Source organism: Squalius cephalus (genome assembly GCF_949319135.1).
Source record: "Squalius cephalus genome assembly, chromosome: 5".
NCBI lineage: Eukaryota > Metazoa > Chordata > Actinopteri > Cypriniformes > Leuciscidae > Squalius > Squalius cephalus.
In genome coordinates, this window is record NC_137126.1 from 43,681,959 (window position 1) to 43,961,478 (window position 279,520).

Below are 279,520 nucleotides of genomic sequence, written 5' to 3' on the forward strand. Positions count from 1 at the left end.
TGTTTCTGTTCCTCTCAATTCCGAGGGCGTTTTAACTCCTACGGTGGCTGTAATATTCCAAGATTAACATGGCTTCCAGTTATCGACTTCGTCCATGACAATAATAAACAATACGTCTAAAATGAATAAAACTACAGGACAGATGTCAGGAGGTAAACGTCACCCTTGGAATCGGCTATCCCAGCATAATCAGATTAGGCTAACGTTACAATGTGTACAAAGTAAAAGCAATTAAAAATAACTAAAATTTACCTTGTCCTTTTTTTTATATATAGCTTAAAAAATTGCGCCTTTAAAACTATTCATCACCTGTGATCCGTCGCAGCCATAGACTGTAAAAAAAAATTTTTTTATGCAGCACAGATTTATGTTACAAGGTAAACAATACTTTTTCACCATTGACGCGAGGATGAAGTTATACTAGAGGTCGTTCTGGCGTTATGCACAACCATGCTATGGTTAGACAAGCAACTATAAAACTTCGAATTTACACAAATGAATTACAACAGGCTGAATTACCTGTCGAGAAGAAAGCAGGCAACCTCGGCGTCCGTTTTAAAATCTTTTCTCCTCATGAGCTCTTTCCATCTGGGAAAAGTTACTCCAATATTGTCTATGGTCTTGCTGATTTGTCTGTCGCGTTGACGTTTTAATTCTCTCTTTCAAGTGTGAGTACGCACGCACACACACACACACACACACACCACACTATCTTTCAAATCTGCCGGCACTCGCGAGTAATCTCCCCCTCGCATTCGTCACGGTGTCACTGAGTGAAAAACGCAAAAGGCGAAGCTTGAATTTACAGGTATGTCCCTCTTTGGCTAATGTAGTTTTAAGATGGAGGGGCAACATGGCGACCGGCATTCGAACCCCTCACCCGTATGTACTTTCAATGGCAGATTATAAACTTAAGAGAATACTTTATTACTTGAAAGAAGTAAATATACATTAATGAGCACTTATATTTTTGAAAGAACTAAGTGTTTTTTGCTAAGAATCAACTAAAAAAGTTACACAGTGTAGCTTTAAGTGATGTGCTAGTAGTACTTCACAGCGAAGGAGGTGGAAAGAGAAAGAAGAGAGAGGGAAGTTAAGTCAAAAAAAAGGGGGGGGGGGAATAGAGGATTGCGGGTGTGTGTCGCTCCTTCCCGTGCAGGATGCCATGGGTGTGTGTTTCTGGCACCTGCATAGTATGGGTTTTCTCCATCTACTACAAAATATAAGAAAGACAAAGCATTTAAGTCATTTAGTGGTGGACTGGCTTCCTGGAAATAAGGCGTTCACTTTGTAAATCTAATGCTAATATCTACAATATAAGTAATTGCAACCTTAAAACTCATAATTCAGGTGAATAGTATTAAATCAACAAAACAGAGGACTCTACTCACTCCTGTTATTTTTCATTTAAGTAACAGGATTGAGTTTTTAAGGGAAAAAAAAATCAAATACATGACATATGGCCACATAGCATACATGCTAATAGCATGAGGACACTGAGCAAATTCTACTGACTTGCCAAAAGTTAATATTTTTAAAATAAACAACATCTAAGAAGTAATTTAGGTTGAGATTGATCTTCTCAGTCATAGCTACAACTTCATCAAATATACAGAAATTAAAATGAGAGGACTTACTTATGGTCTTCCCATTGCCTTTGAAATTCAGCCTAAGTCCATTTCACCCGGAGACAGAAATGAAATGAGCACGGAAGAAAGACTAAGACAAGACCAAGAAGTAAGAAGTAAGATGTAAGAATAGCGATGAGCCATCATCCTTGTCCTTTAAGGAAGACTTAGTCCACACCTTTTTTGGGGGAAGTGACCAATAACACTCTTTTAGCGGGAGAGAGTTTCTTTGTTTCCTTCTGACAGCCTAATTTGCATATTTTATGATGGTGTCCAAAATTGGTCATTTCTACTCCAAAGGATGGTAAACATAATATAATACATTTTATCGTAACCTACTATATATATATATAGCTAAGGCGAACCGAGAGATTTAATTCGGTACCAAGAAAGATGTCTGGAAGATACGAGATACATTCTTACACTTGAATATAAGCGTTTAGAGTTCAACTAACACAACTAGAAAGTCATAACTAGGCTAATATGAGGTGGGAAACATACATACACACAGGAATATATCATATACATTTTGGAGTGACTTATATTATGAGTTAAATGGAAAGAATGTTTGCGTTTGTGTATTGGGGCGTCTCTCAGAGGTCCATCCATGCCACCTGGCCTCAGTGCCTGCCGTGGGAGAGGAGTTGAGTTGATTAAGATCTTTCTGAAACTCACGACGGAGTTTGGAGGTGTTTCTGCTAAACCTCTGCCATGCCACTAAAGTGACAATGGGGCAATTTGATGCAGACTCTTTGGCGCTAGCTAGGCCTGTGATTTACAATGAGTCCAATAGGCTAAAAGCTTTCTGAAGCTTAGAATGAATGTCATTGTGATTTTGTCCAGACGCTACAGGCATTATGTGCTTAATAAATACTAATAAACAGCCAATATCATAGTAATATGCATGCTAATGAGCAACTAGTTATAGTGAGAATTGGGTCCTAAACTAAAGTGTTACCACGTAACACATGAAAAGTGTGTTTGACCCACTGCTTATTTAATGTGTCATTATGAAGGAATTGCATTGCATTTTAAATTTAGTTGTTGCAGGTTGTATAGTGGAAGGGACATTCTTGTTCCAGACAGCATTCATGGAAAAGCAACTGTGTTGTGCATAAGTCATACATATTTTTGGTCCGTGTTCCTGTAAGAGAAAATCTGTAAAAGCGGCGTGGGTGTGAAGCTTGAAGAAAGACAACGGCAGTCTGGAAGTTTACACCCTGATAACAAAAAAAAATAAAAAAAATATGTCATGGCCCTACTAAAATCATTGTTTTCCAACTCCCATCATTTCAGATTCCATAGCAAATAATATTATATTGAGTCAGATTGTGATTGAAATCAACAGACATTCCTAAATGCAGTGTGACATTCGATGATTATAGCTAGCTACATCTTATGGTTAGCCATGTACTGCAATACATTAAAAACAGTCCTTGAAAATGATGAGGAAAAACTATCAAATCAAGTTTTTTGTCCTAATAATGCACGTGTATAGACTTCAGTATGAGAGCTCATCAACAGGGTGAACCATCCCATGTACAATGTCATTTTCAGCAGAAACAAAACTAATTAAATAAACGAAATATTTTATTTCAATTGATTGTGCATTTATTGTGCATCCTTTTATGCAAATATCATTGCCAATGGACAAAGTAATACAAGGACTTTATTCAGTACTTTTAACAAACTGTTGAAACCTCACAATACTGTTTCACTTTCTCCCAATCAATGTGTATCTGTTTCAATTTTTTTTAGATCTAAGATTGACAATATTCATCAAGAACTACTTAATTCTGACTTAATGTCTAGTGATTATCAAATTGGACATAATCATATTTTTGCCCCTGCTAAAACTTTCTCTAACTTTGAGCTGCCTTCAGTTGATTCCATCACTAAGTTGATCACAAAGTCTAAGTCTTCTACTTGCTCACTTGATCCTTTACCTACTGTTTTAGTTAAGTCTTGTACTTATTCAATCTCTCCTATTATTACAGCTATAGTAAGTTCTTCATTATTGTTACTTCATTACTGAAGTTACTTCATTACTGAAGTTCTTCATTACTGTTGACTCTGTGCTCACACATCTGGACAATAAGAACACTTATGCACGCATGCTGTTTGTTGACTTCAGCTCAGCATTCAACACTGTCATCCCAACTAAGTTAATAGCCAAACTTGGAGACCTGGGCATCAACACCGCCATGTGCAACTGGATTTTGGACTTTTTGACCAACAGACCCCAGAATGTTCGATCAGGCTCCAACTGCTCCACGTCCATCACACTCAACACTGGTGTACCACAGGGCTGTGTGCTAAGCCCGTTTCTCTACTCCCTCTTCACCTCCGACTGCAAGCCTGTGTACGGATCTAATTCCATCGTCAAGTTTGCGGACGACACTACGGTGATTGGTCTCATCAGCAACAACGATGAGACTGCCTATAGGGAGGAGATCAAGCACCTGGCCACATGGTGCACCGAAAATAACCAGCTCCTCAACACCACCAAAACGAAGGAGCTCATCGTGGACTTCAGGAAAGTGTCAAGAGACACACACGACACCATTCACATCAATGGAATGGCTGTTGAGCGTGTCTCCAGTTTCAAGTTCCTGGGGACCCACATCTCGGCAGACATGACCTGGACAACCAACACCTCCAGCCTGGTCAAGAAGGCTCACCAGCGCCTTTTCTTCCTGAGAACACTGAGGAAGAATCAGCTTTCCACCACTATCCTGGTGAACTTCTATCGCTGTGCAATAGAAAGCATCCTGACCAACTGTGCTACAGTGTGGTATGGGAGCTGTTCTGTTGCAGAGCGCAAGGCACTGCAGCGGGTGGTGAAAACCGCCCAGCGCATCACTGGGACTCCACTACCTGCCATCGAGCACATCCAGAGGAAACGCTGTCTGCATCGTGCTCGCAGCATCCTTAAGGACTCCTCTCACCCAGCCCACAGACTGTTTTCTCTCCTGCCCTCCGGCAGGCGTTTCAGGTGCCTCCGGACCAGGACCAGTAGACTAAAGAACAGTTTTTTCCCCAGAGCTGTCTCTTTATTAAACTCTAACCCTCATTGATCCCACTCCCCTCATATACTGATTGACTCTCCTCTCCCTCCTCACACCTGCCTCCATTTTGTTATTTGCAATACTATAATGTTCATTTGCACTGCTGACTGTTATTATAGTAACAACTGTTTACATATGCATCTTGCACTACTACCTTGACTGGAATATGCTCAATTTGCACTGCCGACTGTTTATTTACAGCACCGACTGTTTACATATACATTGCAATACCGTACTTTAACTGTAATATGCAATTACTTTCCACTGCACTTTCACTTTCACTTGGATAGCTTCTGTCCAAACTTTATTTGCACTACTATAAATCCATTGTTATACTGCTCATTTTAGCCTAACTTATACATATATCTATTTGTAAAATCCTGTTTATAGTAATAGCCATCTGTATATTATGCTCACATTCTGTTTATAGTAACAGCCATCTGTACATATATTCATAGCTCATATCTATCTGTAAAATTCTGTTTATAGTAATAGCCATCTGTATATTATATTCAGTACATATCTAGCTGTAAATTCTGTTCACAGTAATAGTTATCTGTATATTATATTCATTGGACAATTTATCTGTAAATTTTTGTTTATAATAGTATTCAACTCTATATTTATTCAGTACATATCCATGTTCTGCACTTATGGAATCACTGTATATCCTGCACTTGCTGCTATTGCACTTCTGGTTAGACCTAAACTGCATTTCGTTGCCTTGTACCTGTACTTGTGTAATGACAATAAAGTTGAATCTAATCTAATCTAATCTAATTATCTTCTGCTACTGTTCCTTCATCATTAAAAATGGCCTCTATCTCTCCAATTCTCAAAAAACCTGGTGCCGATCCTAATGATCTAAATAATTATAGGCCCATTTCTAACCTGCCTTTTATATCTAAAATCCTTGAAAGAATAGTAGCAACTCAACTAGAATCACATCTGCAAGATAACGACATTTATGAGCATTTTCAGTCAGGTTTTAGATCCAATCATAGTACAGAAACAGCTCTTGTTAAGGTTACAAATGATCTTCTCTTGGCTGCTGATTCTGGTTTCCTGTCTATTCTTATTCTTTTAGATATTAGTGCTGCCTTTGACACTATTAGTCATTCAGTATTACTCGAAAGATTGGCCTGCATTGGAGTAGCTAATAATGTTTTACTTTGGTTTTCGTCTTATCTATGTGACATAAAACAGTTTGTACAGATTAAGACTGCTCAATCAGAGCCTGTCTCAGTCACTCACGGCGTTCCGCAGGGGTCAGTTTTGGGTCCGCTTTTATTTATCATTTATATTCTACCCCTCGGTTATATTTTTCGTTCCTATGGTATTTATTTTCATTTCTACGCCGACGACACACAAGTATACATATCCACAAGACCAAATGCTTCTCATCCCCCTTCTAACCTTACTAAATGTTTGCAGGATGTTAATATATGGATGACTAATAATTTTTAAAAGTTAAATACAGGTAAAACTGAAGCCCTTCTTGTTGGATCTAGGTCTGCTTTATCTAAAGCTCAATCTTTCCCCTTGCTCATTGATAATTGCCCAGTTAACTTCTCTAGCCAGGTGAAAAGTCTTGGCGTTATTTTTGATGGTTTGCTTTCTTTTAGTTCCCATATCAATAATATTTCACGTACTGCATCTTTTCACTTACGTAATATTACTAGACTTCGTTCTTCACTTTCTCAACACTGTACTGAAGTTCTCATTCATGCCTTGGTTACATCTAGGCTTGATTATTGTAATTCCCTTTTATGTGAGATTCCGAAAAAACAGCTTCACAGACTACAGTTAATACAGAATTCAGCAGCCAGAATTGTAACTCGTACACGATCTTTTGAACACATAACTCCAATTCTTTACCATCTACATTGGCTTCCTGTTCATTTTCGTGTACATTATAAAATATTACTCCTTACATTTAAAGCACTTCATAATCTGGCTCCTCAATATTTATCAGATCTTCTTCATTTGTATACACCTCTTAGATCTTTGAGATCATCTTCTGCAGACTTATTGTCTGTGCCAAACTTCAAGATGAGTTCCTTTGGTGGTAGAGCTTTTAGTTGTGTGGCGCCTAAGCTGTGGAATGCATTACCCTTGCACATTCGCCAAATGGATTCAATTTCCTGTTTTAAAGTTCAGATAAAAACGTATCTTTTTAGAATAGCTTTTAATGAAATGACTGTATGATGTGTAGCATCGATGTGTTTGTATGTTTTGTACTTATTGCTTTGTTCTATAGTGTAAGGTGTCCTTGAGTGCCTTGAAAGGCGCCCATAAATAAAAGGTATTATTATTATTATTATTATTTAAAAACCTTTTTTTTTTAATCATCACGTTATGCCAAACTGTCATGCGGTTATCTAAAGGGAAAAAAAAAGACCCATATAATAAACTACGAACAAACACTATAGGCTATGTTTGTTTTCAATCACATCTAATAAACCATTTTTTTGTTTTTAAAACTAAATTTGTGTCATGTGAGGATAGAAAGCACTAGCATTACACAATCAACACAATCTTATCAGCAGAACAGACAAGGCCGAATAAACATGATTTTTATTTATATAAATGTTTCCTCTTATTTTTCAGTTGGATGTGATTATTTTATTGTTCCTTTGCTTTAAACTTCTACAAATCTGCCGGCTAACTTTTGAGAAAATATCTATGGTAAAAGTAACTGTACCATTATTCAGAAAAACTATCATACTACTGAGGAATAAATGCTTATTATCACCTGTATTTCGTAAAAATATATATTTTGCTGTCAGGAATATTGTGTTTAGAGCAAAACTCTTAAGTGGGACCTGTACAGTAAATTATTATATCAGTTAAATAATGTTACTAAAATCATATAGTCATCTGAAAAGTCGACAGTTTTCAACGGCATACTAAAAAAACATGCTCATTATTTTACAAATCTAATCATTCAATTACTCAGACAATTTTAATTTCTTAACTAATCTCCCCTGACCACAACTATGATAAAACTGTGTAGAGCAGTTATAACAGTCATCTTAACTTTTCCAGCCAAACAGATACGATATAAGCTTAAAGGACCTTTTTCTCCATTGACAACGATCAGCTATGAGTTTTTAATTACTTCAAAAAAGCACCGCTTTATCTCTTTGTCTGATTCAAAGAGATTCAGGATGCTGGATCTAACGAGCCGTGACTGATGAAAATAACCGTCAGTTTTACCCTTCCTGTCAAATATTGTGCTGCAAACATCAATAACAGCTTTAAGTGGTCAATGCTGGCAAATTAACATGGTATAAGCGGGATAATCCACGGCTAGCTGTGCATTAAACGATTTAAACCAGCCTTTATTAATTATTATTGCAGAGATGGGGTTTGGGGCTGGGTCCGTGAGACTGTTTCTGGGGATTCACGTTTTATTTTGCCTACCTTTTGTCTTCTGCATTCTCCTTACCATTGTCTCCTGTTCTTCCCTCAGACTCGTCCCCCAGAAACAGTCCCACGGACCCAGCCCCAAACCCCATCTCTGCAATAATAATTAATAAAGGCTGGTTTCTAAAGTACTTCTTCCTGCCTCTATGTATTAATGCTCATGGGTAGCCATAATGGGTTCCATTCAGACCTTAACATTAAGTGTTTTACTGTTATGTCACCAATATTCAACAAGACATTTTCACCTGGCTATACCCAATGTTTAGATCTGTTGTGGACCTGACATGACTCCCCAGTTGCTCTTTGTAGAAATGAAGTTTTATTCACGGCCGGGAGATCACTGGTCACAACAACCAAGTGAATCTCCTGAATAGAAAGATACATGTACATTTATATCATACAGTTGAGTAAAAATAAATGTCACTCAAGTCTTCTTCACTGTGATTTGTTCTGGTGATTGGTTTGTAATGATCTGAGCTAGTCATATGACTGTTAGTTCTACTGTGTTAAGCACTTTTTGGTTAAGTATATATGGCCTTTGACCTGAGCATCCTTAGTCTGCGTTTTTCTGTACATTTAATGTTGAAAACACCCATTACATAAAATATTTCTATCACACTTGTAATGCATTTTTTGTTTGTCTTGATGCAAGTAATCAACTCAGTAATTTTCATGTTGATATCTAAAGGTTAAATTTTTTACCCTATTCACGTATAAGAATAAGAATGAATAGGCTATATTTGGGTCTTTTTCTAAACTTTCCCCTAATGGGATTCTTCTGGGCTTTTTTTTTTTTCCTTACTCAGGACATATTGAGGATACAAAATCAGTTCAGTTTGCTTCTGTTGCAATTTGCTCAACCTTTTTTCATAAAATGACTGGACTAATAAAGGTGCACGTAGGCTAGGCCTACATGGAAAAGTTTATGATGCACAAGGCAGAATTTTATACTGGTCATTGAAAATACCCATCGCTAACTAACCACTTTATCTGTGAATTGTCACCACACCTTATGAATCTCCTTATGAATCTGAAGTAGCTTGGAAAAGAGACAGCTAAAGTCTGAACATGATGCGATTGTGGGCAGGAAATGACAAGTTGTGCTGTTTGTTGCTCTGCCATGATGATGAAACCTATCTATACGTCCACAGATCAAGGATTCAGATATCTGATTTAAAAAACCCTGTTCCTACCATACAAAGGAGTATACCTTATACCCAAAAGTGTTACTAATGCAGAAAGGAACAGGTTATCTCTTTTACTCAAAATGTTTCCTTTGTGCACTATGCAGCTGTATGGAAGAAGGACACCGCCCCACACACACTCACACATACATACTATACTTGCATATAATTTCCTTGAGTGAGTAAGCTATTTGCCATGGCAAAAATGTCTCATAAAAGTGAAGTTAGTGGAAAGGTTTTGGCATCACTTGCTTTGATGTTAAATGGCGCAATGCCATCCAAGACATTTAACGTGTGGCCTATAAGTATCTTAGAGTAATTTAGAGAAACTGATGTTTGCCGGAATTTAATTTGATTTGACAGATAATAACAGGAAAACCGTTTCGTTCGAACTTTCAGTCCTTTGATGACATGGCAATTAGCTTTGAAAAAAAAAAAAAAATCGATATCGCTCTGAAGATCTGTGTGTAATGTTATCTCGATTACTTTCCATGTTCTTATAATGAAACAGAAAAGGGAAGTGGTCAAAAAGAATTTCTAAAGCCTGCGTGTGCATTTTCTCACATCGAGTTTTTGATTTTCCCTCGCAAAATCGTGAGGCGTAGGCTACGGGCTCTAGTCTAGAATAGAATGAGGAATCTGACATGAGGGCCTAAGATAGGCAACATTTGTGGAATTAAATGCTTTATCTTTCCTGTACCTGTTGCAATTTTGCAATAGAGCAGTAATTTGCAATTTATTAATTCAGTAGGCTAAGTCGTGTATCACTTTTATCCAAAGTGATTTACAGTAGCCTACAGTAAATTGCATTATGCTCATGACAATTCATTTACGTTTTGAAGAATCGGTGCACTCTAAAAAATGCTGGGTTATTTTTTAAACCCAAATGCTGGGTTCATTGCCTACTGGAGTACTGGGTCATTTTATTGGATTATTTATTTATATTTTTACCTAGTGCAGGGTAGTTTTTCTGTAACTCAGCTGCTGGGTCATACCTACTCAGCCTGGGTCAATTGAAACCTAATGTTGGGTAGTCTGTGACTGTGCCAAACCGTTTAAAGGGGCTATATGTAGTTTTCAGAGGCTTCTAGCGGATGTTTCAGATTGCTACCAATACGTTTACAAGCGAGTGCCGATGTTGATCCGTGTTTTCGTCCAAAGTTGATCCGATTCACGTTTGGCCTGACGAGCTTCAGCAGCTTTTTTTTGTTTTTTAGCATTATGTGGATTTTGTGTTGGAGTCTGTGTTGTGCTGGGAGCAGGTTGTTTCTTAGTGTTAGCAGACTCCATGTCATAAGTTGCAGTGTCGTCGCTGTTGAGTGCAAAGTCAGTAGACGAGGCGAGAGGCTCGGGAGCATGCATGCAGGTCTCAGTCACGTCACTGGATTTCGCGGTAAATCCGACCCGGAGCCACATAGAAATAGGAATACTTGCTTTCAGAGGTAATAGCAAAACCTGCCAAGTGGATCATTTTAATGTGAGATTACAACCCCTTCACACACAGGCAATAAAAAAAGTAGAAAAGTAGATTCATTTTAGTAGAAAAACTACACATAGCCCCTTTAAAAACTGGAAACATTTTGTCAACGTTCAATTTTATTTTCTGTTCTGAGAGAAAACTTCATCTGAGGGGAAACTTCCTGAATGAAATTAAGGGTTGTATTACAATGTATTCCTATCAAATTATTACTGCACAAAGAGGAAAATGTCTCACATCCAAACGAATACGCGACCAGGGCTAAAACACGCGACAAGCTGCCGTGAGCTCCACTGACTATAGGAGCCAAACGACTAAAAATAATTGTATTTGAACTGTTCCTGTAAGAGATTTTAGAGTGCATTATTATTATTTAAAATGAAAGACCTTCAATATCAAATTGACTGACCCAGCACTGTCAAAAAACAACCCAGCAAATGGGTTAATGTACAAAACCCAACAAGCTGGGTAAAAATAACCCAGCATCTGTTCTGTTCAATATTTACCCAGCGCTGGATTGCCAAATAACCCAGAAATGGTTGTTTTTAACCAATCATTTTTTATACTGTGGCGAATTCGTACGACCTACATACCTTTTAATTCAATCTATTCACGCTCAACTGAGGGTTGGGCTCCCAGCTAATAGGGAACGTTCCCAGAACTTGGCAAAATGATGAACCCCCTCACATACCTACCCACTGCTGGGTCAAGTCTGTGCCAAGACTGGAGTAGCCTACTGATGGTGAAAATTCAGCTTTGCATCACAGGAATAAATTACATTTTTAAATATATTCAAATAGAAATAAAATGTAATAATATTTCACAGCCTTAGTGAGCATAGACTTCTTTCAAAAACAAAATCCTAATTATTTCAAACTTTTGACTTGTAATATATACACACAAAAGAAGGAACTGAAAAGGCTGTTTGTCATCCAATACAAGTATGTTTTGGTTATCTATTCCAAGAGTTCTGAAGATCACTGCTTAAAAAAAAAAAGACACACACACAGAAACAACACATTTGTGACATGAACTTGATGGCAAGACAATAGCAAATGCAGATAGATTGCACATAGGCTACTATTACTAATAATAAGTGTTAGTACAGTTATATATCACTATAGTGTTAGTATAGTTGAGCGGACATTACAAAACAAGACATTGAAACAGACAGTTCAATGTATACGATACTAAGTTTATCACTGGGTCAATCATTCTGGGTCAACTTGACATTTAAACCTGCAAACTTGCAGCTTCCAGTGCAGTATTGTACAGTATGTCTCTTATCAAGAGCATGGACAGAAATCTCCAATTAGCCATCTAACTTTGAATAGGAAGTGACTTATAAGGAGTAGATACAACTGTGTAACTCCCACTAGATATTCACAGGAATAAATTCTTGTGTGACATCACATCTAGGTTATGACAAACACAGTCACAACAATTCAACAGAAAGCATGTGACATTATGTCTGTTACATACATATACAGGCATATACCTATAATATATTTTAATATGTGTACATATGCATGGGATGATAAAATGGACACAACATACTATGTTTGTAACAAATGACCCAATAAGACCAAACTTTGCAGCGACAAAGTCACAAAGCATCACATTACATTGACATTTGAGGCAGCGAATATGCAACATAACACTTACATTTTCACAGACTCTCGTCTAAAAGTAAAGTCATACATCACACATCACATGATCAGAACATTGCATGAGATATGTTGTCATCAACAGTGATTATGAGGACTGGCATCCCAAACACTTCAGATTTACCTACAGCCAATTAAGAGTCTAAGCATGTATCACATGTTCATTCGAACTCAGGATAGCATCCCCAAGCATGACATGATGTCAGACAGATTATCATAGCAATAATCACCCACAAAGAAGATAAGCATTTTACGTCTTTGGTTTAATTGAAAGTGTTTGTGTGTGTGATATTCTTAGAAACATTTCCTTTCTCATGACTAAGCAGTCACAGGCGTATAAAAGATGGAAAGTTGACAGATTTGACATTGAAAACGTATCATACTCTGAAGAGTTTACTCTAGCACTGAGAGTTACTGTGAATACTGTGAATTTTCATCATGGAGCCAAAAACAGGTCAGTTAAATCTGTAATTCTTTTGTAAGAACTAGTTTACTTAGATGACAGTTTAAGCCTGACATTAACCAATGTACTTTTCTTTTTAGGACTTCTGATTTGGTGGATTTTAACGACGATCCTGCTGATGACAGATGGAGGAATCCTGGCGATGCCAGATCGAGGGTGTCTTGTTGAACACCGCATAAACCACACCAAGTCAATGATGGAAAAAATATTGGTCAAATTTGTAAGTATCAATCTTTTCCTGTATTTAATGAAAAAATGAGATAGAAATGCTGATGAGCTTGCTTGAGAGATACTTTACATTAGAACACTGCATTTAGGCCACACTTTACAATGTCTGAATGTAATTGCATTGCGTATGCAATATCAAACCAAGAAATGATGCTAAATTTTTGCTCAGTGACCTTTTACCAATTTTTACTGGATATGTATGAAGTTCTCACAGTGTCCTAGCAAAGATTGCAACTTGGGTTTCATATTTGGGAATCTAATGCAGTGACATTCATTTTAAGTCAAGTTAAAGTCAACTTCAGTGTTCAGTGTTTTACACATGCATTTGTCTATTTTGGTATTATTGATCTATACACTGAAAACAAATTGGTGTAGGATTTACTTTGAAAGCATTTTCCCTCCGAAATTGCTATGTAGAAATTGAAATTGAAATTTTAAAGTGGAAAGCTTGACATACTCCAATAATCTTTGTTTTATTATACTATCACAGTATATCATGACTGTTGAATTACAACCATACTGATTTAGATACTCTGTAATACCTTTTAAAGTGATAAGACATTTTTATGTGATTAGTGATAACATATTTAAAGTGATAAGACATTTATTTTTATGACACTTTATGTATTTACATTCCATCTACACTATGATGATGATAATGATAATGATGATATATGTAGCTGTCCGAAAGATTCTTAGAGATTTCTTTCTGGAGTTCAGAATTATTTCTCTATCATTACATGACATTTCCTTTCATAAGATGGGTAACATTTTACAATAAGGTTTCATTTGTTAACATTATTTAATGTATTTGTTAATCGATTTATCTTTGTTAATGTTCGTTAATTAAAATCCATCTGTTCATTGTGTGTTCATGTTACAGTGCATTAACTAATGTTAACAAATACAACTTCTGATTTTAATAATGTATTAATGCTGTAGAAGTGCAGTTTATTATTAGTTCATGTTAACCAATGAAACCTTATTGTAAAGTGTTGCCATAAGATGGTTTAACAGGACATAGCAGAGTTTGTTAATGGTTCAAAGGCTTTTCTAACTATTTAAAACCATCTCTTTCTCTTTCTCTTCAGCTCTTAGCAAACGGAAATGACATTAGACTATTGCCAAAACCAATTTCAGAACTTGACTTAAAGAACTTGACCACTGAAGAGAAAAGGCACAGAGCTCAATGTGGACTTCACTACATGCAATGGGCAGTTGAGCTGATAGATGAACACCAAAGTAACCTAAGTAGTTCCGCGAATCCCATACCTAAAGAAATCAAAAATGTCTTAAAAGATACCATAAACTGTGTAGCAGGTACAATAGGTCAATGCACAAACAGGACAAAGAAGCCTGTCTTCTGGCATACAAATGATACATATGAAAGAAAACAGTGGAGCCACACTGTTCTTAATAACTCTGTAGTCTTTCTGGATGAGTTGAAGAGCTTCATCAATATTAACGCCAAAAAGACAACAACTTATGGCTAGTCCATATTATTTGTAAACTGCACTTATTCATTTATGAAAGATTGTATCACTTTTACAGTATGTCTCAGTATTGTAGCATCTTTTTAAGATCCTGTTATTAACAGAATTTCCCAGTAATGTTCTCATGATAACTTTTTCAACCATATTTATTTATAATATTTCTTTGCACTTTTCAATATTTTGCATTTTAAGTTAAAAAAAATTCTACATAAAAGTATTTAAATTATTGTTACTCTATCTTTATTGTTTTGCATTATAATTCAGAATTGTTATTTATAATATTTTTTTGCAATTTTCATTATTTTTGTTGTTGTAACAAATATTGTCACTATTTAACATAAAATATTTGTTATTGTTACTTCATCTATATTGTTTTGCATCATAATTCAATACAATAAATTGTTATTTATTATATATTTTTGTACTTTTCAATATTTTGTATTTTGAGTAAAAAATATTGTCACTCTATTTAACTATTAATATATTCATGTTACTTCATATGTTGTCAATACAATACGACAATAAACTTTTTGTTACAAATTCTCATAGCCATGTGTTAAATCCTCAGAATGTTAATTGCACAAGCGGGAAGCAGGTGGTCGACTCAATCTTATTGCTAAGTCTGCAGTGCGATAATACTATAGTCTCAAGTGACCGTCATTAATCAAACTGTCATATGCGGCCATGAAAAACTTGAGCTTGTTAATTTTCTAATTTCAGTGCAGATGTTTTTTTTTTTTTTTCTTTTGGAATAATCAGGATGATTAATTGTTTAATAGTAGGCATGTATCCCCAAATGATTTCTTTATTTTGGCCGTTGGCAATTTTTGAAAACTATATTTACTGAACAGTACACCAGCATTTGGAGGTAAATATCCACATTATTTTTAAGGTAAGAGCGGGTGCGGCCATTTGTAACTTGAATGTGTCAAGGCTTCTGGTCTCATTCGTTTCCAGTTATTTTACATGTACAAAAACTGTTTGTTATGCGGCTTTATATTGCAAATTTCATATTATTTCAATTTATTACCGTAATCATAAACACACTGGTTTGTAGCGCAAATTATTTTACCATTAACAGCATTTTAATATTCTTCTGGTCGCACATTCAAAATAACTTACTTCTGAGTCGCAAAACAAGACAGATATAGGGGAGACCGGGGATGGTTGTGACATTTCTGTCTGTATCTTGGAGTTCGTTTAAGCCAGTGAATTCAAAATGTGATTAAAATTAGTTACAAGTGTCAGCTATTAAATGACAGCTGTTATATTTGCAGCACAAACACAGTGGTTTAGTTTCAAACACGAGGAGTGAAATACAATTCACTCCATAGTCCGGGTTAGTTGTAACATGCCCTGAGGTGAGATGTAGGCTAACATTATGATATCCACCGGGGTGATATTTAACATTATGAAATAAGGATTATGACAAAAATTGATTTCGAAAGTTTTTTATTCAACACATGTTACAACTAACCCAAAGTCTTGTAGCCATTGAACTAGCTCACCTTACAGCTAAAAGCCAAAACAACTTGCATGAAAAATATCTTCACAGAAACGCAATAAACAATTTAACTTGATGAGTTTAACTACAAAGCAGGAATTGCCATAACAAAAAGTAAAACTTTTTTTTACCTTCTTACATCAAAATTTGTTTTTATGCTCTAAAATCTGCTGTGTCTGCCACATGACTTTACTTTCTCACATGTGGAATAAGGACTAAACCGAGCATGTGTGAGGTGAATCAGGTGATTTGTAACTTGTTCCTGATTGGAGAAATTAAAAGTGTTAAAATTAACCCGTGTTACAACCATCCCTGGTCTCCCTCAAATGATTTATTGACATTTTCTCACACATTGGCTTTTTGAAAAAAGTAAAAGAAACTTGTGCTAATTCTTGCTCTGAAAGAAATTCAGCAGACATCTAATCCTTTAATCTAAACGAAGTTAAGCATAAAGCCAAATTTGGCAGCATTCAGGGACCAGAAACTGATTTTGATGTAATGCAAGCCAAAATAAATAAAAATGTTATGCTCATAAGATGTCACAACAAAGATCCCCCTCCACAAGTCATCTTTTAAATTACGACTGAAACTTGACAAAGATACGTGAGCAATGGACCGTATTCTAGCAGTGAATTTATACTTCCACTTTCACAATGAGTTAAAATTGCTCAGATTAGACCTTGACAATCATCAGTTACAAAAGGGAGCGCAAATGACCTTAAGCCTTAAGTAAATTTGGTTTAAAATGGAAATCCATGAATTGCATGTTGAATTGCAGCATTTGTGGCATAATGTCAACTATCACTGTAAAAATGGTGCAGAAAAGTTGTTCAAGTAATGTTTGATCTGTAAAGTAAATTGCGTGGTGGGACTGCTGTTTTAAATAGATTTATCACCAGTAGCCTGCATCTGTGTTTGGATTTTCTCTATGTGAAACATCCTTCTTTGTATTCGTTTAATGGGTTTACATGGGGTGCGTCTCAATCAGCTCCCTAGTTCAATAGTTAGGGCACTGATCAAAGAGTCGGACGATTTAAGGGCTGCCTCAATTGCAAAATCCTACCAGTGCACTGAAACGTTTGCTCTCTAAAAAGTCCCACAATGCACCCTGAAAAATAGGGAGCATGGATGCTCCCTATGGCTGAATCTGAAATCGCCCCCTAAACCCTCAATCAATATTTCCTATGTTAGTCCACTAATACAGTTCACACTTGAATGAGTGAATGAAAACGAGTACATCGGCTTGATATCATTCATCGGATTGAACGAGTGCACTCGATAACACCCACTTTGGTTTCAGACACCACTGCAAATGGCTGTTCCCTAATAATCTGAGGGTAAATGGGGCGATATTGGATTCAGTCTGTTTCCTTATATTAATGGAAGTTATGAAGAGCGAAACGTGCGCCAACTCACTACACATCATGACACGTTTTTTTTTTTTTTGGTTTTGTTTTTTAAAAACAAACCATTATTTAATTATATTTCAGCATAAACATACATTGCTAGACTGGAAATTAACATAATCTAGCAAACATTTATAATTTATTTATGGCTGAAATGTTGCATGTATATGTAACAAGCAAAGTATTTATCATGATGTGCTTTAAATAACATAAAAACAATACTGTCAGAAATATAGCATGTTGTTCTTAAATACCAGTAGTGATGTTGTACAATGAGGATGTTGTCATGTCGGCGGAAATAGAGTCATCAGTGTCGCAATCACATTTACTTTATTAAAGTAACATAGTAGTTCACATGCAGGTCGTACACATAAATCTGAGCTCACACAGACCCTGGGTGTGAGGGGTGCTGTTGAATCATCTGAGGTGCTTTCACTGTTTCCATGAGTGTTTTAACGTGAAGCAACAACACGATGACTCTTTCTGGAATCCCACTCAAAGATAAAATTAGCCAGGCTACCCATATGTGGCCTAATCTTAGCAGAAAAAAGAAATGGGCGGACTCTTTGATGAGGTTCATCACTGATGAGGTAAAAATAGATACTACGCACATATGCAGTGTAAAGTCTGTATTAAGTCTTTATGATTGTGCAATCAGATTATTGTTCATTTTGGCCCATCGGGACCCCTGAGAAGACCTCCAAGAAATCTCCTTCATTATTCGAAGTTGGTTCGCTGGCAAACAATTCGAAAACAGAGTCATATTGGCAGAAGTTCTGGTGGACTCTCGCCGTAGCAGTATTTCGCCTGCGGGTTCCTGTAGGTGTTTTCATGTTGGACGCTCTGAAACAAGACAATAGCAGGGTATTTTCATGTATTCTGGTCTGGAACGCCACAAACAAGCTTGAAGCCGCAATAAGCAAACATAGAGAGTGTGTGACGCTCACCAATGAGGAAGTACGACACTTGGCAAGACACAACTCAAAATGATCTTCCACTGCAGTGAAGAGGTTCTGGAACCCTTCTGCGGCTCGGTTTAGAAAACGCTCCAAAAGAGGTTGCTGATGGGAAAAGAGCAGGAGACAGAGAGTTTTTGTCAGAGGGGAGTTTCCAACGAGGGTGGCCTGATTTTCGTATTCCGGTTTGGTGACGCACATCTAGTGATCATGAACGTAGAATTGTTTTTAGATCTTACATGTTTTTCCAGGATAGTGTCATCAACATAAACATATATATATATATAGCATTATGCAATGTATTTTTTTTTCTAGTAACTGCGTAATAATGCAATCATAATGAGCAAAAATGAGCAACTTCAGAACATGTTGCAACGCATTTCTGCTGTTGTGCTCACTAAACGGAAAATACAAACCACAACGTGTCTCAATAATTTTTGAAGTGGCATTTTACAGTAAGACTGGATACTGTATGACACTGCAAGTATGATACTGCAAGTGACCTAGTGGCGTGTGCTGTTTGCCACAAGTGTAAGACAGGAAAAAAAATAGTACCACTTTCACTGTGTACACACACACACACACACACACACACACACACACACACACACACACACACACACACACACACACACACACACACACACACACACACACACACACCATGAAATACGTTATAAATAATAATAATTATAAATAAATACAAATAACATCAGTCAATTTAAATATATAATAAATCAATAAAATAATATATAAATAATACTAATATATCATATACACTAATCACATATTCGATATGTGATGAGAAAAGCCCCCTAAGATAACCCAAGTACATTATATTATTGTGGCAGATGAAAGCATTTAATAGACATACAAAAAAAATTCCTTATTATTACAAAATGAATGTATGTACACTTTCTCACTCGACAATGAACATAAAGGACCATAAAGGACACAAAGAACATAATTTTGGACCCTGATTACAACCACTCTAGTAGTAAAAAGATGAAATGAAGATTTAATAAAAATGAAGATTTGTTGTTTGAAGTACCTTATCAGGCTGGAGGCAGCAGGAAACGCAGAACTCATAGATGCTACAGCATCCATTGGCCAGACAGCTTTTACAGACATACTGGCTTGAGCTGGGAGCATTAACGTTGCAACATCCATTCACCAGTAAATCCTTCCTCTCACACACATAACCTGAAGAGAAAGAAAAAGGAAAGTCTGTGTTAAACGGAACATTGGTCATACATGTGAATACACATAAGCCCAGAGACGTGTTAACAGTTTGAAAAAAGGAGCCGCACATCAAACATGGCGTAGTTAGTGGATGTGAGTGTCATTATAAAGCCTGCATCACTTCACATTCTCCCCTTTTTTTTGTATCTTTTTGTACCATTAAAGGTTGTATCAGTGATTTCAGGCCCCCCCCAAAAAAAGATCACATTCATCTAATCTTTCCTAACGATCCGCTAGCTGCCCGCCCCATAAGCATGCCGTCAAAAAAACGCGTCTCTGTAGGCAGCCTAGGCTCTGAGATCTGCACACAAAAACAATTGGTTTCACCAACCACTCAAAACCAAAATAAATAGTGTTCCAACCAATCACCGACAGGGGCGGGTGTTGTGAGGTTTTGAGCCAGCTTCTTCTTCAGCTCCGACTTTGCGTGCAGCCGTGCACGAGCACAAAACCTCACAACACCCGCCCCTGTCGGTGCCTACAGAGACGCGTTTTTTTGACGGCATGCTTATGGGGCGGGCAGCTAGCGGATCGTTAGGAAAGATTAGATGAATGTGATCATTTTTTTTTTGGGCCTGAAATCACTGATACAACCTTTAAGATTTTTGAATTTTGACACAATTTTCATGACAATTAACCACATTTTCTGCCAGATTTTCATTAACCGCAGAATGGATAAATTATATATTTATTTATGTATTTAATACTGTACTATCTCAACACTGATTTTAAAAAAATAATGAGAAAAATTGCATTTTACAGATTGCAGATTTCAGTAAGGCTGATTTTAAATATTAATAATGGGAAAAATCCCAGATTACAGTAAGTATTAAAGTAATGACAATCTATTTAGAATCCCTATTAAAAACCCTCAAAGTTGCATTGGGTTAATGAGAACTGGGGCAAAATGTGCATAAAAAAAAAACCCATTAAAATGTTCTTGTTTTTGATTGTGGGGGTGAAATATGACTCGGACGTTGCTTCTTGAGATTCACCCCAATTTTTAACAATTTGCACAGCACAAGTTTCAAGGATGGAAACGACACCAGTTATTGCAACAGAGCACACTCTTTAAAAGGTAGGGAAGGCAATTTTGTGATACTGGTTGAAACTCTTTTCACATCCTGATAGCAATCAATAGAAGTGGTCTAAATATTAAAACATGTACTTATATCTTCTGTGTCCCAGGACCAAAAAACGTTCGTCCAATCATTGCATTCGGTCCGAATAATCCTAGCTGTCAACATATGTATTTCAATACCTCCATGCACCCTGCTCGCACAGTGAGGGTTGTAGACAGTCACCGAGCGCCACAAACAAACAGCAGCCGCCGTTTACACTTCCTCCTGGACCAAAACAATGAGCTTATGCTGCGTTCACGCCATGTTGTAATAGTAATTACTAGTTGGCAATCCGTGGCGTTCTACCCGGAGCTGTTCACGTCCTCAGCCTTGGATTATGCGTTTCTAGGTCAACTCTATCAGCGCTGAAATCAACAGCAGTTGTCAGGTGGTACAACTAGAGCTCTGCAAGTTGTTTACGTTCAATATTATTGTAATGTTATATTCTTTGAGACATGAGGTCATTTCATGACATCTCTCGTGACGCTGTGCAGACTCTGCTGTGTGCGTTCATGTGTTTTGAAGGCGGCATTGGCTTTGGACTGAAGGGAGGGTGGGATCTCAGGCTTTCAAAGCTAGCTTGCTATTGCTCGCCTCTGCGAAATTGCCTACCCTACCTTTAATGCATAACAGCTTTGTTGTGAGGGGATGATCACTTACCCAGTTCATCAGTGAGAAGGCTCTTTCCCTGAATTGAGTTTCTGCACTGTGAGATCTGCCTGCTGCTGTTGCCCAGGATGAACTTGACCTTCCACTGGATGGGGTGATCTGAGTCCCTCGCCTCCAGGAGGGTCCGGTCCCGGATGGTTCGCTCCTCCTGTACACATGTCACACACAGAACATCATTCCTTTTCCAATACATGGTTCGTCTCCTCTCAGGTGTTGAGATGAGCAAGGGCCTATTGCTGGTCAAGCTAGTTAAAAGACACCTTGTAGTAAAAATCAAGTTTTAAAAGTTGTTTATTTGTCTATTATGTTTTTAATATCCTTTAAGACAAACCATGTGCAAATTCACCATTGCTAAATATTTTCTCCTTACAACTGCAGTGTACCAAAGACAGTGTCAAAAATGTGGTTTCCTATCATCACAAACATGTAACCAATCCAATATACAGTACTGTGCAAAAGTCTTAGGCATGTTAATATCCCTGCCCGTTTTCTTCAAGCGTCTCAGAGACGTTCCCGCAGTTCTTCTGGATTTAGTCTGTCTCAGTTTTTTCTGTTTCTTCATGTAATCACAGATGGACTCGATGATGGTGAGATCAGATCATCCTGGCTGTTTTCAGACTCCTTGTGCATACACAAATGTCACTGGATTATTACAATTAAAGGCAAAAAGAATGTTTGGAAATGTAAACGGGTATTAACATGCCTAAGACTTTTGCACAGTACTGTGTATATATATATATATATATATATATATATATATATATATATATATATATATATGTATATATATATACACACACTGCGTGCAGAATTATTAGGCATGTTGATTTTCTGATCATTTTTTTTTTTCAGGCACATTTTACCAATTACTACTATTCATTTTGTATAAATCATTTATAAGTGATATATAATTGTTCATGAAGGCTGGAAATGAAAAACACCTTATATTCAGGTGTGCATAATTATTAGGCACGTTTTCCTTTACAGATAAAATAAGCCGAAAAAGAGATTTAACTCAGACTGAAAAGTCAAAAATGATTTTTGAGAAGGAGAAGGATGCAATACTAATGCAATTCTAGAAATTGTCGTTAAGGCATGACCATTGGACAGTGAAATGGTCATTGGGTCAGACAAATACAGGTGGAGAAGAAAAGATACATGTTAACTGCAAAAGAATTAAGAAGAAGAATTAAGTGTGAAACCATCAGGAACCCTTTAGTCTCCAGTGCCACCAGTTTGCAGACCTGCAACCTACCTGGAGTCTCCAGAAGTGCAAGGTGTATATTAGGTATATTTTTAGTTTTGCAGAGAAGGACTAAAAACTATTTATTTGACAGCACTATATAGGTTTTTTATCACCCAAAAAAAAAGAAAAAAAAAAGGAATCGACTTTTGGTATCGAACATACTATCCATCTTGGTTCCTCCCTAGTGGGGACACAGCAACACAACAGCATCAACGACCCCACTACACTACAACACTACATACCTGTTTGAGGGTGCTGGTGAGAAAGTAGATGAGCGACAATCCGAACACGACACCCAGGACCCAACGCTTGCGCAAGAGCCGGCGGAACACCATGGAGGCGTTCTTCTGGATGTGCACCAGGTCCAGGTAGATGTGATGGAGCTAAATACACAGCACTAGTGATCTCAGACAGAGAGATCCAGCTGATTCATCTAACACATCTCTGCCATCAAATACACTCACTGTCACTCTCTGCGATCGCGTGAAGAATATTATATGACACAGGCCGCCAGTAGAGATCGATTGCCGTCGTTAGTTGGACAAACAGTGAGTTTGTATAGACATTTAACCCATTTTATGCATGAAATGTTCTGGATGGAGAGTTATACATTAATATATATCTCATTCTGAGAGATGTAGCTGCAAAATCACAAACAAAACCAGATTGTTGTCAACCCGATTGAAACGTGCGCGTCTTTAATCTAATAATCTAATCTAATATGCACGATCACAGGATTGTGATGAGATTATTTGTTTAGATCGTAAATTGTTTAAATTCTTATAGTTGCAGAAATCAGGCTGTACAACAACAGCTCTCTCCGTGCGGAAATGCGGGGCAATGCGGCGTCGTGATTGGCTGCCCACCGTGTGTACTTCCGGAAACAAATCGTTTCACATCCGCTCTGCAGTCTACATCACTGACTGATGTTTTCATATTTTTAGGGTTTATGTTTAAAAATATCACGCAAAACAGTTGTTAAAGATTCATTTGTGCGTTTCTGTTGCAAGCTACGATGAAGGTAAGATGATTCTGCTCGTTTCTAAGACATTAGATGGCCGTTTAAACCGAAAAAACAAAACAAAAAAAAACAGTTCATCACTGACAGGCTCATGTTCATTCATGGCTTGTTCCAAAATGTAGAAATATTAGTTCGCCCTAAAATACTATAGTTACTATAGATATTACTACACAACTGTAATAAAAAAATTAACAACATAGAAATGTAATCTATCTATCTATCTATCTATCTATCTATCTATCTATCTATCTGTCTGTCTGTCTGTCTGTCTGTCTGTCTCAAATGTTTATCATAGTGTCTGTCTGTAACAAATGCTTACCATAGTATCTATCTATCTATCTATCTATCTATCTATCTATCTATCTATCTATCTATCTATCTATCTATCTGTATGTCTTATCTATCTATCTATCTATCTATCTATCTATCTATCTATCTATCTATCTATCTATCTATCTATCTATCTGTATGTCTTTATCTATCTATCTATCTATCTATCTATCTATCTATCTATCTATCTTTTACAATAAATGAGCTCTATCTATCTACATACATCTATACACACACATTCATGTAATGTAATTCATGGTCAGAAATGGTCTATCTTTCCTTCACCCAATAATGCAATTTCTGTCATCGTTTACTCACCCTTGTATTTTGCGAAATGCATATGACTTTCTTTGTTCTGAGGAACGTAATAGGAGTTATTCATAGTTGTATGTTTAAGCTGCATTCCATAAAATAAAAGTGAAAGGTGACTTTTGCTGTCATTTTCCGCGAATAATGAAACTTCAGCCTGTTCCTCGCATAAAGATGCATCGCTTATAGTGCAATGTAGGAATATAGTGCATCAATTTTTTCTAAAAATGTCATTCATGGAGTGTGAAGTTTTTTTTTTAATGGAAGAAAGTGGCTCATTATTAGCTGTTAAATTTTTCCATTTTAGAGAAGTTTCCACAGTGTGAAGTTTCCACAGTGTGAAGTTTCCACAGAAGAAATTAAGTCCTCTCTGAACCGTCTCTTATATACAGTTGTAATCGAAATTATTCAAACTCCATTGCAAATCAAGTTTATTAGCAAAATTTACAGACTTACCGCTGTTTGCAATAAACAAAACAAACAAAAGTAATTGAAATAGCTCTATTATCGAAATAATGATTCTATACAATGTCATTTTGCACAATTCCATTTTAATTGTTTTATGTACATTTTTCTTAAATCGTAACTTTGTGTTTCTTTTACAAACGTACTTCCTGTTTCACCCTAGTTTTGGAGCTCCTGGTGATAAAGCGGGTGCCATGCAGAGACGCCACAGCAGCAACACCGAGGGCATGCCACCAGAAAGGTTGGGTTTTACTCATATACTCTAAATATCTTTAAAGTTTTAAGTCTGATTTTAAAACATAATTTTATCAGGATACCAGCATTTGTGTTTGATGTTGGTTGTCCCTCCAGGTTTTCTAGCCTGAACCATCCTTAGTCAGCAAGCTTTACCTGTTAAGTCTCTGTAACTTGACAAGTAAGTTCAGGTATTGTTACTGAATTAAATCACTGAGCTTTCATTTGACAACAATTGTTAACTGCATTAGTTAACGCTATTTCTAAGGGCTCTAAATAATGAATATGATCAAAACGTTGCTGAAAAACCTGTTGAACACAATCTCCTACATCCCTTCTGTCATCTGATTGATAGTCTATACGGTTTTAGCAAGGAAATGTCTGTTTAGTAGTATAATTGTAAATATGTCCACCTTGAGGTCTTGGTTCACGTGTCTTTTTGCCGTGAATTTAGGAATAGCTTTAATGTTGTTAGTAATATTTGAAGATGAACACATGATGGACTGAAGCAACTTAGGGTTACTTGATTATCCATACCTTGTTTTTTCCTAGAAAATAATTTTTTGTAAGAATTTAAATATGATCTTACTAAGAAATATTATTGGCGGATATAGAGTGACAACTGATATTTATGTGTATTTTATGTAAGAAGTATGCTATACTGTTATACAAATCTTATTTATTTTCATGAGAAGCTGTCAGATTTTCATCTTACTGTTTGGCCATATAAATATCAGCAACCTTACCAAATTATAAATTCTGCCCCGATTGGGCCTCTGAATTAACTTTTGTTTTTTTTTAAATGAATGTATATTCTCCTATGTCATACTACATAAGCCATAAAAGCCAGATGTATCAAATATTTTGTCTAAAGGTTCAATGAACTGTTCCACTTCATTTTATATTTTATTTTTCAGTCATGCTTTACAGAGTTAACATAAATTAACAATAAACAACACTTTTACAGCATTTATTATTCTCAGTTAATGTAAATTTCATCAATAATACACATTTAAAATGGTTGTATAAAAAGCTGTATCTGTTAACATCAGTTGATTAATTCACTGTAAACACAAACAAATAAATAATTTAAATTCTATTACCGAAGATTAATAAATGCTGTAAAATTGTTCATTGTTAGTTTATGTTAGCTAATGCTTTAACAAATATAATATTACATTTACATACAATATAATTATCTATTACAATAACACTTCCATGTAATCACACTGAATTTTTTATGTAGCTGTATTGAAGCCCAATGTTCGAAAAAACAAACAAACTCTGCTACTGATTCAGTCGAATATGTGCAAATGCAGACTGCTTTCTTGTCTTGTTGCAGGAACAGGAGTCAAACTCTCGGTTCAGAGAGTAGTCTTGATGAAGGAGGAGTGTTTGACTGTCTGAAGCCAGACTCTCCTACATCGCCCCAGCAGCTTTTCTCTGGTCTGGTGGGCGTCTCTGCAGGGAACGTGTCCTCAGCTCCCTTCCAGTCTGCGGGAATGGTTCTGGGTTCTCCACCGGACGTCTTCATTCAGATGGCGTCCTCTTCACGGGACGAAAGCTCTCACCGGACGGAGAGCCCACCTTATCTTCCTCGCCCTCCTCCGCACCATCATCATCATCACCATCATCTTCATCATCACTCCGGCCAGCACCGCTCTTCTCTCCTGCATGCGGCCACCTCTGCTGAGAGGCACGGGAGCAGAGATGATGGAGGTGAGAGATGTGTTCACAACACCAAGGACCACATGATCCATTGAACCAAACTGAATCAACACTGAACTGATTTCAACTGAATAATGACTGTTTATTATTGTTTTTATAGAGCTGCTTTACAGCAGAATTGAAATCTTTTTGCTACACTGAATCATTTTTTTTCATATTTATCAATGCAAAGCTGCTTTGAAACAATCTGTATTGTATAAAGTGCTATATAAATAAAGGTGACTTGACTTGACTTGTCATGAACAATTATAGTGTAATGATACTCTTCAGCACTACCGTTTTATTATTAGAATTTAAAATAACTGGTTTATGTTTTAAAAGAAACTTTTAGCATCATTACTCCAGTTGTCAGCATCACATGATCCTTTAGAAATCATTCTAATAGTGTATGCTGATTTGGTGCTCAAGAAGAATTTCTTATTATTATCAAAGTTATTATCAAACTGAAAACAGTTGTTCTGCTTAATATTTTTGTGAAAACCATGATACTTTTTTCAGGATTCCTTGATTAATAGAAAGACAGCATTTATTTGACATTATGAATGTCAATTTAAATGGATAGTTCACCCAAAAATGAAAATTCTGTCATCATTTACTCCCCCCTCCACTTGTTCCAAACCGGTATAAATGTCTTTGTTCAGCTGAACACAAAGGAAGGTATTTTAAAGAATGTTGGTAACCAAACAGATCTTGGGCCCCATTGACTACCATAGTAGGAAAAAAAAAATTACTATGGTAGTCAATGGGTTTCAAACATTCTCCCAAATATCATTATCATCCCAAGACATTCATACAGGTTTGTGGAAAATGATGACAGTATTTTTATTTTTAGGTGAACTATCCGTTTAAGGCATCCTCACTGAATAAAAGTATTAATTTCTTACAACAAATTACTGACCTCAAAACTTCTCACATACCTGCCTGTTCGCAGGTGACGATGCCTCTACACCTTCTCCTGCTCTCTCTGAGCTCAAGGCCGTGGTCACATGGCTTCAGAGAGGATTCCCTTTTATTCTCATTCTCCTTGCTAAAGTCTGCTTTCAGCACAAGCTCGGTAGGTTCAGTGTACTATGAGCTGCCTTCGCTGTTGAATGCACGAGTCAAAATCACAGCTGTTATCACTGAGATTGTGATATGCAGTTCAGAGCAACTGATCACTGATGTTTTGTTGGACCAGAGATAATAAATATATATAAAATGTAGTAACTACTGTGCATTGTTTTTCAGAAGATATGTAAAATGCAAGTTGAAACATGATTCTCTTTGTATTTCTCAGGAATTGCTATTTGCATTGGAATGATCAGCACATTTGCCTTTGCTAACTCAACGCTGAAGCATCAGGTGGCATTACGGGTGAGATATGTTTGATTCATCGTTTTATACTCTAGTTAAATTACTGGCTGTTCTGGTTTCTGCATTTGCTCATATACACTATAAGACATTTGCATTTGCCCTTTTAGTGTTTTTGTGTGATTTTTTTTTTTTTTTTTTATCCTTGCAGAATAAAAGTATTAAATTCTATAAAAAAAATCAAACTAACCACAAACTTTTGAACAGTAGTGTATACGTAGTCACTACAGTGTTAAATCACAGTATTGAGTCACTACAGTGGGGTTTTCCTTGTAATGCGTGTACTGTAAGTTACATTGGATAAACGTTTCTACTAAATAACTGCTTTCATAAGGGTCCTGTGTGTGATATTATTTTTTTTGTAAAATTATCTGATGAGTGTAAACACAATGAACTTGTACTTTCTACGTTACTCTTTTTTAATTAGTTCCTAGCCAGAATGACACTGCTGTATTAATTCATATATGACCAGTTGTTCTGCTTGGTACGTGTCATTGTGATGGGATGTATTTTCAGGAGGAGAGATCTGTGTTTACCACTCTCTGGATTATGATCTTTCTCGCTGGCAACATTGTGTATGTGTACTACACCTTCAGTTTTGAGGAACTTCACAACAGGTACAGTCCAGAGTCACTATTGTAACTGATTATGTGTATCAAACATTCATCTATTTTTATGTTATCCTGCATGTTCCAAGAATGTTATGTTTTTTGCTTTATACGTTTGAAAAATTTCATTTACTTCATGTTGTCATTTTGCAGCGTGATCTCTCATTTTATGTTTGTGTATATCAGCATTTGTGAGTATTTAGCTTTCCATCATTTTTCATTATTCACATTTGAACCAGCTTTTAAATTAAAGCATTCACTGTTTTCATTTTTAGTAGTTTGTTTGTTATTATTTCTTATTTACTACCATTTAAAAGTTTGGGGTCGCTAAGACTTCATTTGTTTGATCAAAAATACAATAAAAACAGTAATATTGTGAAATATTATACCAATTTAAAATAACTGTTTTGTATTTTAATATATTTTAAAAGAAACTTTCAGCATCATTACTTTAATATTCTAATATGATGATTTGCTGCTCAAGAAACATTTCTTATTATTATCATTGTTGAAAACATGTTGTTCTGCTTAATATTTTTGTGGAAACCTTGATGCATTTTTTTTCAGGATGCTGTGATGAGTAGAAAGTTTAAAAGAGCAGCATTTATTTGAAATATAAATCTGTTGTAACATTATAAATGTATTTATTTTTGATTAATTTAATGCTTTCTTGCTGAATAAATGTATTAATTTCCTACTGACCCCACATTTTTGAATGGTAGTATATCCTAAATAAATATTCAAAATGTATATTATAAAATCACATTATTTGTAGTTAAATTATATTTTTTATAAATTACAATTTATATTTTAAAAAATAACGTATTTTTTCTCCCCAGCCTTATTTTTGCTAAGCCAAACATCAACAGTTTTGATTTCTTTGACCTGATCTGGGCTGTTGGAATAACAGATTTTGTGCTGAAATATTTCACCATCGAGCTCAAATGCCTCATACTGTTCCTCCCTAAAATGATCCTCGCATTCAAGTCCAGGGTAAGATGACAATTTACCATGTTTCACGTTACTCTTCTTCAATGTACTGTACCAAGTCGAATACTACAGTCCTACAGTATAAATGTCATCAGAATATTGGTAAAACCGATATGTCATTTTTACTAACTGATGCCCATACTGGTATTTATAAAGCAGAATGGCATATATATATATATATGAATCTTTTCACAATAGTCTGGCGTAATGCACACCGTAATGCACACTGTAATTCATATATATATATATATATATATATATGAATCTTTTCAAAATAGTCTGGCGTAATGCACACTGTAATGCACACTGTATGCACACTGTAAACCACACTGTATGGTTAAACCACAGTGCACACTAAACCCGAACAATGAAATTAACCAAATGAAATGAGTTTATTTCACTCGAATATTACTGAAAGTTCATTGCACTTAATAGAAAAAGGTTAGGTGAACTCAATAACTGATTTTAATAAGCTGAACTTAAACTGAATGAGTACAACAGAGTTCTAGTTCCAAGCATGCTTTGCATCAGACTGCTTAAGGTGAGTAAATATTGAAATGAAGTGTTATTTTGTGTGTTTTTGCAAAAGATGAATATAGGGAGAGATGTGTTAGTGTTGTGAAGGGGTTTCTGTTATGTTGCAGTGTTGCAGGGGTTACCATTATGGTGAAGAGTAGATCCTGTAGTTAGGTCAAGGATGGACTGCAAAAATATAGCTGGCCTCATGGGATAGTAAAGTGCATACTTCAGAATATCGGCAGAAGTAGTAGATCATCAGGGGACTTTTTGCCTACTGTTTTTTTTTTTGAATACTACTTTTTTGGCATACTATTTTTCGCATACTATATAGTAGGGGGAAGTATTTGATTTCAGACGCAGTGTATGTATATGGGATGTTAAGCACATGCAGGTGATGGTCTCTTTGTTATATTATCACATGCAAGTGTGCTATTGCTAGCTAGCAGCTAATTATAAATTATTTGAGTTAACATGATGTTTATGCAATCAAATTGTATGACTTTAGCTTAGTCAACATTTAAATTAATTTGCAGTTAACATGTTTGTGTAGTACAAGATCAAAATTTTAAAATCTACTTAATCTCAGAGTTTGTTCAATTAAAAAATTTAGGCAAATGATTGCCTACATTATTTTTTTTTAGCTCTGCCAACTTATTAGGTTTTACAGTGTTGAAATGATTTGTTGAGTATGTACATGCACAAACTACAGCAAAAAGCAAACCTTGTTTAATGAATGTTTGATTCTTCTACATGTTTGTAATGCATTCTTGTTTTTTTGGCTTATGGACTTTAAATCAAGCCTCTGGCAAATAAAACATCCTAGAAAACGCAGTTTAAATTGGATCTCTGAAGTCTTCATGTTTTAGAGTTTTAGCATGATGTAGAGCTACTGGATAAATTCTGGATAAATGGATAATCTGTTTTTTTTTTCCTTTTAAATGGAGATCACGATTCTCCCACGATTCTGAACAGACAAGAGACAACTAAACAAAATAACATGTAATTTACTAGAAGTCCTGACACAATGTTAATTGATGCAGTCTATGTAAAATGTTGAAAAAAATGATACAATCGTTATTTAGAAGCGCCAAGTTACTTTCAAAAGGATTTGCTCTATTTTGTTCACTCCCATAGACATCAGTGTCTATATCCAAGATATAAACTTTTATCCCAGTACTTCTGTGAAAATATATGTAACACCGAAATAACGATGCTGTGTGCTTATAAAGACTGTTTGTGAAGCTGTTTCATACTGCTTTCTCTAGGTCAGCAGCAGCACCCATGCAGATTTGTATGTTCCCGTGTGATTTTAACGGTTAACCGTGCAGCTCTAGCGTGATGAGATTAGGATATCCCCGGTAGCTCCATTCAGTTCCAAAGTACCAGTTCAAACTGGGTGCAACTGGCAAGTTAAGGTGAAAAAAAACAAAATAGTGTGCCGTGCCACCCTGCCTGTGTGGTTGGCTGCTATGAAGGCAGTGTGTGAGCTCATTGGCCCACTGGGGCTGGGATGAGGTCATCTCTCTGAGGAACACTCATGTACACAGACACGCACATACGCTCTTACACAATCACCCATTCATTGGAGTGACAGTATAGGTCTATTACAGCAAGAACCGCTCTGTAAACACATCACACTCTCTAGTCTATAACATAGAATAATCAAACATGTGCAATCCGCTTTGAACCATTTGTTTGACTCAAACACACACCTTGCATCTACATCTGCTAAGATAATCTGATTTGCACAGTTTCTGTTCCTCTGAAGCTCTGTTCCAGGAACTTACCGTTGTTCCTGCCCATATTACACTTCCATCTATCTCCATACCCACCCCCTGAAACCAAACACACACTTTCCACCTCTTGTATCAAGCCCAGGTGGCACACTTTCAGGCAATGATGTCATGGTCAATGTGTCAGGCTTTCCGCTGACTTTCCATGCCCAGCATCACCACAACTACAAAGACACAACACATACACATGCATCCATACATCTCAGTATAACCTATAATTGCTTCAGCAAGCCTGTGCATGTCGGTATGAACTCACACCATCCATAACACTTCAGTGCACACGTATATGAGGACTGAGGAATCAATAATCCTGTTACAAATCCTAGCGTGTGGCCTTGTTGTCTACCAACATAGGCACATAGAAAATGATTGTTTGTTTTATTTTAAATTATTATTGGCAGAATAGTGCAATTGTAATACTATTTTCATAATTTGATACTCCTAATTGATATGTAAGCATTACCAAAAGTGACAGTAAAGACATTCATAATGTTATAAATATTTATATTTCAAATAAATGCTTCTTTTGAACTTTCTATTCAGAAAGATTCCTGAAAAAAACTGCATCACGGTTTCAGCAAAAATATTAAGCAGCACAACTGTTTTCAACATTGATAATAATAGGAAATGTTTCTTGAGCAGCAAATCAGCGTATTAGAATGATTTCTGAAGAATCGTGTGACACTGAAGACTGTATTCAAATAGAAAAGTATTTTGAATTATAATAACATTTGACAGTATTACTGATTTTACAGTTTTTTTACCGGGCAGTTGCTTGCGATGTCACTTTGTAAAGAAAGACTGCGCGTCTATAGACTGAACACTTAAAGGGTTAGTTCACCCAAAAATGTAAATTCTCTCATTAATTGCTCACCCTCATGTCATTCACAAACCCACAAGACCTTTGTTCATCATGGCACACAAATGAAGATATTTTTGATGAAATCTGAGAGCTTTCTTTCCCTCCATTTACAGCAACGTCAGTGCAACTTTCAAGGCCCAGAAAGGTGGTAAAGACATAGTTAAAATAGTCCATGTCTCTACAGTAGTTCAACCTTAATCTTATGAAGTGATGAGAATACTTTTTGTGCACAAAAAAAAAGAAAAAAAAAAAGACTTTATTCAACAATCTCTTCTCTTCCACATCATTCTCCATCGTTGACGTAGTGTAAACAATGCGGCGCTTCTGGGTTCTACGTCAGAACGCCGGCTCACTGTTGGCTAGCTCCTGGGGTCATCACACACGTGACCAGCGTCGGCCAATAGTGCTTCACTAACCAACTAATTGAGTATTATTTTCTTCCAAGCTTGATCTTGTTTCCTCATCTACAGTACACTAAATGCATACAGCCTAATTGAACTGTCAACATTGACAATTAACACTTGATTATGACCAATATCAATTTGCTCCTGCTATTATTTCTTTAATTGTATTTCTCTAAATTTGCAGCTAAAAGAAAATCTTAAACATCATAACATGACTTGAATAGAGCATTTTTTGTTTTGAAATTTTTGGAAATGGGGGTCAGATTCAAACCCTTGCCTCCCATATGAGAAAATAGTTTTTTTAAAGAAAAAATCTGATGTTGCCCTTAAATAAATTAAGCCATTTCCCACCCTGAGAACCTCCACCTGTGTTTGATAATTGTTTCTTTATTGTTGTTTTGAAGTCACTGACACGGCTGTTAAGACTAAGAGGAAATGAGCTGCTCCCCCATGATGCAGTTGGACCAACTTTTCAGTAGTTGGATGAATTCCAGCTCCAGTTTGTCTAATCGTGTGAGCGAATACAGGGCTGCAGGGACTCTGGCTAAGATGAATTGCTTGCGTGCGGAGGTTACAGATCTCCGTCAGTCAGCTAGCAAGCTCCCCAACAGGGTGATTAATCGCTGTCAGGTGGAGTCCAACAAGTCATTATGCATCTTGTGCTGTGACTAGTGTCAGGCAGTCAGCTCTTGATGTGGGTGATTATGACTTCAGACATTAATCTGGAATTGCAATATGCGATATAATAAACAAATGGTTTCATGAGTCAACTTGCTTGGTTCTCAAGGTAAATGCATGCACAGATTAGTGATAATGCTGAAATGTGTATTTCTCAACTCAAACTAGCAACAACAACTAAATGCACAGTGTTTTCAAATTAAAATAATATTTTTTACAAACTTAAATAATGTTGTAAACATACAGAGAGCCCTGTCATCTGGTATTATTATTAAAGGTTAAAAATAACAACTCAAATTAAATATAATGTGATTTTTACTAGGCTATAATAACAACGTGATCATTTATCATTTTAATGATAAATAAAAATATAATAAATATTTAATATAGTGCACATATTTAGCAAAATACTACCCTCTCTAGCCAACTAACGTGCTATCGAATGGCTTTCCTGGGATAAATGTAACGTTATGTGACATATTGTTCTCCAGCTGTTTTATTGACCTCTTTCCCAAGTTGAAAAAAAAAAAAAAAACACACTAATTGATCGATATTAAGTATGTGGCATAAACATTTCGGTAAGTTGTACTGTATCTTTAAACGCACCTATTGTTCATTCATTTTTATTTGCTATGTGTAGGCTAAGAGATGTTCGGTTCACGACCACAATCTGTCACGTCACATTTACAAGCGCCAAAACGCTATTGTTTGAATTTCGTAATACAATTTACAGGATCTGAGAGCTGAGAATTATTTCAATATCAAAAGTAACCTGCTCTGTCTAGTCTGTCGGTGTCAGTGTCCTCTTTGCTTCGCGATTTTTCTCTGCGTTAGAAAATGGATGTGTGGCGCGAGAGCGTGTGAAAAGTGTCACGCTGAATGAGTGAGAGTTGGCAGCCCTGCTCTCTCTGCTCACCGTCGGTTATCTTATAGCCAAAATAAAGCCATATAACAGAGGTAGAATTTTTGATGCTATTTTAAAGGTTCCTAATTTTGTTTTGGAGGTCTGCTACAATAGTTTTGCATGCATCCAAGTTCAAAAAACACTTTCATTTTCTTATAATATAGATTGCAGCATCACCTCATTTCTCAACGAGTCTGAAAACGGTTTGTTCAAAGATTCAGTCTCTAAGCCCCTCCTTTCCGTGAGCTACTCTGCTCTGATTGGTCAAACAGCCCAGTCTGTTGTGATTGGTAACTGCTTACAGCGCGTGTCGGAAACTAAATGGCCATTACCATACCTGAATTTCAGCTCTTGAGGCTTCCTCAGCACTTGATACACAGTGATATAAAGGATGGCATTAGTTTTTCCATATCAATTCCAGCACGAGTCCTCATCTTTTGGAAGCGCATTCGCAGAAAACAGCATCTTCTCGACATGTCGACCACACGAACCAAACTCTTCCAGTCTCAGCTTACAACTACCGTTTGTTGAGGGCGTCAAGTAGGAGACAATAACCTTATTTATTGTGCACTTTGATCTTTAAAACTTAGCAGACCTTTTACATTCACAAACAGCTATATTACAAACTGCTTGATACTGGTAAAACTGGTAATATTTGAAAAAGCATAATATGGGTTCTGTAAACAAGTTATGACTATATACAATTATAGATGTCGATTTAATTTTATAATTTACATCCATTATTGTTTATATTGCCAACTTATTTCAGTTACAAAAGTAGCTATAAATATCATAACACAATAAATATTCTGCCTGAATAGGTTTTTAATAATTGTGTCTTGTCCCTGTGTTGGATTATACAGCTTTTTACCGTCTACCATCACAGTAGATGTTGGTGTAATCACCATTTCAAGTTTTATTTTGTTGGATCCTTCATGTTCAGTGTTTTCAGACTTGATTTTAAGCTTTTTGATCAAAAACCACTTCTACACATTCAGCCACACTCGACTCTGAGACAGTGAACGTATAATCTGACAGTTATAGGTCACTACGGTGTCTGCAGAGGCACTAAACCCAACTAAAAAAGCCTAGAATAGAAAATTATGATATATAATGAATTTTATACAATGGGTAAAAAAGTGAATTCACAATGGGGGCATGTTTGCAAAGCATTTTAAATATCCGGTGTTTTTTTGTAATTTTCTTGGGCTGTTTTTGTCTTGATAAGCAATAAAGCTTTCTATGCTTTAAGCAAGACGCTCTATATTAGGTATATTTGAAGCATTCTGTCCTGTTGTTCTCTATCAGTTTAGACGCAGAGGCTTCGTTGAATGACGTAGCTCAGCGTGAAAGTGTTGCCCTTTGACACTGAAGTTAGATGAGATTTACTGTTATCCTGCGACTTTGAAAATGTTATGATTAGGGATTGAGTTGGGTGGGCTTGTTATATTTCATGTGGGTAGCAGGTGTACTGCGTTTCTGCCAGTTTTGTTTGCTGCGCAGTAAATTGCCAAGAGAGCGCAGAGCGCTGGACTGTGGCCATTTTTTGGTAGAAGACCCCCCCCCCCCCCCCCCCCCCTCCATGTCACAGCACCTTTAAAGCTTGAGGGTAAGATGTTCACAGTTAATGAACGAACAGATGAGATAAGACTGGGATCATGTTCAAATTCAGCTAGAGGAAGGATGTGTGGTTTTTTAGTGTTGTCATCTCATGCCGGTGCTTGAGTGTCGCTCAGTTTGTAAAGGTGTTGTTTAACAGTTGGCCGGCATAGCTGGAAGTCTTACAAGCATCATAGTGAAATTAGCCTGTTTGGGTTTATAAACATTTAGTGGATAATAATATTATTATTATTATTATTATTAATATGCTAGCTGTTTTATCTAATGAACAAAACATTTATTTATCCTGTAAGCCTCATGAATATGTATGTGTAAGTATATAATAAATTTTTAATTATGTTAAGACTTTATGATTTATTGAAAATTTACTGTTAATAATAATAATAATAATAATAATAATAATAATAATAATTTTAAATTATTATTATTATTATTATGTTATCTGTTTTATCCATAAGTATATTGTTTCATTTGACTAATTTGTAACTACAATGAGCCTGTATGATTAAATAAATGTATTATTATTATTATTATTATTATTATTATTATTATGCTAGCTGCTTTATCTGATAAACATTTAGTGGAAATTAAGAAATAATAATAATAATAATAATTATAAATTTGTCCACTAAAGGTTTATTTAATCATATAGGCTCCTCATAACAATGTATTATTATTGTTATTATTATTATTAATTTTATGCTAGGCGTTTTATCCAATGAAAAAACCTTCATGAATATGATGTAAATAAATAATTTTGTAAGTACGTACATTGTTTCATATGACTACTTTTTAATTATGATTAGCCTGTATGATGTGTTATCACTTTTCTGTATGTCTGTGTAATATATATTATGGTATATATATATATATATATATATATATATATATATATATATATATATATATATATATATATATATATACACACACACAAATTATACTGAAAGTATATTGTTTCAGATGATTGATTTTTAATTATTGAACTGATAGCCCTGGTCATGGATCAATCCAATGTTGTCGGTTTGCTAAATTACACAGTCTAGGATTTCACACCAGTTACCACAATGATTAGAGATCTGAGTAGACGACGCACTAATATGAATCTTTTCTTTGATTTAATCCTTTGAAACCTTTGTGGGCACGTCTGACATCTGACCTGCTCCACCACTTCAGAAGAATTCATTCATATCTGGACAGAGACTCTGAGTCTTTATCAAGGGTTTAGTTTGAGAGGTTTGAATCTAGATCTGTATCTGTGTTTGACCTTTCAGGGGAAGTTTTATCTGCTCATAGAGGAGCTGAGTCAACTTTTCAGAGCTTTGGTTCCCATACAGCTGTGGTACAAGTACATCATGGGTGAAGATCCGTCCAGCAGCTACTTCCTGGGGGCAACGCTGATTATCATTTACAGTCTTTGCAAGGTAGTCTATCTGATTTTGCCTTTTCCATGTAATGTTAATGCTGATGTCATTCTCCTTTTGTGTTTTTATTTATTTATTTTATTTACTTGAGTCTTTTGTTGCAGTGTTATATTTTTCAAACCTTTTAAAAAAAGACCTTTATGTGTACGAGATAAATTTCATGTGGTATTGCACTTCAGAGCCTTTCAAAATGTATTTTTCAGAGCTCATTATTCAGGCGATCTTTTCTGTACGTGTGTGTGTGTGTGTGGCGTTAAATTTGCAATTTTGTTCCGTTTCAGTCATTTGATTTGTGTGGAAGAATATCTGGCATTCGAAAAGCATTCGCCATTCTCTGTAGCTCACAGGTGAGTGCTTTGTCCTCTGCCTAGGCATTTATTAATGTGAACAATTAACAAATATGTATAACAATTGTATATGTATAACAATAAATAACAGTAGTTTGACTTGGAAATGTCACTGAAGATGCTCCAGAAATGTTTCGGCTTCTGGTTCTTTGGGGTGTCACTTTGTATGTGCATCATCGTTATAATAAATGGCATGTACTCTTTATGAAACATTCAAAAATATTAAAAAACATAGACATAAAATTTCATGTGAAGTCACACCCTTATAGGAACGCCCACTTGGAGGGCAAAACAAGACTTTCCTCCATTGCCCGCCAGTTATTTGACCAGGTTTGTACTAAGTACTAATGTACTACAGTGATATTAACAGCCAAGTTTTATTGAAAGCCCATTTTGCCAGCGGTGAAGTACCACTTTAAATAACATTTATGGGAACAGATCTGCACACTCTCAACTTCATGAGATGCTCTTTAAACAGTATTGAAGGAGTATCTGGTACCAAATTCGACATGCACCTTATTGATGATGCAAACTATGTACAGGCAAGCAGATATAAACACAATGCACAGTTTCTCATTTCTCCAAAGAAAACCATTATAAAGAAGACGCTTAACCATTTAGCACATTGCGTTCATATTCGGGGCTCATCTGCCCGCCTGTATATGCATCATCAATAAGGTGTATACTGAACTTGATCTTTTAACATCACTGGTTTAGTACATTAAGGCACTTAAAGTGTTTTTCACGCGTTTTAGAATGCCCCGCTATTTTTAATGATTGAAATACTGCATATGGATCACATGTGCCCAAAGCCCAAACATTGATAACAATAGGATATATTTCTTGAGCATCAAATCATATTAGAATGATTTCTGAATAATCATGTGACACTAAAGACTGGAGTCATGATGCTGAAAATTTAGAATTTATTTTAAATAGTAATAATATTTCAAAATATTACTATTTTTACTGTATTTTTTTTATTTATATAAATGCCTGTGCATGTGTTTCACAGAGTTACGGTACGAGAGCCAGTTCTCAGCAGTGCAGTGAGGCTGGGGATGTGTGTGCAATCTGCCAGGCTGAATTCAGAGAGCCAATCGCACTGCTCTGTCAGGTAACAGACAATGACTCACTAATTCCACTAATATTATACATATTACAGGGTCAGTACAGTGACCAAGGAAACTATCAAAGTGTAACTTCACCGATTTTCAACCCGCTTTGTATTGTTGCAGTTACAATGTCTGTTGCATATGAACAATGTTCACTCATTCTCTGTGTTACCTGGACTGAGAAATTCACGTTTATTTGTCAGCTGAAGTCCACTTTTGACAGCTCCGGGGCTTTCATGAAAACGAAAGTTTCGTAAATTTTTCCCTCCTCTCTGTTTGGCCTAAAACTCTGTTCAGTGTCATCTAGTTTGAAATGATGACTACAAACACAGAGGTTTTTTAGATTTTCCATCTCTGCGTTCTGTTCGTATTTTCAATTCTTTGCACTGCCTACAACACGCTGGATCCTTCACTGGAAATCAATAGTAACTCACTCCTGCTAAACGTTTACTCTTTGAATTCTTGCACCAGGAACAATACAAGTTATCATTATGACTAAAAGTATTTCATACTAAAGCAAGGCGCTATTTAACTCAATTCATAGCAGACTGGGAGTAACCTTCTACAGTAACATGCCCAGTGCATTATGGATGTTGAATTTTTTTTTCTACCTATTTGACAAACGGGAAGACAGCAGCCTTTTTGCGCCGTTTTTTTTTTTTTTTTTTGCCTTTCTACTGTATAAGCAGCCAAGTTTTATTGAAAGCCCATTTTGCCAGCAGTGAAGTACCACTTTAAAAAACATTTATGGGAACAGATCTGCACACTCTCAACTCTATGAGATGCTTTTTAAACTGTATTGAAGGAGTTCCTGTGTGGTAAATGTGTTGTCTTTCTGCAGCATGTGTTCTGTGAGGAGTGTTTATGCCTGTGGTTTGACCGCGAGAGAACATGTCCGCTGTGCCGGTCTGCAGTAGTCGAAAGTCTGCGTAACTGGAAGGATGGGACAACGTCCGCACACTTTCAGATCTACTGAACGGAGATCCAGCTGAATGAAAAAGGTTTTCTGGTCCAGTTGAATCAGATGAAACACATTCACCATGCATAAAACGTTGCTGTTCGTAATGTCATATGATGAAACATGGCCGTGTACTGTAGGGAAGTGGGACAAGATGTTCCATTGTTGAATGTACAATAGCATTACATTATGTCTGATAGCAGAGTTGAAAAAGTGTGTTTCGTCTTCTTATACATGCTTTTCAACAAGTAAAACTTGTTGAATTTTTAATATTATCATTATTAAGCATGATAATCAGCTGTTTTTTTTAACACTTTTTTTTTGTTTTATCCAAGCTATTAAACTTAATCCAGAGTCAACTGTTTTTTGCAATGGTCTAAATTGTTTATTAAAATGAAAATTCACAAGACATAAAGCTTTAGAGCAAGTTAACCATGGGAAATGTAAGCGAGTTCACTGTGGTAAAATCATTATCGTCTCATTGGTTTATTTATTTAAAATCATGACAACAGTAATATGATAAAAAACAGTGATGGTGAATTAATAATTACATTTATTAATAATACTGAACAAGTTATTTTTCAGCCCAGTTAATTTGCCTAAATGTCTAGAGCTATCTGTTTCATAATGACATTTAAAAGACTTTTCTGTGTCAGGGGTATTATCCTTAAATAAATCTAAAACTGTTAAAAACATTGCTGTTCATTGAAATAAAACTGAAATAAAATAAAACATAAATATTAGGTGAAAAACTTAAAATTAGAAATGTTGTCTTGTCAATAAACTGAAATAAATTTAAATTGAAGCACTAAAGTTATTAACTGGAAATACATAAAAGCTGAAATCAAAATAAATTAAACCTAAAATGAACATGAAAAGTAAATATATAAAAGTAAAAACTAATTCAGAATATTCATAAAACTTAAATAACACTGCTGTGTATATTTAAAGCCTTTTTATTTTCATAAATGACAAAACTCACAATATCAAAATAGCAGAGGTAAAACATGTTTAAAACACATGGTAGTAACGTAAACTATAAAAGATTGTAGCTTATGTAAACATCAGTAGCATGCCCTTTGATTCACATTTCGCATGAAATCTCATTCATGTCACATTTCTATATTAACACTGACACAAACAATCAAGCCAGAAGCCCTTTATAAAAAGTCCTAAAAAAAGATTTGTCTTCATCTGTAAACAACATCAAGTTCAAATACACTTCAAATCATTCTACAGTATAAATATGCTTTCCATTGAGAAGAGTACAGTGTTAAGGACGATCAAAGTAATAAATATCTCATAAAAACCACAAAGAAACAAAATCACAGCTCAGATATTGAATGGCATAGTCACTTACAGTAGCTTATAACTAAATGTTACAGTGCATTATGCAGAGGAGAGGTTTTGGTAGTAGTGTTTTTTTTTTTCGTAGCTCTCCTCTGAAGATTGACCGTGATTGATCATATTTGAATCATTTACAGCATTTTTTTGCATATCCAAAGCACCCTCTCAACTTTTACCAGCAACAAGAAAAACTCAACTGCAAGGTCATCAAAGTTGAGGCAAGGCTCATATTGCCATAAGTGGTAGAAAAGATTTCCTCGCAAACGTCGAGGGACAATGACATCAGCCTTTTATTTAGAAAGATTTCCCAGGAGACACCGCTCTGGGTTTGACTGCACTGACCTTAAGACTTCTAACCAAACAAACGCGTACCAAATGACATCGGCTTGCCATGCTTCGGTAATCAAGAAGACTTCGGGATGAAGTATTGGTTGTTATGAAAGTGATCAGCACGCTTGTAATGTACAGCACAGATGCGTCTGCTGTTTGCATGTTTCCATTACTGCAACACTACTGCAAAAGTTGTGAGATATACATGGATGAGAAAACATTGACCCACTGTTTGCATGGCAAGTTTCTACAGAGTGCAGACGTGACCGGCACCTTCTCCTCTCCGATAAATCTGGAGCGGATCGTCCCAGGAGAATCTGAAGATTCATCTAATGGGGGGAAAATTGGGAATTAAGCTGATTTAGCACTATGTATCAATGCACAGAAGTTGCAATCAATGCAAAAAGCAAATTAAATGACATGAATTCAATATAAATCTCTAATAATATTTTATATTTTGTTAAAGATTACTAACTACTTGTTGAATCTGACTTTTGATGTAATACACAAAATTGTGTATATTTTGCGTTTAATTTATAAGTCGTGGGGTTCCAATACAAAACAATATATTTTTAATATAGCAAAGTAGCATTTTAAATTTTAGACTTTTTACTTCTAGAATCTTCCATTTACTTGAGCAAATCAGTAATGACTTAGACATTTCTACTTTCCATAGTATTTTGCATGTACCTTCAATCATCAAACTGTTGAAACATCAAAAATAACAGCTTCATAAATACTTCGTTTTATTTATTTACATTTCACTTCTGTTTAAAGCCGTTTTTAGTCACGTTAGTCTGCAAACTGAATATAAAGTCTAAATTGTCAATCTTAAAAGTTTCATTTCAAAAAGATTTTAGCCTATAATCTGTAGTACCTCCTCTTTATAAGCAATTTTCTAGCTTGCAAAGTGTACATTATTATTGCTATTAATACAAGAATGCAATATAACGTGTAACATGTAAACAAAGTATTTCCAAGAAAGCCACTACGCATGTCAGTAAAGTCCAACACTCCTCTGTCCTCTCGGTCATTCTTACCTGTTGCTGTTGACCAGCAGAGCCTCGTCTCACCTACAGGTGTCGCTTTTTGACTAAAAACACCAGAAGCGTTACTTGAATGACCGTGCACACTATTTGAAAGCTTTTGATGATGTTTTCCCCGCCGCTTCGTTGTCCACCGCCGGAGCTTTTGTCGTTTGCAGCCCATCTCTTCTCCAGCTGGTCTCCGATCCAGCGCAGTCGGTGCGCAAACGGCAGCGGAGCGCGCCCGTGACACACGGAGTCTCCGCGCGCGCCTAAAGTCTGCTCCTCCACCGGCAGACAGCACATCCTTCCGCGCGCGCTCGGTCTAGGCTTCTTTTCCCGCTGCACTCTTTGAATTAGACGTGGAGAATGGTGTTTTGTTCGCCTGTCGATGGAACAGTGTGTGTTTGTTTCTGTCGGCGCTATGATTTATTAAAGTGTCACATGGTTTAGGGGTTTACATCACCATCTCCCCAAAGACAGCGGTAATGGTTAACTCTTCCCTGTCCTGTTCTCTGCGTCACGCGCTTTGTCTTTCCTGCAACAAGGGGGTGGGTGGGTGGTCGCGCAAATTATTCAGGCTACAGACATTACTGATTATGAATTGCATCTGCGATGTGTTGTATCGGTTGTGCTCATTCAAAGGTGAGCTGTTACTCTATTGATGAGATTTTGAATGCATGTAAACATTAAAAACATCGGCTGCGTCTCAAACCCTATTAAGCTGCCTACCTAGACAGCATTTATAATGCACATTATAGACTCCAATAAAGTAGAAACATGTTAAATGTTTGGTATAGCCTACAATATAAAATCTTTTAAGTAATTTGTGGGAATTTTTGTATCATACATGTGCATTTTTGCAGAAAAGTTGAATGAGCGCATAACTGCCTGTTCTATTACTCAATTTTACTCTATCCTTTTGTATATTGCTCTCACTGGCATTGGAATAACAGGACATTTTAAAACTGATATTCAAATATTTATATATTTTTTTAAAGAGAAAGGTTGTGTTAAAAAGCTTTTTTTAAAAGCACAGAATAAAAAAGCTCATAAAAATGAATAGAATAAACACAATTAAAAAGCTTATAAAATCATTGAATTCCCGATATTCCAAATAAACAAAATAAACAAATAAAACCAATTCCATTATATTCCATAGCCTATATACAATTGAATTATATCTTTTGTAGTTTATTTGTCTGATTAATTTTACCGATGCTAATAAAACATGTCCCTACAACTTCAACTGTCCTTATATCATGAGGTATTTATAAAAACCTTTATGAACTCAGGCAGAATTAAAGTCATTTTTCATCCTGAAGGTCCTTTATTTACATTTCACCTGATACAGGCTCAGCAACATTGCATTTTTTCATTCAAGTAATTGTGCTCATATTCTGTCACACTCACAACCATGTCAACTTTGCTCACACAAATAGTAAAACTACTTGGGATTTAATACCCAATTTCATAAATCCTAGCTGCAGAAGTAGGGTAGGCTACAAAATAGGGCAATATACAGGGTCCTTGTTATGCTACATGTACTTATCATAGTAATAACAGTAAATTATTCATAATTACATGCAACTACCCTCAACCAAACCCTAACCCTATTAACATGTTGTTAATTAATATTACTCGGTGCTTAAATATTGTTAGTGGATGTGACATTTTATCTTCCACCTTTAACCCTATGATTATTCAGGTAGGGTAAAGGGTAGTCAAATCAAATACAAAGCAGTTAATGCAAAATAAAAGTTCTCTTAATCTCTAAACAGTAATATTAGAGATTGCTGTTGCAGAAAGCTCTCTTCACCCCTGTGTACCCTCTTGTTAAACTTTGTGGTTGATTACAAAAGTATCAAACTCAGGAACCTAACTTTCACAACTGTTGCTTATTCACCCTGTCTTATAATAATCAAAGGAAGAACTGCAGGCACTTTCCAATTTCACAATCATTCAAGCAAATAACATAACATTGAAATAGGGAAATGGCAACATCAATATCCAAAACAAAATGTAATTACACTGTAACAAGGACACCTTAAAATAAAGTGTAGCCAAAAATAGATACTGCATTTAATACATGTAACAAAATATGAATTCAATATAAGGATCTAGTAACCTGTAGCCCTAATTCATTCTTTCATTGACATGAATTATATTTGTCAATAGTTCTAAATTACACATTTTTGTATAGCCTATCGGATGGTGCTGACCCATATTGAGTGATAAACACACATGGACAGAATCTGATGCCTTTATTGTTTCCGTTTTGAAGCCTTTTGAAGTCTCAGACCACAGTAATCAGTGATGTAATATATTTGGGCATCAGACAAACATATAGAATAGAATAGAATATGAGTCTAGAAATTTTGTCTCAAACATTTCTATACATTTAGTAAATGTTTGTCACATGTGAAGTTTTATTCATTATAAGCGAGTATTTTTTGCAGCTCCGTTGATGGTGCTCGAAATGTTTTATTAGTCTCTGAGACACAGTCATTGTCTTGTGTTGTAAATAATTGTTCTTTTGGTTGGGTCACGTGAGGAATATGCGCCATGCGGAACAGTTTACCTAAACATGATGTTCCAGCCGAGGCCATTTCGCGGTCGGATCACTGTTTGTTTTGATGGCAACAGCGGTATTCAGCAATACTTGTGTGTGAATGACATTTATGAATATGAATGAAAAAACAACTTAATTAAATGGGGATGGAAGAGGATGAGCTTTTGGCCTTTCGAGAGCGCTGGAAGCAGGAGTTAGAGAAAAACACAGACAAAGAGAGATATTTTGGTCATCTCAGTAAAGACAGTTCATCTGTTCACCAAAGCACTAGCTTTTGGGAGAAGCAGAGCAATGCGTCCCAGCAAACTCAGCCCGCATCAAAAGAGCAGCCGGAGTATGTGTCGATCGCCGAGGGTTTGTTAGACGGGAGAAGTAGTCCACTGTTAGACAGAATCGAGCAAGAGAGAACGCGCAGGAAACGCGCTCCCGACAGCGACGCGCTCAACACACACGCGCCCCCCAAAAAAGAAAACAAGCGCCAGAAACTGCTTGAGCAGTTCCTTCAAGACCTGGTAACGCTCCTGTTATGTAGCTGTTCATGCTATTAACTGTGCTTGTCTTAATAATAAACCCGGAAATTATGTGTTTACTTTAGAATGAAGTGAATGACATCCCATTCTTTGACGTGGAGTTGCCCTATGAGCTAGCGCTAAAGATTTTCCACTTCCTGGGCAGAACTGATCTAGGACGATGTGCTCAGGTAAATATAAATCAGTGCATAAATGTCTATTCTATTACATTCTATTCTACATGATTTCCACTGACATAGGAATAGCAGCGACACAACCTTAGAGGGATAGTTCACCCCAAAATAGTTCACCCTCAGGTTGTTCCAAACCTGTAAGAATTTCTTTCTTCTGCTGAACACAAAAGAATATATTTTAAAGTATGTTGGTAACCAGACAGTTGACTTCCATAGTAGGAAATAAATACTATGGAAGTGCAGGATGTGGGTGCCGTCAACTGTCTGGTTACCATTTTCATTTTTGGGTGAACTATCCCTTTAAAGGATTAGATAGATAGATAGATAAGGTCCAAATTGCAGTTTCAATGCAGCTTCAAAAGACTACACGATCCCAGTCGAGGAATAAGGGTCTTATCTAGTGAAACAATCTGTCATTTTGTAAAAAGAAATCAAAATGTATATACTTTTTAACCACGAATGCTCATCTTGCACATCCATGACTTCACACATTACGTAATCACGTTTGGAAAGTACTGGAAAATGATAATATTCAGAGAATATTTGGTTTCTCAAATTCTCACTGCCACAAAGCAACACATTTGCTGTAATTGCCATCCATATATTTTATGGATGTCTTGTGACATTTATTTTATAGAAGTAAAGTGGTTAATATTCTCTTCTTTGCTTTTGTGTCAGGTGAGTAAATCCTGGAAGGTGCTGGCTGAGGATGAGGTCCTGTGGCGTAGATTGTGTCTGGATGAAGGTTTTCACAATGGGGCAAGTATCTCTGACTCCCCCTGCTGGAAGAGCACGCTCAGAGACTGCCGCAACACAGAGAACGGGGTGAAGTCAAACTGGAAGGTCAGCACCATGCCATTACGGTCCCAGAATTCATGTTACATAATGAATTTAGAACTATAATTATAGAAGTAATTTAATTTGTCGTTAAAATATGTTTTTACACTTTTGAAATGAACAGAATCGTGTTGGATCCATTCGTCACCTGCAGTACGAGTTAGGAAAGGTGTTGTGTGACGTCAGTTCCTGTGGTGGCCTTGTTATCGCTGGGTGTGTATTACTAAGGCGCATATAATTAATAAGCTGTATGTTTTCAATTATCCAAGCACTACTGATCCTATAATCATTGTGTGCATCCGTTCTATACAGTTATACCTCTGGTGATGTCCGTCTGTGGGACACGCTTCACTGGGACAAATCATACCTGCACCCCACACATTCCATCAGAGATGAAACCCCTGCCCCTTATGTTAGTCACGTACGTGTCAATAAGACTGTAGCCACAGCTGCTTATGAGAATGGTAAGAGATTTTTACTTTTTTTTTACCACCATCTTTTTGCTGGAAAGATAAGACATTTCCTTTAAAAAAAAAATCGATTACACATCTTACACTTCTTTGTAACTATTAGTAAACTACATTAGTTAGCAAGAACTAGCAATGAAACAATACTTCTAAAGCATTTATTAGGCTAATCTTAGTTAATGTTAGTATTTTTAAGACATGGCAATTGAATAATGTAACAAATGTAATTAAAATATATATCACCATACATCCACAGTTCCCCCTGATTACGTTAAGTATTGCTAAAGTTTTTTTGTGTTCTAAAATGTTATGTTTGTAATTGTACAGTGCTATGCATAAGTTTAGACACCCATGCTAAAGTTGACTAAAAAGAGGAATAAAAAATCATCTTTTGGAAATTAAACTTAATGCCTTAATTTAAAAAATTAGGAAAAATCCAACCTTTAAGGACACCAATTTTCTTTGTGAATGAATAATGTATCGTAAATAAATAAATGTTCTTCCTTAAAATACAGGGTGCATAAGTTTGGACACCCCTATGTTAAATTCCCATAGAGGCAGGCAGATTACCTAGAGATTGGCATGGTTTTATTTCAGTTAGCCTAATAGCTAGTTTGATTTGCATTGAGAGATGATCTTATGGAAAGTACTCCATGCCAATCTCTAGGTATGGTGAAGGCTATGTGATGATGTGGGGCTATTTTAATTCCAAAGGCCAAGGGAACTTTATCAGGATGCATAGTATCCTGGATCCATGAAGTAACTGGCCTTTAAAAATAAAAATCTGCCTGCCTCTATGGGAATTTAACATAGGGGTGTCCAAACTTATGCACCCTGTATTTTAAGGAAGAACATTTATTTATTTACGATACATTATTCATTCACAAAGAAAATTGGTGTCCTTAAAGGTTGGATTTTTCCTAATTTTTTAAATTAAGGCATTAAGTTTAATTTCCAAAAGATGATTTTTTATTCCTCTTTTTAGTCAACTTTAGCATGGGTGTCTAAACTTATGCATAGCACTGTATATGCTAATTTGGAATGATATAATTAAATATCCATTTGTATACATTTCCACAACAGAAATTTGAACACATTGAACAGATTCTAATTCTTGTTTAATTTTTTTGACATATTAGATTTATACAGAGGGGATTGTGGATATCTCCATTTTATTGCTCCCTTGATTGATTATCACTGCTAATTGAACTCATTCCGTAATTTACGCAGTCATTTAACTGAACTGAATCAACACTGAATTGACTTCAGCTGAATAATGACACTATTGTCTTTTTTAGAGCTGCTTTACAGCAGAATTAAATCATTAAATTATAATTTTCCTGTTTATCTCTGTAAAGCTGCTTTGAGACAATCTGTATGGTATAAAGCACTATATAAATAATGTGACGACTCCATAAATCACCATGTTTTTAGGAAGAACATTTTGTATACAACTAGGCGAAGCAGACCCTTCTGTAAAAACCTTTAGAATGTGAATAGGAAGATTTGGTGTATGTAAGTTCTGTTGAAGTGGAAATTTCTGAGAAATCTACTGACACAAATAGATAAAGTGCAATAAATAAACACGTAAAAGTGTATTTTGGATGTTTACTTTTCACTAGTCTGAATTTATTTTATATGTTAATAAAGATGAATACTGCAACAAATGTATTGCTCACTGTTAGTTAATAATGGTTAATGCATGAACTAACTTTAACTAGACTTTTAACTGAAATTATAAATCTTATAATACATTTTGTTGTGTATGTTTAGGGTGTGTAGATGTGTGGAGCACTGAAACCGGTCTTGAGCCCATTCACCGGTACCAGCACCTCCAAAGGGTTCATGCACTGGATCTAAGTCCTGACAGTCCTGCTTTGGCCTCAGCATCAGGACCAGAAGTGCGGATGGACGCACCAGATGAGAAGGGCTACTGGAAATCACGATGTCTCGTTCAGTTACCAAAGCCTGTAAGTCTAATCTGAGACGTGCAGAGCAGATGCCAACCATAGTAACAGTTGATAAAATGAGTCATGCATGTGGGTGATTTTGGCACCAGCAAGGCATTCCATAGAATTAAGTTGTTTTATTCATCCACAACTCACACAGAATAGTGCATAAAGCACTAACCAGTCATGTATTCATCAGAGAAACTGTGTTTTTCAGGTAGATGGGGTATTGGTGGTGCCAGGGAGACGGGACTTCCCTTTGGTCACAGCATGGGCAGGGGAGAGCGTTTACCTGCTGGATTCCAGATGGAAGGAAGAACAGGAGCCAAAAGTTCTTCACTTTGTGTACGACCATCCAGTGACCTGTGTGGACGTGTCATCCTGCAGAGCCGTCCTGGGGATCAAGAGCTGTGGATGGGGCATGAATGACGGAGGCAACAAGGTATCTGTGTCCAGAATCCTGAAAAAAATGTCAAAAAATACAAAAAATAGAACTGTTTTCAACATTGATAATTATAAGAAATGCTTCTTGAGCAGTAAATTGGCATATTAGAATGATTTCTGAAGAACCATGTGACACTGAAGACTGGAGTAATGATGCTGAAAATTCAGCTTTGATCACAGGTATAAATTACATTGTAAAATTTTAAATGTTCAAATTCTAATAATATTTCACAATATTACTTTTTTGGCTATTTTTGTTCAGATAAATACAGCTATAGTGTGCATAAGAAGCTTCGGTAACACTTTTCAATAAGGTTTCATTAGTTAACATTAGTTTACTACATTAATTAACGTTAACTAATAATGAACTGCACTTCAACAGCATTTATTCTTCAGTTAATTTAATTTAATGTTTAATTTAATCTGTAATTTAACCTTTGTTAATGTTAATTTCAACATTTACTAATACATTATTGAAATTACAAGTTGTATTTGTTAACATTAGTTAATGCCCTGTGAAATAACATGAACAAATAATTTGACTAATGTTAACAAAGATTAATGAATACAGTAACACATGTTTTGCTCCTGCTAGTTCATGTTAGTTAATACATTAACTAATGTTAACAAATGAAACCTTGTTGTAAACTGTTACCGAAACATCTTTCAGAAACATAAAAAAATCTAATCGACCCCAACCTTTATGGTAGAGCGTAAATATTAACAGTTATGAGCAAAAGTCTCAGGCATGTTAATACCCCCCCCCCCCCCCCCCCCCCCCAAAAAAAAATGGTTTTAAGTCAGTTATTTATATCTTTTGCTGTAGTGTGTCAGTAGGAAATATCAGTTTACATTTCCAAACATTCTTTTTGCCATTAATTGTAATAATCCAGTGAGATTTGTGTATGCACAAGGAGTCTGAAAACAGCCAGGATGATCTGATCTCACCATCATCGAGTCCGTCTGTGATTACATGAAGAAACAGAAAAAACTGAGACAGACTAAATCTAGAAGAACTGCGGGAACGTCTCCAAGATGCTTGAAGAAACCTTTGCAGGAAGGTTTCTTCAAGCATCTGGTTTTCTGAAAATTTCTGGTTTTTCTGTTTCTTCACATATATATATAGTGCTGTCAATCGTTATATATTTTTTAATCAGATTAATCACTTTTGTTGTGTGATTAATCGCAATTAATTGCACACTTATCGTGAAATTAAGCATACTCCATTTATCTTGTTTAACACATTAATTTGCCTTAACACATTGTTTTTGCCTTTATTGAAATACGATAGTATAGAGTTGACAGAAAGCAAAGTGGGAGATAGAGACGGGGGCGGGAACTTGTGTCGCCGATGCTTAATCGCGCTAAATGTCAGAGCACTGCCCGTGAGGCTATCGGCTCCGACAAAACGACCTTCTTTTGTTGCCTGACCTCACCAAGCACTCTTATTTTTCAATACCATTCTGTTATGCAATGCCACTTTTCATAATCAAATCAATTTATAAAAAATTTAATCAAGTCCCACCATACATTTTTTCCATTGGATATCTTATTGTCAATGTAGGAAACTAATGGGGCAAATCTTGCTGTGCCATATACAGGTTTGAGAGGCCACTTCTGATAAATGATTGGCTATTTTTACAGATGGAGGCAAATTTCATTTCCTTCTCCATTTCCCATTTTAAGCTGCCTTTTATTTGCATATCCATTCTGATTGGTTAATTTATGCATCAGAGGAGACATTAGGTTTTCGAGATTTGATTTTTTAAGCAGTCTCTTACCAGAGTAATCTCTTACTAAAACAAAATTTGATTAGATTATTTTTTGTTGTTAGTTTTATATAAAATATATACAGTTTTTTTTTGCTTACATGCTTTGACCACTAAGTCACACCACCACATAATGTCAACAAGTGCGGTCTGGTGATCTCATGTGGCCGATCCCTGTTGTTTACATAATTTGACCCCACTAGCGAAGTGCATTGGGACCGTATTCCCAAAGTCGCAATGAATAAAAAGTTGCTCTGTGCTCATGTTATTATCTTAGGAATAGACCAGTTACTTTAATTAACACAAAATTGGGTCCCAATGCTTCTCCCAAGAGTCCCTAGTTTGTTTCTAACTCTAGCGTGCCCTATATGGTCCAAAGCAGTGTTATTTTAGTATCACTAATCACTCTTATAAATAAAGGTTCCAAAAGGGGATTTTCTCAGCGATGCCATTGAAGAACCATTCTTGTTCCCCAAAGAACCTTAAAAGAACCATTATCTAAAAAATCTAAAGAACCTTTTGTGGAATTGAAAGGTTCCTTGGATGTTAAAGTAATATGTTGAGTAATAAAAAGTCATCTCTGCGACACTTTTACATTTAAAATCCCTCAATTCTCGCCATCTCTGAAAAGCAAAGCCAATGTTGATTCTTGTTTTATTACGAGCTCTGTTCGTTTTTTGTGCTAGCAGACGTTAGATCCTCTCCGTCCCCGGAGGTTGGAGATTTAGCGCTTCATGTCAACCTTTCTTGCTCGTTGTGACAACTAACCTGTGCCACCCAACATGCATCAAAGTAGCCGGAGCAACTTTTCTCCAGTTACGGATATATGACGAGATGCACATGGACGAGTGACGCAAGTACGCAATTTCGCATGTAAAGCACCGTTGATCAAAAATATAAACACTTATAATAGGCTTACCGTTACCATAGTAAATCAGGGTAAGACAAAAACACGTTTTGGAAGAAGGATTGATGGTGTATTGACTTTTGAATTTGGTTAATTTTTAACAAAAAATTTGTATAGTGCACCTTTAATATTTTTTAATTAGATTTTCTCTTTTAATTTGAATATAAGTTAGTTTTAATATTTTTTTTTGTGTTTTGGTTTTGTTTTTAAAAAAGTATATAGTTTTTATTAAGTTTTAGTTTGTTCATTTTATTTTATTTATTCAACTTAAACTAAACAAAAATGAGAAATGTTGGCTTGGCAACTAGCTAGAATAGTAATACAGATAAATGGCTAGAAATAAGCCTATCTTTATACAGTTTATTTTATTTCAGTTAATGTTTTATTTACAGTAATGAACATAGTTTTTATTGTTTCAGTAAACGATAATAATAACCCTGGTGCAAAGTTCCTCCAGAGCTTTGAGTTTGAGCCCGTGCAGTCTTGTACTCGTACTCTCCTGATTAAAAGCCCGAACATCATGTGAAAATAGACCTTAAAATAAACCTCTCCAAATCACAATAGCCCCCCCTGCAAGTCCCCAGCGTATTAATGCAACCGTTTAAATAGACAGCATTCATGTCTAGGGGGGAGATCAGTGCTCGAGGGGGAGGGATGGGTTTTCTCAGGGGAAACTGGTAGTTTTTCAGTGAAGCGAAAGGCGTACATGTTGACAGTAATCAGATGAGTGCTTGATAGATGGATGCAGATGGTGTCCTGTTGTATCACACAATGCTTTGGCTCTCTTTCTCCACTGACATCACCCCCATTTAAACACTCTCATTAACCAAGCGGGCACCGGAGCGGCCATTTAGAGTGAGCCGAGAGTTTGAACGACAGGACAGTTTGTCAAAGTCAGCCTCTAGTGGACTGTCGTGTTTCACTCTTTAATGGAAGGTGTTACAAGAATATTTCTTGTTGCACATCTTGTACATTTTTGACAAACTCATTTTTGCATCCCCTAACAAAGAAGTGTGCACTGTAAAAATAAATAAAAATGCAAGTATAATCACCTTGGATGTTTAAGTCATTTCAACTTAAATTACGTTAAACTGACTTAAATTAGTTGAATCTTGTATAACTTATAAAAAAAACGTATTTTGATGGGTTAAAGTAATGTGAAACATGTTTTCCCCCTTTAGTTTTTACAGTGTGGTGGAATCAAAGTCTTAATTTGTTGCATACTTATACGTAAAGAAAATTTGTTATAAGAATATAGGAAAAAGTTATGAATCATGTGACACTGAAGACTGGAATAATGATGCTGAAAATTCAGATTTGCCATCAGGAATAAATTACATTGTAAATGATTTTCCAATGGAAAACAGTTATTTTAAATTGTAATAATATTTTACAATATTACTGTATTTTTGATCAAATAAATGCAGTCTTTGTGAGCACAAGAGACTTTTTTAAAAAAACATTTTTGTGTATGTTAAGGATTATATGTTCTCAAACCACTTGTCTAACAAGGCTAATGTGTTGTTTTTCACAGACATTTACCATCATTCTACTAAGATGTGGAAATTTTTCCCTCCCCTTATTTTGACGCATCCTTCTTTAGACTGTCTAGAATCTCAGGACTTTATCTGGCACTAGCACATTTAGCAGGAATCATACTCATTTGTTTCATGTTGTGTCACTCCTCTGTGAATACTCTACAAGTTTCCATTCTATTCATGATTAGCACCTTTCGCATCCGTGTGTAATGTCATGTCTGTCAGCCGTGTTGCATGTTGACAGGATTTTCAGACTGCGAGAGGGAAGTCAGACGTGCCAGAACTGACGCTGGTGAATCCAAGGTGTTTGTGTGTTATTAAATGAGAAGACATATGCCTCATTAAAACTTGTCAAAAACAAAGGAGGCAAATGGAGTAACAGAGTGAGTCATACATCATGTTTTGGTGTTTATTTCTGAACTTGAGCACTATTTGGACTTTTGAATTACTATTATTACCACTGCACGTCTATGATTACATGTAATGATTAGGATGAGATTGGGATCTAAGCAGTTTTTACCAAGATGTCTAGAGTAGACACTTTTACATGTTTCAATCTGTATTGGTTTGCTTATCTCTAGCTGCTATATTTAGTGTAGGCCTATGTGCTAGTCAAGTGCGTTATTTTAGCTTTCTATTGTAATCATCTTTGTTTTTAAGCTGGAAGACTGGAAGCTCTGGGCATCTGTTGTGTATGTGTGTGTTTGAAGCACTGACCCAGACACACACACACACACACACACACACACGCAGATCATGCTGGCAAACCCTGAGGCGCCACTTTCATGTTTAACAGCCAGATAGGCTGGTGAAAATGTGGCACACTGTTGCACCTCCAGGTGCTGAAAATCAGAGACATGCAGTGTCTCGTGAGATCAGTATGAATATGATTAACATCTCCACTCTGATCGAATTTCTGGAAGATAAAAGAGATAGAAAATGTATAATTATACCAAATATCAGGGGACGCATTAAAAATGTAAATGATTTGATGTTTTTTTTTTATGTATTTAACAGTTTTATTGTCTACCTAGAAAAATTTCTTATTACTACCAAACTTTCAGAAAACATCCAAGGATTATAATAACCAATCAATTTTATTTTTATTTGATTTTAATTATTTTTATTTGATTTTATATCTCTTTCATCCAGTAAACAAAGTGCTATATTTGCTTCATTGTAGGTACCAAGGCTTAATTTTAGATTTTGACTTTTATTTAAACATATTGTAGAAATAAAATTTTTGTTAAGGAAAATAATTGTTTATTTACATGCTTGAAGCATATTTATTTATTTATTTATTTTTAAATAGATAAACAAACAATTACCAACCGCTAAGTTATTGATCACAAAAAGACAAGAAAGTGACATTTTCAGTGGATATAACAACAAATATATATATATATATATATATATATATATATATATATATATATATATATATATATATATATATATATATATATAATATGTATATATGTATATATGTATGTCAATTTTGTTGTTATAATAAAATCTTATAACATTTCATAAGATTGCGCACATTTTTTTTTTGGTAACAATTTAGTTAAGGGTCCAATTCTCACTATTAACTTGTTGCTTCTTATCATGCATATTACTAGGATATTGGCTGTTTTTTAGTATTTATAAAGCACATATCAATGTCTTAATTCTGCGTGACCATATTCTACATCCCTTAAAGGGTTAGTTCACCCAAAAATGAAAATTAGCCCGTGATTTACTCGCCCTCAAGCCATCCTAGGTCTAGGTGTACAATTTATGACATTCTTCTTTCAGACGAATACAATCAGAGTTTTAAAAAATGTCCTGGCTCATCTAAGCTTTATAATGGCAGTGAATGGCCATTTAAGTTTTGAAGTCCATAAAAGTGCATCTGTCCATGATAAAAGTGCTCCACACAGCTCCGGGGGGTTAAAGGCCTTCTGAAGCGAAGCGATGCGTTTGTGTAAGAAAAATATCCATATTTAAAACTTTATCGATTAAAATAACTAGCTTCCGGCAGAGGGCTGTACGCATCGATTTACGGTGAAAGAGTAACACTTGAACTTGACGCACAACGTAATGACGAACACAGAAGCGCAGAGGATAGAGCAAAACAAATTACGAATTAGAAGCCTAAAACGAGAATTTTTAAAGAGAAATGTCGGAGGAGCTTGAGTTTGTTGCCCAGCCCTGTTTGTTTGAACCGCGAGAGGCGTCAAAGCTTACACTACTCCTACATCCTCCGTCATTCATCTTCAAGAGTTGCTCTTGTGGCCTAAGTCGACTTGTGTAGGCCGTCTGTCGGAAGCTTGTTATTTTAGTCGATAAAGTTTTAAATATGTATATTTTTCTTACATGAATGTATCGATTCACTTCAGAAGGCCTTTATTAACCCCCCAGAGCTGTGTGGAGCACTTTTATCATGGATGGATGCACTTTTATGGACTTCAAAAAATATACAGCTGATCATTGCCATTATAAAGCTTGGAAGAGCCAGGACATTTTTTTAAAATATATAACTCAGATTGTATTCGTCTGAAAGAAGAATGTCTTATACACCTGGGATGACTTGAGGGTGGGTAAATCATGGGGTAATTTTCATTTTTGGGTGAACTAACCCTTTATAATCCTATATTACCTAAACTTAAGATCTACCTTACTAACTATTAATAAGCAGTAATTATGAGTTGTATGCAAAAGTTGTCGTTAATTGTTAGTTAATAGTGAGAATTGGACCCTAATCTAAAGTGTGACCAAAACTTCAACAGTCACAATACAAAAACATATTCTGTTATAGAAAATTTTATATACCAAATGTATTCTTTACTTTAATACATTCCTATAAGATTTTATAAGTCTGTAAGATTTGTATTGTTTTAGATAGAAGTGTCTTCTGCTCACCAAGGATTTATTTATTTGATCAATGATACAGTAAAACAGTAATATTTTGAAATATTATTACAATTTAAAATAATAATTTTGTCTTTTAATATATTTAAAAATGTATTACTGTGGTAGCAAAGCTGAATTTTCAGCATCACCACTCAAGTCTTCAGTCACTTGATCCTTCAGAAATTATTCTAACATTTCTTAATATTATCAATGTTGAAAAGAGTTGTGCTGAGTAATGTTTTTGTGGAAACCGTGATACATTTTTTTCAGGATTCTGTGATGAATAGAAAGAACCGGCATTTACATGAAAAACAAAGTTTTTGTAACTTTAAAAATACCTTCACTCCGTTTTTGCTGAATAAAACTATGAATTTATTTATTACAACCTGACCCCAAACTTTTGAACAGTAGTGCACATTTTATTAAATTGAAAATTGTGTATTTTCACATGGCAAAATTGAATTTTGATGCATGTAAAGTAATGTGTTTATGAAAATGCTATTTGTGAAATGTACTCAACCCCAACGCAGCAGCTAAATCATTGTTTACTTGTGTAAACGTCTCCATAACCTCCTGAATCCTGTAATGATGAATAAATCCCCGACATAATCCCAGTAGTCTGTCTTCCCGCCTGTGACATATGCACTCATCGCGGATTCATTCTAATCAGCTTTCCTCCTCAAGTCTTTACATATTGTAGCTTTACACATTGGAAGCTTTACTCGTGTCTTGATGACAAACTCCTATTGGCTGTAATTTTTGGGTCCTCTCAAGGATTTTGGCTGGCAGCACGGTGGCTCGCAATTAAGTGTGTCTGGCCCAAACTGAAGGCACTAAACAGCTGGCATGAGCTCAAATCTGACATCATGCAGTTCTTCTCTTCTCCCTCTTTTGTTTAACATCTCTATCTGTTGCCTCAAAGTTTGCGTCCAATTTGGCCCGTGCCGTTGTCTGTCCTTTGCTCACTGTTTAAATGGCAGCTGATGCAATCAGTTAACCAGTCTCTTTTTTAGGATTGAATTACCTCAGAGACAGTTTAATGTGAGCGGATTAGTCGAAAGCTTCAGATGTCTTAAAGCACCTGCAGGAGACTCGCGGTATAATGGTTCATAATCGATCATTGAACACTTTTTTTTGTTTCTCTGTGGTCTTCACAAGAAGTGAGTGTCAGAGTTTGAAGTTTAAAAGACCTGCTTCCTGTAGGAAATATATAAATGCACACATAAAAGAAAGTATGCTTTAAAGTATCAATGCGCTATTGTGAGAATTGCATATTGATACCTGATTGCATTTGCACTACCATATTTACACTTTGCTTTTAAAGTTTATATCTTATTTCTATTTATGCACCCATAAACATGTGGTTGGTCACATTGCATGTTTAAAGACAGCTTATTGTAACATCACAAAATGAAAGACGCTTAGTTCATGAATATCTGTAAAAATGTATTTGTGCATTTTCAAGGCAAAACTAAATGGAATTACATTCACTTTCAATTGCACAATGATTTTCTGTTTTGGTCATGGCAAGAAATAAATGACTCACTTTAAATGACACCTTTGGCTAAAGTAGAAGTACACTAATGCTTACAAGTTTGGGGTTGGTAAGACCTTTTAATGCTTTTGAAAGAAACCTTTTATGCTCACTGAGTAAGACTGCATTTATTTGATCAAAAACACAGTAATATTGCAGTTTATAACAATAATAATAATAAAAAAATCTATTTTCTATTTGAATATATTTTTAAATGTAATTTATTCCTGTGATCAAAGCTGAATTGTCAGCATCATTACTCCAGTCTTCAGTGTCACATGATCCTTCAGAAATCATTCTGATCATAATATGATGATTTTCTGCTCAAGAAACATTTATTATTATTATTATAAATGTTGAAAACCGTTGTGCCACTTAATATTATTAAGTTCATCATTAATATTACTATATTGAAACTGATATATTTTCTTTTTTCATGATTTTTTTTAAAGAGTAAAAAAGTTAAAATGAACAGTATTTATTTCATTTGTTAAATAAATGTATTATTTTCTTATTAAAAAATTGCTTAGTGACACCAAAATTCTGAACGGTATAGTGTAATTCAGAGAATCTTAAAAAAGCTAAAATGCCAGTTAAACAGGTTGGTTCTGTTGGTTTATACTGATTGTGTACCTGAAGTGTTAAAAGTGTGTTAGAAGTTCAGAAAGGCATGCAAGACTTCAGAAATGTGTTATCTGGCATCTGTGGATGCAAGCTGTGGGCCTGACATTTGAACCTTAGCAGGTGTTACTGCACAATCCTGCCAGTTTTACAATCTATCTTCCATCTCACCAGGAGCAATCGTCCTCTCTCCTCAGATTCAGGTGTACAGCCTGGAGACCAGCCAGTGTGAGCTGACCGTAGGGAACTCGGCGGGAGACTTCACCTGCGTCAACCTGAGAGACAGCCCTCCTCACCTGCTGGTGTGTGGGAACAAAGACAGGCGGTACGACACACTCGCAAACATGTGTACCTCATCTATCACTGTTACGTTCACACACACACATGCGTTTCTGTCTTCTGTCTGGCAAATTAAAGCCTCCTGTGGCTTGAGTTTCTTAAACGCTGAGAGTTTGATGAGTTCCGACGGAATAGTAGCATTTCTCATTTACACCTGCAGCTGGTGTGAATTCAGTTTTTTTTTTTTTTTTTTTTTTAGGTTGTATTGCATTTTTCTAATGCAACTAGTTTTATTTTTTTAGGGTTTGGGGGAACATTTTGAATGGCTGTATATAATGAAGCCTGTTGACACATTGAGCCTTGGTGTTCATGTGAGACAGGTTTGATGTGTGTTCATCTCAGTCCCAACTCTCATCCCTCTGTAGGAGCATGTTTTGCATAATTACAATGATGCCTATTTTTATGACCATTAAAGGGATAGTTCACCCCAAAATTTTAATTTTTAACCCTCAAGTTGTTCCAAACCTGTTTGCGTTTCTTCTCTTGAACACAAAAGAAGATATTTTGAAGAATGTTGGTAATCAAACAGTTGACGGAAGCCATTGACTTCCATTGTAGGAAAAAAAAAATACTATGGAAGTTCCGTCAACTTTCTGCGCTGCCACGTTTGCATGCATGCATTTTTTTTAACGTTCTATAGCAATTTATTCACATTCTATTCACTTTTCCGAGAAGGTAATTGGAAATTCCAATTAAAAGGCTAATTAAAAGGCAAATTTAGACTCATCTAGCGAGTATAAACAAAATGATGTGATTAAGGGGGCAAAAGAAATCAGGCTTCGAATCTCCCACATGTGCACCACAGCTCAATGTACCTGGAACACGTGCGCTAACCACTAGGCCACAGCTCTGGGAATAGAAGGTTTTTTTTTTTTTTTTTTATATGTTGGTTCATTGTCTACTGGCCACATACAGCAGATTTGGACAGTTTAATAGATTTGCATTATATATACAAGATTAAAGCACTTAGAATAAAACACTCCTAATTATTTCCAAAGTGGAAAAACTTTTTCCCTCCACAGCTGTGGTCCTTTCAAAGCACGACAAGCACTCTGTCTTGCTCTCAACTATTTTTGGCTTACCTTGAAAATCATTTTACGGAAAAGCATCTGAAAAGCTCAGGCACTTATAGAAGTGGGAATGGGAATAATGAAAGCTCTCGGTTTGAAAGGATGGTGTTATTGTCAGCGGTGCATCACCGAGGGCTATTGATTTAGTGGACAAAGAGATGTTGGAGACGAGGAGAGATGCGGTACATCTGGCCAGCGGACTCAATACAGAACCTCGAACGCGGTCCACATCTGATGCTTGTGTCTCAATTAGTCTTTGCCGAATAAAGAGCCATTTCATTGACACTTGTGACAGCGGGAGCGCTACTTTGGCAGGTGGAGATGCTTGGCAGGTCTTTGTAAATAAATTCCAACTGCATCTTCGCTCAGACACTATATAGAGTGCCAAGAGGGAGGGCACGATGTCTCTCTGGCCAGCTGCGGTGTCTTTTAAAACATCCCTTTTTTGTGTCTTTCTCTGTCTGTCTTTCCACGGTTCCGACAAAGCAAAAGCTCTCACCTTTTGTTCGTCTTTGATGAATGAACGAAGCGAAACACTCCTTGGAGTGTCATTTTGGCTGTAATGATTTGACCCCATCTGATTCAGCTGCGGGCAAAACACCAAACAGCTCTGAGGAAATGAGGGCTCGGGTCCTGCCCTTTATTAGCGTGGCCAAAGGCCAGGACCTAATGCATCAGTTCTGCTTTCCAATTTGTTCAGCCTCAGTGCTGCGGAGAGAGAGGAATCTCTGTTTGTGTTGTTGTGCCTGATTGGATCTGCCTGGACAGACATCTGAACAGGAAGTGTACACAGATAGGAGCCATAAGCGATTGATATGTTCAGCTCCATGCATGGAAATTGCGAACAGATTGATGATGGCTGTTGCTTTTTTTTAGAAACCGAAACAATGAAAAATTCACATGCTAATTAATATAGTGCATTAGTGTCAACCAAGCGGCAACCTTCCAATCTCTCCATTGAATCCAACATAGAAGGGACTTAAACAGTAATTCATCAACTGGCCGCTAGAGACGGGCTCCAAAAGAGAGACAATCCCATAAACCCCATGTTAAAATACCCAACTTTACAGCAGGAAAAAAATTTTTTTTTACAGCCTGGTACAAAAAGTGTTTTTGGTTTATATAGCTAATTTTGCCCTTCATGACAACTGTGAGGGGCGTGATTTTTTTATAACTCATCCGTTTAAATGATATTAAGCCTTAAAGTTCTGCATAATTAAGGGCGTGGCCACTTGAGTGACAGGTGGATTGCGCTGCTGTCACTATTAGCCATTTGTCTGCTGTCTGTTAGCCGTCTCATCACCTCAGCTAATCCCGCCTCTTTGCCCATTTTCGGTTATCCGAGAGTGACGCGCTGCCAAGATGGCGACTGTCGGCTCCGCCCACTTTGGGCTTCAAAAATGCTCTTCAGAAACCTACAGGTGACGTCACGGACGCGATGTCCATATTTTTTTTACAGTCTATGGTGTCGACCCACTTTTTCAGTTGCATTGGTTCCAGATCTATTTTTTCCCCATAGGGATTTATTAAAAGTTTTTAGTTAAAGCATTATAAGCCATGAACCAACCTAACCAGCTACAAAGTGAATCGCAACATTACAAACTTTTATTTGAAGCAAAAACGTATTTGAAAATTGGAAAAAAACTTAATGGCTATAAGGAGGTAAAGAACTACAATCCCATGAAGCATTGCGAATGACATTATCACAGTGTTGAAATATTAAACTTCATTTAAAGTTGTTAAGTTGGATAGCATCAACAAAAGTGGTCTCACTTTACAATAAGGTTTTAATTATTATATTTATAATAATATTAATTATATTTTAATTATTATAATTCACTTTAATTATTTAAGGTTTAAAGTTGGTATGAAATCAAAATTGAACCTTTTTATTTTGTTAGAGAACATTACTAGTCTTAAACAATTAATCCATGCAAGTTATTCCACAAAAAAAAAAAAAAAAAAAATCTGAAAATGTACTTCCCCTCTGGAATGTATGGAAGCTTGTTTTCGCCACGGAATAAAACAATTTAAAAGATAATTGTTACTTTTTCTCAGAATTGTTAGATATAAGCAGGTTTATATCTTGCAATTCTAACTATGACACACAGTTGCGACTTTAAATTACGCAATTCTGACTTTATAACTCACAATAGCTACTTTATATCATGCAATTATAAGAAGTCAGAATTGCGACATTGATTTTTTATTTTTTATTCTGTGGTGGAAACAAGCTTTTAAGCTCTATAACTTCCAAAAGATCCAAAAGTTTCACTAGCTAAATCTATTATCAGTGACCCTTTCTCTCTTTTTCACTTTTTTTCTTTTATTTATTTTCTACATATATTTTTTCTCTTTCAATACATTCTACTTGGATTTACTGTGTTTGTTTTTAACCATGAAAATGCCTGTTTGTTATTTGAAGGTTTAAAAAAGAAAGTGTTAAGAGAAAAAAAAAAAGTAATATTTTTTTGGATTCTATTGTTATGTTGAAGTTACAATTGAAGCTAAACACCTGAAATTTTGTTTCACTAAATATGATGATGATGATGATGGTGATGATGCAGCCCTTGTGTGTTATGTGTGTACACATGCTTGTCATGGCCGTGAGTGTCCTGTTGTCTTTTTGCTCACGGTTGGTGGCATTGGATGTGGCTGAGAATAATATTCTTGATTAATTGAACGAAGCCTGTCTGCTGACAGCTCAGTGAAACTAGATCTTGTTTTAGCTTTAGATTTATGGCCACTGCAACCTGCCAGTAAATATATTACAGCCTCATACAACAATAAATGCTTCGATGAAATTAAAACAGTTCAGTAGATAGGCATATCCACATAATTACTCACAGCATTAAATCCTGCTTGGCTATGCATTAACGATTCATTGTGACTAATATCTTTTGTCCTCCAAGTGTTTTTTTTTTGGTCCAGGCAAAATTTAATTTTGTCGATTATCTTTTGGAAAGCACCAGCATGGAGTCATTCTTTGGCTGCCTTCGGTACCATTAAAGAGGACAGATGGAATTGAGCTCCTTTGGGCCTGTAAAAGTAATTTCTTTATACCAGCTACTAATGTCATCTCACAGTGGTGCTCTGTTAGAGGGAGAGAGCTGTCATATTGCAATTTCTCGAACACATTAGTCTTGCCTAGTCAGACTTTGACTAAAGTATGGTCCACTTTGCAGTTTATTCTGGTCAAGATCCGACCATTTTGAGACTGTGGGACACATAATGCTTTTCTTTTCAGTTTAGGGATGGGTTTTTCTAAAATAGGTTATTACAATAGTTAATATATTATAGATAATATATTACCAGTATATAAATATTACAATAATAGGACAATGTGTGGAAAAAAATCATTCAAATAATTGCACAGCACGCTTAAAGGGTTAGTTCACCCCAAAATGGAAATTCTGTCATTATTTACTCACGGCTTTGGCTTGCTTAGTTGGAGACATTAAATGTAACATTTAATTTAATATTCAACAATAATATTGATCTGCCTGCATTGACACTATTATACAAGAACTGAACTGAGCTGGACGATGACATCACGGTTTACTCCAGAGCAGCTATATATATATATATATATATATATATATATATATATATATATATATATATATATATATATATATATATATATATATATATATATATAAATGAACTAAATTAATAACTTTTTTAAAACAAAAATGAAACATCACTGAACTTACTTAAGATGGACTGTGATGCTATTTTCTTCTGGAAACAAACTTTTTTGCATTACTTTCCTGTTATCTCTGTAAAGCTGCTTTGAAACAATCTGTATTGTAAAAAGCGCTATATAAATAAATATGACTTGACTTGACCCTCAAGTTGTTCCAAACCTGTTTGAATTTCTTTCTTCTGTAGAACACAAATGAAGATATTTTGATGAATATGGGTAACCAAACAGCAGTTAATGGGCCCCATTGACTTCCATAGTATGGAAAAAAAGGGTCCCATCAACTGTTTGGTTACTGACATTCTTCAAAATATCTTCTTTTGTGTTCTACAGAAGAAAGAAATTCCTTCAAGTTTGGAACAACTTGAAGGTAAGTAAATGAGTGTAACATAGTTAGAGGTTGTGGGAAGGAGGAGGCGGGAACCGGCGAACATTCAACAACTTTTAATAAAATAAATAAACGCATACAAAAACAAGAGTAAAGACGGCAGCCCCTCACGGACGACTACTGCCACACATAATTAAACGGAAACAAAAATCCAGGCCTGGCCTCTCTCATCCTTCACTGTCGCCGCTCCTCCGTGAGAGATATGAGACCGGTGCGTCGCGCAGGTGTCGCTCATCATCAATCACGCCACCAGCCTCGTTCTCTCATGGCCCTCAGCCTCGTCCTGCTCGCCACAATGATTTTTTAGACAACAATTTTTAAGTGAACTATTCCTTTAATATAATGTACTGTTTTGAATATATATTTTGCTTGCTACTAAATGCTCAGAGTATCCTAGAAGTCAGCCAATCAGAATCAGATCCATTCAGAACTTGCACAGTAACGTATGTGGCCGTTCACACAAAACATGTTTTTCCATTCCACTGCGCTATACTTTTCCATGGTTTTTCAATGTAAACGAGCTAGACGGACGTCTTTTACTGTTCGGAAATCTCGTCTCATGTATGAGCTTTTCGTTCCACTGACCTGTGTCACACGTTTTTAACAGCAAAAATGCGATCTGTGTGAACCGGCCCTTTGTGTACATTATGCATCAGACAGACCAAAAAAAAATTGAATTTCGATTTTTCGAATTTAAAAAAAAAGGTAACACTTTATTTTGATGGTCCCTTTTTAACATTCTGTTGACTTTAACTTTGCAACTACAAGTCAACTAACTCTCATTAGAGTATTAGTAGACTCTGCTTAATATCTGTTAACTTTTTATTGTGATGGCCCTCCAACAGACACTCTACTGACTATAAGTAACTTTGCAACTGCATGTCAACTTATTCTAACCCTAACCCTACCAACCTACTAATACTGAGAGTTAGTAGACATGTAGGTGCAACGTTATGTTAGCCAACAGAATGTGTAAAAGGGACCATCAAATAAAGTGAAACAAAAAAATAATAATCCAAAATAGTTGTTGTATTTCTGATATCAAATATGAAATTTAATCGGTGTGATACGAGAGACATGAAAGAAGCTCCGCCCTCAAATACCAGGATGAGCGGTCAGGGTTGCCATTGATGACGGCCATTATCAGGGAACAACTGACCTCGGAATGTCACGACCGACTGATCAGAATCAAATATTTCAGAGAGCCATGTAATACATCACATGTATTGGCGCATAAAATCTCATCATTTGCACTTTTTTATAATCGTACTGAACCCTATCGCAATTTTGTTTTAATTTCGATTAATCATGCACCCCTATCAAACGGTCTGTGCATGGACTACTCTCACTTATTAAAGTGGAAGTCAGTTTACTAAATAATGTAAACTTGACTGACTGCTTCATTTGCACTTTAAGTGTAATGTTTTTGAAGCTGTAATGACATCCAGTTGTTTCACTTTTCCAGAGTGAGAGTGTTTGACTTGCGTACTGGCTCGTCTGTCGTCTCTTTGTATGCCCATCACATGGGCGTGACCACCGTCCAGGCAGATGATTGGAAGGTTGTGAGCGGAGGCGGCGAGGGATTGGTCAGTGTGTGGGAGATGAGGATAGGAGCCAAACTATGGGAAATGCACAACAGGTGAGAATGTTTGAACGCTTCAGATAAAAGCCTCTGCCAAATGCATAAATGGAAATAATAATTTATGTGGATAAGAATCATTTAATCCAATAAAGCCTGATTATCCATACAGATACGCAAAATAAATGATCAACATGATAAAAACTTTGCATAAAAACCTGTGGTTTACAATCTATGCCTTCGGTCATCTGATTGATTTTAGCAAGTACTTTTAGTATTGTTGTAAAGAAAAGTCCACCATCAGGTCGTGGTTCACGTGTCTTTTTGCTGTGAAATCTTTACAGATTTGTATAAAGTAAATGTAAGAATAACTTTTCTATTACCTGTAATATTTCAAGATAAACACTTTTTTTTTTTTTTGTGCCTGATTATCCATACCTAATTTTTTAGAAAGTCATTAAAATGTAAGAATCAAATATGACACATCATGCTCTTAAAGGAATGCTTGTTTGTACATCTCTCAATCATCATTACGTTTTACCCGCCACAATAAAAACTAAAGAGCTTTGATCATAAAACTAAGCATTTAAATATATATTTGGAGATATAGTGACAACTGATATTTATATGCATTTAATTTAAGTAGACACTCTGCTGTTCTGTTATAAAGAACTCACTGATTTACATTACAAACTATGAGAATTTCATCTTACATTTTGGCCTCAAAAATATCAGCAATATTGCATATTTTTGCTTAGTTTCGGGCCTCTGAATAAAATAAAATTTTCCTCGTTAAGTATGAGCTCCATTTTCTCCTATATCATACTATATGAGCCATAATAGCATGATGTATCAAATATGATACATATGCAAACTTCTTTTTAAATAAATTGTTCGATAAACTGTTCCATAAAAAAAAAAAAAGATTTGGTAACACTTTAGTTGAGGTTTTTCCAATTCTCACTATTAACTAGTTGCTTATTAGCATGCATATTTCTAGGATATTGGCTGTTTGTTAGTACTTATAAAGTACGTATTAAAGGTGCTCTAAGCGATGCTGGGTGACGTCACTTCTTGTTGACGTTCGAAGTATTGTCAAACAAAACGGAGGCTAGCTCGACCCTCCCTCCTCCTCATCCCGCCCCCTCATCCTCCCCCCTCATCCTCCCTTCCATGCTTCCTGAAACAGTCATGAATAATTTAGAAAAAACAAACTGGATTTACCCACCTGTCCAGCAAAAACCGAGCCACCTGAATGTCGGATTGGAAGCCCTTCTGCCGGAACGCTTTTCCGATGTAAATTCGAGACTTTGCGTTCCTTCTCCTTTACCATATTCTTTGTTATTTGTTCATCGGAACGTTGTCTCTTTGGTCGTGTGTCAGCCATATCAAAATTCTCAAGAATATACAATTTTAACGTTAGTCGTTGTCTAGGACATCTCTCCTCTAGCTAACTTCCCTCTTCATGCTTCTCTTCTCCACTTCCCACACCCCCCTTCACGTGCACGCGCACTAACCCCCCAACCCCCACCCCCAAATCATTCTGGTCGGTTATTGGCTGGAACACTGTTTGTTATGTTTCGTGGCCAAGGCTGGGCAAGTTTTTCTTGCCGTTTGTGGAGCCTGGGCTTTCTACAGAGACCGCGTTTTTTTACGGTGTGTTCAGGGGACAGGCAGCTAGCGGATAGTGAGGAGATGTTTGCTGTGTGTGACAAAAAAGTTTTGGCCTAAAAAATGTGTGACATCGCTTAGAGCACCTTTAATGCCTTATTTTGCATGACCATATTCTACGTCCCTTAATCCTACCCAATACCTAAACTTAACAACTACCTTACTAACTATTAATAAGCAGTAATTAATTTATTGAGGCAAAAGTCGTAGTTAATATTTAGATAATAGTGAGAATTGGACCCTAATCTAAAGTGTGATCAAAGATTTTTCTGACTATTATTTCCTATGTCAGGCTTTACATGGTTAAGATCATCATTGTTTTCAAAAGCAGAAGTGCATTGCGGCCACATAATTGTTCTGTCTGTAAACAGGCACCCGGTTCGCCACATACGGTTCAACAGCAGCACTCTGGTGACGGCCAACATCCCTGATGAGAAGAGCCCTCGCGGGGCTTGTATCACAGACGATGACCTCACCGCTCACCGCAGGTAAACACAGATATCACATTCTGTTGTGTTATCTTTGCTATTGGTTTTCCATCTGTTTATTTTGCACTTTTATTACTTCTTTAGATACAGAGGGCTGATCTGTCACTACGACTTCTCAATGGACTCATCTACACAGGACCACATTCTGCCCATCTGTAGGTCCAACTACATCGAGTCCTCGGGCTACAGCTATAACATTGGCTTGGCGGTGCCTTATGACATACTGAGTGGCCCTTAGATTGGCATCTGATACGCTGTGCTTTGGAGGCAAGTTGGACTGGGAAGATTGCCATTGAATGTGCTATTTTAAGATAATCTGGGCTCATATTCCTTAAAACTATTTCTTTATTTAATCATAATTTGTGTAATTTCAAAACTTTCTTTGGATGACACATTAAGATGTGTTTGAGGACTAGTATTAATTAATTCTAGGTCTTTTTATATATCTATTGTATCATGTTCTGTCCTTGCACAGTTTAGTATACAATACTATTAAATCAACATCTGAGAAGATGAAATGCAAATCATACAAAATTACGTTCCAGTGGTTTTAATGCTCTCTTAATTCAACACACAAAATACACAATCCTTCAAATGTTTGAGACTCTTATGCTCACCTAGACAACATTTATTTGATCCAAAGTAAAAGTACAGTCAAATACAGTCTTCTAATATTTTTTATATTGTAATATATTTAAAAATGTAATTTATTCCTGTGATGCAAAGCTGAATTTTCAGCATCATTACTCCAGTCTTCAGTGTCACATGATCATCAGAAATCATTGTAATATGCTGATTTCTTATCATTATCAGTGTTGAAAACAGTTGTGCTGCTTGATATTTTTGTGGAAACTGGGATACATTATATTTCCAGGATTCTTTGATGAATAGAAAGTTCAAAACAATGGCAATTATTGGAAATACAATTTTTTTGTAACATTATCTTTACTGCCACTTTGGATCAGTTTAATGTGTCCTTGTTGAATAAAAGTAAATTCTTTAAAAAATTAAAAAATAAACTTTTGAACAGTAGAGTACACAGTCGACAAACAAACCATGTTTACCAATTGACCTTTCGCCGGCCCCTCCCCCAAAACGGCCATTGTCCAATCACACATCATAGCAACCGTTACTATGTGAGCAGGTCCGACAAACATTAGGAAGATGGTGAAGCGTGCGCCCATGGCGTTTGTAAATCGGACACTAGATACCCCGAGAGATTGTCTGGAGGAGTTGTGTTCTTTCCATTCCCAAAGCCGAAAACACAACGTGAGCGGTGCCTACAATGGATAAAACAGTGTGGACGGCCCCACTCCCAGTTAAATGTGTTGAACATTACGAAGCATAAATACGTCTGCTGGCTGTGGTATCGATGGCTACTTAAAGTTTTTTTTGTTTTGTTTTTCTGATCTGAAAAACTCCTATCTGTTACTCAAAAAACATAATATTGTCTGAACCGCAAGTTTTATGATCCGTTGCCCCACTAATAAATATTATGGTCTCAACCGCGAGTTTTATGATCCGTTGTCCCCCTTAATAAATATTATGGTAAGTGCATTATGAAAGACAAGCAATGAAAGTTATTTAGATGCAAATTAAGGCTATGTCTGGTTAAACAGTTATTGTGTGATTTCGTTTATTGTGCTTTGTCAACTTGAAGCATGAATTTGAGAAAGAAAATCATTTTTGGAAGAAAATGCACCACATACTTTTGTCAATGATATAGGCCTAAGTTATAGCTAAAAGATTGTAAAAGCTTTCAGTTCACCCTGCCTAATTGTAGTTGAAAAGTCAAATTAAGCTTGATTAATGATATACTGTGACTGAAAATAAACTACAGCATCGAGAATATAACGTTAACTCCCATGTTTTGCAGCATTTAAAATTTTAGTCATAGTGTGTTATGCGAAAAAACACACATAAGAAATGATTGCTGACAGCACTTTTATTTTCAGAGTTTTTTCTTTCACACAAAAACACAACAGTGAGTGTCTTTCAATGCTTTTAAACACTTGTTTTCTTGTTCTTTGTCATATCACAAATGATGTGTGAACACCGGTAAGCCTCGACAGAGACGTAGATAGTAAGTTAGTCATGTCTCCTTCATTGCGTATTTTTATATTTTGAATATATCCCTCCACTGCATACTGTAACCCCTTTTGCCTCGATCTGGAGGATATCGCGGAGGTATTGCTCCAAAAATGGTCACTGACACGCACGGATATACCTCTTCCCGTCATGGCAATCTGTCGCGCTGGTCGTGTTTGACCATTTGTTTGTCGGACGTAGCAACAGTAACTAAGGGGGGCGGGGCTCGGCGAAAGGTCAATTGCAAACGAACCCATATTTAATCTGGTTTATTTCACTGTAGTTTTGTTTTTGTGTTATGTCATGTCATTTGCCTAATTTGGCTATTGCTTCAACCAAGTAAAAGATGAATTTGCTTCAAAATACCACTGAGTTTGACTGAACGCACAACCTCTAAATATAGTATTACAGTAGTATATAGTATACATTTATAGTATTATAGTATATATTTTATAACCTTGCATAGATTAATGATTTCAGACAGAATGCATCTACAAAATGCACAATAAGAATAAATGCAACTTTTAAAACAATGGTTATGTTATTCTCTTCAATATAAAGAAAAGGTTTAGTGACAGTTGTGAGGATTTCAAATGACAATAATGTACAAAAATATTGCACTGTAATATCCTACAGTAAATGCTGTTTCTGTAAAAACTTTACACACCCTGTATTATTTATTAATATATAACCTTGGTGGAAGGAAGCCAGATGGATTACATTTTAAGGGCAACAAAACAATCGCTCCCTGTTGTTTTGAGGAAAATTATAAGATTTGTGGATTCATTAACTTAGGGTGTGGAGTGTTTTAGCACCGGTTTGTTAAGGAAGACTTCCTCCTTTACAAAACAAGCAATTTGCTCAAAAGGGAAATTCGCAATCACAAGGTTCAGTTTTGCAGTCTCAACAACCCTAATACAGAGCCAAAACATACAGTATACATTGTGTATCTGAAAGTATGTATGAATCAAAATGTTTGCGAGCATATCAGACTAGAGTCCACAAAAACAGCCGGGCCTCAAGGGGTTGTTAAATATCTTCCAAATATGTATAAACACACTGTATGTTCGCTTTGCCTCAGAGGTCTGGACTCTGAAGTGTATCCCCCAGAGCATGTTGTGGTCACTTCCACCATATCTCCATCATTGGAGATATTTCAGAGAAAGAAACCCAAGTAAACTCAATACTAAGGGTTGAATCCGTGGGACAAACTTTAGATGTTTCGATCTAAAATAAAGACTGTGCTGAAAAAGTGCTGTTCAGAAGCGGAAATTACTCTCACTTCCCACAATGCATGGTTTCCAAGTTCCAGAAGTGAACATTCATCTTGGTATCGATCTCGATGTCTTTCAATATCTGTTGGAGAGACGTTGAAAGTTGAGGTATGAATAGCATGCATGTAATTTTATTATTGTATTTAAAGTCACAATGAAATCCAAAAGGACAATTTAGATTTTGACAAAGTTAACTAGATAGTATGCACACGCCGAATGTGGCTTTCCGTCCTCGCGGCCAAAGGGCTATACTATAAAAAGGTTTTAAAAGATGGAGCAAAACACAGAAAATTAAGTATATCCAGGCCTTAAAATGTTATAGAGTGCAAACCTGCATGAACTGTTCAAAGGTGATTCCCTCATAAAATTCATCAGGACCCTAAAAACAAAAAGGTTTCAGTTACAAAATCACATCAGAATTTGACATTGCAGTGGAAATCAGATGAATTTACATACTCTTTCCGTTGTCTGGCAGAAAATATGTAAATGAGAACAGCTTATTAGATATTGGTTATTAAAATACAGTATGTGTGCATGGCTTAGGAGAGAAAACAAAGTGTCCTAACATTACGTCATCTAGTGACATATTTTTGAGCAGGATTTAGCTACTCTCCATTGAAAATAGTTGGCAACACTGATCGTGGAAAGTCACCGTACCATCTGACCCACTGTCTCACTGGCGACTTCCAGCATGGCAGCATCTGAAATGGCTTTGGCTGTTTCTGCTCCTATGGTTTCAGTGCTAGACAGCAGCTCCTCTACCACCTGCAATCACAATTACAATCAGTATCAAATCGTCCTACTGTGTTTGTAGCCATACAAGTAGAAGTCAAATGATTCTTACACGTCTATATTCATCCAGAGTGATGACGCCATCATTGTCAGTGTCGTGCATGTTGAACAGAACTACAGAGAAGGAAATATTCTTTTACCAAGTAGTTGTGTGGTGCGCATAAAATAAAAATGTAAATCAGAAAAACTGTATAAATACTGAGAGAAATTGTTTCAAATACTATCTCAAATGATGTTAAAAGGGGCATTTATAGTGACGTTTAACCGTTGTTTAGATTCTATGTAACATGTTAAAGTATGTTAAAGGGGTAGTTCACCCAAAAATTTAAATCATTTACTCACCCTTATGTTGTTCCAAACCTGTACGAGTTTCTTTCTTATTGGGAGTCAATGGCTTCCGTCAACTGTCTGGTTACCAACATTCTTCAAAATATCTTCTTTTATTTTCAACAGAAGACAGAAACTCATACAGGTTTGGAATAACATAAGGGTGAGTAAAAGATAACAGAATTTTCATTTTTGGGTGAACTATCCCTTTAAAGTTACAATGCAGTGTGAGATCTGCAAAACTTGTATATCAGCTTGTTTCGATCAAAACTGCAATTGAAAGAACATCTATTTGCGGTCTTTATTTCTTTATTCTCACAGCGTAGTTTCTCCTTCTTGATGGTTTTTCTCTCCTCCTCAGTAATGTGTGGTTTGGGTGGTTTGAAAAAGGCCAGGACGGTAACGAATTCCTCAAAACCGATCTCTTGCAAACAGCCCTTCTCCTTTTGACCCATGTTCCTTGATGACAACACACAGACATTATCCATTGACTGAGTATATATAGAAGTATTACTGTATAATCATTTTATTTCATTGCAAAATGTAAACTTTTATAGCCTAACTCTTAAAAATAAAGTTGGATATATAAGCATATCCAACTTTACCAGCATACATACAGTATATATATATATATTGACTGTACACATTTTTAAAGGTATAATGGAGGATTTTTTACTTCCGGGTGGATCACCTATACTATTGGTCCTCCTAATTGTCAGTCATTCTGGTGAATCAATCAAACTTATTCAAAAAGTGGAGAGGGCGGGTCTTATCTAAAATTCGGAAAGATCCTCCACTATACCTTTAAGGGCCGTTCACATGACAATGTTTTCAACTATAGTTTTATGCGTTTTGGCCGTTTATTTACACAGCGTTTTTGGGGCCTGAAAACACAAACCTTTGAAAACGCTTTCAAAGTGCAAGTTTTTGAAAACTATACTGTTATCGTCTCCATGTAAACTACAGAAATTTGTGAAAACAGTGACATCATGTTGCATGCACGTTAAGTGTCCAGTCTATAGGCAAGTATAGTGTTTCTTTACAAAGTGTCATCGCCAACTACTGGCCTGGCAGCGGAATAGAGCGTTTTTAGTCGTTTTCACGGATCCGTGTGAACGGGGATCATTTTGACAACGTTCTCGACTTTACTCGAAAAACGCAAAACAATTCATGAAACTACAAAAATAGAAAAACATCAAACCACATCTAGAAAAAAAGCTGTGGAGTTTCCTTTTAAAACTGAGATACCTGCACTCCCCCTCCTGCCATCCACCAGGCCCAGATGGTGTTTCACCTGCCTGTTTAAAAGTCTGCGCTGGCCAACTGGCCCCCATCTTCACACAGATCTTCAACAGATCACTGGAGGAGTGTGAAGTTCCCTGCTGCCTCAAACGCTCCACTATCATTCCGGTCCCCAAAACCCCCCCAAAATCACTGGATTTAATGACAACAGACCTGTTAATCTCACATCTGTGGTCATGAAGTTGTTTGAGAGACTGGTGTTGGCCTACCTGAAGGACATCACTGGACCCTTGCTGGATCCTCTTCAGTTTGCATACAGAGCGAACAGGTGTGTGGACGATGCAGTCAACATGGGACTGCATTACATCCTGCAACATCTCGACAGACCTGGCCTTCAATACCATCATGCCTGATCCTCTCACAGCCAAACTGATCAAGCTCTCCATGCCCACCCCAATCTGTCAATGGATCACCAGCTTTCTTACAGATAGGCAGCAGCTTGTCAGACTGGGGAAACTTGTATCCAGGACCATCAGCACTGGCGCTCCTCAGGGTTACGTCCTCTCCCCACAACTCTTCTCAATGTACACAAGTGACTTCACTTTAAAAAAAAACCTCTGTTAAGGCCCGTTCACACCAAGCACGATAACTATAAAGATAACGATAAAGATAACTATATATGCGTCCACACCAACGACCGATAACGGTCTTTTTATTCTAAGCACGCGCGCGCCCGGATGATCCAGATCCATTTTAAATGCGCGAGACCTTTAAATTAGAGTGGATTCTGATTGGCTGTCAGTGTTTTATCGTTCGACAGCTGGAAAAAAATCGTTCTGAAAGTGATCCCAACGATATCGTTCCTCATATCTTTATCGTTATAGTTGTGGTGTGAACTCTGTTATTCTATAATATGGAGAACGATTTTTAGAATTATATCTTTATCGTTATCTTTATAGTTATCGTCCTTGGTGTGAACGGGCCTTTAAGCTCCTCAAGTTTGCAGACGACACCACTGTCATTGGCCTCATCCACAACGGTGACTTGACACAAAGTCTGCATACAGACAGGAGGTCTTACAACTGGCTGCCTGGTGCAGTCATAACAGCTGAACACACTCAAAACAGTGGAGAGATGATAGTGGACTTCAGGAGGAACACCTCACTCTTGAGTCATTCAGGTTCCTGGTCACCACCATCTCTCAGGACCTGAAGAGGGACACTCACATAGACTCAGTTGTGAAAAAGGCCCAGCAGAAGTTGCGCTTCCTTCGCCAGCAACCTTCCATGGGAACTGCTGACACAATTCTACTCAGCCGTCATTGAGTCTGCTCTATGTGCTTCTTTAACCGTCTGGTTTGGTTCAGAAGGTTACAACGGACAGTGCGGACTGCTGAGAGGATTATTGGTGTTCCCCTGACCTGTACTCCTCCAGAGTGAGGAAAAGGGCAGGTAAAATCATCACACTCCACTCACCCTGTTGCCTCAGATCACTGGGCACTAGCACATATAGGCACAGGAACAGCTTTTTTTCTACAGGACATTTCACTTTTAAAGAGCTGAATGCCTCCCTAAGCATTTGCCTGTAAGCAATCCAGGCAATATCTTTGTAAATTCAGTTGATATTTATTCATTATCTGTAAATATGTTTATTATGACTAAACCTAACTGTGTCTTTATACTTTTAGATTTTAGGTGACGTGAAGGCCAAGTATGGTAACCCATAGGGGTGTAACAATACCCTCAAGTCACAATTCGATATATATCACGATAACGATACTTGAACTCTTACGATACGATATTATTGCGATACTCCAAGACATATGGTAAAAGGTTAACAAAAAATGTACTGTTGATTAAAATGCAAAATTCTGTATAGAGACAGAGCGCATTTAGGCCATTTTGGACTCTTGTGTCCTTAAACGCTCGTTTTTTGGGGTCGACAGCTTATAAAACTTAGGGTTTTTAGCTTGTTTGCTGTACACCCTGTCACATAGCAGCTTTTAGACATTGTTTAGTTTTTTGTTCTAAGTCAAAAATGACAAGGAGACAGCTTCAGGCAATACAAAGTCAATGGAGACGGTTGGATTGTCCCCCGCCCCCGGAGGGCGTGGTTTTCAGATTATGAATTTGTCCTCTGCATTTAACCCATCCAAGTTAGTGAACACACATTTAGAGCAGTGTATAGTAAACACACACACACACACACACACAGAGCGGCGGCCAGCCATTCACTGTGGCACCTGGGGAGCGATTGGGGGTTAGATGCATTGCTCAAGGGCATCTCAGTCAGTTCCTGCCGGTATTGAGAATCGAACCCACAACCTTCGGGATACCAGTCTGACACTCTAACTATTAGGCATTGATTATTAACTGATTGTAATTCTGATATGGACCCATATGTTAGAGGAGTCTTTCTTTTTCTGTACACACCTTGTATCAAAGAAGGCCTCAATGATCTGTCTTCGGATTGGGTTGAGGGCCAAATCGCTCATATTCTCAAGGTGTTCACGTCTGAAATTTAGAAGAAATGGATTTTTTTACACTACATTTCATTATAAAGCAAAATGAGTGTTTCAAAACACACACTTCAATAATACACGCTGTGTCATATGATATAAAGCAGAACTTGCATCAAAATTGGTAAAAACAACATATTGCAACAACAGATTTTTTGCTTATTGTTAAACTGTAACTCAAAAAATCTGCGTCCATAATTTGCAGACCAATGCCCTAACACACGCATTAATATAAAGTGTGTGATAGATGACTGTTATGACAGTATGAGTACTAAATGAGTGGCATCAAGTCATTTGTACAGTACCTTAAAGTGTCTTCATCTTGAGTCAGGTACACAAATCTGTTATGGAGGTTTTTTAGCTGCTCTATGGAAACTAAAGTAAGAAAAAGACAGCAAATTTAGGAAGATTTCAAATAACTTTGCAAGTCAATGCAGTGACAGTCAAAGCTGTTATGAAGGAGTGATGGAGACAGAGAATAGGCTGCGTCCGAAATCGCATACTCTCTTGAGTAGCTGCTTATTTTGAATCACTAAAATAGTATGTTCTATATAATATGAGTGTGTGTAGTATGAATGTAATCCAGACGTACTACAATCCCCATGTTGTCATTGTCATGTGACCCTACCAGTGTCAGTTGCGTTGCTTCACTTCCATTTAAAAATCCTCTCCTGTGGCCTCATGGGATAGTGAAGTGTCCATCGTATGCACGCTTCAGAATCTCATCGGAAGTAGTTGGTCATCTGGGTACCTTTTTGCCTTTTATGATACTTTGAATAAGGACATGCTTCTTTTGTCACGTCCTGTTTTTCTCCTATTATATAGTAGTGAAGTATGCGATTTCGGATGCAGCCGTTATGTGTGTATGGGTGGGGTGCAAGATGAACTGATAATGAATCATATCATCAAACTGAGTTGTTAAACAATGCATGTTTCATTAGGTAACTATAATAAACTCTCAGATTACAACAGGAGGGAGGTGATGGACTCAATGTGCAACACTGTCAACATGCCACAGTACAAATTGTATTTATAGATATTTAGTCAACCAAAATGGAATGTGCAGTCAATCCCTGATCTTATGACAGCTGACACCAAATCAAAACACTCACTATTATTATTGCTCATACAATATGCATTATGCATTTGAGATGTCTAGTATGAGCTAACTGTACACTATATATATATTAACATTACCAAAGGTTAATAAATGCTGTAAAAATATATTGCTCATTGTTAGTTCATGTTAATGCATTAACTAATATTTACTTATTGTAAAGTGTTACCTAAAACAAAGATTATTGGAGTACATTTTACAAGAAAATACTGTTTCGGTTTTTGTACTTAAAAATTTCACCATTTCTTTGTAATTTACTAGCAATTTCTGTGTGAAAATTATTTTAGAGTGACATAGAAAATAAAATATTGAATCTTTTTAGTAAGGTTTTTATTTAGATTTTTTAAAAAATGCATTATTGATTTTAATTTGTACATTTTTATGATTGAATGAATTGATTATTACGAACACCCTGCAGTTCCTTTTACAAAACCATGATGACTATTATTTTCTGCTGTTAACTGAGACACTTCTCTTTAATGGTGGAAATGACAAAAAGAAGTAAATTATAGGCTATAGCCTAGTTCACAAATACATGCTCACAAGAAACTAAAACCAGTAATACCAGAAAAACTCATATGTTAAGAAGAATAGTGTAAAGGAAGCGATATCTACTCTACATTTATTCTATCACAATTGAGTTGATTATAATCTATTCGTACAGTATTACAGCAAATAACTTGTGAAAACACCTTCCTCAATATGATCTAGTATTCGCACAGTTATATTCACAGTTATGAGTGGGATTACTTGTGATTCTCCAAAAGTCCTTCTACTTCTAGCATTGCATTACTAGAATGCACTGAGAATTTAGACAGGCTATATGCACTAAGCATGTTAATATGCATATATTTGTTGTACAGTCATCGAAAGATCAAGGGTCATTAACAAACATAACATAATGCTAAACATATCACTAATAATGATCATTTGAATTTACATGTGTGTGTGTGTGTTTATTTTTTAACCTTGCATGGTACTATTCTTTGAAGTACATTGGAGTATTGTGTATATGAATACCACAGTACCATACTACCTTCCAAGGGCGTAGGTTTGATTTTGAAATTGGTGGGGACGGGGACATCCCCTGAAGCTGAGCTGCATCTGTCATTAAAGGGATAGTTCACCCAAAAATGAACATTCTGTCATCATTTACTCTCCCTCAAGTTGTTTTAAACCTGTATGAATTTCTTTCTTCTTCTGAACACAAAAGAAGATATTTTGAAGAATGTCGGTGACCAGACAGTTGATGGACCCCATTGACTTCCATAGTAGAAAAAAAAACCCTCAATACTGGTTACCGACATTCTTCAAAATATCTTCTTTTGTGTTCAGCAGAAGAAAGAAATGCATACAGGTTTGAAACAACTTGGGGGAGAGTAAATGATGACAGAATTTTCATTTAAAAGTGAACTTACAGCAATTAACTGTTGGCATATTTGTTTCACATCAATAATGTCCAGTTTGTCCTGTTGGACACGACACACAGCAATACTGTTAAGTGTCACTTGTGCCATTGTTCTGAGCCATGTTTTCAGTGTCCTAAGAGCACTGACACTTCTTTCAGCCTCAGCTGATGAGACTGGGATGACAAGGGTTTCAACTTCATCAAACAGTCCTCTCATTTCAACAAGACCAAGCAATGTTGTGTTTTTATGTTTTATGGGGACTTTTTACAGACATAATGATTTTATACTGTACAAACGGTATATTATATCCCCCTCTAACCCTGCCTATCACAGAAAACTTTCTGCATTTTTACATTTTCAGCTGTTTTCCAAAAATAAATAAATCCCCACAAGGACAAGTATTTCGGATATTGCCATCTTTGTGGTGACATTTTGTCCCTATAATGTAGTGTTACACACACACACACACACACTTAAGCATACACAATCTCTCTCTCTCTCTCTCTCTAACGATTGTCAAACTAAGTTAACGATTGTTCGCCACTTATCCCGCGAATCCGCGATTGTAATACAGTAGTAAAAACTGATTTGTCCCGCATTTTTCTGCACAGAACTGTTGATTTCTCCCTAGCTTACCGCATCTAGGTTTCCTTCGGATGAACATTGCCGCTTTACACAAGAGCCACTCACAAGTTAGATAGAAAAAACAAAGCCAATCAGTTTAGCGATGTAGGCGGGACTCAGATAACGTTATATTAACCGTTTTTCTCAGAACGCTCTTGTAAGAGATTTGAATCTAAATAAGATGTTTCCTGATTAAATAAAATAAGGCTAATACATAAAAACCACAAGACACAACCGGACAACAGTGGTTATATTTATATTTTAAGTTTTTATCGAAATTATTGATAGGGACATATCAGTGTCACTGTATATTGGTAGGGACACGTCCCTAGCGTCCCTACTAAATTCTACGCCCCTCAGGTAACGTTACCATCACTGTACCATAGTACTTTTTTGTAAGTTTCTAACGTTAGGTCTATCGTTTAAGCACACCTGGAAAAATGTAGCCGTCTATATATTTAGAAAGTTAGATACTCACAGCCAGTTTTATCAGTCAGATCTTGAAACTCAGGAACTCGTCCTGACTGAGAAGCACCCATGTTAACGTCCGGAAGAGACAATCACAACTTTCGCAATGTGCCCTGCGCTCGCTCACACTTTGACAGCAAAGCTCCGCCCCTCTCATGAAATATGCAAATAAGCAGCAATGACACAGACACACATGGCTCGACCGGTTTTTACTGGGTTTGTGATCCGAACATTATTTTGAGACCCAGACATTTACATTTGATAATCTCCAAAGTCCAAACTACATAAAAACCTGGCGTTTCTGTCATAGCAATATTTGGGGTCGTGGTCAATAAGATTCAGTGAATATATAAAAGATAAATTATTAAATAATACGAATCCAAGTAAATGAATTGAGTTCAGCTTATATAATTAAATTAAAGTTTCTTAAAGATATTGTTTTTAAAACAACACTGCAAATAATAGTGTTTGTGATATTTACCCAGTCCATCTTCTGCAGCTGGAGAAAGGTGTGGCAGATGCTTATATATATTTTGCATTATAAATATTTGAGGTTGTGTGACTTTGGATGAGTATTAAAGTTAATGCAAACACACTTTGGATACAAGAGGGACATCGCCCTGACTTGTTTGTCGCTTGATAAAACAGTGAATTGCTGACGATATATTGTTATATACAGTGGAAACAATAGACTGAGACTACTAGTGAAAATATAAAATTATAATAATTTAAGTAAAAATTTCAGAATGTTTTAATATTTGATTTGTATCTCAACTCGAAAAAAAAAAAAAAAACCCTGACGGTCATGTTCTCCAGAATCATTGAAGAATATTCTGAAGAGCATCTTTAGAAAATCTTACCATATGTACAAGAGTTCACGTGGTCAATGTCTCAAATTTGCATACATTTGTTTGGTGACCTCAAAATGTTGTGTTTGAGAGAAACTTGAAAATGGAATCTCAATTATCTACCAAGATATTTTACATTTTTATTTTTTTCTTAATATACCAAATTAATATTTTATCATTTGAATAATAAAATATCGAAAGGGAGTCTTAAAATCTCCCTAAACTTACAAAGCTATAGATAAGCCGTAAAACTAAAATAAACAAACAAAAATAAATAAATAACTGAACCACTAGAAATGGGGATTCTTTTTTTTATTGAGATTCATTCTTATATTCTCAATGCTTTACAACCATGAGCCAAGAATTCCTTAAGCCCTTGTTCTCTAGGTCTTTTTTTTTTTTTTTTTTAAATAACTTTGAAGTAAACATTACAAAATAGTTCAAGGTGACAGTGTTAGACATTTTACTTCATGTCAAGTGCATGTTTGTTAACATATTAACATATATGAAATTAGTGCATTAGTAACGACATAATGGACAGGCCTGAAGCTGATCATCAACACATATACTGTACAGAAGTTCAGACCCTCCTGTAGTGTAGCTTCATATAATCTCTATATATTATCCAGAGTATGTTTTGTTTCCATAAATACTGTAACTCAACCACATCATTTGTACTCAACCACTCAAATTCTACAATTATTTCTTTCAGACTACATTTGCAGCTCTGGGGTCAAAGTTGCCCGTAAAACTGATCTAGGACAAGGATGTTGTACAAAGGAAATTAATGAAATAAAAACCACTGGTTTTGGCCTTAACAAGAACTCCAAACATCAAATTCGGTCCATTGTCAGTTGTATTGAGCAACTTCCTGTAATAGTACAGGACAAATTGAGTGACTTTGCGCATTTAAAATGAGGAGGGAGGGAAAGAGGTGGCATTCTGGTCTACGGATCTAATAAATCATGGTCCTGGAAGTTGGCTGTTGGCTCGGATGGTTGGCCTGAGTTTGGGTTGAGGCCGTGGTAAAGCTCCTCTACAGTCCTGTGGGTCTTGCACATGTCCTCTGGGTAACGCGCCTGGAGCTCTTCATTAGCGATGTAGTGTGTGTCAGAAAACTCCGAGAAGTAGCGGCCGACCTCGGGGTGAGCGATCTCCAGCGGGGCAGAGTGAGGCTCCAGATTCTCTGCAAATGAAAAGAGAAAGTGAGGGTTTCTAAGATTTGATTTAGTTTTTTGGGCTCTACCAGAATAGGTTTTCATGCTTGAATGGTCAAAGACACTTTCACATATTTTACAATGGCAGCTCCTCTCTTCCAAGTGTGTCAGTAATGCTCTGTTTAGCTCCTGTTTCTATAAAGCCCCTTCTTCTGAAAAGGGCTCTGATTGGTCGGCTGTAGGCCTGTCGCGATAGTCAATAAATCAATTAATCGCACGATAAAAAAAAATGAGCTCGATAATTTTTCCGGCCGCGATAATTCCATTTGCATACTTGTTTTTTTTCCTCGTCTCTCTCTCTCTCTCTCTCTACCAAAGGGGCTGTTTACACCTGGCAACTTCATGCGTTTTCTCAGATCGGATAGCTATCCGATCGTAAAAATAGACCAGGTGTAAATGCATTCGAGACGGATTTGAATCCAATCGCTCAAGCCACTTCAGGAGGAGGTCTGGGCCGCATTCCAGACAAAACTGGACAAGTGTAAATGCATCTGGTTGAAACCACATATGTAAAGTGTACTCCTCCCAAAAATGCTAAAAAAATAAACGTGTGAGAGCGTGTTATATGCTATATGCAATGTTATAGCCAGATATGACGACGCTACTGGAACGCGCGTCACCGCAGATAAGAAGCTGAGCATATATTCATTAAGCCAACGTGCAAACTATCGCAAATCAAAGTGAAAGTAAGTCGCAGATGCTTATCACACAATCATCATCATTAAAAGTAAATTCTTAAGAAACGAAATTATCTTACCAGGGCTGTTGCCGCTTCTCTCTTATTGCAGTCTTTGATTTTTAAATTTTAGCTGATGATCAATAAAATACAGATCATATCTGTTGCTTTCGGTGACGTACACACCATTAAATCTGCATATATCGCGGGAATTGAAGATCGAATTTAAATCCGTTTCGCAAAAACACATTTATGTGATCAGGTGTAAATGGAATCGTTTTGATAAATCAGATAGCTATTCGATCTGAGAAAACGCATGAAGTGGGCAGGTGTAAACAGCCCCTCGTGTAATACGCACGTATTTTCAGTGCGTAGCATATACACGCAATAAAGTGCGTCTCCGTCTTCCCGACAGTACACATTCACTCTGGCGTTTAGTCGACAAAGTAACAGGAAGGAGGACAGTGCAAAATGGTATGATATGGCCTGTTGAGGCTTTTTTTAGTTTGTTTACAAAGGTCCTAACTGGCAGTTTTGCCTGTTATGGAATGTATCACTATTTATGTCTGAGCCTAATGTTTAATATTTTTGAAGTGCAATTTTGTTTACATCCATTTTATTTATTGTTTTTGGTATTTATTCAAGTGAATTTTGTTGTTAACAGACAGAGAGTCCATTGCTTTTATTGTTTTTGGTTGTTTTGTTCATTTTTTTGTGGATATTTAAAATGTTTTTCCGTTTTCAATGTTTAATATTCTTAAGAAATAAAAGTTTATAGATCTTTGAAAAGGTGTACCTGCATTAGTATGCCATTATCATTATATTAGATGAAAATGGTCTCAGAATGACAATATTATCGTTTATCGCAATCATTTCTTGGACAATTTATCGTCCAGCAAAATTTGTTATCGTGACAGGCCTAGTCGGCTGGACCAGTGTGTAGTTATTGGTCAACCGCTTGTCCAATGACGTAACCCGTAGGTTCCTGAAGAGCAAGCCCAGAGCGGGCGGGGCCGGCCGTTGCCATCTTGGCAGCGCGTCACTCCCGGATAACCGAAAATGGGCAAAGAGGCGGGATTAGCTGAGGTGACGTGACGGCTAACAGACAGCAGACAAACGTCTAGTAGTGAAAGCAGCATCAATCCATCTGTCACTCAAGTGGCCACGCCCTTAATATTATTTAAATGGATGAGTTCTAAAAAAAAAAAGAAAAATCACAGAAAAAGAGGTTATAAAGGGTAAAATTAGCTATATAGATCAAAACTACTTTTTATACCAGGTTGTAAAAAAAAAATTCTGCTGTAAAGTTGGGCATATTAACATTGGGGCTCTATGGGGTTGACTCACTTTTGGAGCCTGTCTCTAGTGGCCAGTTGATGAACTGCAGTTTAAATCACTTCCGTATTGGATTCAAGAGAGAGACCGGAAGGGTGCAGCTTGGTTTCAACACACTACTACCGCTACTCAACCAGGCGTCGGCCCCTTTTTCGCATTTGCCTTGGGTGGGAATTATTCAAAATCCTTTTGTAGCGGGTAGTCCTTGGAACTTCGTTACGGGAACTAACAACCAGGGTGGTTCCCTGAGAACTGAATGTTCCCCTAAGGCCATCTGGTTGCATTCGCACCGCCAGTAGGAACTCTGAAGTGACGCAAGTCATTGTGACTTTTATTTTGACGGCGCTGAGTATGCCAGAGCACACATTCTCCATGTTCATTAGTTTACGATCTGTCTAACAGTCAAGTCTAATACGTTATTAGATAGAACTGTTATACAAAGAAAGTAGACAGTTTATGAAAAAATATTAGCGTATGCCGTGTGGTTGATGTCCAGTGTTGCTGAGCAGAAATACATAATCAAGTTTCTCTTGGTCCACTCAAAGTTGCGTTGGATTTTCTCCTTAGCGTAAAGGTTGAGAGGTCCATCTATCCTTGTTTTCCATGTTCGTAGAGTTAGTTCATGGAGTAAACATATAGGCTATAATCTGTGTGTACATGGCTTTTTAAAAAAGGTAGTTCCTATAGTGCTGGTTTAGACCCTACTCTGAAGTAGAAGCTAAATTAGTTTCTCCAAAAGGAACCTGACCCATTTGCCCCCAAAGAAATGATTCACTGCTGCTAATGAAATTGAGAGCAATTAGGATAAAGACCCAGTTTTCAGATACCAGTCTCCAAAAGTATATGCACAACCTATAAAATAAAAAAAAAAAAAAAATGAATCAAATAATTTCCATTGCTAAAATGATCCCACTGATCTTGGCTCACGGAAAGTCTCACCTTGCGCAGCGTATCTACAGGTCCCGTCCTGCACTAGGACGTTGTAAAATGGCTGATCAGCCCCCTTAGACAGTTGATGGACCCTCATGGTGTTAATCCACTCCTGACTCATGGTGCATTTAGGGTCCCATCCATAGATAACGCAGTTGTAGCCTGACCTGTGAGGACATTGGACAGTTTGAGAGCATTCTTAACCAAATATTCCTAATATAAATTAGCCTCTTTTCACATTGTATTATTTGGCATCATACAAACACACAAGTATCACCTTGAGCACTGACGGCAGCTGCTTATCACACTAACTAAGAAACACGTTACAAATGAACACTGTTTGCTGCTCTTTTTACTCCTGTCCTTTGTTTTTACTAGCTAAACTTGTGTGTTTCTGTTTCAGATGCATTGGAAGGGATTCATTTTTTCACTGGAAAAGTCAGTTTTCCATTCATATTGAAAGAGTCTAATTATTTGTGGAAGCAATCACTTCCACAAATTATGTCTTCTCTCATACAAAAAAAAAGCTATATAATTTTTTTTACTGACCCCAAGCTTTTGAATGTAAAATATAAATGTAAAAAAAAAAAAAAAATTATAATAAAAAAATTTATAAAAAATAATAAAAATTCTAAGTCTTCTGCTCACAAAGGCTGCATTTATTTGATTAAATATACATTAAAACAGTAATATTGCGGAATATTATAGCAAATTAAAAGAACTGTTTGCACTTTTAGTGTCACATGATCCTTCAGAAATCATTCTAATTTGCTGATTTGGTGTGCAAGAAAATTTTATTTTTATTATCAATGTTGAAAACACAACATTTTTTGCTCCTTAATATTTTTGTGGAAACCGTGATACACTATCATCCAAAAGTGTGGGTTAAGTAAGATTTAAAAAAAAGAAAAGAAATGAATACTTTTATTCATAAAGGACACATTAAACAGATCAAAAGTGGCAGTAAAGATATTTATGATATTAATAGATATTAGATGTAACAAATAGATGAAACAAATTATTGATATTTGAAATAAATTCTGTTCAATGAACTTTCTATTAAAAAATTAATCATGGTTTCCACAAAAATATTAAGCAGCAAAAACTGTTTTCAACATTGATAATATTAAAAACCATTATTAATAATTGAGTACCAATAACAATTGATGATAACCAAGCAGCAAATCAGCATATTAGAATGATTTCTGAAGGATCATGTGACACTGAAGACTGGAGTAATTCAGCTTTGCATCACAGGAATAAATTAAATTTTAAAATATATTCAAATAGAAAACAGTTGAATTTTAATAATATTTCACAATGTTACTGTTTTTACTGTATATTTTAAATCAAATAAAATGCAGCGTCAGTGAACATAAGAAAATTCTTTCAAAGAAAATCTTATTTATTTCAAACTTTTGACTTGTAGTGCATAGGGAATATTTCACCCGAAACTAAAAAAAAAGAGGCAAAATATAAATCTTTGGAGTATTATATAGTATAGCCATGTTGGTTAGTTTCAAAAAAAGAGAACACTGTAGTTTTCAAGATAGAAGTTTATGTCGCTGTTCTAAAATTTCCGATTAAATGGAGTTTCAGGCTCCATGTAGTTCATAAGTGTGCAGCTCACACAGACAGGAACCCACCTCTTATGTTTCATGACGAGGCCTACAGAGTACTGTACGTCCCTGTGCTCCGGCGCGCTGCGTCTCTTCACCTCCGGCTCTTCCGGATGTCTCTTATGCTGGATATGCTCGAGCGTGTGCTGCACCAGATACCCGACCGCTCCGTGCTGGGACGGGTCCAGAGCCTGAATGTGCTGCAGAATATCCAACACCTGAGACAGAGACAATCACATCAAACAAACCTGATGATGAGTACTTTGTGGTTTAATCGCAATATTCACCATCACAAATTCCCAATGCAAGTGCAAAATATACATTCCCTTTTAAGTTGTGTTAGGTACCGCGTGAAAAACATCTATTAGAAATGTAAAAGTGATGCTTAATATTCCCATGCTCAATATTCACTGTCCTTTTTTATTTTTGTGCAAATAGCCAATCTTTTTGGCAGATTACACAGATAATATACCCTTAGTAAAATAGCATATTACTTTTGTTTACACACTTTGAGAATAGCATGTCACTATTTGCACTTAGTGTAACCAGGGGTGCTATTTAGTGCTATTTATACTGGGTGCAAACAGTATCCACCTTCAAAACAGCAATTACCCTCTTTAAAGAGATAGTTCACCCAAACATGAAACTTCTGTCATCAATTACTCACCCTCATGTAATCCCAAAACCATATACTTTCATTCATCTTTGAAACAAATGAAGATATTTTTAATGAAATCTCAGAGATTGAAAGTCTATTCACTCAAAACCCTGACTGTTCAAAAATGTTCATAAAGAGATCATTTAATAAATCATATGAAACAAGGGGCTTAATTCAAGTCTTCTGAAGTGACCTAAACATTGTTGCAGACCAGGTGCACCTCATGGCAATGGTGTTCCCTGATGGAAGTGATCAGGAATGGTTTGAGGAACATGATGAAGAGTTCAAGATGTTCCCCAGATTCCCCAGATTTCAATCCAATTGAGCATCTGTGGGATATGCTGGACCAACAAGTTCGATCTTCACCTCGAAAACCTACAGGACTTGAAGGATCTGCTGCTAACGTTTTGGTGCTAGAAACCACAGGACAGCTTCAGGGGTCTTGTAGAGCCCAGACCTCGGAGGGTCGGCGCTGTTTTGACCAACAGCATATTAGGCACGAGATCATATTGTTTTGGCTCATTGGTGTAAAGTGATTGTCTTTTAAAAAGACTTGGATTAAACTGCTTGATTCATATGGATTTATTTTACGATCTCTTTATAAATCTTTTGAACCGTCAGAGTTTTGGATGGATACACTTTCAATGGAGGGACAGAAATCTCTCGGATTTCATTAACCCTCTGGTGGCGGTCAAAAATGACAGATTTAGTTTAATTTCAATAACATGAATGTACTATATTTTAGTTCTAAATTGTTTTCTATTTAATATTTTGTATTTTTAGGGTATTTTATGGTACTATATTATATGTATACAGTAGTTATAATCCATTTATTCACTTTTTAAGCATAGACCTGAAAATAACATTTCCAACTTAAACTTTCTTAAATCTTAAATGCTTTGGAGCACAGATTTAAGTTTGGTCTCTTTTTAAAGATTTGGCAGATTATTGCTGAAGTGAAAAAAAGTTTTTAAAAGTGAGCTTAAAAAAGTTATAAAAGGATTTTCCGTTTATTGTCATGAAAAATGCACAAAGATACTTCATAAATCTAGACAAATTGTGTTCCAAACTTGAGGTTAATTTCTCAAAAAAATTAGCTTTCAGTAAGATTTTGTTTGGGCAAAATACCAAAAGTTCCCACTTTCGTTTCCCATTTTGACTGCAAAGGAGCACAAGTGTGACTATTTTTTTCAGCACCATTTACCCTTTTCAAATCACGTCCAATCATTTTTGCGTGTTCACATTGCAAGTGCCAAAACCTTTACTAAGTTTCATAACATTATGATGAAGTAAAAAAAAAAAAACACAAAAACAAACAAAACAATTTTTTTTTTTTTTTTTTGTGAGCACCAATATCTTCATTTGTGTTCTGAAGACGAACGAAAGGCTTGTGGGTCTGGAATGACATGAGGGTGAGTAATTGATTTATTTTTGTGTTAACTAACCCTTTATCACTTAGTGTAAAGAGCCGCCACCTTTATATTTAAAGGCCTTTTTCATGGAATAACAATGGAGAGTTATAGGAAAGTATTGGAACAGAAAGAAGGAATGGGATTAGAAAATGATGAAGGACAAATTCAAACCAGTATCCTTATCCATATGCGCCGGAGAGATTTTATCTTTTACTATTCTATATTAAAGGGATGGTTTGGAGTAAAATCAACCTAGGGTCCTTTGCACCATGACCTCGAGTCAAACACCCCCCCAGAAGCCTTTTTCCCTTGGTCGAACATTATTAAATTTAGAGCTTATTTAGAGATATCAGCCGGATGGCTTAGTGCAGGCGCTAATGGATCCTATGATGTATCTCGTAAATTACCCCACTAATAATGCCCAGAATGGTACCAAACTTCTACAGTTGTACAAATCAGTGGCGTAGCCACGAGGGGGCCTGGGTGGGCCTAGGCCCCCTCATTTACATGGGATTTCTGATTGCTTAAAATAACCTCAGATTTCTGATTGCTTAAAATAAAATAATAAAAATAAGAAATTGTTGATGTGTTAGTCTAATTGATAGATTGACCAATCAAAATACTGCACGGTAAAATGCGGCTGTTTTCAAACTTGATTTGAGGTGTTGTGCGTAACCTACGCTGTCATCTTCGCGTGAGAGTTCATGCGGTGACAATGGCAGCGTTGTGCAAAATAGGTTCTGTACTCATAAGGCATTGGAAAGTTTGTAAGTACATCAGGATTTTATTTAAATAACACTTGCCTGATGGCTCATGTTACCGCTAACCCGGACGTCGAGGTCACTTCCGTGATTTGGGAAAAGCCTGTAAAAGTCCTGACAGAAAGCGATGCATAAAGATGTAGTGTAACGACGCCCAGTTCCAGGAATACACTAATATTTTGTTGGCAGTACCAGTTTGCAACAATTATTAATTAACACTAAGTTTTCAACACTTCGGAAAAAATAATAATTCGTCGTTACACTACATCCTTATGCATCGCTTTCTGCCAGGACTTTTAAGTGACCTCGAAGTCCGGGTTAGCGGTAGCATGAGCCATCAGGCAAGTGTTATTTAAATAAACTCCTGATGTACTTACAAACTTTCCAATGCCTCGTTTTATGAGTACAGAACCTATTTGTACTACTGTAGAAGTTTGGACCATTCTGGGCATTATTAGTGGGGTAATTTAAGAGATACATCATAGGATCCATTAGCGCCTGCACTAAGCCATCCGGCTGATATCTCTAAATAAGCTCTAACTTTAATAATGTTCAACCAAGGGAAAAAGGGCTTCTGGGTGGGTGTTTGGCTCGAGGTCATGGTGCAAAGGACCCTAGGTTGATTTTACTCCGAACCATCCCTTTAAGCATTGGTTTTCTACTGTGAATTGTGGAGTGTTACTGACATTCAAGTCTCATCTATGAGACTGAACTCACTTTCTCAGGCCAGATGCCCAGATGGAAGTAGAGGCGGGCCTGCAGCAGAAGATACTGCACGTTATCAGGGTTAATAGTGAGATAGAGATCCAGAGAGTCCCGCAGGAGCTGATATGATTTCTCATTCCCTTCCCTAGACAAAAAGCAAAAGCAAGCACATTTTGTAACAAACATGGGTCTGACTAATTCACAAGTTTAGCTGACAGCCAAGAAAACTAATTTCATTAGCATAAAACAGTCTAAACTGCAGAATCCCCTGACTGGTTTACTAATGAGTACACAAGCAGCATGAAATAAGTTTCTGACAATAAAAATATAAAAGAACTGTTCATGACGCAAAGTACAACGAAGTGCTTTTTCCGTCGTGTTTTTCATGCACAGACAACACCATTGTTAAAATGATCTCCATTCACACTAATCTAAAAAAACCACTAAAAACGCTGTATTCTGCTGCCAGGCCAGTAGTTGGCGATATCATTTTGTAAAGAAATGCTATGTGCCTATAGACTGAACACTTAATATGCATGCGCATGACATTTCCGTTAGCACAAATTCACGTTTTTGTAGTTTACACCGAGACAATAACAGTAGTGGTCGACCGATATATCGCCAAGGCCGATATATCGGCCGATATTTGCCCTTTTTAAAATATCGGGACTTTTATTTTGGACTTTTTAGTTTTATATTGGAAGCGGGACGTTTATTTTGACAGGTGGCGCTGAGAATACCAGCGCCTGAGAAGAGAACGGCAGCGCCTGATCACACAGCGCTCACTCACATTCTCCGTCTTCATTAGTTTACTATCTCTGTGAGTCTAATACTTTGTTAGACAGAACTGGTAAACAAAGAAAGTAAATGGTATGTGAAAAAGTAAAGCGTTTGCTTTTATATTATTTGTTACAGAAAAGGCAAACAATCAGGCTAAAATACTTTCTAATTTACCGTCAACATTCAGGAAATGCGCACCAGATTACTGAGTGCCGTTACAGTGTTTACTTCCTTTTTATTCATATATTTTTAAACAATTACTTTATTTGTGAAAAAAACTGTAATAGGATTGCAGATTCAAGAAGTTGCCATCTAAAGTATACCGGCAAGCATGTTTATTTTAAAGATTTGTTTTCTAATTTATTTGTAATTTATTAAATGTTGATTAAAATGAATATAAAGTGTGTGTGTGTATTATATATATATATATATATATATATATATATAAATAAAAATATCAGCTTTATATTGGCCATCGGCCACCCTGCTCTCTAAGATATCGGCCATCAAAAAAGCAATATCGGTCGACCACTAAATAACAGTATCGTTTTCAAAAGTTTGCATCTTCAGTCCCCCAAAAAACAATGTTATCAGGTAAATGAACGACCAAAACGCATAAAAAGTTTTCCGTTTTTAGTTGAAAACGGTGTGGTGTAAACGGCTCCTGAGTCTCACCCTCTCTTGCCAATGTTAAGCAGGTTTCCCACCATCCTCAGCAGCAGCTCGCTGGTGCTTATAGCGCTGTAGTAATCTGCTGTCACCTGGTGTCGGATCAGATACTCACACTCTTTAGCAGCCAGCTGCTTTCCATTTCCAAACGCGTCAATGTATACATAGTCGTAGATGTCACCACTCCTGCAAAACACATCATTAGTCAACTTATGTTGTCGTTTAACATTTAAGCATATTTGGATTAAAGCAATGAACTGAATGGTGTTTGCTATGTGATTTCATTTTGACAGATTGCAATAGGTGGAGAGTGGAAAACACCCACCTGCTTTGATTTTGGCACCAGCGGAGCAGGAAATGGTTGGGGAAGTTGACAGGCTCCAGAGGAACTCCTAACTTCCTGGCCAGAGTCATGTAGAGCACAGAGAGGCTGATGGGAATGCCTGTACGACGGACCAGCACCTGACCACAAAGGGGCCAACACTGTGAGAAATAAACTACATTTCTGTCTACACTTACACGTTACAATACAATGCTTTAATGTAAATATGATGTTTTTACTTTCAGCACAATTAGATGGAAGGTAACATTATGTTCCTTTAGTGTTTTGTTGATTACAGGTATTTATTTTACTTTGGAAGTGTTTTTTTTCTTCTTTTGCTGTGAATGAGTGTTCATCACCCCAACATACTGTACTCTTCAAAAGTTTGGGGTCAGTAGATTAAAAAAAACAAAAAAAAACACAACTTTTATTTAGCAAAGGATGCATTAGATTAATCACAGGTGACAGTTAAGACTTTTATAAAGTAGTTTTAATACTATTTCAAATAAACACTATTCTTTTGATATTTATATTCATCAAACAATCCTGATTTTTTTATCAGTTTAAATAAATGTCAAATTAAATAACATATTAAAATATATTGTAATAATACTGTATTGTTACTGTACTGTTGGTGAGCAGAAGAGACTTCTTTTAAACAAACATTAAAAAATCGTACCCACTGCAAACTTTTAAACAGTATCTTAGTTTAAATACAATAACATGTCGGCACAAAGATGTTGTCAGGATAATGACATAATAAATTGGCAACAGTACCTGCTCTGTTGCATCACTCAAATTCTGTTCTGCTATATTGTCTGGAGATAATAAGTACAGGTTTTTTAATTTGCTAGCAGAATTATGATAATTTTTACAAAATAAACCTCAGAGTGGACAAAATTTTTGCTGATAAACAAACACCTCCTAGAACTCACACATACTATAACAACTCGTAAAATATGCAGCTTTTTGTATTCTTTGAATAAATTATAAGTTTATATAATTTATATAAACTACATTATATATACAGTATATATATCTATATATATATATATATATATATATACAGTATATCTATATCTATATATATATATATATATATATATATATATATATATATATATATATACAATTATGAATGAAATAAAGTCAAGTAATGTTACAAAATGATAAAAAATGTAATGTTAAAAAAAAAAAATATATATATATATATATATATATAGGATATTACTACGGAAATTTTACGTTACTCAAAGTTATTTGTTTATGTAATTCACATTGTATACGTGCATATGTGTATGCTTGTAAAGTATTTTGGAAACGAGTATGATATCCATGTGACTCCAGTACCTGATGTATGTATGAGTTCAGCGGATTGTAGTAGTCCCGCTCATTGCCCTTGTACTGTAGCTGGTCATATAAAACAGCGTTCAGAGCGCATATGACTTGCCTTTGAAACTCCAAGTCTTCCAGAACGAAGCAGTCACCTGAAGACAGATATAGGACGCTACAGCTTTAAGATCAACAATGCTATTGTGGTTTCCCAGTGCAGTCCAAAGTAAATTAAAAAATGTTGAAAATTAAGCTAAGAGACAAACGAGACATTTATGTCATCGACATCGAGCCGAAAGCTTTTATCGGACGACAGGGAGAACATAAGCCCGGCTACACGGGTCTGACTAATAGACCTCATGAGAACAGTAAATTGAATTTTCCGGATCTCTCTTTGCGGACTGACCTTGACTGGCTCGTAGAATTGGGTGTGTGGCGTTTTTTACTCGCAGATGCTTCTTCACCTTGTCAGTGATTTCTTCTATCTGTGCAGAAATGCTCTCAAGGGTAAAATCAGTCAGAGGGTTGCAATACTGGTCGACCAAAACAGCACCTGGAATTAAACAATGTGTTGTTCGACACAAATCTTTGATTTGAACTATAATTCCATGTTCAACCTCAATCATCCATAATAATGAAGTGAGTAAACTTTGGTGAGATAGGGTCATCCTAAATTACATTGTGAATAATATGCTGTGTATGACTTTGGTAAGCCTGTATATGAAACAGTAATTTTACAAAGCCTACTATGTGGCTGCACATTTAATTTGATTTGAGCTATGATTATTATCTATGATAACCATTATAGTATGGCAGATATTTTTCGATTAACCTGGCCTTTATGTGGTCTCATCTCTGGTATTATAAAGCATAGTAGCATTTTCAGATATTACCTTTCATGCAGTGTGTAATATACCTGTTTGTGAATGTAAAAGGTCTGCAAAGTTTCATAGATCAAAGTGTACAGTAAAATGAGTTATTGTCTCGCAAAAGAAAGAACCGATTCTGAATTGCCTGAAACGAGTCGTCAAGTTTCCTTCCTGCACAAACCCGTGTAGGTCTGTAGCAAATTTGCATAATGCCAGCCTATGTTCTTCATTGGCTATTCAAGAACAACGTCATTTTGACTCGCCCTCAAACACTGAAGTTGTAGCTGAGGCCTGGAAGGTTTTTTTTTGTGTTGTCAACATGTCGAGAAGACGTTGTTTTCTGCGCTGCCAAAGCAAATACACTTTGCACGCACTTCCAAAATATGAGTATGAGGTTTGAATTGATACAGTAAAACTGACGCCATCATTACTGTTGGTATCAGTGTGTGTATCAAGTGCTGAGGAAGCTCCCAGAGTGGAACTTCAGATATGCTAATGGCCGTTTTGTTTTCGACACGTACTGTAAACAGTAGACCAATAACAACAGACAAGGCCATCTGACCAATCAGAGCAGAGTAGCTTTCGGAAAGGAGGGGCTTAGAGAGACTGATTAACCGAATCATTACAGACACTGTGAGAAAAGAGGTGATGTTGCAATGTATATTATGTGAAAATTAAAGTATTTTTTGACACTTTGGCACTTCATTTTTCATTAATAAGAAATAAAACATTTTTTGTGAGCTTACCTTCCAGGGCGGATTGCTGTTCTGGTAGTCGCTCAAAGAAAACCTTCAAATTCCTCAAAATGTTCTGCTGCCGGAGGAAGTACAGGATTTTCTTTGCATAGTACTTAAGTGTCAAACTTTTCCTGAAGGCATCATAGGAAAAGGGGACATTCATAAATTCAGTTAAATGATTTAGTGCTCAGAAAGAAAAAATATATATTTCATAAGCGTGAGCTCATCTCTAACCTTTTCTCTGAGTTCAAAATACCAAGCAGCTCATCCTCACAGAAGTGTTCTGGGGCACCAAGAGACTCGATTTCTGCAAAGCTGTCTCCAAGAACCTGACCAACGCAAGGCTGAGTTACAGAAATAATAGATTAAATCCAACTTACCTTACAAATATACCTGTCCAAAGCATTGCGTAATTGTCATGCCATAAATATTATGATATTTTCGGTACATTGTGACAGCTTTGTAAGTCAGTCTCTTGTAGAGTCACTTACAACTTCTGTGAAGAACCTCTTGGAAATAGACTCTACTGTTCTTCTTATCTGTTGACCAACCATGTCCCGGCTCTTGAATTCCTTTAGCCAATCGTACGACTCATTATGCCGATAAAATCTCTGCAGCCTGGGCCACCTAAAACATTAATGATACATCAATGATACATATATATATATATAAAGAATGCAAGGTATTACAAATATATTAAACCTATTCCTTAAATGTGGCTAGGATAATGTTGTGTGTCATATTCTAAAGCATATTTTTTTGTGCGCTTATATATCACCTAGATTACAAAGAAATTATTGTTAATTGTGGCAGAGGGTGCAATTCAATTTCATGCTAAATGTAATTTGCATGTATCTGCCAAAACATTAACTATAGTATACACTAAAACACACTAGTTACTAGTTATTGTTAAATAACACCTATAAATTTAATAAACTTAAAACTATAGGTCTATTTCAAGACGTTTTTTTTTTTTTTTTTTCATGTAGGCCTATATGTTAATTTATTATTAGCAGTATGTCATGCATTTATGTGTTTAATGTCGCTAAACGTTGTAAACAATCATACGTGCATTTCGTTATTTCAACGTATAGTTACATATTACATGTTATGCATCTCTCTGCATGTGCACACAGGACCGAATTTGGTGCATCAGCAGAATGAGAACACGACCTGACAGCTCTCAAGTCACGCATTGAATGCACACCTTAAACCACCTATCAGGGATCAAACACATTTCTTATGGTTTGAAAACTCGAGGTTGATGGAGGTACAAAGCTTTAGAAATGTGTTTAATTTATGCCACCTGAGTTTGTACTGATGCGCCCAGACCTTTCCTCTGCCATGGCACACGTCATGCAGCCTCTTGCACGAGCAGGAAACGTTGCTAATGTCGTTATGGTTTAGAACGGGAAAGCACAATATATGCTCTAATAATTCGGCTGGTAAATCGGTTAACTGCTTAGCGAAACTCTCTGAAATATCCGTATTTGTCCCTAAAACTCGATCTCCCGTGTGTGGCGTCGCCATCTTTTCTGTTTACTCCGATGACCTCATCGAAGCCCCGCCCAGTTGTCAACGAAAGCACGCCCCTTTCTGGTGCAAAGGGCTGAACTTTGAGAATATCGTGAAATAAGCCGAATATACCCATTTATATTTGAATGAAACACGTAAATTTTACATTTACTATAAATATTAATTTATAATATAATATAGTGTATGTAAATAAAAATACAATTCAGGCATAAATTAGTAAAGGACATCAGATTTAAAGTAGTTAACCGATCTATTTTATTTTATTTTTATTTTATTTATTTTCCATTCATTTGAATTTAACATTTAAAATAAAAACTGAACATAGATTTCGCATTTAATCTGGAAATATACTTAGTAGCATATATTATATTTACATTCATAATTTGATTTAAATAATTAATACTAATGACATATTTATAAATAACAATTAAAAAGTAATACATGTATATATTAGTAAACAATTTGAAGGTGATTAATTATCGTTTTATGTTAAGAATTTACTCTAAATGTACAGTACATTATTCTTAACATTTACAGCATGTCCAAAATAATATCTTAGTTTTACTTTTTGGAAATTAATGACTGGAAGTGCTTTAATTATTTAATAATTGGGGTATTGTGCGATGTATTATCTCCTGACAAAAAAAAAAAGAGGCTTTTAACTAGCTCAATGAAGCGCACTTTTGCGCATGTCCTTCCTCCTCGTGCACGCGCACGCGAAGTTTCAGCTGCAGTTTTGGCCCGAAAGAGTCAAACCAGTAGCGGTGTTTGTGTGTCAGGTGTTTAAACGGGCGTGAATCACACACACACACACCGCAGGAATTCAGCTGTGTTTACGGCTCGACAGGTGAGTTAGCAACCGGTTTACGAGCTGTCAGTCCAATTCCGTCAAAAACACTCATAACAAAACAAAACAATGAGGCATGAAAGCGTAGATTAGCATAAACAAGCGTTTATGAGTACGTCAAATGTTGTTAAGTATTGTAAAAGTTAGTATTTTGCTACACGAATGTATAGTTAAGTATTATATTAGGTTACTGTTTGTTCTCAGTTATCTGTCATATTATATCACGCTTATAGTAGTTTTAAATGAGCTCATTTTGTCTATTGTTATCGCACATGCAGTATTTTACTAGCGAACAAGTTGTTCATCAGTAAACTTATGCTATTCTCTTTTCCTTTTATCTTCTTGCAGGCTTAATGGCGCTTTAGAGGAAGTAAAAGGGATAGTATGTGCCCAGCTGCTAGTAAACAGTTAATGCAGGTGGTTTGTCAACATTCTGACTTTAATCACATTTATTGTTACATTTGCCAGTAATGCTAGGTTGAAGCTTTTAACAAGAGGTCAACCCTTAATGTGTTTCATCATAAGCTATGCTTCAGATATAGTTAGTCAACAGGTTTATGTTGTTTCTAAAGAGGTGGAAAGTTAAGCAGCTATTATGGCAAGTGTCCTTAAATCAAAAATGGGACTCAATTCCATCTGGAGGAAACAAGCCAAAAACTTCAGCGTCACAATTGTTACAATGGATGCTGACTTGGAGTTTAGCTGCGAGGTAAGTGGCTCGGAGCATCTTGCATGAATGTGATGTTTGGATAAATGCATTGTTTTTATGTGGTGGTGAAGCACCTTGAATTATGACGGAATGAAGTTTAAGCTGTCTATGTAGGAGTGCATATCACATTCATGCTATATTATGGTTGTAAATCTATTGTAGCTTACAACCAAACCTGTACTGTCAGAGATCAATGCTTCTCATCAGCAACCAGAGGGCATGTAAGCATAGTTTAGGGAAGACACCGGGCTGTCGACATTTTAACGTCCCGGCTCACTGTTGTGCCCTTGAGCAAGTCACTCAAACTGACCTGTTTCTCCAGCGGAGCTGCATCAAGACATTCCTGTCTTCTTTTTGTTTGAATGGAGAAACGGTTCAGTGGCCTTAAGGAATAGCTCTTCCCAAAACGGAAATTCTGTCATTTACTCCCCTCATGGCATTCCAATCCTGTATTCATTTCTTTTTTTCTGTGACTACACGAGAATGTACAAGCTAGAGCTTGCGTACAGCAAACGTGGGATGATGATTTATATCACCAAGCTATTGAAAAAGCACCATAAAAGTAAATCACCTTTTGAAAATAACTTGAGGCTTCAAGTAAACATTGTATGAAGATATCATTCAAAAACGCTGATTCATCCTAGGCTGCGTTCAATTCCACTTTTAAACATACACTTGTGAACTTCCATAGGTGGATATGTCCATAAACCTATAAAATCCATACCTTTAATACAGTGTACAAGTCAGGTTTTATATCATTGACGTGAAACGCAATTCGTTCTTGACAAAACTTGAACAATTTAGCTGTAAATGAGATATATGAGTACTTTGAGGTGAAGATTATCCATGTACAACAACTTAAATTTGTTTGTTTTTCTTCACACAAAGCTACCAGCAGAGGTGGACGAAGTACACAACTTCCTTACTTGAGTGAAAGTATAGATACTACTGGTCAAATATTACTCCGTTACAAGTAAAAGTTGTAAAGACCTATTTTTACTTAAGTAAAAGTACAGAGGTACTCATTTTTAAAAGTACTTAAGTATCAAAAGTAAAAAGTAAATGTCAATGCATTGTTTTATTAGTGTTGCATTGTTGTATGTAATACTTAAAGTACCATATGCCTCTGAATCTATGCCTGCCTACCCTCATATCAATATAAAATTTATTTCTAGAACACAGTTCCAGTAGTGGGATTGAATATGAGATTGAATAAGTGCACTAAATAACGTCCACAATGGTTTCGGACACCCAAATGGCTGTTCCCTCAAATATTGCCCTATTTAAAGTTTTTTGGCTTTTAGTATGAATATGTTAGCCTTACTGTTATCTATAAGCTAGTGTGCTCAAAACAATGACAAAATTCTCATTTAGAAAACCAAACCCAACGTTGAAAATGAAAATCAGGTTTATGTCAGAATCCAATGTCAGATTGACGTTGATCTCCATCGTTGGACAGACGTTGTATTGTGGTTGAAAATCAAAATCGGGTTGACGTCAGAAACCAACATCTGTCGGGTTCTGACGTCAACCCAACTTTTATTTTCAATCATTATCCAACGTCAATCTGACTTCGGGTTCTGATGTCAATCAGATGCAGGGCTCTGACGTCAACCCGATTTTCATTTCCAACCAAAATGCAACCCCTGCAACCAAAATCATCCACTGACTGATGTTACTTTCTACTCAAGGACCTTGACAGAATTTTAGTGGAGTAAAAATATGATATTTGTCTTTCAAATGTAGGGAAGTTAAAGTAAAAAGTTTCCAGAAAAAAAATAATACTCAAGTAAAGTACAGATACTCAAAAAGTGTACTTAAGTACAGTACTCAAGTAAATGTACTTTGTTACTGTCCACCTCTGGCTACCAGAAGGCTAGAAATACAGTGCACACGTAATATAGACCATGTTTTGTGTCCTTTTTGGAGCTTGGCTGTATAAAACACCATTCACTTTTCTTGTGTTTAAAACAGAAGCTTGAACATTCTGCCTAACATCTCCTTTTGTGTTTGTGAAAATAATATTTCTTTAAAAATAGTCTCAAAAACTTTTCAAAAAACACTCATGACAGCTTGAATGAAAAAAAAAAAAAAACTAAAACAAACATACAAATCTACAAAGCAAGCAGCATCATGTATCGCAGTAATCCTCATTCCCACATATAAAGGTGTTTTCTACAAACTGTGAATCCGGTGGGAGTTCTGCAGGCATATAGAGGGTTTCTCTGTGGAGCTGCACTTCATTTGCACATAGCATCCGCTGAGTTTCTTGCAGGAAGATGCCCTATTTTTACACACAACATCACAAGAGAGTGTTTTTGAATTAAGGGAAAACAGATGGTGGTAAGAGAACAGCATGACAGACGGGTACCACGAGTTAATGTCCCATGAGGCACGATGGTCCCACTCTACAAGGCCCTGTGCCTGTGTTTGCCTGTCTCTCACTCTTTTTTGATCTTTCACACTCATTAACAGTATTTCCCTTGGTGGCAGTGAGGTTCTGAGGGATCATGGTGCTGTTGTCACATACCGATAAGGGGGCATATATGTACTACAAAGTGGCTTTAGACACAAAACTAAATGTATGGGATAGAATTAAGGGAGCAAGATGTAGCTGTTCTGGTTGACGTATTCATTAGACACTTTTTTTTTTGTCATATTGATAGATAAATATTACAGGTTCAAGCTCATACTATCGATTACCACAAACGGTAACAGTATTTTGTCTTAATTATTTTGAACAAAAATTGTATTTGAGTGAAATTGTCTAAATCCTTTTAGCACGAGCAATACTGTTTTATGCAATTAACATTGATATTTGTTACAGATGTCATTCATGTGAGTGGAATTTGCTCCGTGTAAACAATTTTATAGTATTGTTTGGTGGTTTTGTGACAGCTTTTACTAAATCATGACGTTAAATATTGGATTTAACTTTAAAATGTATAATGTTTAAGCCTTTGGTATACTTTCAAAAAACATTCAGCTCCATAGACTTCCATTATAAGTGCAATACTGAACATGTATTTTTATAAACTAAGGGGTGAATTTAAATGATTTTCTGTGGTAATCATAAGCATTTAGAGCAAATTCAGAGCTTAAGTAGTAATATTTAACCCAGAATATTCATTTCAAAGGTCAAAATTTAGAAAGTAGGACCATTGCATCTGATTTCAGCAAAATTAAGATTCTATTTCAGTGCATCTTTGTATTTCATAAACAACACCACTTGGTGGCAGCATGGATTTAGAAAACAAAATCCATTTCTCTTCTAGTCTTTCGCTTTTTCTCTCTCCTCACAGACGTTGAGATTGTATTGCTTATCATTAATAGCTGATAATAGCCCAGCACTAAAGTCAATTATAGGGTTTGCTAAACCACAATTTTTTTAACCTTTGTGTATATAGTAATGGATATTATTTCACAGTGACAGAAAAAGTTCCCCAAACAGTTAGGAATGAAATCCTGAAACTAGAGGAAAACCCATAAAGTCAGGTTTATTTTATTTTTCAGCTCTTAAATGTTTTCTTAGCATGCTATTTAAAGTGAAAACGAAGTGTCAGAATGCACAACAGATTCCACACAGATTGTCATCTGAAATGAGGCATTTCAAATATTTTCATCATGGGTTTCAGTTTAAGCATTGTCATGCAACTTATTAGAAGTACAGACTGCCTACATATTTTCTATTTGAAATTCAAAACACTTCATCTGCATTTTTATTTATGCTGTAGGCTAATATTTATTTTAATCCATCTCTGTGTGATACCGGACTGGTATGACGTGCTGATGTCATCTAATCTTGTGCCGTATAACGAGAAAGACAGTCTTGGGTGTAGTTCAGTCAGTGAAATCTGCGTGGGGCTCAATATTGGATAAAGACAGAATTTGACTTTGAGGTTTCTGCTTTTGTTCTTTCTTGTGCTGTTACTCTGTCAAGTTTTCAGTGCTTTTTTCACCCTAAAAAGCCACATAACTTCTCTGCTGAATATTTAGGGCCGTGAGTGAACCCCTCATTCCTCCGTGAATGCTTGCACCAGCTGACGGTCGTCCTTGAAGGCAGCCCGTCAGCTTCCTAGAGGAGAAGCCTCAGCATATTTAATTGCTTGGACTCTGGATGGCAGCATATTGTCATATGTTCTCATACATAAACATTAGGCAAGATGATACCGCACTTTGAAAAGCACCTGTCCCTGTTATGCTAATACAGTTTGCAGTGTTGATGATGTTTGCAAGACTGTGGAGGTTGTCAGTACTTATAACAGCAAGTTTCTGTCCTCTGTCATAACTCTAATCATTCAAGGTGGCAAAAGTGGCAAGTGTATTGTTCTCAAGACACTAACATCTAGCTCAGCTGCGTCCAGATGATGCTGAATCCCACTAATGACAAGGCTAATCGAGCACAGATGCTTACACAAGAGAATTATTCTCACAAGATGAGTTTTTGAATTGTTATTCTGCTAATATGCTCCTGCAGATTGCATTCTGATATCCGAAGTTATTAAATGGACAGCTATTTCCAATGTCATTTTCTTTTCTCTGTCCAATCCATCTAACCAATAAAATGAATGACAAACATGCAGCTGCCTTATGCAGGCTTTTTTTTCTTTTTCTTTTTTTCTGGCCTCCTGACAGTAGTCCTGATAAAAGATGAACTGATATGTCTGAAAACGAGTGAATGCGCTTGCTGACAGCAGAGACTTTGTAATGATGCCCAGACTCATTTCTCTGCTTTGTGTCCACATGGTTTGTGGAAATGAGGTTATTCAGGGAATGCCATTGTTCATTATACTGGAACTGTTCAGATTTGTGGTCAGTCTGAATTCGATTAGTCTGTTGCAATCCTTAAGAGAGTTAAAGTGTTTCCTGTTAGACTTTTTAAAATGTAACATTTGGGATTAAATTATGTTCTATGTATATGTCCCAGCTCAACCTCTTGTTTCAACAGAACAAGAATTATGATGAAGGAATGGGTCTTAAAAATAGTTCACCCTGTAGTTTAACATGCACTTCTTACTGACCATTTTTTGTAATCTTGTTTGGGCAGCTGAAGTGGAAAGGAAAGGATCTGTTTGAACTTGTGTGCCGGACACTGGGACTCAGGGAGACATGGTTTTTTGGTCTGCGGTATGACGTCAAAGACACTGTGGCGTGGCTGAAAATGGACAAGAAGGTAAAACACTCTTTACTTAATTTAGGCTTTTAAAAGTATTTTTGACAGTTCTGAATTGTACTGTGCAATGATATACACTACCGTTCAAAGGTTTGTGGTAAGTAAGATCATAAAGACTTTTACATTGTTACAAACATTTCTATTTCAAATAAATGCTGTTCTTTTCAACTTTCTGTTCATCAAAGAAACTTGAAAAAAAAACAAAAAAAACTTATCACAGTTTTCGTACAAATATTGAGCAGTACAACTGTTTTCAACGTTAATAATAATAAGAAATGTTTCTTGAGCAGCAAATCAGCATATCAGAATGATTTCTGAAGAGTCATGTGACTGGAGTAATGATGCTTTGCCATCACAGGAATAAATTACATATTAAATTATATAAGATAGGAAACAGTTATTTGAAATTGTAATAGAGTTTCACAGTATTATTTTTGAATGATTTTTTATTTTATTTTTTACAGTATTTTTGATCAAATAAATTCAGCCTTGGTGAGCATAATAAACAAATAATAATAATAAAAAATGTTGCTGACCCCAAACTTTTGAACATTAAAACTCTCATGAAAACCAAACCAACACAAAACAAGTATGATTGCATTACAATGGCACAGTGAGGATTTTAGATGGTATGTGATAGTACTAAAGGCTTGACATATTCATGTACCATGGTCTTTTCAAGGTACTACTTTGGCACATGTCCAAAAAGGACATGACATTATCATTTAAATCATGATGTCCAAACTGATGGTAGTATCATGTTACTATTGGCAGTGTATATAAAGTATGCAATGCACAGCAAGAATATTGGTCATGACTTATCTTTGTTATAGGTTTTGGATCATGATATGCCCAAAGAGGAGCCAATAGTGTTTCATTTCCTGGCCAAGTTTTACCCAGAGAACGTTGAGGAAGAGCTGCTGCAAGATATGACGCAACATCTCTTCTTCCTGCAGGTGAGTCATTGGCTCAGATGGGTTTAGCTGGAATACAGATCAAATTAATTGGATTTTTTTTTTTGGGCATGTTGCCACTTTTATTGATAGGATAATAGAGAGAGGACAGGATATGATGGAAAAAGAGGTGACTCAACTCGCATGTGTGTTAACTGCTAGGTCATGGCTTCAGCAAATTTCCTTGAAGTTTACTCAAAAATGAAAGTTCTGTCATTAATTACTCACCGTCAAAGTGGGAGATGTGTAGCTGTCAATGGAGGGACAGAAATCTCTCAGATTTCATCAAAAATTATCTTCATTTGTGTTACGAAGATGAACGAAAGTCTTCGGAACGACATGGGGGAGAGTAATTAATGACAGAATAAACATTTTTGGGTGGAATATCCCTTTAACATTCATTCTTAATTACATACAACAGAGCAGTTTCTTTATAGCCAAAATCTATAACTATAACTATAAAGATAACTATAACTGTATTAGCATTCAAATCAGTGGACAATATTGTTCTGCAGTTTTGTTGTCTGTTCTGTGAAATGATCAAGCTCGTTAAAGCAGGATGGATTCTGATTGGCTGTCAATGTTTTTATTGTTAAAAAAAGAAAAACTTTCTGAAAGTGATTCCAACAATATTGTTTCTCTGGGCTGTTATCTTCATAGTTTTTGGTGTGGACTCTGCTATTCTTTTATAACTATATCTTTATCATTATCATTGTAGTTATCGTTCTTGGTGTGAATGGGCCATAACTCCTAACCCCCCGGGAACCTTCATGCTCCAAACACAAGAGCAGAAAATTGATGTATTGTTTTTTTTTTTTATACTTTTTTATTGTGAAAATTGATGTATTGTTAATTTGATTTCTGCATAGTTTTGTGCATAAGTAATCTAGTTGGACTGCAAGTATTGTTTGTACACAACAGCATGTATTGATGTGTCATTGACCCACACTCAGCCATTTCATTTCAATAGGCTTGGCAGCAGAATTGAGCTCCTGTATTTGGTTTCTCGTGCAGTTCTCCGTGAGAGAGGCTTGTGGGCTGCTGTCTGCGGGTTCAGTGCGCTCTTTCATTGTTTGGTGTGATTGTGTTCAGCCATGTGGAATCGGTGTGCTCCACATCAGGGCCCCTGTCTCTGATTCTATAAGCCCAGGGGAACACCTCCCACCGTAATTCGGCTTCCTGCCAAGATTCCTTCTCGGCGATCAGAAAACATTAAGCAATAACTCTTTGATTATGAGCACATTATCAATCATTTTTATTGAGCTGGTTGGTTGCTCAGCATGGGAGGTAAATAAGCACCTGTTTTGCATGCATTAAAACTCTGTTCATTTTTACCAACAGTATTGCGACTTGTGATTGAATGTTAAGTTGTGGCAATTTGCCCTTCAATTTGCAGTGCTTGTATCAATCCAGTGGATTTAATGCATAGCAAAGGGCACAAGGAGAAGATATGAACATTTTGAGAAAACTTAAGTAGCTTATCTTCACATGTAATGGGAGGTTGAGCTGCACCGCTTCAGGATGGCAGTGCACTCTGAAAACCAATGTAATGAATTCTCAAAAGATGCTAATGAATTCTGGGAAGAGATTGGAGAACGGTGAGTCTGTTCTCTTTTAGCCTCTGCTCATATGTAGGCTGGGATAGAGCCGCATATTTGGATGTGCAGATCCTGTTTAAAAGCACTCGCCTGGATGGGCTCTTATCAGGAACGGCCACCCTTCCCAGACTGCGCTCTTTAGTGCTGTCACATTTGTAAAGCAGATTGAAAAGACGACCATAATAGCCAGAACCTTTTTGACCAGTCACTGACACGCTGCATGCTACTTTTGTGACTGTTTTCAGACTGATAGTCAGGGGATGGATAAAACAGCATGCATGATTTTTTTTTTTTTTTTTTGGAAGCAAGTCTTAAAGGGATAGTTTACCTGGAAACGAATATTCTGTCATTATTTATTCATGTCGTTCCACACCCATATTACCTTCTTGCTTCTGTGGAACACAAAAGAAGATTTTTTTTTTTTTTTTAAATCCTTGCTACTCTTTTCAATACAACAAAGGTGAATGAGGATTGGGGCTGTCAAACTACAAAATGACAAGAATAGTATATCATATTATAGAATGTTATGAATGAATCTTATTAATAGAAGATTTTTTTATGTTTTTGAAAGAAGTCTCTTATGTTCACCAAGGCTGGATTTATTTGATCAAAAATACTGTAAAAACAGTTATATTGTGAAATATTATTACAGTTAAAAATAGTTTTAATACATTTTAAAATAAAATTTCTGCATTATTACTCCAGTCTTTGTCATTGTAATATTACAAATCATTGTAATATTCTGATTTGATGCTCTTGAAACCTCTTATTATTATCAATGTTGAAAACAGTTGTACTGCTACTTAATATTTTTGTTGAATTCGTGGTACATTTTATTTCAGGATTTTTTGAGGCATAGAACAGCATTTATTTGAATTGGAAACCTTTTGTAACATTATTAACCGGCGTCACTTATTCTGCAAGGATGCATTCAATTAATAGAGTATAAATTTCTTTAAAAAAAATCTTTATTTGGCTGCAAGTAATAAGTAGTGAATAATATGGTAACACTTTACAATAAGATTTCATTTGTTAACTTTAATGTATTAACTAACCATGAACAATACATTTGTTACTGTATTTGTTAATCTTTGTTCACATTATAAAAATCCAGCTGTTCATTGTTTATGTTAGTTTTCAGTGCATTAACTAATGTTAACAAATATATCTTTTAATCTTAGGCCCGGTTTCACAGACAGGGCTTAGACTAAGCCAGGATTAGACCATAGATCAATTAGGACATTTAAGTAATTTTTATAAACATGCTTAGAAAAAAACATTACCGATGTGCATCTTAAAACTAAAAAGGTTATATATATATATATATATATATATATATATATATATATTTTTAAGATCAGTCAGTGCAAGTTTATTTCAGTGGAAACAGCTCTGACTTACATTTTAGTCTAGGACTAGTCTTAAGCCCTGTCTGTGAAACCAGGGGTTAATGTATTAGTAAATGTTGAAATTAACATTTAATAAATGCTGTAGAAGTTCAGACTGTGCAGTTCATTATTAGTTATTGTTAACTAATGAAACTTTATTTTAAAGTGTTTCTAATAAAGATAAAAAATGTTATGTTCCTCACTCAACATACGACGTAATAAAGTCGTTCAGATCCCTGTTATGATACTTTTATGGCACTTTTGCATACTTTTTCCAGCCACAAAACAGCAACCAGGATATTTTTGTAATGATCGTCATACAGGTTCAAAACATGTAAATAATGACAGTTTTTGTTTTTGAGCAAACTGTTCATTTATAGACAGGCATTTGGTTGTTTTATTGTTGGTTTTTAATGAGTTTGACCTTGTGCTAATTGTGGCCCTGTTGTTAAACTTAGTTTTTTGGCATCTGTTTTCTTATGATTAAATGAGATCCGTTTTCATTTTGCCAAGCAGCTAATGGTCGGCACCGTGATCAGCCATCTCCCATTTGGCAAGGCTGCAGTATTTTACTCGGAATTTGGCACTGGTTCATTGTTGAAAATGAAATACTAACCTTTTGGTGTGAACGCACATTTATGCATTTATAAACTGTGTACATAAACAACCTTTTGTTCTGTTACCCACTTCTTTTGTTCTTAAAGGTCAGGGGTCTATTCCTCCATTCCTTATTAATTTTCTCTTTTGATGAAGCATGAAGTCAGGAATTTATTTGATTATTTGATTCATTCAGTAGTCATTCATTCAAGGCAGCACTGCATTGAAACTTTCTTTTTCTTTTCCACAGGTTTCTTGAATTAGTTCAGCATGTACTTATTAAATACTTATTTTATTTGATATATTGTATTTTTTTTGTTTCTAGTTAGCAAAATATACATTTTTCAAATTTATTTATTTTCATGTTTCAGTATTTTGTTTTATTTTCTTTTAAAAAAAATCTACACATTCAGAGCAGCTTGGATGTAGACAGTCTAAACCTATTACTGAAATCTTGAACTTTTATTTTTTTGAATTGCAACTCTGATAGATCCTATTTATTCATTCAGTCTAAATGATCGATACTCAAATTATGACCAGGATTAGGAGTCTGCACTAGGACTCTGAGCAGTCCTATCCCAGGTCGCATATTTTCTCCTAGTCTCGCGTAGCTAGACCTTCAGACGGACCTTTGCAGCTTTCATTGGCCAAGGATCTTGATCCAAGGATCACAGTTTTTTTCGGCATCATGTTTAGGGGATTAAAAATGTAAAGTCGGTGGCCCATCCCGGTAACATAACGGCATGCATCTAATAAATTATCCATTCAAGAACGTTGGCAAGTATACTGCAACAATGGTGTCGCAAACTTCACATACTTCCAGCATTTAGTTGATCCTGATAAGTGCTCACTGTTGTAAACACGACGGCTTTCTTCTTCCATGAGGGGGTTTGGCGTCACTGCATCTTTGTTTCCAGGCGAACGGATAAGGAACGCGGCATAAACGTCTCTCAGAAATCCTGTAGAATTCAACCAATCAGACGACGACTTGAAAACTTCTGAAGTGTTTACCATTTTGTGTGCCATGTAAATCAGACGTTCAGCCAGCAGTCCATGGGCATGACATCTGAGGCGGAGAGTAGTTTTCTCCCTACAACCCCACTTAGAATTCAACTCAGCAGCCCTGCGGCAGTGAATGTGTAACCTGTGAGGCATCTACTGCTTCTAGAGTTCTTAAAACTGATCCTAAAATATTCTGCTTTTGCTTTGTATTTGCAGCCTTAAATGACATCTGGGCTTTGCAGTCCATAGAGCCTGAAGGAGACAACCTCTGCCGGCTGGACTAATGGATAGTTGAGAGGATAGCTGAAAAACAGTGTTGTTTGTTCAGCGCATTCAGAAAGTACCTGCCAAAATATCTAGTTTTCTATCAGGCATTAAAGTTCCCTAGACTTTGACAATGGAAGTTTAACTATTTGGGGATCTGTTTCTGACATTGTGGTTTGGTCACAGTTTGTAGTTACTTTACGTAGAAAGACGTATACGCAGATCACTTTCTCATGTTGTTTCTGTTTCCATGTAATAGTTAGCATCTAGCTAAATTATTCACCTTAAAAGTTGCTTAGTATTATTTTAAATTTAAATGAAATTTTATACTTGGATGCATACTTTAAAAACCCACACCATACTTTGCTGTATTCAACATGCTACTTACAAACTGTTTATTTTGTGTCTTTAGTATTTAAATTAAAAATGAATATGTTTATTCAGCAAGGATTCATTAAATTGTTCAAAGTGACCGTAAAGATATTTATAATGTTCAAATAAATGCTGTTCTTTTGAACTTTCCATTCATCAAAGAGTCCTAAAAATGTGCATCTCAATTTCCACAAAAATATAAAGCAACACAAGGTTTTCAGCATTTATATTAGAAATGTTTGAGTACTAAATCAGCATATTAGAATGATTTCTGAAGGATCATGTGACACTGAAGACTGGAGTAATGATGCTGAAAATCCAGCTTTGCATCACAGGAATAAATTACTTTTAAAATATATTAAAACAGAAAACAGTTTCACAATATTTAACAATATTACTGTTGTTTACTGTATTTTTTTATCAAATAAATGCAATGTTGGAGAGCATAGACTTTAAAAACATAAAACAACTTACTGACCTGCACAGTTGTAAACTTACCGACCTATATGCTTCCAACGGTGTCTCTAGGAACATTTAGTTCCTTCGCTATCTTTTTGTATCCTGTTCCTTGTTTGTGAAGAGCGATGATATCTTCTGTTAACTTTTTGGACCATTCTTTTGACTTGCCCATATTTCTAACATGCAGTCAAAAGTGACACTCAACCAGTGTTGTATAAAGTACTAGAAAGCAATACTTGAGTAAAAGTACAAGTATCATACTAGAAAAAGACTTTGGTAGAAGTGAAAGTTACCTTTTAGAATATTACTTAAGTAAAAGTCTTAAAGTATCTGATATATACTGTACTTAAGTATCAAAAGTAATTTTCTGATATTTAATGTACTTAAAGCTACACTGTGTGATTTTTACCCCCATCTAGCGGTGAAATTGTATATGACTACCCAGTGAATATTTGTTTCTGTTCCTCTCAATTCCGAGGGCGTTTTAACTCCTACGGTGGCCGTATTATTCCAAGATTAACATGGCTTCCAGTTATCGACTTCGTCCATGACAATAATAAACAATACCTCTAAAATGAATAAAACTACAGGACAGATGTCAGGAGGTAAACGTCACCCTTGGAATCGGCTATCCCAGCATAATCAGATTAGGCTAACGTTACAATGTGTACAAAGTAAAAGCAATTAAAAATAACTAAAATTTACCTTGTCCTTTTTTTTATATAGCTTAAATTGCGCCTTTAAAACTATTCATCACCTGTGATCCGTCGCAGCCATAGACTGTAAAAAAAATATTTTTTATGCAGCACAGATTTATGTTACAAAGTAAACAATACTTTTTCACCATTGACGCAAGGATGAAGTTATACTAGAGGTCGTTCTGGCGTTATGCACAACCATGCTATGGTTAGACAAGCAACTATAAAACTTCGAATTTACACAAATGAATTACAACAGGCTGAATTACCTGTCGAGAAGAAAGCAGGCAACCTCGGCGTCCGTTTTAAAATATTTTCTCCTCATGAGCTCTTTCCATCTGGGAAAAGTTACTCCAATATTGACTATGGTCTTGCTGATTTGTCTGTCACGTTGACGTTTTAATTCTCTCTTTCAAGTGTGAGTACGCACGCACGCACGCACACACACACACACTATCTTTCAAATCTGCCGGCACTCGCGAGCTCGCGAGTAATCTCCCCCTCGCATTCGTCACGGTGTCACTGAGTGAAAAACGCAAAAGGCGAAGCTTGAATTTACAGGCATGTCCCTCTTTGGCGAATGTAGTTTCAAGATGGAGGGGCAACATGGCGACCGGCATTCGAACCCCTCACCCGTATGTACTTTCAATGGCAGATTATAAACTTAAGAGAATACTTTATTACTTGAAAGAAGTAAATATACATTAATGAGCACATATATTTTTGAAAGAACTAAGTGTTTTTTGCTAAGAATCAACTAAAAAAGTTACACAGTGTAGCTTTAAGTAATTGAAGTAGAAGTAAAAGTAATTTTTTTTTTTTAAAGCAAACGGTTAAAACTTTGATTGTGAACTTTATTGTGGCTTTATTGTGGGGTGGGTGGGGAAGTTGTTGGGATGTAAAAAAAAAAAAATCTTAGATCACAATATGCAATATTGACTAATTTGGATAAATATTAGGTACACAAGATAGGTATTAATTTTTCTCAAGAAAAAAAATCTCACCTAATGCTGTAAACATACAGAGAGCCCTATCAGATATAAATATAATGCGTTTTTTATCATAATAACAACTTTATTTAATGCTAAGTAAAAATATAATAAATATGTAATATAGTACACATATTTAGCTAAATACTCTCTATAGCGCTTTTTTTCTAGCCAACTAACCTGCTATAGCCTATATTATGATCATCAAATGGCTTTCCTGAGGTAAATGTTATGTGACATAATTGTTCTCCAGGTGTTTTACTGACCCTTTCCGCGGTTGAAAAACACTGATTGATCGATATTATGTATGATGAATTTACATTTCGGTAAGTTGTACTGTTTCTTTTAACATTGTTCATTCATGTTTATTTACTATTAGCTAGTATAGATGATCGGTTCACGTGCGCTAGGGATCTGTCACGTCACATTTACAAGCTCCAAAACGGTATTTATTGTTTGAATTTCGTAATAAAAAGCTGAGATTTTTTTCTATCATAACTAACCTGCTCTGTCTAGTCTGTCGGTCTCCGTGTCCTCTTTGCTTCGCGATTTTTCTGTGCGTGAGAAAATGGATGTGTGGCGTGAAAGCGTGTGAAAAGTGTCAATTGCGTGTGTCTCACGGTGAATGCGTGAGAGTTGGCAGCTCTGTGTCAGGGTGGTCGTCTACGATAACGGGAGGTCCTCCAGTAGGTGCTTGTGCTTCCATGGCGGTTTCAGTTGTGCTTCCTCCTCCTTTGCCATGTCAACAAACAACCATTACGCTGAAATAGAGCGCGCGCCGTGCGGAGCGTGCGTAATGCAATCTAGGAGCAGTGATTCGCCAAACCTCCCTTATTGCAGTCGCACACATTTCTTCTGATTTTATTTTGTAGTAACGAGTAACGAAGATGCTTTGTGGAAATATATCGGAGTAAAAGTATACATTTTATCTAGGAAATGTAGTGGAGTAAAAGTGAAAGTTGAAATAAATTTAAATAGCGAAGTAAAGTACAGATACGTGAAATTTCTACTTAAGTACAGTAACGAAGTATTTGTACTCCGTTACATTACAACACTGCACTCAACAAACCTAGCCAGTTCAGATATTTCATGTGTTCTAGCTCAAACACACCTGGTGCAACTAATGAAGCCTTTGATTAGTTGCATCAGGTCAGGTGTGCTTGAGACAACCCCTTTTTTGCAGATTTGTGCTGTTGTGAGGGATTCTATTGAAGGGGTTGAATAATTTTGAGACTGTGGAAGTCATTAAAAGTTGCATTTTTAGTTGAATTTGGGGAAAACACTTGAAACATTCGTTGTGAGCTATTTCAATTACTGTTGTTTGATTTGTTCATTGCAAACAGTTGAAAGTTTTTATTTTGCCAATAAACATGATTTGCAATGGAGGTTGAATAATTTTGATTACAACTTAATATGGGTCCTTTTTTTGCTAAACATACTTTGTCTCTAATGTTGTTCTATAATACGTGCTAGCAGTAGCGTTAGCAGTGAAAGGTCTGGGCAAACACTGCAAAGGAATGATCCTTGAAAAAACCCTGTTGTGCCCTTTAGCAAGATCCTTAACGTTAAGTGGTTCTAGGGTGATTTTTTTTCACCGTAATTTATCATGATGGCATTGCATGAAATTCTTGGTAACAAATTCCCCAAAAAGTATAGAGATAAATAATAATGAAATTCTATTCATCTTACTCTCCTCTGTTCTGAAATCCTGCAGGTAAAGAAGAACATTTTAGAGGAGGAGATCTACTGTCCTCCCGAGGCTTCGGTGCTGTTAGCCTCTTACGCCGTCCACGCTAAGGTCAGTGCTCTTTCTAACACACTTGTGTTTTTCTTTTTCTTTTTTTTTAAAACGTTTTTTCTTTGATAGACACGCAGAAAGGTGTCAGAGCTTAACCGTAACCTCCTGTGGACGTCCCTTCAAGGTCGGCATCTAACCCATTACACTTCCCACAGAAAGAAGTGCATTTTATTAAGCAGGTGTCAGTTTGATTGACAGCTCAGGGGCAACAAGAGCATTTGATTTATCCAAAAGCCTCCAATTTAGAAAGCACACTCTGTTTCTCTCTGACTCATGTCAGACACAGAGGGAACGCTAGATGGCTCTAAAAACTGGACGGGAATCTACTAAAGCTTTTGTTTGCTTTGTTAAAGCAGTTTGTAAGCTTCAACTGGTTTTTGAGCCTTGTGCTGGTGTGCTTAAGTATTTTGATGGTTTTTCAAAGCATTTTACAGTGCTGCAAACTCAGAAATTTGCACGTTTTTATTTGGAATTATTTTGTCATGTATGTGATTTGTGGACAACTGATCAGTTTTCTTTTTATTTGATATTATAGATTCATCAAAAAACAGAACAACGTAATGTTATTTAATCTGTTTTATTATATTAGTTTTACTATTTGAGTTTTTAACTCAACTTTTGTTACGTAATCTGTTTTAGCATTTATTCCAGATCAAACAAGCCGTGTTTCCCAAAAGCATTGTAAGATTAAGTTGATTGTAGAACAATTACCACCAATGGTCTCCACGATCAACTTAGGCTTATGATGCTTTTGGGAAACGCATCCCAGGTGTTTTGGTCTGAGTCCAAGTTTTGAATAAAAGAAAATAATAATCAGATTAGATGGTAAATTAGTATACATTAATTTATAAGTTTGGGGACAGTAATTAATTATTATTAATTCTAATATATATATATATATATATATATATATATATATATATATATATATATATATATATATATATATATATATATATATATTTAATTATTTATGTACATACACACATACATACATACATGCATACTAGGATTTTTTTTTAAAAGAAATTAATAATTTTATTCAGCAAGGATGCATTAAATTGATCAAAAGTGACAGTAAAGACATTTCTAATGTTACAAAAAGGATTCTTTGATGAATTTAATCACGCTTTCCCAAATCATATTTATCTGTTTTAGAAATGTGAGAAACTGCGTGACAGATTTCTGGTATTAAACCATCAGGTGCAGGTTTGGAGTTATTCAAAGAGACTGGAAGTTAAAGAAGGCAAGAGCAGAGAGAAAGAGGAGGTGTGAAGGGAGTAAGAATAAAAAAAAAAAAAAGAGGCATAGGCAGAAAAATCAAGTAAGAAATAAAAAAGTGAAAGAGAATGTGGAACAGAGGGGAGAGACTTAGATGGCAGCTGTTTCTCCCTTACAGAGAAAGCTTGTTCTTAATGCAGGAGTGAAGCTTAGACAGCAACCATTTACACCGACCCTTTCAAATGGGGATGCTTTCACATGCCAGTCTCATCATAGCTGAGCAGCATGAATCTGTCCGTAGCAAAATGACAAGCCAGCGTGATACTGAGGAATTTTATTGTCTTGCCTTTTCCGTTTCTGTTTCTGCATATCTGCTTGTTCCTCAATGTCTGCACAGCAGTCCACAATTTGTAATGTTGTGTCTTCGTTGTTTATTTTGGTCGATTTCATATGCCTTGTCATACATGAGTTTTCTGAGATGTTTTTATGTTCTGCATCTGTGCCATGGTGTTAATTACCACATACAGTTTCCTCAGTGTTTATAAACAAACCAAACATATAGACAATAAATACACTTAACACTTTCACACGGTACCGAAAGTAGAACCGTAACACTTAATTAATGTGTTTGGATAAGACTGCAGGACCAGAAAAAAAAAAAAAAAAAAAAAAAAAAGAAGGAAACTTGTTTTTTGTTTACTTGTTTTTTTTTGGTAAGTTTGTGAGGGTAACAGAAAGGAATGTGGATGTAAACGTTTTTTATTTTTATTTTTAAATAAAAATAAAATAAAAAAATGTAATGCTTTTATTAAGCAAGGGAACATTAAATTGATAAAGTTACAGTAAAGATGTTTACAATGTTACAAAATATTTCTATTTCAAATAAATGCTGTTCTTTTGAACTTTCTATTCATCAAAGAAAAATTCTTTCCACAAAAATATTGATTATAATAAACAAATATGAATACAATATAATATGTTAGTTTAAATTGTAATAATATTTCACAAAATTAATTTTTGATCAAATAAATTCAGCCTGGGTGAGCATAAGAGCCCAAACTTTTAAATGGTAGTGTGATAAAGATTTTTTTTTTTTTTTTTTAAATAACTTGAACATATTTGTCATCATTTAAGTTCACTAATCAATGCAGTTGTAACATCTGTGTAAAATGTGATTGCAATTTTCTTTTTCTCTCAGCAGTGTCCCTACTGATCTTACCCATAATTCCTCATAAAAAAGCTGAATTTCATCTTATTTTGATTTGAAAGGGCTTTTATGTTTTAGGCAACTACGTATTACTCAATTCACTTTAAGGGAGAGGAGGTGGATATAATGGCTGTTTTTGTGACTGCATGAGTTCATGTTTTTCCTCATAATTGAGCTTATTTTGATTTGTCATCTTGCTTCTGCAGTACGGTGAATACGACCCTAATGTCCACAAGCCGGGCTTCCTGTCCCAAGAGGAGCTGCTACCAAAGAGAGTGAGTGTGATGTTGAGATGGGCATCACTCCATGCTAATTACACTGATTATGTTCACAGAGCTCGTAACAAGCCCGTAAGGCTTCAGCGGGCTTCCCGTCGGGCGTTAGATGTAGTGAAAGCTCTCGGCTGGAAACATCCGCTCACATGTCAGTAAGAACTGAGAAAGAGCGTTTGTTTACTCCACTGGCATTCAGAATCGTCTGAAGGATTTAAATAGTCACACTTAATTAGAAAATGTCCTTCAGCTCTATTAGCCATTGTGTTTGGCTCTGTTAACTCTTTTTACACTATTATTTTCCACACTGTGTTGTTTGGCACAAGATAGAATATGCTATATTTGGGATATCAACACGTTTTCCACCATAAATATTAGTGGCAGCCTTTTACCACTGAAGCTAGAATGACTCATATTTTAGTCTCTCTATTCCAGAACTTACTGTAACACCATACTATCTGCCCCAGAAACATTGCAAACGATGCAAAGAATGTGAGCTATTTTACTTTGGTAATTTACATAATACATTATAATTATATGCCACTGCTGTTCAAAACTTGGGGTTGGTAAGATTTTTTTAAAATGTTTTTTAAAGAAGTCTCTCTTGCTCACCAAGGCGGCATTTATTTGATCATAATATTGTGAAATATTATTACAACTTAAAATACATTTTCTATTTAAATAAATTTTAAAATGTAATTAATTCCTGTGAGGCAAAGCTGTATTTTCAGCATCATTATTCCAGTCTTCAGTGTCACATAATCTTTCAGAAATCATTCTAATATGTTGATTTGCTGCTCAACAAACTTCTTATTATCAATATTGAAAATAGTTGAGCAGCTTAGCCTAATATTTCTGTGGAAACCGTGATAGATTTTTTCAGGTTTCTTTGATGAATAGAAAATTCATAAGAACAGCGTTTATTTGAAATAGAAATCTTTTGTAACATTATAAACATTTACTGTCACTTTAGATAAATTTTCTTCCAAAAAACTAAAATCTTACTATGCCCAAACTTTTAAATGGCAGTGTATGTCTTCAATAATTGTTCACTTCCCTCTTTTCAAGTGGAAATCTGCTTTCATTCCAACAAACAAAATGAATACTGATGTCAAACAGAGTGCACCAAGAGCTCTGTTGTGAAAATCCCATTATGAGAGAGTTAAAGTCTTTGTTCAAGTTGATGACTGATCTTTGTGTGTCTTTCTCTTGTGCAGGTTATTAATCTATACCAGATGACTGCAGAGATGTGGGAGGAGAGAATCACGGTCTGCTACGCTGAGCACAGGGGCAGAACCAGGTATTGTACACCATATTCTCAGTCTTGCACAGCTTGCCCACGTACTGTTCATGTTCACGTGATGCAGTTTACACACAGAAATGGCAAAAGCCTTTTAAAATGGCAGTTTTCAAGTGCAACAAGCAAACTGTGTTGGTTGCATGTTGGTCAGACAACTGTTCTTTGCAATGGACCAAACATTGGTAATAGCCAACAGTATGGCTTTGCGATACTATAAACGCACATCGTCACACGTGTGGCTTAAATTCGACATGAAATCAAATTGACCCTATTTACTTTGTTAGCGCATATTACTAGTCTTGTGGTGAACAATTAATCCGTGCAAGTTAATACATAGAAAAAAATTGTTTGCCATGGTAATCTTTAATCAAAATGTGAAAAGTTACTTCCGGTCTGGAATGCCGTTTCTTCTCTGATGACGTCAGTTTGACGGCTTGGGTTGAAAATGCTTAACCACTCCCCTCAAACCGTTTGAGCGGAGCAGAGATGGAGAGGAGGAGCGCTAAAGGAAAAACCCTGCCCTCTGTTCAATATTCCCTTTCACTTGGAAATGCGTCACAACACTGGAGAAAAGTCGTTTGCAACTTCCGGTTCACGGGGACTTTAACTCTGTGTGATGTGCGCCTTGGGAAGTCAAGACTCTCAAAAGATGAAAAACTGGCTTGCTTCTTGCAGAACTGGGCATAGCCTTATTCTGCAAAAATAAATAAAAATGAAGCCCTAATTGGTCTACTTAATGATGAAACCGGCTTCCTGTGTTGCTTCAGAGCCCATTTAGATGCATGTAGGGCACTTTCTTATTCCAGACCTTATCATTGCATGTGACAGCACTCCAGTGTATTCTTGACACACTCACAACAAATACACATTCTGCACTTCTTGTTTTATCTCTCTCATTCACACATACACCCAGCTTAATTTGACTTTTATAGCTTATTATTTTTTCCCCTGAAGTCCAATGTTTAGTCAAGGTTTCTTGTAGTAAACAGTTGTTATAGTTTCATGTGTCATGTTCAGGCCTCTGAGCCATTTTGTTATTGTATCATTAGGACTTATTATTATAATATAAATATGTAAATAATATATAATGTGTAAATTATCTCCCCTTATGATTGGCTAGCTTTTTCACATGATAAGAGTAAAAAAAGGACACAAAAACCCAGAACTATCCTAGCAACTACCTTAGCAACACCCTGACAACCTCTTATAGAAACCCTAGCATTTTGGCAGAGAATTTTCTTTATTTTATCATTCGTTTATTCATTTATTTTAATTTATTCTATTTTTTAATTATTTAAAAAAAAAAGATTTTACTTTGTAGTTTTATTCAATTGTTTTTATTTTTTATTTATTTATTGTCCAAGGTTATATTGCCATTCACATATATTGCCATATTTTCATCTGTGCATTTTTAATTTTTTTTATTTATTTACTTAGTATTTTTTCAGTTTTTTATTTAATTTATTATGTTTAATTATTTTGTAGTTGGTCTATGTACACATGCACATGGTCGTTCCAAACCCATAAGACTTTTGTTTATCTTTGGAACACAAATGAAGATATTTGAATGAAATCTGTGTGATTTCTGTCCCTCCATTGACAGCCATGCAACTACTGCTTTGATGCTTCAAAAAGTTCATAAAGAGACCATAAAACTAATCCAAATGAATTGAGCGGTTTAGTCCAAATTTTCTGAAGAGACTAGAACACTTTATATGATGAACAAATTTAATTAAGGCTTTTATTCACATTTAAACATTCATCAACTCACACATCAGTTATAGTAAACAGAACCAATGAGAGAGCCAATGAGGTTCATTCTCGTGTTACGCAGCACGTTTGAGCTTCGGCAAGAACCAATGAGCTTCTGTTTGTTCGCTGATCGATGTTTAAATGTGATTTAAAAACCTAAATTCAATCTGTTCATCATGTAAAGCGATGGAGTCTCTACAGAAATGTTGGACTAAACCGCTCAATTCATATGGATTAGTTTTATGAACTTCTTGAAGTGTCAGTGTCAGTTGTGTAGCTGTCAATGGAGGTACAGAAAGCTCTCAGATTTCATCAGAAAGATCTTTGTTTCAAAGTTCGACATCAGGGGTGAGTAATTGATGAGAATTTTTAAATTTTTGGGTGAACTAACCCTTTAAGATGGCCATCCTAAAAACAAGTTTAAAAGTAGATCATTTTGAGATCCTTGCTTTCGGTTGCACTACGTCTGGCTGCTTTTGAGCGCACAAACCCATTCTATGTGAGCGGCTCCTCACTCATTCTGTGCTTCTTGCTCTCGGTAAGTGTGGTTTGATGAGGCATGTTCCCTGCAGACTCGCAAGAACATGAAGGTGGTACTAAACATCTAGTTATTTTTAGTACTAAAAAATAAGATTTTTAGAGTGGTATTTAGTATAAAATTTAATTGGTGTGTTTATGATGAGTGTGTGTGTGTGTGTTTGTGTTTATTGCCATTATCAGTTACTGTAAGACATACTGCGTGACCTCTAGTTTCTGCACTCCAAGTTAGTTGAGTCTCATTAAAGCCCTGCGGTGGAATATTTTATTTTGTGTCTAATTTATTCTCTCTCCCTTTCTCCTTTTCTTTCTCTCTCCCTCCCACGTTTTTGTATGTTATTGTGTGCTGCAGAGATGAAGCCGAGATGGAGTATTTAAAAATAGCTCAGGATCTGGAGATGTATGGGGTCAATTACTTTTCCATTAGGGTAAGAAATGCATTCGCTTCTGTACAACATCAACAATCTGAGCTGATTTCCGACGGCTAAAGCCTTTACAGCCAAACACTTTTATTATTTTATACCTTTATTATTGTTTGTTATAAACAAACCTTTTATTATTGTTGACCTAATCACCTTTAACTTGCATCATCTCCCACTTCATTATGTGTCTACCCTGCTTGAAACTTACAGTAGAATAATTATTTCTGCCTTTTTGTTTGAAATATTACTTTGGCTATCCATTTTACTCTGTAAAGCTGTGGTGGTGAGATCATGATGGTAAAATAAATTGATGTCTTTTTAATGTCTTTTTAATATCTTCTCTTTAAGAATAAAAAGGGTACTAGCTTACTGCTGGGTGTTGACGCTTTGGGCCTCCACATTTATGACCCGGATAACAGACTGACGCCCAAAATTTCTTTTCCCTGGAATGAGATCAGAAACATCTCTTACAGCGACAAAGAGGTACTTATTTTATGAACAATTCATGCTTTAACCAACCTGCTCTATGCTAAGTGTCGTTTATTGCTGTTGGTGCACTCATTTCTGTAATTGTCTCTTCAGTTTGCCATTAAGCCCTTGGATAAGAGGGCAGATGTCTTCAAATTCAACTCCTCAAAACTCAAAGTCAATAAACTGGTGAGTATTTCATGATGTGAATGCAGAGATAAGTTGTTTGATCTTCACAAATCCACTGTGGTGTGGCATGGTGGTTAAAGATCTCAGCTGGAAGGCAACAGATTTATTGTTTAATAAATGTATATGTCATTAATCCTGTTAGTTAAGACAATTACCATATAAAACCATAAAAACATCATTAAATGGTCTTTACAACTTATAACTGATATGGGTTGAAGACTTGGGAATATATGTGATGGCATTTGTGAGACATGAACTGAAATTTTATTTGTTAAAGAAATACAGGTTTGGAATGACATGAGGGTAAAATATAACAGAATTTACTTTTTTTTAAAGGGCATACTAAGCTTTTATTAAGGCAATTTTTATGTGTTTAAAGATTCTTCAGCTGTGCATCGGAAATCATGATCTCTTCATAAGGAGACGCAGAGTTGATTCGTTGGAAGTCCAGCAGATGAAGATGCAGGCTAGAGAAGAGAAAGCCCGCAAACAGGTCGGGGAAAAGTTAATGATTTCATGCAACACGTAGAGAATATTGTTTGTTTTTATGCTAAACAAATAAATGAAAGCAAGCTGTTTTTTGGGCTCTGTTTTTTAATGAGTTCCTGTCTTAAAGGATAAAATGAGAAAAGCAAAATAAGAAAGTTGAAAGGAAAGAAAATTTAAAAAACAAATAGAGAATAAAAAATTATAAAGTATAAAAGAGTAATAAAGATAAGATGGGAGTACAAAAAGTTAATGTGTACACTGATTTAATATTTCTTTCTCCAGCAATGTAGCTTGTTGCAGATGAAAAATAATTTTAGTATATTAGAGAAACTAACATACATGTACATTTTTCATAGCCTTGATGGCCTTTTTTACATTACTGCCATTCAAAAATTTGAGGTTGGAAAGAATTTATATTGTTTTTTGAGTCTCTTTTGCTCAACAAGGCTGCATTTATTTGATCAAAAGTACAGTAAAACAAGTAATATTGTGAAATATTATTACAATTTAAAATTACTCTTTTCTATTTGAATATATTTTAAAATGTAATTTATTAATGTGATGCAAAGCTGGATTTTCTGCATCATTACTCCAGTCTTCAGTGTCACATGATCCTTCAGAAATCATTCTAATATGCCGATTTCGTATTTCGTATTATTATCAATTTTGAAAACAGTTGTCTAATATTGTTGTGGAAACCGTGATGCATTTTCTTTCAGTCTGGCTATGAAGGTCCCACAAAATTATATTCAAACTCACATTAGATGCTTTTAAGATTAAATAAGGCACATAAACAGTCCCTGAGATTATCATGGGCATACGTTGTATGCTGTTGTTCCAGTCTGATGTCACAGAAATAGAAACCACTTATAAAATAGAATAGTCACAGTTGCAGTTGATTTAAACTGAGGTGTAAAGGTCTATACTGTCACTTTTGATCAATTTATTTGATACTTGCTGAATAAAAGTAATTTATTATAAAAAGTGTCTTAACCATAGTGTCTTAACCTCTTATATAGTGTCTTAACCAGCCACGATGGTTATTCTATTTTAGAAACGGTTTCTATTTCTGCAAAATCATGGCTGGAACAACAACATACAGTAGAAAATATGACAATGATAATCTCAGACGTTGCACTTTGGGGGTGCTATATAAATAAAGAAAATGTGCTATATAAATAAAGTTGCTTGCTTGCTTTTTTTTTAATGTTAAAAGCGTCTATTGTAAGTTTGGATATTTTGTGCTCTTTATAGCAATACTGAAAGCAACAATGGATAATTTACATTTATGAACTTGCAGAGAGAGCCCACCCACATGCTCTTCTGATTGGCTGTGATTTATGATGGATTTTGTCGCGTCACATGTCATTGGGTGTGGACAGACAAACTGGTTGTCGCCAGAATCTTATCTTATCTTCTGATTAGGGCACGGTGTTACTGATCCCAAAATTTTGAACGGCAATGTATGAGGATAAATATTCCTATAAGTTATTACAATTTTGGAAAACAGTCATCTTGCTTTAGAGAGCTTGGCAAGTGTCAGCCAAATCCCTCCCTCCCTCACTAGTTAATCTTAAGACTTCATGGTCACCATGTGCATTGCACCTTCAGGCACCTTTAACCAGGTGCTGGATTTGCGATCCACTAGACCCATTTAGCAACGCTGCAATCCTGGTGAAATATGGATGAGCTTTTTGCACCTCTCTGTAGATGGAACGGCAGAGGCTGCAGAGAGAGAAACAATTGCGTGAGGAGGCAGAAAGAGCTCGTGATGAACTGGAGAGGAGACTGATTCAGTTACAGGACGAAGCTCACATGGCCAATGAAGCACTGGTGAGAAACTAAAACATCACCCACACTAAATATACTTTCCCTAATCATTTCAGTGCTTGCTAGAGCACTTCAGTATCTATACTTGTACTCAACCCATGTGCGTGAGCCTCATAAGTTTTTTTGTTTTTTTTCTTAATAGTGATGTTTTTAATAGTGATGTAATACATTACTTTTCCCAAAATTCTGTTACAGGTGTTTTTTCTGTCTTAGTAGTGACATATTTGATTATGAATGATCAACTAATTATAATTATCCTAAGTACCATAAGTACTTTGTACACTAAGTACCAATACTACAACAACAATAATGATAGTTATTATTAAATAATTAAAAACATTTTTTTATTATTATTTAAATAATAATAATTATGATTATTATAAAATGTATATCAAAATTCATAACAATCAGTTATAATCTAAACAGAAGTCTGAACATTTACAGATGTTTACCTTTTTTTGGCCACTTTAAAGTCTAAGCCCAATTTTCCGTTTGCATTCATTTTAGTTTTTTGGGACCCATCCGACCTAAATATTAGTACATTTAATTTATTATTGCATATAATAATATTTCTAAGGCTATATTTCTTTTATCTTTTCACATAGCATTTTAAGACTCAATGTTTTGTGCACACTCTCAGGGTATTTTGTCTTTGTTGCTTTTAATCTGATATCAGTGTGAGTAACTCTGATATGTGCATTTCTCTTAATAGTTCACTATCCATGCTCAGCATAACACTAATTCAAATTAGTGAGTTCTTGCCAGTCCTTGCCAGTCCTGAGTTTTCTTTCTCTCGCTCTCTCAAATATTGATGAGGTTTTTTCACTTTCCTTGCCAAAAGTAGATCTGTTTTGAGAGATATATTTAGGGAAGAAAAGACTAACCTAGTGACACGATTTCTGTGAAGCAAATGACGTAAATGTGTTAGACTGAGCCTTATGTAACAGTTTTTTGTGAGTTTTTTTCACATAAATTTTGTGAAATTGTGTAAAACAGCAAAAGTTAAATTATATAGAATAATTCAGATTGCTTTTTTAATAATAATGCTGCATTGGAGTAAAATGCTGGATTTTACCGTCTAATGCCGTTAATCAACGAGGGAATCAAATGAAGCAAAATGACCTATGTGCATCTGTGCAAAGTGTGCGGTCTCTCTGTTTTCAGTTATGTTCGGAGGAGACAGCAGATCTGTTGGCGGAGAAGGCACAAATCGCTGAGGAGGAGGCCAAGCTGTTGGCTCAGAAAGCCGCCGAGGCTGAACAGGAGATGCAGCGGATTAAGGTTAGTGAGCATGTACATCAGCACATGAGCTGCACATAGAAGATCCTTTTGGACCATTGATGACTGATCATGCTCTGAATAATTCTCTATAAAGGTGACAGCTATTCGCTCTGAGGAGGAGAAGAGACTCATGGAACAGAAGATGCTAGAAGCTGAAATGCTTGCACTCAAGATGGCAGAAGAGTCCGAAAGGAGGTAATATCACACACGCATGTTCAGCATAAATATTTGGATATTCTTTCATCAGATGACTGCTTTTCATGGTGTTATTTTAACACATATTTAGTGGTGTACCAATGGTTAAACGATAAGAGCTTTTAATTGGGTTTTAAAAGCTATTATTTTTAAAATGTCATGTTTTTTAAACTCTTTTGAATAGCCGAGCACCATTTTTCTTATTCTTTTCGGAAAATATAAAATTAAATATAAAATTGTTAACTATTGAAAATTGTTTTAGTTAATTGAAATAAAGCTGAAATAAATAACATAAATATTAGATGGAAAAACTTAGACTAAAATTCTAAATGTTGAGTGAAAGTACAAAAATGACTAAACTGAAATAAATGAAAAATTAAACAAAGTATTAAAAATAACAAAAGCACAAAACAAAATAAAACATTTGTTCGATATAAAAAAGAATGAATAAAGCTAGAATATAAATAAATAAATAAATATATATACATATACATATACATATAATATTATTTTTTATTTTATTATATATATTGACTGTTTACACGTTCATTAAACAAAATATTGTTGGGGCAAAACATGAAAGTTTTGTGAATATGATCAAAAATGGTGGCGTTGGCTGGCAACTGAAAAATAAAAAGCAGACAGATATAGATATTACTTAAAAAATATTGCACAGAAAGAGCATATAATATAAATATTAATATTATTATTTTATTTATTTATTTTGCCTAAAGTCTGTTTATTACACTAAAGTCTATTAAAAATCAGTGTGGATTAGAAGCAAGTTACACACACATATTTTATATATATATATATATATATATATATATATATATATATATATATATATATATATATATATATAATATGTGTGTGTAACTTGCTTCTAATCCACACTGATTTTTAATCATGATAAATTGGTGATATGATAGATTATATATATATATATATATATATATATATATATATATATATATATATCATCTGCAGTTATATAGTCACTCAGAACTCAGTATGCGAACATGCACTATTATAGACCACCCAGATCTTCCTCTCACAGCTGGATCTATGCTGATGGCCCATCTCAAAGCCATCTACTGGGTCTTTACTCAGTATGTGGCACTCTGTTGGTGTGCATGTTTTGATAGCGGTTTTATTCTGTGCCTGTGAAAGTGTCAATTTACTGCTGATCTGAGCATCCATTTTTCGATTTCCAGCTGAATTTGTGCTTTGGAGATCCCAGTACTGTGTCCACTTCAAAGGGTTCAAACCTTGAGTGACTAACCCAATGTATTTATTCTCCGCAGGGCGAAGGAGGCCGACCAGCTGAAACAGGATCTGCAGGAGGCTAGAGAATCGGAGCGCAAAGCAAAAAACAAACTACTGGAGATCACCAGCAAGTCGCCGTACTTGGTAATCACCCATTCCTTACCAAAACACTCCCCCACTGCGTTCTCCAACATCTCCACCGATGACGTTACATCAGCGCTTGTCATTCTTAATCAGCCTGGTGTCCGAAGCCAGTTCCATTTTATCTCTAAGAGAAAAAGGATTTAAACTCTGTACAGTTTTTACGCAAGTCTGATTTAGCCTCTTGGCCATTTGTCAATGTCAAGATAATTTGTTTAAATAAAAGTTTCACCAGACAGCCATTCCATTACCTGCAGGAAAACTTTCCCTTCTCATCCAGGGAAACATTCGAGAGTCTTTTAGCCTCGCAATAACCACCCTAATGCAATCAAGAATGAATATTTATATTCATATTAAGCTGTCCAACTTAAAAAATGGTTAGGTAGCCATATAGGGTCCCGGGAATAGTGTGGCATGGTTGTAATGCTTTTCAGAATTGGATTACAAATGGGTTTAAATGTCTGGCTATTTTAAGGGAAACTGAAAGCGAGAGACTGCAGTTAACTTGAATAGCTCCATTAAATGCATTGTGAATATCCACCTGGTTCAAATACACATGATGACTGAGTGCACTTCATATGTGATTCAAATGCAGGACAAATGAGGGATTATCCTAAGCCTTGAATGTAAGTAATGGATATAATTGAGGTCAGAAAATTAGTTTTTTTTTCTACATAAATGTTCCCAGAAAGGACGTTTTTCTACCTGGAAACTGCATTTCAGGGCTATTACAATGAGTTTCCTAATTATTGGTCCAAGCACTTGGGAACTGAGCTCTTCTGCTCTTTCAAAGCTTTGTGGATACTCTTGAAAATCCCACGGGCGGCTCATTTCCGCACATTTTAAATGCACAGTGAGTTAAGGGGTGACTGGAGGTCAGCGTATCATTTGAAACATTAGCTCTTTCTACGGGTGGCTAATGTTAGCTGTATCTGTTTGACCACTTAAAAATCCAGTAGAGCATTGCTGCTATCTCCCGGGTCATGATGTCTTAACTGAGAATTTTGTAGTGTATTTTTCTTTTACCCTGAAGCGTCCTTTGGTCTTTTGACAAAATCCAACTATAGGTAGCTTAGGCAAACCTGAGCTTGACTTTGCTTAGGTACGCCATCCTGCCTGAGGCAAATGAAGGCAGTTTTTTGAAGCTCGTACTACAGTAGGTGCTTGATTTCCTAGTCGCCACACTGATCATTTAATTGACCAGTCAAAACATTGACCCTTATTTCAATATGAAACTACTGTCTTTCATATGCTGCAGGGCCTATCTATCTATCTATCTATCTATCTATCTATCTATCTATCTATCTATCTATCTATCTATATATATATATATATATATATATATATATATATATATATATATATATATATATATATATATATATATTTTTTTTTTATTTATATATATATATATTTTTTTTTATTTATATATATATATATATTTATTTATTTATATTGATTTATTTATATTTTTATATATATATATATATATATATATATATATATATTTATTTATATTTATTTATTTATTTTTATTTATTTTTATTTATTTATTTATTTATTTATTTATTTATTTATTTATATATATATATATATATATATATATATATATATATATATATATATATATATATATATATATATATATATATATATATATATATATATTTGGAAAGCTGTTAAGAAGCATTAGTATTTTGATACTGATATGAACACTGATATGAAGGATATAAACACTCCTGCTTGTGTGATATTGCTTAATTATTATGTGTACATTTGTTCTTTTATATAGCCACTCAGCTCATTTGAATGTGTTTTTCTTTCTTCCTCTTTCTCTTGTTCACTGCTCAGCCTGTGCCGTTGTCTGCCAATGCTCTTCCTCCTGATGGCACTAACTTCAACTTCAGCATGGAGAACCTGAGTTTTGACTTCAAAGACACTGACATGAAACGTCTGTCCATGGAGATCGAAAAGGAGAAGTGAGTGCAGCCCATTTCAGGCAGCAATCCATCCTGATCACAGTCTTTCTGCTGGTGTCACATCTGTCCACATCTTTTGAACCAGTTACATCAACTGTACCTGAGTTTGTCCTCTCTGCTGATGCTCAACTGAGTAGTGGATTAGTTTTTATGTGATAAAATTCCCTACTCCCTTGTTTGTTTAGACAATTCAACTAGAATGACCAATGACTTTCAGGTTGGCAGTCAATAAGAAGGTGATTTCATGAGAATATGGTGCTGTTATTCTTAAAAAATATTGATTGTCCAATTTGTCATGATCTGAAAGATCGTCTTCTTAAAAGTCTATGCCTGTTCTCCGTGGATGAAATACACTACCATTCAAAAGTTTGGGAGCAGTAAATTAATACTTTTATCCAGCAAGGATGCACAATAAAGACATTTAAAATGTTACAATAGATTTCTACCTAAATAAATGCTGTTATTTTGAGCTTTCTATTCATCAAAGAATCTTGAAAAACGTATCCGGTTTCCTCAAAATAGCCTCCAAATGCACATCATCTCAGTACGATATTTCACTTGTGTGGAGGAGTTTTTCATGCTTAAAATTGGGTGTTAATAGGCCTCAAAACAGATGAAAACCAGGAGATCAGCTTTGTTTCATTATATGTCTGTCCTCTTTGGCAGGGTCGAATATTTGGAGAAGAGCAAACACCTTCAGGAGCAGCTGAATGAACTGAAGACCGAGATTGAGTCATTAAAGCTAAAGGACCGAGAAACCCCTCTAGACATCCTACATAATGAGAATGCTGAGAAAGGCACCAGCAAGCAGAGCAACTTTAAAAAGGTTGGTTAAATGCATCCTTCACAAAGCCAGACATAGTGTGATACAAGGTTTGAGACCAGGGGTGTCTAATCCTGCTCCTGGAGGGCTAATTTCTTGCAGATTTTAGCTCAACACTCTTGCTTGGAAGTTTCTAGTGAGTCTGAAGACCTTGATTAGCTGGTTTCAGGTGTTTAATGAGGGCTGGAGCTAAACTGCAGGACAGTGGCCCTCCAGGAGCAGGAGTGGACACCCCTGTTTGAGACAAATACATGCAAATAAATAGTAGATCTAATATAATAGTTGACAATAATAATTGAGAGATGACAGGAAAGTAGTGGGGAAAAGTATAGAGATTTGTTGCAAGCTGAATTCGAATCATCTTCGCCCACTTGACAACAACAGCTGCTGGCTCCAAAGTCCCTGAGCTGTATTAAGACTCCATCATTTTTCATATGTTATCTGTATGTATGGTAGATTAGTGGTTATACATCTGGAGTCAGAAGTTAAGAAATTTCTAAAGATAATTTCTAAGAAGTTATTCTAAAGTGCAGTTCAGATTACCATAATAATAATACTAGGAGCACACACCATTTTTGTCGCAACTGACTTGATTATTTTTGTTGTAATGCTTAGTATTTGAAACAACCCAATACATTTATTAAAGATAAGTTGGATAACTTTTTTACCTACGAAATAAAAGGTAAACATTTATTTTAAGAGGTTAGTTACGATGATTTTAAGAACATTCTTATCAGGAATTCAATTTATAGAAAATTTTTAAGTAAAAAAAAAAAAAAAATTTTTAAATGTTTTTGGGAATATAAAATACTCTTAGCTTTATTCTTAAGTTGGAAAATGAGATGAAATTTCCAGTTAATACGAATTTTATTCTTAAGAATGTTTCATGAATTTGGTAACTGGTAACTGAAATGCATTAATTTCAAATTCTGGAAGAGAAACTGAACTGGAGAGTTAAAAGAGTTTGTCAGTTGATTTGGAGAAAAAGATGGCACTTAAAAATGAAATATAATTTCTTAAAATCATATAGCAGCACAGACACTTTGAAGTATTACCCCTTCTTCAGATTTTAATTCTTAAAAAAATTGTAGTCCAACACTCAAATAACTTCAAGTTCAGCTTTTTACGACCTACAGAAGTGCTTGTTGCAGCAAGTAAATCTATAAAGTTAGAATTATTACAACTTGTGTTTGAGAGAGGAATAATTTTGAAAATGGAAGTGCAGGTTCACTAAACTCTTCTGAAAAGCCTGTGTTGTAATACCATTTCCCAGAAGGGCTAGTTCCTATGAAATATGATCCTAATCACACTGTTAGTCATGCCACGAGCACCGATAATCCAAAATTAATTTATTCATCATCTTTCTGAAAGGTTCAGCTACGTTTTCATCAAGTCTTATGAAACGGTAGATTAAAAGCCCCATTTTAGCCATAGAATCCTTTCCTGCTGTGTGTGAAATTGTCTCGTTTGCACTACGCTAATTGATTCCTGTGTTGTGATCGGTTGTTTGGACGGATGGATTGCCCTCCGTGTGTTCAGTCATTCTGCGTTGATGTGATTGTCTAATTGAAGCGGAGCTTGAGCAAATCAAGCCGGACACTTTGGGGGAACAGCTTTACAGCTCTCATGCTAACAGCAGCAAAAAAATCCAACTCGGTCTTACACACTTTGACAGCTGTTGTTTTCTTAGCCGATGTTGAGCCCGCATTGGAAGCCTGTATCGGGACACTGTCCAACTCATTGTAAATCACTGTTGCTCAGGTAGCTTGAGCACTGGACCTTGGAGCAAGTACCAAGGGTCGCTGGCTTTCCAGGTCACGCTGTGGAATGATTAATGGCCGTGGCGGTGCTTTCTCCATAGCCTGGTGTGTCCTGCTGCTAGCTATAGCCTGAGGGACAGAGATGTAGTGAGAGTGTCTTAATGTACTGACAGTCTCACCTGTTCTCTGAATGTGTTGATGCGGTAATCCATCAAAATCCCCATTGAAGCGGTGGCACGCAAGTGTCCAAGCATTCCTTTGTTAATTGTACTGAAATATATGAAGTTAAATGTTAAAAGTCGATTAACCTCCATTGATGTTTTCTTTGGGAAGCCATTGATTTTTACATGTTTACTTGTGTGAAGGTTACAAAATTTCATGATCATACACCACCATTCAAAAGTTTGGCGGCAGTACTTAAAAAAAATAAAAAAAATAATAATAATTATTACTTTTATTTATCAAAGATGCATTAAATTGATCAAAAGTGATGATAAATGCATTGATAATGTTACAAAAGATTTATATATCAAAGAAATTCTGTTCTTTTAAACTTTCTATTTAAGGAATTAAAAAACAAAATCAGTTTCCACAAAAATATTAAACATCACAACTGTTGTCAACATTGATAATAATAAGAATGTGTTTTTTGAGCATCAAATCAGCGTGTTTAAATGATTTCTGAAGGATCATGTGACACTGAAGACTGGAGTAATGATGCTGAAAATTCAGCTTTGCCATTAGAAATAAATTAAATTACTTAAAATATACAAAATGTCAAACCAAAATGGCATCTGCTAAAGTTTTATTAGAACTTTCTCAGAAAACTAGCTTCACTTTTCTGATATGGGCTGATATGTTAATCCTAAAGTCTTAAGGTGATGATACACAGGGCAACTTTTTGAGCAATGTTGCTGGGCAATCTTGCTGAGCGATTGTTGCTTGGGCACTTTCCCATTGAAAATGGGCAATAAATTTAGATCTGGATAATTTAGATCGGTCATGGGCCCTGTGTCTCATCTGATTGCCTGTTGACGGCAACATTGCTCAAAAAGTTGCCCTGTGCATCATCACCTTAAGATTTAAACTCTGGTAGAGAAACTCTATGAATTGGAGAGTTGGCCAGTTTCTAAAACTAAAAAAGACACTAAAAATAGTTTCTCCTAAATATCAAAAAAGAAATGTAATTCCTCAAAGTCATCACAGTGTTCATACTGACAGTAATTAAATTGCTGGAGGCCGCAAAGGTTCTGTACTTTCGCTTTCCAGTAGACGTTCCTACTCTACTGCAGTATCCGGTCGTTGTCGGTGGCGGATAACATGAATTTTTGCACTTTTCTGAGGCATTTTTGCAATTACTTCCAACCATCTGGTCTCAAGGTGATCTTTAGTGGATGTTTGAAGTCAGTTCTCCTCAAGTTCACACGGTTGTCCTAGCAGAGTAACCTCAGACTTTTGTCTTTATTTTTAGTGTATTTCTAGTGACATTTATATCTCAAGATGTCTGGAGCATGTGTGGAAAACCACTGAGCAGATTGGGGTATTTCAGGGTGAAAGTACTTGTGCCTTATATCCCTGCAAATAGTTCAATAATGAAGCAGAAATGTACCATCTTTATATAGCATTAATTTCATCATTTTCCCATCTCTGTATCTCTCTTCCGTCTCTTCTTGTTTGTTTACGCCAGTGTTTCATGAGGGATTCTGTCTTGAAGTGTCTTTAAACATCACCATCAGTGGGCTCACACACACTAGTGACAGCTGATCAGAGACACACACACTGCTCTCTCTCTCTCTCTTTTACTCTCTCTCTCGCTATGAATTCTGCATGACTCTGAGGTATTGAACGTGCCATACATGTCTAATGTTTCTCATGGCATGAGCATAAATAATTAAAAATTACGCCTGCCAAAGTTAAAACAATAATTTATAGAATTTACCGCATTAAATTTAACATGGTATAATGCTCAAACCTTATATTACACACACATTAGTTATCAGTTAACTGCAGTTAACTATTATTTGTTAATGTTTTAAATTTAATAATAAATGTGTTAATAAATATACTGTTTTTGTTACAGAAGTTTGTTTTCACCAAAACATAAAATACTTTTTTATCTTTTTGCAAGTTTACATCCTACAATTCGGACTTTATAACTCGCAATTGCGAGGAAAAATGTCCAAATTGTGTGAGAGTCACAATTACCATTTTTAATTGCGTGTTTATATCTCACAATTCACAATAGCATTTTTTCTTGCAATTCCAAGTTTATATCTCACAACTCAAAATGTACCTTTATTTATTTTTTTATCCTTGATGGAAATAAGCTTCCATAGTTTGTTCATAATACATTAGAATACACCATACACGTATATTAGTATATATAAATTAACATTAAACAATGCTGTAAAAGTATTGTTCATTGTTTTTCATGCTCCTCTGCCTGTTGCATTAACTGAGAATATTGAGCATTATTATTATTATTATTATTATTGTTGTAAAGTGTTACTGATTAATTTTAGAAAATAAAAAATGTGACATTTAATCTTCTGCAGTAGTTGTAAGATTTATCAAGCTAATTTTAATATATTGGCAACCCTAATTAAAACACATTTCATGTATATAAGAAAATATTCTAATATGCTGATTTAGTGCTGCTGCTTATTATCTTTTATTATTATTAATGTTTAAAACAGTTGTGCTGCTTAATATTTTTGTGGAAACTGATGCATTTCTTGTGAGGATACTTTGATGAATCAAAAGGACAACATTTATTCGAAATTGAAAAATGTTGTAACATTGCAAATGTCTTTTGAGCAATTTAATGCAGAATAAAAGTATTAATAAAAATGCTTATTTACCCCAATTTTTAAGTAATGCATGTATTTTATTTATATATTTATCTTTTTATTTCTTTTTTATCTTACTTGTCACTTCATAAGAAATGAAGAGCATCAGTTTGGAACTTAGCACATTTCTGTACACCTCTCAATGTTCTTCAATCTGTCTCCACAGCTCACTCTCCAGAGCACCAAATCCAGAGTGGCCTTCTTCCAGGAGCTATAGCCATCCAGACGGACTGGACTATAGTGTCTGAATAATGTCTCGTTGTGTCGTTGTCACATTCCTGACTGGCTGTGACCCATTCCTATATGATCCTAGCACATTCCGGTGATGAAGAATGTATATGTGGGTAAAGTTTACATGTATTACTCTAAGAGGACCAGGACCTCAAGTAAACAGAACTACAGAGGGAGAACATGTTTTTAAAGGGACACACACACACTAACATAAACTCACTCACATATAGAGTCACACTACACATCGTTTCCCAATATCCCTCTGTCTGCAGGAGGTTAAAAACCCATTGTAAAGACACTACGAATAGCAGTGTACACACACTGACTACACATATCTCTGCAGTGCATCTTAAATTCATCTCTCCAGTTGCACAGCAGATATCTCTTTCAATCAATATGTGTCCGAATAATTGGCTAAAGCAGTGGTATTGCACCCTTGTGCTGTATTAAGTTAGGTGTATATATTTGTGGTCCACTATGGAGCCGTCTAGTCATTCATAAAGGCTGAATTAAACCTTATCGTGTTACAGTTTAGAAGAGTTTACTTTCTCTCAGAGGATAGGTTAGTACAGGATATTTTTAGAGGAGAAAATGCATTTGTGAGAACACCATGTGATGCACCATTTTTACATATGAAATATTTGGGATTTTTTTTAAAACCGTTTACTTGGCCTGAAATGTTTTACAATGTTAAAATATATTTTTGAAAATGTTTTCGTGCAGATAAATAAATGAATAGAAATTATCTTAAATATTCTTTGGCTGTTCTTTTAAAAAAAAAAAAAAATTGATAAAACACTTTGCTTTGCACATCCCCCAAGCACTGAGTTTTACACTTTAGTGTGCAACTTGACCCACACCGATTGTGCCACAGGGATGATTGAAATCATGTGCCTATTATTTGTCAGTGATCAGATGTACAATTTTCACCTGGTGGGCAGTAAAACCCTGCATTTTGTCCATAAGCATGACTCAGTATAGAGCATACATCAACTGCCCGCTTTATCACTTTATTAAATATTTCAATATTTCCCCCCATTCATATTCCTCATAGGGATTTCAAAAGTATATATTAAATAATATTGTTTTAAAAAATTAAGCAAAAAAAAAAAAAAAAAAGATATTATAACTTGATGAAATGAATGGCACAGCCCATGAAGCATTGTGAATGATCTAACTGAGTAAAAACAGTGGTTTATTTCAAAGTAACTTATGAATTATAATATAAATGGATATGTAGGCTTCAGCTATTCAGCTATTTTAAAAATGAAATTGAGATCCGAAGTGGCTTCAACAGATGCATATATCATCACTTAACAACTCCAGAGTGCATGGTAGGTCATTCTTGAAGGGTTTATAAGTTATTATTAAAAATCAATTTCTCCATAGAAAACGTGCCTGAGATTTTTAGAACCCGACTGTTATGGAGGTAGATTTGTGTCTTTATTATTCAATCAAAAAAAAGGTTGCTTCAATCAAAAAATATATTTTCAATCAAAAAAACCCGTTTCAATCAAAGAAAAAAAGTGTTTGAATGCAAAAATATATTTGAGACTCAAAAAAATGCATTTGAACACTATTTTTTTTTGCTTGAAAATGTTTTTTTTGATAGAAGTGAAGGTTTTTTTGTTTGAAGCAACTTTTTTGATTGAAGTATTGTTGTTTTGTGTTTGGGCCATATTATGGGTAGGACATTTGTGTCTTTATAATTCAATCAAAAAAGAAGTTGCTTCAAACAAACAAAACATATTTTCAATAAAAAAATCACTTCAATCAAAAAATAAACCTTTTCAATCATAGAAAAAATGTTTTTGAATGCAAAAAAATATTTGAGATTCAAAAAATTGCACTTGAACACTTTTTTTTTGATTGAAAATGTTTTCTTTGATTGAAGTAATCTTTTTTGTGTTTGGACCATGTTATGGGTAGGACATTTGTGTCTTAATTATTCAATCCCAAAAAAGTTGCTTCAATCAAAAAAAAAACATTTTCAATCAAAAAAAAATAATTTCAATCAAAGAAAAAACTGTTTAAATGCAAAAAAAAAAAAAATCATTTGAAGTGTTTTTTTTTTATTGAACTTTCTTTTTTTTTGAATGAAGTGAAAAAAGTTTTGAAGTCGTTTTTTTTTTAAATCATTTTGACACAAACGTACCGCAGTGGGGGCGGGTGCTTCCCCATTGGTCAGACATGCTTGAGTGACAAGTGTCTACACCAACGACGTCTTTCTGACAAGCAAGTCATGGTCGCCACTCGCCAGCGAGCCAGGAAGCAGTGGTGGAGTTGTTGGTAAGTAGATAAAACCGTATTAAAATGATTGGTGTCACGTTATTAGCCTACTCTGTTTGATATTTCGATTAAACATACAGCTTGCTAACTTAGCTCACGTTGACTAATTTGTGTGATGGTGTTAGATATCTGACGCCTCATATTGTCAGGCAGGGTGCGCTAACGGCTAATTGAATTGTTTATTTCACTTAAGTAACGTTACAGAGGCTTGCTATGTGCTTGTGCTATATTGTGTTATAATACGTAACGTCATTAGTGGTCAAACAACAGTCCACAGGCCAACTGTTGCCCACAGCGCTGCCTGTTTAGCAGCAACAGGTCATGCAGAGCCTGAGTCTATCTTCTCACACAGCCCACAGGATTACAGCTATTTGACCGTCCCGCTCTCTCTCTCGCTCACGGGTAGTGGTCTCCCCACCATCACAGTCAAATGCTCGCAGACACAGAGGCAGATGCTGTTATTTTGAGAGCGGGGCTTACATATGCCGTCCCGTACGGAAAATAATGTTGCATACCACCGGTAACATGAATATATATTCCGTTGCTCGGTGCGCAAACTAGCTGTGTCAGGCATTATTTATAAGTAGCCTAATGTCCTGCACAACTCCACATGGAAAACTGGCAGTTCAATGAAGTGATGCTTATTGTCTGACATAGTGTACAAGTAGTTACTAGCTTAAAGTATTGTGCCAATAATGATCCTTATTTAAGTTAGCAAGCTGTATGTTTAATCGAAATATCAAACAGAGTAGGCTAATAACGTGACACCAATCATTTTAATACGGTTTTATCTACTTACCAACAACTCCACCACTGCTTCCTGGCTCGCTGGCGAGTGGCGACCATGACTTGCTTGTCAGAAAGACGTCGTTGGTGTAGACACTTGTCACTCAAGCATGTCTGACCAATGGAGAAGCACCCGCCCCCACTGCGGTACGTTTGTGTCAAAATGATTTAAAAAAAAAACGACTTCAAAACTTTTTTCACTTCATTCAAAAAAAAAGAAAGTTCAATAAAAAAAAAAACACTTCAAATGATTTTTTTTTTTTTTGCATTTAAACAGTTTTTTCTTTGATTGAAATTATTTTTTTTTGATTGAAAATGTTTTTTTTTTGATTGAAGCAACTTTTTTGGGATTGAATAATTAAGACACAAATGTCCTACCCATAACATGGTCCAAACACAAAAAAGATTACTTCAATCAAAGAAAACATTTTCAATCAAAAAAAAAGTGTTCAAGTGCAATTTTTTGAATCTCAAATATTTTTTTGCATTCAAAAACATTTTTTCTATGATTGAAAAGGTTTATTTTTTGATTGAAGTGATTTTTTTATTGAAAATATGTTTTGTTTGTTTGAAGCAACTTCTTTTTTGATTGAATTATAAAGACACAAATGTCCTACCCATAATATGGCCCAAACACAAAACAACAATACTTCAATCAAAAAAGTTGCTTCAAACAAAAAAACCTTCACTTCTATCAAAAAAAACATTTTCAAGCAAAAAAAAATAGTGTTCAAATGCATTTTTTTGAGTCTCAAATATATTTTTGCATTCAAACACTTTTTTTCTTTGATTGAAACGGGTTTTTTTGATTGAAAATATATTTTTTGATTGAAGCAACCTTTTTTTTGATTGAATAATAAAGACACAAATCTACCTCCATAGACTGTTAAGCTCCATTGTGTTTTGGAATGTTTTGTGTGAATGTTTGAAAGGACAGCGATGTATTGAGAACAGCAACAGCAGTCTGTTGGGATTTCGTCTTCCTGAAGAATGTTACACAAGGTAAATCAATATAATCAGCCTAAAATTAACAATTTGTATGTTACATGAAAACTGCAACCGTCTCAATTATAGCATGAAGGTAGACTGTGAATCAGAATTCAGTATCACGGTTACTTTAATAGCTCATTAAACTCGAAGCACTTTGCAATAAATATACTGTGGTTTCATCGGTGAAAATCAGTGCAGTTGAAGCTATTGTAGTTTTTCCCAATGGCTTTACAATATTTGTTACCAATCAAGATGGTAAACACAATTTTGCTGGGCAGCTTTTTGCTTCATGTTTCACACTTCCCATAATCCTGGTTATCATTATCACAGCCTGAGACAAATACCCCACCATCACTCATCAGTTTCTGCCCTTCCTCAACACATTGTCTGCATGTCTGGACAGATGACAGCTTTGATTGATGGCTGGTTCCAGGCATATTGACAGGCTGTCACAATCAAGAGAGGGATGTGCCTTAGGAGGTGACCATGTCACTATGCGTCCCATCAGGGGTGGCAGATGGAGGCCTTGGGAGATAATACTGGTATACTGGTACCAAGGTGAACAGAAGAATAGCTACTTTACTGAAGGTGAGAAAATCAGAGGCAGTGATAATCAATGACATTTTTTTGCCTTGGGAATTTATTATAGTTTGATTGCAGCTTACTTGGATTACACAGTTCGCATGCAATTTGATTGCCCAGGCTGTTCTCTGAGGGCAAGCTTTGTTTCTAATCTCTGGAAACATTGGGTTTAAAGCTGAAATGTGTCTTTTTTATATTAAAATGCTTTCTCCTATTGCAGTTTTACATGCAGAGACATTAATAAGCCAGTCGTAGGTTGACAACACTGCACCTGACCTGCAGAGGACAGGACCCAGTCTGAACTCGCATACTCTCTTCAGTAGGTACTTATTTTGAATCAGTAATTACTTTGCGACTGCTAAAAAGGATGTTCTATAATATCAATATGTATAATATGAATGTAATTCGGTCATGTTGTCAATATCATGTGACTTACTGTTGCGTCGCTTCACTGTCATTCACATTCTCCTGTGGCCTCATGGGATAGTAAAGTGTACATCGTATTCACACTTCTGAATCTCGCTGGAAGTCATTTTTGCCTACTCTTTTATCAGTACTGTGAATTCGGACATACTACTACTGTCTCGTACAGTTTTTTCGCCTACTATAGTAGGGAAGTATGTGATTTCGGATGCAGCCGGGATCTTCAGACCTCCACACATCCGGTATTATAGTTTCCACCTTTATCTTCTTTTGTTTTATTGGCATTTCTATCTTCTTTGACTAGTTCTTAAAGGAATAATCTGGGTTTAATACAAATAATAAAAATTAAGCTAAATTGACAGCTTCTATGGTGTAATGTTGATTAGCACAAAATAAATTGGTCCCATACCACGTTGTCTTTCAAAAAAGTGTTGTAACCCTAACCCTATTGTTGTATTTATTCATTTGAAATAGCTTTTATTTATAGTCTTAATTTTAGTTTTAGTAACTTTGTACTTTTGTCATTAATTTTTTTATATAATGAAATTTCTATTTAACATTTCATACTTCAACCAACTTTAAGTTTCATTTAAAGTAATTTTCATTTAAATTTAAATTAAAATGTTCCACTTAATATGAACATTATTTTAGCTTTATTTCAATTAACATTTTTTAGTTGTAGTTTAACAACACTGCTTATATTGTTATAAAAATCACTTTTATTAATTTTGTTACAAAACTGTATTATTTGAGCTGTAATGTTTTTCTCATTCTCGTCAAATTATGTTCGCACACATTTTCCGTGTCTTGTGGTTACACTGTTAAAACAGTGAGTGTTTTTTTAATGTTTACAAAGTGTCTTACTGTAAAAGATTTTTGCTTCTTTTTTTCTTTTCTTTTTTCCTTCTTTCTTTTTTTTAAAGGACAAGTGTATATTGCCTTTTTTTTCTAATTGACTGAGCTTAACTTGATCTTGCACTTTGAGCTTTAGTAACCACCTAGTAAACTCACGGCACCTCAGCCTATAGAAAGACATACTGTATATTACAACTTGAAACTAATTAACTCAAGGCTTATATAACCTTGAAACTTTTAAACTTAAGGAACACTCCAACTTTACTTCTAATAATTCTTTTTGGTTCTGCTAGGGGTGCAGAAATTACACACTTCACTTTTAATCTTCATAAAACGTTATAGAAAATACACGTCAGCCTTCATTGTTGAGATACTGTAGGCTGATTGGATGTCAGCGCTTGTTTTCACGGATCTGGTTCCCCACGTTACCTGAGACACTAATAAATGACATTGAGTTCAGTGATTCATTTCTCTGCTTAAATTGCTTGAATAGGCTTCAGGTGACTTACAAATACCCCTTGACAGGATGGAAGAAAGCCGTGTGTGTGTGTGTGTGTGTGTAATTATGCTTTGCCCTCACGTCCATGCAACGCCTGCTTTGTTTTGTATTTGCGTCATTGGATATAACAGTAGGACATAACTGTTATCTGGCTGCAAAAATCACTACAAGCCTTTTAGATGATCAATGGGGAGCACCAAGCCTGGGTGCATACACTCACACACTTCATAAATTTATGCAAATCATATCCATGTGACAGAATAGGTTTGAATGTGGCATGTGTTGAAATGTCAAGGGGTGTATAATCAGTTTAGCTCTTTTGTCCTCGCTCGCATCCTGTTTATTGTACCATTTTATACCAACTATGGTTGAATGCTTGATTCTGATTGGCTGACAGATGTTTCAGAGTCTTGATTAATGTTCTGTAACCGCACTGCTATAACTTTGTTGACCACATTATGGTTCTAGATCACATCGCTGAATTATTTCAAAATTGTTGCAGTTTATATAAATAACAAGACTTCCTATAATTTATAACTTATAATTTCTTCTGTGGAACAAAAAAAATATTTTTTTGTTTGTTTGTCCAAATTATATAACATTGTTCTAGTGGATTTTGGATATTTAAATCTACACATCTTATATATTGTGCCTTTAAAATCCAAGCTACGGTTTCCACCTAGTAATTGCAACTTGGGCTGTTTCAAAGCAGGCATTTTGTCTGTGGTGTAAGTAGTTTTAGGGACATGAAAAATGATCCGTAATATATAAGCAGAATTACTGATTCCAGACCTGGATTATTGAAAATGAATGCACTCTTGAGGTGTGACTGCATAACATAGTGTTCTTATTACCACCTCGGGGTGTGCATTCATTTTCAATATTTCAATTCATCAGTTTATTTCTTTCTTATGTTGCAGGTCCTCTTGTTTCTGCAGTGTGAAATCATAAGACAAATGAGACACCGGTATGTGATTCTGGTGACCTGTTGTTCACCTGGAACTTGTGATCATTGGTCACGTGGTCAGAATTATTGGCACCCTTGGTAAATATGAACAAAGAAGCCTTTGTTAATCCTTTTGTTATTTTATCCAAAAGAATCACAAAAATCTAACCCTTGCGTTGAAGTAAAATAATTGAAAATGGACTGAAAACCTCTTTATGAAATAAATGTTTTTCTTCAAATGTTTTTCTTTTTATTTAATACTTTTTGCAACCTCCTTTTTCCAAGATAATAGCTCCGAGTCTTCTCCTAGAATGCCGGATGAGTTTGGAGATCAGAGACCATTCCTCCATACAGAATCTCTCCAGATCCTTCAGATTCCCGGATCCATGTTGGCGCTTCTTCTCTTCAGTTCAGCCTATTCAGTATCTTCTATAGGGTTCAGGTAAGGGGACTGGGACGGTCATGGCAGAAGCTTCGTTTAGCTTCGATTTATCTGTTGGTCTTAATCCATGATACTATGTATCTGAACAAGATGTCCAGGACCTCCGGCAGAAAAAGAGACCCACAATCCAGTAGTATAATAAACCTTTGGAAAGAGGTACTTTTTATCCCTGTTTGCACCAAACATATCTAAACGTAAATATTTTACTCATAAGAATTTCTAGGGGTGCCAGTATTTGTGGCCAACATGTATTTGAGAAAAACATTTATTTATTTCATAAAGAGCGGATTCAAAAATCATGGTTTCCACGAAAAAAGTTAAGCAGCACAACTGTTTTCAACATTGATAATCATAAGAAATGTTTCTTGAGCAGCAAATCGGCATATTTAGAATGATTTCTGAAGAATCATGTGACACTGAAGACTGGAGTAATGATGCTGAAAATTCAACTTTACCATCACAGGAATAAATTACATTTTAAAACATATTAAATTGGAAAAGAGTTATTTTAAATTGTAATAATATTTCACAATATTGCTATTTATATATATATATATGCACACACATGATGAGTGCTGTACTTGTGAACGGATATTTGTGGGTGTGCTGTAGATTAATATGATGTGCTTATTGTGCTTGAATGAAAGATGAATTGCAATTTTATAAAGTGAAATGAATTTAGGAAATTCTTCGTAAAAATATAAATAAATAAATCGTTCAGATGTTAAAACTGCACTCATTCGAATCTTATAGGATAAAAATGAACTCTTATTAATTTCATGGTTGGCTGATTGGATCCAAGCCAGGACTGCTGTGCGTTTAAACGAGTATGAGAGTGAATTAGTGAGTACTTGAAACAATGACAGACTCAAATCATTCATGCAGTGACTCAAGCAGAGCATTTTATAATGGTCTCTTTGTTCCCATATCATATTTGATTCTATCCCCCATCCTCACATCTCTCCAGTCTAGTGTATGGGTGGTGGACCAGGGGAAGTGTTACCTGAGCACAATCACTCTGCACTCATTAGGCTGTCCAATCACAGCAGGGGGGCCAGTCCGCCTATTTTTAGACCACCATTTTGCATTCCAGAACATCAATCAAACTCTGACATGGTCCACGCAGGCGCTTTTGCTATAAGCTCTGAAGTGTCGCGTGTCAGAAAAGCCCAGTAAAACCAACTGAAACTTCTGTTGATCTGTCAGTTTATCAGCAGGGAGAATTAATGAGATTTAATGAGATTTAATATGCAGCCCGCCGGTATTTAGCACAGTAAGACTCCTTCAGAGTTTTGAAAATATTTATATAAACTCCCAACACGCAGAGAAGTCTTTCTGAATTTTAATTTGTAATTTTTTTTAACTTTTTAGTTATCACCATGTCCATTCGCGCATTTGGAAATTTACTAAAGGCACACCTCGTTAAATTGTTACAAACCTGGTTTAGTTAAACTTTCAGAGTCATCTGTATGACAGATAAAAAATAATTGTATTTGCTGCACTCTCGTTTTCTGCAGTGTTTTATAGCAAAAGTATCTATTTTTCTACTCACCGTGTTTCTGTTACTGTTGTTAAAGGGTTAGTTCACCCAAAAATGAAAATTAGCCCATGATTTACTCACCCTCTAGTCATCCTAGGTGTATATGACATTCTTCTTTCAGACGAATACAATCAGAGTTTTATTAAAAAAATGTCCTGGCTCTTCCAAGCTTTATAATGGGAGTGAATGGGTATATTTTTTTTGGAAGTTCATCAAAATCCATCCATGATAAAAGTGCTCCACACTGCTCTGGGGGGTTAATAAAGGCCTTCTGAAGCAAAGGCGATGTATTCGTGTAAGAAAAATATCCATATTTAAAGAACTAGCTTCCGACAGACGGCCTACACAAGTCGACTTAGGCCACAAGAGCAACTCTTGAAGATGAATGACGGAGGATGTAGGAGTAGTGTAAGCTTTGACGCCTCTCGCGGTTCAAACAAACAGGGCTGGGCAACAAACTCAAGCTCCTCCGACATTTCTCTTTAAAGATTCTCGTTTTAGGCTTCTAATTCGTGACTGGTATTTTGTTTTGTTCTATACTCTGCGCTTCCGCGTTCGTCAGTACGTTGTGCGTCAAGTTCAAGTGTTACTCTTTCGCCGTAAATCGATGCGTGCGGCCGTCTGCTGGAATCTAGTTATTTTAGTCTCTAAAATTTTAAATATGGATATTTTTCCTACACGAACACACCGCTTCTCTCTTCAGAAGGCCTTTATTAATCCCTCGGAACGTGTGAAGCACTTTTATCATGGACAGATGCACTTTTATGGACTTCAAAACAGAAAGGGCCATTCACTGCCATTATAAAGCTTGGATGAGCCAGGACATTTTTTATATAACTCAAATTGTATTCGTCTGAAAGAAGAATGTCATATACACCTAGGATGGCTTGAGGGTGAGTAAATCATGGGCTAATTTTCACTTTTGGGTTTTAAAGAACCGCGTCATCTGCAGGTCTTAAAGGGATAGTCCACCCAAAAATGTATATTCTGTCATCATTTACTAATGTTGTTCCAAACAACCAGAGTTTCTTTCTTCTGTTGAACACAAAAGAAGATATTTTGAAGACTGTTTGTAACCAAACCGATCTCGGGCCCCTTTGGCTAGTAGGAAAAAAAATGGTAGTCAATGGGGCCCGTTACGTTACGTCTTTAGCGGGAGAGAGAAGCAACGCACACGTAGCAGAAAGGGCTTGAAATAAGGCACGATTGGCTCTAGATAAAAGATATATTAGATCGATATTTTAGAGGATAAAGTTACCGTAAACGACCCTGACCCTGTGGTGTGAACCACTCCGTTGTTGTAGGCCAGGGTTTTTCAAACTCGGTCCTGGAGGGCCACTGTCCTGCACAGTTTAGCTCCAACCCTGATCAAACACACCTAGCTGTGAGTTTCTAATGATCCTGAAGACATTGATTAGCTTGCTCAGGTGTGTTTGATCAGGGTTGGAGCTAAACTCTGCAGGACAGTATCCCTCCAGGACCGAGTTTGAGAAACCCTGTTGTAGGCTCTTAGCGGGATTCGAACTGGTGTTTCTGGCATGGGAGGCGGGCACGCTAACAAGGACGCTAAAGACTAATGACTGGAAGTAATACAATATAGCCGTGTGTGTGTGTGTGTGTGTGTGTGTGTGTGTGTGTGTGTGTGTGTGTGTGTGTGTGTGTGTGTGTGTGTGTGTGTGTGTGTGTGTGTGTGTGTGTGTGTGTGTGTGTGTGTGTGTGTGTGTGTGTGTGTGTGTGTGTGTGTGTGTGTGTGTGTGTGTGTGTGTGTTTGGTTTATATTACATTGTGGGAACCAAATGTACCCACAAGGATAGTAAAATCTGAGATCACCTCCATTGTGGGGACCAGCCAGCGGTCCCCATGAGGGGAATGGGTAAATAAACACACTAAATTATATTTTTGTAAAAATGCAGAAAGTGTTCTGTGATGGGTAGGTTTAGGGTTAGTGTAAGGAGATAGAATATACAATTTGTACAGTATAAAAACCATTAAGTCTATGGAGAATCCCCGCAAAGATAGTGAACCAGACGTGTGTGTGTGTGTGATGTCTTTTTTCATTACAGTGGTGGCTAATACCAACTCACCGTATAGCTTTATTTTTATATGCACAGTATTTGAGGAGAAACTAAGGGTTCTCTAACATTTAATTTGGATTGGAATTCTATTGTTGGTTTTTTGCTGCCCTGGCCCTGTTCTGCAGTCGATTAGTGTATTACTGAAAAACTCTCCATTCAGTTACATGTGTGTGTCTAAGATAAATGTATTATCCTTTGTGCCATTAGCTGCCACTAAATGAACAGAGAAGTCTGCATCATTATTACACTGCTCTCATTATAACATGAGTTTCAGTTATTAAATTTAACCATGAACCATTCTCTCTGTTAGACTGTGTGCTCTGAAACACCTTTTTTAATTGGTTTGAGATCCGCATAACCATCTAAGTTTTTTTTTATTTTTTATTTTATTTTTTTTTTTACAGAAACAACATGAACGAAAGCACCGAGTCATGGATCACTGTAAAGGTCAGCTAGTTATTAATATATGCAGAGCTGATTTAAAAACATTTTCAGATGCTGAAACTGTCGGTCAGGCTTTTGTAAAGTTCCTGCTTGTGTGCTTTTGGGACTATAATAGATTATGTATTTTATAGACACACATACAGTTTGGATCAAACATTTATTTTTTGGAATGAAATTAATACTTCTATTCAGCAAGGATTAATTAAATATATTATCAATAGTCACAGTAAAAAAATCTGTTTCTAATAAATCGAAACATATAAATTGAACTTTCTATTAATTAAAGAATCCTAAAAAATGAATCAGTTTCCACAAAAAATGTTTAGCAGCACAATTGTTTTCAACAGTGATAATAAGATAATAAGATAAGAAAATTAAAAATTCTTCTTGTCTGTCTGTCATTCTATCGTTTGCAATATTGTTCTATCTATCCGTTGTTCTATTGTTCTGTCTGTTGTTCTATCGTTCTTCTTGAGCAGCAAATAATCATATTAGAATGATTTCTGGAGGATCATGTGACACTGAAGACTGGAGTAATGATGCTGAAAATTCAGCTTTGCATCACAGGAATAGATACAATTTTTAAATATACATTAAAATACATTACTTTTTTTAATCAAATAAATGCAGCTTGGACTTCATAAAATTACACAATCTTACCAACCCCAAACTTTTGAACAATAGTGTATATAATTAGTGTAAGTGGTGTATATAATAGTATACTTTATATAATAATTACTATTTCCTTTCATTTTATTTTAGCTAAACAATATAAAAAAAAATACAATGTTCAAAAGGTTGGGAAACACTGATCCAAACACAAACTTTTTTGTAGTTTTGTTTGATTTTCTGTCAGTTCATTGTCTTCTTTTTGACTTCTAGAATTCACATATATGTTCTGTCACAAATTCACAGCTACCACTAAGATCAAGCACAGAGAGAAGATGGGTAATCAGAACTGCAAGCGTTCTGCTCAATCCTACAAAAACAGGTTTTCTTTCTCTCTTTTTAACCCCAACACAGCGGTTTTCCCGCCACATATGCACTTGTCCCATCTATGTGGCAAACAACGCTCAATGTGTCACTGCTTCTCAGTATTCTCACCTCTCTACGGATGACATATCAAAACAACTGATGGTCTCTCTTGCTTTTTTGATGGCCTTGATTTCTTCAAAAGCCTCTCTCTCTCTCTCTCTCTCTCTCTCTCTCTCTCTCTCTCTCTCTCTCGCTCTCTCTCTCTCTTCCTCTTCTCATCCTCTAATTCTTTCAACCTCAGCTAACTTGCTATTCTGTCACACTGTCTACCTTTCATCCCTTGTGTTCCCTCTCTCTTCTCTCACCTCCTTTTGTCTGTCTGTGTGCAGCATGACTCCTTGACTTCTTCAGACTGTGTTGTTGCAGTCGTGTCATTGTTTTCTTGACAAGAACAACATACTGTTATTGCACATGCCTCAGTGAAGGGTCTTAATCCCTTAATTCAAAGTCTCTCGTTCTATCGTTCGAAATATTGTTCCATCCGTTGTTCTATTGTTCTGTCTGTCTGTCGTTCTATCATTTGAAATATTGTTCCATCCGTTGTTCTATTGTTCTCTCTGTCTGTCGTTCTGTCGTTCGAAATATTGTTCCATCCGTTGTTCTATTGTTCTGTCTGTCTGTCGTTCTAACGTTCTGTCTGTCTGTCATTCTATCGTTCAAAATATTGTTCCATCCGTCGTTCTATTGTTCTGTCTGTCTGTCGTTCTATCGTTCGAAATATTGTTCCATCCGTTGTTCTATTGTTCTGTCTGTCTGTCATTCTAACGTTCTGTCTGTCTGTCATTCTATCGTTCAAAATATTGTTCCATCCATCGTTCTATTGTTCTGTCTGTCTCGTTCTATCGTTCAAAATATTGTTCCATCCGTTGTTCTATTGTTCTGTCTGTCTGTCGTTCTAACGTTCTGTCTGTCTGTCATTCTATCGTTCAAAATATTGTTCCATCCGTCGTTCTATTGTTCTGTCTGTCTGTCGTTCTATCGTTCAAAATATTGTTCCATCCGTCGTTCTATTGTTCTGTCTGTCTGTCGTTCTATCGTTCGAAATATTGTTCCATCCGTTGTTCTATTGTTCTCTCTGTCTGTCGTTCTATCGTTCAAAATATTGTTCCATCCATTGTTCTATTGTTCTGTCTGTCTGTCGTTCTAACGTTCTGTCTGTCTGTCGTTCTATCATTCGAAATATTGTTCCATCCGTTGTTCTATTGTTCTCTCTGTCTGTCGTTCTATCGTTCGAAATATTGTTCCATCCGTTGTTCTATTGTTCTGTCTGTCTGTCGTTCTATCGTTCGAAATATTGTTCCATCCGTTGTTCTATTGTTCTCTCTGTCTGTCGTTCTATCGTTCAAAATATTGTTCCATTCATTGTTCTATTGTTCTGTCTGTCTGTCGTTCTATCGTTCGAAATATTGTTCCATCCGTTGTTCTATTGTTCTCTCTGTCTGTCGTTCTATCGTTCAAAATATTGTTCCATCCATTGTTCTATTGTTCTGTCTGTCTGTCGTTCTAACGTTCTGTCTGTCTGTCGTTCTATCGTTCAAAATATTGTTCCATCCGTTGTTCTATTGTTCTCTGTCTGTCGTTCTATCGTTCAAAATATTGTTCCATCCGTTGTTCTATTGTTCTCTCTGTCTGTCGTTCTATCGTTCAAAATATTGTTCCATCCGTTGTTCTATTGTTCTGTCTGTTCTATTGTTCTATTGTTCTATTGTTCTGTCTGTCTGTCTGTCTGTCGTTCTAACGTTCAAAATATTGTTCCATCCGTTGTTCTATTGTTCTCTCTGTCTGTCGTTCTATCGTTCAAAATATTGTTCCATCCGTTGTTCTATTGTTCTGTCTGTTCTATTGTTCTGTCTGTCTGTCGTTCTATCGTTCAAAATATTGTTCCATCCGTTGTTCTATTGTTCTCTCTGTCTGTCGTTCTATCGTTCAAAATATTGTTCCATCCGTTGTTCTATTGTTCTCTCTGTCTGTCGTTCTATCGTTCAAAATATTGTTCCATCCGTTGTTCTATTGTTCTGTCTGTTCTATTGTTCTATTGTTCTGTCTGTCTGTCGTTCTAACGTTCAAAATATTGTTCCATCCGTTGTTCTATTGTTCTGTCTGTTCTATTGTTCTATTGTTCTGTCTGTCTGTCATTCTATCGTTCAAAATATTGTTCCATCCGTCGTTCTATTGTTCTGTCTGTCTGTCGTTCTATCGTTCGAAATATTGTTCCATCCGTTGTTCTATTGTTCTCTCTGTCTGTCGTTCTATCGTTCAAAATATTGTTCCATCCGTTGTTCTATTGTTCTCTGTCTGTCGTTCTATCGTTCAAAATATTGTTCCATCCGTTGTTCTATTGTTCTCTCTGTCTGTCGTTCTATCGTTCAAAATATTGTTCCATCCGTTGTTCTATTGTTCTGTCTGTTCTATTGTTCTATTGTTCTATTGTTCTGTCTGTCTGTCTGTCTGTCGTTCTAACGTTCAAAATATTGTTCCATCCGTTGTTCTATTGTTCTCTCTGTCTGTCGTTCTATCGTTCAAAATATTGTTCCATCCGTTGTTCTATTGTTCTGTCTGTTCTATTGTTCTGTCTGTCTGTCGTTCTATCGTTCAAAATATTGTTCCATCCGTTGTTCTATTGTTCTCTCTGTCTGTCGTTCTATCGTTCAAAATATTGTTCCATCCGTTGTTCTATTGTTCTCTCTGTCTGTCGTTCTATCGTTCAAAATATTGTTCCATCCGTTGTTCTATTGTTCTGTCTGTTCTATTGTTCTATTGTTCTGTCTGTCTGTCGTTCTAACGTTCAAAATATTGTTCCATCCGTTGTTCTATTGTTCTGTCTGTTCTATTGTTCTATTGTTCTGTCTGTCTGTCATTCTATCGTTCAAAATATTGTTCCATCCGTCGTTCTATTGTTCTGTCTGTCTGTCGTTCTATCGTTCGAAATATTGTTCCATCCGTTGTTCTATTGTTCTCTCTGTCTGTCGTTCTATCGTTCAAAATATTGTTCCATCCATTGTTCTATTGTTCTGTCTGTCTGTCGTTCTAACGTTCTGTCTGTCTGTCGTTCTATCATTCGAAATATTGTTCCATCCGTTGTTCTATTGTTCTCTCTGTCTGTCGTTCTATCGTTCGAAATATTGTTCCATCCGTTGTTCTATTGTTCTGTCTGTCTGTCGTTCTATCGTTCGAAATATTGCTCCATCCGTTGTTCTATTGTTCTCTCTGTCTGTCGTTCTATCGTTCAAAATATTGTTCCATCCATTGTTCTATTGTTCTGTCTGTCTGTCGTTCTATCGTTCGAAATATTGTTCCATCCGTTGTTCTATTGTTCTCTCTGTCTGTCGTTCTATCATTCAAAATATTGTTCCATCCATTGTTCTATTGTTCTGTCTGTCTGTCATTCTAACGTTCTGTCTGTCTGTCGTTCTATCGTTCAAAATATTGTTCCATCCGTTGTTCTATTGTTCTGTCTGTTCTATTGTTCTATTGTTCTGTCTGTCTGTCGTTCTAACGTTCAAAATATTGTTCCATCCGTTGTTCTATTGTTCTCTCTGTCTGTCGTTCTATCGTTCAAAATATTGTTCCATCCGTTGTTCTATTGTTCTGTCTGTTCTATTGTTCTATTGTTCTGTCTGTCTGTCGTTCTATCGTTCAAAATATTGTTCCATCCGTTGTTCTATTGTTCTGTCTGTCTGTCGTTCTATCGTTCGAAATATTGTTCCATCCGTTGTTCTATTGTTCTGTCTGTCGTTCTATCGTTCAAAATATTGTTCCATCTATCTGTTGTTCTATTGTTCTCTGTCTGTCTGTAGTTCTATCGTTCAAAATATTGTTCCATCCGTTGTTCTATTGTTCTGTTTGTCTGTCATTCTATCGTTCGAAATATTGTTCCATCCATCCGTTGTTCTATTGTTCTGTCTGTCGTTCTATCGTTCAAAATATTTTTCCATCCATCTGTTGTTCCATTGTTCTCTGTCTGTCGTTCTATCATTAGAAATATTGTTCCATCCATCCGTTGTTCTATTGTTCTGTCTGTCTGTTGTTCTATCATTCGAAATATTGTTCCATCCGTCGTTCTATTGTTCTGTCTGTCTGTCGTTCTATCGTTCGAAATATTGTTCCATCCGTTGTTCTATTGTTCTGTCTGTCGTTCTATCGTTCGAAATATTGTTCCATCCGTCGTTCTATTGTTCTGTCTGTCTGTCGTTCTATCGTTCGAAATATTGTTCCATCCGTCGTTCTATTGTTCTGTCTGTCTGTCGTTCTATCGTTCGAAATATTGTTCCATCCGTCGTTCTATTGTTCTGTCTGTCTGTCGTTCTATCATTCGAAATATTGTTCCATCCGTCGTTCTATTGTTCTGTCTGTCTGTCGTTCTATCGTTCGAAATATTGTTCCATCCGTTGTTCTATTGTTCTGTCTGTCTGTCGTTCTATCATTAGAAATATTGTTCCATCCGTTGTTCTATTGTTCTGTCTGTCTGTCGTTCTATCATTCGAAATATTGTTCCATCCGTCTTTCTATTGTTCTGTCTGTCTGTCGTTCTATCATTCGAAATATTGTTCCATCCGTCGTTCTATTGTTCTGTCTGTCTGTCGTTTTATCGTTCGAAATATTGTTCCATCCATTGTTCTGTCTGTCGTTCTTTCGTGCAAAATATTGTTCCATCCGTTGTTCCATTGTTCTGTCTGTCATTCTATCGTTCTGTCTGGCTGTCATTCTATCATTTAATATATTGTATCAAAAAGTAGAACACCCCTGCAAATGCCTAGAAACGCCCTAACAACCACACAGCGCTGCCCTGGTATGAATTTTATATGGTTATTTTGTCATTCAACATTGGAGCCTGATAGCCCCTCCGTTACGTAATTAAAGCTGTGACCGTTGAGTGCATGAAGTGCCTAACATTCCACGTCATAAAATAGTTTAAGTTCGCGAATTGGGACGCATCTACTATCTTTCTGTAAGGCCTATAGCATTTAATCTGTTACATTAAAAAAAGAAAACTTTTTCCAGTTCTTTCATTCCACTTACATTCATCATTTATTCCATCTTTCCCTGCTTTACTTCCTTCTCTCATTAATGTGTTTTTCTTCGCTTCCTTCCCTCCGCCTCGTTTCGGTATGATGGCTGGTGATGTTTTTGTGAGGGAGTGTGTCATACTGCTTACTCACTGGAAAAGGAGGGGGGAAAGTTTGAGTTTGCCCCACTTTTCTGTGTGCCATTCGGGTAACTCTGCCGCTTTGACCTGGATTCTGCACAAGAGCGATCCACAAGACTTTCAATTCAAAGAATCATTAGACAGAGTCTCTCTCTCTCTCTCTCTATTATGTCTGTGTCTGTCTGGACTCTTGTTTTAATAACTGTGCCATATCCATTGAGAAAACGAAAAACCTCAGCAATTAATATTAAATAAACACATGAAAGGCAAAGGATTTCATAATTCACCTACATTCACAGAACATCCTCCGCAGAGACTCCCGAGGCCAAGAACGGTGAGCCAAAGCACAGAATATGCATAAGTGTGCTGTTATTAGTACCTCTCCTCATCATGTATTAAGGCCTAATTAGACGATCACAGAGTAGACGCGTATCGCAGGGGATTATTATGTCTGTTCTGATTCAGCATCTTGTTTATCTGGATTTTAAAGAGTTTATGAGATTCTTTTCTAGCCCATCAATGCAGCTTTTCTCTTGCTGTAAGGGGAGGACACACTGTACAGTGTAAAAGTTTGACTCATGAATATTAATGAGCTGATTTGGTAATTGGCATGTAATTGGGTGCTAGCCAAGGAGGTCCACTAGCATTCCCCCTTTTGTTAGCATTCCCATTCATCTCATTTGTAGTTGCTCATCTGGTTTTAGACTCCCTGGAAGTGTGTGATGCAGTTCATCTTTCATATCAGGCTTTAAATGTCATAACGGTTAGTCAATATATTGCCAAAACCGTGATCCAACTGTGTATGAGTTGGCGAATGAATTTCATTCCTCCTCTACAGCTTAGTGGAATTGAGAAATATTGACTGTAATTGCCATGTCTCCCAGTGGTGTCGATGCCCTGGCAAGGGACATGGCCCGACATTTATTTTAAACACATGAGTGGTTTTAATTATAACGATATTTCATCAGGGCCTATCAGTGGCAATACTAGTCAGATTGAGCTTCAAACTGGCATGAATAACACACTCTTATTAGGCAATGTTTCCCTGCCAGTGTTTATCAGCACACCACCAAAACTTTGGAAACATTTTCACTTCATTTCTGAGATTTAAGACCTAATTTTGGAGAATGCCGTAAATCAATAGTTATTGTCAGATGTTTTGTGTGTGGCTAAAGGTATTAAGATGACGTAACCTTTTTTGTCATGTAGTTTCACTTATGTTAGCTTGCTTTATGCGCATTTGCATGTTGCATTTGACAGTTTGGGTGTTATTTTGTGGCCATGCAGTGGACAGAACAGTTGTACAAGTAGTTTTCATAATGAAAAATCTACCACTTTTGTACTCTATTACAATATGGCTACTTTTGTATTTTGAATCATTTATTGAACAGACAAACAGATAAATATTTGAATTAAGGGATTAGATGTTTCAAGAAGACCCTTAAAGGAGAACTCCGGTCAATTTTAACATTGAGCTAATTTTCTTTTGTAAATTTGGAGTGCTGTCAGTACAGAGAACAACGGCAAAAATCGGTGTTGCCTACACCGTGTTATCCTCTTTTTAAAATTTGCACCCTGTTGACTTCAATGGGGCAAGTTTTAAACCTGCTTTTAGCCTCTTAACATCCTTGATGTGTCATTACAAGTGCACAGCCATGTTGAGTGATTCCTTCAGAGTGAACACGGTGAATCTGACTGCAGTAGATGTGAAAGATATGAATAAAAATGAAGTTAATTCAGCCAGCGCACATACCTATATTTATTTCCTGTTTCCGGTCGAAGTCAACAGTAGTCGATTGTCGAGTTCACACGCGTGATCATAGGTAACTAACTAACTAACTGCGCGAACTCGACAATCGACTACTGTGGACTAGTTCACGACTACATTTGTCATTTGTACTGCATCTGTACTACAAGTGAATTAGTGAAAAGTATTATTAATACTATTTTAATACTTGTAGTACTTGTAGTATTTCATAATTAATGAAAAATATGGAAATATTTTCAATATTTATTTGATTAAATAATCGTCACAAAAGCTGGGACAGAGATTGGTCTTGCGCATGTTGCCCAGTTGGGTCCCGCCAAGTGGCAAGCGCAATCCTTTATGAAATTCATATGGGCAGTTAGCATGGGGCGATAATTGAACCCGTAGACAATCCTTTATAGGGCCCTTATACCATGGTCTGGGTGAAGACACGATTCTAAATGGGTGCAGGGTGTCCATTAAAATGTACACCTAGGAAAGGCGTCCCGTCAATTTGCCTGATGACAGTTCTAAATGATTGCACTGGCTCAAACTCACTGATCAACTGCTGCGGTCGGGTCACTGTGGCCACGTTGCTTGGCAACGCCTGTATACGGGAGATATTAAATAGTGCGCTCGACTTAATAAATAAAAACCCTCACGATTTTTACTCTAAAACACATTAAAGTATTATTAATTGATTAAATATTTCTTTCTTTCGTAAGTGACCATGGTATAAGCGGGATAATGCTCTTCGAGGTGTCCATTAACAGAAATTAATGGACTTCGCGGAAGCAACCGTCCTCCGCGTCGTCCATTCATTTATGTTAATGGACACCTCGTCGGGCATTATCCCTTACATATTTCAGCCCATTTCATACTCATATGTGCCCCACATACAAATATTGGCTGGGAAAGTACTCAACATTAAATCCCATTTAAAAGACTGTACAGACTGTGTCTGTCTCTCACAGGCCTCATTTTCTCTTTTGTCAAATTAAACTAAGGTCCATACTAATTTTATTAAACAGTAAAATGAACATTGTAATGAATAGTCTTCAACAGGGGGTCTGTATATCATTGTTTGATCATTGTTTGATTAGTTTAAGATGAAACTAAAATACAATATTAAGCCAAAGCACCGGAAATTGGTTGAAGACACCCTGCTGGTTTATTGTTTGACCAGTGAAATTATTTTCAATGCTTTTCCAAAGCAAGAAAAGTTTTGCACTTTTGTGTTAAACTTTGTGAGAGAAGGGAGATTTGGGCTCTGGCAAATCGTATTTCATGCTCTCTAGCTTCTAGCCTGCTAGGTAAACCATCAGTGTGGTTTGCAATTACGGCTGTAATTCAATTGACACTTAATCACCCACTGCAGAATGTAGCAAGAGAGTTTGCGCTCTAAACCTGCAATCAAACCGCTGTGATTTTGAATTACGCTGCATAGTACCGCTAGAGATTGCCTCTCTTGAATTATTATAGCTTGTCCTCCAAGAACAGCAGCCCGTGACGGGCCGTGAAAAGCCTGTTTTTGTAATTTTTAGCCTATGTAATAGATCAAATAATGTAACTGAGAACTGAGAAATATTGCATTTGAGACACTTGCAGTTTTCTTCCGTCTGTCAAAGCAAACGAGAGAGCGATAGCTCACGCTTTGACATTGATATTGTGTGACTGCTTCTCAAAAACTGAAAAGAATGAAAAGATATTCATGGCTTGCCAAATGGACTGTCCTTTCCTCTGAGAATCTTTTGACCCTGGATTCATTCTGACACCATTCATGTTTAAATGTGTTAAATGTATGTCTTTTCAAATGTTCCTCTATGAAACATTTTAAGAGTAATTCATAGCGCGACACTTTAATTTAAGTTCTTATCCGCAGTTTCGGTTACTTTCTTTTCTTGTTTCAAGAATTATTATGTGAGCGCTCTCTTTACCCACACTCACATACTCTTATCCTCAAATGTAGGCGCTTAACCAAATGCAAATGTAACCTAGTTGAACGTCCTACCATACTAATTGGAATATATTACTTTTAATGTTTCGGCGGAGCTTGTGGAGAGGTCTTCCCCTTGCCATTTAAAGGTCCGTAACTGGACCCAGGGCTTTTTTTGCAGCCCAGTTCATTAAACATACCCTATTCCTTGATTCACTTTATATTGTTTTCATTTTTATAAAGGCCTGAAAGCAAAAGCTCAAAGACAGTAACTATAGGAAAAGTAACTATAGAAGTCAATGGCTAAAAAAGAAGGCTCTTTAAAGGTTCTTTACATGTAGTAACAGTTCTATTCAGAACCGTATCGTCCTGAAGAACCCTTTATATGCTGAAATGGTTCTTTGTCTTAGAGTTTAGGGTTCTTTATTCCCGCCTTTTTTGGTTTTCAAATCTGTAACTGTCAAAGCCACTCCTCATTACTGATTTTCTGGAGCTCAGCTAACTACACAGACTGTCAACATACACTCAACAGGTAAATGATTTCTTTCTTAAAATGTCTATAAATTATAACTTTAAAAATTGTAACGGGTTTCCTACCAATCATGTCTTTTTCTATTTTAGTTTAACATAACATGTGAGTGTGAGCAGCTCTGTTCAGGATACACAAGGATACTCATCTTCTCTTCTGGCAACTCATCTTCTCTTCTCCACAACATAAGTAACAGAGATATGGAATTTATAATCCATTTAGTTTGATTATTTTTATTTTTTTAATTATTACTTAATATTTAATTATATGCCTAAACACACCCAGTCACAAAAAACATCTGACAGCAATCTCATGACTTTATCAGTTTTCCTTTTAATACGGTAAAGGGCTCATACTGTAAATTTTTGCTAAATTTGGCATAATTGTTTACATAATCAAATGTAAGAGACACAATGTAACTCTAAACTCAATTATGTATTTCAGATGCTGGCACGTATCATAACCTCGTCATCTGCAGAGAGAAACTGCCACTCAGAATACACACATAATGAAAGATGTAAAGACATCATGGAAAAATAAATTCATAGGTTTGGAACAACGTGAGGGTGAGTAAATGATGGCAAAATTAAAATTTTTGGGCGAACTATCCCTCTCACAAGGTAAAGAGTAATTGTGAGTTTCAAATGTTATTACCAAAAAGTATTGCCAAAATGGAAGTTAAACTTTAATCCATCAGAACAGAAAGGGCGACTAATTCTTGAACTGCAATCAAAGAGATAACTGCTGTTTTGAACATAATATTATGCAGGTTACCAAGTATATGATTACACTGTGTTGCCGAAGCCACAAAACCAAGTGGGCCTTAATGGTTGTGATGGTATATTATGTAAGCTGGACCGGACACTTACCCAAACCTGTGTTTGTAGTAGTTCAGAATTTGCGAAGAGGGGTTAATTGCCACTTAATGTCAAATTATATCTATCTGCATAATGTAACGTGGGTGAGCTGAAGCCCTACATCCGAGTCGATCTCTACCTGTTTGCCTCTGCCTGAACTGCATTAACCTCACTGATCCATCAGCAAGAGACCTGATGCATCCCACCCACACCCAGGAATGTAATGAAGTCCATGTGAGCGGCACATCCGAGTTCTTTATTTATCACCCGGCTCCTCTCAAGCGCTCTTAAAGCTGATGATGACCTCTCATGTGTGATGTCATGCTGTCGCGCTTGTATCCCGCATGCAGGTAATGAGCATTTTTTGAGGGACAGTCAGGAAGTGATTTTGGTTGATGGTTTTCTGGGTCAGGAAAGGGGTCAGAATTGAGTCGTGCCAAGGATAGAGCCTGTAAACAGGTTTGAATCGTGAGTTATGACATCCAAAATGTCATCTTGTCTGTTTGACTTGCAGCAAGCAGGTAGTGGGGTTGTTGTGATGGGTTTTGTCAGAGGATGTTATTGACTGAGATGTGGATTGTGAAGCACATCATGAGGATATCCCTGCCTGTGGTGTGCGGGTCGCACTGATCTATTACTGTTCTCCTACAAAGTGCATCATTCACTGTTTAGGTATTGCATGTCATAATGTGCTTTCTCTCTCTCTCTCTTTGTGTAGCATTCGCTCTCGCTTCCTCCTGCGGATGTATAAACATAAATACATTGCGGTGCACAATGCAGCAAAACTATGTCATCTCTATAAAGGTCAGCCGTGTAAAATCAAACCTCTTTTTCCTAGAGAAACATAATGGGAATGAAACAAACAAGAAAAGCAATACATCTCTCTCTGTCTGTGTATATCCATGTGGCAAATCCAAATGAGTGTTTCATAATTTTTTTTAATGTTTATTTATTATTGTTTTTAAATGAAAAACAAAATCTAGAGGGTCTGTGTTGAAACGCTGCTGTCAATCACCAATCGTGGGAGGGGCGTCGATTTTGTGACGTCACAAAATCGAACGGCTTGATTTCAGAGGGGGTCAAACATATAAGGAGATTAAAAAAAAAACACTGGATGGATTTTTATCATTTTATGATGGTTGTGTACAGGCACTGCCAACACACATTTCAGTACAATCAACTTGTAAAAGTGCATGTACCATTATATGACCCCTTTAATAATTGGCTATTTTATCATTTGGATTTTTAAATTGTGTCTTTTAAATGTAAATAAACATTTGAAGAAAACAGCTCTAGGTTTTCTTTCACAAACAAGCGCTGATTGTATGGTGCATATTAAACAGTTGGTTAGACGCTACAGGTGAATAGAGTGATAAGTGGTTAAGATTCTTCTTCTCATTTACATGTTTTTAAATAGTCGGTAAAAAAAAAAAACTTTTTTCAGAAGCAGATATTATGATGTTGCTCCAAAAACATGTTAATTTAAGAAAATACACTGTTAATGTCCATGCTTTGTGTCATAAATCAAGAAGTTGAATCATTTAATATATTTTAAAACTTATTTAAAAAACTTTAGTGGAAAGTGAGAAAAAATATTTGTTTGATAAAGTGAACAAGTCTAAGAAGACTCATTTTAAGTGCAGTCTTAATCTGGCCACTTTATAAGGTTAAACTGTTCAACTGCTCGTTAATGCAAATATCTAATCAGCCAATCACATGGCAGCAACTCAATGCGCTTAGGCATGCAGCCATAGTCAAGATGATCTGCTGAAGTTCAAACTGAGTTTCAGAATTGGGAAGAAAGGGGATTTAAAGTGACTTTGAACGTGGCATGGTTGATGGTGCCAAATGGGCTGGTATGAGTATTTACTGGGATTTTCACGCACAACCATGTCTAGGGTTTACAGAGAATAATCTGAAAAAGAGAAAATATCCAGTGAGCGGCAGTTCTGTGGGCGAAAGTGCCTCGTTGATGCCAGATGTCAGAGGAGAATGACCAGACTGGTTTGAGCTGATAAAAAGGCAACAGTCTCATTTACTGCTGCAACTGCAACATTCAGATGTAAGGGTCAGAATTTGGCGTAAACAACATAAAAGCGTGTATTCATCCTGTCTTGTATAAACGGTTCAGGGTGCTGGTGGTGTAATGGAATGTGGGATATTTTCTCTGCATACTTTTGGCCTCTTAGTACCAATTGAGCATCGTTTAAACACCGCAGCCTAAGTATTGTTGCTGATCAAGTCCATCCCTTTATGACCGCAGTGAACCCATCTTCTGATGACTACTTCCAGCAGAATAATGCGGCGTGTCACAAAGCTCAAATCATCTCAAACTGGTGTCTTCAATGGCCTCCACAGTCACCAGATCTCAATTCAATAGAGCACCTCTGGGATGTGGTGAACTGGGAGATTCGCATCATGGATGTGCAGCTGATAAATCTGCAGCAACTGGGTGATGCTATCATGACAATATGAACCATAATCTCTGGAATGTTTCCAGAGCCTTGGATTTATGCCATGAGGAATTAAGACAGTTCTGAAGGCAAAAGGGGGTCAAACCCAGTGTTAGCAAGGTGTAGCTAATAAAGTGGCCGGGTGAGTGAATATGAGTATGCATACAAAAATAAAATAATCTTTTTGTGATTTTTAATAATATCAGTGTTATTGAGGATGTTGAAGAAGAAAATTAGCCTGAAATATATTTTTAAAAATTCTTGAAATATTTAGTTTGGCATGCTTTTGCCTGTAGTCTATTAGCTGAGTATCACACACGACGAGTTTTTGACGCTTTGGTGCACTTCACTATTCTTCAGATATTCAGAGCACGTATATCCTCTAGAGCCACATATATCAAAATTCCCATCACAGGAAATTATTAGATGGTATCCTGTGGTAAATAGTTTGCTTTGGCTTTGCTTCGCTTGAGCTTAGGCTGTGGCAGACCGAAGTGTATTTCCCAACGGAGGAATGATCAAAGCAGACTCCTTTAGGATGCAGTTTAAAGAGTTAGCATGGGATTTTATAATTGATGGATATTATGCATAAGACTAGATATTGGAATATCAATTTTGCACATTTTTACTTCAGTTCTGCTGACTAAAAATCAACCAGCACTTTGCAAAAGTAATGTGATATTTTCTAGTGAAACAGTATTCAGCTGGAAAAAATAATGAGTGGACATCAGTTTATTTTGACCATTTCTTGTGACCAAATGTCTTTTTTTTTTACATTAAAAGTCCCAATTATATTATATAGGCTACATTCTTCAATAATTCACTATTTGTTTTCCACAAAAGAAAGAGGAACAACATGAGGTTGGTGGGTTTGGAACAACATGAGGGTAAATGATGACAGAATTTTCTATTATAGGTGATCTCCCTTTAAAAAGTGAAAAAAAAGAAAGAATTGTACGATATGACCTTTTAAGCCACTTTATTAGTGCATACGTGTAGCAGTGCAGGGATCACACCTCATTTCTTGATGTCAGATTGAGGTGAATTAATCTCGCCCCTGGCAGAACGGTCAAACGGGGAAAATCCACAGGACGATGAACAAAGCTTCAGACAGCGAGAAAGGAGGAGAGGGTCAGAGAGATAGAAAGTACAATACGAATGTGGACAATGTGATAGAGAAAGACGTGGTGGGGGGAAAGGGAGAGAAACAGCGAGAGCGATAAAGAAGTTCTTCTGCTGCGGCAGCGTGTGAAGGCTTACACTGCTTGTGGTGGAGAATGTTAATGGAACAGCAGCTCCGTTGCAGGGATTTTCCACTCAAGCCCTGGGAGAGCTGCCTGACAGGAGAACTAACAAACAACAAACACACACACCCGCAGAAATCACACTCAAATGACTAACAGGGGAGCTCCTCGTAAACGGCACACAGAGAGACACACATTTGCGAAATATGCGAATGAAAACAAAACGAGCCAATATGCTCACTCAGAAGATAACAGTTCGGTTTAAACACCCTCAAGGTGAATTGAACGTTGATATTCAAGTCGTTGATTGACAGGAATATTGTGTAGAACAGAAACCCAGAAGGATAATTTATTTAGGCCTACAGATTAAATTACACTTGCCATTCAAAGGCCTTTTATCCCATGAAATGACAGGTATTATAAGTGATGAAACATTCATTGCATCCTACTAAAATGTGCGTGCATGGAAGATTGCTGTATTTGTGTTTGCAAATGGATTGCTATTGGCCTAATAAATAAATAAACCACGCATTCCCATCGTGTCAAAATATTTGAAGGCGGAAAATTGAAATGAATAGGATCCTTCAATGTGACAGACACTGCGGCACAATTTTACGGATAAAATAAAATAAACATCAGGTCGGTGCAGTTTCTGGCCATTAAACATTAGGTAAAGATGAAATCTGCAGGAGGAACACTCACAGAATCCTAATTTGAGAACAGCGCGAGATCTGCTGGAGCATCACGTATTCGGTGGGCCTCGCTGATACGGATTTGCTGAACTATTTGCGTTCATAAATGTTATATGCAAATGAACACTGTTAGTTTGGGATATCACGTTTTTAATATGGATGTTAATTGGAAGGCATTGTTGGCAACCTGTGAAAGGCAGAATGTGATTGGAGTGATTGATGCGTGGCAGGTTTCTGGTGTCGAGACTAGAGGCCAAGCCGTGGTCACACTTCACATTCACTCTCACTCATTCATTTTCATTTCAAACGCATGTTGACACGGGGAACCGGAAGTCTGTAATGCTTTGAAGTTTTGCAGTCTGAAGTAATTTTGCATGCTCAAAGCCTTGTGTGATCACAGCTTAAGCCCGGTGTAATAGGGAACTTAAGATATTCTTTTTTTCCTTTTTTCAAAAGTAAAACAATAAAAAGGAAATCTCTTATGCTCACCAAGACTGCATTTATTTGGAAATTGAATGTAATAATATCATTTTAATATTATAAAATATTATTGCAATTTAAAATAACTTCTATTTTCAACATATTTTTATACCATTATAACCTTTTGTAACATTATAAAATTTAATAATGTGTACATAGTTTTATAAACAATTTTAAATATACTTTGAAGATCTAATGCTTATAATATCAACTGCAGTAAATTGTAGCAAGATAGAATTGGCTGGCATCAGATGGCATCAATATAAAGTTTTGTCTATTTCACATTTAGTAATGTTCTCAGTAAAAGAAAAAGAAAATGACAGAGAATGATTAATAAATTATAGCTGGTGGATTTCTGTCAATGTCTGGAAAGAAATGAAATAAGTCAGAAATAAAACGAGAAGTGATTTCCTCAGAGACTTTAATATTTTACAAGGCATTCTGAGGGTTAATGGAGGTCTCTCTCGTGTTTTGCAAATTCTGCCCAAACTGTCCATACGCCCTTGAGAGATGCTAGTAGGGCTGAAACGATTAGTCGACATTGTCGACAACGTCGACAATAAAAAATTGTCGACAAATATCTTTGTTGTCGAGTAGTCGTTTGATCTCACGTGACCTAATGTAAGGGCCTGCAATATCGCGATTTGACCGCTACGACGCTGTAGCGCTAGAGTGTAATGCAGCCGTTACAAATGCTATTGCGGTAGAAGAAAACACAGCGCGAATTATGACGGAGTGCAAACGAATCCGAACTAGCAAGGTGTGTGAAAGTTTCACAAAACTTCAAACCAAGAATGCTGTCATGTGCAATACATGCAAGGCGGAACTTGCTTTTCACGGGAGCACAACATGCATGTTAAAGCACTTAAAGAGGAAACACCCCGGCACAAGACGAGCCAGTTAGAGGTGAATGTTCTCCAGCTGGAGCTAAATAACTAGCAGTAAATCTCTTTATTAGAGAATGCAATACTACTAATAATAGCAATAATATTAACAACAATAATAATATAATTACAGTAATGTGATGATTTATTTTAGCATAGAATAAAGCTTGATCGAGCTTAGTAGTCAGGGCTGTTTTTATTATTAGGTATTACAGTCTTATCACTTTGCCTGTATTTTGTTCCATATTCATGAAGACTTACAAAATGAGATGTTATGAAGAATATCATGTCAGTTAATTTGTTATACTGTAAATTAAAAGGTGAATGAGAGTGTCTCTGTCAGCTCAATTGTCATGTCAATTTTTTTATTTTATTTTATTCTTATAATAATTGTTTGCAGTTTAAGTTTGTCTGTAATGCAGCTGATTATTTTTTTGTTTATTTTTTTCTATTGAAAGAGAACAGAATATTTAACCAATGCTTAGAGCATTTGTGTGTGATTTGAGTTGGACAGAAATCTGGAAACTTAAAGAGAATGACCTGTTTAGTTGACTCAAAGATCATTAAAAAAAACATTTCAAAAGCTGAAGTGATTTTCTTTTTTTATATATTATAGTTAGAATATGTATAACTCAGTGTTTTAACTAATTGAAAAGCTGAATAATCGTTCCAATCTTACTGATTAGTCGGCAAAATAATCGATGATTAGTCGATTAATCGTTCTAATAATCGTTAGATTAATCGATTATCAAAATAATCGTTTGTTGCAGCCCTAGATGCTAGGGTGCAGTTCTTCAGTAAGTCATGAGATTCTTCAGTGAGATCTGAAGCGATTCTTCACCCTCTCCAGAACCACTCAGTTCTGACAAGAGGTGGGCGATTTACCAGTAGACACTATTAACCGGTAAAATTTGTCAGTAGGTATAGACTACCGTCTGTATTGCGGGCACACTTGCATGACGTTGCTGTGCTGTACCGTCCTGAAAGCTTCATTTGAATGCGTTTTTAAGCATTGAGCGCAGTAAGCACTAAGCAGAGAAAGACAGCATTTCGCTATATGCACGCGTTATCTGAGAGATGGTTTCTGAGCACTGTCTGAGAGACGCGCACACTAAAGCTGCTCATAAAGTGCGTGAGAACTTGAACTGAGTTCTTTTTTGGGCTTGAACATTAAAAACACATACTTATGTGTCAAAATGACCGTCTTTGCGAGTAAAAAACGCACGATATTGGATCCATGCATTTGGTCTTAAAGTGACAACAGCCTAATTTACCTGCTGTCGTCTGTCATTAATGTTAATCAAACAACAAAACAGAAAATATCTCACTGCTCGACTGAATTACTTTTGTACCTTTAATACAAGAATATGTGTACATTTGATTACTTGATTCAATATATTTAAAGTATTTCTTATTTCTAGTGCTTGAAGTTTTTCAGGTAGGTCCATTTCATTTGTGTCTTTGTTCTATTGTAGTTTAGATGCTTGTTTCATTGTATTTCCTTTATCACTGTTTACTTGTTTTTAGTACAAGTTTGTTATAGCAAAAATAACTATATCGTTATCGTGAAATAAAATGACTCATATCGTGATATAAGATTATGGTCATGTCGCCCTCCCCTAGTTCTGACTGTCCCAAACAATGTTCTCAGAAGCCCTGGACCACATTAAAGGTGACAGTGGCTAAATTGTCTCGGTGCTACATCAGTGCAGGCTGTCAAAGTGATTTGCTGGGTGGATTTTGCAGGGTTGACTTCAGAAATATTGCTATTCAAATCACATTTTCCTGAATCCCCACTGCAATGTGGCTATGACTTGTGCTTTAAATATAATTGAATTCAGAACTTTTATAGAAGTGGTTCCTTGTGGGCACAACTGATGTGATTGTAAACTTTTTGGAAGGAGACTGATACTGCATATGAGACATTCAAATCATGGTTGTGTTCTTCAAAAGAGCCTGAGCATGCATTGGCGGTGCATGGTGTGATCCAGATGGTGAATTGCTTTAGTGAAACATAATGAACACTATGGCTTTAAAGCCAATGACACGCGTAGTACCTTAATTGAAGGTACAGAGAGACCTGGACTATATAATACAAATAAAAGGGTACAAATAATGATGCATCAGTGAACCAAGGAGAAACAAAGCCCAAATCTAGATGGAAATAAGCTAGAGAGAGAGAGAGAGAGACAATATGAGCTTCAATTTAAAAATTGTCACTACAGCACTCTGTACCTTCAATTAATGGCATATCAATTAATCATATTCTGCATTCTTAGAAATTTTACCCCCACTGAAGTCCACTTATAATGTTAGTCAAATTTTCTTGCACAAAAACCATTTATGTTTTTGTTTTGCATGACCATTTTCTACTCTAATGACACATGAAACTTATGTTTATACAAGGTTCAGGGTAATGGTGAAAGAGCTATTCTGTAAACTATATCTAAATAGTCTATAATTTCAAACATACTTTAGAATCAAACTATAAAAGTGTAATTTTTAATGATGCCGGTGAATTGCAGATCTGGTGCAAACATATCCACATCACTATCAGATGCTTTCTTAACTGCACTTCGGAATTAAACATAATCGCAATTGTTACATTTCTTGCTATTTCCATTCTTACTTATGGTTGTGACATCATAACTATAACAATAGAGGGTATGTGCGTGACGTCACCATCAGCCGGAGTGACTGCGGTTACGCCCACTAAGTGGCAAAAAGACTGAGCGACAGCATTTGTTTTCAGCGTGAATGAAAAACACACAAAACGCATCTAAAACGGGAAAGAGCTTTGCCATTGACTGTACAACTAGATTTGACAAGAAATCTGAGGTATATTCGCTGACTCCAGGCAGCGAAAGGTGGATTTGCAGTTATCATTTTGTGTCAATATGTTGAAATTTGGGATTATATATATATTGTATTGGCAAATCATCAATTAAATATTTACCATCGTATATTCTGCATAATTGGATGATTTAGACCTACCTGTATTATTTATATTAAGCGTTCACAGGCAAATTTTCTTTATGTGTTTCCCCGGTGGAGAAAGCACATAAAATTGTCAGCAAACACGATTCCTGGCTGCATGTCTATATCCATGGATCACTGGATTTTTGGTAAGTTGTAAGGAACGCTATATTGAGTCCAACCTTTAGTTTAAACTGATAATTGTTCGTTTTACTGCTGTTTTCGCAGTTTCCCCTATTAAATCCAGTCGTGCAGCAGCTCTTCTGCCACTCAATCTGGCCGAACACGCCCGTGTTCCGGGATAGTGACGTCAATGCATACCCTCTATTTTAATAACCATTTTAATTTCCATAATTAGTCTGGCCTCAATGCCTATGCAGTATCTCTGTCTTACTCTCATCCTCCTATCCAAACTCTCTCTTTCTCAAAGTCACTGGGCATCAGCGGCACATGGAGCATGTGAACAGCTGTTAATGAGCACGTGCAGCACCTGTTGGGTACGTCGCCACATCCTCCCGACACGACTCTCATTAGGAGTGACACTTCAGCTGGCCTGTGAAGTGTCTCGTTAGCGACGGGTCAAAATGCCGTGTGTCATTCAGCCCGTTTCACCTGGCGATGCCCAAACTAATGTCTTTGTTGGCATCGTGCCGCAGCATCTACCCCTCTCCCCTCTCCCTTCGCAGCATCTGTTGCCATTGGGTTATAAATACAGCTACTGGTTTTGATGGGCTTAGCAGAGATGCAGTGTTGTATCAGGGCATTTTAGAGATAACAGATCTGACTACACCTGGACAGGTGGGATTTTGTGACACCCCAATGCCGCCTTTACGACAACCTGTTTGATAAATCTATCTAGCCTCTCCATGCCGCCCAGCAGATCATTTTGAAGGGTTTAGCAGGCGGTTTGGGATTGAATGAAGTGTTCATTGCTGTCTGAAGTCTCTTTATATTCCAGCTGTGTTCCGGATAGGATAAAGACACTCTCTTAATGAGGGATCAAGGTTGATGCATTAGGAATCTCTGCTGCTTAAAGAAAAAAAAAAAAAGAGGAGGAGCTGATTACCAGTCACGCTAGAGAGCAAGGCTGACAATCGCAGTCTATATTTGATATCTCCTCATTACAGCGTTATAGGATTATGAAATAGCGTGGCAATATCGAGCTGTGGTCTATAGATAGACGATCAAATGCAGGATCCACAGGTACAGTTCCCAAATTAACTACAGTTGAGCTGTTCCGTCTGTCTATAAGCTATTGATTGCAGATGGAAAATGAAGGTTACGAAGGGTGTTTTGCACTGCGCTGAAAAGAAGTTCTGACATTCATGACGCTTGTGTTTTTGTCCTGTAGTTCATGAAGGGATAGTTCACCCCAAAACAAAAAAAAAATCGGTCAACATTTACTCTCCCTGATGTCGTTGCAAACCTGGATGACTTTCTTTTATACCAAAAGGAGAAATTTTGAAGAATGTTTCTACTTACTTTTTAGTCTGTTTGTCATACAAAGCTATACTATGGCTTAAATAGGCTTTACATATTGCGCACAAGCCAAATTTACTTATACAATATTTTAAGCTTCTTTTGTCTTTTTTTGAAGCTTGAATGCCTCATGTAATTGAATAAAAATCTTTCTCCAAATTTCTCCTTTTTTGTTACAAGGATAACACTTTGAAAAGTATATCTACTGTTTTACCATGAAAATCCTAAAAAAGTAATTTTTTGTTAAATGTTTTGCTTGAAAAGTATGCGTTTATCTTTCTTTTACAAAAGTTTTTTTTTAAATATATTGTTTATGTAAGAAGCCTATTGCTCACCAAGGCTGCATTTATTGTATTAAAAATTCAGTAAACGTATTGTGAAATATTTTGATATAAAACAATTGTTTTCTATTTAAACATATTTTTATCTTTCTAATTTATTCCTGTGATGTCAAAGCTGAATTGTCAGCATCATTACTCCAGTCTTCAGTGTCACATGCTCCTTTAGAAATCATTCTAATATGATGATTTGCTGCTCATTAAACATTTCTTATTATTATCAATTTTGAAAACAGTTGTGCTGCTTAATATCTTTGTGGAAACCATGATACATTTTTTTTAGAAAGTTAACATTATAAATGTCTTTTACTGTCAATTTTGGTCAATTGAATGCATCCTTGCCGAATAGAATTATTGATTTATTTTCGAAAAACATTTCTCTGACCTCACTTTTGAACGGAAGTGGATATGCCACTTGGTTTGGTATTTTGTTATCTAATGCAATGACATTCATACATTTTATGTGTGCTTAAGTGACCAAAGTGGACTTTGAATGCCAATTTCCCTAACAAACACCTTTGAACATCCATGTCCTGATATTAGCAAAATCAATGACTCTCTAGAGCCTTCAGCACATTTCCAGGTTTTCACACGTACACCTTAAAGAACAGCAACTGCACGTTCCAATGCTTCAAGCAATTCCACACAGTTTTATTCGGCTCTGTTAATACACAGTGACGCCCACTCATTTAGATCTGATTCATGTTTCGCTGATTAATCACATTATGTTTTAAAGAAAGAGAACGTAAGATCACAGAGATAATATTTGAGTAACATTATCACACACACACTTTTTCACATTTTATTTCTTAAGGAACCAGAGATGCTCCTGTGAAAAGAGCCCGGGACATATTTGATGTCGAAATCATAGCTGGCTAACTTCGCCACCCATCGCTGCTCACAACAATCCAATTTCGGTTTAGTCATAATATGGGTCAGCGGATTATTATCAGTGCAGACAGTGAATTTGTTACCTCTTAGCCAATGGCTAAACTTGTCACACACTGCCCATTTTAAGGCCAGAAACTCTAATCTATGAGCAAGATAGTTCCTCTGAGACAGAGACAGCGATTTACTAGCGAATGCGATTGGCCTAGCAATAGTGTCGCCTTCTTATACTTGAGAAATAACAGTCCCAATGCCATCCAATGAAGCATCAGTGGAAAACACAAAACTGATCAAAGTTTGGATGTGCCAGAACCATACTATTAAGCAGGGGCTTCAACATCTCAAAGCCGCTGACATGGTCATCAGTCCAGTGCTCACGACTCTTATAGCTTATGGCGCTGTGAAGATCTCTTCAACCTCCAGCCACCCTTAGACTTTCTCGTCTGCCCTGTAAGCATTCAAAGAGAGGTCTAGCAATGGATGAGTATTTGGGTATGAAATGTTGGTAATAATTTACCATGCCAAGAAATTACCTTATATGTTTTTGACTAGGAGTCACACCATCCTGTTCCATCAGATCAGTGCAAGTCATTCTTGCAATACTCTCAACTTTACAAGGGTCAGTAGAGACACCCATCTCATCAACTATGTGCCCGAGAAACTTTACTGACTTTCTGAGAAAATAACATTTCTTTGGTGGCAGCTTCAAGCTGTGCCCACGCAATCTGCTAAAGACCATTTCCAGTCGCTCCAAAGCAATCTACTCATCAGGGGCGAAAACGAGAAGATCGTCAAGATAACAGAGAAGACTTAAGAAGTTCTGATCACCAAAAATTGCTGTCATCATTCTATTACATAAACCCTGTGGAAGGCGGTTATATTCGTATAGCCCCATCAGGGTTGTGAAAGCCGCAAAGTGCATATTGTAAAACCCCGATGTGAGATCCATGGTGCTGAACAAACAATTACCACCTAGTGCAGCCAAGCAATCAGCCTGGTGGGGAAGTGGATATGTATCTTTGGACGTTCTTCTATTCAGCCACCACAAATCAGTGCAGATACGTAGGTCCCCGTTCTTTTTCCAAACCAGCACCAGTGGAGAGGCAAATTCGCTGGTAGACTTACAAATTATCTCTCTCTCCTCCATCTCATTAAGTACTTTGCGAAGAACCTGATACTGACTCAGGGGCACTCTCCAGTATGGCAAGCGAAAAGGTCTGGCATCAGTGAGGTGAATTCTGTGCATGAATCCCTCAGCCTTACCACAATCAAGGTGATGGAGGGAGAAAATATCCTCATACCGCAAAATGAGGTCCAGAAGTTGTTTCCAACAACCTTCAGAAACCTCACATGAGTCGATGTCCAGCCCACCCAGACCAACACATAGCAGCTGCTCATTTAACTCATTCTCCCCTCTACCCTGGCTTGATGTGGAGTCAGCCACCTGAGAACAGCTCAACAGAGAAACATATTTGCCAGTAGGTACAACATCTTCCATATCTTCAAGTGCCACACATCAGCGATCTTTGCATTACGTCTCAACAAAATTTGCTGATGAGACATGTTAATGAGCTTCAGTGGTACCCACCCGTCACCCTACAAAGGCGTGACAAGTCTAGCCACTAACACGTGTCTGGGAGCTGATCTGGAAGTAGTAGGTTCAGTTATCACAGCACTACCTGTGGAAATGGCACAAGACTTATCCAACTTTCCCCACAACAGGTATTCACGGCCGGGTTCCAGACACACTGCTGAAGTACATCTGACTGTACCAATCTTGTCTGGGATTTCCCCACCCTTCCAACGTTCCACCCCTGCCAACATGGAAAGAAACTGTTCAGATTCTAAATCGGCATTCAGACATGGATAAGACAATGTTATCCAGTATGCAGCACAACGTTTAGACTGATGGATCACATGTTTGATTACGCTTGTTCTGATTAAAAGTTCATCCAGTTGGCTTTGAACAACCAGGGTAGGCACAATGATCTTACAGCCGTACACTTCCATTTCAACATCACAAGCAGATTTAGGCTTGGCTCGACTACCGCCACAGCCTATTAGAACTACATCAAAATTGAATTCATTCTCTTTTTGAGCCTCAGCCATTTCACTCATTGTGCAAGCCATTGACCCGCTATCGAGCATGCCACCAAGAGTTAACTTGTTCCCCACGATGACTGGTGTGTAAAAAAAACTATCGCTTCTGCATATTGTGTTGGTGTTCTGCACAATGACATTTTCAGTCGAATCACAAAAGTCTTTGACCAAAGTAAATGCAAATTCAACGTCAACATCAGCCATATGGGAGTTATCGCTTAGACCTGTACACCCCCCCACCATATACGGGTCCATTAGTTTCCCCCAGTCTGACTGCGCTGAGCAGACACTCTGTGTGGACATGCATTGTGTGAGTGCCCTGAGGAAAAACAAGAGAAACACAGTCTTGAGTTTTGAGTTTTGGTGGAATGTGTTCGCGCTTTACAGACATCACATTCTCACTCTATCACCTTGTCTAAAATCAGCACTGTGCAAGGGATGAACATTGCTATTTTGCGCCACCTTCTCTAGCACTTGTTCCAGCATACTCATCATGCGGCTGAAGATCTCCCCATCTGGCTTTGGCACACTTTGTGCCATGGAAGTGTGCCGGGTCAGTACAATGAGCTTAATGTCTGCAGATAGGGAAACATTGGAACAGCTTGTCTGTTCATTCAATAGATAATGTTCAATGATTGGTCATCGCACTGAACGACAGCAGCAAAGTTACGGAGATGAAGACTACTCTGTCTCAATGGTGCTCTTTTTCTCTCTCTGGTAATCATCCAGCCGCCACTGAATGTCTCTTGCATTCCAATCATCAACTGGCTTGCATTTAAAGCGGCATGATAACTCAGGGTCAGGGCAGTGTTTCACAAACATACATGCCACTTCCATGCTAATAATATCTATAACTCTACCCTGTCTGAGCAACCCTTCCTCAGCTAAATCAGCTGCTTTGTTAAGTCTGATCCAGTAATCCACTGGATTTTCTTTTGGCTCTGGACATGTTGAATAAAAATCAGCCAGAAGCAAACAAGAAGAAGCGTCGCTGAAGTACTTGAGCAGTATGGAATAGATTATGTCAGGGTTATGCACTACATCCGGAGAAACACCACTCCTCAACCCAATTTTAACAATGTCCCTTGCCTTGCCCATTAATCTCGACAGTATCTCGTCAGCTTGGTCGGAGACTGGACACTTCTGTTTGTTTAGCTGAGATTTTGTCAATTCAATCCAAACACAGACAGAGTATTTATCAGAGCTGTCACCTTTAAATGTCACTGGTTCTCTGTCTGTTTTAACATGAACTGTGACTTGAGGCATATTTTGACTGACGTTATCGGAGCCTGTTTCTCTGCTAACTTGTGAGTTACAATTTGCATTTACAACTCCTGTTTCAGCGAGTCTCGCCATGATCGAATCACCTATTTGGGTTCCAAGTCTACGCATCATATCTGTCAATTGTTGCAATGCATGGTCAGGATTATCAGCTCTTGGAGTGGAAACAAAAGGCCCATCCCCCAAAGATTGTCTCGTTGTCGGATTTGTTGTAGTATGTCCACGTCCTGTACCCCTTTCACTATCACACATAAACTGGAGATTGCCAACCCCTCCACAAAATGACTCATTGCGAGTCATGACACCATTTTTCATCCCAGAAAGTAAAACACCCCTCCCTCTAGGGACAAATAGGCTAATAGCGTCATAATCTGAAGGAAATTTCTCAGCCATTAATTCAACGTGGATGGTAGGGGGAAAGAAATAAAAGTTTTTATTTTTTTAATTGCAAGTACACAAAACGAAAAATAAACTTGCACAAACGGATGTAATTCGATTACAAAAATATAAAATGGCGAATTGAGTCCATAGTTCACCAAAGGTTCCACTTGTTTCGCAAAGTACCACAGTACAAGAGATGTTCCACAGTACACAAAGTTTTCACAGGTGAAAGGGCAAATGACATACTAATTACTTATGTCACCACAAGGGGTCACCAAACAATTATTAAATAGATTATTTACTTATTATTACTTAATTTAATTATTACAAAACAGTAATTTTGGTGAAAGACATAACATTTATAGTAACACTTCTTTTTAACACTGTTACATTGAGACAGCTCCTCTCTTCGTGAAGTTATCATTAAATGGAAATTCATTGCTTTTTGATGAGGAGAATTATTTTCAAATTGTCTTCAGAATCAGATCGTTCACCTGCTGTTAGTCAAACTCAGTCATTTGAGGGTATTTGGAGACTGCAAGATGATGAAATTTCAAATAGATGATGAAATTTCAAAAGAATGTGCTGAAATCTTTAAAGGAACAATCAGCTTTTGAAGTACTGAAGTTTCTGTGTATGAGATAGATCTGTGTGGTTTTAATAAGCCATACTTTATTTACATACACTACTGTTCAAAAGTTTGGGGTCTTTTTTTTCCAGCATACTTTCAGTCAGCAAGGATGCATTAAATTGAACAAAAGTGACAGTAAAGACATGTATTAGCTATGTTACAAAAGATTTCTATTTAAAATAAATCGTTTCTTGAACTTTCTATTCAGTAAAAAATCATGGGGAAAAAAAGCTGCACAGTTTCCTCAAAGGTATTAAATAGCGCAGCTGTTTTCAACATTGATAATAATAATAAAAGTTTCTTGAGCAGCAGATCAGCATATTAGACTGACTTCTGAAGGATCATGTGACATTGAAGACTGGAGTAATGATGCTGAAAATTCAGCTTTGATCACAGGAATAAATTACATTTTAAAATGTATTAAAATGGAATCAACATACAGAACCACTGCCAGAGAAAACAAGCATTGTTGTGACAACTAGCCCCGGTCTATGTATCTCTAAAGGATGTTTTGTTGCAGATTTGGCTTTCGGTTATCTAGACTTGGATGCTAGAAAAATACTCAGGTTTTTGTGTATGAGAGAAACAATGGTACGTCAAAGGTTCTCCTTTTACATTTCTCCCTAAACACACACTGCCATGACCCCTTTACAAATTAACAAAGCACTTCTGCTGTCTCTGGCTCTCTCTTCTATCTCTATTAGTTCTGTTAGATGGACGTGTTTGCAGTCTTGCCATTCCCCCCCCCCAGAAATCAAGAATGATAAAAAAAAAACACCCCTAAGTTTCAAGGCTTCCTAGAAACTGCAAGATAAGGTAGATAAGGACTATTAAAGTGTTATAAAGATTATCTTATATGAAATATAAGATGCAGGATTCAATAGAGAATGTTCTGACCTAAAGGTCAAACATTCACATTCACTGACTGAGGTCTGAAGACAGAAATAAAGCAGGCTTTGTAAATATTGTTCTCAATTTATTGATCTTGCTTGTAACATATGCTGTGGATTGAATCATGAATTTTCAAATTAACCTGTACAACATTTTCTTCAGGATCAATAAATGGTACCAATTTAACATTATTTGCGTATGGATTCAGATAATAATAGTGGTGATATTGTGGTAACCAAAGGGTTCACAGTACCACTGTGAATATATGTAGTGGAAACGTTAGAAACAGTTCTGTTCTCATACAATAATGTTATCAGATTTAATTGCTTTCAAATGAGGCTTTGCTCTTTTCAGTCAACTGAGAAGTTTTTGCCTCCATTTTGATGAACATGTGATTGCATCATTTCTTAAAGGGGTATATGTAAGAATTTTCATGTATTAATCATTTTTATATTGCAATTGTGCGAACAGCTTGTAACGAAAGTAAAAAACAACAACAATGAAACCTTCCCCGACATCTTAGGTTGACTATTTAGACTAATTTGAAGCACTATGGGCATTTGTGCAGGCCCTCAAGAGCCTCTCTTCAGTCCTATGTGTAAATGCCTATGAAATAAATGCTTATGTTCAGGATAATGCCAGAAAAGTAATTCTGTACTGTAATGTCAATCTGTCATGTAAAGAAAAAGGGATTAATTCAAACTATAGCCTCACATAGACAGATCTATATAGTCTAGTCTCAGATATAATAATAATAACTTAATTATAATAATAATGATAACTTTTATCATAACTGTTTAATTTTAATTACCTCATCTGTCGACATGATGGTCGGCAAACAGCTGGTGCAAACATATCCATATTGCTATGATCAGATGCTTTCTTAACCGCTGTTTTTTAGCCGCTGTCAATTTTATTTTGAATTTACTTTGTCATTGAGAGGATGCGGTGCAATGTTCGTTAACAGTATATTTCTGCAAAGGTATTTCAAACATCTTTTTACTTCTAGGCAAAAAATGAAAAGAACTTTGTCGTGAGAATATCCGGCCTTTTCATCCTGCTGGATCTGTCTGCTGCCTTTGACACAGTTAACCACCAGATCCTCCTGTCAGTCCTAAAGATGAAGGGCATCTCCTGAACCGCACTCCAATGGTTCAAGTCTTACTTCAGGTAGGTCCTTTAGGGTGTCGTGGAGAGGTGAGGTGTCTAAGACCCAACATCGAGTTACTGGGGTGCCTCAGGGCTCAGTGCTTGGACCACTTCTCTTCTCCATCTACATGACATCATCACTAGGATCTGTGATTCAGAAACATGGTTTTTCCTATCACTGCTACGCTGATGACACACAACTCTACCTCTCATTCCAGCCTGACGATCCGACGGTAGCTGATCGTATCTCAGCCTGCCTGACAGACATTTCTGGTTGGATGAAGGACCACCACCTTCAACTAAACCTTGTGAAGACAGAGTTGCTTGTGGTCCCAGCCAACCCAACACTTCATCACAACTTCACCATTCAGCTAGGCTCGTCATCCATAACTCCCATCAAGGTCAGCCAGGAACCTTGGAGTTGTGATTGATGATCAATTGAACTTCACAGACCACAGTGCTAGAACTGCCCGGTCCTGCAGATTTGCCTTGTACAACATTAGGAGGATCATGCCCTTCCTATCAGAGCATGCTACACAACTCCTTGTCCAAGCACTTGTTCTATTCAGACTGGATTATTGTAATGCTCTTCTAGCAGGTCTTCCAGCTTGCACTGTCAAACCTCTACAACTGATCCAAAATGCTACAGCTAGAGTGGTCTTTAACAAGCCGAAGAAGGCACACGTCATTCCTCTCCTCACAAAACTGCACTGGTTGCCAGTTGCCGCTCGCATCAAAGGGATGCAAATTCAAGTCACTGACTTATGCCTACAGAACAACCACTGGCTCTGCTCCCTTTTACTTAAACTCATTACTTCAGACTCATGTGCCATCCAGGAACTTGCGCTCTGCAAGCGAACGACGTCTTGTGGTGTCATCTCAAAGAGGCACAAAAATCTCTTTCTCTGACCTTTACCATGACAGTTTCCTGCTGGTGGAATGATCTGCCTTACTCAACCAGAGCTGCTGAGTCCATAGCCACTTTCAAGAAACGGCTGAAGATGCTTCTTTTTCGACAGCACTTAATCCAGTAATACTAACACTTTCTCTTCTATTCTATTCTATTCTTTTCTATTCTATTCTATTCTATTCTATTCTATTCTATTCTATTCTATTCTATTCTATTATTTAAAAAAAAAAAAAAAATTAACATGTACTGCGTTAGATTAAACTGAGAAGGGTCATAGCACTTGCATATTGTTGTCCTACTGTTAGTTTCACTGCTTCTACTGTTCTCATTTGTAAGTCGCTTTGGATAAAAGCGTCTGCTAAATGAATAAATGTAAATGTAAATGAATCACATTCAGTCTCTTGTACGTTAGGTGTGCACGTGTTTCTTTTAATTTCTTTAGGCGTGGGCAATGTCGATATGGCTTTGAGATATGAAATTTAATTCTTCAGCCCAGCTGTTGTTAAATTTACATGTATATTTTGGTTTTTTTCGCCAGAGCACCACCAGATCTTCTCCTCCAATTTCTTCTTTTTTTTTAAGATTTATTTTTGATGATTTTTGCCTTTATTGTGATATGATGTTATAGAGTGGACAGGAAGCGAGGTGGGAGAGAGAGGGGTACGGGATCGGGAAAGGTCCAATTAGTCAAATTTGGGCATTTAAGTAGATTTTATAAACGTGCCTAAGGAAAAAACAAAAAAACATGCTGCTGTGAATCTTGAGACAAAACAATGGCTCTGACATGTTTTAAGATATGTCAGTGCAAGTTGCTTTCAGCACAAACATGCATTTTAGTCTGAGACTAGGTTAAGCCCTGTCTGTGAAACCAGGGGACAGTCCCTTTAGAAGAAAAATGGCAGAAAAGTATCTTTAACCACTTCATCTGCACATACTGAAAATGATCCTGTTCATAATACATTAGAGATGTCTTTGATGGGATGTGCTGTAAAGCTGAATTAGAAACGGTAACAGTAGCAAATGGTCAGTGTTCATTTTTGCTTGAAATGTCAGTTCTAGCAAGAGGTTTAGCGTCAGAGGTTTAGAGTGTTGTGTAACACAGATGAGGTTGTTGAGTTGAGATTTTTCATTGCCAATTTGTTCAAGAGAAATGACACCATTACAAATTACATTTACAAACGTACAGTCACTCCATATTTGAGAATTAGAGTACCAGTGAATGTCTTCGTGGGTGTAACGACAAACTCTCTAAGTCTCTAGATCCTTTTACCTTTAATAGGTCATGCAGTGGGTGTTAAACAGCGAAGACATTAGTGAACTAGCAAGATGACAATTTTCCCCTCAAACATGCATTGTTCCATTAGTAGATGGTTGTGTGTGGTAATAAACCTAAACATTTGGAGTAATTTATAGTAGCAATTATATCTTTATGGTTCTGCTGGGAGAATGAAATCAGAGACCCTGTTGCCTAAGAATGGGCCTTTGCTTTCAGAATATAAAATGTTTTGGTACACTACCGTTCAAAAGATTGATGTCTGTAAGATTTATTTTTCTTTTCACCAAGACTGCATCATTACTTCAATCGTCAGTGTCATATGATCCTTCAGAAATCATTCTAATATTCTGATTTGCTGCTCAAGAAACATTTCTTATAATTATGCCGGAAACAGTATTTTTGTGGAAAGCTTAAACTTTTTTTAGAAAGCCAACAACAGCCTCAACAGCATCTGTCTATGGTGAAATGATGTAGCTCACTAGGTTTAAATCTCTAAAACTGAGGGGAATTGTGATATAAAATGACGTGTGACTCCTAAATCAAATGAAAAGTTGCTTGTGGTCCCAGCCAACCCAACACTACGCCACAACTTCTCCATCAAGGTCAGCCAGGAACCTTGGAGTTGTGATTGATGATCAATTGGACTTTACAGACCACATTGCTAGAACTGCCCGGTCCTGCAGATTTGCCTTGTACAACATTAGGAGGATCAGGGCCTTCCTATCAGAGCATGCTACACAACTCCTTGTCTAAGCACTTGACTATTGTAATGCTCTCCTTCCAGATCTTCCAGCTTGCACTGTCAAACCTCTACAACTGATCCAAAATGCTGCAGCTAGAGTGGTCTTTAACAAGCCGAAGAAGGCACACGTCATTCCTCTCCTCACAAAACTGCACTGGTTGCCAGTTGCCGCTCGCATCAAATTCAAGTCACTGACGTTTGCCTACAGAACAACCACTGGCTCTGCTCCCTTTTACCTAAACTCATTACTTCAGAGTTACATGCCATCCAGACACTTGCGCTCTGCAAGTGAACGGCGTCTTGTGGTGCCATCTCAAAGAGACACAAAATCTCTTTCTCGCACCTTTTCCTGGTCTGTTCGCTGCTGGTGGAATGAATGGTGCCAACTCAACCAGAGCTGCTGAGTCCGTGGCCATTTTCAAGAAACGGCTGAAGACGCATCTTTTTCGGCAACACCTGATCCATTAATACTAACACTTTATCTTCTATTCTATATCTATTATCTTTATATATTTATATATATATATATATATATTTTAAAAGTACACGTACTGCAATAGATTAAACTGGAAAGGGTCATAGCACTTTATTGTTGTCCTATTGTTAGTTTCACTGCTTCTATTGTTCTCATTTGTAAGTCGCTTTGGATAAAAGTATCTGCTAAGCTAATAAATGTAAATGTAAACCACAATACTGAATTTCTCTTGTCAGTAACAGTAAAAAAATGAAGGGTTACGCTCACGGAAGCAATCAATTGGCATTAACACAGCGATCAGTGCCGATGCAAACAAAGACATTGCCACCAATTTAAAAGAAAGATCAAATTATGACAAATTTGTATTTAATTGCTATTCAAACAGCTCATTTGTTAATAAACCTGGCTAATGCATGTCATTATTTGAATGCAACCTGATGCAGTGAAGTAAATAAGTGCTGGTGTTATTAATGTAGCCACACAGACACTATCTTCACTCAATCAGATAACAGTGTTCCCAGCGTTCTTGCAGTATGTTTGCAGTATCTTGCATGCATGTAGTTACTCTCGTCCTGATTTACAGCAGTTTTATAAATGAGCAGAACCTCCTACCTGGTCCAAAGCTGTTTGTTTTTGTGGGTATATTGCAAGAACAATATCTACAGGACACATCTTTTGGGTCTCTGTTACTGTAGTTTAAGCCTCAGGCAACCTCAGTGAGTTGGTGGACGTACAGTATATCAACCATTCTGACCCATTATGACTGATCTGATGAAATTGGTGATGAAATGTAGTCCATAACCAGTGACTGCTATACTTAGACAAACTGGGCAAACTGATAAAGAAACGTATTTGGCAAATAGATTAAGAAGATAAATCGGTCAATTCTTAAAAAAAAAAAAAAAAAATCTATTTAATATTTGCATTTGCATAACATTTGACAAACATTCCAAAATGTAATAAAACAATCAGCTTTAAACATGTCGATTTATGTGTCTATTTCAAAGGTGATTATTGATCTACATGTTTAGTTTTAAGTTAATTAACTGATATTTTAACTATTTTATTTTTTACTTTTGGCACTTTTAGTCTGCTATAAACCAACCCTCTTGTTTTCATTCATATATTCACTGATCTACAAAGCCTGACAGGTAAATGGGCTGGACTCATCAAGCTTGCTTTATTTTCTTTATTGAGATTTCTGAAAGCATGATGATGCTTCTACATGTTTTGATAAACACACAAAAAAAGATTTTACCAAATACTTAAATCCAGCAGGATGGTGGAATTGTGATCGCTGCCTTCACATTTCATTCAGTCTCAGCACACATCAAACCATTACAGCATCATTGCCATCATTAGACATTACAGCATCCATCTAGAACGTCCGTACTGTAGAAATGATTAACGGGGCATTTATGTGGTCAGCTGGACTTCTGAGCAGTAATTAATTTACTGCGATTGATCGCTGCTCGGTTTGGCTCACTACCAAGGGCACTACGGAGAACACGACTTCCCTTCAGTGTGCCAAGGCTCTTGAATGTGTGTGTGGCTTTCAGCCAGAGGCAATAGCTTTTGTCATCCAGGAGATGCCTGTCAAACAATATTTTACCGCATGATCCATTCCTAGGGTAGTAAATAAACTTTAGAAGACAACAATGAGACGTACAAAAGCAGTTTGTAACACCCAACATGACACTAATCCACAGAACATTTTGAAGTTTTCAACAAGTTCCTCTGGGTTAAACATGCCATTATCACAGTTGAACTAAGTTATAGCCTACTTATTATATATATATATATATATATAGACAGTTAATAGATTATTTTATTGTTGTTTGTGTTGCTGATACATATAGTAAGCAATAGTTAACCCACAACTAAAAAGTCATTATTTTTCCTCATGCCAATTCTAAAAATGTTGTGGAAAGCAAAAATCATCACTCAAAGCTAATGGCTTCAGCAGACTAAAAGGATTATAATTTTTTGGTGGTTTTTTTGGGGATTTTTTTTTTTACAGCGTGACAGCTTGCAGTCATGTTTCTGTCTGCGCAAAAAACAAACAAAAAAAGACAAAAATGTTTTTCGTTATTCCAAAGTGAATGAATGAATGAAAATCTGATACTTTGCAGCAGTGGCATTTTAGTATTATCTATATACTCAATGTCTATATTTAGTCCCTTGATTTTCATTTTTACAATATCATGCATGTTACTGATGGCAATTGAATTGTTCATTATATCAAATAGGTAGTGGGAATGGGTTGTTACTGTGTTGACATCCATCTGGAATGGAGTGATAGCATTATAAGATTCAAAACAGGTGCACCAATTATTTTCCAGATTAGCAGACCCAAACACATTAACACCTTCATCAGATTCCTGTTGAGACAGGAGCCTGTAACCGTCCATCATTTAGTAACCTTGCTTCTATCTGCTCGACTGTCTTCCTCTTATCTGCCGGATAAGAGCAGGGAAAGATAAGGCTCGGACTACAAGGACAACTTAACCCTGCTCCCACATCTGAGACTGAGCAACTCTGAGTCTCTGGCCGACTGACAGGCAGCGCATTCATCCATCACAGAGATCAACAGTGCAGATAAACACAAGAGGGCATTGAAATCAGTCCGATTTAAAGGAAGGCTGGACAAGTCTCTTAGCAGCACTTATTTGCTGTGTTTTCAGATTAATTCACTATATACTTCAAAAGCACATCTGACACTTAGGGCCCTATTTTAACGATCTAAGCGTATGGTCTAAAGCGCACGGCGCAAGTGCACTATGTCTGAATCCGCTTTTGCTAGTTTAACGACGGGAAAAATGGTCGGCGCACCCGGCGCATAGTCTAAAGGGGTTGTCCCTATTCTCTTAATGAGTGTGTTTTGGGCATAACGTGCAATAAACCAATCAGAGTCTCATCTCCCATTCCCTTTAAAAGCCAGTTGCGCTCGTGCCATGGTGGATTCGCTATTGCACATTTAAATAGTTTATCAATCATTTGCTTACACTTTCTAAGTGATATTATAAATTGATAATTAATAAAGTATGAAAATACAACTATTAAACATATCATAGATATGCTTATGAAATCAAGAATATAGCATTTATAGCTGTATTTATAAACTGCTTATTAATGTCTATTAATGCTTTATAAATGATGAATTAACTGTTTACTAATGCATAGATAATGATTAATAGCGTGCAGTTATTATAAAGTATTAACGTTTTTTTTTTTTTTTCTGTGATGTATAAAAACCATTATGCTTATAAAATGTCCTCAGTTGTACTGATACATCTTCTGATGCACCAGGGCACATCATCAGTGATGTATCCTGAGGTCATCGGTACTGGTAATGTTACTACAGTAATGGTACTGTAAATTCATTTAACAACTAATCTGCCATGGAATTCCAGCTCTGATCCCATAATAGGGTGCTAGAAAGCTGACAACCTGAGTATAACTCAAAAGCTGTTGGTTTTTTGACTGAGCATCAAAAACATGCAATATATGGAGGTCAAATCAAAGTCAAAGATGCTCACGCAACCACCAAAGCCTTTAAAATCAGCCGTATTCCTCTTCTCATGTATTCTGTGCAGACATAACCAAGGTTTGGTAATGCTCACGAAGACATTTCCCCGTAAACTATCTGCAACCCCTCTGGGACCTCTGAAGGCTCAAGAGGAAGAGACCTGCAATTTGCTCATCCAGCCTGAAACATGGAAAGCTGTATTTTTGAGGACGCTTGACCTGAGCTTGGTATCGCTTCAAATCAAACCCATGATCCTGGAGATGGAACATTGTGTTTTCCCAGCTCTGTCCTCCCTGAAGGCTCAGAATGCACACGAATCTGAAAACTTTTGTGGGCTCAGAAAAAGTGCTGGCAGGCAGGTCAGTTCAATATGCTAGAGAGAGACTGCAAGATCACAGTTCTTATTAATCAATGAATTCATGAGATATCACCATCTGAGAAACCAGAACCTGGAGAAAGAAGCAGGAGGGGAGGATGCTGGCAGAAAGAAAGTTGGCATCTCATTTGTCTGTGGTAGAATCTCCAGATTGCACCAGTCCTGTGACACCTGTGTACCCTTCACACACAGATACTCTACAACCTCAACACACACACACACACACACACACACGTTATTGCATTTGTGTTATGTACTGTATTGCATGTGAAAAGATGGATTGTCTTTTCCAGCCATTTGTTGTAGTCCTTAAAAAACGATTTCTTTAAAAGGAAATATCTTCCTTTGCTTTGAACTTTGAGCGCTGTAACAGATGTTGTTTATGCTCAAACAGCAACAATACATACTAACTAGAGTTAGAAAAGTGAATTTTTTTAGGCCCTGTTTTCACCTTGTATTAAGATGCATTTTGGTTGATCAGATCAATACAGATGTTAATGTATTTAGTCTTGGCGGAATAGATCTGCTACGCTGTTGCTGCAGAGCAAGCACAGACACTTGCATACATGAAATAACCCCCATAGCAGATCTATACAGGTGGAGCTGGGGAAGGTGGAGGGTTTCTGAAAGCGTGCTGCAGACTGCTAACAGCCAAACAATGGCAAGTATTTGAATGTTGAGCTGCTGCTCATTGGACACTGATGCCACAGCAACCAATCAGCTGCGCAATGTAGATAACGTTGTGATCGCTAACAAATTGAGTTAAGGGCCTATCAGCCTGCGCCATCTAGAGTTTCATCTAAAACGTTTTGAGCTTGTCCACATTCAACAATTTCCAGAGGTATTCGAAAACGCGTTCGACCGGATTGCTTTCATAGTGCAAACGCTCATGTTGTCGAATGCGTTCAAACAACCACAAAAGACTGTCTACTCTCCACATACTGACATAAAGAGTAAACATTATGGGAAGTGCGCTAGCCAGACGGGATTTAAACTTTGTCGGCTGGAGACCCAAATTTGGTTTGAAGACGAAAAACGTACCAAGCACAATGTTCTCTCACCATTCCTGATTTCTAACCAAGCAGCAACCTTCAGGTCTCTCTCTTGAATCCAACACAGAAGTGACTTAAACTGCAATTCATCGACTGGCCGCTAGAGACAGTCTTCAAAAGAGAGCCAATCCCACAAACCCCATGTTAAAATGCCCAACTTTACAGCAGAACAAATTATGTTTACAGCCTGGTACAACAAGTGGTTTTGGTCTATATAGCTAATTTTGCCCTTCATGACAACTGTGAGGGGGTGAATTTTTTTTTATAACTCATCCGTTAAAATTATATTAAGCCTTAAAGTTTGGCACAATTCAGGGTGTGTCCACTTGAGTGACAGGTGGATTGCGCTGCTGTTATTATTAGCCGTCTGTTAGCCGTCACATCACCTCAGCTAATCCCGCCTCTTTGCCCATTTTCAGTTATCCGGGAGTGACGCGCTGCCAAGATGGCAACGGCCGGCCCCGCCCACTTTGGGCTTCAAAAATGGCCTTCAGAAACCTACGGGTGACGTCACGGACACTACGTCCATATTTTTATACAGTCTATGTTTCTAACACACACTCACCGCGTTCAGTGTGGTCTTGCAGCTATCAGAGAAGAAACTAAAGCTGCTTGCTCTCCATATGTTTTTCCATTGTCTCCGATCACGTACTTATGTAAATTGTGCAAGCTTACTTTCTCCATTAGATCAAAAGATCTGAAAAAACCCATACATTTACCAGGCCTTAAACCCTCTCCTCAAAGAAATCAGGACAGAAGTGCTTGAAAGTGGACAAAACAGACGGATTAAAACACCAGGTGTGAACGGCTATGTGTCTCCCTCTTCTACCTGTGATACGATCGACCAAAATGCATCTTAATAGCAGGTGTGAACAAGGCCTAAGTTAACAGTTCATGCTGCAGTGCATCATGGATAAACTTTTTGTCTTTTATCACTTTTTTTGTTCATAAATGTCTTATCTTCATAACTCAATCCTTTTAGATTTAGCATTATACATTTGGTAACACTTTATTTTGATTGTCTGTATAACGGAGGCAAGCTAGTAAGAGCTGTACATGTAAACCTCACTCCCCTGATCTCAAGAGGTGCACTAGTGACTGACACTAGAGGCCACGGCCACGTATCTAATATTCTTATATCCATCATCCACCTTTGGGTGGAACGCATTATTATCCTTCTTGACGTGATGATTTCAAGTTCTCCCGGGTAGTGTCTACTCAGGTCATAATTAAGATGATATGCATTCAAGTCATTTTGGTTATGAAATTAGATTCACTGGGATGTATTTCTTTTTGTCTTTTCACCTACCGACTGAGACAACAACAAAAGGAAGAGCAAATTAAGCACATTAGATGCTTTATCAATGTTTTAACTTTAGGTTGCTACCACAAAGAATTTTTTTATTTATTTTTTCACACAAACCTGTTGACTCATACGCCAGCTAAATGAGAATTCTTTTCTGGCAAGCTTTATTGCTATTTTTTAAGAACAGTAGTCAGAATGCATACAAGCTAAATTATGCAGTCAACATCCACAATTACAACTTAATTATAACTAATACCAATTAACTTCTGCTATGATTTTTCTTCAGTTGACAAGCCCCCAATTCAGAGAGTCTGGGCTCAATAAAACTGCAATGCTTTCCACTGGTAATTTTGACATTGTTGTGCATTCATCTCCTAAATACGATCATTTTGACATGACTTGAATGCAGCATTAGTTTGGGGAGGGGAAAGCAATCTTGGATGCGTTTCTTTCTACTTACCATAAATCTTTCATTCATAGCTCATCATCTCCCATACCGTCTCCTTCCCATTTGCTGGTACACTATAAATCACATCCACAACTGCTTGACTGCATTGACTGCGTTTTACCTTCATTTAATGTACATCTCTATCCCACTGCCATATCTCAGCTCCTGACAGATTAACACCATTCACAACACTCTTTTGCTCCAGATGTCGCTTTCTATCCCTCCGTCATTGGGTGTATTGAAAGCGGTGCTGACAGCCACCTGTACACTCTGTAAATGTAGTTTTGGAGTAATTTTTAGTGATGTGTGTGGGAAAAAGATCTTTTGAAAGGTTCCCCTTCAAAATGATCTTCAATTAAACACTGAAATGTATTATTTAATTATTAGCCTAATATTTGTCATATTTTTGATAACAGCGTTTCAAATGCCTTTTACAGTATATAAATAAACACACACACACATATACTAATATTGACTTTCAATATTATCTGTCACAAAAATAATTTAAAACATTTCCTTAAATTTTAAAACTAAATGTAGTAATATTATTTATTTATTAATTATTAATTATAATTATTTTACATTTTCTTTGCTGTTTTCTTGTACCTTTTGTTTTCTTCCTGGTTTCTCAGGATAAGGGAATATGTTGCATTAGTCCATTTAAATTTTGTTTGGATCATAGCATTTGTCAAGTCAATGTCAGTTTGAATATGCAGATGTACAATTGAGCAGTTTTATGGTACATCTATGGTTCTTATTTCTTGTCATTCGTGTCTGTGTATTTCCATTGTGTAAATCATGAACATTTTTATGAACTCTTAACGGTTCAGTTGAAGAAGCAACCTGATAAATTCAGGGGCAGTGAGCGGGTGGAAAATTGGCTGTTTTTGGTGGCATTCAGGGGGAAAAGAAGACAGTATAGAATATGATTCCTTTAATGCACTTGCAGTTGTATTTAATGTTTGTACTGACAAACAACTCTCATTTGAGCATAGTCTGGGCCATGTGTTTAATATCCTTCAGCTTGTTCTTTCTAACAAGAAAAGGAAACATTATAATTCACGCTTGAGTTTGAGAACTCTTTATAATGATGTCAATCTGCACAGACAATGATTTTATGATTAGTTTTCCACTTAAGTGCTTCTACACTTCAGGCAAATTTAAAACGGAAGTCTTCATCTCAAAGTAATTCAAAACTGGGTGTTCATGTAAATGTAAATGTAAATGTGTATGCACTTTTCAAAATGTGATAGTGTGTGCGTATGTGTGCAGACAAATGTACTGTTGTACAAACCCACAACCGGCAGAGAACAGGGTGTGTTTAGTTCTATTTTCATGCAGCCACAGGCTGAGGCATAACAAACTGTGCTTTCACCGATGCACGTCTTTCCTCTCTCTTTTCATGCTTCGCTGAGCTTAATTCAACCCAAAAGCACAGCCACATCCTTTCGAGGGTGTTCCAGTGTGATGGGCAACTGATTGAAGAGCAAACCCAGCGGTGTATATACATGCATTATTTTTTGTAAACATCCCACTGCACTTCTGCAAAGGTGTGGAGGAGAGATGTTCAGCAATAACAAAATACTAGCTCTTATTAGGTCTTTCTGACAATATTCGTTATATACAAGACCTTGACCAAAAATGTATGCACCTCTTGATGGAAATGACATTGATTATTTAAACATTTATACATTTAATAACATTTATTTCCATCAAGAGGTGCATACATTTTTGGTCATGATCTTGTATTGACAATGCAAGAGTCCAGCACTCTGTAAAGTTTCCTCCAGCACATCCCAAACACTTTCAATGAATTTAAGCTCTGGACTAAGAGGTGCCAATTCATGTGTGAAAATGATTCTTCATGCTCCCTTCCAAACATTCTTTCACAATTTGAGCCTGATGAATCTTGACATTGTCATCCTGGAATATGGCCATGATGTGTCTTCCTACAATGGTGGTTTAAGAAATGAAAAGCTACGCACCCCATCAATTAGTGTTAGAAGAACTGTTGCCAAACATATCACATGCTATGAACATAATAAGCACTGAAATGATGATCCAATCATAGACTCTTAAACATTTGCTAATTTAAATCCAAATATCAACTTTTTTTGGGCCTGGCAGTGTATAATTATATTAGAAATTATATAATATATGATCATAGGACTAATGAAAAATTTGGAAAATGGATGGATGGATGGATGATTTTTTTTGATAATTTGCAGACAATACATATTAAAATGGTCATATACAATGTGTAGATTGTGAAATTTCTGTAAGTGTTTGGGTCGTGTTGTAGAAATGTTGAGAATATGCTGTTTTCCACGCAGCCAAAGCAAATTCACTTTCAAAAGATGAGGACTCGGGCTCAAATTGACACGGTAAAACCAACGCCATTGTTACTGTTCCTATCACTGTGTATACAAGTGCTGAGGAAGCCTCTGGAGCTGAAATTCAGATATGGTAATGGGCATTTTGTTTCTAACACACGCTGTAAGCGGTACCCAATCACAACAGACTGGGCCATCTGACCAATAAGAGCAGAGTTGGCTCTCGGAAAGGAGGAGTTTAGAGAGGACTGAATATTTGATTGAACTGTTTCAGACATTGTAAAGGCAACGCATATTATGAGAAAATTGAATTGTTTTTTTGACCTTGAACACTTGTAGACCTATTGTAGGAGACCTCCTAAACAAAATTAGAAACTTTTAAAATAGCATAATAGGGGCACTTTATTTTTGAAAGTCAGCTGGGGTGGAGTAAAACAAAAATCTTTACATAAAAGACATTTGAAAAGCATCAAATGATGTGTAAATGATGAAGGCATGGTTAAAAGCTTCCATTATTGCAGTGTCAAATTGGGATCATGCGTACAGGAATGAGTGGAGAGGAAAACAGCAGTTTCTCTCCAGCTGGCTGCATCACAGATCATTGGTTGAGGTCAGGGCCCAAAGGACTTGATTTGCAAACAGAAACAGAAAATCGATTAGACAAACATCAGCAAGTCTCATCACATCCACTGAACATGAGTAAGATGACTAATTATAAACATTTATTTAAGCTCCAAATGTGCTGTTTTAGTTCAATAATGTTTCAGTTCAAATGCAGAAACAAACTTTGTTGCATTATTTTCCTGTTATCACTGTAAAGCTGCTTTGAAACGATCTCTATTGTAAAAAGCGCTATATAAATAAAGGTGACTTGACTTGACTAATATGTTACCAGAAACTTACAAAAGTTACAGGTGTTTTTAACTACATAAACCTTTTGTTATTAAAACAACAGGTTAAAAAAAAAAAAAAAAAATCTTGTTCAAAAATCACATTATTTTTTCACATATTTTGCATTGTTGCAGCACCTCTCTTCCCAGTCTGTCAGTAACTATGGGTGCTTCTCTTTTCTTATTTGTGCATCCTGACTTCCTTTCCTAGTGTCTTAGCTCCACCCCTTAGGATGCAAGTGAAGGGCTTCTCGCTCATGACTCCTCATGAAGCTTCCTCGCCTCTTCTCGGTGCAATTAGAGAACTGAGATGCCCTTCAAGATGGCTGAGTTTGATCGGTTTCCGGGTCAATGGCTGGAGGACTGAAGAGCAAGGAAACGAGAACAAATAAGTTTGAGTATAGTTTAGTTATCAGTTTAGTTCCTGTCACTATGAAGCCCCTCCTTCTGAAAATCGCAATGTTCTCTTGATTGGTCGGCTGGACCAGGGTATTGTGGTTGGTCAACCGCTTCGAGCGTGTTTTCGGAAATGTCACTTCCCCTACCATAACCGTGAGATTCAGCTTCTCAATGTAAACACTAGCAATGGTGTCAGTTTTGACTTATCAATTCGAGCCTGAGTCAGGTAATGAAAATTTAGAAGAACAAGCGGATCGACCTGGGCATTTCCCGAACAACGACGTAACTCGCTGCTTAACTACCATAGTACGATGCATCATTGAAGAAATCACTTAGCTAGTCACGACTGTTTCCCGAAACCGTATTGTCGCAAAGTGGTCGTTCAACCATGTTGGTTTATGACGTCACGCACGTGGTGGAGTAATAACTTCTTTTAATGAATCTGTTTGAGATCGAATTAACGCTAGATGTTTTGCTATAAATTACAGACATGGCATCTGAGGACTATTTCTCATTTTTCTCAGTTATTTTGCTTTATTTCCAGATTCAATCATAGGCTCGTTCTTACATAGTAGAGCAGTTCGCACATGTGCACTCTTCAAAAATGGTGCTTTAAATCTCTTGACAAACTATAAGACGCAAATTACATTTGTATGTATTCTAAATAAAATACACAGGAAATGGTATTATTTTGCTCAAGATAAGGATTTATTAAGTCCACATCATGCAAACTAGAAACTATGCTTCTAACCACAGGTCGAGAGCTGTCGTTCCAACTACACAACTTTGCGATGCTATTTGTGAATGTTCGTTAGAACGATGGTTTCGGGAAACACCGACTCGTTGAAATATGCTGATAACGACGGAACTTGCGAACATAGTTGGCTAGCGATGCTTTTGGGAAACACACCCCAGGATGATTCACAGTGGTACATTTTTGTTTTGTAAATAATTCTCATTCATTTAAGTTTCTCTTGGACATGGCGACTAACACACTACTAACGCAACTCAACCAGGCCTCGTCCCTTTTTTTCCATAGGCTATGACTTGGGCGGGAACTATTGAAATGAGAAATATTGTAACATGTACGTTACTGGAAGAAAACTCAAGACTACAATCTTTAGTAGTCGAATAACTCCTGAATAACTAATCGATATAGAGAATAACTCCCTTTGGAGTGACTTTGTGCTTACTTTGCAGACCTGTATAATGCTCAAACAGCAACATTACACACTAAAGAAAGTCAAAATTGTAAAAAATCATAATAGTTATCTTTAGTTATACTTTAATTGTTTACTTTGAAGTTTCAGAAGACCATATTAGAAGAACTTGATGATCTTTAATTATTTTGGGGAAGTGTGTTTGAGTAAATTGGGCTTATTATTGTTTACAGTGTTGTTCTTGGTGCTGCTGATGAGTTTCATCCAAACCAAATTATCCTTATAACAGAACTCGAGAGATGCAATTCCAGTTGTAGAGCACTTCTTTCCCTGATAAAACTTGCCTATGTACAGCTTGTTCCCTGTAGGTGCCAAATATGGATCTTGACCAGAAGATACTTACAGTTTTTTTCAGGCTAAGTTCCTGTTTTACATCTAATTCTTATTACTCAATATCAAGAGCACCAGAACACATTCCTGCTCGTACAGACATTCGTCAGATGTGAGTGTCTGAATGTGGCAAATTGAGAAGTCTATCATACTCAGTCATTGACAAAGTGATGTGATATTATCAGATTTCATTGTGTCCTGATGATCGAATGGTCTTGTTCAATGTTATATTCTAAAAAAAGCCCTTGTGGTAACTAAACCTAAAACTGCATGACCAACACTGAAAAGTGTAAGGATGGATGCTGTATATAGTTTTTTTTTTTTACCCCGTCAATATGCTCATTGACACCAAACTCAATTTTTCCCCTTTTGACTCATTCAGCAAAATCAATAATATTATTAAAGCAGCTGTTATTACAATGATTTTTAGACTAAAAAACAGTGGCTGGAAAAGTATATTTCTCTCACTTTAATGAGACACCTGAGTTTATTTGTCTGTCTTGACAGTTCTGGGCACAATCATAGAGAAACTTTCTCGGAGAAAGACAGACCTAATGGTGAATTTATTTATAAATGAAATCCAGATGGGACTTGGGTTAACATCAGTAAAGTCATTTTCATTCTTTGTCTGGTGGAATATAAATAGGCTACCACAGAAGTTCAACAAGTATGAAATATGCCACGAGTGAATCAGTGCAGATTTTAATGAGAATTTACAAAGACTTACAGGTTTAACAAAGCAAAAGCAAAATCTTTCCAAGAACCAGCTGGTTGGGAATCACCGCTTGAAAGCAACATTGAAGAAATAGCTAGACATCTTGCTTCTTGACTGGCTAATATTAGAAAAGTTTGACTGTATGCTACACTTTATGAAAAAAATAAAAGGAACATTAAAAGATTATTTATTTCATATGCAATTATATAGTTTTATTTGAAACAGAATAATCAACTTTTGTTCGATTTCTTTATTCCTCAAAGGATGCATAATTCTCTTTTCTGTATTAATTGGATTCAGAAATATACAATCATTTATCGCTCTAATATTAAAAATGACTTTTGTCATGACGACATGCATTTAGAGTATGAAAAACAGATGAGAGCTTCTGTATTATGTGCTGTTGTGCTCAAACACTTTCCAATAAGCTCTTGTCATCGACCCAATAAATCCAAACATGTTGTGTTGCCGGTAAATGCCGTGTATTTGCTGTTGTATGTCCTCCATTCACAATACATCACGTGCCATCATGTTTTCTTTAACCTTATTGGGTGCTGTTCTGTTGTTATGGAGTGGAATTGGTCTTATGTTTAATGTTTGGTTCTAATGGATTTTTCCTATATGTGTAGAATGAAAGCATGCCTATTCATTCTCTGAACACATGAAGAAAATTTGAGTCAATGCAAGTTGTTTTGAAAGGGGATAAACTTGTTGTTTTGTAAGGGCATTTTCATGGAAGCCATCCTTTCTTTCCAAGAAAACTGGCTATTGATTTGATGTTAGAATACATAGAGGAAAGTCATTTTAAGGGTAAGGTCAGGAAGATAGAGCTCTTTAAGGTATAACACGTTTTTACAGTTATACATTAAATACAATTGAGGTCTAAAAGTCTGAGACCACAGGTGCAAATGCTTCTATTTTACATTCTTGTAATAATGTAATACAGAATGTATCCGTGCAAATTTTATTAACAGCTTAACAAATCAAGTAAAACATTTACTGTAAAAATGTGTATAATTTGAGAATGTTCTAAAGCATCACCTGATCAATGCCTCTAATTCTTATTTGATTAAAACCTTGAATATTAATTTTTGTGGGTTTTTTATGTTGCTTTTTTGTGGCTAATTCTTATTCAGCATTCTTTATTTAGTATTTATCATTACAAATGATATTTTCAGCATAAAAATACTAATGTAAAGCACAACAGAAGCACTGTAGAACCTACTGAGACTGATGCAATTAGCTACAATTTCAGATGCAGTGGATAAGTAGAGAAAGGCCACATGCATTCTAGGGTTAAATAAAGACTTTTAAATAATTGTGATTAATCGCATCCTAAAAGTTTGTGTTTATATAATATATGTGTGTGTACTCTGTATAATTAATTTGTATATATAAATACACACACATGCATGTATATATTTAAGAAATTATTTATATGTAAAATATTTATATATAATTTAAATAATGTATAAATATATATACAGTATATACATGCAAATATTTCTTAAAAATATACATACATATGTGTGTATTTAGATATACAAAATAATTATACGCAGTACACACACACATACATTATAGCCTAAACACAAACTTTTATTTTGGAAGCGATTAATCGTTGCCCAGCACTAAAATAAATCCATACATACATTTTTCAATTTACCACTTGCTTTTACACATTCTACATAACAAAAATGAGAAAAAGTCAGCTTCCAAATTTGATGTGTCATAAGCGCTTGCACTAAAATATCCAAAAACAGATTGGAGCGGGTGGATGGATGAAAGGCGAGATGCAGTAGGATGGAGATAGAGAGAGAGTGAGGGTGTATGAGTGCATGACACAGCCATCCTGTCTTGTCCGTTTTTTCTCCCACTTTGATGTGAAGGAGGCCTTTTTTTTTTCCTTGCTTGATTAATATTCTGGAACAAGTGCATCTTTCTCCTGCTGATGCCCAGGAGTGCAGATACACAGGTTATATTTACAAACACACAGATCGCTCAGTGTTCGACACTCTCTCGATCTCACCGTAGCGCTGCCATCCTATTAACTCAGCCTGGCTTCCCATACGAGTCTTGTGAACCAGCTGCCTTGCATAACGGTCATTCCCCTGTTCCCTGCCGGAGGGGGCGAGATCCCCGGGGCAGATGCTTAATATATTTTTAAAAGCGCACAGCTTGTCTCCATCATTACGCAGCGAGAGCACGCAGGATAAAGAAGCACACCTGTCATGTAGCATCTCAACGGTGGGCTGACAGATGCAGAGGAAGGGCTTGGAAATGGCCTGCAGGTGAGAGGAGAGCGGAGAGCAGACACTCACTGCATTCCAAGTGTGGGAAGATGAGCATTAATGAGCTGTGGGAAGAGAGAGATTGATCTCTAGTATCAGAATCCCATTAGAGCTGCAAAGCCTTGAGTTCACTCTCAATTATTGGTCATTGGCTCTGTGACAGGTTTATGGCTTGATGGACTGTGCACAGATTTATGATGAGGATAAAACTCGGATTCATAGCCAGTTGTTGCTAATGAGAAAGCTCTCTGCAAAGCACGATAGTCACCCTGATTATTTTGCTGCATGTATTTATAGTTTCAGAAGCACTTTACAGAGCAGTAAAAGTTATTATTTAGAACTTAAATTGGCCTTTCTCTGCTGTCAACAACCGATTATGTTTAAATTTTGACTGATATGGGTAATCATATCCTGAGGAGGTAAAGTTTTGTGATCGTTCATTATTAGTGGTGCTTGCTTAATGCTCTGTCATGACTTTTGTTGACCTGAAGGAGAAAATGACGTTTCACTGTCATTCACAAATCCTCTCCTGTGGCCTCATGGGATGGTAAAGTGTCCATCGTATTCACACTTCAGAATCTCAATGGAAGTAGTAGATCATCCTGGTAATTTTTGCCTACTCTTTTATCAGTACTGTTAATTTGGACATGCTCTTTTGTCACACACTCTTTCGCCTTCTTTATAGTAGGGAAGTGTGCGATTTCGGATGCAGCCGCAGTTTACCTTAATGTCCACTATAGTGCTTAAATAGTATCTTTATTGCTCTAAAGCTGATATCACGAAATCTAGTTAATATCTTTTTAAAAAAGTAAAGGAATTTTATATATAATACTATTAAAAATGTTGTGGTCAGTGATATTTTTAATGTTTTTGAAAAATAAATCTTTTCTGTTAAAAAAGTGATATTGCAAAATTTTTAAATAACTGCTTTCTATTTGAATATATTTTAAAATGTAATTTATTCCTGTGATCATGTCAAAGCTACATTTTCAGCATCATTACTCCAGTCTTTAGTGTCACATGATCCTCCAGAAATCATTCTAATAAGCTAATTTGCTTATTAAATTTCTAATTTGCTGCTCAAAAACATTTCTAGATAATAATGCTAAAAATGTGATTTTTATTTTATTTTATTTTTTTACTTTACTAGCTAGACATCTGATTTTGCTTATTTGGAAGGATCAGTATCCACCTACTTTTAGTTATTGGATTAGTGGTCTTATGTATCATCTTGCACTAGTGACTAGATTTGGTACTCCACTAAATACAGTAAGCAAAGTTTGCACTGTTTGCTGACATTTATACAGCAAGTGGATCCAAATTTAATTTTTGCTATCTATTTTTTTTTTGTTCTTTCTTTTTTTAACTATTATATCTGGCCCTGAGGGCCATAATAATATGGTACAGAACAGACTAAGAATGTGTACAAGATAATGTGTAATAATGGTGCAGTGGGGATGTTGAGCTCTGTTGGAGCAAGAGAATTGGTTTATTATAGAATTACTATAACAAATAGAACAGTTCAAAATTAAAGCATTTATTTGAAATAGAAACTTTTGTAACAATGTAAATGTCATTACTCTCACATTTTAATTCATCCTTGCTTATATATATATATATATATATATATATATATATATATAGACGTGTTTTGGAAAAAAACATTTATTTCATAATGTGATTTTCCCCCCACTTTCAATTATTTTACTTCAATGAAAGGTTAGATTTTTGCAAGTCTTGTTAATACAATTTCAAAAGGATTAACAATGCAGAATTTTTTTTTTTTTTTTTTTTTTTTTACAGCCATTTTTGATCATATTTACCAAGGGGCAAATAATTCTGACCAGCATATAACGTAGCCTATATACTGACCCCCCAACAGGTTTGAACAGTAGCGTATACACTATATAATTCATTATACTCTGAAAATGGCTTTTTTTAAGGCAAGTGGTTACACAAAATTTATTTATCTCAATTTCAGACATACACTTTTTTCAGCTCAATTATATAGATTCCAGACAGTTTACAAGTCTGTATTTCTGAGTAAAGACCAGGGCTGCGTTTCCCGAAACCTTCTTAACGCTACGTCGTTTTTAAGTTATACCTTAAGCTGTACCTTATCGTTAATAAATGTTTCACGAAACGTTCTTAGTTAAGTATACCTTCTGTAAGTCATACGTTCGGAAGGTTGGTCTGGACTACTCTTAGCTTTACCCTATCACCCAGGTGGCCAAACAAAAAAACTTCTTTACATCTCAGAATACGAATATAATTATGAAGTTAATACACACAGTGTTCAATTAGGCTAGTTCAAGTGTTTTCATGCACAGAATAAAATTGTAATTACACTGATTGTTGTTAGCTTTTTAATTATATTAACCAAAGGTAGGCTACATCAGCTGACAAACCATTAGACAGTAAAGGCTTAGGAGTCTATTTAAAGGGAAAAGGGCCACTAGTGGAGTGAACTGCAGTGATAAGGTGAAGCTAAGATTGGTCCAGACCAACATTCCGAATGTATTACTTACAGAAGGTATACTTAACTAAGAACATTTCGGGAAACACGTATTAACGATAAGGTACAGCTAAAGATATAACTTAAGAATGACATAGTGTTAAGAAGGTTTCGGGAAATCCAGCCCTGTTTAATTTAATGTTCAGTTCTAATGTTATTCACCTCACTGACAAGTCTTACCTTATACTAAAAATGTATAAAATAACCCTTAATTTCAACATCTACTTATCCCGAACCAGCCCTATCCAAAGCATGCTTAGAACAACAACAACAAAAAACCTTTGCCCAGTTTCAGTTGGATTAAGTCAACTTTGATATAGCCTAACACATTTAAGTGGAATGAACACAATAAATTAAGTAGTGGCAAAATGTTCAGCTATCGTGTTGCTTCATCCCATTTTAATTAGGTAGCTTGAACAAGCACCAAAAATCTTTTTTTCTGTGTATTATAGAAGATGTTTTACCTCATGAAGCACATTTAGGCTATTGGTTACCTTTTTACTGGATGCATTTACAGCTCAGGTGATTGGCTCAAAACATTCTGGTCCCATTAACGCAGGTCCTGCTCCTCCCAAGCAGCTGCCAGTGAGATTTTACTGTAACTTTTTTAACTGAACTTTCTCCAGGTATTATAGACCTCCCATGAGGCCACCTATACCATGTAGAATAAAACAGCTTTTTCTAGGCCACTGATATGACTTTTTGTGTGAAACATTTTTTAATGAGATGAGCTAATTTAAAGGTGCAGTAAGTGATTTCTGAAAAAATCCTGCAAAAGTGGAATGGTCTGGGCAGCACAACACTCTTGTAGCCAATCAGAAGTAAGGGGCGTGTCCACTCACGATTGGGGAGGAGAGAGAGTTAGCAAGAGGGAGATTTGAAGAACGACTGTAGAAAGAGAGATGGCTGAGAGACATTACAAAAGATAAAAGCTCAGAGGAATATCACTGGAAAAAGAAGGGTTTTGATCAGACAAGAGCTTTAGGACCCGCGTTAATATTAGAAAAGCTTTCCAGCGTTGGAGAGGCCTAAGTGTGAAGACCTGAAAACGGACGCTGAGGTTGCGTCGTCTCTGCTCCATGCGTGAGTTACATTGGTTTAGCTGTTTCACAGAATGAAGGTAATGTTAACTGTAGTTACAGAACAGTTTTGAGTGTCATTGTTTGTCTGGAGCTGCTGTGCTGATTATGACTAACAATGAACCTGTGTACTGTATGTTCATTTTTTTGTTCTTCCTTGTCATTCATTCATCACCTTTGCTTTATTTTTCGTGAAAAGAGACATCCACTCTTGTATTGTGTGTTCGTGCATTTTGGGGGCGGAGCAATGAAGAGAGGGGTGTGTTTGTTTGGGTTGATTTCAAATATCAACAGTGTTCAACAACAATACTCAGAAACTTCTTGCTGCAGCTTTAATTATGTATAGCGTCAGAGCTGTTTTTCATAAGCAGCGATTATGAAGTCTCAGTTTCTTTGTTAATGACTAAGCTGAGATGAAGAAAAAAAAAACAACTGGCACACAGATTGCTGTTTGCTAAGTGTAAATATATCCAACGGTAGCGTTATGTTAGATGAGCAGCTGAAGTTGTCTTCACAAGGGAATTTCCTTTTGATAGTTGCTGTTTCTGTTCATCTTACATCCTGAAAAGGGGCCATTCTCCTTCCGCACCAGGATGAAATCTCTCTCGTTTGTACAACCTTCTGTCTTTATCTCTTTGCTCCCTTCCTCCCTCTCTTACTTTCTTCCTATCTCTGTGGAGGTCCCATAACAGCCGAGCAACACTTCAAATAGAGCTTAACGCCGTCCAACAGCACACTCTTTCTCTTGGGGAGAGGAAGGACTACATTAAGATAATAAAAGCGAAAGTTTGGAAGTGTTTGGAAAGGGATGCATGGATGCCAGAGGATTGTGCAGGCTCTCAGCCCAGTCGAGCACCGTTTGGCAGCTCTATGCGTCATCTTTGGGCCACGCTTTCATGTGTTTTATCTCCCCGCGTCCCTGCTGTGAATATGACCGACCAGGTTGTAGGAAGCAGAGATGCTTACGAACAAGCTCTGCTGGTTTCAGAAAGTTCGGTAAGAAAGCCTCAAGGACACAACCTCGCCCCTGGACGTGCCTTGTTCTACTCTGGCTATTGATCTCAGAAAAATAAAAAGTCTGTTTCTTTCTCCCTAAAACACACCAAGGTTATATTAAGGTTATATTATACATCTGAGTGGTTTGGCGACTTAATCTAAATCTTGTTGAGCAGGTCACTGCTGTTGGACCCCTGTCTGTTCAAACACAACGCTCAGCCAGCGGTGCTGCCTATAAAAAAAAGGATTTGGTAAATGAAGCCCTTTCTTGTTGTTCTAACAGATTTTTTGAAGTGTCCTTCAAGTCATTCTTCTTCATTTTCAAAGACTTTGTTCAACGTTAACTTTTTAGCAGCTATGTCTTGGAGGAACATTTTTTAGTCTCCAATTTTTGTGTCTCCAAACGCAAATCTAAAATGGGTTGGTCTGAAGTAGCTTCATTACTCATTGGTGTGGTTTGGGCGTAACGTGAAATAAACCAATCAGAGCGACATCTCCCATTCCCTTTAAGAGCAGGCACATATTTTTTCACATCTTCATGGACACAACAATGATTTCCCTCGTGTGTTAATAATTTTCCTTGTAATAATGTAGCCTATGATTTGCAAAAATGAAAACTGCTGCTTCTGTGTAGATGAGAGAATCAAAGTGTATGCGCGTTGTGCACACGCTACATTGATTATGGCCAAGCATGCGCCCTTAAAATAGCATTTGAATAACATGTGCAACGCGCCACTGACTTAGTCAAGGTTTTTCCTGGTCAGTGGCGGAATTGTTTTCTAAACCTGCAAAATAGAACCAGGGAACGTTTGCGCTGGAACACGCCTCCTCTTTTCTCTGAACCGCCCCCGGGAGCGCAAGTTCATTCCCTAATTTACCGCAAAATAGGAATGATACATGCGTCGGTGTACAAAGTCAATTGTGCTGGGTGCAAGATAGGGCCCTATAAGTCTATAATGTCTTTACGCATGTAAACAAGATGGCAGATTTGCCATTTAGACCCTTCATATTTATCCAGTCTATTAAGTGTCCAGCCAAAGCCGGAGAGACATCAGTGATATTATTGACTTTGAAAATTCCCTGGATCCCCGCATGCAGCCTGCAGCATCAGCACCATCCATCCTCACATAGCACTTCAAACAAAGTTTTACATTTCTGAAGAAAATATGAGTTGTATTTGCCTGTACAGTGGGTGGTTGCTATAGAGTGTTTATTAGCTTATTACTATGTGGTAGCTCGGATGTTTTAAGTGGATGGTAGGGCATTCTTAGATGATTGCTATGGTATTCTGGGGAGTTGTCCACCCTCTTCCTAATCAGCTAACTGCGTTTTAGATTATGGGAGGCACTTCTTGTTTAGGGAAGTTCCACTCAAAAAGACTGAAAACGTCTCTGGTTACGAATTGCCAGTAAGTCTGGGCTACCCCGCGAGACAGCAAAAGGCTCTCCTGAGAATTAACATTTGAACTCTCATGCATATGTAACAGCAACATCTGAGACGCACCACACAGTGCAGCTCACATTTCCACACCATCATCTCCCCCTGCTCTCCCTCTTCTCCTCCTCACCTAAAACTCACTAAAAATGTTAAATGTTGCAATGTTAAATGTGTACAATAAGTAATTATACATGTTTGGTATCATTTGAAATAGCTGTAAGACTGGCAAAACTGGAAGAGAGGGCAACTCTCTGAGAGAACAAAGGAAATTAACATTTGAACTTTGGACGCAAGTCTCACTTCAGAATCATCCCTAATCTACATCTCTTTCCCTCTTCCCCCATTCCATCTCTCTCATATTGTCCCCACCACTTTTTGAAATATCTAACGGCACAGATGTATCTAATACAAAAAAACATCTCTAGTTGATTAACAATTCATTTGTTTGTGTTAAATAAGAGGCATCCTATCTGGAACTATGTGTAGTTTTTGAAATGATGCCTCTCCCAGCAAGAGATAGGTAGCAAGCGTCTCTTCAACTGGTGGCATCGACTCATATCCATGCTCACGCATCCCCTCCACTTTAGCATAATTAGCACGCTGAAATGGTTGAATACGGGCTTCATCTGTGATCTTTCCACCTGTGCAGATTATGGAAGAAACGGAAGGCTTACGAGTGCTGGGCGATTATGGCGGAGAGCTATCGCTCGTCTCGCATTTCTCACGCCGCCACGGCAGATGATTGTCCCAAATCCCTTGAGAAAAGGGACAAAACGAGAGCAGAGTTTCTACATTGAGAGACTCTCGCAATGCTCACATTCAGTCCCTTCGAGGACTGAACGAGCATGCTCCTCGCCCAAGCATATCACGCACATCTCATGTGTGTCATTCGGTGTCAGAAAGCGCTGACACGGATGAAAACACTTACTGAGAGCTTGCGCTGCCATATTGCCTTTGACACGTTTCACAACCAAAACAAATGGCACCTGAAGACATAAAAGCGGATGACGTGCACTATAGGTGCCCTTTTTATACTCTGGTCGCACCAGAAGTCATAGGCTGTCACCGGCCAATGTTTTTGTCGTGTTTTGACACGTGCATCAGACACCAGTCATGCCGGAGGCATTCCCATTAGCGTCCTAGGACGCAGTGCAAGTTCCCATTCGAAAGGGAATCATTTCAAATCATAAGGATGCGCTACAAATATTCCTTATCTGTCAGTTTGACTGAATGAGCTGTAAAATGTCCTTCATGTTCTCATGTTCAAACTTCAAGAAAATATGACAAGAATATCTGTATTCTTTCCCTCCTCATTATTGTATTTTTTCATTTGTATTCCACTGTAACAGTATGAAAAGGGACAACATACTGCGCATTTGTGGTCTGCTCTCTCGATTTAATTTACGATATATCCCATGAATAATTCACTGGAATGCACTAAGAATCTCTTGTTTTCTCCCCAAATCCTCACGTCTCTTTCCAGGTTAATTTTCACCCAATGCTTTAAAATATACTTGTCTCCCTTTTTCATTTCTAATTCTTATGTTTACTGGAATCTTTCTAAATCAGGTCAATACAATATTTATTGTCTGTCACAATGATGGGAAATCACATTTTTACATTAACATTTTTGATTAAGACAACATGTTACATAATACAGACATATTACTACAGTGACATTTAACATATCCGTAATATTGCTGTGGAAATAATCAGGGGTTTATCAAGGTCTGTGGTAGTAATTTGATAATGCTTCTACACTTTCAAATGTCCTTTTAATGTTCAGTGGTTGAAGGTTGAGTAGAATAATGTAATCTCATTGTACCCAGTTTTTGAAAATACTTATTATTGTGTTCATAGAGCAAACCTTTCACTGATTGTTTACAGTTTAACAGAAGTTACTCCAATAATTTTTGCAAAGCGTTGTGAGGGAAAAAGGTGGAGACTTTCTAGCCCAATTCAAACTATTTAGGCCTAAATTTAGGCCAGATTTACAGTATGCAGAATAAGAGATGTTTTTTTTTTAACGTAAACATTTCCAACAAAGTGGTGTAAATCTTACATTTATTTAGGCCCTAAATTTTTGCACACCCTCAAGTCTTTCTATGGTACAGTATCTGGTTCGCATTTCTTAACATCTTTGTAAGCTACATGAAAATTGTATGTCTGATAACACAATGTAAATTGTGCAATACAAGGTATGATCTGAAATTTCATAATTAGGGTAAATAGAATAGAATAGAATAGAATAGAATAGAATCTGATAAATAAATGTACATTTACTCTCTTGCAGTGATTACTCATGAACTTGAAAACAATAATCTTGCTTTATTACCTTAAAGTCTCTTATAAACCATTAGCATTGCGGTGGTCTCGGAGGGATTGACTGTCACGCTTTGGGTACGTTTACATGACAATGATGTAATAAAAACGGAAAGGTTTTCCCTTTGTGTTTTTCGCGAACAGATGACAATGTTTTCAAAACAATCCCTGCGAAAACGACTAAAAACACTGTATTCTGCTGCCAAGCCAGTAGTTGGCGATGTCACTTTGTAAAGAACATAGACAGTAAAAGAAATGGACACAGCGACCCCATTGGATTCAACGGAGAAAAGTGAAGTCAATTAGAAGCACTCACTTCCTGATGGCTGAGCGTACTGCGCAGACTCAAACTGAGCTTGACGACGTAGATGTGACGTGAGTAACCTGTCTGTCTTCTAGTAGCTGTGCCAAGAGAAATCTGAATCATTCCCTTCCGAAACTTGCAGAGACGGAGAGTGTGAGTAGGTGCTGTCATGAGCTAGGAGCACGAGCAACTTTCGCTAAGTATTCTGATTCATTATTTTGTCATTTTGCCTCCACGTCCCCCCGATTGCCCGCGAGCTTCTCCTCCTGTCCATACGGTAATTTCTCTATGTGCGACAGAGAGTCGTGTGGTTATGACACAATCGTTAGCCTATTTTTACAAAAACGGCTTCTACGGGGCCATATAACGTAAGATACGGGTAATGGAGCCTTTTATACATTTTCGTGTTTCTTTAGAAATAAATAATGGACAAATGGAGTCTTTAAACGCCTCAGATGTAAAGTTATTCGCTGTCAAAGTGACGCCAAAATGAATGGGAGTCAATGGAATGCTAACAGCAGGTGGGGGTCTGCTAATCAATGGCGGCGCCCGGGGAAGCTTCAATGTTTTACGAAACATTGGCCCCCTGGTAAAGAAACACTATGTGTCTATAGACTGAATGCAGTAAACTGCCCCTAACTGACTTCAGATTAAAACCATCCACTACATTCAATATTTGACTACTTACATATATTTTTTTTTTTACAAGTTTTTAAATTTCAGAGAGCACACTGCAAACTTGAGATGATGAATAAAATATGTGAACAGGCAACATGCTGTTTTTCTAATTTATCTCAGTGTCTACAGAAATGTTCTGCAACTTGGATCCAATGTCTCTCGACCACCAGCAGAGAGGAGCCACGGGCACTCAATATTGCCCTCTAGAGACTGACATGTAAACCAAGAGCAAGGATGAGCTGTAAAGCCTTCCAGACAGACCGTTGGGAGGGCCATTCGATTCTGTGTACACTAATGAAACATGCCTTATGAACAACAGAATCATCAGTATGTGTCCTAATAAAGTCCGGTGGAAGCTATTGAGTGACCTTTTGGATGCTGCTCCGTGCTGTGGACTTTTTGTGCTGATGTCTGAATGGAGTTTACTCAGGGTTCCGTTTGCTTTTTGTATTTAGTGGGCACTGCCAATACAGGGATCAATAAGGACCGGAGTGAAAGGGAACCCATGCAGGGGCTCGTCCGGCTCTCCCTGAAGGCATTGTGTGCTGACAAAATTCATTATTGGCCAATGCAACAATGATATAATAGTGTGAAGTTTAGGAAGCTTGTCTGGGGTATATTTCACCTTGAAATCAAAAGTAAAATCAATTATTATTTCAAAAATTATTTTTTAGATGCATTTTTTGACATTATGTTAATGAAATATAATATTTATTAAATGAAAAGATCATTTATTAATTATAAATAAAAATATATAAATATAAAATTATTTCTACATTATAGTAATATTTGTTTTACATCCTTATACTAATTTAAAGGAATAGATTAAAGGAAAAAATATTATTATTACTTTTACTCTGAAAAGAAGCCTTTTTTTACCATTAAGATATTTTTAGATGCAGTTTGACCTTATTTTAATGAAAATTATTATATTTATTAAATGAAAAATAATAATTTGTAAATCATAAATACAAATATTATAAAAATATAAAAGTATTTATACATTATAGTGATATTTGTTTTACAGCCTTGTACCAATTTAAGGGAATATAGATTAAAGGAAAAATAGTATTATTATTACTTTTGCTCAATGAATACAAGCCTTTTTTGACCATTAAGATATTTTAGATGCATTTTGACCTTATTTTAATGAAAATGATCATTTATTAAATTAAATAATTTGTTAATTATAAATAAAAGTATTATGAAGATTTAAAAGTATTTATACATTCTAGTAATATTTGTTTTACAGCCTAACAATAATTGTAAAATTATTATTTTGGGAAAATAGGAAAATTACTATTTTTATTATTGTTATTATTATTATTACTTTGCATAATGAAAAGATGATTTTTTGTTTGTTTTAAAAAATATATCATTTATACATTATAAATAAAAATATATTATTGCAATTAAAAAGTATCTATACATTCTAATTTATGCTAACTTAAAGATGTAAGTAAGCATAAATGTAAGGATTTTATTTATTTATTTGCACACCTTCATGTCATTTCAAATGTGAGTAGCTTTATTTCCTCCACGTAACAAGACCCTCTTTTCCATGCATTTATAAAAGCCTCATAAAAGTATCATAAAAGAGAGAAGTATATGTCTGAATTATTATGCATCATTCCTTTTAGTTGGATTTTTTCAACTCGCTTATTCAGTGTTCCAGCTACTGGAGCAGAAGATCAGCAGTAAATAATGACTTTTGGTATGATCTACAAAGTTATTGTATGTATGTAAAACATATGACATGTTTTAAAAATACCATATGTAGCTACGCACATACAACAAGCACACAGCATTATTGTGGATGTTCGGTAAGTTCCATCGCGAAATATAGTTCCATCGTGAAATATATGTCATAAAAGCCAACCAGTCAGGTTGTGAACATATCCCTGTGCCTTTAGATTCAGTATCTTTAGCTTTGGTGTTAAAAATGCCAATATGAATGCTAAGCGGACCAGGACTAAATGTTGTTTTCGTTTTTTTGGTCAGGACCAAACGAACCAAGCGAACCGAACTACAAGTGTGAACAAACCCTTGATCCCACTAAGAATTAGACTTCTGACATTAAAGCTCCAGTATGTGATTTTTTTTGACCACAAGAGGGCGCAGTTTCCAACAATAACAAAGGCGAAGCTTGATGACGCTATGAAGGAGGTGACGATGGGAGATGTCGTTTTTAATGCGTTTTCACCATCTAGCGATGTATCTAAATGGAATTAATGAATCATGATCACGGATGAGGTAATTTATTCGTTTTTGTATTACCTGTATGTCTGATCGTATTATTTTATGTTATCATAATTAATGAACTGCAAGGAATGTGAAATGTTATGCTATATTATCCCGTTACAACTTACAGCTATTTGTCAAATGATTTGTTGGGTTAATGTTGTGCAGTTTTACGTTTTTATGGTTAATGCCGTGTTGTTTAACGTGTTCAAACCAATATCTAAAAGTAAATTTGAACGAACATTTGCAAGTAATGACTAAATATATTTTTTTAACAACACATATCCGATTGTATTTAATTGTACTGCCATAATCTCGGTCACCACACGTGATAAAAAGCCTTACCGAAGTACAAAGAGCAATATAACTTTGTTTATAAGTGCTATTATTGACAGCTGCATGTCTTACCTGTCTATCAATACACTCGCGAGAGCAGAGTCTCTGTCAAGTCCAAGATTCGCGCAGCTCTCTCCATCTCGAAAACGCCTGGCCGATATTTATCCAGGTTTTATTCCTTCGTTTTTGTCACACTGTCTGCGTGTATCAGAATATGGACGCTTTCGTTTTGTTGGCACTTCAATACTCGCCAAAGAGTAATCGTGATCCATAACAGCTATAACCATACAGTCTATGGCTATAACGCTATAACCACCACTTCCGCATTTGACCATGTGATATTCCGGTGTGGTGGGTCATATTTTTTATTTTATTTATTTTTCTTCTTTGTCAGACGTCGTTATTGTTTATTGTGATAAGAAAAAAAACCTCAATAAAGTTGTTGTAAAAAAAAAAAAAAAATCCGGTGCGGTGGAATATCCGATCACATGGTCCACACCGGAAAACAAGGATAGAGCGGACATTGCGTCACTGAGAGGCGACGTTTCTTTTCCGGGTCGGCCAGTTATTTAAAATCGGAATTTCTCTGAAATAAAAAATCTTTGGAGACTTTTGAAATATTGTAAGTACACAACTGGAGGAAATATATCACACTGTGCAAGTTATTTTCGGAAATTTTATTACAAAATTCCTACATATTGGAGCTTTAAGCTCATAGACGATGTCTCCCGCCAATGGGCCTGATCTAGATAGAATATGATGAAATATGATCTCTTGGAGGAGTATTTCTCTGTCAAAGCAGATGATGCACCCAGGAGAGCACCAGCAGCAGTGAAGAGAGACGGGAAGAAGCCCCTCTCTCTCCATCCGTCACTCAGTGTTAGACGTGGGTGACACTGTGAAAAGTTTATGCGCTCCACCTCAGATGTGTGCGTATGTGTGTGTGCATAACACAGGACACCTGTCACTACGTGGAAACACAGAGGGAGTAGAAAATGCCTCCAAATCTGTGTGTTGGAGGTCCAGAGTCCACTGGTCATAATAGGCCATCAAGTCTTGATGTGTGCACCTGGGTCCTGTCGCAAGAGCTCCGGTCCACAGCTGGAGGACACAATGATGTCATTACATCACCCAAATTCATCACAGCTGCAGATAACCCATAATAAGACTCATATGTCTCAGAAAGAATGCACATGTTTTTTTACTAAGTGCATTTGACAAAGGATGTATGCAGAAAATCCCTGCATGGGAATCAAACACCTGCTGCGAATATGTCAGAAATCTGAGAAGGAAATTTAGAAAAGCGAAGAAAGATAACCCACCCACACTGAGACAGATTACTGTGCAGTGGATGACTTCCACCATGCCAAGCACCTTTTGATTAATATGTTTGCATTGCAAAGTGCACTGCATTTCCATCAGGATGCTCTTGCAAATGCAAAATAATAAGCATCTCTTTTTGAAATGTTGGCATGCTGTCACACACTGGGGTCTGGGATGCTTTCAGTCTCTCTTGTTTGGACAAATCTGACAAAGCCTTTGAGTTTAAGAAGAGCAGTAGCCTAACTCACTGGTTATCAAACTGAATGAGATTTTATTTCAATGATGAGAAATGCCAAAAGGAATGGGATCTGCCCCTGCCCTGAGAAAACATTAATCACATATCTTCTTGTTCAAGAGGGTTCTTGGAATCATTTTGATCGAAGTTGTCCGTGGAGAAATACACTGAAATGAATGGGAATAAATGAAACTTTTATCTACTCAATAGTGGTGTCCCGCATGGAATGCAGCATAAGGGGGAGTTCACAAAGGATGTTCGTTCAGTGCTATTTTTCACTAAAGACGTGTTCCTTTCTTCCATCCGTGCATGCTTTAATCAGAGTCAATTTTTTTTTTAAAGGAACACGCCAACGTTTTGGGACTTTAGCTTATTCACCGTATCCCCCAGAGTTAGATAAGTCCACACATACCCTTCTCATCTCCGCGCGTGCCGTAACTCTGTCTGACGCACCCACCGCTAGCCTAGCTTAGCACAAACACTGGAGGTAAACGGCTCCAGCTAGCATACTAATCCCAATAAGTGACAAAATAACGCCAACATTTTCCTATTTACATTTGTATAGTCACAGCGTGTACAAATAACAAGGTCACATGAGACACAGCCATCTTCTAACCGCATACATACTGGGAACTATATTCTCAGAAGACGAAGCACTGCTACTTCTGCGGAGTGATTTACTCCAACTCTGAGCGAACTCTCTGCTCCTCACGGCTTCTCAGGCGCTGCGAGCAAATCACTCCGCCCAAGCAGTGCTTCGCCTTCTGAGAATATAGTTCCCAGTATGTATACTTATTGGGAGCAGGATGCTAGCTGGAGCCGTTTACCTCCAGTGTTTGTGCTAAGCTAGGCTAGCGGTGGGTGCGTCAGAGAGTTACGGCATGCACGGAGATGAGAAGGGTATGTATGGACTTATCTAACTCTGGGGGATATGGTGAATAAGCTAAAGTCCCAAAAAGTCGCCGTGTTCCTTTAAATGCCACAGAAATGTCCATATATATCTATAAAGGGCAAGAACAATGATTCAGGAACTAAACAAGTTGTGACGGTCACTGAGTCATTTGTTGAGTCAATACATTCAAAAACACATTCATTGAGGATCAAAGCTTTTATTGGTGTGTCACTGATTCATTCACTCAAGCGATTATTTAAGCATTATTCAATGTGTTGATGTTTTTTCACTGAAACAGGAAGACAGGGTGAGACATATTGAACAGCCCCTCCCCTTTTTTAAATAGCCAATAGCATTTCTTTTATATCACAGCTCGGCCAGAGCCCTTGAGCTCAGTATAGCCGCAGTTTCCTCCTAATCTCTAACCGTTTCTCATATCGCTTTAAAATATAGCATTCTGTGACTCGCGCAAATGATCCGCTCTGTGCTATCATTTCTCTGGACTGGAGCAGACTGTGTGTGCGCTGCGGCGGTTCACGTGACACTAACGTGAAACCAGACTTCATTCGCCCCAATGGAAAGCATATTTACACTTTATGAACCGTTCCCTATCCCCTATATTTCACCATGTAGAAGATAGTAAATGTGTGAACGTGACCGATTTTAGCTGCAGTTTCAGCATCTATTTATACTGTGGGTGGGACGCTTTAGATTCTATTTGATTGGACAGAAAATCTGATTAGAAGCAGAAGTGCAGAGTGATGTCATCAAAATCATTGATCCATATTGGCGGAAGTGAGAGGTTGTGAGTTTTGAATGCTTACATCTTCTAAATGTGAATTTTGTCATTGTTTTGGAGCACACTAACATATAGATAACAATAATTCATAATAAAAGCCAAGAAACTTCAATTTCGATTTCATGGGGACTTTAAAAGCAACATTTGTAGTTGTTATGTTGTTCTTAAAATATTCTAAAAGGTGTAGGCCTAGAGTTATCATAAAATCTGAGCTGATAATGATTTTATATTAATTTATAGCATGTTTGATTTAATGGGTATTTGTTCAGACTGAAATGTAGATATAAAATGATGACACTTTGTGTTTTTAATGAGGTTAAAAAACAGAGATAAAACAATGCCCCTCAGAATCAACACAGGGAGCAAATAATGTTAAAAGTTAATGTCTTGCACTGTTGTAGGCTACAAGTCAGGCGGGTGTATTTTGCGCCATAAGCGTGGCGTTTTAAGACAGCCTGTCAAGTTAAAAAACAAAAAAACAGATCAACTTTTGAAAACGCGTCAAATCTGAAACGCTCCGTCTGGCTGTTAAACGCAAGAACGCGTCCTGTGTGAATGCCTCCTAACACCTGCGGGGGGAAATACCTTGTAGAGAGCAGCAGCTTACAATCAAGACTAAATATAGATCCATCGCGAGGGAACCCGGTCACCTCGCCTCGCCACGCAAGGCGTGTTTATCTGCATGTTGTGTTTAGCAGGAAAGTTTGATTGTATCGATGGCATCTCGGCATCTCACCCATTTTTTAAATACTCTATTTGTTTGCTAAATGGAAAAACACACGGTTTCTTTATAGGAACCTCTCAACTACACACGCGTAAAGCGCATTTTTAACTCCTTGTTCCTGGCGGTGCGCATATCCAACAAGTGCATGCTCGAAGCTCAACTGCTGTGTCTTAAGAAGCGATTGAAGAGCAAACAGATGGAGCTGCCTGCCTAACGACCTGGAGCTCGAATCGATCCACGCACCTCGCCAACACGCACATACTTTGTCGCAGTGATAAAAATGCGCGTTTGTTTGATGCGCGTCGAGTGAGCTGGTGGATTATGTGGATCTGTTAGTTTCCTCGCCGATGGAACCGCCGTAATTCGTTGTTTTGTTCATTTTTACAACAATCTAGAGACCGGGCGGTTCGCTTGTATTTTGATTGTCCGAACCCCAAAAGCCTTAGCCTACATCTAGTCCACCCGTTGACCTGCGAAGACTTGTAAATCCCCACATCTGGTTTCATGGAGAGGGCTGCGCAATTGCGCACGCTGTAAGAGAACTATCGGCGCTTTCCATGGAATCCACTCCACCCGTGATCTCCACTGAGGTTTCGGTCCGATCTGATGTGGGGTAAAAAGTTGCCGTCTGGACAGTAAATCACATATATGAGGATCAATACACACGTGCTGGTCAACAAAAAGCGCAAACATGCCTATGCATCCGGTGACTTCCACTTTGATGTACCGGGGGATCTGCACCATTCCAGATATCCTGTCGTACCGGGCACCGGTCAACCTGCCTGAGGATGAGGTGGAAGGTGAGTGAGGGGGTCCTGATGGTTTTTAAGCCCCTATTCTGTTGGATTCTATATAAAATGACTAAACGCTTACTAATTCTTGCATTGCTTTAGTCTATTTCAGCCTGTTTCCTAGACAGAAACTCGGTGTTTTCCGCACCTGTTTGTTGTTTTTTTCTTTTTTCTTTCTGTATCTGAGTGACCCAGTTTCGATTTAAATATATTTGTTAGAGAACAGTGAAGTGAAATGCTCTATCCTGTAATTTTTCTGTTTTGTTATAACAAGTTTGTTAGGGCAGTTCATTTAAGACGCGTGAAAATCCGGTTACCTGTGCATGTGTTTCTCTATGAAGTGGATAAATCTGATTGTATGATGTATTGAAAGTAGGTCTATCACATGCCAACCTGAGTTATATGCTGCAGTTGAGACATCTCTTTGGCTTTTTGAAGCAAGTGAACAAATAAGAAGTAAATCAAAATATGAAGTCTTTGACACATGCCATTCTAATCCATAACGCAAATACTAGCTCTGTTTTTAGATTCTGAAACATATTAAACTAAATATGGATATGTAATTCGCCAGAGTATTTCCATGATCTTACTCATCATCAGTGTCAGAGAGTTTACCCTGATGATTATTCAACTGAATATTAGTATAAAATCAACTAGTGGTCACATTATCCACTTGCTTTATACAACTGGCTTTTCTGATTCAGATATTTTGTGATTTATGGAGAGTAAAACACCTGTTATTGGTATGCAGCAATTAATATCTCTTTAATGTGGACCTCTCATTTGGAGTAATGACTCAGAGTCTTCAATACCATGTTATTCTAAGCATAAAACCAACACTTTCATTTTTAGCATCTGAAACATATCGCATTGTACCATATGCAAATGAATAGGCGTGTTGAATTTTTTTCTTCATAAACTACATTTTACCCCATGAGTTTCCCAATAATAGTCTTGTAATATCCCTCCACTGCACAATTTGGATGTCTCTTAAATAACACTTGATTCAGTGGCACCAAGACATGAAATATGAGTGTCAGATAGAGAGACATCCAAAATTTGCAGTGCTGCGGACCTACAGGATCAGGATTGAAAACAATTGGTTTACCTTGATAAGTATCCAATTAAATAAAAGCATTAAAATGTCATTTGAACTAGACACATAATAAACACAAATAAATGGCTTTATTGTAAAGCCACCATGCAAATGCTTTAGGTAGGCTACGTGTGAAATACAAACCATAGACAGCTCAGTGTAATCATATTGCATCATAATCCCATGCTTTTTAAATGTATTGTGTATATACTGTACAATTTTAAATCAAATTTAAAATCAATTTATTTCTTAATTGCAAAAATATAAAAGTTTGTAATGTGAGGGTCTGTAATTGTGAATGACAGCACAATCAAATACATTCATTCAGATTTTCTAGTTTCGTTTTTCTATTAAAGTCTGTTTCTGCTATTAAACATTGTATATTGACGTCTGACTGGTGTGATTGTCGGCTCAGTTCAAAGTGTCTTTCCAGGTCAATCTTTTGTGACTAAGGTTTAATTAAGTATGTCAGTACCTCATTGCAATTCCATTCACCAAGGGATGTTTTCTATCATTACATCTAGTTATAAGTAATAACCCTAAATCTCAAGGCTGATTCTCATGCTCTTAACACTTAAAAACCTGATGGTCTGAATAAACACAAGCTAAAATGATGATTTAGCCAATGTTCAGACTGCAGGCCAATCAGAATTGTTCCCAAATCAGATCTTTTCAGGCAGACTTTCTGCACTTTTAATTGCAGGTTATCAAATAGGATGACATAACCAACCTATCTGCATGTGTTGCTTTGGTAATAACAAAGGTGTACCCACGTATGTGACGAGGCTTTCAAAAAATGTAGGTGCATCATCTCACTCTCCAAATAAGCACCCAGCTTATTATTATGCAGAACTTCTGTCGCACAGAAAAATGGCGAAATCTTTCGACATGTCATTTGAACACTGTATGAATTCTTCTGGCATTTCCGTTTTGATGTTATCGTTGTGTATCACGTTAAGAGTGAGGCAAAAGACAGTTTGAAATCCGATTTGAGCAGCCAGAGCGTCCAGACTCGATCTGTAAAAATCTGATTGGAATCACATTTCAAACCATCTCCAACTGTGGTTTCACGAGTCCACACTTACATCATATTGAACAGAGTAAAGATTATGCGTATTTGGCATGCTGTCCGGGCTCGGAATTTTTAATTATCTGAACATGCTCTTCCCGAACTTTGTTAATAAAACGTCATTTTTGAATCCAAAAAAAAAAAGAAAGTTCCTGTCCAGACTTTCAAAAACCCATCTGGATAAAATCTGGTTATGCAAAAAATAGTTTCACTGGCAGTCTGACAAAGTGGCCAAAAGAGACAAATGCAAGAGATGAGAGATCACATATGGATGCTTCTTGTAGTACTTGATCGTGTGCAAACTGTTCATACACAAACATCTAAGTGTAAATGTGACAGTCAATCTATTTGCAAATGTGCCTACATGTTCACAAAGGAAAACTGTGCCACATCCCAAATCATTTACGATAGTCTGCATAGCATTTCCACAGAGATGGAAAATAGAAAGTAAAGATGAACAGACAAAGCATTGGGTTTCATCCCCGGAACAGTTTAGCTTTTCCACAGATTTGCTCATCAAATATAAACAGCTCATGGACCAAACTGTTGGTTGAAGTGCTTCACACTGACGAAGTAGGCCATGTTCTTTCTCACTCTTAGGATATGTAGTTGTTTATTTGTGAATCTTGAGTTTGAGCCAGATTTTTATATTTTTCTTTGAACTCATATGGCACGCTGGGGGCAGAAATTGAGATTGTGAGCTAGATCCGTGCATCTTTATTTAAGTTAGCGAGTTATATTTCGTCATAAAGCCGTCCTTATTCAAAATGAAGAATGAGGATAAGAGCCTCTGATAAAGCTAGAAGAATTCATTATTATTCTCAGTTGAAGAATGCTTAAAGTCTGGTTCATCTAAAAGACATTATCTCCTGACTTTATGCTCTCACACACTGGACATCTTAACCCACTAATAACATCCCTTAAAGGATTAGTTCACACACACACACACAAAAATGAAAATTCTGACCCGCTCCAAACACGTAGAACTTTTTTTCTTCAGCGGAACAATAAAGGAAGGAGAATTGAGCTTTCAAGCTTTCCAATTCATCCAGGTGTCTCGTGTGCTGTATTCAAAGTTTTCTGCCATATAAAGCTTTGTATAAAGAACAAACTGCTGTGTAATTCATTATTCACTGATAATCCTCCGTTTAAGTGGGCTGTTAACCATTAGGAATCAAGTCAGTGAGTTGAGACAGATTAGTGAAAAAAATCATTCAGACTGGTTTAATGAACCAGTTCAATTGATTCATTGAAAATATCTGATTCATGAACTCATTCACTGATTGTAGCATGAATTAATCATATGCACAGGAGAACTTCTCACAAAAAAATGTATGCCTAATTAAATATCACATATGGATGTTTCTTGTAGTAAATGATCCAAATCATATCCAAAATGTGAATGTGACAGCCAATCTATTTGCAAATGTGCCTGTCACTGAAAACCAAACAGACATATTTCAGAGATAAAAACTTGGACTAACTAACTCCATAATTAATACTTAGTTGAAGCACCCTTTGGATTTATTACAGCACTCAGTTTATTTGGATGGGAGTCTATTTACTCGACACATCTTGACTTGGGAATATTTCTCTACTCTTCTTTTTTCCTAAATTGTTCCTCAATTTAGAATAAAGGTTAGTAAAGTTGAAAGTTAATGGTGAATCTTGCTTTATTCATCAAGGCAGTCGTATGCAAATTTCATGCACACACTTTCGTGCGGTTAGTGAATGACCCATTGTTACTTCTCTCACGAGGATGAATTTCATTTGGTTCCTCATGCAAAGGAAGCAGAAAGCTGCTTTTTTTGCTGGCCTTTATTCACAGTGACCCATATGATTCACATGAACTCAATAAACATCCATTACCGGTAAGGCTTTCACTGAATGCACATTCAATACAAACCAGCCGCCGTGAGAGCGAAATTCAGTTAATGTTCAGGGTCCTCCGTGCGCCGGGAATTACCCAGCTGTTAACCACACCGACGTCAGGCGCCACATGCTATTTCAATGGCAGTTCATGACAACCAGACATCAAGCTCGTTTGGAATTTCATTAAAAGAGGTTGGCTGCGGTGACGGAAGCAAATAAAGCTGTGATTAAATTTGGTACTGTGGATGGATTTCAGAAAGCAATCTCAGAGCCCATTGTCCCAGCCAGGGATAGAAAGGGTGCCATTTGCTGCCTCTGAGAGCATGCCAGCCCCTCTTGATCAAGACCACACTGACAGCACATGCTGGACTGATGTTTTACACACAGAGTCACGTTCATAGGGTCTAAAAAACTGTTAAAAGCTCCTTCTTCTCAGTCAAAAAAGTATGCAACTAAAGAGGGTGTATCATGGAAAACAGGACTTTCTTTGCACGTCTTATTTACTTTGTTGGAATACTCTGACATGAAACTCCTTCTTAAGTCCACTCTAAAGGAAACTTTATTTTTAACTTTAAAATGATTTCAGAAATAATCATGGTGTTGACGTCACAAACATGAGCAAATCTGCATGTTTTCATATCAAAGCCTATTTGGTATTCAGCAGCTTGACAGACCCTGGTGACAGACGGTGTGAACTACATCAGTATGGAGAGGCTAACTAATCATGGGTGCGTTTCCCTAATGCCTGCAAATAGAGCAAGATGAATCGCGCTTTGGCAATTGTGGTTTTTATGTGCGCTGCCGCTGAAAAAAAGAGGAGGAAGCGAAATGTGGTCAACTTGGCATGCCAAATGGAGCTTAGTTTTAAGTTTTAGCGCCATGTTGCGTTGATCAATACGCCATCTCATGTTGCATCTTATTAGCTAGCCTGTAGACACAGGTCGTATCAGCAAACACTGTGAGATGATCATGTTAAATTTCTAACACTGTCAGAAAATGATCGCAGGCTATCTTTGAGAACCGCCGTCTTTTAACCTCTCTCACTGTAGGACGGAGGACCACAGTTTAGGAGCCACGACCAGTAATCGCCACGATTAGTCATCTTTCATCTGCAGCCCAAAATCATTCAACGTGCACTTAATTTGATCTCAGACGGATTAATCTAAAGAAGTTATTACTCCACCACCTGTGTGACATCATTAACCAACGTGGTTGAACGACAGATTTGCGACAATACGGTTTCGGGAAACAGTCGTGACTAGCTAGTTGATTTCTTCAATGATGCATCATGCTATGATACTTAAGCAAGTTACGTTGTTCACTACCAGAGATCACTAACTCATAAAATTAATTGGGAATTAGATGGGAAAGATTATGAATGAATGAATGAGGCATTTATATAGCAGAAACATTCAGGATAAAAAACTACAACATCTTTAGGATGTAAACCAAATGGGCATTTAAATGGCACAAGAATGATATTTTCATTTTGGACCGAAACGGAACTTTATAAGTGATATAATAAGATGGCATTAATAAGGAATTTATAATGTTACAACATGTTTAGATTTGAAACAAATGTTGTTCTCATGAATTTTATATTCATAGAATACTGGGAAAAATATATCAGTTTCCACAAAAATATTAAGCAGCAAAAAATATAAAATATTAAACTCTTTGCAGCATAATAATAATAAATCTGAGCAGCAAATCAGCATATTAGAATGATTTCTGAAGGATCATGTGACACTGAAGACTGGAGTAATGATGCTGAAAATTCAGCTTTGATGACAGGAATAAATGAAAATATATTTAGTTCTTTTAAATTGTAAAATATTTAATCTGACAAATTAAAAAATATTTAAACACTATGTCTGATATCTTGGAGTCATATATTTATTTATTTTGCAATGTTGCTAAATTATATTCCGTGTTTATTTATTTTTTGTGTATCTTTTTTTATGTTTCAAGGCATTGGATATGGTGTTATCTTTGAAGTTTCTACACTTTGGATGCTGAACTTGACATACATGATGTATCTTAGAGAGAATGTGTTGTAGGCTAATGTTGGTGTGACATCTACTGATGGATGCAGATCTGTCTGATCCGGCTGACAGCAGTGTAACCAACTGAATAATCTGACAGATGCTATCAATACTGGGGAAAATTCAACCAATTTTCTAGTGATCTACTACCATAATAGTATAGGAGATTGGTTTCTGCTCATAAAAATGGCCCATACTAACACCATTCTCACTAATGGGAACTACTTATCTTTTGATTCATACTTGTACTGATTATTTTGCATGTAGGAAAACCATGTAAACGTTACAGATGACTGTGCATTGAAATAGAGCTATTAAAGCACAATGGCTTTATAATTTCTAGAATGATTAAGGCCATTTTGTGCATACAGAACCTCACTCAAAAAATAAAAAGTTCAATAACCCTAACTTAATTAAACTGAGGAAAACTTTTCGACGTAATTAAATTAAGCATTTTATTAGAACAGATTTGTTCTAGTCTTGTTGTATGATCTTACATTTATTTAGTTATGCCGACTAGATGCAATCAAAATGACAAGGACGTCTGAATACATTTTTACATTTTTGGCTTTTTACCAAACAATTGATTTTTTCTTTCTGGCAGTACAAGGAATAAAGAAATAAGCTTATTTTAATGTAGAAGAGTACTAAATTAAATTATTTGCTTGAAAGAATGATGTTAGGCTTACATTAAAAATTAACTCTCAAATCACTTTCCAACATGTTTGAGTCAGTCTGGATTTACCTGCATCCGGGTGTGGTATCCGGTCTCAACGAAAACTTGAATTGTTAAAAGGGCCTTCCCGTTTGCCAAAAATAGAATGCATTGTGCATTACAGATAGACTAATTTGCCTTATGTGTTTGGGCCTGTGTGTTTGTCTCATAGTTCTTCTGAAATGAATATTATTATTAAGATAATATCATCCTTATATTGCAAATTTTTAATACTAGTGATCCCTGTCATGTAAATCCAGGCCTGTTCTGGCTGCAGCATATCATTTTATAGATTTTTTTTTTTACCAGTTTTGCAATCAAAATACACGTATATAGTTTATTTTGTGCCATATGTCTCTCTTAAACTGTGAAACCAAGTGGAAAGATCTATTTAAATGACAGATACAAGTTGTCAATTTACAAATTCACATTTTGTTTGTATTACTCAGGTAACTCAGTAATACATAATGAAAAACATGCCACAGATATTAAATAACACTTATGTGCTACTAATATGCTAATGATTCGGGGAAACCCAGCATTTTGTATTGGCGTTAGACCACAACGATGAATGTTTTGACTCTGTTAATGAATATATATGAATGTTCTGACTCTGTATAAATGTAATGGCTTTTGTACAAGTAAAATCCCAGTTTGTGTAAATTCAGCATGCAGTGCAGAAGGTACAAATCCGTTTCCTGTCACAGTACAAGAAAGATCAAATGGCTGTTTGGCAGGTAGACTGGTTTAGAAACAGACACACAGAAAGAGGAGTGATTCACTTGAGCGTATCTCACTGACAGACGAACATGAGAGCAAACAAACCTTCCACCAGCAAGGTCTGTTTTTTATTTCTCCATCACATTTCTCTTTCCACACACTGCCTGTTTTGCAGGATCATAAATGAGAGGAAACAGAGGGACATTGGCATATTTTCTGCTCGAATCTTTAATTTGATGCAAATTCGGAATAACTTCATTATCATATCTCACTTTTTTGATCTGATTTGTTTGCAGTGCATGTAATATTTTTCCATTTTTGAGAAATTCAATAGCTGTAGGTCACAAAAAAATGAGGGCGCAGAAAATATTTGGAGTGTTAGAAATGGAAAAATGCTTGTTTTCCGCATAAATGTGCATTAGGGATGCAAAGAGATAAAGTCAAATGGACTCCTCTGGCTAAATTTACAGAATGTTTGATTGGTTTGTTGTGAAAATTATTATTATTATTATTATTATTTGTACAGTGCATGTTAATAGGAATAAACATCCATGTAATATATATGTCAAAATCTGATAAGGTGTAATAATGGAATGACAGTTTAATAAAAAGTGATTTTTCACAATTTTTTTACAACAGGATTTTCATTTTCATGGGTTTGAATAAAATATTTTTTATATGAGGGACAATAAAAACAACTTTGTGCAACCAAAACCACTCCTTTGTAAAAATAAAATAAAAAAATAACTTGATTTTCAAAAGTCAACAAATTTGTGACAGCTGAATGTAACATTTTTGACAATCCAAATAGGTCATGTAATTTATTAAGCCACGAAATAAACTTTTATTGTAAAAAAACATTTAGAAAATTTTAAGCCTGTTTTATAATTATCCAAAAATCTAATATAGTTCACCCCTCGTGCACATTATCACGTCCGTCAAAAACTTATATTAGAAGTTTTGGGTTGGAATATTAGAACTAAAAACATTGACATAAAACAATTATGGGCATCAATCACTTCACTGAGTATTTGCCAGCTAAGAAATAAATAATTACTACCTTATGACCCATCTGTTTTCAAATCCACATGATTTGAATATCACGACAAATGTCTGTCAAAAAAATAACGTGCACAATTACACAGTAGTGTTTATGAGAAGCAGAGTTTTGATACTGTTATCATCTCTGTGTAAACAATTCAAAAACGTGATTTTGTGAAAACGGTGACGGCATGCACATGCATATTAGGTGTTTAGTCTATTAGCGTGCGTATTTAAATGCTTATATGCACGTAGTCTTTCTTTACAAAATGACCAATTACTTGTCTGGCATGGAAAATACAGCATTTTTCCACGGATTGGGAATCATTTTCATAACGTTTTCATCTGTATATAGGAAAAAACTTTTGTTACGAAAAAAGCTTTTGTCGTGTTGATGAGGCCTTCGCAGGGGATAGTCTAGTTGACACGGCCTTTGCTGACACTTCAGGGTTGCGTTGTGGTCGTGTTTAGGCGCAGGTCCTTCATCTGGATACGGCCCAGATCCGGCTGACTACGGTAAACCTTGGGATAATCAGAGAGACTAATATTAGCGTAGATGATAACGAGTACATATCTAGGTATTATCAACTGGCCAGTTATCTAGTCATAAAGTATATGCACTTTTAGGCAAATATGTAACGAATACTGCACAGTTAGTTATTAACAGACTCCAACAGGGTGATCTTGCATTAGTGTAAAAGGGTTTATTTTGCAATAATGGCTGAATAATTTTACTTCATCACACTTATTACATTAGCCTACCACACAAATAAATAAATAAACTGAAATATTCAGTTAAATTGTTTTATTGTGCAAAAAAACAAAACAAAAAAAAACCTGACAGCAGAATGTCACGACTGACCAATCAGAATAGAGCTTCCAGTAACATTAATAGATCATTGGTTCAAAGTTATCTGATCTTTAATAACATAATCAAAACATCAATAGCACAACAATGTTGTTTATACATCATTCATGGAATGTTTTTCTGAAACATTTTTGTTGGACATTAGTCTAATGTTTTTAAACATTACTTACTACTTTTTTCAGATGGTTCAGAGAACATTGAAAAGTAACATTCCCATAATATTGAGAATATGAGAAAATAGAGAATGTTAATATTTTCCATAATGTTCACATAACCATTTAAAAATTGAAGTTTTGAACGTTCTGAGAACATTAAAATAACATTTTCATAACTTTATGGGATCATTATCAAAACGTTCTTAGAACATATTCAGATGACATTTATGTGACATTTCTAATTTAAACGTGGTGTGTGTGTGTGTTCTCATTTAAATACTGATATTTCACATTATGGAACAAAAATATAATAGCATAATAAAAGTAACTAAACAAGTGCCTAACAATGATGTACTTGATAAAAATCTCTCTGCATAAATCTGCTGTGCATTTCTCTGTGAGGGCAGCTTGTTTCGTGGAGCATGGACAGGAGGGTCAATTTACACACACTCTGACTTTCAATTACCAACATATCCACTGGTGAGAACTAGACGAGGGTTCTGCTCCCGCAGCTTTCCAAAATGGTCTTCCAAACCCCTATTTTTTAAATAGGGTGCCATTTTGTTTTATGGGGAAATAAAATAAATTGCGTTTTCAGACTACAATATACAAGATCTTCTGACTGTCACTGCTCGTGTGTGTATGTGTGTGTGTGTGTGAGATGCACCTTTTTAAACTGAATGTACGTTCAATCAAATATGAAAACCTGACACTGACCGATACCATTAATCACTATTATACCCAACCCCAAAACAACACGCTTGACATTTAAGTGACGGCATTGCACTTTCAACAGATGGCCCTCTGGGATGGGCACAAAGTTGTGCTATGGACACTTTAAGGTAAAGCGGCTCAAGAGACAATAGGTTACCATTGATAGATGGAGGGCTTTGTTTATTTGTGTTATGTTTCAACTCTTTTGGGAGGGGTGAAATATGGATCCTGGTACAGCCTACATGTCCAGGCAGTTGAGTCGGCTGTAGTCAAGCTCAAACTTGCTGTTTTAATTTTAGATTTAGATAGAAGCTGTTTGCTCGCAAGTCGCAACAATGAAATTGCTTATGAGCTGTTAACAAAATCAGTAATAGAACTATACCATTGCAGGCTTGCTTTTGAACATCTAATACTATGTTTAAAACTGCAATGGACTGGTTAGTTGGTTTATTTATGATGATGGTAACTAATTAGACCTTTAGCAGGATGGCTACATAATTTTTTTATTAGCACATTAGCTCAGTAAATATATATATAGTTTTATTAGTATTTAGATGCGTGTTCCAGACAGATTGTCTGTAGGTTACATTGTTACACCAGTAGCTGGTGTAGTTCAAGTAGTAAAAGGCTTTACACTGCCAAAGCATTGATAACATTAAAGGCAGGGTAGGTGATTTGTTCCAGAAACATTTTTTGTTGCTGGTTTAAAGTTTCTTCACATCCTAATAGCAATCACTAAGTTAAGTGGTCTAAATGTATTTATATGTATATATATATATTTCGTCTGTGGAAGGAGTATATGACCATAAAATGTTCGTCCAATCATTGAATTTGGTCATTCATACCTGCCTGTCAAAGTATGTATTTTCATACCACACCCTGCTCGCGCAGACATCACATGATATCAGTTATCTATGCAGAGTTAGACAGACGTCAGTCGCCGAGCACCGCAAACGAAACAGCAGCCGCCTTTTACAGTTCCTCCTGAACCAAAACAATGAGCTTATGCTGCGTTCATGCCAACTACTGTAATTTGGAAGAGATGGAAACCCGTGACGTTATTATCGGAGCGGTTCGAGACTCGAATTTATGCGTTTCAATGACAACACTACCAACGCTGAAATGAATCTGCAGAAGTCATGTGGTACAGGTCAGTGCTCTTTAAGTTGTTTATGTTCATTGTTATTGTAATGTCATGCGAGACGTGTTAATTTAAGGCCGTCTTTAAGGCCGTCTCTCGTGATGCTTTGTAAACTCTGCTGTGTGCGTTCATGTGTTTTGGAGGAGGCGTGGCTTTGGAGACTCTCTGAAGGGAGGGTGGGATCTTATGCTTTCAAAGCTAGCTTGTTATTACCAGCCTCTGAAAATTGCCTATACCCTAACTTTAAATTACAGACACATTTTCTAATTGTTATTTTCATTCCTTTTATTTAGTTCAGTTTAGTTTAATATATTATTTATTATTATGTGTGTAAGACTTTTTTTCTGAGTTTATTCATTTACAACGACTTGTTCAAAAACACAGATTCAAGTCAATGAATCTTTCACTCAACTGGTTCGTTCAGAAGCACTGATGCATTCTGGAACGAAACAAGTGACTTGCTAAACCGCATTTACTCATAATACTTTTACCATACCTTTCTATGGCAGAAATAGTAAGAGTATGCTAGGATGTGGTTCCGAGTTCAGCAACTGTCTTGAGCGAGTTATTGAATAATTCACTGAATGATTCGTTCTAAACCACTGGTTCATTCCGCGGCGCCAGTAGACTACTGCCTGTTGCTCTGAGATGCAACAGCTCGTTCTGCTTTACTGTCCATTCTGTTACATACTGTCAACATTGTTACTCTACCTTAGTAACAGAGTTTAATGGTAACAGAATTGACCATTTTAAACTTTTTAGCCAAAAAACTCCACTTGCTAGCATAAATGCTAAGAGCACATGGTACTAATGAAATCATGATTAAAAGACTTAAACAACCCACTGTGATCAGTGATTAATTCTGTTTTCCTTTTGACATTGTGGTAACAATTTTGACGTTTTACTAAAAGTATCTAACTTTTAGTAAAAGTTAGTAAAAACAAACAAACAAAAAAAAAAGTTTAGTAAAAAAATAACTCTTTGTGTAAGAACTTTTAAGATTAAAATATTTTATCAGAGAGACCACATACCTTTCAGTGCTTCAGATTTTATCAGTGAGGGAAAGTGACATCATTTCCTGTATCTTACGTAGATGTGGGAGATAATTCCACCAATTTAAAGGCAAAGTTTGGTTCAAAGTTTGGAATTGACGCAAGATTTATGGACACATTTCTATAAAATAAAAGTCATTTTTAAACAATTTAATGTTGTAGAATAAGGAAAATTACCATTTAGGGCTTTTATAAATGAAATATTTTGATTACACAACGAGACATGATGGAAAAAATACACTGACTAATTCGGACAACAAGAAATCATGATTTTCAGCTAAGACACTTTTTACAGAAAATATTATAATTTTATGGCCTGTAACATCTTGTGATCCATGACAATGATTAGCAAATTATAAGAATAGAATAGAATTAAAAATATAACCATTAGAAAAAAGCAGAAAAAAATAATGACTTTGGACTAAATATGTACCTGCAATTATAGAATCACCCTTATGTAATTGCAGTGGAATTGAATGCGCTATGCAGTGCTCTTTCAGAGATGTGCATTTATTGCATGGATGAAGAACACAATGTTTAAAATGCATATACACAGTTCAGTTGAATGATAACATTTGCCCTCTTCAGTGCTGTTAAACTGTATGTACGAAGCAAACTGTTTGCTGAGAATATCCACAAATTAACACTGAAATAGTTATACTATAATGTAAGTAATGTAAGTAGTGTACCCCCCAAACTCTCTGGCCATTGTGTAATTCGCACCCTGCTTGTATTGAATAAAATCCTACAAAAATCTTTGAGAAACACCAACAATCTGAATAATATGTAAAGTGTTTATCGTTATGTTTGTGAGTATTTCAACACAGTGTTACTGTGTCAGCCGAAATCCTGATTGGCAGCATGATTGGCGCTTTAAGAGCTTATCCAGAAGAACGGTTTGTCTGCATGAGCTTTGTGATTCACATTCACGCTTGTAATGTAGGTCTCAACTTGGAGGGTAGGCGTTATGGGGGCGTAAGTTCATATAGGTCAAATACGACTCTCTCAAATCACAGTAACACAATACCACAAAGCGGTAGGAGCGGAGATGAAGTTGTGATACATTTTGGCTCAGGATTTACAGAGCAAGGTCTAAAAATGTAAGCAGGCTGGTGGCTCAGATACACAAAATCAGAAGATGTCAAAGAGGGGAAAGTAACACATGAGATGTCTATGGAATCATGAAGCTTTTTATCACTCTCTCCAGGGCTATGCACCCACCAACATCTTGGGTGCAACCCCTCTCATTATTAAAATAAAAAATACATGAAATTAGTTACATACTGTAGAACACTTTTAAATGACCTTTATATTTATCAATTAAAATAAATATGTCTTTTGTTGGCATAATGCTGGAATTTGAAAATGAGCTAAATTAATGTTGTGCATTACTGACATAAATTAAACTATTTATTATTATTATTGGTAACACTTTATTTTAAGGTGACGTAGTTGCGTGTTACTGCATGTGCTTACTAGTAATAACAGTAAATCTTGCATAATTACAAGTAACTAACCCTAAACCAAACCCCAACCCATAACCGTAACTCTATAGTAAGTACATATAGTTAATTAATATTACTCAGTACTTACTTGAGTAAGTCCAATTTAACTACGTCACCTTAAAATAAAGTGTAACCTTACTAGTATTATACTATTATTATTTAGATGCATTTACACTGCAATTACAGTTGCAGGAATAATGTTATGAAATTTGTGTTTTAAATGTAAAATTTGAAAATATAGAAATATGGAAATATGAAATGACAAAATGAATTGACACTTTTCTGAATATGATACTTTTATATGAAACTGAAACCTCCAGTAGGTGGCGGCAAGTCTAAGTGAGTCAAAGAATCATTTATTCACTGATTCGTTCAAACCAGCTGATTCATGCATGAACGAAACACCGCTCAGGGAGACTAAACTTTGTTCAGAACTATTTTTATTCGTGAAATAGAGCAAAAACAGTCAAAATTGACATTACTGTGTTAATGAATATCAACTTAAAATGAACAGTTGTATGAAAATGAAAATGTGAAAATAGTATTTGTGATCGTGCTGATATTCGGGAAAACATCGTGTAATATTGCTTAAATAGATCACATGATATAAACATAAAAGACAAAATGTCATACATGGAAAATTCATATCTTGAATTTTGCAGGCATTTTTATTCATTTTGGTGGCATTTTCAACCACTCACTCACATGCCAACACTTGGGGTCTATCTGTGCACATGCCTGATTCTCTCCCTCTCTTCTCTTTCAAATCTCGAGACAGATTTTAGGAGCAGTTTTTCAGACAGCAGATCAGCGTTCCTTTGTGAATGTTTGACAATGACTGCAGACAGTCAAACAATTTTCAGTCTCAGGATCTCATTTTATTGAATTCTTCCACAGGTCATGTGATCAAGTCTAAGACACTTTTTAAAACAAATTAGGGTAGATATTTGATAATTCACTACAATTAATTTTATCTCTAATGTACACACCTTTTACAAGTGGGTTAAAAAGATAGTTCACCCAAATATGAAAATTATTTACTCATGTTGTTCCACAACGGATTTTATTTTTATTTATGTATTTTTTGCTTATTTAACTAAATGTGACACATCTATTCAAATATGTGTGATGGGTTTTTTAATTAATCATAACTAACATTTGTTTTTCTCGCAGGAACAATATTCATATGCTTTTGAATTTTGTATGTGTCTCATTTGACGAAAACTCGTGACTTTGGTTGTGTGAGTGTAAAAATAACAAATATGGGAAATGAAACTAGACAGATATCTAAACTTGAAATCTTGTGATTATGAAGTAACAAGAGGGCTTGTCTATGAAGAACCAATCAAATTGTGGGGAAATTATGTAATGATTCATGTAATTTTTGCCATAACCCTATTTTATAAAAACCGTTGTATTCGTGTTTGCTGGTGGGATTCTCAATTATATTTGCCTGAGATCATCCGGCCGTGCTTCTTCTTGGGGGAGATTCTCTGAGAACTGTTCGGGATCTCTCCCGGCCGTGATTAAAGCATTTAGAAGACATTTGCTAAAGTCTGTCTGTCAATTATTGCTGCGCAGCAAGCTAGTTAGGGAAGCAAGTAAGTTAGGGTAAGGAACTCGAAGCCAGTTGTCGACTGTAGACGCAAGAGCTAGAAAAGATCATGTTCCATGAAGATATTTAGTAAATTTCCTGCCGTTAATATGTATAACATTTAATTTTGTAAGTGAATGCAGCACAATCGTGAACATAAATGGACAATTTTGAAGGCGATTTTTTTCAATGTTTAGATTTTTTTGCACCCTCAGATTCCAGATTTTCAAATAGTTGTATCTCTGACAAATATTGTTCTATCCTAATAAACCATACATTAATGGAAAGCTTATTTATTCAGCTTTCATGTGAATCTCAATTTCAATCTCAATTTAAACAAAATTGACCCATGTGACTGGTTTTGTGGTCCAGGGTCACATATGTGGATTTTAGAGGGTGTAAGAGTTAGGATAAGAACATACATTTTGGTTTGTTCCATGTAGCTATTGGCCTCAGAGCTATTTTTTTTATATCATAGCAATGAATTAACAATTCGTTCCCAAGTCTTACTAATACGTCAACACGTTTCACTAATTTGTTCCCTCACTTTAACTAAATCGTGTGCACAATATAATAATTTGTTAATCTTGTTTTACTAAATCGTGGCCGCGTTGTGATAATTAATTATCTTTCAAACATTGGAGCGCCTCGGGAGTGACCGATCCTGGAAGTACCAATTACACCACTTCTGTCAGCTGACAGACCAATCACAGCAGTTATCGGGGAGTCCTGTCTCCCTCATATATATCACTGTGAGCTGTCCCCACTTCATTCTCGTTTTCTTCCCCATGAAGATCCTTATTGGGAAGCTATCCTCAGCAGAGCAGCAGGGAGTGGCCGCAAAACAGTTCACTTGACAAGCCTGTGTATATAGGTACGTCTATTATTTTTTCCTTAGTCTTCCAAGGGAATATTCACTGTCAAAGTGAATATTTTTCTTCTTCTGTCTTTTCTGGTGGGAACTAGCGCGTCAAGGCGAGTTCTCATTTTTCAAATCTTGAGCCGTTACAGCTCATTTTTCCTTTTTCCTCACATTGAGTGGTGTGATGAAGTTAACATCTCGGTGTTCGCATATCTGTTAGGCGACTGAGAACCCACCCTACAGGGCAGGTAAGGGTGAAGATCCCTCTCGCCTGTGCACTTGTGGGTCTATGATTTCGTTCAAAGACTCTTATCCTCTATGTATTGCGTATCTAGGAGTTAGACACACAGGCCATTTCTCATTAAGGGTATTAGAGAGCAGAATGCGAGTCGTGGCAGCGAATAAGGAGGATTCAAGTTTTTCTGCGCCACTCAGAGAGAAAGATGGGCCTGCTCAGCAATCCCAGTATAGCTGGGGAGAGTTAAAGGGACACTCCACCCATTTGCATTAAGCTTTGCATTGTTAGAAACCCAGTCATACTATTGAATGGTCGTGCAACACTCTCTCATTTTCCCCTGAGACGGGAGAAATCCGTTATTTACCTTTTACACTTCCTCCTACAATGACGCAAAAATCGTCATTTTGCGTCATTGTAGGAGGAAGTGTAAGAGGGGGGGATTTCTGTTGAGACTACAAGCACTAGTTCCTCATCTTTCCCAGGGGGCGGGACCCGCTCACGCTACAGACCTATTACAGATCAGTGGGTGGGACTTTACTCTCTGAAACTGAAAGCAATATCCTCCATCTTGTTTGAAGCTAAGCTAACAGGCACTGTGGAGGCAGATGTAAAGTAATGACAATAGCGGAGGAGAGTGCTCAATATGATATAGAAGAAGAGGATTTCGGAAGTCTGATGCTTGAATCAGGTGTTTGTGGCTACCTTTACAAGCCGCATTATAGCGAAGAGCAGCCGAGGCAGAAGACCTGCCTGCCGCGGACGAGGAGCCCGGACTGGCTCGAGTTAGGGCGGACTGGTGGCGCCGGTGATCTCACTATGCAACTCATAGACTGTAAGATGCAACTATGAACACAGAGATAGTGTCCGTCTGCGGCAAAGAATTTCAACGATGACAATTTCTCCTGGACGAAATCTCTGAATCAGACGAGGACACGGACGTTTGTGTTGAGAACTATCCTAGTTTCGCACCGCATATGTTCTGACTGAACATCCAGGTACCATGCAATAATTCACCTTTTCGAAAGAAATACAAACGAGGAGTAATGGACTAATGAGTTCGCCAACTAACGAGACATTTTGTGTGAATGTGAAATGAATTTCAAGCTCTGGTGGTAGCTAGCCTTGTAGACGGAAGAGTGATTTCTCTTATAGGCAGATATGCGCTTTCTGGATTAGTGGGAGTGGCTTGCGGAGCTGTGCAATGTGGTGCATTGTGGGAGTTGTTGTCTTTCATACAAATGCGTCCTGAAGTTATTTTTTGTCTTTCCTCGGTCACGAAGGCACCAAATTCAAAATTTATTTTACATTTCGACTACATATATGACCCACTTTAAATAAAAAACAATGTTCAAATGGGTGGAATGCCCCTTTAATGTATGAAATGTTTCCCGAACTTCCCCCTCGCTTTAAATCAGGCACCCTTGGCTGGGGATAAAGAGGAGGAGGAAGATGATGAGATGATTGCTCGTCTCTTGGAAGAAGATTTCGAGGAAGATGAAGAGGATGCAATTCTCATTCCTAATCTCTCTTCCAGGCCTAGCAGTGCGACAGGTGAGTCACCCTAACCCATACAGGGAGACTTGGAACTTATTGAAATGTGTTGGAGAGCAGCTGCTTAACTCTCTATCGACTGGTCATCACAACAGGAAGGCCAGGGCACAGAGAGAGATTTATATGATGGGAAGAAGCTGCTGTCACACACTTCCCCAGCCAAGCATGCTTCGTCCCAGCGTGCATCGCAGAGATGCATCGTTTTTGGTACAAGCCTTTCTCTCATAGAGTGCCAGTTAAAGGTTTCTCTAGACTGGATGTACTCAACATGGAGGAACTGGGGATGTCAACCCCAATATGGAGGAACTGGGAATGTCAAAAAAAGTAGAATTGTCTGTGGCAAGTCACCTCCACCCCAATCGCCGGACAGCCCTATCCTCCGTCTCTCCTTCACTCCCAGGATGGACAAAGAGGCTTTCTGCTTCTCTGTTTCAAAAAAATCTACCACTTATCTGCCTTGGCTGTCAGAGCTTTAAACGCCACCTCACTGCTCACAGCATATCAGGCTGATTCAGGTCTCCTGATTCAGCATTGTGGGAAGAGATCTGCATCATTGCCGATCTCAACCTCCGGTCATCCAGAGGAGCAGTCCAGATCTGTGGCCGCAGCATGGGCTTGGCAGTGGTGGGTGAAAGAGCGCTGTGGTTGGGATTATCAGGCCTGTCAGAAAGAGAGAAGGCGGAGTTCCTTGATGCTCCAGTGGAGCCGAAAGCCCTTTTCGGGGCTGCTGTGACAAATATGTGACAGCAGTGTGACCTTTGGAAGAAAGATGGAGAGGCTTTTGATATTTGCCTCCCCAGGAAGCCCACTTTTCGTCCATCCTATTCTGGATTTACAGAACCTCAAAAACACCTCAGAAAATACAAGTTCAAATTGTTGACGTTAAAGATGTTATCACAATTTATTCATCCTAAAGACTGGCTTACGTCAGTCCATCTGAAGGATGCATATTTTCACATAAGCATCTACCCGACACACAGAAAATTCCTCAGGTTTGCCTCATTTGGAGAGCTTAGGCTTCAAGATAAACAAGACAAAAAGCTGCACAGGAGATAATTTACCTGGGTCTCAGACTGACCTGTATCAAGAGTTTCTGTCGGAGGAGCGCATCAGGTAAATTCGTGGCTGTCTATCCCTTTTTCAGAAAGGAAGAGTTCCATTCAGACTGTGCTTACGTCTTCTAGAGCTGATGGCCTCGACAGTTTCTGTCATTCCAACTGGCCTGTCCAAAACGCCACCTCAACTTCAAAGTGATAGTGATGTCACTCTGCATGTACACTCTCCATCCGTGGAGAAATAGCTCTTTTCTTGAGTCAGGGCAGTTTCTCTGAGAAAGGTGGTTACAACGGATGCGTCGCTAACAAGTTGCACACAAACTTCCTGGAACTCTTGAAAGTGTTTCTGGCATTTAAACATTTTGTGCAGTTATCACAACTACATACTACTACCTGACAGACATCAGAGATTCTTAGCCAATCAGAACACTTGGAGGTGGATGTCTGGCAATGGAGTTTGGGGCGTGATTTCCTGTTTTCGATACAATCACATATGCATTTGAGAAACAAGTGCATACAAGTTTTTTGCCAAGTGTACCACACAAGTTCTGAACAGTGAAGCCAAAATGTTTCTATCTCCCCTAGGTAGCTGGATGCAGTATAGCTCATAAACCCTGCCCTCTACATGTAAACTAATGGGAGCTGAGACAAACTAAACAATCAAATTACATTTCAAATAATTTTTTTCCAAAGATGGTTTCTGTCATTTTAGGTAGTTATTTTTAGATATGCTATAAAAATGGCGGTGTGACGTTGTGATTGATTGCTGAGATTGACAGCTTCTCTGAGCAAAGTAGTCACTGAGGCACCAACAGACTTTTTTGGGAGGAGATTGGAGCTTTAACTTTAATTTCTACATTTCCATAACTGTATATTTTACACCGACATAATGAGTTGCTCTGCAGTAAACTGTACTAACCGATCTGCAGGAGTGTTCACGCATTCCGAGTTCACTACTACACAGACTCGGGTTCCGAGTTCACTACTGCGCAGACTCGGGTTCCGAATTCTCTACTGAGCAGACTCGGGTTCCGAGTTCACTACTACACAGACTCGGGTTCCAAGTTTACTACTGCGCAGACTCGGGTTCCGAGTTCACTACTGCGCAGACTCGGGTCCCGAGTTCTCTACTCCGCAGACTCGGGTCCCGAGGTCACTACTGCGTGTTTCGAGTTCTCTACTGCGCAGACTCGGGTCCCGAGTTCACTACTGCGCGGTTCCGAGTTCCCTTACTGCTCGGACTTGGTCCCCGAGTTCACTACTGCGCGGTTCCGAGTTCACTACTGCGCAGATTCGGGTTCCGAGTTCACTACAGCCTTGGATAAGACTTGGGTCCTGAATCAGCGCAAGATGTCAGCGGCATATTGGGACATTGGCGGCTTTACTTTTCTACAGTGGAAGAGAGTGAAGGTGCATTGTCCATCTTTTTTTACAGTCTGTGGTTTTTGTAAGATGTTTTGGTGCTGCTAGTGGCTGAAGAACATATGAACGGGTTCCGAGTTCACTACTGCGCAGACTCGTGTTCCGAATTCTCTACTGAGCAGACTCGGGTTCCGAGTTCACTACTGCGCAGACTCGTGTTCCGAATTCTCTACTGAGCAGACTTGGGTTCCGAGTTCAGTACTGGGCAGACTCGTGTTCCTAATTCTCTACTGAGCAGACTCGGGTTCCCGAGTTCACTACTACGCAGACTCGGGTTCCAAGTTCACTACTGTGCAGACTCGGGTTCCGAGTTCACTACTGAGCAGACTCGTGTTCCAAATTCTCTACTGAGCAGACTCGGGTTCCCGAGTTCACTACTACGCAGACTCGGGTTCCAAGTTCACTACTGCGCAGACTCGGGTTCCGAGTTCACTACTCCGCAGACTCGTGTTCCGAATTCTCTACTGAGCAGACTCGGGTTCCGAGTTCAGTACTGGGCAGACTCGTGTTCCGAATTCTCTACTGAGCAGACTCGGGTTCCCGAGTTCACTACTACGCAGACTCGGGTTCCGAGTTCACTACTGCGCAGACTCGTGTTTCGAGTTCTCTACTGCGCAGTCTCGGGTTCCGAGTTCTCTACTGTGCAGACTTGGGTCCCGAGTTCTCTACTGAGTTCTCTTACTAAGATTCTTCTGAATTTTTACTATTGTGTAATTGAGAGTGTCCTAACTAGTTGTATTACTGTGTGGTTTGGTAATCTCACCCTGAAAGAGAAGAAGGCTTTGAACAAAGTGGTTCGCTCAGCCAGCAGGATCATTGGCTGCACTTTGCAGCTCCTGGAGGTTACATATAAAGCTAGACTCTTGAATCGAGCTTTAAAACTTGTTAATGATGCCTCAGACCATCCTGCAGGGGCCTTCTTTGAGATGCTTCCCTCAGGGAGAAGGTATCGCTCTGTCAAATGTTCTAATCATCGCCATTTAAACAGTTTCTTTCCCCAAGCTGTAATCACTTTAAACAAAGCACTTTAAATTAGGCACTTTAAATTTATGTGTGGATTTTATTGTACAGCATTTTACTATTGAGTTTTTATGTGGCACCTGCTTGTCTGTTTTATGTTATGTCCTCTTATGTGTTGACATTGTACTTTGAGCTTCTTGCACATTTTTTTCCAATGTGGTTTTACACTGCAAATGGCTAATAAAGTGAACTGAACTAAGTAACTGTGCAGACTCTACAAAGGAAGAGAGTGAAGGTGCATTGTCCATCTTTTTTTACAGTCTATGGTTTTTGTAAGATGTTTTGGTGCTGCTAGTGGCTGAAGAACATGTGAGTTGTGATTGCCAAGCAACAGTCACTGTTGTGATGCTAGAGTGTTGTGGATAGTTGCCAGGATATTGTTATACAGTTGCTAGGGCCTTCAGGGTGGTTGCTAGGGTGTTATTGCAGGGCCAAATAAAAAATCCCACACTTAAGTCTCAATGATATTTTCATCTCTAGATATGACTTGGGTCTCTCCTTTATTGTAAGTTTATGAGATTATTATTATTTTATTTTTTTTGCTTATAAAACTTTTGCAACTTATTCTTTAATTTTTGGGGAGACTTTTGCCTCCTTTTTTATTCAAAAGACAAAGTGGATAGTGACAGAAAAAAAATGAAGAGAAAGATTGATCACAGCCTGGACACTGGTGTTTATGAGCATGGACAGTTTTTAGTAAAAATTGTGCCGTGTAAATTGTTTTCAGTGCAGATTTTGTGCCACGTTTTGCTGTTACTTGATTTGCATAATTCTTTCAGTGAAACGGACAATAAAACAATGCAGAGAGTGCATGCAAATAAACGGAGCCATCAGCCGACACAATTTATCCTTCCTTAGTGAATTCACCTAATCTTTTTATCATACTTTATTTTATGGTGGAATTTGGAAAATTGCTTTGATAGTGTTGTATCCTCACTGACCCTACATTTTCAAAAACATCTTTTATGCATAATAGTGAAGCACGATAAGAATAAGGATGAGTTTCACTGCCAATGTCTCCCAGCTTAACTGCCATTTTTAGTGGCCTTTATTCAGTTGACCGGGAGGCAAATGCAACCGCTTTTCCACAACCCGAAACCGTGTGTGATTAAGGCTCCTCTGGAGGTTTACAGGATCAGACTGCCAAACGAGAGAACCCCCCTCCGACACCAAGGCCCTGCGATGTATTTAATGCTTATGTGAATACTCCAGAGTCTTGTTAAAATATGGTTACTGTAATATTCAGATCGGCTGGGCCGCCTCACCACACAAGATGGATTAAGCCTGCCACAGATGTTTAAAAATAGTCCGGAGGACACACACACACAGGCGTTAGATGCACATAGACATGCTAGTATAAAGACACACTCTCATTGTCAAACCACAAAGTTGGAGACTGCCTCTGAAGAAAATGATTTTTAAGAGTTTTACATAAAGAGCTCATTTGAGGGAAGCCTGTTGTGGAAGGGGAACGGACGCAGCTGATAGATCTACACCAGGGAAATGAGAGATTATGGAATATAGCTGAGCGGAATTGCCAAGTGTGGGATTGGAGTCAAGTATTGCTGGGAATGAATATATATATTTATGCTTTTTTCATGAAGTTAGTGACGGCCCTGTTTTTAAATGGATTAAACTAACTATCTATCTATCTATCTATCTATCTATCTATCTATCTATCTATCTATCTATCTATCTATCTATCTATCTATCTATCTATCTATCTATCTATCTATCTATCTATCTATCTATCTATCTATCTATCTATCTATCTATCTATCTATCTACATCCATGATGAATTACTTTAAATGAAAATCTAATGAGTGAGCCATTGCATACATAATGGATTATATTCAAGTTTTCCCTGCATAATTTGTTTGCAAGTGTGTTTGAGAGAGAGAAAAAGGCTTGTGTTGAAGACTTGAACATTATTTAACCCCACACATGCACTTTCATGTCTTTCTCTTTCAATAACATCTCTATAAGAGAACTGTGGGAACACATTACAGCTTTGAAGTGCAACCTCACCTTCATACATCAAACAGGGCTTCAGCATGTATTAAAAGCACCCTGCCTTGAGATGATAGAGATCCTGCAAGCCCTTTCAAGCTCCCGGGACTTTTAAAAGGAAGGTGAAAGCGGATTAAACACAGTGGTTCAATATAAAAAAAAAAAATCCCAGGACAACAAACGGACAGAAAAGTGTATTGATGGCAGAATTTGATCTGAACACTTTGTGATTTGTTGGTAGTGTGATGTCATGATTTGATTATACAATCATTGAATCGGAACATCATTTACTCACCCTCATGTCGTTTCAAACCTGTTCGACCTTTTCTTCTCGGGAACGCAAAAAGAGATGTTAGGCAGAGTGTTCAAACAGCTCTTTTTCATTCAGTCAAATGCGGACGGAGCTGTCAAACTCATGATCAAATTATAAAAGTATAAAAATTTTGGTCCATATAACATCCCTATTTATTTCCACTAAATGGAAATGAGCAGAGTGAATATTTGGCTTATCCTCTGCTTAAATCACATGGTTGACAGTGTTGACAGAACTTTTTTGGACTATTTTGGAACAAAACAGCAATGATGTAAATTGCAAAACCATTAATGAACAGATCTTTAGAAAATTAAGTAGCAGACATAATGGAAGAAAATTTGGTTACTAAAATTAAAGCTGTAAAATGAAACGCTATAATTACATTCAAACCAATTCTTATAGTCTTAATGCAATGACAACCCCCTGAGCATATGGTCATCAGATATGAATGCCACGTGAGAGGGAGTTTAAACGGGTTTCTACTCTTCTCTGTACATCCGTTATCTCACTGTATGACAGGAAAAAAAAAAGTATGGATATGTTATCTATCTCTTTCTGAGCAGTGATTTGGACTGGCTGTCATGTCAGTTTAATCCCTCTATAAGGGGCTCACAAAGAGAAAGTTAACACAGGAAAGTGATTAGTTAGCTTTCTTTGAAGAAAACTTCATTAATCTCTATAGCTACTCTTTGTTCAGGACTAGGACATATATATATATTTATCCATCTGTTTCCCCTAGTGGTTCTGTGTAGGGACTGGATGACAGTTATATAATGTCAGACAAGCATTAACTGTGTAAATTATTCAATATTTTTGCAATGAAGTTAGTGCACATATTCAGAAGTAAACAACATCAGAGAATGACACATTTAGAGTAGAGCTAGCAAAGTCTTTTTTGGAGATCCGTTAGGCTTCAATGAATTTTGTGGTTTGAGATAAAAATAATAATAAAGTGGTCGAAATAATAGAGAAATACATATGGTAGGTAAAAGTTAATTTGGCAAAGAACAGATTTCCCAACAAATCTAAGCATCGCCAGTAGCACAGCATCTGGCAGCATGTTGTGCTCTGGCAAGGACTTCCCCAATCGAAATGTTTTTCACTCCAAGGAAACCCGTGGCAATCCCTTAATCGGATTGCTATCTGTTCCTCACAAGACTTGTAAAATCTCTGCTGTTGTTGTTGCCTCATGCCACTAAATTTGCAGAAAACATTTTCTGTTTCACTTCAAAGACAAAATAAATTGTAGGCTAATTGTATTTATGAACATTGCAAGTGCAATGAGCTGAAAGTTGTAATTTATGTAAATTATACTGCAGGTGTGGTTCGAGGCACATTGGTTGTTGGTTCGTTTTGAACAAAACAGTAAAATATAAGCTGTTCAGATCTACCTGGTTGATGGAGTTGAATGATGAATGCTTTAAAATCAAGTCACACATGAATGGCAAAGTGCACAATTTTTTTTATTCATTCACCCACGGATCGTTCCAAAACTGCATGACTTGCTTTCTTCTGCAAAACACAAAAAAGATACATTTTAAAAAAGAAATAGTACTCGTGTTGTCAGAAATATCAATATTAGAAATGTATCAATACTGCAATATCTGAAACGTTTCCAGTAGGCCTACTCCTTTTCTGCAGTATTGATACACAGATACCAGCTGCGCGTTCTCATTCTCTTCTCTCCGACGGTGAAATGACACACACAAACCTCCTCTCACTCTTCGCTCTGGTTGAAAAGTGCTTGTATTGCGCATAAATTTAGTCATTCCCGCAGGTTTCACACTCTCACAAAAAGCACATGCACCACTGATCTATAAGTAGCGCTCTCATAAAGCTGCCTCTCAAACAGCTCGCGAGTACTGAATTGACTTCTTTTTCGTTGCTTGTTGCGGTTAAACGGTCAAATACATACAAAATTATGTCAAAATGCTCATCTTGCTGAGTATTCAGGTAAATCTAGCTCGTATTGGAAAATAGTTGAGAGAAAAAGCATGTTGTGTAACAGTGTATTGAATCCATACACACTCTCTTAAAGTGACAGCAGCCTAATAATCCTGTTGCTCTTTCATGTTAATAAAAAAAGACAAAGAGAAATCACTTGCTGCTCTTGACTGAAAAACTTTTGTAACTGTTTAATTGTAAGCATTAATCTTTATTTATTTTTTACAAGGAAAACTATCCAGTGTTATTTTACATTTGATTACTTTCATTTCTGTATTATTTCTTATTTAAATACTACTGTTAGACCCATCTGAAAATCTTAAAGCCATATTTATTTAATGTCTCTTTATTCTATTGTAATTGTTTGTGCTATTGTTTGCAATTTGTTTATTTGTTCTTATTTTATTACTGACTGTTTACTTGCCTCTTTTTTTTTGTTTGTTTTTTTGTTGGTAAATTTAGTTCAACGAACCAAATAAAGTGTGTAAGCTATTACAACAAAATTACCCACATTATCAAAAATTATGAGATAATAACAAATTATCTGTATAACGGTATGTATGGCATTTTTCCCTCTGGCATGAAAAAAATTCATCAATATTTTTCAAGGTATTGTTTCAAAAGGTGAAAATTCCAGTAGCATGACAACACTACTCGTTCATTTTCACGTTCATTTGTTCACTTTATCCTTTTCCTAAAATGATACAAAGCAGCATAAAAATAGCATAAAACTTGTCCATTTTACTTGTGCGTCTTTTGAAGTCATATATGATACCTTAAAGTATATATATATATATATATATATATATATATATATATATATATATATATATATATACAGTGCTATGCATAAGTTTAGACACCCATGCTAAAATTGACTAAAAAGAGGAATAAAAAATCATCTTTTGGAAATTGAACTTAATGCCTTAATTTAAAAAATTAGGAAAAATCTAGGGCTGGGCGATATGGAGCAAAAAATATATCTCGATATATTTAGCTATATCTCGATATACGATATATCTCTCGATATCTTTACAGGAAAAATAACCCCCCAAAAACTACTGCAAAAACAAATATGCCAAATACCACAAAGTCTTTTTTTTTTTGAAGTGCAAATAGGTAGGCAGTTCATGTAGGAACAAAGTGTTTCTGCGACATTTAAAAAAAAAAAAAATAATCCCTGTATACAAAAATAATAATTTAACTGTAAAATAAAGGAAGAAATAATACATATTGCACTATTTTAAATAAACCTGTATAGAAATATCATTACTAATTTTGGCAAAAAAAAAAAAAAAGCCATATATCCCCCAAAAACTGCACAACTGTAGAGTAAAACATTAATTAAAAAAAAAAGTGATACTAATGCATCTAAAAATTGACATGATTGTTACAAAATCACACTGTCTGGGGCCTCTGGAGAACTCAGAACAACTGCTAGCATAAAGTTTAAGGTAAAAATAACTGCCATTAAATTCTTACTACTATGCAATTAGATAAACTGTTCATTCATTACATCGCTTTACCTCTGTCTTTATCCTCTTCTTTTTGGCACTGTATCTATAGCAGAATAGGTAGGCTAATGCTAATTTATTATGTGTCATGTAAATTCGGCCATCCGTCACAATCAGGAAACTTTCACTGTGTCTAGAACTGGCGCGAGCTGCCAGGCCCGTTTCTACAGGGGAGCATGTTAATTGTGAGTGTGTTAAGCGCCCTCAAACAAAAGCAATGCGGCGAGAGGCGACGTTACACAAAAAATTACCAACAACAACTGATCGCGCGCGCGCTGTTTCTGACGCACATTCAAGCACTCGCTGGGCGGGGAAAGATTGATGTGCCTGACCGGACTCGGGGGACTTGGTTGAATGAGACAACACGCGAGGGGAGGGGGAACAAAAGCAAGGAGGCGGAGGAGGGCGGGGGCGAGCACAGCACAGAGAAGGCAAACAAGCAAAGTGGCGAAATCAGAATTAAATATAAACAATACATCGATACGATATGTCAAAATCCATATCGAGTTTAAAAAATATCTCGATATATCGTAAATATCGAGATATCGCCCACCCCTAGAAAAATCCAACCTTTAAGGACACCAATTTTCTTTGTGAATGAATAATGTATCGTAAATAAATAAATGTTCTTCCTTAAAATACAGGGTGCATAAGTCTGGACACCCCTATGTTAAATTCCCATAGAGGCAGGCAGATTTTTATTTTTAAAGGCCAGTTACTTCATGGATCCAGGATACTATGCATCCTGATAAAGTTCCCTTGGCCTTTGGAATTAAAATAGCCCCACATCATCACATAGCCTTCACCATACCTAGAGATGCAAATCAAACTAGCTATTAGGCTAACTGAAATAAAACCATGCCAATCTCTAGGTATGGTGAAGGCTATGTGATGATGTGGGGCTATTTTAATTCCAAAGGCCAAGGGAACTTTATCAGGATGCATAGTATCCTGGATCCATGAAGTAACTGGCCTTTAAAAATAAAAATCTGCCTGCCTCTATGGGAATTTAACATAGGGGTGTCCAAACTTATGCACCCTGTATTTTAAGGAAGAACATTTATTTATTTACGATACATTATTCATTCTCAAAGAAAATTGGTGTCCTTAAAGGTTGGATTTTTCCTAATTTTTTCAATTAAGGCATTAAGTTCAGTTTCCAAAAGATGATTTTTTAATCCTCTTTTTAGTCAACTTTAGCATGGGTGTCTAAACTTATGCATAGCACTGTATATATATACTTTTTTTTTTTTTGCTTGTAATCTTTCCCAATAATGAGCTTCAAAAATTCTTTGAAATGTGTTTGTTAAAAAGTAAACCCTAACCCTTCATTTTTAGGTGCATGCTTGGCTTTCAAAGATATCATTATTATTTTTATAGAGAGTGCTATTTTTATGAGCAGGTAGAACTTTTGATATATACTGTGACAAGCGAGCGCTATCATGCTGGAAGGGCTGTGGTCTAATCACAACCCTTACAAAAGTGGGTTTGAACAGCTGTGCAGTTGCCTAGCAACAGGCAGTGGTGGGTTTCCCAAAAGCTTTGTTGCACAATGAAGATTGTTGAGTCCACTATTGAGCCTCGGTAGTTTCCCAAAATTCCCCACATTTCACTCATCATTATGGGGTTTTTGGTTGTGACAGAGGCCTGATTCTTTGTTCCAAACAACACCTACATAGCGCCATGTAATCATTACGCGTTAGCCCCTTTCACACAGTAATCCTAGTAAATTACTGTAAAATTACCAGAATGACTTTACCGTAGATACACAAACATGCTGTTCACATAAGCAATGTCGTTCAGGCTCTTTACCGTTAAGAGACCATTCACACATCAGCACCAAAATACCAGTAAATTTTGTGATGTCAGTCATCGGAAATCTTTCAACTTTAAAAACTTTAATTATTTAAAATCTTTAAATGTTGCGCTGTTGAACCGCTTAAGTTTAATTTTCTGTTAAATTTGACAATTTTTTGTCACAGAATTTCTGAATGATAGGTGTAAGGGGATGATCACACAGAACGCGTTTTTGATCTTAAAAACGTATTATAGGCCTAGTATTCAACTGCAAAGCCGCAGCGCTGATAAACAGAAAAGAAGGCAGGGTCTCGGGTAGCCTGGAAATCCAGACCTAAATCTGAAAGCTCGAGGGGCGGCACCAAGCATGCATTTGAAAAACTCACTGACTGCACGCAATTGGATAACACTACGACCAATCACAGCAAGCCCCATGCGCTTAGCTACCAGCGGAGCTAACTGTGAGATTAGACTCTTGCCGTATCCGGTCGGCAAAACAGCAAAAACGCCCTTCCTGCAAAGGAACGATTCGAGCGCCGTCTTCTATTCCTCTTTTAGATAAAAAGCCAAGTCTAACTCGTTCATTGTAGAGGCCAAAGCTGTTTCAAACAACTGGTGTTCATCCATAGCCATCTTGCAGTGTTTACTAATGACTTCGACGTCACAGCGCTGTCGTCCTCTGTTTAGCCCGCCTATATCAGATAACCCGATGTGATTGGTGCAGCTCGGATACAAGGGCATATTTAATGAGCATCATTACTCGACGCCAGAGTAAACTCACTGAGCAAATTCAACTTGTGCTCTCGCGAGAACTCTGGATTTCCAGGGTAGGTCTCGAGCACAACAGGCTGAAAATTCTCCAAGTAGGTATAGCTGCAGACCAGAGATCTCCAAAACACACAGTGTTCGTTCGCTGGTCAGAGGGGATTTGGTCACCTGACTGAGCCTGGTTTCTCCCAGGGTTTTTGTCTCCATTCTGTCACCTGATGGAGTTTGGGTTCCTTGGCACTTTCGCCTCTGGCTTGCTTAGTAGGGAACACTTAATATTCAGTAATATTAATGATTTGGCTGCACTGACTGTTGGATGAGAACTGAACTGAGCTGGACAATGACATCACTGTTTTCTCCAGAGCTGATTTATAAATTGAACTTATTTCATCATTTGTGTATTTTACAGTTATTGAATTGAACTGAATCAGCTGATTTCAACTGAATAATGACTGTTTAGTCTAATTTGTCTTTTTAGAGCTGCTTTACAGCAGAATTGAATTCTGTTTGCATCACTGAATCACCATTTTCCTGTTTGTCACTGTAAAGCTGCTTTGAAACAATCCGAAGCGCTATAGAAATAAAGGTGACTTGACTTGAATAATGATAATTTTTGTGGTGTGCTCAGACATACTCAGGCAGTTGAGCTGCATTATTTTAAGATTATAATTTCTATTATTTGTACGTTACCATGTTTTGATGCACTTAAACATACTGCACAATATTCAATAACGTTGAAATGAGTTCTTTAGCACTTATTATTAGTTACAGTTCAAGTATTCAACTGTAGTTCTGTAAATCTATTAAAACAATCACAGTTAATTATGAACTTGCTAAAATTTGCCGATAAACTTGAATTTTTCTTTTCAAAATGCAGTGCATGAATTATATTAATACATTTGGTTGTTGGCATGGTTTGAAATACTTCGTCGTATTATATTATTTAATAAAATTTATAGTTAAGGATTATTATTATTGGACTGCATTCATGGCACTTCTAAAAAGTCTGTGAAAAGTTGCAAAAAAGTTGCATGCACAAATGATCTACTTGCTGAGCTTCTTAAAAGATTGGTGATAACATGAGCATGTTAATGATCATTAAAATCTGCAAATGAGGCTGAATATCCTGTTTATTTTCTCTCGTCTGGTTGATAGGGCATCTTAGAACCATCCTGTTTTTCTTTAAAACTTCATTTCTTTTTTTGGGCATCCAAATGTGTTGCTTGCAGCTAAACAGTTTGGCTTTGAAATGAGCAAAATAGAGCCCACACTTCACTTCCATTTAAAATCTGCTTACTTCCACTGTAATGTGGAGTAAAGTTGCTTTCTCCATCTGTTGCTGTTGTTATGGACCGCAGTGCCATAATTTCTTGTATTTTTCTCATATTTCCTCCCTAATATCCTTCACTCGGGGGAGCGATAGAGTTAATGTGCTTTTTTGTTTGGACCCCATGTCCAAATAGCCATTTATCAAACCTACAGCCCAGTGAGCAAGCCGTGCACGTACCGAATACTCCTGTTCACACTCCGTATTGAATATATTATCTGGATTTATAGTAATATCTTGCAGCCTGTGGTGCATATTTCATAATTATGAACATGGCATCATGGCGGGACAAGTGGAAAATTGCAAATGACTTAATGATGATGTATAATGCATATACGGTGAAATAAGTCGGCTCAACCGACTGTATGCATTGCGGCATTTTCCCTTCTTTTAACAAGCCTATACGAATGTAACGGAAATCATCCTGTTCCTTTGTTTTAAATCCATCAAGTAAAGAGGCTGTGCTCTGCTGAATGTTTTTAAGGAGCAGAAAGTGAATTATTGTGGAAAAAATCAATATACTGTAATCATCCCTTTTCTTTGAGTCACTTCGGTGTGATGATTTTAATATCTGTCTTTTATAACAATGTTGCAGAGTAATACTTTTAAAATTGGAGGCATAAAGCACCGTCTTACAGATCTGTGTGTGACTCTCTTCCTCAGAAATCCGGGAGGCGTTTAAGGTGTTTGATCGAGATGGGAATGGCTTCATCTCAAAGCAGGAGCTCGGCATGGCCATGCGTTCTCTAGGGTACATGCCCAATGAGGTCGAGCTAGAGGTCATCATTCAGAGACTCGACATGGATGGTGAGGAGACACTTACACAAACTGTGAATAGACTGCAAAGAGAAAAGACCAGAATAGCTTGGGATGCTGGTTTGCTGATGTTCCCACCAGGCTGCTTAAAGTGCCCATATTATGCTATTTTAAAGGTCTCCTACAACAGGTTTACATGCATCCAAGGTCAAAAACAATTCAATTTTCTCAAAATATATATTGCAGCATCACCTATTTTCTCACAGTGTCTAAAAAAGCTTGATAAAGGATTCAGTCTCTCTAAACCCCTCCTTTCCAAGAGCCTACTTTGCTCTGATTGGTCAGATGGCCCAATCTGTTGTGATCGGTCTACCGCTTACATCACGCATCGGAAACGAAATGCTCATTATATCTGAATTTCAGCTCTGGGGGCTTCCTTAGCACTTTATACACAGTGATGTGAACAATAACGATGCCGTCGGTTTTACTGTATCAATTCGAGCGTGAGTCCTCATCCTTTTGAAGTGCGTGCAATGTGGATTCGCAGTGCAGAACATAACATTTTCTCGACATGTCAACAACACGACATGACATGTTTCTTCTCAGCTAAAACTACAGTGTTTGAGGGCGGGTCAAAGTACTAAGTCGGCGTTGTTTGTGGACAGCCAATGAATAATACCATAGGCTGGCATTATGCAAATTTGTCAGATTCAGATGATCTAAACATTAATGGAGTAGATCGAGTCTATCAACACCCCCAAAGCTTGCACAGTCATTTACCTCTTCATTTTGCTTGGTAACGTTAGGCAGTTTTAATTTATATGCTGTTGAATGTTTGATGAACACATTAGCTTATAGTGTGTAAGCAATCTTCTATCTGCTCCTTCCAGTTTATGCAGATCATCTTCTTCCCTTGTGTTTGGATCTGGAGATGTAGTACTATTTCAAAAGATCCATAACAGCCCCAAACCAACAGTATAACAGTGAAAACATGGATTGCCGGAAAACCTTGTAAATGGCAGGGAAGCATTGTGTCATATATTATGAAGTATCTTGTCCATGGTGGGGAAAGAGTTAAAGAGATAGTTCATCCAAAAAATGTTAATAAGATTAATCAACATGTGCTCATTTTCTCATGTTGTTCCAAACCTATGACTTATTTTTTCTTTAGACCACAAAATAAGACATTTCGAGACATTCAAATTTTCAAATAGTAAATAATGAGTCACCAATCAGATGCATTTCTCTGCACTGTAGAGATGCTAAACACAATTGACAGATATTCAACAAATAAAAAAGCTGAACAACTCTGACTTTTTATTGCCCCAAACGATAATATTCCTCATAATGCATGGAGACAAGCGGATTATGCATGGGCTGATAATGAGAACACTGTTTGACAGTAGGCGTTTTGAAGTTTGAAGTTAGTTGTCTTGAAATTAATTGAAGGCGAAAGCGGTGCTTTGATGGCTGTAGTGGCGGTGCTTTAAAGAACGTCTCAGAGAGGGCCTTTCATTTTTATTTCACTTATTTCACTTATTTTATTTTTAGGATTGAATTAATTAATATCTTTTCATCAACTCATGAACCACCAGCAGTTCGCAAACGGCAAGTTGGGAAACTCCGCTCTATTTGATTGTTTTTGATAATGTGTTTATAGGTACGTAAGAAATTACTTTTCCCATTTTACTATTCTACATTACATACAGTGCATTTTCTCAATGCAAATTTTATTCAAATGCAGGAATTTTCTATGCAGGCATTCTCATTAAATTCTAAATAACTCACAACCCTGACAGAAAATATATTTCTATCCATTTCTATACTTGTTTCATAGAGCAAACAATTGGAACTTGATATCATGCTAGAATCCATCTAATACTTCACGGTCTGTTTTTTAGGAGACGGCCAGGTGGATTTTGAGGAATTTGTTACTCTCCTGGGGCCCAAACTCACGGCTGCCGGGATGCCTGACAAGTTCAACGGAACCGATTTTGACTCTGTGTTCTGGAAGGTGATTATTAGCCACTTCCCTCTTATTTAAAGTGACAACAGGCACAAAGTGTGCTGCATCTGTCACACACCAAAACTACATCTAGATTGCACACATTTTCAATCAGGGCCTGAAACTAACTTTTTGCCACACCTGCCAATGGCTGGTGACTTTAAAAAAATTACCAGAAAAGAAACTGTTTTGGCAAAAACAGGCAGTTATGACATCAAAATTTTATATGCCAGTGAAAATTCACTTTTCAGGTAGAGAAATTTAATAAAGAATCAAATGCAAAAATAACACTACATCTTCACTGTTTAAATTAAACATGGATTAATCCTTATCAAAGTTATACAAGTTATTCAGTCAAGAAAAGAGAGTGATTTTTCCTTGTCTTTTGATTAATATAAAAACACAGACAGCAGCAGGAATATTAGGCTGCTGTCACTTTAAGAGCTAATGCGCGGATCCGTTATGTATTTTCTTTCTCAACTGTTTATGTTCACTTTAGGCATAAATGACTATGTTTACGAGGATACTCCCCAATATGGGCCTTTTGACATCATTTTATTTAAATATGTCTGTTCAAGCGCAAGAATATTTGAAAGAGAACTCAATTCACTAATTGCACGCTCTCTGAGATTCGGATGTTTGTGCACGGAAAATTTCCCAAACAGCGCGCGAGTAACAAACTGAGTTCCCTTTCACGTGGTCTTGCACTTGAATATTTAAATTGCCAAGGCTTAAACTTTCGTGATCATGCAGCGCTGGCTGTCAACTGTCCTAGGCATCGTTCACGTTTGTTCACGTTCATGTTCTCACAACATTGCATTGTTAGAATTCATAAAAATGTAACCGGCTAACTGCCGATTGACACCATTTCATACACCATTGACACCATTGGCAGGTGTTCATTTTAGGCCCTGCTTTCAATTCTCTCTATGAAATCACACAAACAGACATGAATCACCTTATGAGAATTGGTCTCCTATCCTTCAAACGTGAGCAAAATCTACTGTTACACTTTATTTCGATGGTCCACTTTAGACATTTAACTTTACAACTACATGTTAATTAACTCTCGTTAGAGAATTAGTAGACTGTTAAAAGACTAGTTTATGGGTTAGGGTTCTGGTTAGTAGAATAAGTTGACGTAGTTGCGATGTTATAGTTAGTAAAATGTCTGTTCGGGGACCATCAAAATAAAGTTTTAGCAGATATTAAGCAGGCAGTCTAATACTAATACTCAAATGAGAGTTACTTGACATGTAGTTGCTTATAGTATAGTTGATTAGTATAATGTCCATCAAAATAAAGTGTTACAAAACCTACAAATCTGAATACACTTCAATGCCGATATATTGCGATGTGACAAGATGACTTTAAGTAAGATTTATTAATAGATTTTATAACTGAGTCTCCAAGTGAGAAGAGCAGAATATCATTTGTAAGGGCCATATGGTGATTCACCCAAAGGGCGAGTTTCTCTAATCTCAGCTCACTGCTGGTGCATTTTTTAGCAGTGTGTGTGACCCCAAATAGCTACAGGGTTCTTCCTCTTAAACGTCTCTCTGTGTAATTATGAGTTCAGTGCTATTAATATTTGTGCATGAAATCAAAATCAACCCTGTCTTTTCTTACTACACATTCTTAGTCAGCAGTTCATCAGTATATGATATTTTAAAGAAAATAAACTTGTTTTTGTAATCGAAATGCATGCAAAACTTGCTCCACCCCTTAATGGCGACTCTCCTTCAATTACCTCTCATTTGGAGACCGCTTTTAAACTCTGAAAGACAAAATCATATATATTTTTTTCATATTGAATATCCTTTTGTACTCTAAAATATGTCACATTATGGAAGTGAAATTGGTTGCATGTCAAATTTAATATCAAGTTTTGACCAAATGTCTACTGCGAGGTTCAAACAGTAGAGCATGGTGTTAGCAACACATGATATTTTATTAACGAAGCTCGGGAGGAACACGGCCAAATTACTGTATCTATCCAATCAGCACGAGAGAAGGCCTATATATACATCCCCAACTCTATTATGTTCCGCGACAGTTTTCTGCATCCCTCCACCACACCAACTCCTTACTATCAGCTGGTTCCTATCCCAGCCAGGGATACAAGGGGAGTACTCTGGGTTTGGGCCAAATTCTGAGCTTAGAGCCCTCTCCTTGGACAGCACACCAAATTCGCATACTCTTTTACTCTAGCTGATTATTTGTAAGTGTGAACTCGTGAACAAGGCCATGGGTTTGACTCCCAGGGAATGCATGAACTGATCAAAATGTATCCCAGACAGCAACATAGTATCGCGCCAGATCCGGCCCATGTCTGGGCCGTGTGGAATTCACGTGTACCAGATGCGGGCCGGATCTGGGCCGACACTATGTTGCTGTTTGGGTTCCAGGTAAGTCTCTATGGATAAAAGTGTCAACCGAATGCATTAATGTACAGTAAAGTAATGTATTTAGACCAATTAAAGATCGCATAAAGAATTTCAAAATGAAATTCTACAGTTTTGTTTCTATTTTTAGTGTGATATGCAGAAGCTGACTGTGGAAGAGCTGAAGAGACTCTTATACGACACTTTCTGTGACCACCTGTCTATGAAGGACATTGAGAATATCATCATGACAGAGGAGAATCACATCGAAAACCCTGGGGACTGCCAGGTTGACATTGACAGTGAGAATTTTTTTCTTTCATAATGCACAGCTCTGGCTGAGATACAAGTTCAATTATTATTACTTTCCTGTCAAAATCATCATTTCATCATCTTGATTAAAATCATAATTTCATCATCTTGATTAAATATGTTAGGTGTATAACGGGTTAAATTGGAATTTTGTTGGAGGAAGCCCCCAAAAATCCTAATATCTTGAACTAGGCATACTCTACTGTTGAAAAGTTTGGGGTCAGTGCACAATTTTTTTATGCGAATTAATACTTTTATTCAGCAAGGATGCAATAAATTGATCAAAACATAATAATAATTGATAATAATAAGAAATGTTTATCGAGCATCAAATCAGCATATTAGAATCATTTCTGAAGGATCATGTGACTGAAGACTGGAGTAATAAATTACATCATAAATTCAAACTTTAAACTGTAATAATATATCGCAATATTTCTGTTTTAGCAGCATTTTTGATCAAATAAATGCAGTCTCAGTGATCATAAGAGACATCTTTCAAAACCAAAGACCCTAAACTATTTAACGAATAGTGTGTGTGACATCATAGTGCTTCTTACTGAACATGAATGAGACTTGACTAACTCACACTTGATTGAGCACAACAAATACATAAATGTTTGGTTGAAATATTTCTTTTTAGTTCTATTTTTAATTCAACTTTTTATCATTACTTTTCAGTACTTGGCAAAACAAATGTACATTTCTAATTGACCTTTCCAACAATTTTTATCTACCATCTTTCATGGATTTTCATGAAATTACCTACAGTATGCTGCCTAAAAAGATTGTCTAGGTCCTACAGCTCGCTAGGTTTTGGAACAGAGCTGTGGTTTCTGGGAGTCTTCAAACACTTTTTCATTTATTTCAAGTCATCATCTCCAAACCTTGTCTTACTACCTTATTTCTCTTGATCTTCTTATTTGTTTTCTCTCTGTTTCTTCAGCGGAGAGTCCAACCCAGCAGGTGAAGCAAACATGCGTGCGGAAGAGTCTGATCTGCGCCTTTGCGATTGCTTTCATCATCAGTGTCATGCTCATTGCAGCCAATCAGGTGCTTCGCAGTGGCATGAAGTAACGTATGGACCGCTCACAACATAGATTCATTTCAACATATGACAGTGAAAAAATGGCAAAATGGCAAAATGGCAAAATGGCAAAAAACAAAACAACAACAACAAAAAACAAAACACGCACATATGCACACACAAACTGGAGCAACTGAAAAGTTAATTTCATTTACGTGAAATCCAAACGTGGTGACTGAAATATTTTTGAGACGAGCTACAGCTTCCACTGGACATAGTTTTTTTATTATTTGACAGCAGTTTCAAAACAGAATGCACACAAATATGTAAACGCACACATACTGTGTCTTACCCGCAATGAAAAGTACAGGAAAAGAGCGAAAGAAGAAGTTTATACTGTAATGGACTCTGAAAAGTTTCCCCTTCAACCGCTCTCTCCCTCTTCAGTAAGTTCTGGGTGAGTTTGACCGCATGGACATCTCCAACCGAGGATCCTACTCTTCAGTGCATGACGATGCATGGATTTACAATAGCCTGGACGCACCAGTAGAGCTCCGCTGTGCATCCATTCACCTACATATGAGATCCCAAAACCAATTTTTCCGGAGAAGGACACATGTGAAGAGTTGGATATGGAGCGGAGGCCGTTTCTGACATTTTACATCCAGTATACTGATCCCTTTGCATGAGAATAAGGGCTGTTTAGGGCATGCTCATGTCATGCAATGTTAGTCTTGTGTTTGTCGAGTAAACTATCGTGGATTTTTACCTGTTGCACACGCCTGAGATGATTGTAGTAGTACTGCATATGGTCAAAGGGGGCGTGAAACAACCCAAAAGTGATGCTATACCACTAGTGACATACAGTATTAAGAGGTTTGTAGTATGTGGATACAAATGATTTTCTTTTCACCTGAAATACACTATGCATTTTCAGGCTTTCTGTTCTGAATGATCAACAGCGCTCGCCGGTGCAAATGTAACTGTTACATTTTGCAAACATTTGCACTGTAGTTGTCACGTAGAGATGATAATTAGGAGCTTTTGAATTGAAATGACACGACTGGCAGGCAATTATACCAAATGATTACGTAAGACACAGGATAAAAGGAGTATTCGATTTCTGACATATCAGGAAATTATTTAATGGTTGTTTCTGAACCAAATCGATGTCCATTTAAGCTTGTCGCCTAACCTACATGGATGATCATGATGTTTCTATTAGTTTGCAGTGTAAGGAATATGTGTATTAATATAATCTGACAGCAAACACTGTGGTATATCAGTGTTTCACTTCTATTTCAAAATATATTGTTCATATGTCCACATGAATGTGCCATTTGTGACGTCAATCAGTGTTTTCCTGGGAAGCATAAGTTTGTGAGCAGGTTGACTTGATGATCACGAAACAGAGTATCTAAGGTGTGAATAATGTTTAAAATGTGAATGTCAGGGTTTGAATATGTATCAGCTAGTGTGTCATTCTGTTAAAGGGCATTTTCCAGGACATAACATTAGTTTTCAACTCAGCCCAGGGCATGAATTGATTTAGCTGTTAGTTACAGCACCATGAAACTCTTACATTTGGATGTCCAGGTATAAATGAAATATGCAATGGATGGAAACACGTCTCAACGCTCACGCAAGCACTACGATCGAGTGACAGTCAAAGAGGAGTCACAGGACAACATTGTACAGGTTTCCTCCATTATACAGGCACGATTACTTATTAATTAATAGAAATGAGAAAGCTAATAATGTTCCCGAGCCGCACTCGCTTTAACCAGAGAATAGTCTATTATTTAAAACTCGTCTAGAATAGCACTTGGCTGATAAGGAAATTCTCATTATATCATTACCGGATTGGCTGGTAACCCCATCTGCCCCAGAGTTTTATTTGTGCTTGGTAAATCAGATCCAACAGAATGAATTTTTCACAATAGCTGCTCATAAAAAAAAAGAATAAAAAAAAAAAGAATTAAAGACCGACAACAAAAGCAGAGCTTTGCTGAATACTTGCTTAAGGATCTATTTCTACTTGCTCTAGCCTTTAGAAATACTTTTGTTGGTATAACTAAACAGTGAAATGCAAACTCAGAATGTTACACAAACCTGTAATAATTAAATATGTTACATTACACAAATATACTTTATGTATTTAATCTCACTTTATTAACCAATGACTTTGCTGCTGACCTTCGACTATCCAGTTCAATATATTCATTTTGAGGAATACTTAATTTGTTTCTCTCAACTGTCAGTCAGTCAATAAATGGGAAAACAAAGTAACTTGCGTTATTTATTTGAAAAAGTAAATTACAGATATTTAGTTGTAAATTTAAAAGTAATGCGTTACTTTACTAGTTACCTGGAAAAAAGTAATCTGATTACGTAACTCAAAGACTTATTTACTTTTCTCTTGAGACCCAAGACAAATGAAATTCAAACAGATCCCTTATTGATTTTGCCTTGCTTGATGTCAACAGGACACATTTTTTGTTTAAAAGCTTCTTTGTGAGACATTTCTCATAAAAGACACACGTTATGCTTGTTACTGGGGGACACCTGTACATGAAACTTATGTTCCCTATTTAATTGGGACTCAAATGAAAAATTCAAAATATATTGTTCATTATAATGTACATTATATCCTAAAGCATATATTATATGTAAGTATTTCATGTCTACTTGGCATCATGAAAAAGGGTATCTAAAACGCTTTATGAGATTTGTTGTTTCCTGGGGAGGAAAATATCGAGTGTATATTTAAGCAATACATGAAAGCGACTAGGAAATGTGGGTTGACAAATGCTAACTACATATAACTGTGGATTTTAATGAGAATGTTGGTTTGTACATGACTGTGCAAAAAAAGGATGGTTCTCTTTTCTCATTAGTCATAGAGACCAGTAGTTTATTATCTGTAGAGCACTTTAGTATCCAAGATTTGTAGTAATTTTACATTGAAGTCATTTTTATTATAGCCAGATTTTTTGTATTACATGAATTATCAAGATGTTTATGTTTGTACATGTAGAGCATCATTATTTTTGTTAAAGAGATGGCAATATATATGACATAGGCTTTATTCAAAATGTGAGCCACATTTCTGTGCATTTCTAAAGAGACATGCACACAAATTCTGCACACATTTCATTTATGTAAACAAGTATTTGGCCGTCCTTCGGCCTGTTTCGATACTTGAGACATCAAGCGTGTTGAATGTTGTCCTGTGACGTTTCTTACTTTGCCTTATGCTGTTTTTCATATCAGATCATAAAGAATATTGTTTACAGTGATGACATGGTGTTCCTATCAGGTCTGAAAATACTTCTGTTTGGGATGAACTATTTTTGAATGTGGATAATCAATGTGCCATACTTATGTTTATTAGTGCAACTTGCGCTCTCTGAGGAGGGTCAATGTAACATTATACATTCATTTCACCTTGTGAAGTGTGTTTACCGAGTGCACAAAATCTGTGTATCCACCTGTGACATTGTACTGTATTCCAAATGAATAAAGATAATACCAAAATACACTGGACAAAGAAACTTAAAAACAAATTTTTCTTTACAGACTGCACTGCAAAATAGCAACATGATACTAAACAACAAAACTAGAACCGTCTACACTGGTTTTGTTGTGTTAATGTTGTTGTGTTAATGTGTAATTTTTACATATTTACAAAATAGAGTCTGAAACTATTTTTATATCTCTTTTTTTTCTTCTTTTGGATTTTTAAACAAATGATCAGTAAAAGGAGAATCAGTTTTATTTTATATAGAATTTTATAGAATGTTTGCAGATTTGGAACCTTGTTACCAATATTTACAACATATTTGCTCACAAAAGTTTGAAACTTTCATTTGTGCCATTTTCCTAATAAACATTAAAAGTAGATAACAATAGTTATTTACTAATAACAAGTAAACATTAAAAGTAAATACACAAAGTGTATAAAATTATTATTAATAATAATAATAATAAATAAATATTTTTTAAAATCGGTAAAAGAAAAGGGGAAAAAATATGTTTTGGTCATTAAAATGTCTTAATTCCAAATCATTTTTGAAAATTAGCTCAACAGATTTTTTTTTTTTTGTGTGAACTCACAATTCTGAGAAAAGAGTCAGAATTGCGAGATATAAACTTTTGCAATCCTGACTTTTTTTTCTTGCAATTGCAAGGTTTTATCTTGTAATTCTGACCTTTTTCTCGGAATTGCAAGTTTATATCTTAAAAAAATAAATACATGAAATTTAACCTTGCAATTGTATGAAAAAGTCACAATTACCTTTTTTTTATTATTATTATTCCGTGGTGGAAACAAGCTTTCATAGTAGCCCTATATTCGCAGGAAAGTGCCTATAATGTATTCATAATTTCATTAGTAACTCATAACTGACAGATCATTACCAGAATTAGATGTTTGTTGTAGCCTAATCCTTTGACATAATCACAATCATATGTTGCCACATCTTACTGCAGTGACAATAACTAATCCTGATCTCAATACAAATCTGACATATTCGATTTCTTTCTTGAGAAAATCCCTTTATCTCTGTGAAGAACCTGCCTGTTTACTGATCACAGGTTCTAGATATACGATGCTATCAGTTTCCTAATTCTAGTACACTGTCATACTTCCAATCCAAAGCAAAAGATCTGTTCCCTTTATATGCTGTTCGATTTTTCTCTCTTTTCCTAGCACAGAGATTAATCAGTTTTAGCCACTGGTCGGCAGGCCTATAATTAAAAGAGAAGTTTTGATATTCGGAGAGTTAAGGCCCGGTTAAAATTCCTACATAACTGAACTCCGTTGTGGTGTTGATTTATCAGAAGAGACAGCAAGTAATGTGCAACATAGTGTTTGTCTGAACTATGCTGTCATGGTGGAGTTGCTATTTAATTATGTAGGCCTATAATGTTGAAGTCATTGCAAAACATTTGAATCACAATTTAAAAAAGTAGAAATGTAGATAATTAACTAAATTAAATCATATTAACATAAATCATTAAAGGAACACGCCAACTTTTTGGGACTTTAGCTTATTCACCATATCCCCCAGAGTTAGATAAGTCCACACATACCCTTCTCATCTCCGCGCGTGCCGTAACTCTGTCTGACGCACCCACCGCTAACCTAGCTTAGCACAAAGATTGGAGGTAAATGGCTCCAGCTAGCATACTGCTCCCAATAAGTGACAAAATAACGCCAACATTTTCCTATTTACATGTTGTGATTTGTATAGTCAAATAACAAGGTCACATGAGACACAGCAATCTTCTAACCGTATACATACTGGGAACTATATTCTCAGAAGGCGAAGCACTGCTACTTCTGCGGAGTGATTTACTCCAACTCTGAGCGAACTCTCTGCTCCTCTCCACGGGGCTTCTCACGTGCATTATAAGTCCCTTTTGTGAAAACCTTTTTCAGGTATTCCATGACAACACCGCCCTCTATGGCTGGAGGCAAAGGTGTTGGCCCACTTTAGTGATTGGGGGATTTAATGGTCCTTTAAAATCATTACTTTATTTGTTAGATCAAAAAGTAATCTGTTTATTTACGTAATGGATGTTGCTTGTAATGCATTACTTTACTCGTAATATCAAAAAGTAACCTGATTACGTAAAGCACGCTACTTGTAATGTGTTACTTTACTCATAACATCAAAAAGTAATCTGATTACGTAATGCACGCTACTTGTAATGTGATACTTTACTCATAACATCAAAAAGTAATCTGATTACGTAATGCACATTACTTGTAATGAATTACTTTCATGTTATAAAAACTATAAATGCAAAAAAGGGGGAGGGGTTAAGTCATAAGATGTATTTTAAAATCAACATGTGTGAAAAAGAAATTTGTGTTTTACAATTTCTTAAAATATACAAAAAAAACTAAATATAAAAATAAAAACTATGATTATATTATACTTATTAAAAATATAGACTATACCTAAAATAAAAATAGTTTTGAAATATTATTGTAGCTTACTGTCACACATTTATTTATTTATTTATTTATTTGAACGAACGTCAATCTGTTATTGTATCAACTATTTCAGACAAACAACCCTAAACCTTACAATGAAACTAAATAAACCGTGGTTGGATGTTTAAGTTTACACGTTGGTCAAATAATCTCTAAAGGAGCAGTTCATGGCCAGAATAAGCAACAAAGTGGATCCGACTTAATGGGAATCTGATTGTAAACTGCAGAGAACAAAGAGACGACAGAACAGGAAGAGTTGAGAGGCAATGGCTTTAATCTCAAAGAATACACAAGGTTGTCGAACAAACAAGTTGTTTACGTAGCTGTGGAGTTTCTTCAATTAATAAACACAGAAAGGAACTCGACTCTCTTTAAATAGAGCTTAAGTGCTTCATTGCAGCCGGTGGATCAACCTCATAATAGAGTCCACTGTGATAAACAAGAGACGAATCGAAGCAGAACACTGATTCAATGTCATACTCAGTTCAAGGAGAAAAAAATAATCCCCCCCAAAATCCCTCCCCCAATTTCTCTCAGTCTCAATCTTTCTCTTGCTCTCTTTCTTTATTTGGTATTTTCTAATTTTCAAGGGCAAGAACTTTACAAACAACTCCATGTTATGTTAACTCCATTCACAAATTAATTAGAACTGAGAGGTACAAAATTCACAGCCACGATGCTAGAATGTGGGTGGTTGCCAGGGTGTTTCCATGTGGTTGCTAAATTGTTCTGGGTGGTTACTAGGGCTTTGCTATATGGTTGCTAGGATCTGATTATCACTTATTTTCTTTATAGATGGACATGTGGTTATTGTAGAAAATGCTTTTATGACTCCCTACAGTTTAAAAAAGGTAAATTATTATCTCTGCAAATGTACATTTTTGCACATATCAATACTGTCTATTGTATTTCGTCCTGTCATAGTCTGTGGAGAAGCATTCAAGTAAGATTTTAATAGCACGGTATGACAATAAACAACTTTAAATAATTAGAAAAATAGATCAGATATGTATAAAGTCTCGTATGCTCACCAAGGCGTTTATTTGATCAGAAATACAATAAAACGGTCATATTGTGTAAAATTAGTTACTAGTAGTAAAATCATTACTCCATCTTTAGTGTCACATGATCCTTCAGAAATCATTCCAAGCTGAATGAAAAAAAAACAAAAAAAAAAACAAAAAAAACCAGTTGAAAACAGTTAATATTACTTAATCTTGATCTTAAAATATAAAATTTTTTGGGGGAAACAGTGATACTTTTTTTTAAGGATTCACAAAAAAAAATTACTTCAAAACAAATCAAATTTATTGACTATTTGACTAGACTACTTGTATGTCACCAAGAGCTTCTCCACTGCAAAAAAAAAAAAAAAAAAGGTTTGAATTGGCACTGACACCAAGAACTGGGGCGCAACCTTCAGTATGGCCAGAATTTTAATAGGACTCTCATTTCAGCATCTGAAGGGAGAGTGTGAGGTCAGAAATACGAAATTCTTAAAAATCAATAGCAATGAAACGACACTAACTGTCCAAGATAGCCATTGACACAAGCTCTGTGATGAAATAATCACAATATAGTGATATTTCTTTGTGAGACCATGGAAGATACGGGTATTGGAAATATCACATGAAATATTCTCTGCAAACCAAAATAGATCCTGTTGCATCCGGTAAAAATGTCATACTATTCATATGTGTCTTTCCAGGTGTGTGTTCTACTGCGAGTAAACCTTCAGGACTGGACTTCAACCACTAGCTTTTGAACCTGTAAATAAATAACATTGATGGGGTTTGATATCATGGGTGCCTGCTATTATAACTGTGGGCTGTTAAGTGGCAGTGAGGATCCATCTATTTCTGGTGTTTTTTCCACATGCAATTAGATTCCAGATTGGAGACTGGGGCGAACTTGTCTACAAATGATAGCACTACCTATTAATCCTCGACGGGGTCCCCTTTCTCTTCTCATTTCTCTCCCACAGGCTATAGAAAACATATTTTCTACTTGGTCACATAAATCAATGGTATCTTGAATAGTTTGGGGGCTAAATAGTAATCAAAAGCCCCCATGATGCTCATAATCCGTCTTTGTCATGCACAATGCCCAAGTGCTCCAATCTGAGCTGTGAAACAACAAGGATTATAGACAAAGAAATATTTAAAAATATAAAAATATATTTGAATGTGTGTAAATTCTGGGGTAAGTAAATATGTTTTTTTTTAATGTTTTTGAAAGAAGTCTCTTATGCTCACCAAGGCTGCATTTATTTGATCAAAAATACAGTAAAACAGTAATATTGTGAAATATTACAATTTAAAACTAACACAGAATGAAACCTAGAATGGGGGGAAAGAGAGCAGGTGAAAGCAACTCAGTGTTTGTGTCTTTTTTGCTGTCTGATTGGAACATTTCCGGTTTTATTGAGTCTGTTTGTTTTCTCTCAGTGCCAGGTGTTTCTCCAACAAAACGCCTGAGCTGCCACTTTATTTCTAGAGAATGTCAGAAACAAGCATCCCGAGAAATCAAATCAGAGAGCTCAGGAGGAATCAGGGAGACAAAGTGCTCTCTCATATGGGTTTTGTTTCCACAAGTGCATTAATTCAAAGATTTTCTTTTTGTAGCATGCAGGTTTAATCTTGGCATCAAAAGAAGTCAAGGGAGTTTTAGTCCCTGAGAAAAAAGTTTTTGTCAGAAAATGCCCTGAGTTGGAGGTTTTATAAAAGTTAAGGTCCTCTATTTATTTCTCAGTCACATAGTGGAGGTCATATCATGAAAAATGCATTTTCCGGTTTAAACGGTTTTATGTGCTGCACAATTAGTTACCTTTTTAATGAGTAGCATTGTAACCTGTGATCTATCATGGAAAAAAGGTTCAACGGGGTTATAGGCTAGTCGGGTCTCACAGCACGGTATACCGATACTAGGGTAGAACCGCAATACTAATGCTTCAAAATACTGGCGATGCCGGCAAGCCAACGATTAAATGAGCCATTCATAAAAACAGTCACTTGCTTCATTTCTGAATGAATTAGACGTTTTGAACGAACTTTTGAAAGAATGATTAAGTGACTCAATCATTAAGACTCGTCGCCACCTACTGGCGGTTTTAATTTCCCATTTAAAAGTAGGCCTATTATTAATTATTTCTTAAAGCTACACTGTGTAACTTTTTTAGTTGATTCTTAGCAAAAAACACTTAGTTCTTTCAAAAATATATGTGCTCATTAATGTATATTTACTTCTTTCAAGTAATAAAGTATTCTCTTAAGTTTATAATCTGCCATTGAAACTACATACGGGTGAGGGGTTCGAATGCCGGTCGCCATGTTGCCCCTCCATATTGAAACTACATTAGCCAAAGAGGGACATACCAGTAAATTCAAGCTTCGCCTTTTGCGTTTTTTACTCAGTGACACCGTGACGAATGCGAGGGGGAGATTACTCGCGAGCTCGCGAGTGCCGGCAGATTTGAAAGATAGTGTGGTGTGTGTGTGTGTGTGTGTACTCACATTTGAAAAAGAGAATTAAAACGTCAATGCGACAGACAAATCAGCAAGACCATAGTCAATATTGGAGTAACTTTTCCCAGATGGAAAGAGCTCATGAGGAGCAAAGATTTTAAAACGGACGCCGAGGTTGCCTGCTTTCTTCTCGACAGGTAATTCAGCCTGTTGTAATTCATTTGTGTAAATTCGAAGTTTTATAGTTGCTTGTCTAAGTTCTAACCATAGCATGGTTGTGCATAACGCCAGAACGACCTCTAGTATAACTTCATCCTCGCGTCAATGGTGAAAAAGTATTGTTTACCTTGTAACATAAATCTGTGCTGCGACGGATCACAGGTGATGAATAGTTTTAAAGGCGCAATTTTTTTAAGCTATATAAAAAAAAGGACACTGTAAATTTTAGTTATTTTTAATTGCTTTTACTTTGTACACATTGTAACGTTAGCCTAATCTGATAATGCTGGGATAGCCGATTCCAAGGGTGACGTTTACCTCCTGACATCTGTCCTGTAGTTTTATTAATTTTAGACGTATTGTTTATTATTGTCATGGACGAAGTCGATAACTGGAAGCCATGTTAATCTTGGAATAATACGGCCACCGTAGGAGTTAAAACGCCCTCGGAATTGAGAGGAACAGAAACTAATATTCACTGGGTAGTCATATACAATTTCACCGCTAGATGGGGGTAAAAATCACACAGTGTAGCTTTAAAGGTGCTCTAGGTAACTTTTTAACCTTAACTGAACAGCTTCGGAGTCAGTGGAATGGTTATATTACTTATTTCGGGTTGAATGGTGGTGGTTTCGCACCCCCCTGGTGCCCGAGAGCGGAAAAAACTCACTTGCAACTTTGGGACGCGGGTCGGTGTCAGGAAGTATCGCGTGATATCAGGTCTCGCGATGTAACGAATTGCTTGACGGCACTGCACACGTACACGCCCCCATTCAAGCACCGGCGGGCTAGCTATAAGCAAAGGGCAACTATAGATTGAGTTATGGCTGAGGCTGAGCCTGTAAAAAAGAAGCAGAAAGCTAGGAAATCTTTGTCGGAGGACCAACGAAAGAGGAAACGGGAGACTGACCGAGCAAGAAGTCAGACTCGAGTAAATATATCGGACCGGCTTTTTCAGAATGGTGAGAACTGAGAGAAACAGAAGCCTGCAAAACGGATGCTGATCCTGCTGTTGCACTTGTAAGTTAAGTATCTTTGGAATAAACTGTGTTTAATATTTAAATTTCAAGTAATTGCGACCTCAGGATGTTTGCTATTGTCTGTAAAGGTTTTTATTTTGATCGTTGTCTGTTAGGGGCTTACTAGTACGCTAGATACTATAACTTTGATGTTAGCATTGTCATAGCAAACACGTTTGATTTCTGTAGTTGTTTGGCCGTTCCTCTGTCGGTTTTATTTGTGTAACTTACACTTTTATTTTATGTCACTAAGTCAACGCGTCTGATAGTAGGCAATATCAGACGCGCAAAATGTTGCACATATCATGATCGAGCTAGAAAAAACGTTCTGATGTTTTCTTAGACAAGCAAAGGTAAACCATCATTCTACCAGATGAACTTATAGACCTTGCTAATATAACTTTAGACAAATATTAGCCTCCGATATATATATATTTTTTATGCTCATGCCCATTCTCCCAAAAACAAACAAACAAACAAACACGAAAGCAGTAGTTCGCCTCGTTCATATCGTTCGTTCCCGGTAAAAATACTAGTATGCATGACAACATAATAAATAAAAAAATCGCCATCAGTTGGAAAGAAAGTATTGCTTTACTTGCCTCGGTAGACATAACTGGTTTTGAAATAGCCGGTTCCTCTGCTCAGCTGGGTTGACAGCTGATCAGCTGGGTTGCTCGTGGCGAGGGGGGAGGGACAACAGTTCGTTTTTACGACAGAAGCCGTTTCTCAATACCAAGTACGCAAAGTTCGGACTTGAGTCCTTGGTAGTTCGGACTGACAAGTTCGACTCAGGAGAACGAACTCCCGAGGACGGGAGGACACAAGTCCGATAATTCTGCAAATGGAACAGCGGCGTACTTGATAGCGTCACTCACTCAGCTTGCTCTGGCTACTCCGGTTATCTCTTTAGGCTACAAATAAAACGAAATATGTTATAAACCACCACTTTGCCTCTTTTCATTTTCATTTAAAAAAAAATCTTTAACATAATGGCCACACAAATGTGGTTCAGGAAACGCAATTGATTATCTTCACTGCATATTTACAACAACACAAAATATAAAGCACAACCCTGACTCTTTTTGTTTTCATTTTAAAAATATGATGAATAAAAAAACATTATAATATTGATCATTAAAACGAATATTTAGCAAAAAGAGACAGGGTTGTGTCATATATGTATATACAGTGAAGAGAATAGGCAACATGCAGACTATAATAAAATATTGTATAGGCTATGTTTTAAATATATAAAATAAAATGACATAACCTTTTTTGTTAAATGTCAGTTTTAATGATCAATAATAGCCATTCTAAAAGTATAAGTAGCCTAAAAGGTATAAGAAGCTATACAACAATAAAAAGCCAACGATTCAGTCAAACATGTCAGCTCTCGCTAAAACGTTAAATTTAAATAGACTAACGTTAAATAAAGCTATGAAACTTCACTTTGCTCTCAGCTAAAACGTTTTGCCAGGGAACAAATTATACATTAATGAGACAAATAAAATAAATAAATCGCCTGTTGGATATACACAAGACGATTTATATCTCATGTTAGTTAAACCACTAGACTAGACATCCGAGCCACCGGCAAGTCAGCAGCACTAGCCGAGAGAGGCTGTTCTCGGCGGGGTACGAGCGCCGAGCGTCCGATTGCCTGGTTCTCAAAACTCCGAAAACGTCAGATCAAATTTTCAAATAGACGCTATCTTTATAAATAAACCAAAGATTTGAGCTTTTAACAACTACATTCTCGCCTGAAATACTCTTAAAACTACATTTTGTGACACAATTATAGCAGTATTTTTAAATTACGCGGGGTTTCTCCTCTGCTATTGACGCTTGCTGGTTGGTGTGAGATGCATTCTGGGATACCTGGCTGTCTGAAGTCCGCACAAGTCACCTCTCGATGCATCCTCGGTAAAAGGGGCGGATCAAGAACACATCCGGGGATTCGAACTGGACTTGGCTAGATGTGAACTTTGAATTGGAACAGTACTAGGGCAGCGACTGATGACGTTTCACAAGTCCACAAGAACACAAGTACAGACAAGTTCGCATATTGAGAAACGGCTTGTGTTTGAAAGCATTTACTACCAGACACTAGGGGGAGCTCGTAGAGAAAAAACACTCAGACTTGCATAGTGTCCCTTTAAAGTAAAAATATTCTATTTAAGGAGAAATGTCTTAAATAATGATTGCATAATACTTTCAGGTTTAACAGGTTATTACATTTTTTTTCTAGTGATAAAGTATGTTTATGAGCTGTTTAATTCATAAAATGTAATCAAAATAAAAAAAAATTATAAAACAAAATGAATGAATTATAATTAAATCCATAAAATGATCCAATGATGGGAACCCATAAAAAGGTTGCACTGTAAAAAAAAAATCAAAAAAAAATCAACTTGGATGTTTAAATCATTACAACTTGAATTCATCAAACTGACTTAAAAAAATGAGTTGAATCTTGTATAAATTAAAAAAAAAAGCTGAAAATTTCTTAACTTATTTTGATGAGTTAAAGTAATGTAAAAACATATCTTGTCATAACTTATTGGTCTTTTTTTTTTTACAGTGTGTGTATGAAGTGCCTGACAGAACCCTTGAAGGTTCTATACTAGAACCTTTTCTTCTGTGTATATTCTCTGTTATAGATCAGTGATTGTAACATTCATTTTAAAAATAACATTCCCCAACACTTTCAGTCAGAAAATGTATGAAGAGTTGAGGGTTTTGAAAACATTGAGACATACCAATATCCAGGCTGTTTATGTATTTGCTACTCACTGTTTATTCATTCAAAACTCCTATAGGCCAGGGTTTGCAAGACAAATAAAAAAAGCAATAGCAATCAAAAAATAATAACAATTTGAAATGAAATCATTCAAAAGGAAATAAAATAAAAAGCTAGCTGACTAAGTGTGAAGAATATAAATGAGCTTCACACAGGTCTCTGCCGTGTTGATATCTTGTGGCACAGAGGAACAAATCTGACAAAAGCTTATCGTTTATATTAAGAATTTATTCCATCAATCAATACGAGATGCAGCCACACGTATACTGTAGGACAGAAAAGCAAGAAAGACAGAAAAAACTATTTATATATGACATATCTCTGTAAATCATCTGTGAAATAAAGGTAGCAGGAAGCTTTTGCCTACAAAGGAAGCGGCATGCATTGGAAATGAGCTGGAAGTATAGACAAAAAATATAGGAATTCTCAGCTCTAGCGTCACTCACATCCACTGCAAGATGAAATAGAGGTCATGTCACACCGACATGCACAGAAGCACTAATAGAAAATCTGAAGAACTAGATCATTTTCCATTCTTCCAGGGTTATAGAAATCTTCAAGAGGGAGAACTGTTCCCTCCACTTCGAAAACAGTGGCAGTAAACAACAAGGTCAGGTACTGAGAAGTGGGAATTCTTCAAATCCATTTGGTAGGACCAATGTGCAGAAGCTTGTGGGAAGGAAAAACCAAGCCGCAAATCCAAGCTCTCGAGAGGAGCACTTGGCAAAGGAAGAAACAGAGACAAAATGAGACCTGTATAATGGATGGATTACAGAACGAGGCATAAACAGGCAAGGAGAAAAGACAAAAGCTCGAAGGTGTAGGGAAAGGTGAGGCAACACATCAAAGTACATGATTATAACGAGTTTCAGTACAACACAAACACATATCAGTGACCAATGGGAGACACAAGATCATAATTTAAAAGCATGAGATGTAAGCTAGGCTACTATATAACTTGCGTTACCAGAGCACAAATTCCACTTCCTGAAACATGTCAAGACAATGTCAAAGTCCCCAAAATGAACATGGATAAATATGAAATAATATTTAACATAAGGAAAATGAATGCTGTTTTAAAGGTTATTGCATTGTGACATAATTTCCATGTCATTAGAGCATTTCCCTCAAATTCTAATCTTCAAATTCTCATTGAAACACTTTAACTACTCTAAATATACTCTAATATAAAAATACATATAGGCCTATCTTTTAAAGTGTAAAATATTTATACATAATTAGGCTATATTTGCTGTATAAAAACTGTTAAGAGGATTCGGCCAGTCAGAGACTTTCTTATTGGTGACAGTGGTCAAAATCGCATACTTCCCTTATAGCAGGCGAAAAATACAGTAGCATGTGATAAGATTAGTAGACAATGTTCGAATTCACAGTAGTATTCATAAAAGAGTCGGCAAAAAGTACCCGGATGACTTACTACTAACGGCGAGATTCTGAATTGTGCATACGATGGACACTTTACTGTCCTATGAGGCCACAGGAGATGATTTATGAATGGCAGTGAAGCGATGTAGCTGATGCTGGTGGTAGGTCACATGATAATGACAACATGGCAAATATGTCCAGATTATATCCATAGAACATACTTTTTAGCAGTCACGAAGTAGGCCTAGGCTAATTACTTATTCAAAATAAGTACCTACACAAAAGAGTATGCAACAGCAATGGAGTTTGTTCTGAATCCGACTGCATAAACTAGCCTACTATTAGTGTAAAGGCCTATAGGCTATACAATTTTGCCCACTGAGCTACATTTAATTTACACTGATTTAGATAAATAAAAAATGTTGTGATGAAGTATTACTTTTTTTTCTGTCAGAGACCAACTGCAGGGCCAGTAAAGACATCTGTGAATGAATTAATGTAGGCTATGAATTAATAGTAGACCCGTCTGTATTTTGTTATTGATCACTTTCTACTGATAATGTGCGTTTTCAGACATCGTCACTGTTTATCAAATCAGAATTTATTCCTTGTTTAGAAGCAGAGTGCTAATATTGATACCCATCTGACATCCTCAACAAATCAAATAAATCAAATAAATAGGAATGCACGTTCTGCCAATCAAATGAGTGTGTGGTGGGTGTGGTCTTTTAAATATGTCATTGATTTTCGCCAGAGCCATAGAGACTATTCTCTCTATGGCTCTGATTTTCGCTATAAAACTTATATGACATACGCAAAGAGCTGTTTAGCTGTTGTTTACAGTGGGTTTATTGAAGTGAAACAGGGCTGACAACTAACTCACGCATTAAGCGAGTCACGCAATTGAAATGTTATCACACCACACAAATATAGTCTCACGCAGTGAAAAAACACCGATGAACAAAGAGGACACGGACAATTCGCTGTCAGACAGGACCGAGCAGGTTAGTGTGCACAACATTTTGCACATCTTCTACTTGCATTTTATCTATTTAGTATTTAGGTCATTTTCCTAATGCTCTCAGCCTCCAAAAGTGTGTACTCGCAGCTCTGTTTAACACATTTTACTATATTTAAATTCTGCAGATTTTCCCACATTAATGCTGAGAGAGGGGGGGAAAAAAAGGTCTGCTGATTCCGTCTGGACCTGGAGGCCTACTTGGTATGCAGTCCCCAAAAAATTTGATTAAATGTACTTGCATTGAATAAAAATGTATATTTATTGGCGTAATCAGCAAACTGACAAAAGTGAACCTTCTGGATACTGCTTACTATTATGTTGTGTTTTGGCGGTGAATGGTTGGCTCTACTAACTAGAATAGCTCATAATATCTTTAAAAATGTGATAAAAGAGCTGACTTTATAATATGACGTTAATTTCACCATTGAATCTTATACTTCTCAGTCAAACTCTATAGAATATTCTGAATATAGAAATCTAGAAAATTGTAGGACCAACTGGGATGGAATTATTCAATGGCATATGTTCATCAAAGAACTAAAAGGCCTTAGAGGGAATAATTAGAGGTCCTGTACATACACATCCTATGCATAAGAGCAAAGTTCAAAGAAAATAGTCAACTGTAGAATACAAGAGTATTACATGTCATTTATCATCAGGATTCTTGACATGGTGCTGTAAAGACATTTCAACATCTTGAGCATGGTTCTGTATTCCCCTTCATATTGAGGCTCCTGTTGCCTTTAAATTGTGAGGGATAAACTTAAACGTAAAGCCCTTCATGGATCATTTTACCATCTCTTGGATACTCAGTGTGTGCGGACTCCAATGCTTGACTTTAGGTTTGTTCTGCCATGGTATTCCTGTGTCGACAATAACCTGAGCTGTTCTTGTCTGCAATGATGCTTAGTTCTCAACAGGTTTTCTGGTCTTGGTCTGTAAATGGTTATTTGCTCTACTCTGCCGTTGAGCTAACACGTGTGGAGAAGACCGTCTGGGGGTTGACACCTGATCCCACTTGAACTTTGCAGTTGGATATGGCTCTTTTATTCCAGTGTACTGCTGAGTGAGGAGCATGTTGACATCTGAGACTTGCAGTTCCTCAGTCCTGTGTCTGTGGAAAACAAAGCGTATTGTATCCTCGTGAACTGCTTGTAGGATAAATCGTGTTTGGTTTTAGTTTTTCACTTTGTAACTCTGTAAAACTGTAACATTGTAACTGGTTTGCTTTGTCAAAGGTGATATTTTTTCTCATAAGTCCCAATGGACGCAATGGAAGAGAATGCTTTTGAGGCCCATTCTTTCCCCCACAGGGTAGCGGCCACAACAAGCAGAGGGAGAGACCATGCTGCGGCAATAGAGAACTATAATTGCAATGGAAAACACATATTCCCCCGATCAATATTGAGTATCCAGATGGCATAAACTGTGCTCGTGATTGAGCGGTAGTGGGGCGGTCGGAGTACGCATGGGGGCTTAGGGCTTGCTGGGCCTCATTGTCCATTTCTCTATGGCAGGGATGGTTGAATTGGCCAGAGTAGATGCGGAATGAGATGGTGGATGTCTCGTGGCGGGAGCGAGGGTAGGTCTTGGCGTCTTGGCGTGCGAGGACCCGTTTGGATGGGCTGACGCCCCCGAGATACCGCCAGGGGATCGGCGGCAGTGTTAGGCGGAGGGGAATCACTCAGGCTGGAGGATTGCGGCAAAGATTACTCGAGGATGAAAGATTCTTCATCGGATGGGAAGAGCACTATTTTGGACATGTTGGGAACTTAGGGCAGGGCAGAATACTGTCGAGGAACATAGGTGAGTCTGCTATGTATGTGTGTGTGTATATATATATATTAGGGCTGTCAAACGATTAATCGCGATTAATCGCATCCAAAATAAAAGTTTGTGTTTACATAATTTATGTCTGTGTACGGAGTATAATTATTTTCTATATATAAATACACACACATGCACATATATATTTAAGAAAATGTGTCATTTATGTATAAAATATTTATATATAATATAAATTATATATAATATAAATATATATACACAGTATATACATGCAAATATTTCTTAAATATATACATGCACGTGTGTGTATTTATATATAGAAAATAATTATACACCGTACACACACATGTATTATGTAAAAACAAACTTTTATTTTGGATGCGATTAATCGCGATTAATCATTTGACAGCCCTAATATATATATATATATATATTTAGGCCTCCTCTTGTGCTGATTGGATAGATCATTTGAATGCGTTTCTCCCAAACTTTGTTAATAAAACATCATGGTGTTATACACCTGGTGCAATGCAGCCAGTCATACACTTTTGCTTTTTGGACACAAAGTGTTTTTTGCTAGTTTCAGTCCAATGCAGTTATCATTTTCATGTCCTGCGCCACGTTGTTTAAATAGCAAATGCATTTGCGCCAATTTGTGCACCCATGTCCGTGCTGGTCTGAAAACGAGGTGTGTTCAGGCACATTGATGGCGCGTTGTTATTTTGAGGCAATAGACTGTGCCATTGACCAACCGAAAACTGGTCTAAAGTTAATGGCGCAATATTTGTTTTAGTTATTTAAAGAGCGCGTTAGTAATAAGCGCCTATAGGCGGGTCAACAATGCTTGATATGCGTTATATCCGCCTATATGCGCCTATAGGCGGGTCAACAACGCTTGTCGGGTCAACAATCCCGTAGATGGTCTGATCCATTTCCTCGCTAGAGAAGTTTTTCCGCTTGCAAATTCCGCCATGTAAATAGCGAATCCGCAACTGGCTTTTAAAGGAAATGGGAAATGGCAGATGAGACTCTGATTGGTTTATTGCATGTTACGCCCAAAACACACCCATTACCCATTAAGAGAATAGGGATATCCCTTTTAGACCATGCGCCGGGCGCACCAACCATTTTTCCCGTCGTTAAACTAGCAAAAGGGGATTCGGACATGCCCTAAGTGCGCTTGCGCCGTGCGCTTTGGTCATTCGCTTAGATAGTTAAAATAGGGCCACGTATCTTGCCGACACCAAACTTTGAACATTCTTATATTTTGATGCCTAAATTCACTTCTAGCAGTTAAAACTTATTTATTTTAGTTTTAAGTTCTTTATTTAAATTTTTATTTTGATATTGGGCATAACATGAAAATAATTATTATATTCTGTGCATCTATAGAAATGAGTATCAGCAAGAGTTGAATACAAAATAGGCATTGTTGAAGTCACAGTATGTCTAAATGACCCGTTTTTGTAGTTTAATTTTCACAATTTGGGTCTGACTAATTTATTGTTTGATTAATCCTCTTTTCTATGATGCATGCCTTTAGATCAAGAAAAATTAGAGGGTTCCCTTAATAAACGACACTTGCATTTCATTTGAGAATTGGCAAGACAATGGTATATGGTTGTCAGTGTTTAATTAGCACTGAACTCTGATGAACTCAAAAGCTGATGTCTGACATCTTCCTAATTAGATTTCAATAAGCACATGAATTGAGCTATAGAATTATAACAATGCATTGTTTATATCATTATTGCAGTCTTACTGGCAATCTCAATTAGTTCCAAATGACAATGTTGTACAAACACACTGTCATACTATGTTAAATATTTCTTTAGTATATCAGTGATGGATTGGAGTTTTATCTCTATTATGGCAGTTTGATTAACAGGGGTCCTGACTCCTTCTTGAAATGTGTCCATTTTTCCAATATTGACCTTTTCCCCCTTGCCAAACCCACTTCACTGGGTTTTAATTACAGGACAAAGATGACAGGGGACATTGTGACATTGTCTGTGAAAAAGCAGCAATCAGCACCTCATCACAAGAATGTCACAAAATGATGAAGAAATTATAATTTGCAGTTGAACAGTCTTCAGCAAAGTTCACCTGATTTGAATGTAGATAGAATTATAACGTGTGTATGATTTGGGTTTCTGGTTACAGAGGAAGCATGTGCAATGGAGACATTTTCCCCATGGTAAAGAAATAGTTTATCCAAAAGTGAAAGTTCTGTCATTGAATCACCCTCGTGTTGTTTCAAACCTGAGACCAAAATGTTAGTCCATATCAAGTTTTTGAAGTCATACGATAGCTTTGAATGAGGAACAGACAGAAATATAAATTATTTATTCACTAATAATTCAACCCTCCAGCGAGCTGTTAACACCATATCCAATGTGACTTGATCATTGAGTTGAACTGGAGAACAAGATCAATCCTGTTTGTGAACCAGATAGACCAAACTGTTTATTGAAAAAATAAAAACTCTGCTGTGTGCGTTCATGTGTTTTGAAGGAGGCGTGGCTTTGGAGTCGCTCTGAAGGGAGGGTGGGATCTCATTCTTTCAAAGCTAACTTGCTTGAAAATTTCCTATCTTCATTTAAATTTTAATAGACTCCAGTTCTCAAGTTGTCAGCTTACTGAAGGGGATGGATATCCATGAATAATATATTTCGGTCTTATTCTTCTGTCGTATGAACGTATGAATTCGTATACAAATGGTACACTCAAAATATTTAGGCCTATATTTAAGATTTATTTATTTTAATCACTAAAATAATTAAATGTCCATTCATTTGGACATTTAAACTTAACGTAATGCATATTTGTCAGGCATACATAAATTAAACGAGTAAGAATGAGATTTATGCAATAGTATTAATAAGCCAAATGTGTTATAAATACACAATAACCAACATTTTTTATATTTATCAATAGAGATGCACCGATTTTTTCACTATCGGCCATCGGCTGATTGTTTAAAAACAGCCGATGATCAGTGCAGATTATATCCTGTCAATCAAAGGGTGCGGAAAGACGTGTCCGACTGCAAATGTGTGAAGAAAATCTCTTGTGTTGAGTTTAGGCCACTTTAATGCGGCAATAGCGCATTAACAATTAAAAAATTGCGACATTAAAGCAGACTCTAAAGCCAGGGTTGCAATGTCTGCAGTTTTTCCCTACACTAAACATTATTTGTAGTGCATGAACATCAGAAGGTATGTTGAAAGATACAGTACAACTTACCAAAATCTGTATCATGTCTCATGTAATCACTAAATCTGTGTTTCATCTGCGGAAACTTAATGTCAATAAAACAGCTTGTGAACAATGTCTCTTAACGTTACATTTACCTCAGGAAAGGTATCCGATGTTCACAGTTTGTTAGTTAGCGATTAAAAAAACACTAGAGAGGAGCGTATTTGCTGTTAATTATATATGTATGTTTGAAATTTGCCATGAAGACAAGTGCTTATAAAAAATACTTTATATGTGCTACTGAGTTATATACAAACATTTCCGTTATTTGGGAGAGATTTTTTTCCCATAAGAAAAATCTAATTATTGGTATCGGCATTGGCCGATATCATGAATGATCAGTATCGGCTGAGATACTTAATTTATCAGCAAATTAAATTTCACTCTACAAACAAAATTTCACACTCTACAAAAGCATGAAATATCTTCTTTCACGTTGCATGGAAAAAATAAGATCTTGCAGGTTTGGAAGTGAGACAAATATTGAATGAATTTTTATTATGAACTTTTTCTTTGAGAACTGTTCCGTGTGTGTAAGTGGATTTGTGCATGTGTGTTTGTAGAGAATCTGTTAAGTCCAACTGGCTGCATAATGTCTCTGGAGCATTGAACAATTTAATTTCTCATTCTCTTAATTACATTTTTACTCCCCAAGCCCCCAGAAGCCTCACCTGGACACAATGAAATAAGCCAGTACCACCATCTGGAATCCACACAATGTGGTGATGATGATGATTTATGATATTCTCTATCTATAGTAAACAGAAATCAAGCTCCAACAACAAGTGCTTCATTCATTTGCTAATGTTACTAAGGTGTGATTTGTAGCGTCTTGCTACGGTGTTCTGGATGGTTGCCATGACATTTGTTTTTCCTGAAAGAGTAAACTTGCAGCTAGATGCTTATGGAGCTAGAAGCATTTGCGTTCTCATACTTTTGTGGAGCATTTTTCGGGTCTTGCGGGTTTGCATATTAAATGGATATTTTGTCATAATTTACTCACCCTCATGTTGTTTCTTTGAGTTTCTTTCTTGTGTTGAACATAAAAGAAGATAGTTTGAAGCATGTTAGCAACCAGACAGTTGACGGTAGTATTTTTTTCCTACTATGGAAGTCAATGGGGTCCATCAACTGTCTGGTTACCAACATTCTTTACAATATCTTCTTTTGTGTTCAGCAGAAGAAAGTATCTCATACAGGTTTGGAACAACTTGAGGGTGAGTAAATGATGGCACAATGTTCATTTTATTTGGGTGAATGATCCCTTTTAGAGCACACCAATCCTCACTTAAACTGTTCACACTTTTTTGGGAGTAGGCCTACATCCTTGTTCAGTGCCTCACATCTGCATTGATAATAAGCCGACAGTATGGTGAGAAATCAGACCCTGGCCTTCATTAATTATTCATACAGGACCTCTCCAATTTTTACCGTGACTCAATTAGTTTTTGAGAGCCTTCTGCTGGGCTGGGCAACAGGGCTCTGTAATTAAGTATGCTGAGCATATCCATGGTGTGTCTTATTTGATATATTGCAGAAGGGTGGAAGAACATGTTCAGATGATTACAGTTTCAAATATACACGCTTGGGGAACTCCGGCTGTTATATTGCTACAAGGCGCAGTCATCGTCAAGGTTAAATATGAAACTTCTTCCAAATAGTGGCTTGACAGTTAAAGTAAACATGAAGTCAGAAGTGACCCCGTTTACTTTCTTAATACATATTCTTGGTCTTATTGTGCACAAAAAAAGTTTTTCTTGGTAATCTTTGTAATCAAAATATAATAAGTTCAGAAATTTATTGGATAACATCACAGGTGTGCAGGTCAATGTTTAATGTTAACCAAAAGTCAAACCAAATGTACCAAATGTAGTCATTTATTGTACTGTTGCCAGTAATTTATATTTTAAAGTTATACATTTATGTATTTGGAAGATACTTTTATTAAAATTGAAATTGAGGCTAGGTCTAAGTAAAATGGGTTGCAAATTATGTTTCTGTTCTATTACATTTTCCTCAAACATGCAATAAAAGAGTAATGCAAATGTGATTGAAATTAGAAAACAAACTTTTTTTTCTCCATAAAATACAAGTAGACATGATGGACAGGCCCGGCTTCGAGAAAAAAGAGAGGGAGAGAGTCTCCATCTTGACGTTAGGAATGTAACCTTTCAGTGATTTTCTACCCTATTTCCCTGAGCTGCTGACTTCTGAACTTTTGTCACAGTTCCTTGAGTGCTCGCACATGGACATCTAGAATACAAACTCCTTAGTGTGTCTTGGAAAGGGTGCAGTCTGACCTGTGGGTCATGAGCGGACAGGTGCTGTAGGGAACTAGAAAGGTTTAATTACATCTGATTCCGCAGTGACATTAGATCACCTCTGGCCTCGATTACATCACTGCCTTTATGTGTCAGGATGAAAAACATGTGTGAGATTGAGCAGCTCACCCGGGGAATTCTTGAGCCGATCTCTGGACAGGTTATACGTTACTGAGCGTTTGGTTAGCTCCAGGAAACAGCTATTGGATGACAGGTATTTTTCTCCAAGGAACACAATATATATGTGCTGTAATGTGTTGACACATAATGCCCAGTTGAGTTACTAGTGCTGTTGCATGATTCTTTATTACTGTTGCTCACACTCTCCCTTTCATTTTTGTGTGTGTGTGTGTGTGCTGCAGACATGATAGGCTACCTAAAATCACATGGCTTGTGTGCAGTTACTTTTTCTAAGTGATCAAAGTTGCATTATTTATTTATTTAATTAATTACTTGTGCTACTGTTTAAAGTCCAACTGAAATCAAAATTGACCCTATTTACTTTGTTAGCACATATTACTAGTCTTGTGGTGAAAAATTAATCCGTGCAAGTTATTACACAGAAAAAAATGGTTTGCCGTCGTAATCTATAATCAAAGTCTGAAAAGTTACTTCCGGTCTGGAATGGCTGATGATGTAGGTTTGACGGCTTGGGTTGGGAAACGCTTAACCACTCCCCTCAAACCGTTAGTCTGTTATGAGTGAGAGATGGAGAGGAGGAGCGCTAGAGTAAAACCCTGCCCTCTGTTGTTCAATATTCCTTTTCACTGGGAAATACGTCACAACACTGGAGAAAAGTCATTTGCAACTTCCGGTTCACGCGGACTTTAAAACTACCATTATAGAACCATTTTTAATACGAATGAATACTTTACTTTTATCCAGCATTGAAGCATTACATTGATCAAAAGTCACAGTAAAGACATTTATAATTTTACAAAACAATTATATTTCAAATAAATGCTGTTCTTATGAACTTTCTATTCCTCAATGAACCATTATGGTTTTCAAAAAATAAATAAAAAATTAATCATGCAGCACAACTGTTTTCAGCCTATTAGAATGATATCTGAAGGATCATGTGACACTGAAGACTGGAGTAATGATGCTGAAAATTCAGCTTTGCATCACAGGAACAAATTACATTTTAAAATATATATTAAAATAAAAACAATTATATTGCTATATTTTTTATCAAATAAATGCAGCCTTGGTGAGCAAAAGATTCTTCTTTCAAAAACATTAAAAAGTCTTACAGACTGCAAGCTTTTGAACAGCATTTATTTATTTTTTATTAATTATTTTTTAAATGTATTATTTATTTGTGTATTACATTATAAAGTCATGCTCATTTTCTTACACAAGAAACAGTGCTATTTATTCAAATCAGTTCACACTGTGAGTTTTAAAACCTGTTTCATAGCTTCAAAAGTAACTATAAAGCATACAGTATTTCGTATTATATGTATTTGTTACTGCTAACATATTATAATGAACGTCTTTTAAACTACTTTTCAGACCATTTGTCATCAAATCCTCGGTTTTGGATGTGGTCTGTAATTTCACACACAGTTTGAATGCTCAAAATTTGACCCGTTCAGGCTGATTTGTGAACCTGTTGCGAGAGGTGGACCTTCAACTTCCTCTGAAATTACACCTCATTGTTGGACAATTTGTGATTTACAGACATATTAAGTGACATCTGTTTTATTTTGTACAGTTGATTTTTTTTTCTCCTTTTTTATTTCTTTATTTTGAGTAGGCCCTTGCTGAACCATATCTACACCCAAATATCATAAGGTGCGTTTTCATTACAGATTTGCTCAAAACTTTTTCGATTTTTTTTTCTTCTAAATGTCGACAAAAACTATTGCGAAATGACGGTGTTTCCATTAACCGATGTTATGCGGCTAAAACATCATTTTTTCCTCTCGCGATAAGTCATTCCAAAAATCATGGCGACGGATGTTGGTAGGTTTACGTATATCCCAGCCACTGCACTGGCCATTATTATTAATCGAAGGAGACGTACGTGCAAGCATTAATGGTAAGGAAAGCCCCTACTTGGAGCGGCTGGTATTTCTGGGTGTTTCTCCCTCATTTCTGCTTCGAGGTCTTGATTGTGGCATTTATTTGAGGTTTAGAATCTATTACTCCTGTAAGTCTTTTGTCTTTTATGAATTTAATAAAGAACTCTGTCTCGGATTCTGTCCAAACACACCGCGTCATCTACGTCAGGTGACCAGTAAATGCGCAAAAACTGTTTCCATTGCAGTTTTGCAAAATATTTCTTTTTCGAATTGCCTGAAAAACCACCTCATGCGAGCGTAAAAACTTTTTTGCGATAAATGGGAGTTTTTGCGAAATTAGGCGCGTTTCCATTACAGTTTTGTGCAAAACTTTTGCGATTTTTTTTTATTTATTTTTTTAATGTCGACAAAGAACTATTGCGAAATGACGGCGTTTCCATTAACCCATGTTATGCTACTAAAACTTAATTTTTTCCTCTCGCGATAAGTAAAGTCATTCCAAAAACCATGGCAACGGACGTTGGTAGGTTTATGTAGCCTACTAATCCCAGCCACTGCACTAGCCATTATTATTAATCGAAGGAGATGTATGTGTGTTTCCAAGCATTAATGGTAAGGAACGACCCTTATTATACTCGTGAGCGGCACATATGAGGTGTTTCTGGGTGTTTCTCCCTCATTTCTGCATCGAGGTCTTTGATTGTGGCATTTATTTGAGGTTTAGAATCCATTATTCCTGTAATTATTTTGTCTTATATGAATTTAATAAAGAACTCTGTCTCGTATTCTGTCCAAACACACCGCGTCATCTGGGCTACGTCAGGTGACCTATAAATGCGCAAAAACTGTTTCCATTGCAGTTTTGCAAAATATTACTTTTTCGAATTGCCTGAAAAACCACCTCATGTGAGCGTAAAAACTTTTTTGCGATAAATGGGAGTTTTTGCGCAAATTACGTGTTTCCATTAAGCGTATTTTCAATTCGCAATTTCAATTTGCGCAATTTGAAGGGTAATGGAAACGCTGCTATAGAAACTTGTGGAGGATCTCTTTTGACCGGCTGATCCAGTAAGCAACCACTCTGAACACCTTAGCAATGCCATAGTGACCACACAGACTCCTGTAGTGAACAGCACATTACAGAGCCCCTCTCTGACTGCAAAAATGGACAACGGTTTGCTACATTTTGATTGGATCTCGGTGGATTAGCACAAACAAATGTCCAACACCATCAGATAAGGATCCTAACAACTGACAGACACTTCAAGACGGGAAGGACAGGACTTCATTGGTGTGCAGGCATGCAGTCTTTCCTTAATCTTGAGGGTAATCCCGAAGGTTTACACCCGAACTGCCATAAACATACTTTAGGACCTGTTGGATGGACCAAATCCATTCATAATGAAAACACAGTTTCTGTTCAAAATCAATATGATAAACCTAAGCCTCTCTTATGCCATCATTAAGACTGGCTAAGCTGCTTCTTTCTCCTCCTGATGGGTTATTTCAGTTCTCTGGGTTGTTAAACACGTAAAGCATCTTGTTTGTAGTGATTTCTGTAAACTTGTTTTCACAAGTCAGTGACTCAAGATCTCAGCTGTTTGTTTACCATCTTACAAATGTTGAAGCTTTCATGCAAATGTGTGTGTGTGTTTCTCTGAACAGAAAGTCAAACTTGACACTGTATGTCTAGAGGACTGAATATGTTTATACACATGGAGATGTGACTGGCCATTCTGTGCATGCCTTGAGATTGTTTTGTTTTTTTCAGCACTCAAAACTAAGACATTATAGGAATAGTTCACTTAAAAATGAAAGTTCTGTCAAAATTTACTCACCAGCAAGTTGTTTTAAACCTGTATGAATTTCTTTCTTCTGTTGAACACAAAAGAAGATATTTTGAAGAATTTTAGTAACCAAACTATTAAACCAAACTAGTTAACCAGACTATTTTTTTTTTCCTACTATGGACGTCAATGGGTCTCATCAACTGTCTGGTTACCGACATTATTCAAAATATCTTCTTTTGTGTTCAACATGCAGGTTTGAAACAACTTGATGATGGTGAGTACATGATGACATAATTTTTAAGTGAACTGTTCCTTTAACTATCTTATACACGGTTATTTAGGATCTGCAGCATCCAAGCTGCACACTGCACTGATATGATGCATTCTTACAATACAAAACCTCACCGCCGGGCAGAGCCCTGCTCTTTTGTGTGCACCACATCTTGTGCGTTTTGTCTTTAGTGGTGTGTGTGTCTGTGTTGGTGGAGATAAGTGTTATGCGGTATTTGTTTGGTAGAGTGTAAGACATTGAAACAAAAGCCTGTTTGCAAAGCATGTGCAATATTTAGCTAATTTAGAAGTAGCCTCAAAATGTAATGGCAGTACATTTTGGCATTGTTTAACATTTGTTATATGGCATTTAGGGTGAATAATGAATGACCTGTGGCTCTGTCTCGCAGAAACCATATGTCATATTTTGTCTCATGCAAATGGGTTGGTTTTTGAATAATAAGAGCCTGCATTAGCACGTCTTCACCTCTTTTATCAAAACCATGTATTAGTCAAATTGTTTCAAGTATGGCCTATTTTCTCTGAAAAAATGTTTGCAGACATTAAACATGAATAGATTTTGTTTGGGAAAAAAAAAAAAAATCAGGAACCCAAATATGTCAGGGAGAATATTAAACACTCTGGAAAAACATGACGTCCTGAAAAGCGGAACGGCAAGTACTTCATGATAAAATAACGTCTATGAATTTAGCCACAGGGGAGAATATATTTAAAACTCGTGCACAAACAACACCTCATAGATGTACAGAGACCTGGGCCTCTTTTTGTGTGTGTCTGATTTGGATTATAATTTTATAACTGATGTGCAGAACATTTTATTGTGTCTGTTTGAGAAAGGATAACAGCTATATGATCAGTAGACTACAACAATAAAACTACATTTTTTATTTAATAATTTATATTATTATTATAGAAATATTAGAATATATATAATGAAGAATTTAACAAGAATTATTAACATCAACAATTGAAATGTTTGTTTATCTGAAACAGAAAGCTTTTTAATAGCTATATATATATATATATATATATATATATATATATATATATATATATATATATATATAGCTATTAAAAAGCTTTCTGTTTCAGAAGTTCTATTCATCAAAGAATCCTGAATAAAAATGTAAATAACTGTTTTCAACATTGATAATAATGAGAAATGTTTCTTGAGCATCAAATCATCATATTAGGATGATTTCTGAAGGATCATGTGACTGAAGACTGGAGTAATGATGCTGAAAATTCAGCTTTGATCACAGGAATAAATTACACTTTACTATATATTCACAACTGTTTTAAATTGTAATAATATTTCACAATATAACTGTTTTTTTTTTTGTAATATAATCAAATAAATGCAGCCTAGGTTAGCAGAAGAGACGTCTTTTAAAAACATTACTGATCCAAAACTTTTGACTCGTAGTGTATACACACACACACACACTATAAAAAATTCAAATTCAATCGAAATACAAGCATTTTTAAGTGTGACCCAGCTATCAGTACTTTCTGAGGCCACTTTATGTACTGTAAATAATTCATACATTGCGTCTTCTGTCTCTCACTGTCAGCATGGTGCTCTACTGAGTGACACCTGAATGCTCCGGAACATTTCTCATCCTGTAGTGAACGTCATATGTAGTGTTATATTCAGCAGCTCGTCAACTCTGAGGCTGAAGTCATTAACCACGGTGCAAGTTCTTAACAGGCCTAGCGCTCATGGCTGTCACAGAACCCTGAGATTAAACACAAACCTGCACTTAGCCAAATTCATCAACGTCCTGAACAGCCGCTTATACCACCTGTAGGGCTCGGTTATTTCAGAATTGCCTCTGACACAAATGGCCAGACAAATTGAAAATGTGATTTTCTCAATTGGTGTCTGGGAAGAGAGGCTGTGTGGATGCAGCTAGCTAAATGAAACTCAATTCTCATTCCAGAGATGAGCTCCGCTCACTGTGGAGGGCCACGGTTCAAGTAACAATGCTTGAAACATTGCATCGTGTGGTGATCCCAGGAATGCAATACTAGCATAACACATTTCATAGTTTAATCACATGACCTCACTATGCCACATGAGTGCTATTTTAGTTTTTTATTTTAGTTTTATTATAGTTTTAATATTTTTAATTAGCCTTTATTTATTTAAATTTACTTGTTACATGTTAATTTTATTTAAAACCTTTTTTTTTTTTTTTTTTTTTTTTTTTTTACTATTTCTATTTAGGTTTAATTTTTTTTTTTTCATTTAATTTTTAGTTCTTATTTAGTTTCAGTTTTTGTGCTTAAAGCAATTTTAGTGCTTCAACTTAAACTATTTTAGTTTATTGCCTAAACTATTTTTATTTTTATGTTTAAATTTTACATTTTGTTATTAAGCTTTATTTCAATTAACCACAATGTTTTAATGGTTTTGGTTTTAGTTTTAGTTAATGATAATAACCCTTATTTTAAGGGTTAATCCCACATATTTATTCAGCTAGTCGAGTAATATTATTAGATAGACTGGCTGCTTATACACTCACCTAAAGGATTATTAGGAACACCTGTTAAATTTCTCATTAATGCAATTATCTAATCAACCAATCACATGGCAGTTGCTTCAATGCATTTAGGGGTGTGGTCCTGGTCAAGACAATCTCCTGAACTCCAAACTAAATGTCAGAATGGGAAAGAAAGGTGATTTAAGCAATTTTGAGCGTGGCATGGTTGTTGGTGCCAGACGGGCCGGTCTGAGTATTTCACAATCTGCTCAGTTACTGGGATTTTCACGCACAACCATTTCTAGGGTTTACAAAGAATGGTGTGAAAAGGGAAAAACATCCAGTATGGGGCAGTCCTGTGGGCGAAAATGCCTTGTTGATGCTAGAGGTCAGAGGAGAATGGGTCGACTAATTCAAGCTGATAGAAGAGCAACTTTGAATGAAATAACCACTCGTTACAACCAAGGTAAGCAGCAAAGCATTTGTGAAGCCACAACACGCACAACCTTGAGGCGGATGGGCTACAACAGCAGAAGACCCCACCGGGTACCACTCATCTCCACTACAAATAGGAAAAAGAGGCTACAATTTGCACGAGCTCACCAAAATTGGACAGTTGAAGACTGGAAAAATGTTGCCTGGTCTGATGAGTCTCGATTTCTGTTGAGACATTCAGATGGTAGAGTCAGAATTTGGCGTAAACAGAATGAGAACATGGATCCATCATGCCTTGTTACCACTGTGCAGGCTGGTGGTGGTGGTGTAATGGTGTGGGGGATGTTTTCTTGGCACACTTTAGGCCCCTTAGTGCCAATTGGGCATCGTTTAAATGCCACGGCCTACCTGAGCATTGTTTCTGACCATGTCCATCCCTTTATGACCACCATGTACCCATCCTCTGATGGCTACTTCCAGCAGGATAATGCACCATGTCACAAAGCTCGAATCATTTCAAATTGGTTTCTTGAACATGACAATGAGTTCACTGTACTAAAATGGCCCCCACAGTCACCAGATCTCAACCCAATAGAGCATCTTTGGGATGTGGTGGAACGGGAGCTTCGTGCCCTGGATGTGCATCCCACAAATCTCCATCAACTGCAAGATGCTATCCTATCAATATGGGCCAACATTTCTAAAGAATGCTTTCAGCACCTTGTTGAATCAATGCCACGTAGAATTAAGGCAGTTCTGAAGGCGAAAGGGGGTCAAACACAGTATTAGTATGGTGTTCCTAATAATCCTTTAGGTGAGTGTACATTAATCGCATATTGGCAAATAAATAATAATAAAAACAGACTTTTAAATGGAAACATTTATTGTTGAATCGACTGAATTGAACTTTAAGTTATACTGTTATATGAGAAGGTAACCAAAGTCATACACAAGAAAGCACTAGCACATACAGTCTGTAGAAAACCAATTGCTTGGTAATTATGTAAATTATGCAATTTAGTGTCATTATACAAAAAAAGATTTGACCACAGAATTCCATGATTAACCATTCCAAATTAAGTATTCCAGATATGTTTTATAAGTACTGTTGTTTTGCATATTTTGCATATAATTTGTGTAAAAGTGTCTCTTTTTTTTGTCAGTCTGATTAAAAAAAAATATATAGAAATACATTTTGTTTGACTTTATTTGTTTATTTGTAAATTGTAAGAAAAGAAACATTGAATCAAATGCTTTGCTTTATGGGATTTACTATTTCAGGGCTCTGTTTTATGTGTATTTGCACATTTTTCAAATGTAGTGTCATCTGGCTATTCTGCGCATATAGAACTATAATGAAAATCGTACAATATTACAGTATTGTCTGGTTCACTCTTCTTCTGATATGTGCCGC

General features: G+C 36.6%; 8 protein-coding genes across 13 annotated transcripts; 5 read left to right on the plus strand and 3 right to left on the minus strand.

Moving 5' to 3' along the window:
• Window positions 1-17,858: 17,858 nt before the first annotated feature.
• spring1 (SREBF pathway regulator in golgi 1) lies at window positions 17,859-23,796 on the minus strand. 2 transcript variants are annotated; one of them, XM_079870360.1, is made up of 6 exons: window positions 23,252-23,326; window positions 23,024-23,164; window positions 21,527-21,683; window positions 19,555-19,706; window positions 18,495-18,608; window positions 17,859-18,390 (listed from the first exon to the last, which is right to left on the minus strand). In XM_079870360.1, exons 2-6 carry the CDS (start codon window positions 23,114-23,116, stop codon window positions 18,307-18,309), a joined length of 600 nt encoding a protein of 199 aa, XP_079726486.1. In that variant the 5' UTR covers window positions 23,117-23,164; window positions 23,252-23,326; the 3' UTR covers window positions 17,859-18,306. The 2 variants fall into 2 exon arrangements, with proteins under 2 accessions (XP_079726486.1, XP_079726485.1); XM_079870359.1 differs by having other exon boundaries at window positions 23,024-23,796.
• rnft2 (ring finger protein, transmembrane 2) lies at window positions 23,678-41,195 on the plus strand. The gene is made up of 11 exons (XM_079870356.1): window positions 23,678-23,802; window positions 25,070-25,147; window positions 26,483-26,859; window positions 27,800-27,922; window positions 28,145-28,221; window positions 28,735-28,835; window positions 29,666-29,819; window positions 37,871-38,020; window positions 38,302-38,367; window positions 39,383-39,484; window positions 40,324-41,195. Exons 2-11 carry the CDS (start codon window positions 25,101-25,103, stop codon window positions 40,456-40,458), a joined length of 1,332 nt encoding a protein of 443 aa, XP_079726482.1. The 5' UTR covers window positions 23,678-23,802; window positions 25,070-25,100; the 3' UTR covers window positions 40,459-41,195.
• Window positions 41,196-43,416: 2,221 nt separating this feature from the next.
• Window positions 43,417-70,122, plus strand: fbxw8 (F-box and WD repeat domain containing 8). The gene is made up of 11 exons (XM_079870355.1): window positions 43,417-46,226; window positions 46,310-46,414; window positions 47,096-47,260; window positions 47,379-47,467; window positions 47,567-47,718; window positions 49,495-49,691; window positions 49,888-50,112; window positions 59,576-59,703; window positions 66,347-66,520; window positions 68,503-68,619; window positions 68,704-70,122. Exons 1-11 carry the CDS (start codon window positions 45,855-45,857, stop codon window positions 68,855-68,857), a joined length of 1,878 nt encoding a protein of 625 aa, XP_079726481.1. The 5' UTR covers window positions 43,417-45,854; the 3' UTR covers window positions 68,858-70,122.
• On the minus strand, window positions 70,025-80,595 carry tesca (tescalcin a). Its single transcript, XM_079870358.1, has 8 exons — window positions 80,489-80,595; window positions 77,166-77,235; window positions 76,775-76,855; window positions 73,420-73,559; window positions 72,826-72,887; window positions 72,639-72,746; window positions 72,313-72,360; window positions 70,025-72,063 (listed from the first exon to the last, which is right to left on the minus strand). Exons 1-8 carry the CDS (start codon window positions 80,547-80,549, stop codon window positions 71,986-71,988), a joined length of 648 nt encoding a protein of 215 aa, XP_079726484.1. The 5' UTR covers window positions 80,550-80,595; the 3' UTR covers window positions 70,025-71,985.
• Window positions 80,596-81,621: 1,026 nt separating this feature from the next.
• Window positions 81,622-96,918, minus strand: fbxo21 (F-box protein 21). 4 transcript variants are annotated; one of them, XM_079870363.1, is made up of 12 exons: window positions 96,681-96,918; window positions 95,840-95,975; window positions 95,583-95,692; window positions 95,358-95,479; window positions 94,149-94,295; window positions 93,761-93,897; window positions 92,414-92,550; window positions 92,095-92,274; window positions 90,652-90,784; window positions 87,131-87,321; window positions 85,494-85,651; window positions 81,622-82,512 (listed from the first exon to the last, which is right to left on the minus strand). In XM_079870363.1, exons 1-12 carry the CDS (start codon window positions 96,704-96,706, stop codon window positions 82,274-82,276), a joined length of 1,716 nt encoding a protein of 571 aa, XP_079726489.1. In that variant the 5' UTR covers window positions 96,707-96,918; the 3' UTR covers window positions 81,622-82,273. The 4 variants fall into 4 exon arrangements, with proteins under 4 accessions (XP_079726489.1, XP_079726488.1, XP_079726487.1 ...); XM_079870362.1 differs by having other exon boundaries at window positions 95,583-95,677; window positions 96,655-96,918; XM_079870361.1 differs by having other exon boundaries at window positions 96,655-96,918.
• Window positions 96,919-97,592: 674 nt separating this feature from the next.
• On the plus strand, window positions 97,593-134,695 carry nf2a (NF2, moesin-ezrin-radixin like (MERLIN) tumor suppressor a). The gene is made up of 19 exons (XM_079871263.1): window positions 97,593-97,731; window positions 98,080-98,148; window positions 98,304-98,440; window positions 103,488-103,613; window positions 104,447-104,569; window positions 113,648-113,731; window positions 116,366-116,434; window positions 117,649-117,731; window positions 120,373-120,448; window positions 120,791-120,925; window positions 121,025-121,099; window positions 121,479-121,592; window positions 123,299-123,421; window positions 124,583-124,699; window positions 124,794-124,894; window positions 126,202-126,307; window positions 128,156-128,283; window positions 128,950-129,109; window positions 133,882-134,695. Exons 3-19 carry the CDS (start codon window positions 98,327-98,329, stop codon window positions 133,930-133,932), a joined length of 1,785 nt encoding a protein of 594 aa, XP_079727389.1. The 5' UTR covers window positions 97,593-97,731; window positions 98,080-98,148; window positions 98,304-98,326; the 3' UTR covers window positions 133,933-134,695.
• A 1,490-nt stretch (window positions 134,696-136,185) lies between these two features.
• Window positions 136,186-176,235, plus strand: LOC307159210 (uncharacterized protein). Of its 2 annotated transcripts, XM_079872438.1 has the most exons (9): window positions 136,186-137,168; window positions 137,959-138,023; window positions 138,342-138,599; window positions 138,814-138,912; window positions 141,291-141,415; window positions 141,602-141,758; window positions 145,778-145,820; window positions 156,303-156,399; window positions 156,655-157,871. In XM_079872438.1, exons 6-9 carry the CDS (start codon window positions 141,628-141,630, stop codon window positions 156,717-156,719), a joined length of 336 nt encoding a protein of 111 aa, XP_079728564.1. In that variant the 5' UTR covers window positions 136,186-137,168; window positions 137,959-138,023; window positions 138,342-138,599; window positions 138,814-138,912; window positions 141,291-141,415; window positions 141,602-141,627; the 3' UTR covers window positions 156,720-157,871. The 2 variants fall into 2 exon arrangements, 1 of the variants encoding a protein (XP_079728564.1); XR_013821340.1 differs by lacking the exons at window positions 145,778-145,820; window positions 156,303-156,399; window positions 156,655-157,871 and adding exons at window positions 174,795-174,955; window positions 175,153-176,235.
• A 32,673-nt stretch (window positions 176,236-208,908) lies between these two features.
• Window positions 208,909-249,769, plus strand: cabp7a (calcium binding protein 7a). The gene is made up of 5 exons (XM_079872446.1): window positions 208,909-209,907; window positions 241,971-242,114; window positions 243,965-244,077; window positions 246,604-246,754; window positions 247,711-249,769. The coding sequence occupies exons 1-5, from the start codon at window positions 209,799-209,801 to the stop codon at window positions 247,839-247,841; spliced, it is 648 nt and encodes a 215-aa protein (XP_079728572.1). The 5' UTR covers window positions 208,909-209,798; the 3' UTR covers window positions 247,842-249,769.
• Window positions 249,770-279,520: the final 29,751 nt, after the last annotated feature.

What these genes read in the sequence shown, in the direction of transcription:
- rnft2 (XM_079870356.1), top strand. Translation starts at nt 25,101, where the DNA reads ATGCAGAGACGCCACAGCAGCAACACCGAGGGCATGCCACCAGAAAG. An exon ending in CTGCTTTCAGCACAAGCTCG is followed by an intron (nt 27,923 to 28,144) that starts GTAGGTTCAGTG and finishes TGTATTTCTCAG; the next exon opens with GAATTGCTATTTGCATTGGA. An exon ending in TCATTTACAGTCTTTGCAAG is followed by an intron (nt 38,021 to 38,301) that starts GTAGTCTATCTG and finishes GTTCCGTTTCAG; the next exon opens with TCATTTGATTTGTGTGGAAG.
- spring1 (XM_079870359.1), bottom strand. Translation starts at nt 23,116, where the DNA reads ATGGTGTTCCGCCGGCTCTTGCGCAAGCGTTGGGTCCTGGGTGTCGTG. An exon ending in TCACCAGCACCCTCAAACAG is followed by an intron (nt 21,684 to 23,023) that starts GTATGTAGTGTT and finishes ACATGTGTACAG; the next exon opens with GAGGAGCGAACCATCCGGGA. An exon ending in GCTGCCTCCAGCCTGATAAG is followed by an intron (nt 18,609 to 19,554) that starts GTACTTCAAACA and finishes TTTTCCCATCAG; the next exon opens with CAACCTCTTTTGGAGCGTTT.
- fbxo21 (XM_079870361.1), bottom strand. Translation starts at nt 96,878, where the DNA reads ATGGCGACGCCACACACGGGAGATCGAGTTTTAGGGACAAATACGGAT. An exon ending in ATTTTGAACTCAGAGAAAAG is followed by an intron (nt 95,480 to 95,582) that starts GTTAGAGATGAG and finishes TGATGCCTTCAG; the next exon opens with GAAAAGTTTGACACTTAAGT. An exon ending in TGGGCATCTGGCCTGAGAAA is followed by an intron (nt 87,322 to 90,651) that starts GTGAGTTCAGTC and finishes TCTCTGTCTCAG; the next exon opens with GTGTTGGATATTCTGCAGCA.
- nf2a (XM_079871263.1), top strand. Translation starts at nt 98,327, where the DNA reads ATGGCAAGTGTCCTTAAATCAAAAATGGGACTCAATTCCATCTGGAGG. An exon ending in TCAATTACTTTTCCATTAGG is followed by an intron (nt 120,449 to 120,790) that starts GTAAGAAATGCA and finishes CTTCTCTTTAAG; the next exon opens with AATAAAAAGGGTACTAGCTT. An exon ending in GCAGAAGAGTCCGAAAGGAG is followed by an intron (nt 124,895 to 126,201) that starts GTAATATCACAC and finishes TATTCTCCGCAG; the next exon opens with GGCGAAGGAGGCCGACCAGC.
- cabp7a (XM_079872446.1), top strand. Translation starts at nt 209,799, where the DNA reads ATGCCTATGCATCCGGTGACTTCCACTTTGATGTACCGGGGGATCTGC. An exon ending in GCCTGAGGATGAGGTGGAAG is followed by an intron (nt 209,908 to 241,970) that starts GTGAGTGAGGGG and finishes TCTCTTCCTCAG; the next exon opens with AAATCCGGGAGGCGTTTAAG. An exon ending in CTGCCAGGTTGACATTGACA is followed by an intron (nt 246,755 to 247,710) that starts GTGAGAATTTTT and finishes CTGTTTCTTCAG; the next exon opens with CGGAGAGTCCAACCCAGCAG.
- fbxw8 (XM_079870355.1), top strand. Translation starts at nt 45,855, where the DNA reads ATGGGGATGGAAGAGGATGAGCTTTTGGCCTTTCGAGAGCGCTGGAAG. An exon ending in TGTGGGAACAAAGACAGGCG is followed by an intron (nt 59,704 to 66,346) that starts GTACGACACACT and finishes TCACTTTTCCAG; the next exon opens with AGTGAGAGTGTTTGACTTGC. An exon ending in GACCTCACCGCTCACCGCAG is followed by an intron (nt 68,620 to 68,703) that starts GTAAACACAGAT and finishes TTACTTCTTTAG; the next exon opens with ATACAGAGGGCTGATCTGTC.
- tesca (XM_079870358.1), bottom strand. Translation starts at nt 80,549, where the DNA reads ATGGGTGCTTCTCAGTCAGGACGAGTTCCTGAGTTTCAAGATCTGACT. An exon ending in TCTGACTGATAAAACTGGCT is followed by an intron (nt 77,236 to 80,488) that starts GTGAGTATCTAA and finishes TTCTTACTTTAG; the next exon opens with TTTCCATAGAGCAGCTAAAA. An exon ending in GTGAGACAGTGGGTCAGATG is followed by an intron (nt 72,361 to 72,638) that starts GTACGGTGACTT and finishes TTTTGTTTTTAG; the next exon opens with GGTCCTGATGAATTTTATGA.
- LOC307159210 (XM_079872438.1), top strand. Translation starts at nt 141,628, where the DNA reads ATGCCGGATGAGTTTGGAGATCAGAGACCATTCCTCCATACAGAATCT. An exon ending in AGTCATGGATCACTGTAAAG is followed by an intron (nt 145,821 to 156,302) that starts GTCAGCTAGTTA and finishes TTTCTATTTTAG; the next exon opens with TTTAACATAACATGTGAGTG. An exon ending in TTCTCTTCTCCACAACATAA is followed by an intron (nt 156,400 to 156,654) that starts GTAACAGAGATA and finishes TATGTATTTCAG; the next exon opens with ATGCTGGCACGTATCATAAC.